We start from the raw sequence: 255972 nt of genomic DNA, 5'->3' as shown, positions 1-255972 counted from the left end.
TATTAAATTAAACGAAAACCAAACCAAGACAGTCTAATACCTTTTGTCTGGCAACAGGTTGTTTGTTTTTGTTTTGTTCCTAATAAAATTCATTTTAGGCACTTATGCTTTGTCCTTGGCTCCTGTGAGGCTGCCTCTTCTGTGGACAATTTCTTTATTTCCTTGATTTTCCAAATCATACCCTTCACTGAATTGCCTTGGGGGCCCAAGCATAAAATCAAAACATTAAACTGATAAAATATAACATGGCAACAATTAAGGCAGCAACAAACAAAACAGTGCATTAAAAAAAAAAGAAGAACAAGATAAAGCACACACAAAACTGGCCTCAGAGCATTTTTCTACCACTTAGAAAAAGATGTCTTTCTTAGTGTTAGAAGCCAGAAACTTCCAGGCCACTCAACTGTGAGCGACTCTTGGGTAGGGTAAGCAGTATGCCTTGGTTATCTTGACTTCTTGAGCAGGGCACTCAGGAAATAAGTGAAGGAAAGAATGTTAATAGAAGGGAAGGAAGCTAAGCAGGTAGGACTCTACTCCCTTATTTTCCCAGCAAAAGTGGCTGCTGCACAGAGGTGAGAGGTAGCTCAACATAAGGAAGAGGATCCTGGGCCAGGAGTCAGGAAACTGCTTTTTTTGACCTAGCACTGCTGTGTGACCTTGGGCTAGTCTCTTGCGCTCTCTGATCTTCAAATTTTCTTTTCTTCTTTGGAGAAACTGGACTAAAACCAACACAAACACTCTCAAGAGAGGCTCCCTTTGTCCCCAGCACCCAAAGTTGCCCCCCTGGTCCACTGTGACCATGGGTTCTCCCTGGGCCAAGCCACTTGGGCCAGCTGGTTTCCCACAGCTTTCTTCTCTCTTCTAGGATGACAGTTTCTCTATTTCTTTTTTCCTTCAATCTCATTGGAGTTTTTAAAGGTTATGAAAGACTGAAAAGTTATTACTGAAGTAACAAGTCAAACAGTTTACAGATACATAAAGACTGAGTTAATCTTCTCTCTTTCATTCATTCCCAGCCCACTTCCTCCCATCTAAGTACTAACCAGGCCTGACCCTGCTTAACTTCTGAGATCAGACACGATCAGGCACTATTTGGGTGGTATGGCCATAGACCCATTCCACTTCCTGACACCCAAGCGAGGCCCTGTGGGGCTCCCAGGTACAAGGTCCTTCTTGTCTCCTGTTTCTTATAGACAAGACTCCAGCTTCCATGACTTTCCCTGAGTTCCAAAGGGCAGATTTGAATGGCTGCCAATTAAGAGAGGAGCAGCAAAGTTAAAGGGACCAGAGAATCTCATCAAGATTGGAGGCCACCTGAGATCAGATTAAGCCCTGATCACATATCAGAGACTTTACCTTTGAACCCTTGTTATAACACCTTCATCACATCCCCCTAGGTTGGGGACTTCCCTGGCCATCCAGTGGTTAAAACTCTGCGCTTCAAATGCAAGGGGTGTGAATCTGATCCCTGGTCTGGGAACTACACAGGCTGGATTGCACGGCCAAAAAAAAAAAAGTCCTCCTGGGTTGGGACACATAGTCTTTCAAGGCAGAAACCCGTGTGTCTTCTTTAGCTTGGCAAAGCAATAAAGCTGTCCTTTTCTGCTTCACCCAAAAACTGTCTCTGAGATTTGATTCGGCACCAGTGTATAGAGAGGCTGAGCTTTCAGTAACATTCCCTATACTCAGACCCCTTCAACCAGCTCAGGGGCCTGGCCTCATGTTCTTCCTTGTAGACAGACACAGGCATCCTTGGCAAGATTTCAGTCTCCTAGTCCACTCTCTTTTTTTTGTTTTACACAGGGGGTCATGCTAAACACAAAAGTCCACAACTTACTTTTTCAGTTAGTAACATATCAGAGCTGTTTCTCCAGATGTTTGGCTCTGCCACGGGCTTTTAGTATTAGGAACAGCACACATTTGTAGAGTAGGTACCATGAGCCTATGGGATGCACCATAGGAAGCACAGAGCTAGTTATTAGCCCTGTTTTTGATGTTGTTTTGTTCACTGCACAGCATGAAGGATCTTAGTTCCCTGACCAAGGAACGAACCCATACCCCCTGCAGTGGAAGTGTGGAGTCCTAACCACTAGACCACCAATGAAGTCCCTAACAGCCCTCAGGTAAGAAAACTGAGGTTCAGTGAGGTCAAGGCCTCAGCCACACACCCAGGGAGTGGCACGACTTGGACAGGCTCTGGCTGCCAGAGTGCCCTAACCAGCCCCTGGTGGGGCAATTGACAGAGGCAGGAGACAGCATGATACAGTTTAGTGCCTTCTAGTTGTTTGGCTAAGACAACAGTGCCACTCAAAACAGCCTAGTAAATACTTTTGTACAGACTGGAGCTTCATTTTTGTAGGATGGAATCAAAAGTGAGCCAGAGGAGATGCATGGGTTTATTTTAATAGCTAAAGCCAGATTAACTGCCCAAAGGCTTGTAACAAACCACAGTCTCATCGGCATAATTTCTTCTTTATGTGATTTTCTTTCTCAGAGCTGAAAGTGTCCTTGGACAGCAAGGAACCCAGTTGTCTCTTCTTGCCCATAAAGGTACAAGCCCAGTGGTGGGGACTGACTTGGATGGGTCCCCAGTGGGATAGGGGCAGAGGTAGGCCCCATCCCTCTTGGCTTGGACCACTGCTACACTGTTCTTCCTTCCAGGCAGTCTCTGCCCTCATGCTCTTCTCCCCTGTCACTCTCTTCTTGCCTGTCCTTTTATTTATCTTTTAAAACAATATTTATTTATTTGGCTGCACCAGTGATCTTAGGTGCGGCATGGGGGACCTAGTTCCCTGACTTGGGATTGAACCCAGGCCCCTTGCCCTGGGAGCACAGAATCTTAGCCACTGGACCACCAGGGAAGTCCCTTGTCCCTTGCCTGTTCTTCACACCACATTTGGCATGACACTACTCCTCTGTTTACCAAACCTCCCCCAGATGAACCACTGACCATGGGATCCTATCACACTTTCCTAATAGACATTCAAGCTCATCCCAGTCCATTCATCCTTCAAAGCCAAAGGCAAATGCCACCTCCTCAGTGATGCCTTCCCTGACTATCCCAGCTTCTTATCTTATCTCAGCATCGTTAAATGCAGCTAGGCCCGCTCTCCAGGTGGCTCTATCCAGGTGGAGCCACATTACAGAAGGACCGGCCAGGAGGGGGCAGTGCACAACCAAAGGAAGGTCTCTCTAAAGGTCAAGGTCACCAGGGTGCCTGGAGCCCGCCCCCCCCTCCCACTGGGGTGTGTGCCCCTTACTCTCTCCAGTGTGTATGCCTGTAGGAATATGAGGTTCCAACCAGTGGTGTGAACAGTGGCAAATGCCACCTCTCTCTGCGTCTCAGTTTGCATCTCTGTAAAACAGCAGGGATGGACCGGTTTGACGTTTCTAAAAAGTGGAGAGAAATAAATGGACTTTTAAAAATGGAAATCACTATGTATTTATTTTAAAGTGTATTAGACCAAAAAAATAACTAGCACATCAAACCTGTTATTTCACAGATATTATTGCTTAGAGTGGGGCTAAAGTAGGCATTCAAGTAAAAAAAAAAACAAAAAACAGTGAGTCAATGTAAAAGAAAGTATCAATTAAATAATAGTACAGGTAGTAAGATGATGGTGAATGGCTACAAATGGGAAAACACTGGTCTGCCTCTGATGTTCTAGAATTCTGTGATTTGCAGTGACTCCTGTCCTCACTGGGGGTGGAGGCAGGGAAGGAAGGAAGGAGCTGCTCTAGGAGCTGGGGTGCTGGGTCTTGGAGCGGAGGGGCAGAAATCCGGCAGATGGGCCGTGTCCCCACCACCAGCCCTTCCTTTCCCCGTGGAGGGTAGGGTTCTTGCCCTCCTCCCCGCCTTCTTTCTCAGCTTCCCTGCAGTTACTAAGGAGTGGGAGGCTGCGAGGGGCTGTGTTCTGAGAGCTCATCTGCTCCCTCTTTCTCACCCAGCACCCTGTTTGGCATAAACTATTCAGGGTGATGATTAACAAGGATGCGGGAAGGCACTGGTGATGGGGAGAGAAAGCAAGGTGGTGTGTTTAGCGTTTGCTCACAGACGTGGATGTCCAACCTGGAATGACCATCTAATGATTCCCAGACTTGCCCAGGCATCGGCATCACTGGGCGATTCATTAGAAAGATGATTCTAGGGCCCCACCTTAGGCAATTCTGATTCTGGGGCCCCAGCGTCTATGTTTTACAAAGCTCCCCAGTCCCTGCTGAAGCTTCTAGGTTTGCTTCTCCCTCAGTGTACCTGGGGAGACATCAAGGCTCAGAGAAATTGTGTCACTTACCCAGAGTCACATAGCAACTCAACAACAGATGTCCCAAAGACCCCCAGCTCATTTCTCCCGCTAAGTATCCCTTGCTGAGCCTGGTCCACAGTCTGCAAAGAGAACGCCACTGGCAAACATAATTTTTTTGAGCCTCCTTTGCCTCTGGGATTCTTAAGGATTTTCCACAGAAAAGAACATGCTGTGTGAGCAGCCATCTGCTAAGAGGGCCGGAAGGGTTGGTGAGAGGTGGAGGGTGACAGTGGAAGGGGTGGCTGGGAGATGCGGGTTTCTCTCTGCAGTTGCCAGCCTGCACAATTAGCCTGCTGAGGGTAGGAGCCAATTCGGATGACACCGTCAATAGGTGGGTTTTCACATGGGATCCTGAAGGAGCAGAATTAGGAGCAGTGACTAGGATACATTTCAGATGGGATTTTCTAACAGTAATTAGTGACCCGGGAAGCAGTTGACCCTGGAGCAACTGTCCAGCTCCCTGCTTTTCTTTATTATAAAACATTTAACATGAAGAATACAGGGCCACATACATACGACTCCCATGTTCCCAGGGACCTAGATTGTGAAGCATGACATCACAAATAAACCGGGGCTTCCCAGCCTATTTCCCCAACCCTGCCCACCCCCCCAGCCCAGCCCGGAGGGTCACCACCGCATTCCCTGAGGTTGCTGTGAATCATTCCTGTACACGTTTTCATATTTATGCTATGTATGTATGTATTCATAAAACACATAAAGTTTTGCTTTGCAGATTTTTCAAGTTTTCGTAAATGATATAATATTGTACGTTGCCTTCTGCAACGTGTTTTCGTTCAACATTTTGTTTGAAATTTATCCATGTTAATGTGCAGAGCTCTGCAGAGTACATTATCACTGTTCTAATCCTTTTCACTCTAGGTACCACAATTTATTAATCTTTTCTTTGGTTGATGGGCATTTGTTTCCAGTTTTGCACCATACAAACACACGGCTATGGACAACCTAGAATCTGAAAGTCTGGCTAGTTTCTGCCATGCCCCATCTAGACTTAAGCTGCAATCGTCAGATTTTGGAATTTATGTCAGTCTGAGAGGGGCCAAATGCCTCTCTTTCATATTTTTTAATTTGTATGTCTCTGATCATTGGAGCTGAAAGGTTTTCATCGTTTTATGGGTCTTCTGGATTTCCTCTCCTGTGAATTGCCTTTGTATCCCAGGCTGTGTTTCCTTGGGTTGTTTGTGTCGTTCTTACTGATCTGTGACAGCTCTAATCCTGGGTCTGCTGTTACTATCTTATGCCAGTCAGTGACTTGTCTTTTCGCTTTATTTATGGAGTCCTGATGCACGAGGGTTTTACATTTTAATATAACCAGCAGCACCAATCTCTTCCTCTGTGATCTGGGCTTCTGTTAGCTGTAGAAGCTGAGCCTGTTTCTCCAGTGTATCACCCCTTGGGAGGCCTTGTGATGGAGTGAGAGGTGGGTGACTTTTCTAGCTGGGCCGACCTGGGCTGAATTCAGCCTGAGAGGTTCATGGGCTAGGTGAACTTGGGAGGAAGTTATTTTACCTCTGGGTTCCAGCTTCCTCACTTTTAAAATTGGGATGAAGGGGAATTCATTCCTAAAGAAAATCAATCCTAAATATTCATAGGACTGATGCTGAAGCTGAAGCACCAATACTCTGGCCACCTGAAGTGAAGAGCCTACTCATTAGAAAAGATCCTGATGCTGGGAAAGATTGAAGGCAAGAGGAGAAGGGAGTGACAGAAGATGAGATGGTTGGATGGCATCGCCAACTCAATGGGCATGAGTTTAAGCAAACTCTGGGGGATAGCGAAGGACAGGGAAGACTGGTGTGCTGCAGTCCACGGGCTTGCAAAGAGTTGCATAATTTAGTGACTGAACAACAACTAGTGGTTAGGACTCAGTGCTTTCACTGCCGTGGGCAGGGTTCAATCCCTGGTTGGGGAACTGAGATCCTGCAAGACTCACAGCGCAGACAAAAATAAAAATAAATAAATAATAAACTAGGGATGAGGACAGTCTCCAGTTCTCTGGGAGGTGGTGAGGAGGAGGGCAGTGGCACGAAGTACTGAGGCCCCCAGGGAGGACTCACTGAGAAAAGTCTCTGGAAAAGTTAACCCCTGAGACCCATCCAGTGTGTCTTCCCCTGCCTTGTCTGGCCCAAAGGGATGAACAGAGTCTCCTCCAATCTGAGTACTGGTACATCTCAGAGTGGGGCTGCGCCTTTGGAGGAACTGGAACATGGGGAAACCAGATCTACCACCCCTGGGTCCTGCTCAGCAGCTCAGCAGCTCTGGAGGCAGGGACGTGAGTGAGTGGCATTCCTGGTTCTGGCAGGACAGGAGGGAGGAGGCACACCACAGTGGCCGAAAGCCACCCATTCAGCATGACAGCAGACTTGGGAGAGCACCTAATGCCTCCAAGGGAAATATTTGTCAGGGAAAGAAAGGGGCACACGGGTTGTGTGACTTGCACTCATATGTGACCACATGACGCCCACATAAACGGGTCTCTTGAGGCCACAGCAGGTGGGTTACCCCTGTTCCCTCCATCCTGGGTACAGCACTCTGTGGGGGTGGATCAAGCTGGGAGTGGGTGGGCAGAGCCCTCTCAGGTCAGCAGCCTCTTGGATGAGGCCACACAGCTGTAGTCAACAAGGCCAGAAGATGCCTATTTATTCATCCTACTTACTGACCCCGAACCACTACCACTGACACCATTACCACCATGGACAGAGGTTTCAGCCTGCTCAGATGACCAGAGCACTGGATGGCAGTTGGGAACACTTTTTACATTGAAACTGATTTCTGGAGTAGGTGGTACATACTCATGATGCAAAATTGTAAAGGTACAAAAAGGATGCAGAGAAAAGTAAGTTTCCCAGCTTCCCACCCCTCCCTTAGATTCCTAGGAGGAAGCAACATTACTGCTGAGTATATACACATATGTATTTACACGACATTGATCGTGGCGCATTATACACACAGTGGTAAACCTTCTATTTGTTTTCCTACCTTATCTTGTCTCTCCAAAATTCAGGGCCTGGAGTATAGCAGGCTAGAGTGAATGTTCTAAGAATGATGCATTAGTGAATGGGGGGTGGTGGATGAGTGAATGATATCTATCCAGGTTTAGGCCTCTTGTACTCGGTATTTTGAGACATATTCCCAACCTTGGGATGTTTCCTCTTTCCTTGCCATGTTGCTGCAGGTGGGTAAATTCAGGCCTTCTTGACCCTGGCACAGAGCCATAACAGGGGAACCAAGTGAACAAGGCTGCTGAGCAGCTTAATTGTCATTTCCACCAGCAGATGGTTACCAGGGAGACTCAAAGAATGTTAGAACTGGGAGGGGTTTTTCAGAGGCAGCCTGACAAAATCTCAGAATTGGGGTGGGTCATTCCACCAGTTCTGTATGACTTTTTAAATGTTCATTCCAGTGATAATCTAAAACAATTAAAAATGATATTTTTGGACAATCTGATTATCCAGTTATGCTGCATGGCCACATGACTATTCCTGTGTTGGTGTTTGTGTTTATGATCATATGGGCACTGGGAGAATCAAGGATTCCACAGCCCCCTGAATAAACCAAGAATTTCATGTAGATCAAACTGAGCAGGTTCTTATATTTTGTGTGTACAGAGCCCCGCAGCCAAGATCCCTTGACATATTCTTTGGATCTTTAAAGGCATCTGAACATTACTCTAGTACCAGAAACTCGATGAAGACAAGAGGACGCCAGGCGAGGGCTGGGAGTCTGGATGTGAGTCCTGTCTCTGCCTCTGATTGGCTGGGTCACCTGGACTCTCCTGTCTCTTCTGTTTTAATTTCTCCATCAATAAAACAGGGATCAAAACGCCTTCCTCACAGGATATTATGAAGGCAAAATGAGAGAGTAAATCTGAAAGCTCAGTCTTTATAAACATGTTCAGCCCTCTCATTTCATGAAGGAGGGAGATGAGGCAGGAGGAGGTGAAACAACTTCTTCAACATCAATTATTGGCAGAGCTAGGCCGGGAACCCAGGCTCCTAACCTCACCTGGTGCTCCTCCACGGCCCCAGGCACCTAGGCCATTAGCAATGATAGTGTGATTCTAATTCTGGAAAGTGTAATAATAACACCTCAGAGGGGGCCTGCCACTGTTTGGGCAAACACACTATCTTTATTTTTATTTGTTAAAGAGATTGAATTAAGGAAACCAAAACAAATAAATGAGCACACTGAACTCCCCACAACCACACCTCTCTTCCTGGAGCAAAACCAAATTCTTCCTCAGGCAAAAGGTCAGACAGAAGACAGAACACCCAAACAAGCCCTGTAGGGCCTGACACTTTGATTTACCAGTTGGCTGTGGTGAAGGGCCGCTGAGCTGGGTATGTGTGTTTCATTTCCCACACCTGCTACTCTGGGAGATGTGGTTTCAGGGTCAGGGTCACCCAGGGCAGGCTCTGAGCTTCAGAAACCAGGGACCATGTTTGGTCAATGGTGTTTCCTCCAAGCTCAGCTCAGGGCTTTGCATACAGTAGGCGCTCAATCAATGTTTTGAGAATGAAGGCGCATATGGCTAGGCTGGCATCACATTCTTTGTTTTTAAAGATTCGGAAGTATGGGACTTCCCTGGTGGTCCAGTGGTTAAGAATTCACCTTCCAATGCAGGGGACACCTGTTTGAGGGGCTTTCCTGGTGGCTCAGATGGTGAAGAATCTGTCTGCAATGCAGGAGACCTGGGTTCGATCTCTGGATCAGGAAGATTCCCTGGAGAAGGGAATGGCTACCCACTCCAGTCAGTATTCTTGCCTCGAGAATTCCATGGACAGAGGAGCCTGGTGGGTCGAAAAGAGTCTGTGGGTTGAAAAGAGTCAGACACAACTGAGCAACTAACACTTTCACTTTTCCTTCACAGGGAACTAAGATCCCACATGCTGTGGAGCAACTAAGCCCTCGCATCCCAACTAAAACTCGACACAGCCAAATAAATAAATAAATTAAAAAAAAAAAGAAAAAAGATTCAGAGGGGCCTCTCAATGAAGACCTGTCTCAAAAATCCCTGTTCAAAACCAGGAGGTCAGGAAGCAAAAGAGTCAGGGCAGAAATGGCCTGTGGCTTGAATTTTAGGGACCAGGCAAGTGGTAAGCAGAGAGTGAGGCCCAGTCCAGAGGCTGAGGTCAAACACAACAGGATGATTGATTGATTGATTGATTGATTGTATCGAATCTCTGTGCTGAGTATATTCCATATGTAAGGCTCTGGACTGGATGCTGGGGATCCCAAGTGGAGAATATCTTACATCCCAGGAACCTCCAGCCTGCGATGATGAGCACACAGTAGTTAAGAAGAGTTTGGGCTCAAGCTCCTACTGTCTAGCACAGGGAACTCTGCTCAATGTTTCATGGCAGCCTGGATGGGAGGGGAGTCTGGGGGAGAATGGATACACGTATATGTATGGCTGAGCTCCTTTGAGTCCTTATCAAAACATTGTTAATTGTCTATACTCCAATATGAACAAAAGGTTTGTTTTTTTTTTAAGAAGAGTTTGGGCTTTGGAGTCAAACAGACAAGAGCACAAACCACAGCTCCACAACGTGTGACCTTGGACAAGCCCCTTTATCTCTTCTCTACATGTTGGTTTCCCTCCTTGTAAAATGGGATGAAGACTAGTAACTGCCTCCTCCGCTGGTAAATAAGATACAATCCAAAGGCACAGAGCACCTGGGCCAGAGAGATTGCTTCGTACCTGCTATCCAGCATGGCCACCTGATGGGGCCTGGACCCTGCTAAGTGTGGGCCCAGCTCCTCCCTCTGCCTGAGCCCCCAGCAGCTTCTCTGACCCAGCTGGAAGAAGAAGCTCTGATGGGCATCTCCTGTCCATGCATATCAAGTTATTTATAGTTGATTTGTTATTGTGGTTGTTGTGGTTGTTATTTCTACTAAGAACATTGAGCTATGAATAAACTTGTGCATTTCTCTTGATGAATGTGGAAGAGAGTTTCTCTAGGGTGTACATAATAATAATAATAAACAACTGGAAAAATAAGGGCATTGAGTAATCAGGATGAATGCTATGGAGCTGGAACCTGGTCCTGAATGTGTTCTGAGAGGCCAGGTGTTAACCTGATACTTGCTGGATCCTGGAGAGGTTGGGGGGCTGGGTCCCCAGCATAGGAGCTGGGGCAGCCAATGCACAGGGCGTCACGTGGTCAAGGGATTGGGGAGAGACTCAGAGAAGTAGCTATTTATCAATCAGTATTAGTTGGTTACTAATAACAACATGGAATTATTTCAAAATTTTAATAATCAATGGGGTCAGAATGGTAAGCATTGGTGAATAAATGCCTGTGAGTATATTTCTCTAAGAGTGGAATTGCTGGCTTGTAGAGAAAGTGAATGTCCAACTTTATAATATATAATAACAGCTCATTTTCCAAATCACTTATCTCCACAGACATTTCCTCTAGCAGAAAGCATCAGGTTGATCACCATCCTTGCCAACACTTGGCATTGTTGGGTTGCTTTTTTTTTTTTTTTTGCCAATCTAGTGGATGTAAAATTATATCTCATAAAGGTCTTAATTTGTATTTTTCTGAATCCTAATAAGGATAAATATCTTTTCATATGTTTACGGGCCTAAAGTTATTTGCTTAAAGGATCTGGGTCTCTGACACCACAGAGAACATTCTGCTACCTGCCTTGATCAACAGCCAGGTGGAGTAGTAAGAGTACTGGGTGGCAAGCCAGGAGACCTGGGTTCCAGCCTCAGTATGGTCACACACCCACCCTGTGACCTTAGGCAAAGAAGTTTGCCTCTTCCGAGCCTCAATTTTACCATCAGCCATGTTGCTGCTGCTGCTGCTAAGTTGCTTCAGTCGTGTCCGACTCTGTGCGACCCCAAAGACGGCAGCCCACCAGGCTCCCCCGTCCCTGGGATTCTCCAGGAAAGAACACTGGAGGGGTTGCCATTTCCTCCTCCAATGCATGAAAGTCAAAAGCGAAAATGAAGTCGCTCAGTCATCTCCAACTCTTAGCGACCCCATGGACTTCAGCCTACCAGGCTCCTCTGTCCATGGGATTTTCCAGGCAAGAGTGCTGGAGTGGGGTGCCATTGCCTTCTCCACAGCCATGCTGGGGAGACTCTTATTCTGCTCACAGTTTGGGCAACTAAGAGATCAAGTAAGGTCATCGAAGTAAATGTGCTTTGGGGACTGAAAAATCCTGCACCAGGCAGGGATACATATGCATTCCCTCTTTGGAAGATGGTTTAAGAAGGCTATGAAGCCCAGCAGAGCAGGAGCAACCAGCCAGCCTCCTGGAAGCAAAGAGCACCAGCTCCAAGGCTTGAATGAATGCCTCCCTCCTTCTTCTTGCCTCCACCCCACCCCAGGCACCTCTCTATCCCCATCAGGCAGAGAAGAAACAAATCCCTTCAACTCCTGGCACAAATATGCCTTAGGTACCCCACGGGGCTTTGGGAACCCAAACTTAAGTTCAGGCTGCTCTAATTTGAAGACAGTGGGCCCTCTGCGGCCTGGTGCTATCCTGGGAGGATTGCTGAACCGGCTGCTGAGCTATCAGGTGGCCACAGACTTAACTGCCCAGGCAGAGTCATAGAGATGCAGACACACCCCTGGGTCTAACTCTGAGGTTCATGGCTTTTTCTTCTGTTCCTTCTGGCCTCACATCCCTCACCTGTTCAATAGCAGTAGGGTCAGCTTAGGTAGGCATGTCTCAAAGTGTGTGCTACGGAACATCAGCCATCATATGCAATTACTCGTTCAGTCACGTTTGACTCTTTGCAACCCCATGGGCTGTAGCCCGCCATCATGGACAGTGGTTAATGAGGGGAGAAAAGATTCTGCAGTGGATGGAACATTGAGTTCAGTTATTTTTGCAGCTAACAACATTTACTGAACGTACCAGGCACTGGGTTCAGCACTTTACAAGCATTTTCTCATTGACCTCTTACAATTACTCTGAGGCCTTATGGCTGGCTGCATTTTACAGATGAGGAAACGAAGGCTTGGCAAGGTTAGACTTACCCAAGGTCTCTCAACTGGTAAGTGGCAGAGTCATGATTCAAATCCAGGCGGCCCATGTCCAGATCTCTTGTTCTCAATCAAGTTGAATTAACAGGGTGTGGTGATGGGTGACATTGTCGGGGCATGAGAAAGGGGAAGGAAGAATTCACGTGTCCCCCCCCCCTTTTTTTATTCAGCTTAGTGTCATATAGTGTCCTGGTGGGTGGTGGAGAAATACAATGAAACAAACAAACAAAAAAAACCAACAACAAACCATCCTACTCTACCCCTTAGAACTTCAGACAAGGAGGAAGATTTAGCAGAGCATGAAGCATGCTGAGTTGGGTACGGGGAAACAAGTCTTCCAGAAGTGGTCTCTTTTTAAGCCAAGACTTAAGGGACCATTAAACATGGGAAGAGGGCAGGAGAAACGGCATGTGCAAAGGCCAGGAGCTGAGGTAGAGCCTGGAGATTCCCAGACACAGTGGACTAAAAGGGCATGGGCCTGGGAGAGGAGAGCCTGGATGTCAGCAGAGGGCAGTCACTCGAGGCCTTGACTCTGAGGCTTCTAGATTGGGACTGCGACAAGGGAGGGGAGAGAATTTGAGGAAATACTGGGGGAACAGTGGTCTGTTGGCTGGAGCTGGGAACGTGGGAGGAGGAGTGAGGTGAGGGCAAAGGAAGTGGTAGTAATGAGCTTGGTTTTGGCCTCCCGAGTGCTGAGAGGGGGGGTCACCGTTAAGGTCTTTTCCACTGCTGACCTTCTCAACTTCCCTGGAAGGAAGGAACATCTCCCTGTGGCCCCTCCACCCCCAAATATTCTGGGCAGGAAGGAGCGGGATCTGTTTTGTCAATGCAGCTTGCAATAAAGAGTCTCATTCAGGGAGGCAAACAGCTGCTTGACTATTAATAGGCAGGGGCCCCAGCCACAGCCTGCTGGGAGGGCCTCGGCATGCAGTTCTGGAAAGGTGAATCTTTTCCTTCTGCCTGTCTGGATTTTGCACCCCGTGGTGGAACAGTAGGCTGGGTGCTCGTTTCTCGGAAGGTCAGTCACCCTAAGATTTGGCTGGGGCAGCTCCAACACGTGTGGCCAGGCCCTGCTGGGATGCTGACCCTCCCTCCGCTTCATGTTGGATGCAGCCAGAGGGAGAGGGAGCCCCGAGAACCTGGATCTGGCCTGAGAAACAAACAGACAGCCATGTGGAAGGGGGAATTTCTGGTTGGGGTCTCCACAGATGCTCTTGTAGCAGATCAGGCACCCATCCTGGAGGGCGTCATGGAGAAATCAGAGTGGGGGCAGCTGGAAGGGAAGGGTGGTGTCAGCCTAGAAACAAGAGAACTGATGAGGGGATTTCCCTGGTGGTCCAGTGGCTAAGACTCCATGCTCCCAATGTAGGGGGCCCAGATTTGATTCCTGGTCAGGGAACTAGATCCCACATACCCAAAGTACAATTCACATGCCACAACTAAAGATTCCTCAGGCCGCAACAAAGATCGAAGATCTGGCCTACTGCAGCTAAGACCGGTGCAGCCAAATAAATACATTTTTTTTTTTTAATTTAAGAAAAAGAATTAAAAGAGAGAAGGAGAGAACCGATGAAAGGAACTGGAGGATACAGGAGGTGGAGGTTGAGCCAGGGGTCAGAGTGAGCCCACGCTTAGGGCATCTCTTGTCATGATCTAGGCCAGGGTTCAGAGGAGTCTGGAAGTCCGGAACTCAGAGGGTAAGGCCCAGAGAAGGCCACAGGTTCCTTCTGGCTGTCACCATCCTAACACATGACCTCATGTGCGGCCAGCCAGGTCGCCCCTCCAAATGAGCCTATGGAGAGGGTGGCTGGGAGCAAGCTAATGGAAACCCGAAGGGCATCCTGGGCCACACCGAGGCCAAGCCCTGCCGTGCGAGCAGCCCCGTGGCACCGGCCCGAGCGGGGGCAGGCCTCACAGGCTGGCTTTGTTCCCGCTCTCTCAGGTGGCTGCTTCAGGTGGTGGCCACTTCAAAGAAGCCCCATTTAAAGCAGGGCCTCGCCTCAAGTTTCCTGAGGGTCTTGTCTGGGCTAATGAGATCATTAAGAGGCTCCTTGTTAAATGGGTTTAAATAGGGTTTGCCTGTACGGCCTCTGGCTGAGCCCTGCGCTCTGGGTGCAGTTGTTGTTTTAAAAACTTTTTTTTTTAGTTAATTTTAACATATGTGCATTTCTATCTGTGGATGTACTTAGCAACGAGCTTGAAAGTGCAGGCTCTGGCCTTGGACTTGTGGGGTTGCAACCTGGCCCCTCACTTTCTGGTAGTGTGACCTCAGGCCAGTGACCTACCAACCTTCAGGGGCTCGGTTTCCCCATTTGTAAATGGGGCTGGTAGCTGTACTGCTGGATCATACTGCAGAACCATCTGCTGACTCCCTGTTGCCCCCAGGAGAGTGACAGGCTCCTTAGAGTGGTCAAACCTTCATGGCCTGTGCGTGGCCCCATTCCTTAGCACACCGCTTCCTCACTCTCCTCACGGGAGCCACATGGACCAGCCCTCACATGTGCTGTTTCCCACCGTGAAAGTTTCTTTGCCTACATCTTTCCCTGCCTCACCTTCCTGCTCCTCAAAGTCCCCACTAGAGGTCTGCTTTGGTCACTCACCAATTCTGTGTGTCCCCAGTGATGGGGCCCACTGCCTGGTACTGAAACGCCCGGTTATCTGGGTGGCTTTCTTCCCTAGACTGTAAGCTCCATAAAGGCAGGGACTTGGCCATGCTCCGCATGGGGTCTCCAGGGCCCAGAGCTGCACATGCTAGTTTCTTAAATAGCCTCTGTCCTGTATTTGCAGTTCATTTAAAGGTTAAGGCTGCCTCTGGGTCTCCTGTCCTTGGTTGCTCCTTGAAGTTGCCCTGTGTCTTCCCACTGGCCTTGACTCAACCCCACTGTAGTGAAGTCTTTGTCAGGTAAAAAGCACAGGGTGGGGTCCTGGAAGCCAGGCCCCCCTGGATGTGGCTGTCATTCTTTCATCAACTACCCGAACTCCAACCTTTTGGTTAGGCCTATCCGGCTCTGCTGGGCCTTCCCCTGAGGATAGCATGCAGATTTCCAGAGCATTCTGAATCTTTGTACTTCCCCCGTCCCAACCCCACAACACTGGTGTCTAGATTGACAGGGAAGTCCACTGGGGGGTGGTGCCTGGCTCCAAGTGGGAGCTCTCAGGCTGTCTGGCTGGCACAGCAAGAGGGAAGTCAGAATCCTTACTGAGGGGAAACAGCATTTCTCAAGTCAAAGAGGGGAGCAAAGAGCAGATAAATGGGAAGCAGAGTGATAGAACTAAAGTTGGGAGTGGGACAATCAAGAGAGGTCCAGGGCCAGCTTGGAGGACTGAGCGGAGTCTGGTGGTTCAGGACCAGGGACGTGGGCAGAGTGAATCCACTTCTCGCTTGTGCCGCTGGGGAGAGCTGGGTGGCTTACAGGGGCCACTCAGGCTAAATGCTTATCTTCCCACTAAACCAGGAGGTCCTCAAGGAGACAGACCATGTCCTCTCCACATCTCTGTCCCCGGGACTGCAGAATGAATCCCAAATCCTTTCAAGCAGTCAGCATTTAACAGAAGAGTTTTCTTCCCTGGGCACGTGAAATTGATGATACCTCTCCCTCTCCTCTGGTAAAAATAGATGTAATTTGTTGAGCTCTTACCATGTACCAGGCACAGTGCTGAGTCCTTCACATCCATCATTTCCAGTGCTGTCAGGTCCATGAGAGCAGGAACCGAGCCTGCATTATCTCACCACTGCATCCCCAGGGCCCAGCACAAGCCTGACACAGAGCTGATGCCAAATATCTGTTTGTCGAATGAAGGAAATACTCCTTATAACCTGTATTTTACAGATAAGGAGCTGAATCTCAAACAAGCTGAGTAACTAAGGTTACTCAGCTAAGTGAGATGGAGAAGTGAGGATTTGCATTTAGGTTTTTCTGACTGCAAAGTTCACAGGCTTAGCCATGCTTGGCAGTCACGGCTGTTATCTGAGACCTCGCTAGCAAAATGTGGCCTGAGAACCAGCATCAGTGGCATCACCTGGTAGCTTAATGGAATTGCAGAATCTCAGCTGCACCCAGGTCTATTGAATCAGAATCTTCTTTGTAACAAGGTACCCAGGTGACTCAGATACACACTGAGGTGTGAGAAGCCTGTTCTCAGTGGTACATACTTCTTCCCTCCTCCCCAGCCAATCCACCCCCACAGCCACTCACAGGGTCTACACTCTTGACTGCCAAACAGCCTCAATCAAACTGCACTCGGCCATTGGGTCCTTTGTCCTTTGCCACGAGACTGCTGGGTATAATTGTAGCCCTGGCAGCTTTGGCCATGACTTTTAAAATGATTACCACTGAAGGATCAAAAGCATATTTTCACCTTTTAAATCTTGTATGCCCATCAAGATTCTAACACCTGGAGGTCCATGTTCATGAAAATGGAAAAAGAGTTTTTCAACTGGTGGTCTTGCCTCTGAACAGGGGGTCTCATCTGGACAGGGGCCCTTCTTGATACTCTGCTGTTCTATATCCAATCACAGAGGTTGTAGATTTTCAGTCCAGTCTCTGTTTATTATGAAGACAATTTAATCCAATAATTATGTTCATAAACAATTCCCCAGTGATTTAAGAGGCTCTGCTCATTTATGTTTTGAAGCTTGTGAGTTTGGTCTTTCAAAACAGCTTACAGAATTGCTTTGTCTAACAAAAGGAACAAGGGAAGAGGGTCATGGTTTACTTCACCCAGGCTTCCCCCCTCCCTTCTCTCTCTGGTCCCTCAGGTCCCTAGGCCATTGTCCCTGATGCATCTCTAGCCTCTCCAATAAGTCCTGTGCTGCTCTTGTCCCAGAATTCAATGCAGGGATTTTCTCTAGAGTCACCTGCCGTCTGCTTATAGGCTTATCTAAATTAAGAGTTCTTATCCTCTGATCTGTCAAATGAACTAGGAGGCCCTTGATCACCAAGAAACTGTATGTGAGGACTTGCCTGGTGGCCCAGTGATTAAGATTCCACCCCTCCAATACACGGGGCACAGGTTCAATCCCTGGTCAGGGAACTAGATCCCGCAAGCCACAGCTAAAGATCCCACATGCCCCAGTGACGAGTCCACATACTGCAGCTGAGACTCGGTGCAGCCAAACACAGTTTTTAAAAAGGAAATTGTATATGAAATTTGGTGCTGATATGCATTTTCATAGGGGAAGAGTCAGTACTTTTCTCAGATTCTCAGTGGGGTCTGTGGCTTCCAGAAGATCACTGGTCTCTCTGTCTCTGGACTTTCAGGACCCGCGCCTGTTTCTCTCCTTGTCCTCAAGTGACTTGGAGTTTATTTTATTGTAAAACTGCAAGTCTCACATGAGTCAGGACTAGAGCCTGTGCTATTCACATCAGAGGTTCTACCTTGTAATGTATGAAACCCTTTCGCAAAGTGTATTTTCCTCCTTACTCCAATACATGTGAAAGGAGTTGTAACTTCATGTATTTAGTTTGCAGACAATTCCTGATGCACTGATGACTTCCCAGACCTCTTAAAAAAAAAAAAAGCCACTCTGCCCTCCTCCCCATCCTCTCCACCAAGGAATCTGTAGCTCACAGGTTGAGACTTTGGTTATAGATAATCAGAAAAGAAAGAGTCTTAGTTATTATCAAGTCTAATTCCCCCATTTCACAGATGAGGACAATAGGGCTACCAAGAGGAGGAACTACCTGCTTCAGAGTGCCTGTCAGAGCTGGGGCTAAGAATCAAGTGTTCTGACTTACCGAATTTCACATCTGTCCTCCACTGAGGCTTGCATAGCTCCAACTACACAGACATTCTCAAGAAATATTTGTGAAATAGATAAATGAATATTGAGCAGGATAAGGATGCCTGTAGATCTGATTTTCTCTGTATGTTAGTCACTCAGTCATGTCCGACTCTTTGCAGGCCCATGGTTTGTAGCCTGCCAGGCTACTCTGTCCATGGAACTCTTCCAGGCAAGAATACTGGAGTGGGTTGCCATTCCCTACTCCAAGGGATCTTCCTAACTCAGGGATTGAACCCAGGTCTCCTGCATTGCAGGCAGATTCTTTACCATCTAAGGCACCAGGGAAGTCTGAAAGTCTTCTCTGCTGAGCTAAAATAAGTTAATAGTCTTTCCCTCTCTTCTCCCCTCCGTGCCATGTCCTCCACCTCCCCCCAACCCCAGCAGATGCCTGGACTGGGCTGATGCAGCAGTTTGAGCCTAGAGGAAAAGCCGGAAGGAATGAGGGGGCTTCTCTCCTTGGAACTTAAAGTTAAGGAGCCCTAACTTGACTTTATTTGACTCCAACTTCAGTTTCTAATAATAATCTTATACCACTTTTCAAGCATACATGCATTCATTTGACTATTATTCACAAAACAATTTTTATGTACTGGGTTCAGCACAACACTGTACTGGGCTGAGGATGTGAGGGTAAATACAGGCATGGCCCTGTCCTCTGGATACCTGCAAAGGTGACGGCTACAAACCTTTGGAGGCCATAGAGCTGATTGTCCCCATTCTCCTGACTGCAAGTCTGATAGATCTTCGTTGATCCAAGGGGGTCAAAGTAGCCAGGATCACTTTCTTCTTGTGGTGGGCACTGCTGCATATTCCAACTCCCTATGCAGGACCAAAAGGAACCTGGAGGACATTAAGTTCAATGCCTTGCTTCATATGGGGACACTGAGGCCCAGAGCAGCCATGGGACTTCCCTCAGGTAACCAGAGAGTCAGGTGTCCACCCAGGACCCTTATGTTAGTCTCAGAAATTAGTCCTGAGGGTTGGATTAAGCCAGGGACAGAGATGAGGGTGAAGGCAGGAGCAAAGGCAGAAGACAAAAGGCGGGAACATACACAGGGTGAAGGGAGCAGGGAGGAAGGCCACCCTGGCTTTTCATTCATTGCTCTGAAGTCAAAGAGAGGTTGCTTTGGATGTGAGGTCAAGGTCACCATCACAGAGAACTTGTCATGCTGCCAGCTGCAGAAGCCGAGCCCAGTTCAGAGACAGATGCTGTCCTCAGGAACCAGGGGGCTCAGCAGGAAAACAGAATTGTTACCAAATTTATGAAGCACTTCCCTGTACCAGAACATTTATATGTTTCAGCACATTGACCTTTTCAATGAGAAAGCTGATGCTCAACCCAAAGGATTCTTCCCCAAAGAATCGTGAAGATCAAATAATGATTATTATTGTTATAGCAGTAATGTCAGGAGCCATTTACTTGAGATGCAAACAGCTGGGAGCCAGCAAGCAGTCAGACACAATGGTCAGAGGCAGTGTATCCATCCTGATTTTACAGGGAGGAAGTGACCCCACTGAGGAGGAGAGATTTGCTCAAGGTCCCACTGTGGAACAGCAGAGGGTGGGATTAGGATTTGGGTCCTCCTCCCCAGAGGTCAGGACCTGCCAGGTGGCACAGTGGTAAAGAATTCGCCTGCCGATGCAGGAGACACAAGAGACATGGGTTTGATCTCTGGATTGGGAAGATCCCCTGGAGAAAGAAATGGCTACCGGCTCCAGCATTCTTGCCTAGAGAATCTCATGGACAGAGGAGCCTGGCGGGCTCACAGAGTCTGACACTACTGAGCCACTGAGCATGTGTGCACTCCTAGAGGTCAGGGTCTGGCCTGATGCCCCTAGCTCTGCAGCCAGCCTCAGGGAAGGGGAGCACAGCCTTGAACAGGCCAGGTGGTTCCCACAGCCCCTCACCCTCCCTGACTCTGGGTCAGTGCCTGCTCTCCCTGCACCCCCTTGGCAGAGTCATCACCTGCAAGCCCAGCCAGCTGTCTTCAGCCCTGTACTGAAGCTGGCACACTTCTGCTTGGCTGAGTCCTGCCATTGGCTCCGGGGCCATGGACGTCTCAAGTAGTCTCCAGGAAGCTCACTTTGAGGGTTTCCGGTCTCCCCCTTCTTAGCCAGAGGAAGAGGAGAAAGAGAGCAGAGAAAGCCCCAGGCCTAAAGCTGAGGGCCTGGTTTTGCAGTAATGTAGAGGGGACCTGGCATAAAGCTCAGAAGAGAAGAAACCAACAGGAGAAGTGAGGGCAATTATATCTGGATGATATATGTGTGTGGCCAGGGAGGTGAGGGTTTCCAGTGCCTTCATCCACAGAGCAGGGCCAGGGGAATCTGAACAGTAAAGAGGCATACTCCCGCAGTGGACGAGGTGATGTCCAGAGACAGTGCTGCGCACTGAATCCCTTAATGAGAACGAAATGAAAAATTCCGTTATATTTTCAGGCCTTCTCATTATACCATTTTAATTTGATGCTAACATGTCTTTAATACCTCTCTAAGCTTTGCTAGCCTGTGTGTGTGTATACACACACACACACACACACACACACACACACACACACACACACACTAAAATCTTTTTTTTTTTTTTAAAGCAGGCCTTGGGCTCGGAGGCTTTGGCAGGCAACAGTATCTAGTTAGAATTTAATAACATTGTTTTTATGGTATTTATTTTTACTTTTAGCTCCTATTTATGGCAGGTGAGACTGGTTTTCCATTTGCAGTTGTGATATAAAGTTTCCATTTTAAAGACATTTAAGTTAAAAAGAGTCTATTTAAAGAAAAATACTAAGTGAATAATAATACAGGTGGCTTGCAGACATAACCTACGTGATCAAGGTGGTATGGGTACCTCTGAAATTTGGGAAATACTGACACATGCAATCGTGGAAAAAAAAAGTCACACAGTCTCAGAATCAAAGACCATTGAATTTTAGAAACCCGGGATTATAGAATCCCAGGACACAGAATCTTAGAACCATAAACCCTAAAATGAATAATATAATATATGAGATACTATAAAACATAGTCTCTCACAAAATCTTTGCATGTGGAGGAGAGAGCCTTGAAGCCATCTGTCGGTTCAATTCCCTCATTTTGATGTGGGGAAATTGAGGCCCCTAGAGATTAAGGATAGAATGACATAACATACGTGAAAGGGCCTTGTAAAACACAACATGTTCTTCAAACATTAAGAATATTTGGAAAAGGGTCCCCTAAAGTCACAGGACTTTCTAGCAGGGAACTGGGACTGAAATCAGCTCTCTTAACTCCTGCCCCTGCATCTGGGACTTTCTTTTCCTTCTCAGCTATGACGAATTTCTCTTTTTTTTTTATTTAAATTTTATTTTTTACATATACACACACTTCTATATTTGTTTGTTTGCTTGTTTTTGGCTGCACTGGGTTTTCATTGCTGCATGCAGGCTTTCTCTAGTTGTGGTGCTCAAGTTTCTCATTGCAGTGGCTTCTCTTGTTTCGGAGCACAGGCTCTAGGGTACGTGGGCTTCGGTAGCTGTGGCACGGGAGCTCATTAGCCGTGGCACTCGGGCTTAGCCGCTCTGCAGCATGTGGAATCTTCCTGGCCCAGGGATCGAATCCATGTCCCCTGCATTGGCAGGTGCATTCTTACCCACTGTGCCACCAGGGAAGTCTTATGATGAATTTCTTGAGGCTCCACTGGCCCAGGCCCGGCCTTTGCTGGGAGCTGGGGGTACACCTGCATGGGGCTGGGCTGCTGGGACCCCTTCAGAGGTGGGAGTAGAGGAAAGGGAGGCCACGTTCAGGGGTTCCCATGCAGTGCAGTGGGGTGTAGGTGGGGGAATCGGGGCATATTTAGCTCTCCATTCTCTGAGCTGTAGAGGCCTCACCTGCCAGGCCAGAATGTTGCCAAATGCCTGCCAGGGGAAAATCCATTTTATGATTCTAGCTCAGCTTTTTTCTGGGGCCTCAATTTCTTCTTCTGTCCAATAGTTAGGAAGCTAACCAACACTCTTCCTGACGCCCAGAGCTGCAAGCATAGTTCCCAGGATCTTATCTGGAAAAAGGAGGGCTCCATCCCGAGGGTGTCTTAGAGGATCTCAGTGGGAACCAGGATGTTAACAAAGAAAGATCTTGAGAGCTGTGGATGGGATGACGGGAAAAGAGATTCATCACTTTGTTGAGAAAGACCCCTACCCCCCAGCTTCTGCCAGAATGACCTTCCTTTCTCCTGGGACTGGATATTTATGGACTCTCTTTGGCTTGGGGACAACTGCCCTGAAAATTGGGGCTTCAAGCTATGGCAACAGGCTGGACCACATGGGGAGGTCAGACATGCTGATCCAGCCTAGTGCCTCTGGGTGCCCCGCTTTTAGAATTGTCTACCAAGCCACGGGCACTAAGTGTGGCCCCATCCAGGTCCCAGCCCTTCCTCACACAGTAGGGAGAGGGGGGTCTCTGGTAGGGATCATGGGGCAGCAGTTTCCTCTAACCATACAGCCAATGAGCCCTTTTCTCCTGATGACCAGACCTCAGGGAACTCCTTCAGGCTAATTTCCAGAAGATCCAAGGCCACAGTGCTGCCCACTTCTCATGGGGGGCACCTCATCTGCCAGCCCTACATTTTCACACCCACTTCTGAAGTATGCTCTCTCTCCCTCTCCCCGGGAACTGTTTCATGTGGCTCGTGGGAGGGGAAATGCCACAGGCAGTTGCTTCTCTGTAGCTGCCTGGCTGGGGCTGCAGCATCTCTTCTTCCTGAGGTGGCCCATAGCCCACCTCCTGGGGGCCAGGTGCCCTGGGTGTTCCGTGATGTTGATTCCTGTGCAAGTTCCAGGTGAGCCAGTAGCAGTCCCCAGCGACACACCTGACCCTTTCTGGCCTCCACTGTCTTCCAGACAGGCGCCTGAGGAGGAGGAAAAAAAGGACCACTTCTCCTCACCGCCGGCCCTCAGAAGCGTCTAAGCCATTCTCCCTACATTAATCATGGAAAAGACAGCACACCCCAGCCCGGGAGGGAAAAAGTGCCTTTTTCATCTGTCTGGCTACATGGGTCTCAATATGAAAGTTCAGCTCTGGCTAAGCTCTCGCTCTTGACAGCTGTCCTGCCGCCTCTGACCACTCTCAGGCTCTCTCAACCACACCCGCAAAAGGTAACAGGATTAAATCAACGTCACTCTGCCGAGAAATCCTTCCATAGCCTGTCTTGTCCACTGTCCCACGGAGGCCAGTTCAGGCTCCTTGGCACCCAGCGGCGGGGTCCCCGCCCTCTCTGGCCGTTACCCTGGGTTGGGACTGTTAAGTATTTCCTCATTAAAGCCCTGGCAGCTCACCTCAGGTCTTCAAGCCAACACCAATAGTTACAACCGCCCCAGAATGTTTGGACAGATTTCTGCAGTTATGAGTTTATGAAGTTGAAAGGTTTTTATAGATGGGGGACCATACTGGTGTTAAGGGAGACTATTTCTCCGGGAGGGGCAGGGGTGGCGGGGAGCAGGGGGGTGGGTGGCTGCTGGCATCGAGTCTGCTGTCTTAAGATCCTCGTGGCAGGAAGAGGAGACGAAAGGGCCAGAAGGAACCAGGGAGGCCAACCAAAGAGCAAGCATAATGAGCTTCCACTGCCAGGAGGTGGAGGCAAGAGTGAGAGGGGACACTGAGGGGCACTTTCGCCTCCAAATGAGGAAATAAAAACCCCACAGAAGGTAAGCACCGAATCCTGAATGCCTTTTACAACCAGAGGAAGAGCTGTTTGATCTTCATTATTTTCTCTTCCCAAAATGAAAACCTCAGCAAGATCAGGGAGTCTGGGGTAGGTATCAGAGATACTGAGGACTCCTCTCCCCAAAGCTGACGCAAATTATTGTGAATGTGCTTTCTTTGGGAGAGGATTCCTCAGCTGTATTGTATTTGAAAAGGTGTCTGTGGCCAGAACTCCTGAGATATACCTACCCTCCCATTGTGTTGATAGGAAAATTGAGGCCCATTCTAGTTGAGCATCCACCCATTCATCAAATATTTATTGACTGTGTAAGCACTGAGGCTACAGTTGGGATTGGAAAGAAGGTCCCTGTTGGCCCACTCAATGCTGATTGTCATGGGGAGGGAGAAGGAGAGGGATGCAGACATGGGCTCATGGGATAGGGCTGGAGTTTGGGGAACCCTCTCTGAGAAGTGGCATGTCATTTGGGGCTCTGGATTCAAGGAGGCAGCCATGTGAAGGTATAAGGAAAAGTGTTCTGGGCAGAGGAAATAGCCAGCTCAAAGGCCCTGAGGATATATGAGTTTGGTGGAAAGGCAGGGGGCCAGTGAGCAACACGCAGAAGTGGGAGCAGAGGAGGCCAGTGAGATGGGTCATGTAGGAACATGGCAAGGAACTGGGGGTTTATTCTCAGGGCAGTTGGAAGCCACAGAGAATTTGGAGTAGAATACTCTAGATTCTGCCCACATGGAGACTCTCCAATTAGAATTCCAGAAGGCAAGCCCAGCATTCCTCCCGCTGTACCACACTGCCTTTCCCTGGACTGCCCTGCATCATTCCCTCTCTGCTCTTGGTGGAAAAGAAGGAAACTCAAGACAGGATCTGGTGGGTGGGGTTGCCTCTTTGACCATTGCACTAATTCCGCTGTAGGCCACTCTGTATGAAAGGGCCTTACTGTAACATCAGAGACAGAGAGGGAAAGGGGCTTGTCCTCGGCCACACAGCACATTCCTGGCAAAGCAGGAAGTAGACCTAGTTCCTGTCCTAGAACTGTGGTCTCCCCACTGGTCTACATGTTCTGCTTTATCACGACACACTGTGGTCCTTATAGTTAATCACACGCCAGGGCCAGGCTGGGGCCCTGTGAGGGGGTTGGAAAGGGTCTGGAGCCAGAGGGAAGGACAGACAAAGAGGAACCGCGCAATCCTGGAAGGGAAGCTCAGAGAATGGCCAGGAAACGCCATAAACTTTCTTGTCCTACTGGTAAAACCACCAAAACAGTGAAGCAAAGCACGCACCTCTTTTTTATTTTAGAGAAATTCACACCTATATTAAAAATGAGCTATGGGACTTCCCTGGCAGTCCAATGGTTAAGACTCTGTGCTTCTATTGCAGGGGGCATGGGTTTGATCCCTGGTCAGGGAAGTAAGATCCCACATGCTGCACAGAATAAAAACCTAAAAAAAGAAAAGAAAAGAAAAGAAAACCACTCTAAAAAAATTAAAATTTACTATAATTAAAACTGTTCACATGTCATCATCATTATTATTATTTTTAAAAAGAGAGTTATACAGAACCTATGGTGCCATCTCCTACGCAAACCACTGATGAACAATTTGGTATATTGTAGATTTGGGTTTCGCTTTCTCTTAACTCCACCATGGAATAGAAAGCAAAAGCATTGAAAGGAAAGAGCTAGACTCTTGGGCCACCTTGCATGTGACCTTAATCTTGCTGTGTCTTCCTTTCCTGAGGGGTCAGATGAGGATAACTGGAGTACACTGCTGGCAGGCTTATCGTGAGGAGTACACAACGTCAGCAACTTGGGGGAGCCCGTGGCTGGGCAGGTGTCCCCTCAGGGCCTTTCTGCTTCTTCCTCTGTGGTTCTGGTCCTTCTGTGACCTCTCTCGGCCCTGAATGTGTGGCGGTCCCTACTCTTCTGCCCTAGGCCAGTGTCCACTCCTCCGAGAAGCCTTCTCTAGGATCTGCATCTGGAGAGACCTCCCCTGAACCTCCTCAACACTTTGGCCAGTGTCTTATGAAGTCTCTGTTTCCAGGGTCTCACAAACATTTTTTCTGTTGCTCCTTTCTCTCTCTTTTTGGCCTCGCAGCATGTGGGATACTAATTCCTCAACTGGAATCCAACCCACGCCCCCTGCTTTGGAAGCTGAGTCTTAACCACTGGACCACCAGGGAGGTCCCTAAGAGGTCACTGTTCACACTTTATATTGTGACTACTTGCTTCCAGATCTTCCTTTCTCCTCAGACCTGGGATTTCATAGACCAGACACATTTCAAAAAATTTTTTAAATTAAAAGCTGAGAAGCTGAGTCCCTTCATGGTTCACTTGAAACTATCACAACATTGTTAATCGGCTACACCCTGATCCAAAATAAAAAGCTTTTTAAACCCAAACCGGGGTTCTGTATCAACCTAGAGGGGTGGGATGGGGAGGCAGATGGGAGGGAGGTTCAAAAGGGAGGGGATATATGTATACCTATGGCTGATTCAAGTTGAGATTTGACAGAAACCAACAAAATTCTGTAAAGCAATTATCCTTTAATAAAAAATAAATTAATTTTAAAAACACACAAAAAAGCTTTTTTTTTTTAAAAAAAGAGAGACTGAGATAGGGTTGCCAGCTATTTTCTTTTGCAAAATACACTATTAAAAAACTATCGTTTAAGATAGCCATGATTTCCACAAAGAAAAGAACTTTTTGATACTAGACAAAGCAGGAAGAACATAACTCCTGAACAAAAGACAATTCTTTAAACTGAGTGACTGAAGCTTTAGGGAAAACTACATTATTCTTCCTCTCATTTTGCTGTAGACCTATGATATCTTCCCCTTTGACCAGATTTGGAGTCATTCTTCGTCAGATTCTGCCTCATTCTGCCTAAAAACACCCTTGGCACTGCTCTCTGCCCCAATGGGGCTTTCCCCCAGACCCCGACAGCCGAGTTATTCAAGAGGTTATTTATTTATTTTTTTTTCACCTTGAAAGAGCAGCAGGGTCTGTGGATTCCAAAAACTGTTATTAATCCCTTAAAAAATACCATGTTCCAAACCAAATGTGGACATGCTTTTAAATGTTTGGAGTGCCTCCCTCTCCCTGTCAGCTTTCAAGAAGTAAGGACTTCAAAGGCCATTTCCTTGCTGAAATAAACACTGGGGCTAGATGTAGGGGAGAGAAACATGGGCTTGTTGAGTGGAAAAGAAAATTGTGTTTTCCTTCTAAAAGGCATCCAGACCCATCACAGAGAAAACAGCCTCTGGTCTGGAGGACAAACATTCAGAAGGCTGAGAACAAGGCCTGGGGGTGTATGTGCTGTGATGACCTGTACCTCTACCCTCGTGTGTTTCAATGTGGAGTGGGGATGAGCCTGGGAGATTCTGTGTGCAAAGGGCCACACTGGTGCCTGAGAAATGCTTTATCAGTTGAGCTAAGAGCTCGACTCTGGAGCCTCTTAGTTTTACTTACAACACAATCACTTAACAGCTGTGTGGATAAAACTTTTCCTCTCCTTGGTTTCTTCATCTGTAAAGTGAGAGTAATTTTTTTTTTTTTAATATTTATTTACTTGGTTGCCCCAGGTCTTTAGCTGCAGCATAAAAACTCTTTTTTTTTTTTTTTTTTTTTTTTTTAATTTTATAAAAACTCTTTAGTTGCAGCATGTGGGATCTAGTTCCCTGATCAGGGATTGAACCTGGGTCCCCTGTGTTGGGAGGGTGGAGTCTTAGCCACTGAACCACCAGGGAAGTCCTGGGGATAATAGTTTTGTGACAGTCAAGCCAAATGATGCATGTGTAATTGCTTAGAGCAGTGCCTAGCGTGTTTTAAGCACTAGATACATGGTAGCTGTTGTAATTGTTATTTATGAAAATGTCCAGAGAGCAGGCTGGTCATCTAATTCCTTTCCCCGAGGTTTTGCCCAAACTTGACAAGTTCTATGGTTCTGATCACCTTCCAACTTTATCCCACTCCCGCATCAGGGGAAACAGCTCAATTCCCTGGAGAAGCTTCAGGCCCTTGGCTCACTTGGCAGCCTGGGAAAGCCCCACCATGGGGGTGCAGAGTGGATGGACTCTGCCCTTCTGAAAGGCATGAGGGAGAGGTGGTAGAGAGGGCTTGGGTGCTGGCACCCTGGCTTAGAGCCTCTGTTCAACCACCTACTAAGGTAAGGCCAATGTTACAGGCCTTCATCTGTACAATGGGACTGCCAAGAGAGTCCTTGTGAGATGCAGTGAGATGATGCTTGGAAAGGGTGCAGCGGAGCACTTCTCCTCTTCCTCTTCTTCTTCTCTTTAAAAAATTTTTTACTTATTTATTCAATTTTGTGTGTGTTTGTTTTGGCTGTGCTGGATTTTCGCTGCTGCTTGGGCTTTTCTCTAGTTGTAGCAAGCAGGCGCTACTCCCTAGTTGTGGTGCATGGGCTTCTCAATGCAGTGGCTTCTCTTGTTTTGGAGCATGGGCTCTAGGATGCTCGGGTTTCAGTAGTTGCAGCTCCTGGGCTCTAGAGCACAGGCACCGTAGTTGTGGCCCACAGGCTTAGTTGCTCCCTGGCATCTTCCCGGATCAGGGATCGAACCTGTGTCTCCTGCGTTGGCAGGCAGATTCTTTACCGCTGAGCCACCGGGGAAGCCCCTCTCTTCCTCTTCCTGTCTGTCTCTTTCTTTTCCTTTTCCATCTTTGTCTTCTTCTTCCTCAGTGGAGTCTGCATGCAATGGCTTCCTTACATGTCCTTCAAGATAACCTGGGGCCTGTCAGGTCTGGACTCTGGGAAGAAATGTGGGGCTTCACCTGAGACTCAGGGGAAGGGAAGAGATGAGTAAGGAGAGAAAACAGCAGAAAGGAATCAGAGAGATGACACCCCAGAGGTGAAGGCGGAGAGAGAGGAGCCCAGTCTGAAAGCTGCAGCAGTGCTGAGGTCAGGGAGGGGGTCCAGAGCCTGACCCCACTGTGTGTCACATGAGGGAGGGAGGAAGCACTCCATGGAGTGGGGGTGGGTCGGGCAGCTGTCAGTCCACCACAAGACAGGAACAGCTCAGAAAGGACCTGGCCACCGTGTGTGCACGGAGTTGAGAGAGGGCCTTGTCTTGGTTGAGGGGCAGGAAGGTCCAATCAGGCAGCCGGGGAGACAGGATTCTCAGGGACACAGGTAGAGGTGGCCCAGGCTGGGACGGCTGAGCACTGTCCCTGGATGCCATGGTCCACACCGAGGACCCAGCCCCCAGCCTGCCTCCCCATCCCCTGAGGGATCATTCAGGTCCCAAGTCGCTTTCTCGGAGAAGCTTTCCTCTGACTCCTCTCTGCCCCCAGCCTGACCTCAGTCCACTGTCTCATGGCGCTCTGTTCTCTGCTATAGCACTGACCACAAGCCGAGCTTATTGTTTGGCTCTTCCTCACATGTAAGATCTGGGAGCAGATGCCCTGGAGCATCAGGTTCACCTCCTTATCCCCTGGGCTCAGCTCCATGCCTCGGGCAGAGCCAGCTGGCAGTAAATATTGGTTGAACAGATAAATACAAGCTAAAAAATATTGCTTGGCAACAGCAATGGTGAGGAAGAAAAGGCTTCTTCAGTGGTCTTGACTACCCTTCCCTCTCTTCCTTCCACCATATATCAAGCACCTACAATGTGCCTAGTGCTATGTTAGGCACTGGGGTGCTGTGTCGAATGCAATGGGGAAGGTCCCTGTCATGATAAGCCTTGTATTCTAGTGGGGGAACCGGGGAAACATCAAGCTAAAAGTAAGGGTACAATGTCCGGTAAGGATAAATGTTTCAGGGAAAAACCATGTCAGGGCTGTGTGTACGCATGTGGTCTTAGGCTGGGAAGGGGACAATTTGCTGACTCCTGGAGACCGGAATGAGGCAAAGTGGAGTGTCACGCTTACACAGGGGCATGGAGCTCCTGGTGGTAGGCATGGCAGGTATTAAAGCTGGGTGGCAAGGGCAACCTTGGCATGTTCCAAAGTGGTTGGTTGTTAAGCTGTAGAAAGACAGACTTGAAGGGCTTCCATCCCAGCCAGGCTCTTCTGTGATGAAGGAGGAAAGGCCCTCAAAGAGGGGAAGGCATTGCCCCAGCATGCCAGTGGCAAGGCAGGCAGAAGAACCAGGAGTCCTGGCCTTTGAACCCCTGCCACTGTGCCCATCCTCAACCACTCCTGGTCTGGGGCCAGAAGTACCCTCAAGGACCACTTCAGGCTGGAATCACCCAACAGGAAAGCAGGTGGGGCCTCCCAGAGCCTGCATAGCCTCAAACCCGCATTGTGCAGATGAGAAGACTGAGAACCAAAGAGAGGGGAGTCATTCCCCAAGCCTCTCAGAAAGCCCAGCCAGCACGATTTCCAAACACCAGACCCATCCTCTTAGAAGCCTAGCAAGACACTGAGTAGGGGGCCGCATCGAAGGCTGCTGGATGAAGGCATGAATGAAGGCCCAGGGCTAAGGGGAGATGCAATGACTCGGATGCACTGTCTCTATGTTGTATGCGCTAGTTCCCTGTGGTGATGATCAAATCAATATTAATGAATGTTTATTCAATTTACCATGTGTCAGGCACTGTGCTGACTTAACTGCATTGCCTCTAAATTTAATCCTTGCAATTAGCATACGAGGTGGCAACCAATCCTCCTACTTTACAGGGAAGGAAACTGAGACTTAGGGAGCCAAGTAACTGAACTAAGGAAGCCAGGAGAAAGGGTGAGTTCATGAGAGAACCTCAGAGATGGAGACGGTTGGGGGGCTGAGTTAGGGCGCGTCTAATTAGCAGAGTCAGTAGAAAAGCTGTCGTTGCAGTAAGTCTGCCCAGCTCATGGGAGAGGATGGGAGAGCAGTCCAGGGCTGAGAGAAAATCTTCTGATCTGTGCATGGGGGTTCAAGTGGGAAGGCCCCTTCATACCACCTCCTACCTTATTTGGGTCTCACAAGAACCTGGTTGGGTGCTTTTCCTTGTCTTACCATGAAGAAGAACAAGGCCAGAAAGGGGAGTGCCCAGGGTCACACGGGAGCCGAAGCAGGTGTCCTTATGCCCCAGCCAAAGCTCCCTGCTCACCTGCGTCCCAGTGTCTGTGGTCCCATGGGGAAAGTCAGAGGTCAAGAGGTCATGTCTCCCAACTCCTGGCATTTCTGGTTGAATCACGTTCCCCAAAAGATATGTTGACGTCCTGACCTCAGTACCTGTGAAAGTGGCCTGGTTTGGAAATAGTCTTGCAGATGAAATCAAGCTAAAATGAGGTCACATTGGTTTGGGAGGGTAGGCTAATCCAATAGGACTGGTGTCCTCTATAAAAAAAGAAGAGACAGACACGTGGAGAACACCCTGTGAAGATACAACTCACAGAGAATGCCATGTGACATAACAGAGACAGAGATTAGTGTGATGCTCCTGCTCTCGAAGAAAGGTCAAGGTCCGATGGCCACCATCAGAAGCCAGGAAGAGGTAGGGATTCTACCCAGAGTCTCAGAAGGAGCATGGCCCTGTGGACACCTTGATTTTAAATATCTAGTCTCCAGCAGTGTGTGAGAATAAATTTCTGTTGCTTTAAGCCATCTGTTTATGGTACTTTGTTATGAGAGCCTTGGCAAACTCTTGTACTTGCTGTCCAGTCTTCCCACCTAGTATTCAAAAGAACCTTCAGGAATAAGGGGGAGGGTCCCCAGGCCCTTCATGCACAAGCCAGAAGCAAGGCCAAGGCAGGATTCCAATGAAGAGGGAACATACTGATAGCTTGATGCTTATAAATAACTTCTTATGTACCAGGCATTGTTCTTTGTGTTTTACATATATTATCATTTTGAATCCTCACAACAGTTATGCAAATAGAAGAGTTCTGTTGCCATCTCTATGTTATAGATGAGGAAACATCCCCGGGGAGGTGAAGTGATGAGTCTAGATCACACAGCTGACAATCAGCAGAGCCTGGATCCAGATACAGGCAGTCTGTCTCTTTACCATGACACTGGCTGGGGCAGAGGTGGAGGTGTGTATCATTCCTGCCGGAGACAAATAGACAAGCCAAGTCCTGGGAGGAGAAGAGTCAAGGGCACTTTGGACAAAAGTATGTTTTCACTAGTTTTCTAAAGTAGTGAACCCAGGGAGGGAGAGCTGGTAAAGGTAAGAGCCTTCCGTAAGGAAGACCAAGGCATGGGTCTGGCCAGTGTCTGTACCACATGGGAATTAAGGCTGTGGGCTCTGAAAGGAAGCCCACACTGCATCTTCAGCGTGCTTCTGGGTGACATGCTGCATTAGTCAGGATAGTTAGGCAGTGCTGTGTTAAACAAACAACCTGAAAGCCTTAATGGCTTGTTTCTTGCTTCTGTTACCTATTCACCGTGGTTCCGCCAGGTGTTCACTTTCCTTGGTTTGGTCCTCACTCAGGAACCTAGGCTGTGAGGCAACCACTTTCTGGAAAAGAGTATTGGAGATCATTTAATCAGCAATTAAATGTTCCAGCCTCAAATAATGTACAATTCAGGACCAGAACTGGTCATGTGGTCCCATCCAACCACAATGCCACCAGGAGATGTCATCCTTCCTTGAGCCTGGAAGGCAAATATCCAGAAATGTTTGGTGAACGGCACTAATGAGGAGCACATAGCCAAACTGCATTAAAGGACTAGGAAGCACATGGTGAAAAACTGGCCTCCTTTTCCCTCTCATTTTAGCTTTCAGATTCTTTCAAGGTGAAAGCCTCCATTCAGTGCTAGTGCTTCACAGACACCTACCTGACATGTGTTAATCTCTCCTTTTCATCATCTGAGAGCAACTCTCAGGTTCAGATCTTTGGACTGCAACAGTATTTAGTTAGACTTTACTTTCTTAGTATTTAATTAGTTAATTAATTAATTTAAGCTGTGTCGAGTGCAGCACATGGGATCTTTAGTTGTAGCATGCTGACTCTTAGTTGCGGTATGTGGGATCTAGTTACCTGACCAGGGATCTAACCCAGGCCCCCTGCATTGAGTGTGCAGAGTCTTAGCCAGTGGACCACCAGGGAAGTCCCTGCATGTTATTCGATTTTTATTGCATTCATTTTTCTTTCTTTATTTATTTTAATTTCTGGCCATGTCACAGAGCATGCAGAATCCTAGTTCCCTGACCAGGGATCGAACCCATGTCCCCTGCAATGGAAGCATGGAGTTTTAGCCACTGGGGCCAGGGAAGGCCCTCATTGCATTTTTTACCTTTGCCTGAGATGAGTGTTTCATTAATAGTAGTATTAAGAAGTTTCCTTGGAGAAAAAAGATTAAGTAAATAAAACAAGACCAGGAAAAAAAGAAAAAAAAAAAATCCCAGAGGGAGCTTTAGAGTCAGAAAGCCTAGATTCAGATCCAGATATCTCCACTTAACAGTTCCTTGACATCAGGCATGTAATGGGATCCCTCTAAGGCTTGGTTTCCCCATCTATAAAATGTCAGCAATAGGAGACACCACGTCACAGGGCTGTTGGGAAATGTTGGTCAAGCTCTTATCACAATGCAGGCCCATAAGAAGTTCTCGACATGAGCAATTATGATCCAGTGGAGTGGCCTCAGCTTCACTGTCTCTAAAGTGGGTTCAGGGGAGTATCTAGGGCAGGCTGTCATCCCTGCTGAGGACAGTCACATAGGTGCCAGTGGGACTCAACTTGGTAGGCGAGTCTGGCAGCCCCCTCCCTGCAGGTGTTGTGCTGGGCCTCTAGCTGACAGCTGTGTTTTCTCTGCTCGGCAAAGGTCTTAACCATAAACAGCAGAAATCCAGTGACCTCCAGCCCCCAGAAAGCCTCATTCCAGGGGCCTGTGCGAGAAAAGGCTCCTTGTGTCTGGGGTAGGGGTGGTTCTGCATTCCTCAGGCCCAACCATTCGGGCAGATCTGCTCCAGGAATGCAGCTGCAGGGCCCAGGCGCCCCCTCCCCCACCAGAAATAGCCGGCCCTGGGCAGCTTTGCTGTGGTCTCCCTGCTCCTGGGAGGCCCCAGCCGGTGCTGGGAGGGCTGAGGGTCACAGCATCCTGGACAAGACACAGGCTGTCCCCTGGGGAAAATGGTCAAGCCCTCCCAGCTGAGTTCTGATTCAGGCATTTGGGAGTCTTGCCCTGGAACCCTAGCCCACAGAGTCATCGAATTGCGTTTAGAAAGAAAAGAACATGTTTTAACACGGCGTGAAAGGTCCTGCCACGCTGGCAGCCTCATCCGCCTCTTTGCCCTTCCTGCCCCAGCAGGCCTTCACCGGGTGCTGGGGCTCACCCTTGCCTTCACCCTAGCGGAAGCGCTCCCCCTCCTGCCTCTTGAGAGAGCCAGCCCCTCACAGTTCAACCCTCTCATCTCAGTAAACATCACCCCCTTAGAGAAGCCACCCCTGCTCACTCCATCTAAGTGGCCTCCCTAAATCACCTCAACCATGTCTGTCACTTTCTTGTTTATTATCTGTTTGCCTACTTATGATGTCACTTTTTCCCACTAGAATGTAAGTTCCATGATGATGGAGACCACGCCTGCTGTCAACATCTGCGTTTTCTCTGTTCAGCCAAGTTCTCAACCATGAACATCAGCAACAAGATGACTTCTAGTCTCTGGAAAGCCCTGTTCTCAGCTCTGTAAATATTCAATAAATATTGGCTAAGTGAATGGGTGAATGAATAAAAGAAGAATGCCAGAAAACAGCCTGGATAATATTTACTATTCAGTTCTTAGGCATTCAGTTCTTAAGTGCTTTCTCTCTGCCCTGCACTGCATTGAGTGCATTATATACAGTATTTCATTTAGTCCTGTTGCAGCTCTATGAGGTGGGTACTGGTCTTCCCATTTTCAGAGGCCCAGAGAGGTTAAGGAACTAGCCTGGGTCACGTGTGCATAAGAGGCAGAATTGCAGCTCCACCTGCAAACTGGGTTTGTCTAATGGCAAATTCTGTGCTCTTAACATCCCCCACTCCCTCTGCACCCAGAGGTGGGGAGTGACCTGACCAAAGAGGAGTGGAGGGGGTGTCAGAGAATCTTCTCACTGCCTCCTACCTTGTCTCCCAGCCTAGACCGTTGCCAGGATCTTCCAGCCAGGGCCCTTCACTGAGAGCACACAGGGTCAGTGTCTAGCTTCCGCGCAGCCCCGAGGCAGCTGAGGTTCCTCTGAGTCATCTGAATCCCTGAGGCCCCCCCAACAGGTCAGCTCCCAGGCCGTCAGGCCGTGACCCAGGGCCACTCACCCGGCTGGCTCTCACACCCGGGCTAGCCAGAGGACGAGCGAGGCTCGCCCCAGGTTACAGGGGAGGGCCTGTGGCTGTGCTGCCGTGCGCTCAGCCCTGAAGAATGCTGCTGACTCATGGCAGGCGGGCTGGCCGCTGTGACTCAGGGGCGGTACAGGCCTGGCTCCAAGAGGAGGAGGCAGGGGGCTCTGGGTGGAGTGCAGGCCAAGTCCCAGCCCCGGGACTGACATGCTGCGAGGGCTATCACCCTGATACCCTCCAGTTCTGTGACCTCAGATAGCTCTACCCTCAGTGGGCCTTGAACTTCCCTGTCTGCACAAAAAAGCAAAGCATGATCCATGACCCGTGGTCATTTGCCGTGAAGAAAATGAAAGTGCATGAGAGCCAGGTGATGTGAGGCCTTGAGTGTCGGTGTGAGGAGGCTGGAAAGGACTTGGCAGAGGCCAGAGCCCTGAGCTGGGAGCTGGGAGTCCTGGGTTCGTTGACCCCTTCACACCAACTCATTGCATGACCTTGGTAAAATTACCTCCCCTCTCTGTCTCCCTCATCAAAGGCCCGCTTCTAGATGGTCAGTGACATGAATTTGTCCATACGGTTCCCTCTGCTGAGAAAGCTCTGGCTGCTGTGTCTACCTCCTGATCATTCAATGGCTTGTTCAAATGCCACTTCATCAAAGGAGCCTTTCAGAAACTTCCACTCAAAAGTCATGGCTCACAGATATTAAAATGATGGGAAATGATGGCATGAATCTACATTTGATGACATTTAAAAAAGTCCAAAACAGATTAAGTGAAAAAAAAAAAAAACAGGAGACAGAATAAAAAGCATTAAAGGCATTTTTATCTATATATGTGTGTTTATAGCTAGAAATGCATTAAAAAAAGGTCTGGAGGATATCTATATCTATATCTATTTATCTATATGTATATATATATAAAATGTTAACCAAGATAATCTCTGAGTCATGACAATTATGGTGATATTTATTTTTTCTTAATATTTTTCAAGGTTTTCTAAAGTATATGCGACAAGCATGTTACTTTTATAAACAGACTTTAAGCTTCTTTCCAATTCTCTTTTAGCTCTGATCTTTAAAGGTTCCTTTATTTATTAAACTAAAGTATCATATTCTCAGAAGAGCACCCTGCCTCCCACCTCTTCAGGAAGTGTAACTTCTCCAGACTGCAACCATGTGACAAGCAATGGGAGCTACCCTCTTTCTGCAGATCTACCCCTAGTCCCTGTTGATTGGCCAGGGTGGGCACCTGATTCCAAGCTAAGCCAATCAGAGCTCTTCTCTGGGACTTTTAAATTTCACTGTGGTAAAAGTCATATAATTTACAATTATAAGAGTTAACAATTCAATTCAATGTTGTACAACCACCACCTCTATCTAGTCCCCAAACCCTTTTATCACCTCCAAAGGAAACCCTATACCAATTAAGCAATTACTTCTGATTTCCCCTTTCCAATTCCCCTAACAACCACTAATCTACATTCTGTCTACGGATTTTCCTCTTCCATCACACAGATGGAGTCATATAATATGTGAAATTTTGTGTCTGGATTCTTTCACTTGGCATATTAGTTTTGAGGTTCATCCACATTGTACCATGTATCAGAACTCCCTTCCTTTTAATGGCTGAGTACTATTCCATTGTACGTATTTACTACAATTTGTTTATCCATTCATCCCTTGAAGGCTATTTGGGCTGTTTCCACCTTTTGGCTACTGTAAATAGTGCTGCTACGAACATTCGTGTACAAATATATGTTTGAGTTCGTTTTTAGTTTTTTTGAGTATATAACTAGGGATGAAATTGCTAGGTCATATGGTAATTCTGTTTAACTTTTTGATTTCCACAGTGGCTGAACCATTTTACACTCCCATCCATGATATAGCCACAAAGTCTTCAGGATTTTTTAACTTGAACTGAGAAAGAGCAGCTCTGAGTCTCTTCCTGGTGAGTCTGGGGATGTGAAAATAACACCCACAGAAGGGAAAAGGTAGAAGATGGAAAGACTGCAAGTCATCCCCAAAGCTTCCCTCTGTCCCACCTCCGTTCTCACGGTTACACAAGCCTTGCCTGCACTAGCAGGTTGGGTTTCTGTGCCCCCAAGTGTCCTGACGGATCCCCTCTTCTCAGTGCTGCGTTCAGAATCTTGATGTCTCAAGCTGTGTTTAAGGGTGCCCCAGACCCAGCCCTCTACACGGGGAGCCACTGCATACCACCTTAACCCTGAAGCCAAATGGCTCAACCAAGTCTCCTCTGCTGTTCCCCAGGTCTTCAGCCAAGAGCCCAGACAGACCCTAAGAAAACGTGACCCTGGCTGGTCCTATAACAAGAGTCAGTGAAGAAGGCTGGTGGTAAGGGCAGGTGGGAGGTGGATTAGAGGGGAGAAGAGGGCAGGGGTTCTCCTGAGGACACCGCGAAGCTAGGAAAACTGAAGGCAGGCTGGAGGCCAGACCGGGGGGGGGGGGGGGTGCAGGGTGGGGGTGGTAGGAGGAGGAAAAGGTGGAAAGAAAAACCCAGCAGAATTGCCAATGTTTAGATGGCCTTTCACAGAGTAATTGAGACAGTGCGTCCATGGCCAAACATGAAGGCAATGTTTCTTCAGGTTCTAAGAGGCATAACTCTGATTTTGTTTTCTGGGTGGGGAAAAGGGACGAAGAGTGATGGGGAAAGGTACTTTTGGAGGCAGGATCCATGCCATTCTGACCCCTTCATTCTCCAGAGTCTCAAATCTGTGATCTGGGAACAGAGCCCACCGGCTTGCTTTCCTAAACAGGATCTGGGGAACACACACTGGCCCCAGGAGGAGGGCCTCTGGGGTATGTCCTGCTGCTGCTGCTGCTGCTAAGTCGCTTCAGTCGTGTCCGACTCTGTGCGACCCCATAGACGGCAGCCCGCCAGGCTCCTCTGTCCCTGGGATTCTCCAGGCAAGAATACTGGAGTGGGTTGCGTATGTCCTAGTAGTGGACAATGGGAGAATGTTCTGGATGACTTGAGTGGTGTAGTATTTACGGGATGAGGGTAGGTCACAGGGGGAATCTTAGGTAAACTGTTGGTAGGAAAATGACTTTGTCACCATTTTCTACAGAGAAAATGGAAAGGTAATCACTCTTTCCTCTTTCATGGTTAGTTGCATTTTTCTTTCTTCTTCTTTTTTAATATTTACTTATTTGGCTGTGTTGGGTCCTGGTTTGGTCATGTGGGATCTTTCAGTGCTTTTTGTTTTCCACAGTTGCTGTGCTGTTTTACATTCCCATTCATAATATAGCCACAAAGTCTCTGAGACTTTTTAACTTGAGCCAAGAAAGAGTGGCTCTGTAATTCTGGCTCAGTAATTGTGGCACATGGGCTTAGTTGCCCCTTGGCCTGTGGGATCTTAATTCTCCACCAGGGATCAAACCTGCATCTCCTGCACTGGAAGGTAAATTCTTAACCCCTGGATCACCAGGGAAGTCCCCCGCCTTTTTCTTTTTAACTTCTGAGAGTTGGAATGCATAAAACACAGGACTTCACACAGGAGGCACTCACTGATGGTGGTACTGCTCCAGGTTGGTGGCCTAGAGACACAGGTCTTCTGTCCAATTATATTCCATGTGTGTCTTAGTTCACATGACACACGGGCTGCCATAACAAAGCACCACAAGCTGGGTGGCTTCAATGCCAGAAATGTATTATTGCCTCCCCTTTCTGGAGGCCAGCAGTCTGAGTCAAGGTGTCATCAGGGTTGATCCTGCTGAGGGCTGTGAAGGAGAATCTGCCCAGGTCTCTCTCTTGGCTCCTGGTACTCCGCTGACAATATTCTGTGTTCATTGTCTTGCAGATGCTTCACTCCGATCTCTGCCTTCATCTTTACGTGGGGTCTTCCCTTTGTTTGCGTCTCTGTATCCAACTTCCCCTTTGTATAAGAACACTGGTCATACTGGGGTAGGTCCCATCCTACTGACCTAATTTTAACTTGAGAATCCCTATAAAGACCCCTTTTTCAAATTAGGTGACATTCTGAGGTACTGGGGGTTAGGGCTTCAACATATCCTTTTGGAGGGATACCATTTGACTTACTGACAACAGGATAATCATCAAAAGGAAATAAAAGGTCCATCCACATCTCTGCAAATGGCACAATTTCATTCCTTTTTATTCATGGCTGAGTAAAATTCCATGAATGTGGAATCCATATATATGTGCCATATCTTCTTCATCCATTCCTCTGTTCATGGACTTTTAGGTTGCTTTCATGTCCTTGCTATTGTCAATAAGGCTGCAATAAACACGGGGTGCATGTATCTTTTGAAATCATGGTTTTCTCTGGATGTATGCCCAGGAGTGGGATTGCTGGGTCATATGGTAGTTCTGTTTTTAGTTTTTTAAGGAACATCCATACTATTCTTCATGTGAGAACCTATTGTATAGCATAAGGAACTCTACTGAATGTTCTGTGGTGACCTAAATGGGAAAGAAATCCAAAAAAAGAGGAAATATGTATACCTATTGCTAATTCACTTTGCTACACAGCAGGAACTGACACAACCTTGTAAAACAACTATGCTCCAATAAAATTTTTTAAAAAGGAAATAAAAATTTACGGTACATTCCTAATTGTATGAACTGTATTACAAAGAATATTCCTGACAAGAAATAATTTCCATTTTGTCTAAGTATCTCTGAGCACTAAATCCTCTGCTTACAATTGGCCTGGCAGGCCTGGTAATTGGAAGAATTTTCCACAGCCTAGTTTCTGGCCCTTTAGATTTCAAATGGTTTCTCTTCTCTAAGACATATAGTTTTGTGGCCAGATATGGGGGGATATGTTCACATCACTGTGTGGGGTCTGAGCCTGTATATCTGGACAGATGAATGGCCTCCATGGACAAAAAGAGGGTCCCAAAGACATTTTAATACCAACACAGCTGACTTAACTGTACATGGAAACTATATAGCCACTCGATGCAGACTGAATATTTCCCCAATTCACCTTCCCTTTAGCCAGACCCCCAAATGCCATGGCCATCCTGACATGAGGAAAATATGACAGTGAGGAAGGAGGTCAGAGTGGAGTCAGTGATCTCAACCCATTGCAGTTAAAATGACTTGTGCAAATTTCACAGAAGTACATGACCATGTGAACACATGGCCAGGGCCCCTCCTGGGGGTTAGGGAAGGGCTCATGCCAGCAAGGGATTCTGAAGCTTATGCTGTACTAGTTTTATGGTCCATCTGCCTCAGAACGGGCACTCTCTCAGTCTTAAAGACATCCCATAAACATTTGTTTGAGAAAAACTTATTCACCTACTATGTGCCAGACCCTGTGTCAGACACAGATGAGCCAGAGACAGATAGACTGAGTGCAAATCAAGCATCTAGACATCGCAGTCTCCCCGAGGGGCCCAGCCCTGGAGACACTGGGTTTTCCCAGGCGTGAGTCATCAAATAAAGTAGAAAAACTAGCCTCACCTTCGGCTGGAAAGTGGGGCCCTTCCCTTTGAAACGTGTGGTGAAAATTCCTGGGAGAAGAAGCCTCCTCCCAGATTTATCCTACCAAGATAATCTTGATGCTGGAGCGCCTTTAACAATCAGAGTTCCAGCTCAAAAGGAGAGGTTGTCCATTAAACCAAGAGTGTGGGAGTCAAATCCCCCCAACTCAGACCTCAGAGCCACACTACTCCCAGGAAACTCTCCCCTGCCTGGATCTCTGAACACAGGGGACTAGAACTTCAGCCTCTACATTCAACTTGAGGTCCGGCCCAGAACCTTCCTGCTTTGACCCAGGATGAGCAGAAAGTCATGACTCCCTAAACCAGTCCTGCTGGTAACTGACTGGTCTCAGCTGCCTGCCTCAGCCCCTGCCCAGCTTCGCCCAGGACCCTGGCCCTCTAAATCATCTTGAACGGCACATACTTTGGGGCATCCCCCTCTCTGAGCCTCAGTCATATGTGAAGTAGGATGGCAATAGACTATTTACTCCCAGAGGGCCAGGTAGTTTGTCCTGTCCACCCCTGTAGCCTCAGGCCAATTGAGTGGCATACAGTTGGTGCTCAATAAGTGTTCAAGTGAATGAATGGAATGAAGAGATCCTTGACTTCTGTGTGCAGGAGCAGTAGCCGGTACTTGTTCAGATGCAAGTGACAGACAGCACAAACTGGCACCAGGAAGACCATATGGGTTCATGTCACTCACGTCCAAGGGTGGTTCTAGCTTCAGGATTCATATGCTCAGAAGCTGTTATTATGGATCCATCTGCCTCTGCCTCTGCCCTTTGCTTTCCTCTCTGTTAGGGTTAGCCCCAGGCAGGTCCAGGCTTACAGTCCAGCAGAAAAGAGATGATCTTCTTCTCAAAATTTCAAATAAAAACCTAAGAATCAAGTCTTGCTGGACAGACTTGGATCCCTTGTCCATCCCTGTGGCAGGGGGACATCTGATGCTCCGATTATCGAAGCCTGCCCCTGGAGTTTACCTACCAGTGAGGAAGAGTAGTTCTTTTTTTTTAACTTAAAAAATTTTTTTGGGGGGAAGAGGTGCTGTGTTGGGTCTTAGTTGCCACACAGGGGTCTTCGCTGTGGCGCATGGGCTTCTTTCCAGCTGTGGCCCCCGGGGCTTTTGAGCCCATGGGCTCTGTAGTTATGGCTAACGGGCTTAGCTGTCCCATGACACATGGGATCTTCGTTCCTCGATCAGAGATTGAACCTGAGTCCCCTGCACTGGAAGAAAGATTCTTAACCACTGGACCACCAAGGAAGTCATCTTTTAAAAAAAAATAAATGAGTTTTTTTTTTTTTTTTTTTGAGGAGCTGTTGTGCAAAGGAAAATCTGGGTTCTGGCTCCAAGAGAGGGGAAAATGGCTCTAAGGCAGGCAGCAGGTGCCCACCACAGAACCCAACTGATGTCTGAACATTTGGGCAACTCTTTCCCTCTCTGAGCCTCAGTCTTTTTGTGTGTCCTTCCTAGCGCTTTTGTGGGGGTCCAAATGAGACCCCCCAAAAATAATAATAGCTAACATTTATTGAGGCTTCACTAGGCCCTGTGCTAAGTAAACCTTTTACATGTTTACTTTAATATTTACAACAATCTATTTTACTGATGGTTGAGAGCTGTTCCAAGGCTTGTATGCTGTCACACAGCTAGCTAGCAAGGGTGGGGCTGGGGTTTAAATCAGTGCCCTCAAGCATGAAGCTATATATAAACTGTAAATAATTTTACAAGCATAAGGGATTATTAGTAATGGCCTGTACTGTTAATAATAGTAATTTTTTAAAAACCCTGAAAGGGAAATTCAAATAAATTCAAACAAATGTTTGTTTAGCACCTACTATGGGCTGATCACTCACCAGGGGCTCAGAAGGAGACACATAAATAACTGTGAAACAGGCAGGCTGTGATCTAATAAAGCCATAAACACGCCCCAGGGGAGTGTGGGGAGCAAGAGATTGACTCCACAAGGGGAAGGGAGGGGTGTGGGGATCTGGAAAGGTCTCTTAGAAGAGGTGGGATTTGAAGCTGAGCTTTAAAGATGAAAGGACTTCAACAAAGGGAGGAAAGAGAAAATCAACTTTATAAGGGACCTGGAAGGATCTGAAGACCCAAAGCGGAGTTCCTGGATAAGAGTTAAGCATTTCTTTGCAAAATAACTTCACACCAGCAGGAGCTTCAAAAAGTGATTGACTAAGTAGAGCGCAGCAGTTGCCATGGGAACAGAGGCAAGCCTTGTCCCTGCCATTAGTGAGCATTCCTGCCTTCGAGCTGTCTAGCCGAGGCCAGGAGGCAGCGGGGGCTGTGCAGTGCTGTCCCCAAAAAGAAAAAGCCCAGCAAGATTGCTGCCCTGAGAGGCTGACTCTTGTTTCACAGGGAAGCAGAGCTGACAGGTGACATCTGGGTCTGAGAAGATAGACAGCCAGGGGAAGTCTGTGCCTTGAAGGGCTTTGGGACATCCTGAAGCTACTGGAGCTGGCAGTGGGGCCTCAAAGACGGGGATTTGAGGGCAAGGAACAGGCCTGAGAGCAGGCTTGCCAGGTGGTTCCCTTCCCCCTCGAGGCCTGAGCCAGACCCATCTAGGATGGTGGTGTGAGGGAGCCTCCTAGAGTATGTATCTGTGACATTTCCAGGCCCATTCAGACCTCCCAGAGCTCTTGGGACCACCAGAGCATTCCAGTACACTGGGAAAGTTGGCGTTTAACCACTCAAGTGCAAAGGGAAAAACAGTAGTGAAGACACTATAGATGGACCTGGTGTCTTTAACGGGAGGGAGAATGGATAGCAGTCATTAGATTTTAGACCTAGCTTCAAATCCTGGCACTGACACTTCCCAGCTGTGTGATCCTGGGAGCAAAAGACTTGTGCTGTGCTGTGCTTAAGTCACTCAGCCATGTCCGGCTCTTTGTGATCCCATGGACAGTAGCCCGCCAGGCTCTTCTGTCCATGGGATTCTCCAGGCAAGAATACCGGAGTGGGTTGCCATGCCCTCCTCCAGGGGATCTTCCCAACCCAGGGATAGAACCCAGGTCTTCCGCATTGCAGGAGAATTCTTTACTGTCTGAGCCACTCTTTCTTTACTTCTCAAGTTTCTCCATCTGTAAGATGATGGTAATAATTTTACCTACATTATAGGACTGTATGAGAATTGTGAGATAATGGATGTAAAGTGTCATGCATGGTACCAGGCACATAGTAGATGTTTAATAAACGCAAGCTATTATTATTATAACTTCTGAACTTCAAATTGGTAATCATTTAGGGTTTTTTCCCCCCCAGGCAGAGTCTCCTTATAAATTTGTGCTAAAAGCCAGTTTCTCCAAGTAGTACAATAGATGATGACAACTGAAATATGGTGATGGTACTCATTTACCTTCCATGTATCCAGTGACTATGATAAAGGAGAAAATCAAAGTTCTCCCCCTAAGTGCTGGACCAAGGGGCTGGATTTTTTTTTCACTGCAGTCAGTGGGTAGCCATTGAATATTTTGGAGGAGAGGAAGGACTTGACTTAGAAAGAATGTGGATTTTTGTCCCTGAGGCTGTACACTTGTAGGAATAGACTCTAAATATAATGACAATAGAATCTAAGTATAGTAACAATAATAACAATAGCCATCCATTCTCAAGAGCTTATTATGCACCAGGCACTGTGCTAAGAGTTTCATTTGCCTTGTCTGTTATAATCCTGACAACAGCCTTATGAGGTGGGTACTATTATTATTTCCATTTTACACATAAGAAAATTGGGGTACTGAGAGGTTAACTCAGATAACTAAGTCACACAGCTAGCAAATGGCAGCACTGGGCTGGAACACAGGCAATCTAGCTCTGGCTTCTTACCTTTAACCCGAATGCTCTTGCCTTTCCTGAATCTGCAAGGAACGTGGAGCCCTGGGGTGGGAGGAGGGGGCCGCAGCACTGGTGGGCAGCCTGGCATCCTCTGTTCAGGAACCCCCCAATTTTACTGAGTCTCAGTGGCCCCCCATTCTCTATCTGATTCTCTGAGACTTCACCTCTTTCTTTGAAAGTCCCATCTGGTGTGTGCATATGTGTGTGCACATGTGCGTATCTGTGTGTGTATGTGAGAGAAAGAGAGAAACTTCAGCTGATCAGTGAGGACAGAAGCCTCTGGACATCAAAGTGGGAGGAACCCCAGATAGACAGATGGACGGATGGGCTGGAGGCAGAACTGGGACCCGTTAGACTAATTTCTCCCCAGGCTGGCAGATGCCACGGCGGGAACTTCTGAGAAGGTGGAGAACAAGTCCTTTCATACGGCCTCCCTTTGCGCTGGCCTCGAGGTGGGGCCGGGGTCGGGTGGGTGGAGGGTGGGGAGTGTGTGGAGAGGCAAGGCCACAGCCGGGCTGGGCAAACAGATTGGGCAGCGACTGTGAGCACAGAGCGCCCATTGTGTACCCAGAGCTCTGCTTTCAATAATCTGCTCGGAAGAATGTTTCATTGAGCGCCAGAGAAAGGAGCCATTGAAATGCCCCAGGCTGGGGCCCCGTGAAGGGTTAAAAGCAAGGGGCTTTGGGTGCATGGGCTTTTGCCACTCCAGGCTCAGAGGTCTAACACAGGATCCTGACAGGCAAGGGGCACTTAGCGGGACCACCGGGAGGTCCTGGAAGCAGGGGTTGGGGGAATGTGTCTCACCCGGAAATGCTAAAGGGGGTGCCCTAGCATGAAGGAGGAAAGCACTTTTCCTTCCAGAACCATTTTGCCCCATAACAGTAATATCCAGCAAGAATCGGGCCTCAGCTGCCCCTCAGCCTGCCCACTGGGGAGACTGACTCACGTGGGCAGGCTGGTCTCTACCTGAACTCCTTACACACACACTTCACTGGGGCCCTGACAATACATTTTCCTATGGCAGCCAGCTTGGCTTTCTTAGACACCTCTGACCTTACCGTTAATCACTAATGAATTATAGTTAATGATGCTCTAGTTGACAGCATGGGTTAAAGCAAGAACCAGTGGTCATTGAACAATGCAAACAAGGGCACCTATGGAATTTTCTCCTGTGGAGGTCTTTTCTCCTCAGTAGGAGGATTTAGTCTATGTATCAGAAATGGCCCCTGGAGTGGAATTCCGTGCTCCCACCGGTGTGTATCTTGACCTAGTGCCACGCACCCTCTCAAGCTACAGAGGCTTATGGGGCTTGAAGAGCAGGGATCATAATGCTGGCATCTGCAAGTTGCAAGGAGGAGGCAGGAAGTGGATGAGCTGAACTGGCCCCTGGTTGCTGAGCCTGACCTCCTCACTCTGTAACTCCTCACAGCTGTGCGGCACCCTCATCACCATGGAACCACTACAGAAGCCGGTGCCTCCTGAGCCTACAACTTCCGGGAGGATCCTCTACAAACTGAAGCTGAGCTTACACCATGAACCTGTCATAGTAACCATTTTGTATGGGAAAAAATAGTTGATGCCTTCCCTAGCTTTCTTAAAAAGAGGATCCTAAACAGGATTGACACTCTGGAGGACAACCCATCATTACTTCTGTGCTTGGCTGTGATCTGGTGATGCCCTTGATTCTGTTTGGGTGGATATGGCTCTTTGTTTCTGCCATCAAAGAGCTCCAAACTCCCAGGTTTGTGGGATTTATCAGGCTGATTTTATCTGCATTACTTTATTTCTCCTTAATGTTTTCACTATGAAACTATATTACTATGAAACAGGCAGGTGCCTCTTGCACCTTCTTATGTATTCCCTCTGAGCTGCTCCCAATATACTTGGGCTGACAAATGAAATCATTAGCCTTGTAAGAATTGTGTGTGAAGTAAGAGTCAGCAGGCTTGGAGTGAGGAAGGCCTGAGGAGTTCTGCTCTAAGTTAAAGGATTGAACTCTGTGACATTTTTGTCTATTCAGAGGCCTTCTATGTTTTCTTTTAGATCCTTGATTTGGTCCAGCATAGACAAACTGAGTTCCAGAGGATGACAGCATGCATAATCTGTGCATAACATCTTTGCCAAGGTCAATTAAATCAGAAGGAAATAATATCTGTACTGAGGTAATTTTAGTTCAAAGATGGCTAAACATAACATACACACCTACACACATGCACACATCCCCCCTACAGTAATACACACACATACCTACGCACATACACACACCCCTCCACAAATGCACACACACACATACCATGCACAGCAATGAAAGACAAAGCCACAAAAAAAGACTCACCTGTTTTTCACCTTTATATCTTGACATCCTAAATTTTCTGGGGAAAGAACTTCCCCAGTCCTTGGAAAGAACTTCCAAAGTCCTTCAGTTTTGCTCCCCATTTTAGTTCAGGAATCTTTCCTATTACCTCCTGGACAGACAGGCACTTTCCCCTCCTGTTGCGTGGTTCCAATAATGAGGAGCTCAGAGCTTTTTGAAGTCTGATTTTATCAATGGAAATCTCTGACACAAGTAACGCCACTACACCCCTGCCACATCTGATCTGCATTTCGTGTGCAGGTGTTAGGCTTCTGGTAGAGTTTTCATATAACTGTCCTTTGGGGTTGATGGGGTAGGTGTGCTCCTATAGGAATGGGGGAGCAGATTTCCCCTGTGAATATTTCTGCTGTCAATCATCTTATCTTCTCAACTAGAAACTGCAAAGGCTGGTTTAGCTGGAGAGGGAACTTCTGTTTCTTTGAGCCCTACTTCTTGGGTCTGAACTTGAAACATCTTGGAGTTCTTGAGAGTCTACCTGGATGGGGGTAGGGCTGATGGACATTGTCCTAGGGAAGAGGGCAGGTAGGCGCATGGTAGAGAACACAAAGAGAAGAGTGAGCCACCTTCTGAAAGCGACATGACCTGGATTCACATTACTCTGTGTATTTAGCTCCCCACTTGTCATCCCTGAGCCTTTAGAAATATCTAGTTTCAATGTTGCACCCTGACCCAGTTGTATAATGGTATTAAAAGAAGAGTTTGAGGGTCAGGATTTATTTCTCTAGAATATCAGAGGCAAGGATGGAACCTGCTGAAGCCACTGTGGGTTTCAGTGATTACTAAGGGACTCTTGAAAGAAATGTGAATATTGGGGAACAAGAGTCCACCCACTCCTCTTCACATGGTGATTCACCCATCACTGCCATCCTTTTATTAAGCAAGCTGCCAGATTTCCTACAAAAGTAATCCCTTAAATTGGCCTGAAATCTGTTTTCCAGTAACTTGCACCCACAGGACTCAATCTTTTCTCTCAGAAGCACAGAGAACAATCATCAGAACCACTGACATTCATCGAGTGCTTACTGTGTGCTAGGCATTTACTAAGCACTGTGTTATATTGTGTTTATGTTATCATCCTATTTTACAGATGAAGAAATTGAGGCTGAGGGAGGCCAAGTAACTCACCCAAGGCCTAACCCCAAGTAAGTGTCAGGATTTGAACTCAAGCAGCGTGATATCAGAGTCCATGGTCTTGAACTCTCAGAAATTCTGCTTGTCTGTCCCTATGGCAACCCCACAGAGATCTGCAGCCTGTGAGCTGGCCTCCCTGGATCTGTATCTTCAAGGTTGCATCCCCATCCCATCCCCCTTGCTGTTTCTTCTTGTGCCATTTCTCAGGAGGAACCTGGTCAGTTCGGGAACCAAGAACCCAGGTCTGGGACAGACAATGCAAAGAATGCAAAACCCAAGTCCATCTGACCTCCTGTGACCTGTCCCACTTTGACATCCTGGACAGCCTCAGGCTGAAGCCTCCGGAAGCACCATTTTAGCAGCATTCCCCTCAGGAGGCTGTATTTTTCCTGTCTGTCCTCAACATTTCTTCTGCTAGAACAACAGGCTCAGTTTTCCCTTCTGATAAATCTGGTCATCCTAAATATGGGGCTTTGAGCAAACAGGAGTGGCCAGCCCCACGCAGCCCTCATTTCGAAATGCAGATTCACTTTGGGCTGCTATTTTGGAGGTCTGGTTTCTTTCCCCACACACAGTGGTTTTAAAGAAAAGGGAAGGGATCACAGCAGAATATTGGCAGGGGAAAGATGCTGGGAGAGAAGACCCACCTGGGCAGTCTTTGTATGTCAGAGTTCCTAAAACACTGGCTCTTAGAGGAACTCTGTGAAAAAGAAGGTCCTTGGTTACATAAAATTGGGAAATACAGCTTTTGGAGATCAGCATATTAAAGACTGAAGTTCCGGTAGTAAAAATGAAAAAAAAAAAAAAAAAACCACTAACTAGTTTTGTTTAATTCAGTTCTCCCATTAAAAAATACAGCCTCGTTAAAATCTCGAAAACAATGATGCAGAGTGGAAGTTGCAAACAGGCACCCGATGGCCTAAAATATTCCTGATACTTTTTTTTTTAAACTGATGGGAGCCAGTCCTTGAAGAGCTGGAAGTAGCTTCAGACAGCAGTATACAAATCTTTTCTTTCTCTTTTTAAAATAATTAATTAATTATTTCTGACTGTACTGGGTATTGCTGTTCCCAGATTTTCTCTAGTGGAAGTGAGCGGGTGCTACTCTTCTTTGTGGTGCCTGGGCTTCTCATTGTGGAGGCTTCTCTTCTTGCAGCTTGTGGGCTCTAGAGCACAGGCTCATTAGTTGAGGCACATGGGCTTAGTTTTCCTACAGCATGTGGGATCTTAGTTCCTGGGCAAGGAATTGAACCCATGTCCCCTGCATTGGCAGGCAGGCTCCCAACCACTGGACCACCAGGGCAGTCCCTCCCGATAGGTTTGATTTGGCCTGTACAGTGCTTTGATTTGGCTTTAAACGAGTTACTAGCTCTTAACAATCGGAATATTTCTCATAACAGTCTAGATTTGGGTGTTCTTGGAAAATCAGAAGATCTGGAAACACTGGTTCACATTCTTGCATAACGAAGGTCAGCTGGACTCAAGGCTGAGGTCCCTTGCCCCATGCGGCCCCTGCCTTCCTCTGGCAACACAGCAGCCTCTCTGCTTGACTCATGTGTGATACTTGCCTGGCCCAGGAGTCCCCCAAGCTTGCCTTCCCTGGTACAGAGATTTTCTTGAGTGGGTGTTGGCCTGGGTGACCCTCGAGGCCCATTCATCTGTGATACCGTACTGATGGAGCTTCTGGAGCCTGAGGATAACGAGATGTGTACAACACCTCCTGTCCTCTGGATACTAGCGCTGTCCGTCTAGCTGTCAACTGAAGAATGAGGAGGGGGAGAGGTTGAGGAGAGAGGTAAGCCTGCAAGGCCAGTACCTAGTTTCCTGATTTCCAGACCCTGGTAAGTGGCAAAACCTTCCCTATTCTCCACTGCTGCCTCTACTGCTACTTCAGACAGCCACTGTGAGCCCCGGGGAAGAAGCCACCAATTTGTTTGTGATTTAGACGAGTTTCCGGCCATGTCCAGGCCTCAGTGTCTCCAGTGGTGGAATGACCGGGTTGGAATAGAAAATGATGCGCATCCCATCCAGGACTGGCGCTCAGATAAGCTAAGACTCCATGATCGAGGAATGTCTGACCAGGCCATTCCAGAGCTATTCCATCGAATTCCAAGCAGCCCCCCTCCCTCCTTTCCCCAGTCTGGGCCAGGGCGGAGGCTGGAGCCAGAGGGCCCAGCCGGCCTGGGCTTCCCGCCCGGGGGCGGAGCCGCCGCTGGACGCCCCGCCCCTCCACCTGGGGCTCGGCCCCGGCAGATGTTACAACTTTTTCTCATTCTCTCCCGCGGTGTCCCCCACAGACCCGCCCAACCCGTGCCTCCCTCCCCTTCTCCTCTGGGGTCCTGCCCACCTCCCTAAGGGGAGACGACAGTTCTCCCGACTCCGGGCGGGGCGAGAGGCCGGGCCGGGGGCTGGAGGGTCGGGAGGAGGAGAAAGGGAAAGCAGAGGCGAGAGAAATTAGGAGGCGGGAGAAATCAAGGGCTAGAACGAAGAGGGAAGTCAGAGGATGGTCGAGAGCACTTTTTGGAAGCCGCCACACCGTGTCTCAGGCTGGCCTGGCTGAACTAGGGGAGAGGGACACGAGCGGCGCAGGGCGGGCGCTGGGGCGGCGGGAGGCTGCTGGTCGCGGGCCTTACCTCCTCAGAGCGCCCCGCTGCGGCCGCGCAGGTTTGGCCTCACCGTCCAGCCAGTCCCGGACCGGCCGCTGGGTCGCCCCCCGGGGACGCTGAGCGCTCTAGCAACGTCCGGGCCAGCCGGCCGGCGGGCGTGCGGGCCGTGCGCCCTGGGCGCGCGAGACGGTGAGGCCCTGGGAGCCCTGCGCGCCGGGACGCACGGGCCGGCATGGCGATGCACGCCCTCACCGGCTTCTCTCTGGTCAGCCTGCTCGGCTTCGGCTACCTGTCCTGGGACTGGGCCAAGCCGAGCTTGGTGGCCGACGCGCCTGCGGAGGCCGGCGTGGAGCACCCCTCGGCTGCTCCACCGCAGCCTCCCCACATCATATTCATCCTCACAGACGACCAGGGCTACCACGACGTGGGCTACCATGGCTCAGATATTGAAACCCCCACGCTGGACCGCCTGGCAGCCGAGGGTGTCAAGTTGGAGAATTATTATATCCAGCCCATCTGCACGCCTTCACGGAGCCAACTTCTCACCGGCAGGTAAGCATGACCCAAGCCATTGATGCTGGTCCAAGCCCCAAATAAACCCAGCTGTAGGTTTCACTTGTACTGACATTAACCCCACTGGGAAAGCCCCGGCTCATAGCCAATTCTGTCTCCAGTTGACTGTGTGATCATTAGTAAAGACCTTTGCCCTTTCCGGGCCTCGGTTTCCCTACCTGTACACTGAATGGGTTGGATCATCTTTGGGGATCTTCTCCCTCTGATGTTCTAGGACATTCAGACTCCACACCATGTGAAGGAGACATCTGATCATCTCTTCATTAGAGGAACATGGAAGCCTCTGACACCTAGGTTTGAATGTTGCTTCTATTAATATTTACATACACTGAGGCCCTGAGCAGGGTATGTAACTTCTCTAAGCCTCAGTTTTCTTGTCCATAAAATGGGGTAAAGAACAGATTTTAATCTTGAAAAAGAGTGGTGAGGATGGAACCAGTTGCATATAGTCTTGGTTATCCATAAATGGCAGCCTCTATGATACTGAAAGGATTAGGGCATCCAAACTATTTAATGATGACATTGGGAGGAAGCCAGGGAGTGGATAGGTGGAGGAGAAAGGCACACACAGGATGCCTGACCTGTGTAGCCTTAGGCTAGCTACTTCATTTTTCAAAGCCTCTGTTTTTTCATCTGCAAAATCCTCCCAAGTTGGCTGGGAGCCCCAAGGAGACGTGCTGCTTTCTCCGTAAGGAGTTGTCCACAGGCAAGGTGGTAGGATTACAGGATTAATAGAGCAGGGAAACAGGAGGTGGGGGTGTGGAAGGCAAACTCTGGCCACTTAGGAGAAAATCCTTTGGCAAGGCTGAAGCTAATCCTCCTTGGATGGGGTCCAAGGCGTGCTTTCTTCCAAATTCCATCCAGAAGCCACTAGCGTGATCTCAGAAACCAGAGCCATAGTCTTCCTGTTTCCTGGATGGGAGAAACTGAGTCACAGAGTCAGGGAGGGCCAACCTCGGTGCCTGTGCCCAGCTTCGGGATGGGTAGGAGAGAAGGCTGAGAAGCCAGGTGCTTAGAGGGGCCCTGGAGCTGGGAATCAAATAGGTGCCTTTTCTTTCTTCAATCTGGCACTTCAGCTCTAGGAACTGAGAGAGAGAACCGGAAAGAGGAAGGGGCGCGAGTGTATGAGTTGGGGGTGAGGGCCGACAGTAAAGACCAAATGTTAGCCAGCCTCCAGAAGAGGGAGGAGGAATCTGCATTCCCAAGAGTGGTGCTCAAGTTAGCATTTCTCTCTGAGAGATGACTTTTGGTTTAAGCAGGGGAATGAGCAGCATGCAGGGCAGCGTTCCAGCCCTGCCACCTCCCCACCCCCCCATCTGCAGGGTTATCTGAGCATGGCTGGGCAGCGTCTGCCCTCCGCCCCCTGCAGCTAGCTGGCTCCATCTGACTGATGCTGACTACTCTCATTAGTGTTTGTTAGTGCATCCAGTCATGTTTGGTAAAGCTGGGGAGAGCCAGTTTCCCATGTTACTCACTTGCAGACAGACTACAGTGACTCTTAGCTGGCCCACCCACTTTACCAAGCAGGGTTCTATGGTGTCCAGCCCCTGCAAAAAACAGGCCTGCTGCCACTCAGGGCCCTTGGGTACTTGTTTCAAATCTAAATGTTCATTAGCTTGACCCAGGGTCTGCAGAGGCCACATCACTGAGAGATTTTGAGTGTGAGTTACAGAGACCTGGGCTCAAAGCTCAGCGCTCCTGCTTGCCAGCCGTCTTGAACTTGGGCCTGTTGCTGCACTCTTGGGAGCCTCAGTTTTATCATCAATGGAATGGAGGTAATAACAGTCTTCACTGTAGGTTACTTAGGTAAAGTAAGTGAAATAGTGTGTGCAGCCTATGGTGTTAAAAATGGCAGTAGTAGCTAATGATAGCTAACAACCAAAACAGCTTTAAGATAAGGAAATCAAAACAGAAAAATGCACCCCAGTCCCCGGCTTAAAGGTATCAGGAATTTAGGTCATGACTGGCTTAACTTGAATGCCTGGGAGTGAGAAAAAGGTGTGGGGTTCTAATACACTTGTGAAGTTCCAGGCTTCTTACTTAGTCTGGGACTTGTAAGCTTGAGTGAAGGCAACACTCTAAGCAGATAACATGGGCGCCTTGACCACAGAGGAAGAAATGGGATAGAAATGAATAAATGGGGAATGAAGAGTTCTGCTCACTGTTTGCTCCTGCCTCAGGGCATTAGCTGTGTGAGTGACCTGGATCTCAGGGTCACATAAACTTGCAGGCAGGCACCTGAGAACTGGTCTCATAACATTTGGGAGCTGGAAGGTTTTTATATGTGTTCCATTCCAACGAGCTCACTCCTCACATGAGCTAACTGGGGCCTCCATGGGGGAAAAGAAGTGGCCACCTAATTTACCAGAAAAGGTTTGGGCACTCTGATTGGCTTTATGTTCAAGTCCTGGCTCTGCTCCTGACCACTGAGTGAACTTAAGTGAAGTCTTTCCCTTCCTTGGAACCTTAATTTCTTTTCGAGTTGAGATGAATAAATTAGAAAATGATTTTGAGTCCCTTCTGGTTCTAAAATCCTTTGAGTGTCGTTCTTCATTCATTCATTTCATAAGTAACTGAGTGTCCTTGAAACATCTCTGGAGCACTAGGAATACAAAGAGGAGTAAGGGACAGTCTCATTAAATATCACTGGGCCCAAGAACATGTATGTACAGCCAAGTAGAATACTATGGCCAAGTCGGACCAGTGAAGGTTTGTACTAAATGCTGTGAGAATCCAGAAGCAAAAGTGGCTCATTCTTTGAGTGAGAAACTTTATAGTGATAGTAACATTTGAGCTGGACTTTTAAGAGTGAATAGGAGTTTTCTTAGGAGAGTAGGACTTGCTCTAGACCCCATGACAAGTTAGTGGCTTAGAATGTAGGGACTCTGAAATCTGGAGTCAAACTGTTGGGGATACAAATCCCAATTTTAATTACTAATTGTGTGACTTGCTGGTTAAATGATTTAATTTACTGAGCCTCTGATTTCTTATTTGGGAGATGGGAATAATAACAACAGGCACCCCCTAGGTTAAAGTGAGGATTTAGTGAGATAATTCCTATAAAGGGCGTAACGCCACAATACTGAGCATACAAGTGCTTGGCATCAGCCTTTGTTTTTGTTGTTGTCATGATTAGCCTGGGTTCAGCTCAACTCCCCAACTTCCTAGCTGTGTGATACTGCTTGAGTGGCTTAACCATTCTGGGCTCTAACCTCCTCATCTGTAAGATGATAAATACTTGTTCAGTTGATTTTGAGGGTTCAGTGAGCTAATGCATTTGAAGTGCTGGGCACATTTGATAACACCTACTGGGCTCCTCTGGTAGCTCAGCTGGTAAAGAATCCACCTGCAATGCAGGAGACCCTGGTTCAATTCCTGGGTTGGGAAGATCCCCTGGAGAAGGGACAGGCTACCCACTCCAGTATTGTTGGGCTTCTCTGGTGGCTCAGCTGGTAAAAATCCACCTGCAATGCAAGAGACCTGGGTTCGATCCCTGGGTTGGGAAGATCCCCTGGAGGAGGGCATGGCAACCCATTCTGGTATTCTTGCCTGGAGAGTCCCCATGGACAGAGGAGCCTGGCAGGCTACAGTCCATGTGGTTGCAAAGAGTCAGACATGACTGAGTGACTAAGCACAGCACTGGACTGGTTCCTTTACTTTTCTCGCTGGTAGTGCTGGGACCTGAGCCCACCTCAGAGTCAATGTTGGAGGTTGGGGAGCCAGGACCGTGGTTTCTGCCTCACCAGTGACTTTTGCATCCTCCCCTCTTCCCGTCAGATACCAGATCCACACAGGACTTCAGCACTCCATCATCCGCCCTCGGCAGCCCAATTGCCTGCCCCTGGACCAGGTGACACTGCCCCAGAAGCTTCAGGAGCTGGGCTACTCTACCCATATGGTGGGCAAGTGGCACCTGGGCTTCTACCGGAAAGAATGCCTGCCCACGCGCCGGGGCTTTGACACCTTCCTGGGCTCACTCACAGGCAACGTGGACTACTACACCTATGACAACTGCGATGGCCCGGGGGTGTGCGGCTTCGACCTGCACGAGGGTGAGAGTGTGGCCTGGGGGCTCAGCGGCCAGTACTCCACTCTGCTCTACGCCCAGCGCGTCAGCCACATCCTAGCCAGCCACAGCCCCAGGCAGCCCCTCTTCCTCTATGTGGCCTTCCAGGCGGTCCACACGCCTCTGCAGTCCCCACGCGAGTACCTGTACCGCTACCGCACCATGGGCAACGTGGCGCGGAGGAAGTACGCGGCCATGGTGACCTGCATGGATGAGGCCGTGCGCAACATCACCTGGGCCCTCAAGCGCCATGGTTTCTACAACAACAGTGTCATCATCTTCTCCAGTGACAACGGCGGCCAGACCTTCTCCGGGGGCAGCAACTGGCCGCTGAGAGGACGCAAGGGCACTTACTGGGAAGGGGGTGTGCGGGGCCTGGGCTTTGTCCACAGCCCCCTGCTCAAGAGAAAGCGACGGACAAGCCGGGCACTGGTGCACATCACTGACTGGTACCCGACCCTGGTGGCTCTGGCAGGGGGCACTGCCTCAGCAGCTGATGGGCTGGACGGTTATGACGTGTGGCCAGCCATCAGTGAGGGCCAGGCCTCACCGCGCACGGAGATTCTGCACAACATTGACCCACTCTACAACCATGCCCGGCACGGCTCCCTGGAGGGCGGCTTCGGCATCTGGAACACCGCCGTGCAGGCCGCCATCCGCGTGGGCGAGTGGAAGCTGCTGACAGGAGACCCCGGCTATGGCGACTGGATCCCACCCCAGACACTGGCTGCCTTCCCTGGCAGTTGGTGGAACCTGGAGCGGATGGCCAGTGCCCGCCAGGCTGTGTGGCTATTCAACATCAGTGCTGACCCCTACGAACGGGAGGACCTTGCTGGCCAGCGGCCGGATGTGGTCCGAGCCCTGCTGGCCCGCCTGGTGGACTATAACCGCACAGCTATCCCTGTGCGATACCCAGCTGAGAATCCCCGGGCCCACCCTGACTTTAATGGGGGTGCATGGGGGCCTTGGGCCAGTGATGAGGAAGATGAAGAGGAGGAGGAAGGCAGGGCTCGAAGCCAGTCCAGGGGGCGACGCAAGAAAAAATGCAAGATTTGCAAGCTGAGATCCTTTTTCCGTAAACTCAACACCAGACTGATGTCCCATCGGATCTGATGGGCGGGGCTGAGATACTTCCCCACACAAGCTGGCCCTGTTCCTCACCAGGGAGGGACTCCCGTTCAAGTCCTCCTCTTCAGGGAAATGGGGGCCGTAGAGTCTCTCAGTTGAAGGGTGGGTAGCTTGGTTTGGGGCTTGGGGGAGAATAAACAAGACTGGGATGCCTGGGGTCCCAGTCCTGCCTCTCTGTTGACCTGCTCTGTGACCTTGGGTGACCTGCAGGAGCTCTCTGAGCCTCATTTTCCTCATCTGGAGAATGAGCTTTGATGACTTTGTCGCTCTGTGGTGCGGATCTGGTGCCTGGGGCCACAGTGAAGTTCCCACCAACTTTGTCACTGCCTAGCTCACTTAAGGCCTCGCTCTTGAACCCTGGACCTTGGTGGTACTTCCTGGGTGAAGTGCACAACATCATCTGGGCCCTCAAGCGCCATGGTTTCTACATGGCAGGCTCCAGGCCTGGACCCGAGCCGAGGCATTATGATCTGACCTCTGTCTGAAGCCATCCCCTGAGTGCTGAGGTTGGAGGTGCAGGGACCTGGGACCTTCCTGGATCCTCCTGAGGCCTGGGCCAGTCCTGGGGACAGACTGGTGGTGGTGAGCTCCCCTTCCAGGGAGGGAAGGGGAGGACTGGGCCTGACTGTTAGTTGCTGCAGGATCAAAAGTAGTGGAAACAGCTGTGTGAAGAGCCTTGCACCAACCAGCAGAACATTTGGGTTCTGCTCTGACCTTGGGCCCAGTCCTCTTCCCTGGGCCTCGAATTCCACACCTGCACAAGGGGATGCTAGCCCTGGCTCTGCCTACCTCACAGGCCTGTAGAGAACTGGCCGCAGTCATGGTTGTAGAGGAACCCGTGAACTTGATTAAAAAGTAGGAACACAGAAGCAAGGGCTGCAGTGCTGTTGTGAGCTTGTGTGGGTGTGTGCATGTGCGTCCTGGGCCAGGTGTGAGCTCACCATTGGTCCTGGCTATGGTCCAGGGGACAGGACATGTGGGTTCTGGTCCAGTCGTGCCCCAGCTCCTCTGTGTGGCCTCGGGCCCCCTCTGGGCCTCACTGTCCCTCTGCACAGTGAGTGAACTAAGAACCCTCCCCCTAAATGTTCTGGGCACCGCTGGGCGTGTGTGTATGTTGGGGGACACGGGCTGGGTGGTGGGGAGGAGGGCGTGGGAGTTTCAGGGCTTGCTGGCTGGGTAGCGGCCTCTATCCGCACACTGCGTTCTGCATATCTCCCTTCAGCTTCCAGTCCATGCAGCGTGTGTAGGCGAAAGCCCTGCTGTGAATTTTGAAAATAGTTATTTTTGTCTCTGGCAAAGGAGGCCTGTTAGGACTCGTCAGCATGTGGATGAGCGGGATGGGTGGGGTGGGGTGGGGTGGGTGCAGTGCAGTGAAGGGGGTTCAAGATTTGGTGACCGAGTAGCAGTCCTACCGCAGAGTGTGGCTGAGCCCAGGAGTGACGGTCTGGCTGGGGCTGCACAGTGGAGGTGACCTCTATGTTCTGGGCCCCTTCCCCCCAACCCTGCTCTCGTTTCCCTATTCTGGCTTCACTCAACCAGAACCCTTTGCTGTCTCCAGAATGTCAATGCCTGGGTCGTGATGAGTCAGGGGCTACGACCAGCTGAGGCCTCTGGGTTCCAGCTACCCTCAGTGTTTCCGCCTGCTCTGGAAGGGAACTCTGCAGTCCCAGATCCAGCATACCCCAGGGCTGGCTCATCTATGGTCTTCCACTTACCTGAGATATCGCAGCTCTGCAGAAACCCTTGTCCCAGTTGTGTGGGCTGGGCCCTTCCAGAATGGTATGGAGCCAGGACTCCTCTGCCGCCCCAGACTCACACCAGCTGAGCAGAGGCCTCTCTTGTGTGTGCTGAGTTGGCTCTGTCTGAGCGGCCCCGCCTCCAGCTTCAACCAGCCCTACTTCTCTGCCTTTGGGGGCCACAAGTGCAGGACCATAAAAGACCTATTTCTGCTTGTTCCTAGGCACCAAGGCATCCCCTCTGTGGCCCACTGGGCCCTAAACATGGAGAGCCCACCTGGGACAGGGGGCTTGGGGCTGGTGCCCGCACCTGTTGCCCTAGGAAGGAGTCCCAATCTTATCTTCAACCCAGCCTAGAGCTCATCGGCCTTAGTCTGCTGCCCAGCCCAGAAACCAGCAAAGAGGCCAGGAGCCCCACTCAAGTTCAGCCTGTGACCTTGTCCATGGCCCAGCAGACCCCAAGCCTACCTAACCAGAGGTTCTGGTAGCTGGCTGGGGCCTAGGACTGGTGGAGGGTCTCAGGATAAGGAGAAACTCAGGGCTCAGGGCAATGTGATGAGAGGCTCAGCCTGCTTGCCGTGGTTTCTGCTCTGCCCAGCGAGGAGCACGTTGCCCAGTCCCGTTCCTCCCACTGCCTGTGGCTCCTATCTTCCCCTGCAGCCAGGGCACCTGGGTCTGGACTCTGTGTCAGGCCTCTGAACAGCATTCCCAGGCAGATGCTTGCAGCACCTATGGTGGGGAGGGATAGAAGGGTGGGCAGACCAGAGGCAGCTCTGGCCCCTGGTCCTAGATCTGGGGGGAGTGGGGCCCGGAGATGCCAGACAGTTCCCCCTCTTTTCAACTTGATTGGACCAAACAGCCACAGATCTGCTGGTCAAATAGGTTAGAGCCAAGGGCAGCGCTGTCCGAGCTGTATCCTGTCTGTGGCATCCTGGGCAGGGATGACCGGGCCCCTGGGAGCCAGTAGAGAGCCCCAACCTGGCTGGAGGAACAGGGCTCTGGGCACGTCCCCTGCTGGGCCTTGGCACCATGTCCTCCTTTCTGTTGGTGCCTGTTGGGCACCTGGGACCTAGGCAAGTAGCCCTGACTGCAGGAAAGAGGAGGGCAGAGGAGGATAAGGGAAGGAGCACTGAGGTGGGAGTCAGGAGTTCTGGATTATCATCCTGATAGCCCCTGACTTCGGCGACTGCCTGAGGGCAGCTTCCTCTCTCTGGGCCTTAGTCTCCTGTCCGTAAGGGGATGGGGCTGACTCTGGGCCTGTCCAGTCCTAGCGGAGTCCTACAAACAGGGCAGGGGTGCTGAAGTCAAACAGATCCTTGACTAGTAGGTCTTGCCACATCTCTGCAAAGCAGGCGATGATTGTACCAATCTCACGGACATTTGTTGTGAGGTATAAAAATAGTGCAATATGTAAAGTGCTTAGCACAGGGCTTGGCTCTAAAGTGGAAAGAACTATTTTTTATGTCCTTGGAGTCAGTGAAGGAACATCTTGTCTTTACATTTCTCAGGAAGGAACGGAGGTCTCAGTGGGAAAGAAGAACTGCCATAAGCACTCGCCGCCAATGGCAGGACTTGAACTTGGGTCCTCAAGCCGCAGGTTGTGCTGTGCAAACCTGGGCCCGGTAGCTTCCAGTCCCCTTCCTCCCACTGCCCTCTGTCTTGTCTTGTCCCACTTCTTCCCCTTGTCCTCTGTCTCTCGGTTCCCTGCTTCCGTCTCCCCTACAAGGAGTGCCACCTCTGTGGGACACCTCAAGGCACGGGGCCTGACCCCCGCCTCCTCTCCCTTCTGAGTGCGAGGCTGGCATTACTCACTGCAGTTAACGAACCAGATCACTCTCCACCCAGACCCTCTGTAGGCTCATTGCTCTCTTGGCCCACTTTCCACTGATTCTGCCCCCATGCTCACTGCCCTTAATGGGACAGGCCTCACGGGGACCGTGTGGATGGCACGTTTTCTATGATGCCTGCCCAGGCCCTGCAGGACCCTGAGGCACTCGGGCATGTGCATGTGAGCTCGTGTAGGGGCTCTGGAAGGTGGCACATGAGTCGGCTGTCACCCACTGCAGTGACCCAGGAATTTGGCCCTGCTCGCCGTTTGCCCCTCCCCAGGTCCATGGCGTACAGCCTGTGTTCCTGTTCCCTGTCCTAGCGTGTAGGAGCCAATCTCAGCACCGTCCAGGGCACCCGCCCCTGGCCACCAGGCTGTGACAGGCAGGCCTGATCTTGTGTACTGCATGCAAGTTGCAACTGGGGGCGGGGGGGGGGGGGGGACGCGCACACGAGGGCTCTCCTGCCTGCTGCTTCCCTGGGGAGTGGGGAGTCTGGTGTAACAGTCCCCCTGATGCAATCAGAGTCTTGTGCGCTCAGCACCACGCAGGCAGGGCTGGCTCCTCGCTGTCCGCCACCACTGGGCACAGCTACCAGCCTCTCGGGCACAGGGGAGGCAGTGAATTAGCAGTCGTGCCTCCTCGGCGGGGTGGCAGTTACAGTCAGGATGGGGGTTGCCTGTCTGTGGCAGTGCCCACACGCCTGTGTGAGGCTCTAGAAAGTTCGGAGGTGTGTTTGTGTGTGTGTGTATGTGTGTGTATAACGAGGAGTTGGCAAGGAGACCTTTTCCTCTTCCTCTTCTTCCTCCCTCTCCATCCTCTCCAGGCATCTCTGCAACATCAGGACCGTACAGCCTGGGTCCTGCCCATCCCCTAGGACTGTAGGCACAGGGTCCAGGCCGACGCAGTGAGGAAGAAAACGAATGAGACTGACAGAAAGAGAGGAAGGGAGACAGAAATTTGGAAAAGGGACAAAAAAGGAAGAGGAAAGACAGGGATACATGAGAAGAAAGGGCTCAAGGGGAGCACGGAAGGAGTGAGGAGAGGGGAGAGGCTCAGGCCAGCTCCAAGCCAAGCTGGACTATCACCTCCTTTATTCAGAACATTAGATCACCATTAATACAACCTCGGGGCACAAATCCCTTTTGTCCTGTTTGTTAATTTCTAAAGCAGCGTTCATTTAGTTAGTACCTGACACGCTGGGCCTGTTCTCCCACCCCAGTCCTCTGTTCTGCAGGCGTGCTGCAAACCAGGACAGGCAAGGTGGTGGCCACACCTGAGCTCAGCTCCAGTGGGAACTCAGAGAAGGGTGCCTGGAGTGATGTGTGATGTGTCCTTCCAAGATTCAGAGGGAGCAGTATGAAGAGGAAGTGACTTTTGAATTTCTTAATAAGAATCATTTCCCATCTTTTGAGCACTTACAGCATGTCAGACACTGTGCTCATCTCATTTAATCCTTAGAGCAGCCTTGGAGCTAGGGAATGGTGGCTCTATTTTGCAGATTAAGAAATCAAGGCACAGAGAAGCTAGGACACTCAGCCCCCATCACACAGCCTGTAGGTCGTGGAGTCACTCTAACCACTGCCCAGTGCTGCCTCTCCTCTCCTCTGGGCAATGACTCAGGTGCCTTAGGTGGTTGCTAAGGACGGTTCCAGTGCTTTCCTGTGTGGAAGCAGTCTCCTCCTGGGGACAGGCTAGTGGGTCTGGGATGGGGGGGTGGTGTGGTGGCGGTGCAGCCCTTCCTCAGCTTGCCTTCGATCGCCTCTAGCCTTTAGATGTATATTCTGTGCCCTGCCCGCTACCCACCAGCTGCGCAGCCCCTGAGCAAAGGCCTCTCTTCTCTGCCTCTGAATTGCAACGTTGGCGGCAAAGCGGGAAGCATATTGTGCACAGAAACAAAACTGAGTGGTTTTTCCTTTTTCTGAAGGTGGTAATGGTGCAATTAGTGGCTAAGCCATTTACCCCCTCCTCCCCGACTCTCCTCCCCTTCTTCCCCTCTGCCTCCCTCCTGTTTCTCTCCTGGGAATAAGTGGCTGCATCAGAGTCAACTCCATCCTTCTCTCCCACTCCTGACTCGCCCAGGAAGAGGGACAGAACTGGAGGGTACCCAGATTTCCCCAGGGGCCCTAGGGGACCTAGGGTTGTATAGGGTTGTATCTGCTGGGGTTGCAGATAATGTGTCTACCAAGTGAGGTGACCAGTAAGGCGATTTCGAGATTCTGAAGGGTTGGGCTAGAAAACCAAGAGAGTTGAGATCCTGGATCCTTTTATTGTGTGGTCATTGTGGGCAAGTGCTGACATGGACCTCAGCATGGAGGGCTGTGAAGGGTGCTTGAATGGAAGAGGTGGGTGTGAGGGTCCGAGATTCTGAGTTCAAGCTGCAGTGATGGAAGTAGTCATGGTCTCACATTAGATCTTCTTTTGCCGCTTCTAGAAACTAAAAAGAGACCTCATGTTTACATATTTCACAAAGGCCTCCACAGCTCTCAGCCTACTCTGCCTTCACAGCCTTCCTTTCCAGTGGCAGCTAAAAGGAGTGAGGCTCAGAGAGGGGCTGTGACTTACCCAGCATCACACAGTCAATATATGTTAAGACTGGAATTGAACTCAGATCTTTAAATGCCAGTCCTTTTTCTTCTTAATCCCTCAGGTCTTGGGGTGAGATCTTGGGGCCATAGATATGGTTACCGCCCTGAAGAGTTGAGGTTGGCAGGAAATGTGTCCACAAAATTTGGGAATGAGAATTTTAGGGCAGGTCCATGGCCACTCCCCTCCAAGCCAGGCCATGCTCCCCTCCCCACTGCTGCTTCCACCTCTTTCACCTTGACGTGGAGCACAAGCAGAAACTGGGACATGAGCCCCGGGAGACCAGATCTCCATGGCCCCTCTGGGGGCCTGGGCTAAGAGTGTGGGTAAGGAAGAGACCTCAGGAGGGGACCTGAGGGACAGCTGACTGTCATAGCTGAGCCGGGCTGGGATGAGTGGGCTGCCAGGGATGTTCCCTCCAGAACCCTGATAGCTCCTCTGCACTTCTGCCCCTAGCTAGAGTGCCAGTGTGATGGACAAGGTGGCAAAGAACAGAGAGAGAGAAAGCAAAATAAGAAAGACAGAGGCAGAGGCAAAAAAATTAGAAGGGAGCAGAGAGATAGTTACAGAGGCTATAGTGATCTACTGAGAGAGAGAGAGAGAGATCCCAATGAATTAGCCATCGTTTCCCTGTAAACCTTAGAACCTGGCAGTTGCCAGGGCAACAAGGCAATACCTGTCTCTCCAGAGGAGATGAAGTTGCCAGGGTAACTGCTTCCTGTCTTTTCTGGGGACCATCCGGAATGTGGCACCCTCTGGCCGTTACCATGGTAACTGCCTTTTTGCCCCACTTAATCCCATCCTGTCTGTTACAAGCGCCCCACAGTTAGAATTGGGGGTGGTGGGAAGACTGAAGATCACTTGTGGACTAAGTTTGTTCTCCTCCCCTTCTGCCAGCCCCTCCCTAAGTCCATCACCTTGGGGGTGCTGGGTCCACCCACCCCCGGGCCCACACAGGCCTGCAGTATTGTGTGTGGTAGGGCCAGGGCGTCCGGGAGCAGGTTTTGCAGTGGAAGGCAGGCAGGTGTTGGGGAGGCAGTTACCGGGGCAACGGGAACAAGGCGTTTCGGAGGTGGTTGCCATGGGGACCTGGATGCTGACGAAGGCTCGCGAGGCTGTGAGCAGCCACAGTGCTCTGCTCAGAAGCCCGGGGCTCGTCAGTCAAGCTGGTTCTCAGTTCGCACTTGGCAGCACGGGCAGGCGAGTGGCCCTTAGTTCTGGGAGCAGCAGCGCTCCTGTCCTGGTCCTACAGCCCCAAGCCTCGCCTGCCCGCCCAGCGCCAGGATGGCCACCATCACCTGCACCCGCTTCACGGAAGAGTACCAGCTCTTCGAGGAACTAGGAAAGTGAGTTGCACCTCAGAGAGTCCTGGAGGGTTCAGGGGGCTCAGCATCATGGGCGGGGGTTGTGCACCTGCCCTGCTTCCCGTGCACACATAGGAAGGAAGACTGAATGTGCTTGGAGCTGCTTGCATGTGCAGAGTGCCTAGAGTTGGGCACAGGCATGTTTGCCAAGATGTGCCAAGGCTAGCTGCGTGAGTGTGTGTGTAGAGGTGAAGGGTTGACAGTGCATGGCAGTGTCTGTGCATGCAAACACACACACATACACACACAACTGCACATGACCCAGGCACACACAGATTCTTAGAAATTCAGGATTTAAAAGGGTTCTTCCCAGTCAGCCGAGTCCAAGGCTGGAATCCCCTGTTGAGTTTTTTTCTTGAGGTGGCCATCTGTCCTCAACTTGGTTACTTCTGGTGACAGAGAGCTCATCATCTCCTGGGCAGTTCCTCCTGCCTTTAGGCACCTACAGTGGCTGTGCGGAGTGGCCGACTTCTTTATAAGCACAGCCCCTCCCCACCTTCCCTCTGCCAGCTCTGCCAAGGGTGAGAGCAATGGTACAGCAGGGGTTAATAACTGAGCCACTGTTGAGACTTCTTGGGTGTCGGGAGGAGGGGAGAGACAGTCAGTGAGCTGTGGGAGGGGGGATTCTGCTAATGCAGGGGCTAGTGATGTGAGGGTGCACAGCTCTGGTCCCTTGGCAAAGTTGTCCAGGCTCAGAGCTCATTTCCTGCCTCTGATGACTGGTGTGGAGAGAAAGATGGGAGGAGGTACGGGAGGGAGAGGAGAGCCCCTTGGGATAGCCCTGTGGATTGTGGAGTGTCCAGGGAGCACTCCCAGATGCCGCCAGCTAGGTTTGTGAAGCATCTGGAGATAGATCCACAGTAGGGGTACAGTTTGGAGGCAGAGTTTGCCCTATGGGCAATGCAGCTCCAGTGCCCTGGGTGGCCCCTGTTATAGTAGCAGGAGTGCAGGGGAGAGGCACCCTGTAAGCAGGCATGTGCTGCTGTAAGGTCTGAATATGCACACGCAAGGGTGCATTTTGATGTGTGTTTTTGTGTAAGCACCGACTCTGGGGTACACTTGTGTGCACTGAAAAGGTGTGCAAGTGTTCATGTGTATGTGCCCTGGGGGAAGGTGCTGGTGTGTGCTTCATGTGGAAGTCCTGAAAATGCAAGTGTGCCCTGCAGGGGTGGGTGGATGCAAGTGGCACAAGGAGGTCCATTGGCTGATTTGCATGAGAACGAAGGTGCATACACGCGTCACTTATGTACACATGTATGGCTGGTTAGAGCTGTGTGCACATCAGCTGTGTGTAAATATATGTCTGTGTAAGGATGCGCATGTGGGACTTGGGCTGGCTGGTGTCCCTGTGAGGTCTGGATATGGACATCTGTGTGGACCAGGGGCCATACCCACGGGAAGGCTTATGTGTGTGTGTCTGAGGCCTGGGCCCATGGGCTCGGGTGGGAGTGTGGGTATTGAAGGCATGTGCGAGCTCAGGCTGGTGTCTGCATATGTGTGGGAGGTGGGCCCGTGATTGTGTACAAGTAGGCTGCCCGCACACACACATGCACACACACACACTTGCACACCAGGCTATCCTGACACCTACAGGCACACACCCTAGTGCAGACGTGTGCTCACTCCTGTCTGCAGACTTCCTGTCTTTCTGAGTGTGTTTTTGTCCTGGGGTTGGGGTGTGGAGAGCAGGAATGAAATGTTTGGGGCTGCTCTGGAGGACCCAGGCTATCTGCCTCACTTGTGCAGGGACCCTTTCTCAGCTGGGTTCTGGCATCCACTGGAGCTAAGGATTCCCTGATCAGCTGGGCACTGCCTTTCAGGGTGCGACCGAGGCTCGGTTCTGGGAGGACTGCGTCACAGAGTGCAGTGAAATGGAGTTGAGATGTGACTCAGGCGCTTATAAAACTGCTGTTTTGCCCTAAGAGGAGATGGATATCATGAAGACTGGGTGGTCTGGGGGTGACTTGTCAGGGAGAGGCGTCATGAGCCTTCTCGGCCCCACTATCTGCCAGGGCTCTTGCAGGGATCAGGGCATGGGCAGAATTTCTGGAGACAGAGAGCCCTTTTGTGACCATGGCAGAAAGACTGAGGGTGGCAGGCATGGCCAGGCCTAATCTGATCAATTTCCTTCCACAATTACCAGTGCTCTTAACCTTTTTAAGGTCACATATTCCTCCAGGAATCTGATGAAAGTCTATCTTCCCTAGAAAAATGCTCAAACCTACGAAATGGTGCGGGCAAGGTCAGGACTCGCCGGACATCAGGAAGTCTAAGGATGGAGCCTGAGGATGCTCGTATTGGAAAAAAAGGAGATGAGGCGCTACCCCTCTGATGCCTGGGTTTAAAAGGCCAGGGTGCATCACTGGGGAGGCAGGGCTTTCCTGATTCACTCAAAGCTTCAGCCCAAACGACCAGGTAGTGGCGGCACCCAGCAGAGGGCACAAGGCCCGGACCTTACCACCCATAGTGCTGTGACACTGGGCAGGCTATGGCACCTGTTTCCCACAACCTGTAACCTGGAGATAAACAGGGACTGGGAGGATGAAGTGAGATGGTCCTCATGAAGACACAGTGAAGCTTGGGGCACCCTGGCATCACCACTGCCCTCAAATGGGGGCTGGGACCTGCTAGGGCTTTGCTTTTTGACAGGAGTTTGCCCAGCTTGGCAGAAGGGGTTGACTGAGCCCTGCCACTCACCCACTGGGCTGGCTGGGATGGGACACCTCCTCTTCTGTTGGGATGAGCAGTGCAGATGCCTGTGGGGCCCATCCTTCAAGGGGTGACCCAAGGTCCCGGCCAGCCAGGACACTTCTGTTACCACTTGGAAGCTGAGCTCCCATTTCCAGGAGCCCACTTCAGATCACCAGCATGATGACTGCCAGAGGAAGCTTGGCTGGCCCTCCAAGGGGCCATGGGGGTCTTTGACCTCCTTTTACAGGGCCCTGGCCTCCTGGCTGCAGAGAAGGATAGGAGGAGGACGCGAGCCTCTTGAGGGATTCCTGGCGCCCTGCCCAGTGAGGCCTGGCTCCTGACTTCAGGCCTTCGAGGAGCCCAGGGTAGGGCTGGCTGAGGATGTCAGAGGAGGGGCTCCTCCCCTGCCTGGGGGCAGCCAGCTGAGGGGGTAGGGGGGTTGGGGTCAGAATTAGTGCTCTGGGGCCTCTTGATGCTCCTGGATGAGGTCCCACTGCAGCATATGATTCACATAAGCCAGGAACTTGAGTCCAGTTTCCCTAGAGGGTTGGGGTGGGGCTGTCTCTGGGGACCTATAGACTAGCTCCCTCCCTCCTCCCTTGACATCCCAGTCCTCCTTCCTCCCATAGGAGAGGGAAACAGAAGCCCAGACCTTAGGAGCACAGAGGCTTGTTTGGAGGCAGAAGGCAGGTTGCAGCACCCCCAGGTCTAGGGTCAGAGTGGGCCTGGGCGCTAGGGCCAGAGCTCCCTGCAGACCCAACCTTCTGGAAGACCAGGACCCGGGGTGGGTGGGGCAGCGGGGGGAGGAAGGGGTGAATTCCAGGAGATAGAGAAGGAGGATGCCTCCTCTAGCCCTTGACATTCTCCCGGCTTTGAATCCCAGTCCCAGGAGAGGTTAGTTAGGGAGGCAGAATTACCCTGCAGCCTGTGTAATCACTGGGCTGTACAGAGAGAGCCTGGGAAGCAGATTTTGCTTGAGAGGGGGAGGGAGGCTGGAGAGAACAGGCAACCCAGTCTTTTCTCTCTAGAAACAGAGATCTGAAATTGACTCAAGGGTGGTGTTGGAGCTGGGGGAAGGGCTGCAGGGGCCAGCAAGATTGCCCAAGGAAGAGGGGAGAGCTGGCTCTGGAGCCCCCATGGCTTTGTATTATGAAGAAGGCTCAGGCTGGGCTGATCAGTGGGGGACACTGGAGACCAGAGGCAGCTCCCTGTTCTGGGGTGGGGTGGAGCGGGGAAGCCCAGGGTCCTGGGTGCTTAGGTTCCTTCGCTCTTGGACACAAGCTCTGACATCTGCAGGATGCGTTTCTCAATCCCACTCTCTTCCTGGTGGGGCTTTTAGGAGGATCCTCGGTGTAATACTGGAGAAGAGAAAGTACCTGTGCAATGAGGCGCTACCCCCCGCAAAGACAGGACTGTGCTTTTATTTTGCTTCTGACAACCTGTCACCTTCATAGCGCTTTGGGGCCAGTGTTTCACTTCTCTACCCACAAGCTCATCTCTGAGGGAGGGAGAGAACTTACTCGCCCATCTTACAGATGAGCAGACTGAGGCTTGAGAAGGTGAAATGATCTGGCTCAGGGGACTGGTGGCAGCACTCAAGCTTGCGTGTAGGTCCCCAGCACTGTGCATATGGAGAGAAGATTAAAAAGGGAGACCCCTCGTGGTGCCCTTCCTGGGGAACACTTGCAGGGAAGAAGGGTGTGCCCTTGCGAGTGAGGGAACTCTGAACCTTCGCTTATTTTCCCATCATGATTCCGCCTCTAATTGACTGCGCCAGATTCCTTGTCCTTGGTGTACCTCAGCTTTACCATCTGTGAATTGGGGATCAGAGCACTTCTGTAGATGCTGGAAGGCACCATTAGAGTTGCTACCCTCTTTAGCCTCTGTCTGTGAAAGGCACCTGTGGGAAATTTCAGGCTTCCCGAACACCAGAGCTGGGAGGACCATAGACATTGTCTCCTCACAGTATCAATGGTGGAGCCAATGCCCAGAGAGACGCAGTTTGCCCAAGGCCGCAGGAAGAGCCTGTGGCAACGGTAGCCAGGGTAAGGGGCCAGGTGATGTTCAGGGGCCAGCAGCTAAGGGTGCGAAGTTGGGGAGCAAGTGGGACAAGGGAAGGGGACAGCCTTCCCCCACTCTTCCTCCAAGCCACCAGAGCGGAAGGCACGCACATGTTCTGGTGCTTGCCGCAGCCCTCCGCCCCCACGCGGCCGCCCCCACACAGGCTGAGACACTGACACTGCCGAGCCCGCTCCCGCCTGCCCGCCTCCCTGCACAGGCACGCGGTGACTGCTGCCAGCATCCCCGCAGTCTGCGGCCCCGGCCCTCCCAGAGGGCGAGGGCACAGCCTTGGAACAGGGCACAGTGCCTGCATCCTGTTGCTAGAGCACGCATGCACACACACACACACGGGTGCATATGGATGTGTGTGTGCAGACACACTGGCTCCAACAGGGCATCAAGCAAGAGCCTTACCTCCCAGTGAGGGGAGAGCAAGATGATGCTGGGTAGGCTTCTGGGTTGTCCCCCTGCCGCCACCATCTCTCCCTCACTCTCCCTCTCTCTCGCTCCCTTGCTCTTGCCTTCTTTCTCTCTCTGCCCTTCCCTGTCTTACTTTCCTGCATCTCTCTGGTCCCTGTTTTTCTCTCTCCATCCCTCTTTTGTGTGCTGCTCCCTTGGCCACAGTCCACCCCTCCGACACACACATTGGTGTGTTGTGGTCTCTTCTGAGCCTCTCTGTGGTGTGGTAGGAAGCTTCCCAGCCCAGGCCCACCTGGCGCAATCTCTGCCCCACCACCCGGCGTGTCACAGGCTGCTGAGGCCCAGCCCAGGCACTAGACCTAGGTGCCCTTGGGTGCTTGGCTGCCCACCAAGATGTCAGGTGGGGCTGTGAGGCTGGTGGGACCTTCTGTGCTAGAAAACACTGACGGCCTTGATGTCTCGGCATCACATAAAAGGAGGAACAAGTCTGTGACTCTTGCATCCACTCAACAAGTATTTCCTGAGCACAGACTTTGTTCCTGGTCCCTGACTGAGCCCAGCAGGTACCATGTGCCAGACTTATGTCATCTCTGCCCATTTGGGGCTCACGGTCTAGTGGAAATCTGACATTAACTAAATCACTTCAGATATTGTTGTTTAAATGCAACTGGTTAACGGCTACAAGCCTTTAACACGGGGTTGTAGACCTCAACTGGTTGGGGTGATGGAGGAATCAGGGAAGGCTCCCCTGAGGCAGTGACATTGGGGAGTGAAAGCTGAGTAAGAGCTGGTGAGAGGGAAGAGGGTGGAAGAGTGCTTCTCAGAGTGGGAACAGCACAGGCAAAGTCTCTGAGGTGTGTATTTTGATGGAGCATGTCAGCTCCAGGGTGGTCTTACTCTTCTTAGGCATGCTCTATTGCTTTCAACTTCTTTTTTTTTTTTTTGGCGGCACCATGGGACATGCAGGATCTTAGTTCCCTGACCAGGGATTGAACTTGTGCTCCCTGAAGTGGAAGCACGGAGTCTTGGCCACTGGACCACCAAGGAAGTCCTAGCCTTCACCTTTTGGATACCTAGGGGCTAGAAGGAATATTAAAAACCTGTAGCATGTCTAGAGGGGTGGGAGATGGGCTGGGTGGCCAGTCTGGAAGCCAAATCAGGTGAGAGAGGGCCAAGAAGCTGGGGATTTTAGCAAGGAAAAGAGACCCCTCAGGGGTATGTTCTCTCCCCTTAAACCTGCAGGGACGTCTTGGGCCCCAGAGATGAGAAAAGATTGCTCTGTATGGCTCTGGAGGGCAGAGCAGGGCCATATGTCTAGAGTAACAGGGAGGTAGATTTCAGCTCAACCTAAAGCACTTCCTCATTGTCAGAGCTGATCCTCTACCCCCAGATGAACATGGCCTTGGGAAATACTGAGCCCTGTTCCAGCAGAGATACAGCCCTCTTCTCACTGCTGTGTCTCATTTCCCTCCTTGCCTGCATCTCTGTCCTTGTCTGGTAAGATGCTTTGCTACAAGCACAAAGTAGGAGATGGTTTAGGGGTCAGAATAGCCTCAACTGCATATGATTATCGGAATGAAGAGTGCTCCCTTGTCTTAGGGATGGGGAAATAAGGTCCAGAGAGGGTCAGGGGCTTGCCTGAGGTCACACAGGTCAGTGACACATATAATCTGGGCCCTTCAGCCTCCTTCCATTTCAATTCTTGGCTTTTCACCCCTTGGAGCATTTCTCTCTGAAAGTCTTTGGGGTGTACATGTGATTGGAGCCAGGCCAGGAGGCTCCCTGAGGCTGGGGGAAAGCAGCCCCTCACCATTTTCCCCTGTTTTGCCTGCTATGATCCTGTCACCAAGCTCTGTGGATAGATATTTTTTAATTTTCCTTTTTGTAACCCATTCAAGAAAACCTAGGCACAGCCCAAACAAGGAACATGTTGGAACTTCTGTTGGTTCAATGTTCCCTGCAGCAAACAGACTCTTCTGGTTCTCAGGCCTTCTGTGTCCCCAGCAAGACTTCTGCTGGGTTGGCGTGGGGCAGGCCTGGGAGTGCGGGACAGCTCGAAGACACTGCGTGCTTGCAGCATCTTTTGGAGTCTGGAAGTGGGCGGCAGCAGCTGGGGTGGAGAGGAGGAGGGATGTGTGGTTTCAGGAAAAGGTCCTAGGATTTTCTGGCTCTCAAATGCTAGTTTGTGGAGTTTGGGGAAAAGCTGCTATGCTGAGCTGGGGAGAAGAGAGAGAAAACCAAGCAAAGGGGATTCTGCACCCGCAGCCCCTGTCACCTCTGCTGTTTGCCATCTGGGGACCTGCATAGCTGTGTTTGTTTGTTATTAAGAAAGGAAACTATTGCTTAAAAAGAAAAAGAGAGAGAAGGCTTACAAATGATCAACAGTTGATTTCACAGATGGATAAACTGAAGCCCCCACAAAGTGAAGGGATTTGCTTAACGTATACAGAGGTGGATGTTATGGAAACAGGGGCTTCCCAGGTGTCTCTAATGGTAAAGAACCCACCTGACAATGCAGGGTTGGGAAGATCCCCTGGAGGAGTACATAGCAACCCACTCCAGTATTCTTGCCTGGAGAATCCCATGGACAGAGAAGCCATTGAGGTCCATAGGGTCACCAAGAGTTGGACATGACTGAAGTGACTTAGCACACGCACACACACATTATGCAAATAGGATGTTCCTTTCATTTCTGAACAGATCTGATCCCAGCTTTTTAACTGTTTGAGGAAACTAGAAGCCCTCAGAGACTCTCACATGAGCCACAGTCACCCCCCAAAACACACACTCATTCCAACTCACAGGATGTTGTATATCATTTCCCACAAATCCCCCACCCTAATACCCATCTGTGGACCCCAAGTTAGGGGAGTCTGAGAGTTTAGGTTATTGGAAAGAGCAAAGGGTGATGATTCAGGACTCCTGGGTTCAAGGTCTCGGCGTCAGTTTCTTTAACTGTAGAATGGGGAGAGAGTAGACCTCAATGGCAAGATATTTCTGCAGTGTCTGCTGCAGCCACTTGTGGCCCACACTTTGGCCCCTCAGTTGGGGCTGCTCCAGTGACCAACTCCAGCTCTGCGCCTTCCCCCAGACACTTAAGCCCATCTGCTCTGGGGTCCATGCCCCCAGGCCTTGCTCTGTGCCAAGTGATCAGACCAGCTAACCTGGACCGTGAGTTACTGCCCACCAAGAAGTATTACAAGCTAATCCTCTCACAAGTAACAGGTCTGTCTACCTTTGAGCAGAAACTTTCTGAAATCACCCCAGCTCATCTCAGAGAGGTAGAATGCTTAGGCATATTAACCCGGAGTGGTGAGATTTGGAGGGAGAAAACTGGACTTTGATTAAGAGGTGCCGATCACATAGTATTTCTAGTGAGTAGCTAGAAATTTGGGACTAGAATTCTGGAGAGAGGAGTGGCTGTAAATAAGCAGATTTCGGTCTTGGGTGATGGTCAGTGGCTTTCCTCATTTTGCAGGAGGTGGGAGTGGAGGTGGTGGTGGTGGTCAGAGAATCCCTTGTGAAGCCAATGAAAACTATGCGTCCTCTGCACAGAACAATGCACAGACACAGAATAATTCAGTTACAATTTTGGGGATGTTCATGAATGCCCAGAGCCTCCCCAGAGGTCCCAGCTTAATGGTCCTGGGCAGAAGTGATGGTGGGGGAAGAGGTAAGGATGAGTGGAGAGAACAAGGAGTAGTGATGTTCAGAGAGGGATGGGAGGGGGATGAAGAAGTGAAAGTAAGTTGGGGGGGGGGTGTGCCAAGGAGAGTGTGGTGACCCAGAAATGAGTGGGAAGATGGGTCTCAAACTGGGTAGCCACTGAGGCCAAATGTCACCTGTCGTGGGGCAGGCTAGGCAGATCAGGCCCACTGGGGACTGCAGGGGCGAGGGTGGGGGGCACTGGGTGGGTGGGCCTGGCACAACTTTTCTTCCAGAAAGCCGGGGGTGGGAACCAGACTGTGGTGGGTTCATGAAGTGTGGGAGGTGGGAAGAGGAGGCGGCAAACGTCGGACACTTGCTCTGGAAGCTTGGCAGCAGATAAGGAAGGAGGAAGTGTCCAAGGCTTGTGGGTCGAGAGAAAGGCTCCTGGTTTTTCAGCTTTTCAAGTTTGGGGGAAGGATGGTTGTTTATTTTTCCAGAATGAGGGAGTCCTGGTGTGTTTGAGGAAGCAGCCAGTGAAAGGAAGACCCTAGAGACTGACGAGACTCCTGACGGTCAGACCCCCGAGGAGTGCAGAGTGGCTCCGGGACTTTGCCCCCATAAGCCATGTCCGTCCCCATCCGCTGATACCCACAGGCATGCCCTGGGCTCCAGGAGGATCTGGAGTGAAGGTGGGGAAGTTGCCTTGAGGGCAAGTTGGCGGTAACTGATCTTGGGTCTCAGGGACCTTCTCCCGTCCTGTGTAACAGATACTTTTCACAGATGGCCCAGGAGGAAGTGGGGCTGCGGCTCCTCATGTCCATCTTTCAAGTGGAAGGATAAGCAAGCTGATAGCCAAATTGAGTGAGGACCCCAGGTGTTTGGAATTACTGCCAGTCAGCATTTTGGGGTATTTTGGGCCAGAGAGGGTGATGAGCCTCCAGTGGGCAGGCAGCCAGCAACTCCCAGGACACCGTGCCTGCCAGGCAGCCGGAAAAGCAATTTCCCAGTGTAAATCTTGCTTTTCACGGCCCATTAGCACATTCCCACATTTTCAGCCACGATGGACCCACTATCAGTGTACCCTCGCCCTTCCCGTCTGTCTGTTGAACCAGGTGCTGCCTCCCTGCATGCTTACACCCAAGGGCAAGTTGCTGGGGCCTGGGGAAGCACCCCATCCCCTCACGAGGGTCCCCTTCCCTGGCTTGCTTTTTCCCTGAGCTTGGCAAACAAGGTCCATTTTGCTTCTGATGATGCCAGCTGTTCTCATCACTTTGGAGATAATGATGCCTATAAAAGCAGTTGTTTCCTGAGCATTTACTACACTCCAAGGATTGGGCTAAACCCACTGCATACCTTAGTCTCATACTGAATCCTTGAAACAACTGCTCAGGGTGGGTACTAGTCCTTACCTACATTTTACAGGGGAAGAAAATAGTCTTACTGAGGTTAAATAAATTGCTAGGAAGTGCCTGGACCACAATTCGCACTCTGGTTGGTTTGGTTCAGGACTGCCAGTTCTTATCTACATAGAACTTCACGATCCAACCTGGTGGTCACTAGCCACTTATAATGATTGAAATAAAATAAAATTAAAAATTCATTTCTTCAGTCCTACTAGCCACATTTCAAGCGCTCTATAGCCGCAGGAGGCTAGCACCTGTCACAATGGACAATATTTCCATCATCATAGAAAGTTCTGTTGGACAGCTCTAGTATAGAATGTTGAAGGTGGAGGGAATCCCCTGGTAGTCTAGTGGTTAGGACTGGGTGCTTTCATTGCCATGGCCTGGGTTCAATCCCTGGTTGGGGAACAAGGTCCTGCGAGCCGTGCTGCACAGCCAAAAAAATGAAGAATATTGAAGGTGGAAAGGCCTCTATACTTGTTAGCCTCATGACCACACACACCAGTCCCCACGATGTGGATGAAGAAACCCGTGAGGCCCATACTGGGGCAGACCCCTTCCCAAGAGCTCCCAGTAGGACTGAAATCTGAGATTTTATCCCTCCAGTGTCTGTCTATCTCACACATACGCCTCTCTGCCCACATTCTGTGACCTTCTCCTAACACGTGTACATACGCAGGGGGACGGCACGTGTCACACCCAGAACCTCTTGGCATCACATACACGAGGGCATTGACAATCTGCTGACACATACATGTGGACAGACATGTGCCCCTGAACTCTTTGTACCCAGGATCCACCCGAGGACATCCCCCACCTGCCAGGGCCCTCCCATGCAGGCTCCATCCCTTCCTCCCTGGACCCCTGGTCACTCTCTCCCACTCTGCCCTCCCAGTCCTGGCCTCCTCCCCTTTTCGGCCCTGTCCTGTTTCCAGGCTTCTGCCCACCCACCCACTGGCCACCTGCTCAACTCAGGGCTGTGGGAGGAGTGGGCTGGCTCTTCCTTTTGCCAAAGCTGCTGGGCTGTGGCCACTCGCTCCCACAGGACGAGAATGCAGAAATATGCCTTTTTTTAAACAAAAGATTAAAAAGAGAGGAAGTTAGGGCTGCGAGCTTGCTGCCCACACTCTCATTTTTGCTACAGATTCTCCTCTGCGCCCCCTTCTCTGATCCCCAGCACCAGAACTGGCAGGGAGGAGCCTTTCCACTCGTGAATGAAGACCTGAAGCCTCATAGGTAGAAAACGGGCTCCTTGGCCCAGACCATTTCCTCCCCCTGTTCAGTGATCAATGCGCCCTGGCATTGTGCCCAGTGTTTTGCGTGTGTTGCCTCACTTAATCTCCCCAAAACACCCAGGACAGAGGTATTATTATTGCCCCCATTTTAAAGGAGGAAACAGAGTTGAAGTGCCAAGTTCAGTATCACACAGCTGGGGGTCAGTCACGATCAGATCACAGGGCTTTGTGAGCCCAGAGCCCCTGCTTTTGAGGGTCACAGTCTTACCTTTGGTGGAGTCAGGAGAACAAGGACAGGTGAACTGGAATCTTGTCACATCCTCGGGAGGAATATGCCTGCTCCCTCGAGGCTTCAGTTTCACGTCCTGAAAAAATGGAGAATCGTAATTGCAACTTTGCAGGGGTTGTTGTGAGGGCCGAGGAGCTTAGTGGTGAAGGTGCATCGGAAGGGAGGATACCTTCTGGGGATGCGTGAGTCTGGTGTTCTCTGAATCGGTTTTGATAAACTCCTCCCTCTATGTGCATGTGTGCTCAGTTGTGTCCAGCTCTTTGAAACCCAGTGGAGTGCAGCCCATCAGGCTTCTCTGTCAATGGGATTCGTCAGGCAAGAATACTGGAGTGGGTTGCCATTTCCTCCTCCAGGGGATCTTCTTAACCCAGGGATCGAACCTGCGTCTTTGGCATCTCCTGATTTGGCAGGCGGAGTCTTTGCCACAGAGCCACCTGGGTTAGAACCTGGGATTTACACAAAAGCTTGACACTGTGTTGTGAGGAGGAAGTTCAGCAAGCATGACTTCTCTTATTGTATAGACATGGCTCTTGAGTCCTCAGTTCCTGGGTTAGAGCCTAGGTTCGTGGAGCCTGTTAAGCCTCTGCACAGAGCCCCACACATGTGCTAGATGCCAGTGAATGAGACAAACCCTCCTTTCCTGCCCCTCCACTCCCTGGAATCCTCAGAATCTTTCCCAGAAGGGGCCATTGGAAACACGCTCTCTCCTCTGGGGCTTCTGAGAATCACGGCCTCCCACTGGACAGGAACCTGAACGTCCTGGTCTGAGTAGGGTGGGCACCCTCCTCAAGTACCTGGTCCTGTTTCTGACACCCCAGACTGAAGCCCTCTCCCTGTCTAAGTTCAGTCCCTCTCACTTAAATCTACCTCCTGTTCCTATAGTAACATTTCTGGAGGCCCTGTTGGTCCTTAGGAACTCTGTCTAGAGGATGGATGAGCAGCCGTGGTCCTGGGCTAGGTGGGAGGTGTGGTGTGCTGTGTCATGAGAGGGTGCCTCTCAGGGAGGGAGACCCACTGGGCTGGTCCCTCCACGTGGAAGACAGGCAGAGCCACCCAGCCGGACGGCAGTCCGTAGCTGTGCCCGTGAGTTCTGGCCTTCCCCAGCTTTCCTACGAGGTCATATTTCCTGGCCTCTAGCCCACCTTCCAGATCTTTCTTCCTCATCCTTCTCCACAGTTTCCCACCCATTCCCTTCATGCTGCTCAGACACGAAGCCAGAGACAGAACACCCTGGGGCCTGTGAAAACGGGCATCTCTGCCAGCCTGCAGGCTTCCTCGGTGCCTGCCAGCGTCCGCCCCTGCTCCCATCAGCTGCATCTGTGTAGCTGGGACCTGCTTGTGTGCTTAGGAGAGGGAATCAAAGTTTGGAAGATATGGTGGGGCATGGCCATGTCAGGAACCTGGGTGTGCACACCCGCAAGCGGCAGGCTCACTGGGTGGAGAAGCCCAAAATCTGGGGTGTAAATATCTGAGTTCAAAACACAGCACCACCTGTAGCTGGCTATGTGACCTCGTGCAATCTCTCCTGAGCTTGGGCTCCACCTCAGACTTAAGGAATCAGAATCTGCCTTTTAACAAGATGTCTGGGTAATTCATATGCACATTAAAACTGAAGAAGGCTGCACGGGAGACTTGTTTCTTGCCATTAGCCTGTGGTTAGGGTGGTAATAGAGCTTGGGCAGTGTCTGGCCCCTTGGGGGCCTCCTTTGTGATGTGAAGGAGTTGTGCCAGATGATGTTTGTAGTAAAATGTATAACATGGCACCTAGATGCCAGATCTAGCCCTCAAACTGGTTTTGTTTGGCAAAATATTACATTTAAATTTGTTTTGATTTATTTATTTTTAATTGGAGGGTAATTGCTTTACAGTATTGTGTTGGCTTCTGCCATCTATCAACATGAATCAGGCCACGGGTATACCTATGTCCCCTCCATCTTGAACTTCCCACCTCATTCCACCCCTTTAGGTTGTCACAGAGCATTAGATTTGGAAATTTCCTGCATGACACAGGGAGCTAAATTTTTTGGAATAAGATACCAGTATTTAACGGAGAAGGCAATGGCAACTCACTCTAGTACTCTTGCCTGGAAAACCCCATGAATGGAGGAGCCTGGTAGGCTGCAGTCCATGGGGTTGCTAGGAGTTGGACACGACTGAGCGACTTCACTTTCACTTTTCACTTTCATGCATTGGAGAAGGAAATGGCAACCCACTCCAGTATTCTTGCCTGGCAAATCCCAGGAACAGGGGAGCCTGGTGGGCTTCCGTCTATGGGGTCACACAGAGTTGGACACGACTGAAGTGACTTAGCAGCAGCAGCAGCAGCAACCAGTATTTAAAATTTGGGAAATGTCACTAAAATATCCAGAAATCTAGTTTTTCTTGAAAAACCAAATAACATGGAAAATGGGCCATGTTCCACATGGCAACAATGTCTCCTATGAGCCTTGAAACCCACAGCCCTTGCTTCAAGTTCTTCCAGCCACAAATATTTTGAAGATAAAAACCCAGGAGCCTCTAAAAACACATGAAAAAGATGTTCAGCTTCACTCTTGATATAAGAATTCCAAGTTAAATCTACATTGAGTCACCGTGCTCCACGTCTCACTAGTAAAGATATAAAATTTGATCACATGTTGTATTGGCAAAGGCAGAAAGAAATGGTCCCCTCACATATTAGCATGAAAGTTGGTACATCTCTAAGATGGATCGTTTCTCGTTATCTTTTAGAAGTACCCAACAACACCTTTGTATTGTTTTGTCACTAAGTCATGTCTGACTCTTTTTCAACCCTATGGACTGTAGCCTGCCAGGCTCCTGTCCATGGGATTTCCCAGGCAAGAATACTGGAGTGGCTTGCCATTTCCTTCTCCAGGGGAAAACAACACCTACCCTTGACCAAATAATACCTGTTCTAGAAGTTTATTTGCAGACACTTGTATACATGAAAAGTGAAAGTGAAGTCGCTCAGTCGTGTCCAACTCTTTGCAACCCCATGGACTGTAGCCTACCACTCTCCTCCATCCATGGGATTTTCCAGGCAAGAGTACTGGAGTGGGTTGCCATTTCCTTCTCCAGAGAACCTTCCCAACTCAGGGATCAAACCTGGGTCTCCCACATTGTAGGCAGACGCTTTACCATCTGAGCCACAAGTCAAGTCATGGGAAATGTAATTCTAAGGCACACATGTGAGGTTAGGCATTGCGGCACTGTTTGTCATAGCCATAGACTGCAGCTATAGACTGGGACTAACCTAACTGCCTGTCGATAGGGGACTGGCTAGGTAAATTATAGGACAGCCACATGATTAAATGAGAACTCTTTATGTGATAATATAGAAGGAGGATCTCTGAAAAAATTTCTGAAGAAGAGGGTACAGAGCAGCATGCAGGGTCCAGTATTTGCATGGGGAGTGGGGGAAGGTATCTATGGAAAGATGCTCTGGTAACACTGGCCACCTCTGGGCAGGGGACCTTGGAGTCTGGGCTATAGGGATGGGAAGGAGTCACTTAACTATCCACACTTTTGTATCTTTTGAACTTTGAACCATGTCAGTGTGTTAACTACACAAAGAATAAAAAGCTGAAAACTTCCAGGGACCTGCTGCTGCTGCTGCTGCTGCTAAGTCGCTACAGTCGTGTCTGACTCTGTGCAACCCCATAGACCGCAGCCCACCAGGCTCCCCTGTCCCTGGGCTTCTCCAGGCAAGAACACTGGAGTGGATTCACTTTCCAGGGACCTAGATTCTGTGATTCTAACATTGCATGATTTTAGTGCTTTAAAATTTGTCGAGCCTAACTTAATATGACTGGACAAAGCTCATCTCTCACGAGGCCAAGTTCCTAACGATTTACTACCAGTGGTTCCCATGGGTCTCCAGGCCTGCTGTGTCCCCGAGGTGTGCCACTAGCAGCCCCTAGGAGCTCGAGCAGCCCTGAGGGAAGGCTCCCTCCCAGCACAGAGCAGCTGTGGGGTCTCCTGGGAATGCAGCCCTTGGGCCCTCGCTCACCCTCTTTGCTTCTCTGTCCTAGGGGAGCCTTCTCAGTGGTGCGCAGGTGTGTGAAGGTGCTAGCCGGCCAGGAATATGCTGCCAAGATTATCAACACGAAGAAGCTCTCGGCCAGAGGTAGGTGCCATTTCCATGCCTGGCCCGCCCTCCAGGGCTCTCCTCCCTTCAGCCCTCCCTCTATCCCTTGGGTTAGAACCGAGGCCTGGGTCTCTCCTGGGTGATGCTGCTGTCAGAGCTTGGGGGCTCTTCTTCCTGTGGGTACTATGAGAATAGACTCCTCCATATTTCTTCCTTAGGGGGTCTAGACTGGATGCCATATCCTCTCACAGGCCAGGCTCTCTGCCCCTCATCCCCCAACCCAGGTAAAGACTAAGCTGCCAGGTAGGCCTTCCTTCCCTTGCTTTTCTGCCATTCAGACCTCTGTACCTACCTCTCTCTCTGCCTGGATGCTCTTACCTGGATCCTTACAAGACTGGCTCTTTGTCAGCCTTCAGGTCTCAGTTCAATGCCACACCCTTTGAGAGACTTCCCTGACCCCCAGATCTGTGGGTGACCTCCCCATTTTATGTCTCTTGTTACTGTTTACTATCTTTGTAGCTTTCTTCCAATGTGGAGTTATCCCATTTACTGGTTTGGTACCGTGTTTAATGTTCATCTTCTTTTATGACCATGAGCACCAAGAAGGTGGGGATGGGTCTCATTCCCTGTATGTGCCCAGCACGCGGGTCAGTACCAGACATATCTGGGTGCTCAGTCAGCATCCCATGAACACCGGCTGCACTATGCCTTGACCACGCCAGTCCACCTTCTGGTTCCTAAATACTCCCTTGGACAGTGGCTTCCCAGCCTGGAATCCCCTGGAGAGCTTCAGACATTCCTCATGCCTGGATCCCACATCCCAAGGTTGTAATTTAATTAGCCCGGGCTGTGACTTGGGTTTTTGGAAATGATCCCCAGGTAATTCTAATTTGGATGTGGTTCTACACCCGCAGCACCAACATCATTAGGAGATTGTTAAGAATGCAGATTCATAATTCCAGATGTGAGGGATCAGAATCTGCATTTTGACAAGACACCAGTAATTTGTATGGACTTTAAACTTTGGAGTGCCTGCTCCAAAGCTATGTCCTTGCCCTTAGCATGTGGTTAGGGTGGTGATGGTGGTGACCACAGCCAGCATGTTGGGGGAGATTGTCTTCAAAGATCTCCACTCTGAACAGTGGGTCTGAGCTGCCTTAGGGACCCCCAAGGTGTGGGGGGCATTCTGGTGGGTGAGGCAGGTACAGAATGGGGCTGTGCAACCATGGCTTGCGCAGCCTGGAAGGGGGTTGGCAGAGTGTCCAGGTGTTTGTCTGGCATAGCGGCAGCTGTCTGGGCCAGGGCCCAGCAGGTGTGGGTTTCACAGAGGCCGGGACAGGATGTTCACATCGGCCCCCACGGGTCTCCCAGCAGGCTCTGTGTGCACGGCGTGCTGCTGCCTTTCATGTCTCTTGCTCAGCGTTGCTGGGAGCCCGGCACTTTCTAGTTACCGAACTACCCCGCAGACAGATCAGCATCCTGCAGGGAAAAGAGGCTGGGGTGGCGGCGGTCCTCTGAAGACTGGGGCCCGCCATGGCACACAGCTTGTGTGAATGCTCGTGTGGAAGGGCGAGCCCTGCAGAAGGTCCAGGGCCAGAGCCTGGGGCGGGGAGCCAGGTCAGACAGGAGGGCCAGCAGGAGCACCGCCTCACACCCGGATGCTGGGGCTCGCCTGGCCGCTGCTGTGTGACTGTGGCTGTCTGGTGCCCGCTCTGTGCCTTGTATCACAGTTGGTCAACGGAGATGTCCCAATCCCTGAGATACAACAGGGGCAGGGCTAGAGCCATGGCTTGGGGTGACAGGTTGGGTTGCCCCCCTCCCCTGCCGCAGTGAGGGAGAATCAGGAACCAGGGTCCTCCCGGGATGCTGGGGAATTTTGGGTCCGTTCACCACAGTCTCAGAGCCACATCCACACATGCACGAGACAGAAAGAAACACGTGTGGGGTAATGCAAGGAGCATCGCCTCTTTTCTGGAAGGTAACTAAGGATTTGGGGGAGTGTAGACTCTGGTCTGTGCGGTAACTGCCAAGCCCCCTCTCTGGTGATTTGAGAAAGCTCTGACCTCCTGGGAGGAAGGTGCCCAGGCCTAGGTAAGGGTGAGGGGCTGGGGGGAGGGTCTCAGAACCTTCCTAAAGAAGTCTGCCGACTGAGATGCTTTTCTCCCAGTGCGTGGGGAGGGGCAGAGCTTCCTTTAGCAGGTTTCTTTGTTCATCCCTCCTGGGGCCTGTGGTGGGGAGTGTTTTAATGCTGGATGTTTGGCAAGACACTCCAAGCTTCTCCTGCTGGCACTCCTGGGTGACTCTGGCAGTTCCCAGCAGGGGGCCAAGCTCCCCAGGGTGTCCTCCACCCCCCCACCCCGGGAGCTATGGCTTCCCCTTTCCCATGGGGCCAGCCTCTTTTATTGAGTGGCTCCCAAACCCGGCAGATGATTTTTGTGTGTATTTTTTGTGTGTGTGTGTGTGTATTTTTAAACTACTCTTTTTATATAAAATGCTCGTACTATAAACAATTCCAAAAAGCCATAAAGAAATGAAATGAAAGGTAAAAATGTTTTCCTGTCCCAATCCCTGCCAAATCCCCCTGGGAGCCTTTTGAAAGCTACAGCTGCCCAAGTTCCACCCCTGAGTGGGGGATTCAATAGGTGAGGCCCCAGTTCCTGCCTTTAGAAAGTCCTGTCAGCAGTGACAACAGCCAGTAGATGCTCAGCGCTAACTCCCTGCCAGAGGCTCTGGAAGCTTCCTAGCCACAGCCTCACCAGGCAGACAAACAGAAAGAATTCATCAACATTTTAGGGGTTGGTGGGCACATGGACCTGGCTAGTGCTGCCAGAGTTGACTGGCCCCCATCCAGCAACCTCCGCAAGCCTCACTGTCCACCTGGGCGCTGAGGGGTCACTTCCTCGGCTCCCTAATGACCAGTCCCAGGACACCAGGTGGGAAGCATGGTATGAGCTCATTCAGCTATCCCTGAGCTTTAGATATATGCAAGGGAGCTTGCAAGGAGGCAATGTGACGAAGCTTTCTTGTCTTTCTCATCTACATCCCCATCCCTTCCCCCTTCTTGGTCCTCCAGATTATTTCTCCAACTGCCCAGAATCTGGAGGCTTTTTGAAGCCCTGTGGAGGGAGGGGACATTTCCTGTTCTGAGACTAGAGGTCTATTTTCTGCCCTGGCTCCTGTGCCTCTAGCCAGAACCCCGCTGCCCACATACCTGCTGGAGCCCACTCACTCTGCTGGCAGAGCCCTCAGGCTTCCCCAGGTTCTGCTCTGCCCCGTCATGCCCTGCTGGTCCTGTCTGGCTCCAGGAACCTCTCCTTCTCCCCAGAGTTTCCACCCACCCACTGCCTGCCGAGCTCTGGGCAGAGCTGGCCCCCTTAACCCCAACACCCTGGAAGTCTGCCCCCAGGGAGGGAGGGAGAAAATTCACAAAGCATCTATCACAATGAGTATTGGGAGCAAGGCTTCCTGGTGCCCAAGCAGGAGGCTGCAGACTAGTTTCTCTCAGATCTCTCACCATCATGGGATTTCACTGAACTGGATGGATTGATTTCTCAATTATGAAAATGGGAGGCAATACAGTACAGTAATTATGAACACAGTTTGAAATCCCAGCTCTGCTACTTCTTGGGTATGGGAAAAGCTGCTTATGACTCTGGGTCCTGGGAACATGGCAGAGACCGACAGTCAAGTCTTGCTGTCATCACACCTGTTTTCTAGGGAGGAAGACTGAAAAGAGCATTAAACACACAAGTAAGCTGGGTATTTTCAACTAGTGATGAGTGTTAACAAAGAAAATAAGACAGGGTGATGGGGGTGTGATGGGGCTGGAGGAGAAGGCAGCTGCGGAAGCTAAGGAGGTGACACGGTGCTGGGACCTGCTTGAGGAGAAGGAGGCAGCCATGAGAAGACCCAGGAGAGAGTATTTCAGGCAGAGGGCACAGCAGGTGCAAAGGCCCTGAGGTGGGAAGCGGTTTGCAGTGCCTGAGGCCACAAAGGAGGCTAGTGTCGGGGGCGCTTCAAGGCCAAGATGAGGCAGAACTCAGCACCCTGCAGGGTCTTTCTGGAAGTTTTTGAGGGGTTTGGGTTATATTATAAGTACTTCAGGAAGCTGTTGGAAAATTTGAAAGCAGGATCTCATTTATATTTTAATAAGAAGTCCTTGGCTGCCCTCTTAACTATTGACTGGGGGGCTGGGGGGAGCTTTTAAGAGTGGTTCCTCAAAGTTCTGAGTTGTAACAAGGCTTGACCACATTGATGATTACCTTGATTTTATCAAGAGACTGCTTAACAGAGAAAGGCCTCAGAGGTCAAGAGGAACTCAGTCTCTATATTTCTTGAAGTTCCCTGCATATTAGACAATGAAAACATTTCAAACAGAGTTACAAAAATTATTGTATAATGTATATGTTTACATTCAACAAATTAATGCTTTTAGCACTGAAGTTTGCAATGCAGTGTAATTGTACTATGCACAAGATGATTACAAGATTTATAAAAACAGTTCCTAGCATTTCCAGCAGTGACGTCTGGTAACCAGTCACATGTTTAAAGCTGTGTGACCAGCGTTTTCTTCTTTCAATCCTGTTAGTGTAACTCTGCTCCCAGGTGACCTTACATGGAGAAAAACATCAGAATTCTGGATTTAGGTCCTTTGTCCCCTGAGTGTGTAGCCTGAGCTAGGAGTCCCCTCGCCCCCTCTGATAGGTCCCACTTTGAGCTGCCTGGCTTTTGGTTCTGCTGGGGATGCGTGGGTGGGGGGCAGGGTCTGGAGCTGGAGAGGGTTCAGTCATCCTTTGCTTACTGAAGGCTCTTGGCTGGCTCTGGATGGGGATCCCCCTCTTTTGCCTGGGAATCGACCTTCCTTCCCCTCCACCTCCCTACCCTGAAGGATTTGGAAGGAGACAGGGAGGGAGGAGAAACGAGGATGCCCCCAGCTGGGCCAGCCGGTCCCCCTCTAGCCTGCAGCTGCCTTTAGCTGGGGAGTGGAGCTTACACTCTACCAAGAGAGGATTGGACTTAATTGCTTTGCTGATGGAAAAGCCACATTTCAGTATTGATCTTGGTTTCTGCAGCCCTTGGAGGATAGCTGGTGATTCCGCTAATGGAGAGGGGAGGGGACAGGAGAGCTGGCAGCCTAGGGACAGGGCTGGGATCTTCTTCCTCCTCATCACCCTCCCTGGTGCCCACCTTCCCTGGAGGGGCCATTCAGAGAGCGGGGTTCTAGTCCTGGCTCCACCTCTGAGTGTCTATGTGAGCTCCCTCCTGTGGGCCTGAATTTTCCCACTCGGGAATAGGAGGCAGACGGAGATGATAGTGATGAGTCAGGGTATAGAGACCAGGACAGCACTGGGTTTTGAGTTTTATTTTTATTTATTTATTTTTTGAGGTTTTTTTTGTTTGTTTTTTTTTTTGCTGTGCCTGTAGGATCTTAATTCCCCTACCAGGGGATGAAGCTGAGCCATGGCAGTGAAAGCCTAGAATCCTAACCACTTGGCCACTGGGGAACACCCTGACAGGGTTTTACAGCTCACCCGTGGAGCCTGACTACCTGGATACAAAGCGTGGCTCCACTGCTCACCGCAGAGTGACTTTCAGTCAGACACTTAACCTCTCTGATCTTCTGTTTCCTCTTCTGTAAGGCCAGCACAATGGTAGCGCTATCCTCAGAGGATTATTGGGGGGCTTGAGGTGTACATAAAGGGCTCTGCATAATACCTGACATATAGTAGATATTCTGTATTTGTGACTGGCTCCTATTATACTGTTGGTTTTTTTTTTTTTAAATTAAGGCATTAAATACCAACTTGTGAGAAAAGCACCACAAAGGAAATTGAAAAATGTTTAAAACAGGGACAGTGATGCCCACAGCCCGGGCTTGTCAGGAGGACTGAATGGGGTCATGGGTATGATTGTGTTCAGCAGTCTCAGAGTCAGAGATTGTGGGTGCAGATCCTGAACAAGGCCTCTCTCCCAGGTGGGCAGGGAAATCTAGGGGATTTGGACAGAAGTCCCACGAAGCAGGTGGGAGATCTCTGGGTAAGCCCCCATGCTGCCATGGACAAGTTCTACCCTGCAGATTCTTTGGGGCTCTCTATGTCCTTGGTGCTGACTTCTCTCAAAGGAGGCATCGTCTGTAAATTAATACAACCCTTCTCCTGCAGAGAATACCCACTCCCTTAGAAAGATTTGTTTATTCAATCATTTGTTCTTTCATTTAGTTATTTTTTCTTTTTTTTAAAGGTTTAGCTTTAGTCATCTTTTTATTTATGTATTTTAAAAATTGTATTTATTTATTTACTTTTGGCTGTGCTGGGTCTTTATCGCTTCGCGGGCTTTCTCTAGCTTTGGAGAGCAGGGGCTTTTCTCCAATGGTGGCGTGAGGGCTTCTCTTTGCAGTGGCTTCTCTTATTGCGGAGCATGGGCTCTAGGGCGCTTGGGCTTCGTTGGTTGTGGCTCCCAGGCTCCAGAGCACAGACTCAATAGCTGTGGCACAGGGGCTTAGTTGCTCTGAGGCATGTGGGATGTTCCTGCTTTAGGGATCGAACCTGCGTCTCATGCACTGGCAGGCGGATTCTTTACCACTGAGCCACCATGGAAGCCCATTCAGTTATCTCTTGAGCACCTTCCATGGGCCAGGGATTTAGGTAGATGCCAGGGGTACAACAGAGACCAAGTCCTTGCCCTCAAGGACAGTGACATCCCTGAGACAGAGTGGCATGTGCTGTCTAGGGGCCCTGGGAATGCAGAGGAGGAGCCCCCAGCAGCTGGCAGTCAGGGTGGGCTGCCAGAGAGAGAGTGACATCCAAGGATGGATAGGAGTGAATGATGGCCAGTGAAGAGCAGGTGGGAGGCTGAGAGTGAACTTGCCAAGCTGAGAGAACCACGTGTGCGAAGGTCCCAGAGTGGCAGGGTATGCCTGGAGAGCTGAGGTTCAGCAGTTCCCCCAGTTGAGGTGCAGTGGGAGGGGCAGGGTGGGGGGAGGCAGTCGGAGCCTGATGTGGGGGTGGGGATGTTCCAGGCTGCCTGGAGTTTGGCTCTGATACAGGCAGGAGATGCCCCTCGGTTGAGAACCCTGAAAACCGAGACCCAGAGCAGGGAAGGAACTTGTGCCTCACTGCAGCCTGGGTCTCCCTCTCTTCCACTGCATCCCACTGCCTTCTTGGAGAACCCAGAGGCTCTGCCCAGGCGAGCTTACCCAGGCCCTGGGAGGGAGAGGTCATTAGAAGCTGTGAGGAGGGAGAGATGGGGTGGGTGGAGGTGCCTCCCTCCCCTGGACTCATCTGGGCATCTGTGTGTTTCAGATCACCAGAAGCTGGAGCGTGAAGCCCGCATCTGCCGCCTGCTGAAGCACCCCAACATCGGTGAGCATGGGGGATGGGTGAGGGGTGTGGGTGGGGCCTGACCCAGCTCCCTTGCCTGCCCTGGTGGGTGTTTGTTGAGGGAAGGGGGCAGCTGCTCTCTTCTTGGGGACGGCAGCAAATAGAGGTGGCAAAGGGGGTGTCTTTCATGGTTTCCATACTCCTCAGCGAGCAGCTTGGTTGGGGGGAAGGTGAAGAAGGGGCCCTTCCTCCCAGCCCACGCTACCGGCAGCCTCCTTCAGAAAAGCTGTTTCAGGAAAACTTCCGAAGCTCTGAGAGACGAAAATAGGCCAGGCTTAGCCTTGACCATTGTAGCCCACTCCCCAAGCTTACCCCCATGCTGAGTCAGCCTGACACCATGGCCCTGCCCACCTGCACGGGCCTGCAGTGCCGGCCTCTGCAGGCCAGCCCCAAGGTGGCCAGAGTGGACTGAATGCAAGCTGCATGGGGTGGTTGAGCCCAGGGCAGGCAGGATGGCCCTGAAATAGCACCTGGCTGCCTGACCTCCCTTCCCCCGTCCCTGCACAGCTGAGGGGCTGTATCACTGCGTGGCAGGGCTCTGAGTCATGATGGGGAGGGAGTGCAGATTCTAGATATAGTTCTGTCAGGGAATGGCTGTGTGACCTTGGGTAGAAGCGCTACCCTCTCTGAGCCACTTTCTCCCATCTTCGCAAGGAGAGGGCTGTCTGGACCAGCTGGGCATCTTGTTAAAAGGTAGATTCTATAAAAAAAAAAAAAAAAAAGTAGATTCTAGTTGAGTGGGCCCGGATGGGGCCTGAGGGTCTGCATTCCTAACACACTGTGAAGTGATGCCAAAGCTGCTGGCTCACCAGTCACACTTGAGCAGCAAGATCTAGGTGCTCTGTAAGGAACATTCCAACTCTGATAGCTACCATGCCTTCTCCCTCTGGAGGGAAGCATATCTCTGTGTCCAGGGCCCCAACAGTTAACTCCCCTGCAGAAGAGTAGCATCTCCATCTGCTATTTATACCAAGAAGGCACCTCCCTTTCCCCGTGCCTGGGAAAAGGAGCAGAGCTGCAGAGACAACAGCTGGAGTCTTGGGGCTAGAGTCGGAGAAGGGGTAGCAAGGCGGCTGGTGGGGAGCCACCCTGCTTGGCCCCTGACCTGCTTATGACCATGGGCAGTTCCTGCCCAATCTGGGCTGGCCTCCAGCTCCCCAGCTGTACAACGGAGGGAGTCGTGAGTGGTTTGTGACTGTAAAATTCCACGGTTCTTAGAAAGCCCATTAGTCCTGGAAGAAGGAGATGGGGTGTGTGTGTTTGTGCATGCGTGCATGTGCCACTGCACAATTGCATTTGTCTCCAGTCAACACTTCCTCATCCTTCAGTTGCTCATTCCCAGCTCTAGTAGGGAGCAGTAAGTTATGGGCTCTGGGGCTGACAGACTACAGTCAGATCCTGGGGTTGCTGCTTAATTGCTGTGTAACCCAGGACATGTTGCTTAACTGCTCTGAAGTTCAGTTTTCTCACCTGGAAAATGGGAACAATAGATACCTTGTAGGCTTATGATGATCAGACAAAGCATAGCATAATGACAGGCCCCAGGGAAGTGCTCTGGATCATTAAGCTGCTCCATCTTTTCTCAACCTACACCCTTCAACAGAACAATCTTACCAGAAGACTTACCTTTTGCCTGAATCTTCGTGTGATTCTCGTTCCTCTGAGCCATCAAGATTTTGGGTTATTGGTTTGGGGCACTATATATAATACACTGGTTAAGAAAATGGAATTTTCAGCCAGACACACCTGGGTTCAAATCCCAGTTCTACCTTTTATTTGGTATCTCAGCTTGGGCAGGCTATGAACTTCTTGTACTTAGTACCCTCCTCTGTGAAATAAGGATAATCATGGTACCCACTTCCTAGAACTGTTGTGAGGGTTAAGTGAGATATTGCAAGTAAAGTACTTAGCACAAGCCTGGCAGGTGGTAGAATATCAGAAATGGCAGCCATCATCTTCATCATTATCACTTGAGTTATGACTCCTTCATTCATTCACCTAATGTCAAAGACATCCGAGACCCAACCATGTGCCAAGGCCTCTGCTAGTCTCTGAGGACGTGTGGAAGAAATGAGGGTGGGAGAGGAGTGGGGTAGCTGATGGACAGGGAAGTAGAGAACAGAGTTGAGATCCAGAATAGGAAGATGCTTAGAAGAACCTTAAAGCTATAGTCAAGGCTGAAAGAGTCCTCGGAGGGTACCAATTTCTGAGCCTCCAAGCACCTCAGTTCAAAGTAGTTGTAATCTGTCCAGAAGAGTGCAGAGAGGTCCAGATGTGGCTATAGAACCTGAGAAGTGGGTCTGTGCCCAAAGAAACTAGACTACTCAGCCTGCTTAGTGATCCTAGCCAAGCTCACCACTCTCTGCCCGTGTGTGGCCACAGCCTCGCCTTAAGAGACTAAGTCAGGGATGTCGCTGGCTCAGCAGAGGGGGAACAAGCTGTACCATACACAAAGCATTTCCCTCCTAGATCTTGCTTCGGGGAGGACAGCACTCTGCTCTCTGTACCATTAGCACCTGCTGATGAAGTGGACCCCCCCCCCCCCACCTTAAAAGCCGCCCAAGGAGCAAGAGGAGATAACCTGAGAGTTTAGCAGGTGATATGGGGTGGCCAAGGGAAGTGAGGTTAGTGATGAAGATGGCAATGTCTTCATTTACTAAGTTCTTCCTAGTGATAAGCACTGTGTTGAGTGCCTTACTAGCTTCTTGAATTAACTCCTGACACCGGTCCTGTGTAGTGGTATTGGCTCTGCTGCTAGGAAAGGAGGCTCAGAGAGGTTACATAATTTGCCCAAGCCACACAGCTTCTAAGAGGTGGAGCTGGAAGGCAAAGTCAGAGAGTCTGACTGCAGAGCCCATGTTCTCAGTCCTTCTGTGACCATCAGGAGTGTCTTGTTGGGGGGCAGTGGCCAGAGGAACAAGTATGACCCTTCAATTTCTGAGAAAGAAATGGTAACTGTTGGAAATAGGACAGAATGTCAGAAGTTCATGAATCCAGCTACACAAATGAAAACTAGGTTACAGATTCGTTTGTTCTGTGACAGTGACAGCGTAAGTCCGTGGGCACAGACATGCCGGTCTCCCCACCAGGCAGTGGTACTGTCACATAGGCCATAGCCCTTGAATCCTTGCCTCTCTTGGGCTCTAGGCCGAGTTTTTCCTCAGGGCGGCCTCCAACCACAGGAAGAGAGGTTTTGTGCATGAAAACAGCACTGAAATGAGGAATCCTGTCTCCTGTGCTCTGAGCCAAGATTTAGCCATCTCTTGGGGACTGAAGCCAACTCCAGGATCATCCTGCAGGTGGGGACTGGAATCCAGCCCATATCCCCCTGCTCAGAGGGCCAGCCTTCAACAATTAGCACAAAGGCACCATCAGAGCTAGAGGAAGCTCTGGAGACGCTCTCTCCCATTCTGTTCATTTCCCTGAACCCTGAGGACCTTCTCTAAAAGAGGCTGAGGCTTCTGGCCGGAGGGAACCCTAGTCTTCTTGGAGCTCCTCGCAAATGGCTGTTGACCTGGTTCTAAAAGCCCTTTCTTGAGATGGTTCTGGATGCAGCTTGGCTTCTCAGAGATTCTCACAATCACAAAAAAAGTAGTTAAAACCTCAAACACCTGAGCAGAGTAGAGGAGAAGGAGTTTGCTCCTGAAGAATCCTTTTGGAGTAAAGGGTCTTTCTCAAAACTTTACCTTGGTACACTATTAAAGCAAGTTTATGGTAGATAAATGAGAAGACAAATAATTTTAAAGTATCTCCTATAATCTCAGCATCTGGAGCTAACATTGATAATATATACTTCCATGTGGTATTTGATGTCTGTAGGTTCCTAAGGACATCTAAACATATAAGGTCAGGTTTCCTAGAAGCAGAGCCTGAGGCAAGGATTCAGGTGTGTGTGGGAACATGAGGGCGTGCTCCCAGGGGAGACCTGTAAGGATAGGATGAAGCAGGATGAAGGAAGGGGAAAGGAACCAAGCAGAGGTGTGGCTTCAGGTCAAGTCTAGCTCTGACCTGATCCCAGTGGAGAGTGTAGTGAGGAGGCCTCTGGAACATAAACCCTGTCTTGGAGCTGTCCCTCCTTTAAGGCAGACTGGCCCTTTGCATGGCCTCTGCCTCCTCACATTAGTTCATCATTGCCTGAAGGCTGTAGATAACCTTGTGGGCAAGGTGGGCAGTTCCATCAGCAGTGGGCAGTTCTCCAGAGAAGGAGGCCACCTGTGCATGGTTAGCCAACCCTCCCAGCAGCTGCAGGATGGCTGCACCATCCTCCTACAGGAGGTCTGAGCAGGGCACCAAAATAGGGCTTTCATCTTCTGCACACACAAAATATAAGATGCTCAGTTCAAAACACACATTTCAAAAGTCTATTTTTGCTTTGAAATGCATTTAAAAATGGAGATAGATTGAAGGATGAAGGGATGGATAGAAATATAGTAAGGCATATATAAGAAATGGAGTAGGAAATGACAACCCACTCCAGTTACCTTGCCTGGGAAACTTCACAGACAGGACCCTGGCGGGCTACAGTCCATGGAGTCACAATGAGTCAGACACGACTGAGAGATGGAGCATGCACACACATATGAGAAAACATTAATAAGAGAGTCTAGGTGGTATGTGCATAGGTATTCACTTGACTGTATTTTGAAATTTTTTATTATAAAATGTTGATTAAAAAATTAAAGCAGGATTAAATTATACATACTCAGGCTACTTAGTTTTTAGTTTTGCTTTAAAACAGTTTAAAAACATCTTTCAGTCATTATTTATAAATATATACTATTTAAGATTTTAAAAAAACATTTTATTTAAATTTGTATCCCTTCATCCTCCATCTCGGGTCCCCATCTGTGTAGGCACCCACTCTCCAAACTTTTTGCAGAGAATACTTTGGCCACTTGATGTGAAGAGCTGACTCATTGGAAAAGATCCTGAAGCTGGGAAAGATTGAGGGCAGGAGGAAAAGGGGACAACAGAGGATGAGATGGTTGGATGGCATCACCAACTCGATGGACACGAGTTTGAGCAAATTCTGGGAGATAGTGAAGGACAAAGAAGCCTGGCATGTTGCGGTTCATGGGGTCACAAAGAGTTGGACACGACTGAGCAACTGAACAGCGACATGAGGGCCATATGCTTTAAGGGACTCAATATTGTATGTGGCAGAAATTCAGAAGGCACTAGGGCTTACAGTGAAAAGTCTCACCCGCCCACAACTCCAGCTGTCCTAATTCCCTTCCCCAAGGCCACCTCAGTACCCACATCGCTGGATCATTCCAGAGAGACTAATGCTATACCCAAGCTGAAATGCATCCTCCTTTTTAGAAAGGACTGTGTGTACTGCTTTGCTCTTTTACCAAACAACAAAAATTTAGATATGATTCCAAACTAGTGAATAAAGAACTGCCTCATTTTAACATTTTCCATTGTGTGATGTACCATAATTCTTTGAGCCCACCCTCCCCCCTGCCCATGGACCTGTTTAGGTTGTGGTACAAGGAAGGACATGGACTTGACCTGGGAGGTCTTGCCCTTGGTTGGCAGGGTGCAGGCCCCCTAGAGTCAGCCCCAGGCCTTGGGCTCCCCCCGGCCTTTTTTTTTGAAAGAAGCTTAGGGGGTAATTTTGGAAACTCTGGGCTCCTGGGAGCTTTGCCTCTGTTCTTGGTAAATGAGGTATGAAAAGATGAGAGTTTCTCAGCAGGCCAGAACTCTGGGATTGCTGTCACTCCCTGGTCCACCAGCTCTGTTAGCTCCTCAGACCTGGAAGCAGAGGAGGGCTGCTAGCTCAGGGCCAGCACTGAGTCAACATGGATTATGTGTCTCATGGAATTCTCACAACAAGCCTACAATTCCAGGAGTTTCATTCTCACTGTCCAAGCAATGAAAGTGAAGTCATGTCCGACTCTTTGTGGCCCCATGGACTGTAGCCCACCAGGCTCCTCTGTCCATAGACTTTTCCAGGCCAGAGTACTGGAGTGGGTGGCCATTTCCTTCTCCAGGGGATCTTTCCAACCCAGGGGTTGAACCTGGGTCTCCCGAAATTGCAGGCAGACGCTTTACCATTTGAGCCACCAGGGAAGCCCTCCAGGCAAGGAAAGAGGCTCAGAAAGGTATAGCAACTTGGTCAAAGATGCACAGCTAGCAAGTGGCAGCGATTTGAGTCACAGGCTCTTTCTATGACCCTGAAACTGCCCAGCAGGAAACTTCTCTCCTTAGAGAGGGAAGGGGGCTAAACTCTGACCAAAGCTGTGGTCTTTTGTCTTTATGCTCAGGGTTCTTTGGGTGACGCCTGAGGTCAGTGAGGGCTTCCCTCGTAGCTAAGACAGTAAAGAATCCACCAGCTAATGCAGGAGATGTGGGTTCAATCCCTGGATTGGGAAGATCCCCTGGAGTAGGAAATGGCAACCCACTCCAGTAATCTTGCCTGGAGAATCCCTTGGACAGAAGAACCTGGGGGGCTATAGTCCATGGGGTAGCAAAGAATCAGATATGACTGAGTGACTAAGTCGACAAAGGTGAGCCTTTGTTCATGCTTTGTCAAAGCACCTGGTAACTGGCGTGAGCTCAGTGACTTTCAGAGAAATTGGAATGTTGGCTATTTGATGGGTGAGGGGGGTGAGTGGGGAGCCCTGCGTCCTGCATAACCAGCTACCTTGGCCCCTCCTGCAGTCCGGCTCCATGACAGCATCTCTGAGGAGGGACACCATTACCTGATCTTTGACCTGTAAGTTTGGCCTCACCCTGGGGTGTCCAGTGGGGAAGGGGCAGCCCTGGCAGGGATGACTTCACTGGGTCCCTTGGTTTGAAGTGTCCCCATAGCCCCCAGATTGGGCTGAATTCTCTCTTCTGATAGACTTTGCCAAAATGTGGTAGGCCTGCCACCCAAGCAGTGCAAGCTGGTTTTCCTGACACACCAACAAACACTTTTAACTTTCATCATCATATATTTAGTTTTGCTTCTATTTGTGGCCAGTGATGCTGGTTTTCCATTTCTAGTGGTGCTATGAAGTTTCCTTTCAGAATAAATTTAAAGTTTTTAAAGACAGGCAATTGAATGAAAAGCAATCACGAACTAAGAGGCCTCAGTGGTTCTTGGCCTCATCTGTAAAGAACAGCACTTGAGACAATGGGGGAGGCTGTACATGGCTGGGGTCGGGCAGTGGGGCTATTGGAAATCTCTGTACCTTCGGCTCAATTTTGATGGGAACCTAGAGCTACTCTTTAAAATAGTCTATTAAAAAAACAACAACAAAAAGCTCCAGCTCTTGGATTTCCAAGAGCCTGATGAATCATAGTGACATGTTCTGAGTGTCCCACCCCCAGCCCTGGCCTCAGCCTGGCTCTGGTGGAGGAGAAGGCCGAGGATGGAGGGGAGGGTGGACTGGAAGTCAGGAAGGGGGTTATATCAGGGGGCATCCCCGTGGCCTCTGGGGCCCCTCCCTTTGGGGTGAGGTTCTGAGGTCCCTGCGCCCCATCCTTAGCTTCCTGGAGACGCGGCACCTGGGGCCTCTGTGGGAGGGTGACTCTCTGCCTGTCTCCCCAGCGTCACCGGCGGGGAGCTGTTTGAAGACATCGTGGCCCGGGAGTATTACAGCGAGGCGGATGCCAGGTGAGTGACAGGTGCAGCCCGGCCGCGGCGCCTGGGGGCGGGGCACGCCCTCCTGGGACCTCCCGGGGGAGGCCCGCCCTCAGCCCCGCCCCTTCCTCTCTCCCCCCAGTCACTGCATCCAGCAGATCCTGGAGGCCGTGCTGCACTGCCACCAGATGGGGGTGGTGCACCGGGACCTGAAGGTGAGTGACCCCCCCCCACCCCGCCCCCCACCCCAGCGGCCGGCTCACCCGGAGCCTGCGCATTTGCGCCCAGCCCCCTCCCTCAACCTGCGGAGCCAGGGCTGTTCTCATAGCCCCGTTAGCTTTCCTGAGTTGGGCTGCGTGGGAAAATTTCCCCTACTCTTCAGATGAGGAAACTGAAGTCAGGGAAGCAGAGCATCTGGACTCGGGACCCAGGTCTCCTGACTCCCAGCCTCAGGTGATTTGTCCCAGGCCAGGTGAGAGGCGGCTAGACTGCCAAGGCTGGCTCTGGTGGGGTCCAGATTCCAGCGAGGCCACCTTCTAGCTGCACGGCCTCAGCTTCATTATAGTGGAGGTTGCCATAGCAACCTCGGTACAGGGTCAGTGAGGATGTCAAAGGAGACAGCACAGTGCCTGGAACGCAGAGGCGTTGTTAATCTTGCTTCCGGTCTCCGGAAGGGAGTGATGGGTAGGAAAGCAGGCTTTGAGGCCTTCCCAGTCCTCCCTCTTCCCGCTTGAAGAGATGAGCAGGACTAAGCAGATGCAGGGTGTAGGCTTGGCCCTGGCTGCACAGCCTGGCCCAGGCAGCACAACCGCATGCTGCTCCTCGGCTGGGCCTCACAGCATCAGTGACTGGGAGCTGCCTAGCAGTCAATGGAGCTGCTCTCCATTTTGCAGAGCGGGAAAGGAAGGCCCAAAGAACCCAAGGGGTTTTCCCGAGAACATGCAGTTCAGCCTGAGCTAGGGCTGGAGCCCTGGCCTCCTGACCTCAGGTCCCCTGCCCTCACTGGGCCAGGGCTAAAAAGCCACTGACTGCACCTCCTGCTTCTGTAGCAGCCCCTTCTAGGTGACCCTGCTGGGTGTCCATCAACCCTCTGCTTTTTGACTTTCGGTGACTATGAACTCACTTTTTATGGGGTAGCCCCTTGAACTGTTAGGAAATGTTCCTCCAGTTTTTCCCCGTGGTGGGGGCTTCCCCTGTGACCCCCAGTTCTACCCTTTGGGGCCACACAGAGGTCAAGTTCCCAGCTCAGAGCAGCCCTGAAGGCACGTGGGTGGCTTTGCAGTAGCTCCTGAGGCTTCTGCAGGGTGTTCTCCATTCCCCCCAGGATGGAATTTCCAAGCCTTCCTCATCCTGGCCCCCTCCCTGGCCATCCTCCTGTCAGTTCAGATCCCTCTTTGGGGTGCAGTGCTCTGACCAGAACCCCTGCTCACCCCTGACGGTCACGAGCCATCTGTGGCTCTGCACCTGAGCCCAGGTGAGCTCCCCGTGTCTTAGTCTAGACCTGCAGGCAAGTGTGCATGCAAGGAGGGTCTCTGGCCAGATTGCAGGGCAGCTCTCCCCAGGGGCCTGTTCCCATTATAACCACAGCCCCTGACCGAGAGGAGGAACAGGGGAGAGGCAGCACAAATTTAGGCCACTCTGGGTAGATTAATTAGTGGTGCATTCATCAAATCAGGGCAGAACAGCTACCAAGACCCAGGGCATGCTGGGAACACAGTCCCCAGAGGACCAAAGAGGCCTTAACCAGGGGCAGATGGAGCTATACTTGTTTGCGTCCTGCCTAGCTTTGGGCAGTGAAAGGTCAGATGTGGAACCCCTCCTAAGTTCTAGTGGGAAAGCGGGTCAGAGGAAACCAGCTATCTGTAGAGATGGGGGGAGCCCACACCCCGCATCTACAAACAAAAAGTATGAGTACTGATGCCTATCAAACGCTTGTAGGACACTGGGAAGTGCTTTATAGGGATTTATTGCAATTAATCTATATGCCACCCCATGAAGTAGGCATTATTCCCACTTTTGGAGAAGAAACTGAGGCCAGAGAAGTGAAATGAATTTACCCAAGTTCCATAGCGTAGAATGGCAGCACTGGGATCAGAAGCTAGGGCTTTCTAACTGGAAAGTCCCCGCTCTTACTACTTCTCTGTCCTGAGGAGAAGGATTTTCTGTCCTCAGACTCAGCAGAAGATGGCAGCCTTCATGCCTCCATAGGACAGGTGGCACGTAGGAGCCCCTGCAGCAGTCAGCCTGGAGGGGCTCAGAACGCATCTCTAGCCAGACTGTGCCTCAATCTGGTTCTACCATCACCAGCTGTGTGACCTCGGTCGTGACTTAACCTCTCTGAACCCCAGTTTCCTTATTTTTATACATACTTCAGTGCCTGCTATGTGCTGCCCGCTGTTTTAGGTGCTAGTGATACACTGGTGGACAGAAACTCGTATTGCACAGAGGTGACAGATAATGAATAAGCACATAGACAGACGAGAAAACACTTAGAAATTTTGATGGGATCTATGAACGTAACAACAAGCTGCTAAGATAGAAGACACCTGGGAACTCTTCCTTAAGATAGAGTAGTCATGGAGGGTTTCTTGAGGGAGGTGACATGGTGAAAGCTGGATGATGAGAAGGAGCCACACCTGTGAAGCCCAGAGGGCGAGGAAATCATGCAAGGGGAGCAGGAAGGACAAAGGCCCTGAGGTGGAAGGAGAGTGACTGAGGATGTAGGAAGGCCACTGGAGAAGGAGAGTGCTTACCCTAAAGGATTGTTGGGATGACAAATCGAATGATGTATGCAAAACCCTTAGCCCAGTGACTGGCATATAGTAGAAGCACTGTCCCACTCCACCTCAGCCCCAGAACCAAACCCTGCTGGAAGCTGAAGGAGGGGTTGGCAGGCTGAAGAAGGGTCTTCCGTTTGCAGCAGACGGAGGGCTGCAGTGGGGGTAGTCCTGTCTCTGGGAAGTGCAGGGGTCTTGTGCTTGGGGCTGGAGGGAGGCAGGGGCAGGGAGCCTCTGGATCACTCAGCTGCTCCTCCTGAAAATCCAGACCTCTGGAGGTAAGATTCTGAATCTGCTCACTGTCCCCTGACTTCTGCCTCTCCCGCGTTTCCTCTTCTCTCTGGTCCTGGGAAGCCGGAGAACCTGTTGCTGGCCTCCAAGCTCAAGGGCGCTGCGGTGAAGCTGGCGGACTTTGGCCTGGCCATAGAGGTAGAGGGCGAGCAGCAGGCATGGTTTGGTGAGTGGGAGCAGGGGGTGGCAGGGGTGTTGGCGGCCAGCCTTGAGTTGACACATTGGCCTCTAGGAACCCTCTGCCCGAGCGGGGGCTGGTTGGAGGTGGCCATTGCCCCAGCCAGGACTCAGGGAGCAGAGGGCCCCTTACCCAGTCTCTTTGTGTCAGTGATTGTCGCCCATCCTATCTTCCTGGGGTCCAGGCCTGGGACTTGGTTGTCATGAAAACAGTACATGACTTCTTCACATGCGCATCCAACACTGTCAGCTGGGGGCTTCCATGAGTTCCCTAGCAGCCTGGGTGCTAGATTATCATCTTGATTTTACAGATGAGGAACGGAGGCTAAGAAACTAAGAATAGGTGAAAGGAAATTAAAAGGGGTGGAGTCAGTTGACCCAGCATGCTCTTGAGATTTTGGCATAATTGAGTCCTTTTGGCTATCTGGGAATACTTTTTAGTGAGCAGTGTTGGTCAGTGGTTAAGAGCTTGAGCTCTGGGTTCATATCCTGACTGTGCTATTTACAAGGTGTGTGACTTTGAGTGAGTCATTTCTCTGGGACTTCATTTCCTCTTCTGTAAAATGGGGATGATAAAAGTATGTTCTTTGGGACTGTGTGAAGATTAAACGAGATCAGGCATAGAGAGTTCTCAGTCTTGCTTAGCATACATACTCCTTAATAGGAACTATTCTCACAATAACTTACCAAAACATTTTGGGTGTCCATTTTTTTTAAGTAGTTCTCCCAACAGTGCTGGGAGGTGTTTAGGATAGAAATCCCTAATCCCTTGTTTCACAGATGAGGAAACTGAGGCCCCAAAGGAAAAGGGACCTACTTAAGGGGCTTAGGGCAAAGTCAGTGTTAGGGATAGGCCTCCTGCCACCCTAGGACCAGATCCTGGATGGAATGGGGAGTGGGTGAGGGTTCAGCTCAGCCTGGAGCTGACAGGCTAGGACCTTTCACCTCGAGGATCACCAGCACTTGACTGGTAGAGGCTTCTGGGAGGGTTCTGCCAGAAAGCTGTGACTCTGAGGCAGGGCCCTGTGGGAAGGACCCTGGGATGGATCAGTGACTCGGCTATGAGGCTCTCAAGGCAGGTGGTGACAGTATACTCTGTCCTCATCCACCCTGGTCTAGAGGTGTTGCTGTCTTACCAGGTCAGGGCTTCCAGCTCTTGGCCAGCTCTGGGGGCAGGGGGTGTTTTCCCCATCTCCAGGGCAGCCTTATCCCTCTTCCAGCAGGATCTTGCTCCCGGTTACTTATGTGCCAACCTCTGTGTATGTGTCTGCCTGTCTGTGTGTCTGGGGAGCAGGGTTCGCAGGAACACCTGGATACCTATCGCCAGAAGTGCTGCGGAAGGACCCATATGGGAAGCCCGTGGACCTGTGGGCCTGTGGTGAGTCCATCTGAAGGTCCCTCCGTCCCCCTGCCTGCCTGTCCTCTGGTGCCCTCTCTCTCCTTTCCCATCACTCTCCTCCATGTGCCCCCCATCCCTCCTACTTCTGGGGCTCAAGGTTCTCCTGGTCCTCTCCCCAGGGGTAATCCTGTATATCCTGCTGGTGGGGTACCCCCCATTCTGGGATGAGGACCAGCATCGCCTGTACCAGCAGATCAAAGCTGGCGCCTATGATGTGAGTGGTGCTCCTGTTTCCAGCCTCCTTGCCAGCCCCTGGGCCCCGTCCAGTGAGAGTCAAGGCCCAGTGAGGCCAGAGACCCAAGGACGCCTCCCTCCTGCCCTCCTGCCACTCTCTAGCTATGGGGTGGGGGTGACCAGCAGGTGGAGCCTGAGGGCTGACTGGGGCCAGACAGTGAACTGGCCATGCCAGTGACTGGAGCATCTAAGTGATGGGGATTTAGTCCATGGGGCCCCAGAAGGCAGAATCAGCACAAAATTAGGGTGAGATATAGAGGGGGCAGGCCCCAGAAGCCAGATTATCTCTCCACAGTTATACACATACAATTATATATTATATGTATATAGATAGACAGTAATAATAGCTAACACACATAGCAGTCTTCTAAATGCTTTCTATTATTATAATCTTCATACCAATCATGACATAGGTACCGTTATTACTGCTTTTTTACAGATAGGGAAGCTGAGGCACAGAGAAGTTAAATAACTGGCCAGACCACATAGCTAAGAAATGGTAGAGCTGGGATTTGAACCCAAGCAGTCTGGCTCTAGGTCCATGCTTCTGCCTACCAAGTATACTGCTTTTCTACACAGCTGATATCTATTGAGCCATGTACTATTTTATATCATATTTAATCCTTACAACATCTCTAGGGGTAACTTGAGGGGTCACATGTCCAAGGTGACTTGTCCAAGGTCACACAGCCCAGGAGGCAGAGCTGGGACTTGAACCCAACCTTCCAATTCTAAAGTCTGGGCTTTCACCACTGACCTGCTGCTCTCCAGATAAGGCACACGACCTCAGAAGAGCAGAGGGAGGCCTCCTTTTCCCCGGCTATTGCTCTGATCTGTCCTGGGGTTGGGGGACCTTGCCCCAACTCCTCCTGGTTGTGGATGCCCGCATGGACGGGCAGTAGGACCCCTGCCTGCTCCCCTGCCAGTCAGGGGCTGGGGGATCGCAGGGGTGGCCTGGGGTAGGCTGGGCAAACTTGGCCCCTCTGCCCCTTCCAGTTCCCATCACCAGAATGGGACACCGTTACCCCAGAAGCCAAGGATCTGATCAATAAGATGCTGACCATCAACCCGTCCAAACGCATCACGGCCGCCGAGGCCCTCAAGCACCCCTGGATCTCGGTGAGCCTTCCTCAGCAAAGCCCCTCCTGAGGACCCCTCCAGACCTCAGGATCAAGGCCCTCACAGAGTCCTGGACCTGCCTGCTGCCCCTCAGGCCCAGCATGGGGCTGAGGGGGCTTAGTCCAAGAGACTGACCTTGCTGTGGTTCTCAGGTGGAGAGTGGCAGTGGGAGGCATTCTGAGTGGGCACCATGATTGGTGGGGGGAGCTATCGGCTTCAAATGTCTTGTGCCAGGATGTTTCTACCATCCCCTAGAACAGAGAATTGTTCTTTACAAGATACCCACCACATCCATAGGATATTCTGGGAGTGGGGGGACATCGGGTGGGCCTGCCTTCCACTCACAGACCTCTCCCCTACTTCCTCCAGCACCGGTCCACCGTGGCCTCCTGCATGCACAGGCAGGAGACCGTGGACTGCCTGAAGAAGTTCAACGCCAGGAGAAAACTGAAGGTAACCACGGGTCCTCATCCTCCATGCCCACAGACAAGGGAATAGGTTGGCCTGGGTCTGCACGGAGGCCAAGAGGCCCTTTCACTAGTTCTTTCCTTCACTGACTCAACGAGCGTTATTGACCGCCGGCTGTCTGGGCTGGGCAGTGAGCGGTGGCGAGGACAGACCAGTGACCAGGACTTTACGGGGCAGTGGTGAGTGCTGTGACCGCCTGCCCTGAGGCTGTGGGGATCCACAGAGGGGCCAAAAAGGGGAACAGATCTGCATGGACTAGGGAAGGATCCCAGAAGCCTTTCTGGGCAAGTGGCATTTGATCTGAGATCCCGAAGGATAAGCAGGTATTAACAGTGTAAAGTCAGATGGGGCAGGTGTTCTAGACACAGAGAATAGCCTGTGCAGAAGTCTAGAAGCATGAGCTTGACCCCTTAGGGGGACAGCAAGTGTTTCAGTGGGGCAGGGAGAGGTTTCCAGGGATGATATGTGACCATGGTAGGGGTGAGAGACCGCAGCTGCCAACCGCTGGAAAGGAACGGCCAAGGGACTTGACAGGGGCTGTGCCCTGAGGAAGTCACAGTGTGCCCGAGGTGAGCCCCGAGCTGCCGGCCTCTCAGCAGGTCTGTGTGTTCTCAGGGCTGTGACAGGTCCTGTCCTAGAGCTTGCCGGGGGCCCTGTGAGCAGGTAGGAAGGATGACCGAGGGGCCCCCAGCTGCTTGGAACAGAGAAGCCACCAGCATGCTGAGTGACAGATGCTGAGGCTCTGGCTCCTTGAGAACTTCCTCACCAGCTGCCCCCAGGTGGCTCAGGACAGGGACATGGGCCAAGGGGTGGTGGTGAGCATGCTGCCAGGGGAGCGGAGTCTCACCCCCAGCCCCCAGTGGGAGTTGTCATAGAGGTAGTCTCAAAATGTCAGACTCGGGGAGTCTTAAAATCATGGACCGCTGGACTCAGAGAATCCGAATTGGCCATTGGTCTCCAGCCCCCTTATTGATAGAGGAGGGTTTTTCCTCATAAATCCAAGGTTCTGAGCCCAGGAACTACAGAGAGGGGGATGAGCCAGTAATAGAGTGAGGAGCTTTGTGTCCAGGAAGAAGATGGAGACAGAGAGAGCTGAGGGGTGCAGAGTCTAGTGTCCTTGGCCCAGCAGGAAACTTCCTTGGCCTTTAGGAACCTCCCCTGACAGGTGTCCCCGAGCACATCCACCAGCTCTGGCCAGGCCGGCGGGATCTATTAATATCTGCTCCTTGGATGGCCCTATCCCCTGAGCAGTGCCAGCTAAGGCCTAGCTCACCTCTGCCTCACCCTTCTCCCGGGAGGCGGGGGTGGTCTTGGGGCTGTGGGGTGGGAGAAATGGAGGGCAAGGAGCTTCAGAAGGTTTTTGTGTCTGAATGGAGCCTCTTCCTCTCCTTCCCCACCCCCTCCCGTCTCTGTCTCTCCTCTCCCCTCACCTCTGGCCTCCTCTCCCCCAAACCGCCTTCTCTTCCCTGTTGCAGGGAGCCATCCTCACCACTATGCTGGCCACCAGGAACTTCTCTGGTAGGTGGTAGGACCTCGGATTCATCCTCATACAAGTCCTGCAGGAGGTGGGGGCATTGTCGGATGGGGTATCTGGGTGCCCTCAGGCCAGATGGGGGCTGTAGAGGACTCAGTGACTAAGGGCTTAGCTCACCTGATACCACCTGCAGAAGTGGTAAAGGTCAAAGGTCATCAAGCCAAGGACCCACTAGGAAGAGTTAGAAGTTAACCCTTCCCTCCCCTACCTCACAGCAGTGCTGGGTTCTCAGGCTGGACCAGCTTGGGGGAGGCCTCCCATATGTCAGGGTCTAGGTGTGGGAGGGACTGAGCCAGGCCCAGGGAGAGCGGCATTCCTGTTCCCCACAGTTACCAAGCAGTTCCCATGCTTTCACTCATGTGGCCTTTGTGCCAAGGCGGTTGCCACCCCTGTTTTCTGAATGAGGAAGCAGAGGTTCAGGGAGGTCAACTCTGATACACCCCAGGTCACGCTGCTAAAGGGAGCTTTCAGGGCAGGTGTGACCAGTCCAGAGCACATGCCCTTACCAGGCTGAATCACCAAGGAGTCCAGGGTAGGAGCCTTTGGCCTTGGTCAAAGCCAGGCTGGTTAAGGCAGGGAAGACCCAGTGACCTGCGGCATGTGGCCCCAAAGAGAGAAGGGGAAGGGATTAGCATCAGGGCTTAGCAAGAAGCTCCCCTTGGCATGGGGGAGAGTGCCGTGGCCAGCACCCGCCAGAGGCTTCTCCCTGGGGAGCCCAGGATGGCTGACGGGGCAGCTGAGCAGATATAGCAAAGCTCACCCGAGGGGCCCTCTGCCTGGGGCTGGTGCCGGGGCCGGCCAGGGAGGGCTGCTGTGGACAGCTGGCCAGCCCCACCACGAGGGCTCCGCTCTGGGGAGCTGCAGGCCTACCTTCTCTGAGAGGGCCCACCTGCCCATTTAACCAGCTGGGAGAATGAGACCCAGGCCCGGGAAGGCCCTGGAACTTCAGATTTGGGCTTTCCCCACCACACAGAGCTGCCTTCCCACGCACTCCCCAGACAGGGATCCTGCAGTTCCTTAAACTGAAAGATGAGCCACCCAGGCAGTCAGAGTCTTTTTTTAACAACTGAAGGGCCCCTCGGGCACTCTAGTCCAGAGCTCACAAAATGGAGTGCATAAGTTATTCCCTCTCTCTCCACGTGCTTGAGGGGCCAGCGGGGTTTTAAAAAAATTTTTTTTGGGGAGGGGCAGGTGGTGGTCAAGAGTTTCCAGCATTTAAAAACCAGGAGATTTCATAGAAAATCTCCTGAAAATTAGAATGCGTGGCCTCTGGGGACCCTCAGTCCTGTCATAGTGGGCTGAAGTGAGAGGGGGCCCCCTTGGAGGTGTGAGGGGCAAGTCCTCCCCTTGCTTGCTGTGTATCCTGGTCTAGCCCACAAAGTACATGGAGGATGGAACAGCTATTCCTCTCGGCTTTGGGATCTAGAGGTACCCCGCCCCCCACTTGCTTTGCAAGGTGGAAACTTGGCAAGAGGGGAAAAATGCACAAGAGCCTGAGAGGGGTCATTGGTGGGAATGTGAGAATGACTGGGGGGCTGGACCAGCTATGAGTCCCATCTTTCCAAACCTCTGGGGCATCAACATTCAGTACCACCCCTCCTCCCCAGCTTGCGCTCATCTGGTGAAGGACTTAGCATGGCTACTGTTTACTGAGCATCTACTGCATACATGTCAAGTGCTGTGTCTCATTTAACTTAAAGCCATTTGCTTGAGATCTGAAGCTGCCAGAAGTCAGGCTGCACAGGGCTAGGCGTTCATGCCTTGTCCTGACGAAGGAAGGAAATGGGAAATGCCAGGTGAGGTCTCCTTGGGAGTTGTTGCTCTGCTTTTCCTGGCCGCTGGGGAGATGGCCAGCCCCAGCGCAGAGCTCTAGAGTTTGAGGATGGGGAGGCCTCTTCAGGGAATGGGTGCTCTAGCTGGGGTGGGTCCCAGAGGAGCAGGGAGTTGGAGGTGGGGGGGATCTACTTCTTATCACCGGCAAAATGCAGCTCGCAGCTGTCCAGAGTGAGTAGGCAGGGCTGACACATGACCTCCGCAGCAGCATGGGGCTAAAATTAGAGCCGGCCGGGGAGGGGAGGGAGCGTCCAGCCCTGGGCTGGGGAGCCGGGCCTCCGGGTTGGCCACCACCAGCACGAGTGGTGACCGGGATCTGGAGGGAATCCCCAGACTGAAAGCGCTCCCACGGTCTGGGGCACAGTGGGCACCTCCTCAACCCATGGAGCCAGAGGGTCACGCCTGACACTGCTGAGAACCGGGGGGAGCCCAGGCCCACCCCTACGCGGTGGGCCACCGGCAGTCCCCAGGCCACCCAGCAAGGAAGAAGAGCAAGAGGAGGAGGTCTCCTCACGCAGCTGCTGCGGCTCTGTGTCCTCTGCGGCCTGTTGATGTTGCTCTTCCTCGCGCTGTGGGCCCTGGTGCCCTGCCTGGTGTTGATAACCCTCTACTTTTTCTCCTCTGCAGGCGGGAAGAGTGGAGGAAACAAGAAGAACGATGGTGTGAAGGTAAGCCCCAGCCAGCCCAGCAGGGCCTGCCTCCGGCTTGCAGGGCCCGGCTTGCAGGGCTGGGGTGAGAGCCAGGCTTGCCGACAGGGTTCTGGGCAGATGCGCTCACCCATGCAGCCTGGGGTCCCCAGACCCAGAGACCTGGGCTTCGGTGCCCACCCTTCCATCAGCATGGATGGGGGCAAGTGGGGGAAGGGAGGGTTGAGAGAGGGTGGGAGAGGCAGGTGGCTTGGGGTTGGGGTGGGCATAAGGGTCAATTAAAGGAGATTTCTGTGATTCTGGAGGACTGGTGAGTGAGAGGTCACAAAGAAGGGACAGAGATGTCATGAGGGGTGACCTCCTCCTTCCCAACTGTGGGCTGGCTGGAATGGGCCCCTGACCCAATGCATGCCCCAGTCCAACCTACAGAGCCTGCAAGGGATGGACAGCCAGTCCTCTCGGCTTTGACATCCAGAGGTACCCACCCCCCTCAAGGCCTGCCGGTTCAGTGCTAAGAATCCCCTCCTCCCATCCCCCTACCCCACCCCACCCCCAACCCAGGCCTGCCCCGTCCCCACCCCTGATGCCCGAGCTGCTTCCCTCCACACCCCACTGACCCATCCCTCCCTCCTCTCTCTTTTCCCTCTGCTCTCTGGGGCCTGGTCCCCTGCTCTCTGCAGCTCCCTCCTCCCCTGCCACTGGCTTGCCTTGTGGGTTCTCCTCTCTTGAGACCCTGCCTTTTTCTGGGCTCAGAGCCCTGCCTGGCCAAGGGCCCCAGGGCTGGTCTATGCCCAGAACACTGGAAGGTGTGGGATGCTGTCCAAACACAGCCACCCAGGTGGTCTGGTGGCTTCATGGCTTGGTTCATAGTGGCATGTAGAGTCTCAGGCCCCTGGCTTTGATCTGCCAGGGGTTGCATGGAGGGGACTGGGCTGTTTGCCTGAAGCCAGGATATGGACCTTCTCTCTGCTCTTAGCCCTCTGAAGGCTTGAGTCTCCCCATAAGTACAGTGGGGAAGCAGGGCGATGTGAACTCTATGATTTCCAAGATTTCAGCTTTAAAAACAAGCAAAAAATCATTTTCTCTTCTCATCTTGGGTGCTTGAGGAATATGTAATTATTTGGTTATCAGTCAAAGCCCATGATTTTCAAATGGAACTCCTTGGAGCCCAAAGCTTCTTGGGAGGCACCTCTGGCAGCAGCTGGAGAGGGACTGAAAAGTGGGAGGCTGAGCAGAGAGGCCGGGGCTTCCTCACCTACTTCAGCCAGAACAGCTTCACGGACCAGCCGTCACAGTGGTTGAGAGAGCCTGGGCGAGCTTAGGGCCCATTATTTGAATCTCTTGAGTCTGTCTTTCTTTGTTCAAGCAACGGGTAGAAAGGGTCTCCCACCTCCCAGAGCTGTTTGTGAGGATGTACTGAGACACTGTGTTTTGAGGACTTAGCACAGTCCTGGCGTGTGAAACCCGCTCATGAGAGGCTAGTCAGTGGTATTATCTTTTCTGCTCTATGTGTTGGACTTTTGGGTAAGGTTTCTTCTGAAGTGTGCTCAAAAAAATATTTGGAAACCACAGATCTAAAGCCAGCCTAATTTAGAAAGTTGACACGCATCCATCCCAGATGCTGTAATGGAATCCAGGATTGAGTTTTGGCTTACCTGCTGTTTGGGGTTACCCCCACGAGTCACCCCCTCCTCTCCCAATTTGAAAGGGTGATGGAGGGCTGTGCAGTGTGGGTGGGGGGCAGGCACGGAGCAGCCGGGGCTCAATCTGGCCCTTGTGTGTAGACACTGGGGGTGCTGGGTGCCATGGGAAAAATCCTATTTGGGGGATATGGGGCAGAGGCCACAGGTGATGGTGGGCTGAGGCCCATGTAGGAGGAGGAGGAGGAGGAGGGGTCCAGGCAGGGCTGCCGAGGTCTGCTTGGTACTCGGGTGTAACTCTGGCAAACTCTTGGTCAGGGCCTCCCTCAGGCCAGGTGGTGGAATGGAGCTGTAGTCTGGCTCCTCTCCGGTTGTGGCAGGAGGCGGAGGCTGTCTGAGGGCAAGGACATCCTATAGCATGGCAGGGCTCTGGTTGGTCAACGCAGGACCTTCCAGTGGGCACAGCTGAAGAGCGTGCCTCTGCTCCCTCTAGTGCAGGACAGAATCCGGGTGACTTTTCAGGGTGGCCTGGATGTGGAGGAAGAGACACACAAAGGTTGTTCCTGGCCCGACCCTTTCTCTGCAGCTCAGCCTTCTCCCCCTGCTTGGGATGAAGGAGGGGGAATGTCTAGTAGGAAGATAAGAGTGACCCAAGGGGCTTGGCCCAGGATCTGGCTTACAAGATATTGTTTTTGGAGGTCCATTCATGTTTTTACTCTGACTGAAACCGGACCTCAAGTCAAGAAGCCAGGGTTTTGAGCCTGGGCCCCACTGTTCCCTCCCTTGGGGCTCTGGGTCATCAGTTCCGTCATCTGTGCAAAAAGAGAAGAGCTGTTTTCGGGGAGCTGGTGAGGGTCTCCCACCAGGGCGGGCCTGGTGGAGCCACACCATGATGCTGTCTGGTAATCAACATGTGCTCAGCCAAAGTGGGAAATACACAATTCCTCTCCCACCTCAGTCCCTAGAAACAAACCACTGATTCCACCATGAGCTTGGTTGAAGAAGCACTGATTGGTTCCAGCGCTGGAGGAAAAACTGGCTGGTTCAAGATATGACACAATACAGTACTTCATAGGCTTTTAAGGGCTTTTCTAGGCTAATTTTGACCATCGTCCATTTCTACCATCCTTGCCAACCTTAGAACCAGCTTCTCCATGTGGTTCTAAGAGATGTGACTCTACTTCTGGTGACAGCCCACTTTTGAAATGAAACTAACATGCTGGTTGGTGTGGGGTTATTATTAGCTTCATCATCATCTTTATGATTCAGGAAAATTGAGTCTTTCCATTACCAAGAAGCAATGCCCTCCCGTCCCAGCCACTACTAGGCCACTACTTTCATGAAGAGGGGCTGCTGCTCCCACCCCTCAACCCCACTCACTGCCCCGTTGGTGTCCCATCCGTGCGTCATGACCCCACCCCTCCATGTCCCATCCTGTCACTGTATGTCCGAATCTGATGCAGTCTCTGCTCTGTGTTTCCTCCTCGTGTCCCTCCTGGAACCTCCTGGCCCCCACGCCACTCTCGGGTTTCTGCCGACAGCCGAGCTGTGTGGGCCTGTCCCGTCCAACATGCACTCTGCCTGGCCTGGCTTCAGCCAGGAGTGAAGCCGACACTAGGAGGAAAGGAGAGGGGAGGAGATGAGAGGGGAGGGGAGGAGGGTACTGGCTGCTGGCTGCGGAAGTCACACCGCCCGGGCCAGCTGGGGCAGAGGCAGGGGCTGTGAGCACTGACACTGGAAAAGCCCAGTGAGCCACCCTGGCTGCCTCTGCAGAGGCCCTGGGTGGAGAGGAAAGGATCTCAGGCTCCTGGACCTTGGAGTCAGAAAGCCCAGAATTAGACCCGAGGACCCTCAGAGAATACCCAGTGCCTCCCCTGGCAAAGGCCTACCTGGAGGGCATCTCAAGTCTCCCTGCTGGTCCCCACACAGAGCAGCTCAGGGAGGAGCCTCCTGGCCTTTCAGATGTAAGTGCTTCCAGGATGAGCCATGAGGAGCCATCAGGCTGTGGGTACCTGAAGACCTAGACAGGGCAGAGGGCCTGCATCAGGGGTTCCAGCTTCTTCATTGCTAGTAGCTATCTGAGCCACCTTGAGCCCCAGTTTCCCACCTGTGCGATGCAAGTGTCAGTCTTGACCTGCAACCTCCTATGAGTGTGAGTCTTTAAGACTCCAAGTTTAGAACTGAAAGAAGAAGAAAAAAAGTTACGTGTTCCTTTTTCCTTCCCTTGAGTCCCACAGGTCACATGACAAATCCCTGCAAAGTTAGAATAGGTTGAAGGGAGGACCCTCAGGATTTTTGAGGGCATTTAGGGGACTGGTTCCCACTCCTGTCTCTGCTTTGGAATCACCTGGGAATATCATTTAAAATAAATATGACCAGGCTCTGATGCAGACCTAGTTATCAAACTCCTGAGAGGGGGCCCAGTTATGTATATTTTGGACAAGTTTCTGAGTGAGTGTGACACTCAACCAAATCAGGAGTGGGGTCCTTTCAGCAGAGACACAGGGAGAGCCTGGGAGGAGACACTGAGCCTCGTCTCCAGACCCGAGCATCCTTTTGTCCCTCAAGAGCTTTGGATTCTGGAGGTCTTGGGCAGCTAGTATCTGAGACCCAGGATTTGTCTCCACATCCCAGTTTGGTGTAAGGGGAGCCCTGGTCCAGAAGAGGCTTGGCCTGGAGCTTGGTGGCTGGGTTGTTGAGACCCAGGCAGCTGTGCGTAAGGCCCCAGAACTCCAGGCTGGAGAGGACTGTCCCTGCCGGGTCAGCTGCTGCTGGTGGCCCTGACCTTGTCCCAACACTGGCTGGCCAGGGGCCACTGAGGATGACCCCGAGGCCCATCCTCCTTCCAACCCTCCCCTGTCGTTCGTTCCTCTGCTCCCTGCCGTTTTCACGCTGTGTCTTTTCCTGTCCCATCTCTTCTCCTTGTTTTTCCAGAAAAGAAAGTCCAGTTCCAGCGTTCAGTTAATGGTGAGTGTCTGCCGTCTCCCAAATGCCGGTAAATCCTGGGCCTCGAACCCTCGCTCCTGCCTCCCTCCTGCAGGCTGCAATGGGAACCTGGGGCGGGGAGAGGGGGCTCAGGGCGTGCTTGGTACGTGTGCCTCGTGTGACAATATGTGTGTTGTGTGTGCGTGTTGTTGGTGTGTTTCTGTTGACACCTCCAACTCCATGGCCCAGGCCAGCAGCCTGACAGTAGACCTGGGAACTCCCTTGGAAGCAAAGGTTGATTTGAACCCCATCCCACATCCAGCCCGTGGCTTCTCGCTTCTCCCCACCCTGGCTCTGGGAACTCAGCTCAGGGCTCGGTTTGTGCCAGTTGTGGCCGCTGGGGGGCTTGGTTTGGCCAAAGCCGTGGAGGCCCTTGTTGAGCTTCTGCGAGGCAGCCCAGGGCCTGCCGGTGGCAGAGGAGCCACCAGCTGCTGCCTCTGTCTAGGGGTTCCTGTGGTGGCATGGTGGCCCACGCCCCTCCTCTTCTGACTCCATTGCTGTCTCCCTCAGTTGTGTGGTTTTTCTCCCCCTGAAAAGCCCAGGCTCTCTCACACTGGGCCTCCCCCTCTCTCTCTTCCTCCCCTGCCAGTGTGTGTACTCCTTCCCCATCCTGTGGCCACCACGTGCCTCTCTGCCCTCCACACCCCCTCTCTGCTCCCTCCAGCAGACAGGGCTCAGGACAGCCCACCCCCACCGCCCCACCCAGCCCTCCCAGAAAGGCCAGGGCTCTTGCGCATCCACCCCTTTCCTTCTCACCCCGCTCCGGCCACCAGCCGCCTGCTGAGTTGGGCCCGTCCCCTCCTTAGGCTCGGAAGGCTGATGGGATTTTTCAGTGCAGCATCTGGACGGCAGAGCTGATGAGGCTTACGGAAACGGGGCTGCAGCATCGGGCAGCTGGGGCAGCCCCCAGCTGACCCCACCTCTTTCTGCTTAGCAAGTGGGCCTCACCACCTCCCGTCTTCTCTTTGGCAGGAATCTTCAGAGAGCACCAATACCACCATTGAGGATGAAGACACCAAAGGTAGGAGGAGTCTTGCCTTCAGCATCAGGGCTCCCAGGCCTCCTGGTGGGCCCTCTTCACTGACAGTCTCCTGCCTGGAGGGGCCCCTAGGCCAACTTTGTGTCCCATTTCTCTATAGAGAGCCTTACTTTGCTCCCTATAGGCTGGGTACATTGTGGGGCAGCGTTTCCCTGTATGGCGTGCCTGGCCCACTAGTGGTATCTGGATGGACTTCTCTTATGGCAGCAGTTATGTGTTGACTTTAACATGTATTAAATTAATTCAACATGAAAAAAATTAACATAGTCAAGTCATAAATGTAGTAGTATACATTTTCCTTTGGAAGTGTTTTTGAAATTTTTAAAAAAGATGAGTTGATTTTAAAAACTTGAAGTAAAGGAAGGGAAAGCAGAAATGTAGAAAGTTCAACAAACTGGAATATGGGAAACACTGCTTAAGACCAACCCAAGGACTTCTCTGGTGGTCCAGTGGTTAGGACCCTGCACTTCCAGTGCAGGGGGCACAGGTTCAATCTCTGGTTGGGGAAGTTCCGCATACTACTTCGGCATGGCCAGAAAAAAAAAAAAAAAAGACCAACCTAAAATGCAGGGGCTATTGTAGCCAGTGACTAATAGTCTTCACCAGCACTCAGATGGAAGGGGGAGCAAGACCCCAGATAAATGTGATTTGATAGTAAGAGAGGAAATAATAGAATGGCAACAGGAATAATGGCTGTCTTTTATGGGGCACTTGCTGTGGGCTAGACATGTTTCAAATGCTTGATATTCAACCTAAGCTTTACAACAAGCCTAGGAAGTAGGTACTGTGATTAACCCCATTCAACAGCCCAGAACCTGAGGGGTTGAGTAAATTTGCCCAAAGTCCCAGAGGTCATTAAGGGTACAGTTAGGATATGAACCCAGGCAGTGCACCTCTAGGGCCTGGCCTGTAACCTTGGCTGGGGAGGCCTTGCCAGGTGGAAAGTGTGCTTGGAGCTTAGAGGAGGGAGGATGCATGCTGACATCTGCACCAAGTCCTTGGATGAGTTAGTGCTGGCCTGCTGTTCTGCCTGTACCTGGCCCTCCTTATTGCCCCGGGACAGGGAGACCCAGCAAGGCTGGGGGTTCTCACACTCGGGCATGTAGCTGAGGTGGCTGGGGAGTCTCAGAGATCTAGAAAAACAGCACTGACCTGGAGAGACCACAGTGGTGCCAGTCGAGATATTTTCAATTTAGACGACTTGCTTCTAAAAGAATATAGTCATGAGGAAAAGAGTGTTTTCTTATGTAATACATATTCTGCACCGTTGCCAGTCAGGCTGATTTAAGGCAGTTTTGACACGCTGAACACTGTGACTGCCTCCTGACTCTACCAGAATGTTTGGAAGAGTGGTCCCACCCTGTGTGTATCCCACTCTGGTCATTCCCAGCTGGGAGTGGGGTGGGGTGGGGGGCGGTCACTCCATCACCATTGCCTGGTGCCAGAGCAAATCAAGCTTCTACCATGGCACTCGGGACAGCCTTCAGAATGCATTATCTTGAAGAATTCTTTGGGATCAGGCCAGCATTCTCAGCCCCTCGAGCATTTATAACCGTATTCCTGGCCCTGCTCATGTGGATCCTGATTCCATAGGTTTGTGGTGGGGCAATAGAGGGTGTGTCTGAAACATTGGCTGTATTTGAGGCTCCCTGTCCCAGTGGTAAGAGTTGAGTGCTGGGTGTTTTGAGGAGACTGGTTCTGGCCTCATAATCCTGGTCTCAGAGCAGACAGGGTCTGTGGAGGCAAATGAGCTCTGTGATTGTTCACTGGAGTCTATTTGCTGGGTGACTTTAGGCAACTTACTGAACCTCTCTGAGCCCCTGTTTCCTTAACTATAAAGAGATGATGATAACAGTACCAAGCTCAGAGGACTGCTGTGCAAATGAAACAAGAGGCTGTGTCTAAAGTGCTTACACGGTGCTTGGCATATGGTCACTGTTTAATAAATCTTAATTTCTTTTCTTTCAAACTGGAGCTTATGGTTGAATGACTGGAAGCCATACAGTATTTTCCTGGAGCACCAGTTTTACTCAAAGATTACTTTAAGATAAATATTTATATGTTAAACAGACAGAGAAATGTTTGAAATAGAATGTAAAGTTTGTGTGCACTATTAATGTAATGTGCAATGTGCAATGTGACCCGTTAAAGACATTTTCCACCTGGAGTAATGGCTCTGGGTTGTATCCCTAAGGCCTGACATTTACAATCATTATCTTCTGCTTTAGAGCTATCAGGATGGGAACATTTGTGAAGTCTTGAATTTTAGTTCATTTGGGTCCCTTTTAAAGAGGGGAGGAATAAGTTGCCCTGGTGGTCCAGTGGTTAAGACTCCGCACTTCCACTGCAGGGGGCATAGGTTTGATCTCTGGTCGGGGAACTAAGATCTCACATGCCTATAGCACGGCCAAAAATAAATAAATAAAATAAAAAGAGGGAGGCTGAAGCCCAGAGAAGAGAAAAGGCATGTCAGTGTTATTAATGGTAGGACTTGGAGCCCATTCCCTGCCTCAGTTTCCATACATGTAAAGGGCCATGTCTGCTGGAAGAGATGCTGGCCCATCCAGGAGCTTCTCCCGCTGCTTGGCAGGAGAGAGGAGCCCGGAACCTCCCCCAGGTTCTTCAGGCCTCAGAGAAAATTTCCAGAGAACCATTTTCTGGTGTTAATTTGTTAAGTCTTCTTACTAAGTGAGAATAGCAGCTGGTAGGGTGGATTCTGACCTAACATTAAAGTTAATTAGAAATGTCATCCTCCAGGGAACATTTCCCCCTGAGCAAAGAAGGGGACATGAATATTTCAGAGCCCCTCAGGCTGATACACAGGCCTCTCACCCTCCGAGCTGCACAGGGCTCTGCTAGGCTCCCTCCCCACCGCCCTTCTCCTGGCCAGCTCCTTGAAAACTCTGTTTCTTTTCCAAAGAGCTGCCTCCAAATCTGGGCAGAGACATTCTGGGAAATATTAGCTGGGAATGCTGATCTCATCTCAACTGCCGCATGCTGTGTGACCTTGAGAGAGTGTCTTAACCTCTCTGGGGCTTCAGCTTCCCCAGCTATGAGGGAACACTCTTGGTTGTCTGGGTGAATGCCTAGAAGATTAAAAATGCCAGAGTTGCTACTGAGCAGCTGCTGGATGAATCTTTCATAGAGCAGTGGGTCTGCTGAGGGCATGGGAGGGGCCAACAAGAATGAATTTCTCCAGATCTAAGGAGCACCAGAGCCCCAGATCTTTGGTCCCAGAGAGTGAAGTGAGGGAGATTCCTGCCTGCCAGGCTTTAACCGTTGGCAAACTTGGTGTCCTATGTGGGTGAAGGCCAAGTTAGGCATTCGGGCTAACGTGTCTCGGGCTGCATTAATAGAGGTATAGTGTCCAGAAATGGGGAGCAGATAAAGAGTGCTACCCTAGGCCTTAGATTCTGCAATATTCAAGCTACATCTAGGACTGTGTGCTTATACTCACAGAAGCATCTAACAGCTTAAGTACCCCAGAAGAGTAGATAGCCAGCTTGAGTGAGATACTGCAAACCACATGCTGGAAGCTTTCAGCCCTGAGAAGAAAAGGCTGGTAGGTGGAAGGCATAAAGTCTGGGATATCAGGTGCACGGTGCAGGGCCCCAGTAACTAAGGGGCTTCTAAGGGGAAATTTCAACTTAAAAGAAGGACATGGGTGCAAATGGAAGAAACTCTCCAGCAGTGTGGTGGCCTCTCAGGCAGGCTGCAAGCCCCAAAGCTTCAACCAAAACTGAAGCATCATGTATCAGGCTGCTGGGAAGCGTCCCGGCCTGGCTAGAGGCTGTCCTCAGGGGGAACTTCCAATTCAGAGCTTTCCACTGAGGATAATCACAGCTCTCAGTTATGGAGTGCCGGGCACTGCTCTCAAGGCTTTACATAATGCATCATTATTTACATAAATGACTTGATATAAAGGGCTTGGAACAGTAGCTGGTTCTGAGTGAGGACCATATGTGTGTTAGTTATTTTTGTTGATATATTCTTAACTCAACCCTCAGAACCACCCTATGAGGTAAGTACTATTAGTAGCTCCATTATATATATGGGAAACTGAGGCAGGGGGAAATAGCTTGCCCAAGGGCAAGTTATTGAGTTATTGAGCAGTAGAGCTGGGGTCTGGCTGCAGAATCCGTGCCCGTGACTGCTTGGCTAGTCTTTCTGACATGCTGGGGAGAAGCAGCCCACAGGAGACAGGGTGTTAAGCAGAAGCTCATGGAGTGTCAAGCGGGAAGGGTACGTAAAGCCATGCAAACAAGACAGGGGGAGGGGCTCGGGCCCCAGGGCCCACCAGGAGCCTGAGAATTTGCCCTGGGTGGTCACCATGATTCCTCGTGGGAGCAGCTGGAATGAGGTATCTCCTGACAGAGGTGCATTTCTCTCCATCCTCAGTCTCTAGCTTGACCAGGAGACTGGGTTGTTGGGCTCCAACGGACAGAGGCCACTAGGCAACTTGGGCAGTTCCAGGGAACAGGGCAAAGACAGCAGCCCCAGACCCTGATTTGGTTTATCCACTCATTCATTCATGCTGCCTATCTCAGTGCCAGGCAAGACCCCAGGGTCACCCGGCAGAGCTCATGGTCTAAGACACTTATTCCCAGTCCTGGTGATTCTTAGCAGAGCCAGGAGATAAAGACTGTGTGGCTCACTGTGGTGGCTGACACTGGAGATGGTAACTTCCAAGATGGTTACATCTACTGAGCACTTACCACGTGCCAAGAGCTGTGCTGGGCATCGGGCCCTGCCCTGAGCGGCACATGGCGGGGCAGAGACGGTGATGATGGCTTTGTTGCTGCGCAGACACCGGAGCAGACCATTTCACCTGTCGCCTCCAGTGTGGCTGGAGCTCATCTCTGAATGGGGAGTGAGCAGCATAGGAAGCTGTGCTGGGAGGCTTCAAGGTCTAAGGCTTGAGCACTAGCACGCTCCCTCACTCTGCAGTGAATGTCTGCAGAGCCAGGCCTACTCCAGGGGCCAGTGAACCTTTGCAGTGCTCATATTAAATATTTGAGTTGGGGAAGAGACAGCGCATGGGCGCAACGTGACGGGGAATGTGTTGGAGCTCCCGGGTTCTGGGAAAGGCCCTGCCCTGGGAGCCAGACGGCACACCTGAGATGTTCTGTGTCCTTGGGCAGGCCACACCTCTTACCAGGCTTCTGTTTCCCCAGTAGCTGGATAAGGAGGCTGAGTCTCTGGTCTCCAAGGTTCTTGCAGCTTGGGTGTTCTGTGATTCTGTGTCCTTTGGGCCTGAGGTGAGCTCCCCAGTGTGAGGTGGGGCAGGGTGGCCCCTGCAGTTGGTAAGGAAAAGGGCAGGCAGGGTCAAGGGCTCTGACAGGAGCAGTCTCCTTCCCACGCTCCCAGCCTGAGAGATGGGCAGTATGTCCACCCGTCTCACGTAAGGTTGCTCTGGCCAGCCAGGTCACTGACTAGGTTTGAGGCCAAGCTTGAGCTTGGGGAAGAAGGGGAGGCCCCAAGAAACTGAGTGAGGCTTCTGGGAGGACCGCCCTGCTGGGAGCCAGGACATTTGACTTCCAGTTCCTTCATTGCCGAGGCTTGGTCTCTTCGTGTATCAAATGAGAGGAAACTGGCCTTGGCTCCCCCCACCCCCAGGCCATGAGGAGCAGATGCAACAGTGCATGTGGGAGGATATAGGAAGTGGTACTTATGGTGTGTACCTTTTATGCGCCAGGCTCTGGTCCAAGTGCCTCGGGCACATCATCTCATCCCATAGTCATAACAACTCTGGGATGAGGGCATTATTGTCTCCATATGATGGATGAGAAAACAACTTTGTGGCCCATGGCTACACAGCTAATAAGGACCCAGGCTGGGATTTAGATGAAGGCTGTCTGATACTGAAGCCCAGGTTCATTACACCACTTGTTCAGCACTGAATGTATGAGAGGTGATAGCATCCCGATTTTACAGATGGGAAAGCTAGGGCACAGAACATCACACACCTAATAAGAACACTGATATCTAATCCTCTACCAGAAAGCAGCTGTTTGTGGTGTTTCAGTGGCAGACAGGGGAGGCCAGGTATCAGTAACTGGGATTCATTATGCCTGGAAAGTTCTGGAAAGCTCAGTGTCTGATTCTTGTAGGTATGCAAATGGAATAAAAACTCACCCAGACCTAAGGGATAAATAAGCGCTAAGCCCTTCCTTAGTGGCCCCAGTTTGGACCACAGGGGAACCTCTGGTTTTTGGCTGCTGGTGGTGATCATCACAGGTAACCTTGCTTGGATTCAGGTGGCAAAACAAGGTGATGGAGAAGTGTATTTTGGAGTCAAGATGTGGGTTCAAATCAGACCTAGAGCCAGAACCATGCTTGCTCTCTGGAAACAGAAGCTGCCAACTAAGACACAGGCTCTACCCTTTGTGGTTGAGGGGACTTTCACACCCTTCCACCTTTCTGGGCCTCAGTTTCTTCTTCCATGAAATGGGAGTGATGACACCCAGGGACAGTGTGGGGACAACCGAGACAATGTGAGGCCCTCAGGGCAGGGGCTGGTGCGTGCAGAGGGCTCAGGATGCGGGGGCTGGCGCCACATCTCCATCACGATCACTATTATTTCCCTGTGTCCCCTCCTGCCTTACAGTGCGGAAACAAGAAATCATAAAAGTGACAGAGCAGCTGATTGAAGCCATAAGCAATGGAGATTTTGAGTCCTACACGTGAGTTGGCTGGGTGCATCCTGCATGTCCTGCCTGAATCAAGGGGCGCTGATGGCTAACGTTGGGGGGTCTTTGTCTCTGACCCTCATTCACTCACACTGCATGTGCCATGAATCAGGCTGAACTCATTAAGTCTGGTGTGCCTTCAGACTTTATGCTTTCATAATGAAGCTTTTTGCTCACAGTACTTGTCTATATCTCAGTCCTGCTCCTCTGCCTGCTCCTATCTTGTTGTTTAGGAAGAATTCCATCAAAACTCTTTTCCTTCCCCAAGGAAAGAGGGGGTGGCTTCCACTGCAACATGGGCCTCCTCAGGCGATAAGCTGGGAAGGAGGGGAGGGAGGCAGGCCCTTCCTCAGTCCTGCTATGTGGGCCTTGGCCGCACTGGACTTCCTCTGACCTCAGATGAGCAGGAGCAGGCAGGAAACCAAACTTCAGTGAGCACACGGGGAGCAAAAGAACTGCAAAAAGCAATTCTGAGCCATCCAGGGATAAGGCAGAGTGCACAAAAATAGCATGATATGAAACAAATGATATAAGACATTCCCTACACACCTGGGCCAGCCCTTGAAGTGACCAGTGTACAAAGACTGGGCTGGAGCGCCCCCTGGTGGCTATCTTCAGCCTTGCTGGTCGAGGCCAGCAAGGACCTCAGTGGGCCCCCAGAGAGCCAGGATTCTGGGCTGAGGCCTCAACGTCTTGGCCAGGGCTGACAAGGCCCGGGTCTGAAGCCCCCACCTGTGCTTTTTGGTGGACAAAAGCTACCAACTAAGGGCAGAACGACTCTTGCCTCTTGGGTGAAGTAGGAATGACCTGGGTGGGCTTTGCTCCTTGGGCAGCCTGATCCTGGTTACTGCTATGCCCAGGAGTTGAGAAGTTTGTCTGTCAAAGGCTGGGCAGGCCAGGTGCATCCTGATCGTGGGAGGGTTTCAGCAGCAGCGGGTGACAAAGCCCCAGCAATCTGCTGATTATCTCTGGAGAAACAAGGACCTTGGAAGGTGCAGGTGTGAGACGGAGGCCGCATGTACACGTGAGTGTGATGTACCTATGCACATGTAACATGCACGTTTGTGACTGCGTGCATAAGGGGTGTGCATGGGTGTGTGTGCATGTGTGCCCCCGAGGGTTGCATAAGAACATGGAAATGTGCTCTTGAACAGATTTTGCATCTGGCCCTGGAAAGAATTAAGTCAGTGTTGAGAGAGCCTGAGAGTGACTCTGAGGACACAGCTATAGGGAGGGAGGGAAGGAGAGGTGTCTCCTGTTGACCCCAAACCCCCCAAGTCTTCCACCTCTGCAATATCACTTCCTCTGTAGCCTAGGTTTTGACCCCTTGCTATGACCTCTGGGGCCTGTGGTGCTGAGTCTGACCCTGTGTCACCCTGGATAAGCCACTTCGTCTCTCCGAGCCTATTTCCCTACATGTACAATGGAACGGGAGCAGATGGTTTCTGAGTCCCTTCAGAGGCCCAGAGACCTCCTGCAGAGGGGTTCCTTGGAGAGAGCGAGGGGGTGCTTAGTCTTCCAGATGGTCAGGGCTCAAAGCCCTGCCTTAGAGGACTCTGGATCTGGAAGGATCCTGGGAATCCCACACGATCTGAGAACAACCCCGCTGGCCAATCCGTCAGGAGAAGCTGAGGTTCTGAGTGGAGAAGCGAGTTGTCTGGAGTCACACAGAGTGGTTAGGGCAGAACAAGGGCAGGGCACCCTGCACTCACCACAGCTCCAGCTCACCGAGGCTGGGCCCTCCGCCGTTGTCTTCAGTCCCTCCCTAGGTTGGGATCTTTGTTTCTCCTGGGGTACTTTCTGTCCCTGGCTTCACTGTCATTGTCACAGGGGTCCACGTTGTGTCATAGAAGATCTCAGAGACCTAGGGATGGGGCAGACAGTTTCTTCCTTCCTCCATCTGGCTATTAAGGTCTCTCAAAAAGCACACCAGAGTGGGAGCCCTGAGCTGAAAATACACAGCAGAGGGCCCGCTCAGCCACGCCCCGGGCTCCTTCCTCCCTGGCGTTGCTTCTTGGACTGCAATTTTCCTCATCTTACAGAAGAGGGACCTGGGGCTCCCAGAGGACGCTGCTGCCAACAATAGGACATCTCCGTTTAATGTAGCAAAACGCACTCCCTCCAAGGACACACCTGCTTGGTGAACAGAAGTCAATTTAAAGTGAAGGAAAAGGTCCCCCTGCCCAAGGAAGACAAATTAGGAAAGCCCCCTCTGGACGCATCTGCTGCCTGAGGTGGGGGGTGTGATGTAATCTGGAGAGTTGTATACAGACTGAGTTATCCCCACTGGCATCTTGGTATGGCCCTCTTGCTCAGAGATGTTAAGCCATTGCTGGGGGCAGGGGGGGTGCGGTGGTGGTCACATGACGTGTAAGAGGCAGAGCCATGGTTTGGACCCAGGCTTCCCAGTTCCCAGTAGCACCTGCCAGTCAGCAGTGTCCACACTGTACCTGTCCCAGCCCTGTCCCCTCCACAGCCTCATTGATCCTATGAAGTGGGTGCAGTCACTTTTGATTTCACAGGCTCACCTTCCTGGGGTCCAGGCTCCTGGAATTAGAGGGGGCACCAGAGAGGCCACCCCAGCCCATCTTTCCTCTGACTTCCTCCCCCCAGGAAAATGTGTGACCCTGGGATGACGGCCTTCGAACCCGAGGCCCTGGGGAACCTGGTCGAGGGCCTGGACTTCCATCGATTCTATTTTGAAAACCGTGAGCAATCCCTTCCCTCTGGGCTGCCTGTTGTCTGCTCTGTTCGGCGTCCTGCCAGATGGCACAGCAGGGTGACGGGCAGGGCCCCCGGGGCGGCCAGGAGCCAGTGAAGAGGAACAGCCCGTGTGGACAGGGCTTGGTACCGCCTTGGTTCTCTCTCCGAACCCGGGCCCGTCCAACCGCTGTGGCTGCGGATGGGGACTTGGATCAGTGTGACAGGGCCTCCCAGCCCTCACCTGCCCATGACCCTGGGAGAGCCTGGGGAAGACCTGTATTCCCTTTCTACAGATAAGGGAGACCTCCAGGGGCACACCCCCAAGTTACAGTCACCTGAATGCCTGCGGCCACCCCAGCTGACCAGCTGGTTGCAAACTGGCGCGTAGGTTGTCATGCAGGTGCCCCGATGGGTGGGCATGGAAACGCGCTCGTAGGTGAGAAGAGGGGACCAAGCTCACACTGCTGTGCCCTGCCTGTTTGTCTAGGTCTCTGTCCGCATGTCTGTCCTTCCCGGGCCTCTCCTTTGCAGGAGAGACCCTGGCAGCTTTGCAACCCGGGGCTGGCAGGGGGCTGAGGCTGGGCCTGACCTCGGGCGCTTTCTGCCTGCGTCTGTGTCTCACCTTGGCCAGGGGTCAGACAGGGATAAACCAATGCACTCGCAGGTTAGACTCCTGTAGCTTAGGACCCGGAGGGAGGCCCTGAGAAGAGGCACAGCCAAGGTCCCCCAGAGGGAAGCACTGAGGCAACGCTCTGTGGTTTCCTGCGCTTGTGGGCACCCACTGAAAAAGCACTGGTTCACACAGTGAGAAAGTGGGTCCCTTTCTAAATTCTCTTTCAATATATCTGGCTCTGCCAAGGGGAAAGGCTCACTTTAATGTTAGTCTCTCTTAAATACCTACCCACTTTCTTTCTTTTTTTTTTTTTTTTTAGTTCTACCACTTTATTGCTACCAACCCATCTCCCTCCACCCTCGTGCAACATGCTCAGTCATGTAATCCCATGGACTTTAGCCCGCCAGGCTCCTCTGTCCATGGACTTTTCCAGGCAAGAACACTGGAGTGGGTTGCCATTTCCTTCTCCACCTACCCACTTTCTAACTCACCTCTTTATCAAAAAGAGAGCGGCCTCAGGTCCAGGTGCCTTGCAGGAAAGAGCATGGAACTAGGATTATATAATTTGATTTCATTTTCATTGGGCTTATTAAAAGTGTATTCTGTAAGACTGGTTACTCATTAATGATTGTTTTAGAAAGTTGTCTTTTAAAGTAAATGTATATACATTAATAAAGTGAATTGATTTAAGGAAATATTTTCATAAAGTAAATATGTGCACATGCTAAGTTGCTTCAGTCATGTCCAACTCTTTGCGACCCCATGGACTATAGCCCACCAGGCCCCTCTGTCTATGGGATTCTCCAGGCAAGAATATTGGAGTGGGTTGCCATAAAGTTAGGTGGATGGTAAAAATAAAGGTAGTACATAAGCAACTGAAGTCGGCTGTAGTCCAACTCTTCATTGTACAGAGGGGAAACTGAGGTCCAGAGAGAGGAAGTGACTTGTCCAAAGGACCCAGAACGTTGGTGACAGAACCTGGTCCCGACTGCCTCCAGTGCCTCCTTCCTTCCCCGTGCTCTCCCTTCACCTGGGCATCAGAGCTGGGCACTCCTCTCCTGTCTGCCTACAGACTAATGGAATCTTGCAGAGTACAAGGGCTTAAGAGCATCCCCCAAAAGCTATGAAGATGGAAAGAAGGAAGTTACATTTTCTTTGACAAATCAAACTCTGCTTTTCCAAGGCTAGCAACAGAGGTAGAGTGTGAAGAGACGTGGCTGGACCCCACAGTCAGTCCCACTCACCCTGGAGCTCTCTAGCTCATCACCAGGGGCACCTCTCTACTGATCTGTCCTCTAGGAGGCGCTGGTTCCCCACAATGAACACCACAATCCCCACAGAGCAGAGATCAGGCTGAGCTGGCTTTTAAGACTCAGGGATGCAAAAGGGGGAGGAGACAAGAAGGCTTGGCCTAAACTCTGGCAGTGAGTCCCATCATAACACTGGCTTCCTGGACTTCGGGCTTGAACACCTGATCACATCAAAAGATCAAAAAGAGCAAGACACAAGGTAACTGCCTGCCCTGGGGCAAGTCTCACCCTCCTGCCTGCTTTTTCCTGCTGGAGGACCTGGCTCTTTCTCCCATGCTATCCACGAGGGTAGATGTTGGGAGCATCAGATCCATTCAAGAGATGCCACGCTAGCGTGACCATTGCTTTACAAATGACTCTCAGGACCCCAACCCTGGCAGACAGCAGTAAGGCCCAGTGCCCTCAATGGTGCTAAACTCTGTCCCTTTGGGGATTGTTCTAGATTGTCCTAATTCAGTCACACCTAGAGACTGACTTCTTTAGGTTCTACTGCATTTCTTTCAGAGACTGGCCCAGCTTTGGACAAGTCCAGTTGCTTCTCTGGACCTCAGTTTCCAGATCTGCTAAATGGACGCATTGAATTAAACAGTATTGAGAGCCTCCAACCCCAAATGCTGTTGAGGATGCTCACAGAGGCCTCCTTGCGTTTTGTGGGAGGGCCAAGGGGTGACCTCTGATCTCTGAGGTCACTCCAAAGCTTATAGTGTAAAAGCTCTTCACTCTTGCTATACAAGAGCCCCAAACTGTAAAAAGCCTCTTAAGTTTACATATCTAAGACTCAGTGATTTGGGGTCATTTATCCAAAACCAGGGTATAATGTGAGTATAATATTTAGGCGCAGATACTATTGGATGCTTTCTGCAGTTGTGAAAAATTTTTTTTTTTTTACATTTTTCAGGAAATCAGTGGCTCACAAACCTGGCTGAGCATCAGAATCAGAGGATGGGGAAGGGGTGGGAGCTTTTTTAATATGACAGATTCCTGAACTGGCATCTCCAAGGGCGGGGCTGGGCAACCTATATTTTGAATCAGCTCTCCCGTGGGATTTGGGTACATCTGGGTTACACTGAGGGAAGTTGTGAGGGTTCCACTGAAGCCCAAGATCCTAGTGACCCCTGTCCAGGCCCTCCCGAGGTGATTGTCTTCCTGTGTTTTGTCTTCTATCTTGCTGGAAAGAATTGAGAGTTCCTAGAACCAAGATGGTGATGATGATGATAGTCATAATTGCGGCTCACATAGTACATGAAGAGGGCTGGTTTTGTTAGTTCTAGCGTGGTTACAAGAGCTGTGCCTTTCCCCCTAAGTCTGGAAAGCTCCGCGACCACATCCCATGGCCACCTGTACCATCCCTACAATTCCAAGATTCTACAGGTTTAATATTCTTCAAGTTTCCATAATTCTATACATTGAGAATCGAGGTGCTAATGAGGTGCCCATAAGGCGTATCTGACTACTCGTGTTTCATGTGGTCTGCATGATGTTTTAAATTTGAAAGCAATGATTAAAACTGAGGCATTTGACAGAAATCCAAATTTCTCGATTCTCTTGAAAAATGAGGTGTGTAACACGAGTCCCACTTACATAGCAAATGCCAGGGAAGCTGCGGACAGGGCACCTCCCTAGAAGGGACATGATGCACTATTCACCACTGTCTCCACCACTCCCCATTGTCCGCCTCACCCAGACACAGAGGGTCCGTAGCCATCTAGCATCTCGTACCCAGTTCAACGCCTTGTTTGTGTACTCCCCCGGTCTCTGTAGGGATCTGGGTTGAGACTGGTCTAAGCTCACCTGACACTACATTCACCTGTATGTCTGAGATACCATGATTCTCTGATTCCATTCCCCTGCGTTTGAAGAATTCACCTTGTCTTGAAGTCCACTGTATCTCCGCTGGGGTCTGATCTGCAAGCTGTGCCCTGACTCCCAGGTAGCTGAGCCCTGTCACAGAGACCCGCTCCTCTGGAAGTGAGGCAGGCAGAGGTGCTCTGCTGAGGCCGTTGCTGAGAAGTGGGGAAGGGGAGGAAGTGGGAGGGAGGCCCCCAGGTGCAACTCCTCCGCCCCCTCCCGTCCCCGCCTGCAGTGTGGTCCCGGAACAGCAAGCCTGTGCACACCACCATCCTGAACCCCCACATCCACCTGATGGGTGACGAGTCGGCCTGCATCGCCTACATCCGCATCACGCAGTACCTGGATGCCGGCGGCATCCCCCGCACGGCCCAGTCGGAAGAGACCCGTGTCTGGCACCGCCGGGACGGCAAATGGCAGATCGTCCACTTCCACAGATCCGGGGCGCCTTCCGTCCTGCCGCAGTAAGAGCCCCTCCTTCCAACAATCTAAAAGGACGGGGTGGTGTCGGTCTGGAGGTGGTATACACGCTGGGGAACCCGGCTGCTGGTCGGGCCCTGAGGCGGGGGTGGGGAGACCACTGGGAGGAGACCAGGCCTGTGGGTCCCAGGGGGTGCGGGGAGGAGCCGCGGGTGGGACCCGACCCACAGCAGGCAACTTGAACCCCATCCAAGGAGGTGGGCATGATGCCCTGAGAAGCACCCACATCATCCACCACGTCGACTGTGTCTTGCAGCTGAAGGACCAGGCTGGAGGCGCTGTTTCACAGAGATCCACTCTTTGTCCGTGGAATGTGGCTGCTGGTTCTCCCACTTGGATTTTGCTGGAATTCCCCCAATCACATCATCCCACCACCACCACTATCGCTGTCACCTTCATACCTGCGTCAAGAAAACCTGTTCGTTCGCAAAAGCCATCACGACTTCAGAGCAAATGGCCACATCTCCCCATCTCCACCTGTCACTCTTGCTCTCTGTCCCCTGCTGGGGTGGGGCTTCCTCAGGCCCAGGTGCCCTGGGTGCTGGCCCCAAGGACCCCTCTCCCAGCTGTCATTGGCCTGGTCTTGCCTTGGCCGGAGGCCATGGTCCCAGCTGTGTGTTCACCCAGGGCCTGGGGAGGAGGGGCAGAGCCAGGAGGAATGTGGCACCTGCCAGAACCCCCTCCCTGATCTCCCCTCTTCTGGGGTCCTCGGGAAGGGCAGAACACCCAGCCCCCCGCACCAACCTCCCCCGTGGGAGAGGGCAAAAGCGGAGCAAGATGTCAGGAGCCTCCTGCCTCAAACTGCCTTCCTAACTCTTCTCCCATCCTGTCCTGCCCTCTTGTTCTCCAGCCGACCCTCCTCCCTCAGTGTGGGGGGCTCGATCCTCTCAGGGTGCCCCCACTTCTTCCTTTCTTCCTTCTGCTGATGTTTACTTCCAACACTAGCTGCCCATTCCACTCATCCATCAGGCCTGGAGAATTCCAGCTTCATCATCCGAAGGAGAGAATCTGATTGCTTTTTGAAGGCAAAAGAAAACCTTTAGGTATCACTTCTACTTGGACCGCATGCCTTTTTATAGCCAAACTTCTGTGTGTTTCGTAAATGGATTTCGCGTTAATGGATATTTATGTAATAACTAGACCTCTCAAATTATTGTGAGAAGGTTTGGGTTGGGAAGGGAGGTGGGAAGAGGGGTGAGGGGTAGTTTTTTTTTTTTTTTTTTCCTGTTCTAGGTCTTTTTTTTTTTTTTGTCATCTCTGAGGTGGACTTTGTCACTTGTGGGTTATCTGGGGCTGAGGTGGACTCAGCCTGACGGGGAAGGATCTCTGACATTTCAGTCCCCAGGTTCCCTTGGGGACTGGAGAAGCATCAGATGTTAGTACTGATGAAGAAATAGCAAATCCGGGCAGAGAGAGTGGGGGAGGTTGTCAGGGTGGCAGTATCTGGACTTTATCTTGCTTGCCTCCCAAACTGAGGTCCTTTCTACCATGCTGCCCAGGATTCCATTACATCTGTGCACCACCCTCAGCGCCCCACCCCCCATCCATCCATCTCTGGGGGGTTCACAAGCATGTGTCTTCATGCGGGTCCAAAAAGAACACTGGGAGTTCTCCTCTTCACACCTCCTCCTGCGGCTGTGGTTTGCATCTCTCTTTTCCTTTCTCTTTCCCTCTTCCCTTGGGATTAACTCTGATGTGGAATGCCTTGGCACATCCACCTGGATCTACTGTCTGCACTGTTTTCTTTGCATGACTTTATATGCAGTAAGTATGTTGAAACAAAAAAAAAAAAAAAAAGGAAGAAGAAGAAATAACACTCAGCAAAACCAATCTACATGTTTTGGACAAAAAAAGAAATAGAGGTTGTATTCTCAGTGTCCGACTCGGAATTATGTTGCTGCCTCTCTGTGCTTTTGGCCTCTGTGTGGCCGTGTTTTGCCAGCATGAGATACTGTCCCCTCTGGAGGATTTTAGGGGAGGAAGAGCCACATCTCCAAAGATTTGGAGGAATCTCTGATCCCTCCAAACCTCTGGGGTATCCTGGGTGTTGAGTGGAGCAGGACTGATGGGATGTGACCCAGTACTTCCTGAGTTTTCTGATCATGAGCTGTCTGCTGGGCCCATTCTCTTGCACTCTTGCCCCCGGGACAGGTGAGGCAGGCTGGGCAGGGGCCGCAGGCCAGGAGAGAGTCGACTCGGCCCTCCTGGTCTCCAAACTGGTTGATCACTGGCCTCGCTCCTTGGCAGAGACCCTGCTGCCGAGGCCCAGGGCAGGCACTTGGTCTGTCCCAGGTCCAGAGGGCTTCCCAGTAAGGCCCAGTGATCCCAGCGTCCCAGCAGCAAAACTGCCTGCCTCCCTTGTGAGCTGCCAGCTCCCACAGCTGTCCCCAAGCCAAAGGTGAGGGATTGCTGCCATTACCAAGGCAAAGTCTGGTCCTTTCTTCAGCCTCAGTTTCCCCCTCCATTAAAAGGGTTAAATATTGCTGCCCAGCCTATGTTACAGGGCTGACGGGGGATCGGACAGAACACTGGGGTGGAGACTGAACACTGAATACATCCATGAGAATCGACAGGGTGAGTCACTGGCTGGATCCCTGTCCTTTCCTGGGCCGGCCAGTCCCCCTGCTCTCCCCCAGCTGCCCCTCAGCTCCCTCTTTGTGCCTGTCCTCTGCTAATCAGTGGAGGACTGCGGGGGAAAGAGCCACGTTTGGGGGTTCCTAGGATTTCCTTCCCAGCTGTGACCAGACTTGCTGTGTGGCCTTGGGAAAGTCCTTTCCAGGCTCACCCCTCGTTTCCCCACCAGAGGGAGCTGAGCTGGAGGACACCAGCATCCTGCCTTTTGTCTGCTGACACGCCCCCTGTCCACTCTGCCCCTCTCTGGATGCCAGAGAAATGGAGGCTGGTCCCTACCCCAAGTTGAGATGGCTCTACTGCAAAGGCCACGCCTGTGGGTGTGCAGCCAGCTGGTGTGGACCGCAGGGCACGGCGTGATCCTGAGACAGCAGACAGGGAGACTGGCAGACAAAGTGGCCCAGAGCCCAATACCACCAGACAGTCAAACATCCTGTAGATGCAAAAAAAATCCAGACCTAAGACAAGTCCTAGGCTCCAGCATGCAAACACATTCACGGGAAAGCATTCTCCCGTGTGTGCGCCCAGCAAGTGCTGATCCTGACCCCTGGCCTCCTGTCTCCCTTCAAGGGGAGACCCTTTAGGGGATGTATTTGCCAGACCCCCCGTGCTGGTATTTTTGTTACTATTTGTTTGGGGGTTTGTTTCAGTTCTTTCTTTTTTAAAATATGTGGCTGTGAACTTGAATGACCACTGCTCAAACTTTCTGCTATTGTGGGGTTCGGGGGAAGAAGAGGTGTCTGTTTTATTCTTGGTGTTTTAGTGCAATAAATAGCTACCAACTTCTGTGCACTTGCTGTCTGTCTTGGTCAAGCAGAGCACTGGGGGAGTATGTCCATTTCCTGTTCTAGTTCCTCTCGGTTGCAAAATAAAGGCCCAGGTCTTTATTCTGATTGGTCTAACTTGGTCACAAGCTCAAGGTTGAGCCAATCACTATGGGATTATGCCTGGACCTGTGTGTCCTAGCCTTAGAGCCAGGGATGGGGCTGGGGTGCCCTTAACAAGAGCAATGAGTTGCCACCAATGGCCAATAGAAAGTCTCCCTTAGGGACCTGGGGCAAGGCTCTTCTCCTCCAGGCCTTGGTTTCCTTGTACAGTGAAGAAGCTGTTCCAGAAGTCCCTTCCTACCCAATATTTTTCCTCTGCCCAACCTCACAGACAAGGCCCCAGGCCCCAGAGGCCTTGAGAGGGGGAGGGAGGGGAAGGGTCTCTTTACCCACAGACTATATGTGAACCTAGAGTCTAGGGGCTGTCTAGTCTAGAACCTAGAGGCCTTGGGGCTGGAGAAAGGAGTGGAGGAAAAGCTCCATTGGGGGAAGGGAGGCCACTACCACATTAGAGGCTAGTTGGTTCCCCGACCTCAAGTTGGTCAGGCTGACCCAGGGTGGTGATACAGAGGTTTTGGCCCCCTCAGGCCATGACAGGGTGACCAACCATTCATTGCTGACATGAATTTTCAGTACAAAACCCAACAGTCTCATGCAAAACAGATGAGTTGCTCACTGTAAGTCATGCCCCCACCTAAGAGATGTAACTTGAAAAAAAAAAAAGCACAATGTGAGAGTTGCAAGGTAAGGTTTATTTGGCAGCAAAATGAAGACTATCCAAGGAGACAACATTTCAGATAGCTCTGAGAAACTGCTCCAAAGTAGTAGAGGGGGAAATCAGTATATACATGATTCTGGTGAAGGGAGGGAGTACATGCAATCAAGCACGTATTTTTTGCAGAAGGTTTCTGCTAGTCACGAGGAGCAGTTGTCATCATGAAGGATTTTGGTGCTTTTCTAGACAAGAGGAGATACAAGAATTGGGCTCATAAAATCAGCACCTAAAAATATCTCACAATCTGAAGACCTGTTTTGCCAGTTTTTCCCAGAGCACAGAATTCCTAATTTCTGCTCTCCACCCTGAACTCCTTTCAAGGAGTATTAAGAATCAGCAGCTGCAGCAGCACATGATTTAATCCTTGTAGAGCTAGATTGCAAGTGCTGATGGCAAGGGCCAGTTTGTATTTGATGAAAGCCTGATTCCACAGGGCCGGGGGGCGGGGGTGGGGGGATGACTTCTAGAGCCTACGGTCCTCTTTAGACCATGCTCTGGGTACCTGGGCTTCAGAATTCCCGCACCAGCTGCTTTCTGGGTCTATCCTGGCTGCTGGCATGAGAGATGGCCAGAGGGCATTTCTACAGGGCATATGCGAGGAGCTTGGCAGTAAGGCTGAAAAGGGCAAGGAGGTGTGAAGCAGAGGGATCCAGGCCCTTCATTTGCACTCTTGTCTTGGAGCCTGGCATGTCAGCGCCAGGACAGCTTGAACCTGAGCCCTCAGGTGCCCTGAATCTCCCTCCTGGGCTACAGGAATGACTTGAGAACTTGAGCTGCCATTGCAGACACTCGCCGACAGGTGGCAGCACAGGAGCAGATTACAGGAGGTCCAGCGTTGTGTGAGTCTATGAAGCTCTGGGCGGAGAAGGCAATGGCAACCCACGCCAGTACTCCTCTTGCCTGGAAAATCCCATGGACGGAGGAGCCTGATAGGCTGCAGTCCTGGGGTCGCGAAGAGTCGGACACGACTGAGCGACTTCACTTCCACTTTCATGCATTGGAGAAGGAAATGGCAACCCACTCCAGTGTTTTTGCCTGGAGAATCCCAGGGACGGCGGAGCCTGGTGGGCTGCCGTCTATGGGGTCGCGCAGAGTCGGATACGACTGAAGCGATTTAGCAGCAGCGGCAGCAGCATGAAGCTCTGGGAGCTCCCGGTAAACCTCGAGGTATCCTTTACCTCACAGTGCCAACTCCACTTGAAGCGCTATTATTATCTACAAGAGCATGATCTTTTAGAGTTCACAGGGTGCTTTCACACCTCTTACCCTAGTTGGAACAGTCCTATTTTGAAGGTGAAGAAAATAAGACTCAGAGGCAAAGAGGCTTCTTGCAAGCCAGAGAGTCAGGACAAGCGCAAGCAGAGCTCTAGGGTCTGCGTTTCCCCGTCTGTGGATAGCCAGCAAACAGTGGCTGGGATTCTCAGGAACCTCCCCCTGCTCAACCCCCCTTCTCTTTCACCGCTATCCACTCCAGCTGGTGCCTCATCTCTTAGTTGTCTACATCTGTAATCTCCACCTCCTCACTGCCCATTTACTCCAGAACTCACTGCAGAGGACTGGATTCCTTTTTATTCCTTGCTCAGTGCATAGCATCATCTCGGCTCCCTTGAGGACACAGCTGCGGTACCTTCTCCAGGAAGCCCCACCTCCTTCCCAGCATGCACTGCGTTAGGTCCCTCCACAGGTTCCACAGTCTCCTCTACCCACTCCCAGCATGCACTGCGTTAGGTCCCTCCACAAGCTCCACAGGTTCCTCTACCCACTCCCAGCATGCACTGCGTAAGGTCCCTCCACAGGCTCCATAGTCTCCTCTACCCACTCCCAGCATGCACTGCGTTAGGTCCCTCCACAGGCTCCATAGTCTCCTCTACCCACTCCCAGCATGCACTGCGTTAGGTCCCTACACAGGCTCCACAGGTTCCTCTACCCACTCCCAGCATGCACTGCGTTAGGTCCCTCCACAGGCTCCATAGTCTCCTCTACCCACTTCCAGCATGCACTGCGTTAGGTCCACATGTAGGCTTCGCAGTACCTACCTCACCAGAGCTCACTGATTTGAAGTCACCTGAGCAAGTGTCCACAAAACCATGAGCTTCTTGAAGGCAGTCAGCACCTTGTCCATTTCCGGATGCACGCAGCAGGTATCGTCATCCTTGCCGAGGGTAGACCCCTGACAAATGTGTGCTGCTAAAATTGTTCACACCTGACCTCCTTTATATGGGCTCTCTCACGACCCTCCGTTCACCTCTCTGGGGCACTACGATTCTCTGCATTCCACAAATAAGGAAACTGTGGTGCAGAAAGTGAAGACACTGGCCCAAAATGGCCCGGGGAGAGAAGGAGGTGAGATTCAGAATCGGAACCACGCCGAACACCTGCTAGGGCGTGCAGCAGCCAGACTGGGCTCCGGGAAGGACGCAGAGATGAGCTAGCTTGTCTCCCGTCCCCAGGAATCAATGACCCCCATCCCAGAGAGTGAGAACCAGCGCTCAGGGCAGACTAGGGTGACGGCTGGACCTGGTAGCAAGGTTTCAGGAGCCAGAAGAGGCAGGAGAGGGTGGCAACGCCTCGGAGTTCTGGGAGGATCTGTATGGATGCTTAGCAAATTGAGATGTAGGGGAATCATGCAGTCAAGAGCTGGGCTGAGAGCCCTGACCGGTGGGTCGGTTAGAGGTTAGGGGAGAAGGGGGCCAGAGTGTCAGAAGGCTGCGAGTGCCCCTGAATCTACCGTGCTGCTTGCGTGCTAAGTTGCTTCAGTCGTGTCCGACTCTTGCGACCCTATTGACTATAGTCTGCCAGGCTCCTCTGTCCATGGGGTTCTCCAGGCAAGAATACTGGAGTGGGTTGCCATGCCCTCCTCCAGGGGAATCTTCCCCACCCAGGGATCGAACCCACATGTCTTATATCTCCTGCACTGGCAAATAAGTTCTTTACTACTAGGGCCACCTGGGAAGCCCCCTATCGTGCTGGGGGCATGCCTTTCCAGGGCATGGGTGGGTCTCCAGCAATGGAAAAGGCCTTCCCCAAACCAGGGCCATAGTAAATCTTTTAGGGAACATCCCCCAGCCGGTGCTGGGAGTGTTTGCAGAGGGCAAGGTGGGGCAGGTCCAGTCCTGTGGGAATGCCCCCCGACTATGTCCTTCCTCCTGGGATGAGCCCCACCCTACCTTCTCCACCTGGGCCTGCCAAGGTCTCCGTGGCCACTACCCTCTGGGCAGCCGTCCCTTCCAGGGCCCTGGCCCACAGCAGGCAGGGAATGGAGTTATCTAGTAGTGGACTATAGCTTCCCTCAGGAAAAAGGGGTGGATTATCATTACTGTATGACCTTGGGTAAGTTACTTTCCCTCTCTGGACCTCAGTTTCCTCGTTATTACAACTATGGGGGTAAACCTGTGGTCCCCAAATATGAAAACTGGGCTGGCTGCTCAGAGTCACCCAAGAAGTTTGCTAAAAATACAGATATTCTAGGCTCCACCCTCAGGGATTAGGACACATTAGGACTGGGCAGGGCTCCAGACCACTGTTGTTTTCGTAAGGATCTAGTTTGGGAATTCTGTATCGAGCACCCCCCTTCCTTGGTTCCCACAGTCGCACTGGGATTCAGTTATCGGCAGGCCCCACCCCAGCCTTGCTGCTTCCCCATCCTGCTCCCCTGACTCAGCTAGATCAATATTGACCATCGGCCCCTCCCCTGCCTCTGACTTCTGTCACCCCAACCCCTGAAACTCTCTGAGACCCTGACCCTGGGACAGCAGAGTCAAGGTCAGAGCAAGGCTTTTGGCCCAGAGGACTTTATTGCTGTCCAACTCCCGGACCCCAACCCAACACCCCCCACTCCAACTGGTTTTGCAGGACATACCAGCTCACTGAAGAAACCATCAGGGCTCCTACTCTCATGAAGTCCATCCTGCAAGTGAGGACAACCCCTGAATCTGGCTCCAAAGAGGCGGTGCTCCCCACATAGCTCTCCATGACACGGTCACTGACAAAAGGCTGAATTGAGCAGGCAAGGGCTCAGAGCTCCCTTCTGCCCACGGCTCTCCCTCCAGTCACCTTTGTGGGGCACAATGAGCTTCTTGTCCAACCCATTCATCTTATTGATGGGGTCACTGGCCTCGCCTCCAAGGAACTTGCTCACGGAGCTGGAACGTGCAAGCCCTGCGTCTCCATCTTGGCCCTTCTCTGGCTCCAGGCACAACACCCTCTCTCTGTTTATCTTGACAGCAGGCTCATGAGAACCATCCCACCTGGAGAATTTCTACATGCCATGTTTTAGGTGAAGCACTCTAATCATTTTTTAAAGCTATGCATCAAGCAGCTATATTATCTCATTTAATTTCCTGTTATTCTCCCCATCTGCGTCTGAGGACACCTGGGTTCAGAGAGGGAAAGTCAATTCAGCTGGTCACACAGTCAGTGAGCAATGGAGTCGAGATTGGACTCTGGCCAGCAGATGTCTGAGTCCTCCTGGGCTGCTACCCACTACAATACTCAAAGGGATACAATTCACAGATGCGGTGGACTTTAGTGGGAAAAGGCTTCCCTCACCCCCTGCCCACACCTTGCAAATGAAAAGTAATCCTGGATAGGGGCGCTGGGAGGAGGCCTCCATGTGGCCAGAAGGGGCCGGCTGCTGCTCTGTCCTGGGGGAGAAGGTCAGGCAGCAGGAAGTCAGGCGGACATGGAGCAGGGGTGCTGACCATAGCTCTGCAGGCGGGAGGCTACTCTGGATGCCCTTCCAGGGCAAGACCAGCGTCAGCGAGGCCTCAGGCCCCATAGGGAGCGGTCTGGAGCTCAAGGAGCCAAACTTTCCATGAGCCATTAGCAAAAAATGAGCCTGGAGAACAGTGTCCACCGCAGACCCGGAGACTCAGCAACCCTGGGTCACGTGGAATTCAGAGGGGCTGGGACTGTCTTAACTCTTCCCTGGCTGTCCCCAGAGCCACCAAGAAACTGCTTTCAGATGGATGCTACACCCATCGTGCAAAGCTGTGAAGTGGCAGTGTGGGTCCCCCAGGCCACACAGCCAAGACAGGCAGAGCTGGAAATGACCCCACGCCTGCATGGCTGAGCAGTGCACCCATCCCTCCCATGGTACCCTGCTGCTGCCCCAAGCACTCGGGTCCAAGGAGTGTGAAAAAAAAATGTCTTCATAAGTCCATGAAATGGTTTGTCTCAAAAGACCATGAGTGCCCTGTGCAGACTGGGCTGGGCTGTCAGAGCTCGCTGGATATAGGGCTGAGTCAGCCCCCATCAAGACTCCAGGAGTCCATACCTGGATGCTGAAGAGTGTATAGAGGTGGGCCCTAAAAGGATGGGCAGGATTCCAGTGGGTAGATGGAGGAGGCACTAGGTCAGGGAGCCTGGACCTACACAGGGAACCATGCAGGGATGAACTTGGCGGGGGTGGTGAAAGAGAGCACAGAGGGCAGGGCCTACTGAGGATCAAACACCAAGATAACCAGTGTGACCCCAGTGTTATCTGTTGACCCTCACTTGACCTTGGGAATATGGCTGCTCTAATGTGTGGCCAGAAACCTCTCTCTCCTCTGCCCCACCCCCACCCCCATTTGCTCTCACAGATCATAGGCTGGAAGTCACTGCATTTGGTCCAGGGCCCCATCTCAGTGCCTCCCGGCATTGTCCAAGGAAACACCTTTTCTGAGGAATCCCAGAATAGGAATGGAGTGCCCCAGGCCACCTTCCACCACATCCCAGCCAGGCACATTCATTGCCTCCCAGAACCCTCCACCAGCCTCCCAAGGTCAGGGGTCCACAGACACAAAGATCAACTAAGACAGGAAGCAGAGCGCTGAGTAAGTGTGGGGTGCCCTGGGCGGGGCTGAACTCTAGGTCATTCTCACTGGGAATTCTCAGGCAAGCCCTGCCTCTGACTGCTAAGCCCCTAAGTCTGCCAAGCTGTTGGCCTGCATTGAAGGCCCAACAGGAGGCCTTAATTGAGCCATGCTGCTTTATATCTTTTGAATCATTTTTAAATGGGACATATTTTGTAAAACTCCAGATTTCCCTCTTCTCTTAAAAATCCAGAATATCTGGCAACCTGCGCCCATGCTTCTGAGGGGTAGCTGCTCCTTTAGAGAGACAGACCTTCTTTCCCAGATCACCACAATCAGCACCAGGCCCTCTTGTCTCTCTAACACTAAGGGTCAACTGCCATTTACTCTCCCACTCACACCTACAGCTTTGCTCGCCCAGGTTCCCTGCCCTGTAGGCACTTGGGTTTGGCACCTGCTGGGACATCTAGGATTCCAGGCTAGGGTTCTACTCCAGACAGGGCCGATGTCTTCTCTCAAGTGAGAACTGTGCTGTCAGGGTTTCCTCCAGCTGTGGGTCCCTGATCCCCAGTCAACTCCCACTGCAATCGGGGCCTAACTGGCATCTGGTATAAGGCGGGGAGATATGAAGTCAGTATGGGGACCAGGATGGGGGCAGTGGGGACAGGGTGTGGGCAGGGAGGGAGCAGGAGTGTGGTGTGGCAGGGAAGGCTGTGGGAGCAGTGGAAATGGGAAGAGCAGGAAAGACTGGAAGACTGGGCCAGGGAGAACAGTCCAGGAACTGCAGAGGCAGGAGGAAGCAGGGCAGGTGAATGAGGTTGGAGAGGCTGAAGCTGGTGGGGGTCTGTAGAAACCTACAATCCTCCAAATGCAGACTTGGAATCTAGGAAAAGAAAAGCCTAAACTCTTAGGATCCTCCATTCCGACTCCCAGCACCCAGGCCTACAGCTCAGTCCTAGGAGCCGAGGCTCAATCCTAGATTAGGTCCTGAGCATGCTTCCTCCAGGGCCAGGGCAGCTCTGAGCAGGCTGGGTACCAGGGGCTCCGTGAGCAAGGCTTGAGCCCACCCCCACCCCCAGGGTGTGGGAAGAAGCCTTCTGAATTGTGATGGCCATTCCTGCATCCTTTGCAAATTAGCAAACCCATCTAGTCCCCTAGAGCCCCAAAGGGGGGTGGGGCGGAGGGGGCTCTGACCCTTTGTTAGGGGAAATTTATTAATATCCGAAATATGCAGCAGCCCCTCCTTTCCACCCCAATCAAAGCCTTTGCAGACACCTGGGCCTCGCATTTGAAAGGCCCTGGGGCCCTTTTATATTGGCAAGGTCCTGCCAGATGGGGGTGGGTAGAACCAGGAAATTCTTCCAGCCTGAGAAACTCTTGGCTCCTCCCAGTCCCTCTATTGGAGCTCTAGCTGCTACTGCAGGTAAGGCTGAGGAAGACCTGGGAAGGAAAGGAGGACAGCCAGCCAGGGAAAAGAAGAGGACTGGTGGGCCCTGGTTTGTCCCCGGCTCTACCTGTCTCCACTGGGTAGCCTTGAGCAAGTCTCTACCCCTTGGTGGGCCTTGGTTTGTCCATATGTATAATGGGAGACTAAATGGTCATTAAGGACCTTCCTTATCATCCTTCCTAAGCCCCACCCACCCACCACTGCCGTGGACAAACCGCAAAGCTAGTGTCAGGCCAGGAGGGCCAGGAAAGGAGGCAGCTGAGCTTCAGTTTCTTTATCTGTCCACTGAGAACCAGAAAGTTCTGTGCTGGCCACCTTGTGGCTCTCAGTGGCAAGGAGACAGGGTAAGGAAGATGACTTCACTGGTGTTTATTAACAATAAGCCAACAGGACACAGATGAGTTGGGGAGACATTGGGGGAGAGAGAGAGCAGAGGCTGGACAACTGCTCCAGGCCGCCCTGCCCCACAGAGGACGCCCTGTGCAGGGAACCTGCTCAGGCATTTTCCCACCCCACCCTCATCCTTCAGGGACGGAGGGACCCTAGGGCAGCCCCTCCCATGCCTGGGGTTTGCAGATGCCAAAGTCTCTGGGCAACCTGTCCCCAGGTCACAGGCCTGGGGTGTCGGTTGCTCTCTGCCTCTACCCTCATGTCCACGCCCAGGGACCCGCATGCTGAAGCAGAGTGGGCAGCATTGGGACCAGACAGTCATGTGTGTGAACCAGCTCCAAGTCTCTTAGTTGCCTGGTAGTCCATAGCCAAGGTCAATTCCCCAGCAATGCCTGGAGCTGGTGGAGACAGTGAGGGCTGCCAGGACAAGGAAGAGGGGAGGAGGGGGACCCTAGGTCCTGACTGTGACCCCTTGTCTCCACCTCCACGGGGCAGGGCAGGTACCCCCTCCCCCAGTCCTAATCTTGTCCGTGGCTCCCTGCACAGGAGGAAGTGGGGTCCAGTGAGGGAAGTTGTGGGGTCCTCCTCCTTTCCCTTCCCCCCACCCGCTTAACACCCCAGCTTAGGCATTGGCCCCTATGCTCTGTCCTCAGCAGGCTTCCCACCTCTGCCCGGTGCTCTGAGCCAGAAATATATTCTGTCTAAAGCACAGGGTCATGCAAATGGCCTGCCTGCCCATGTCCCTCCCTCCCCCACCCCCTCAGTCTTCATTCGTACCCGAATCCTGTTGTAACCTGAAAACACTTGCTTCTCCCACCATTCTCCCTGCTCACGTGCCCTTGGTCACTCCCTGGACTGCCTCCTGGCCCCAGGGGAGGAAAAGAGGGCCATATTCTAACCCCACCTTGGCTGTGAGCGCCTTGGTCAGAGGCCGTCCCCAACCTGCCCTCCTCTTTTTTTCTCTCTCTCCAAATCTGCCCATCCTCCAGGGCCTCAGGCCCCACCTCCTTTACGAAACTTGGCCTGCACCCGTGACCCCATGGGGATCTTTCTCCCACTTGACTTGCTAACCCTTGATGGGGCCTCACGAACCTTGGGACACCCAAGTGTCCCTGCCCAGCTCCAGATTCTGGCTGCATTGAAGTGTATGGGGCAGGCTCCCTTAGGGAAAGAGAGGGGACTGAGTCCTGAACAGAGATGAGCGGGTGGTGCCAGCTGCCATGTGAGAAAGGGAGCTAGCTGGTTAGGAGGCCTGGGGTCCAGTCCCGTCTGCCATGTGACCTTGGGTAAGTCCCTTCTCCTTGGCCTCAGTCTGTCTGTCTATGAAGGAAGGGCTGAGCTGGCTCATCTCAGCTTTGAATGTCTGTGTGTGTGTAGGGAGCAGACAGAGGTTTTGGGAGAGGCAGAGGTCACAAAGAAGGACTTGCTTTGGGGACCAGCATCACCATGGCAGCCTCCAACAGGCTCAGGCCTCTCAGAACCCCAGAGGGTGTGCCGCTCCCCTTGGGGGCCGACAGGGCCTGGTGTCTGCCTTCTTTCCGTCTCACATCATGGATTCCTCCTCCTCTGCAATCTCACGGTCTACTTCGATAGCCGTGTTCTCGAAGCTGGTGATGCCCCCGTACTTGCGCATGTGCACCATCAATGGCTTGGGTGACTGGCTCCCAGCCAGTGTAGCCACGTACATGCCTGTCCGGTTCTCCTCCAGTGATGGGCCCCAATCCATGGTCGGCCGGCTCGCCTGCTGAAGCCGCTGCAGCAAAGCAACCACAGGGGTGAGAACCAGGGCTGATGGAGTGCTTCTTGCGGCTAAGCACTGGCAAAACCCTCACCAAGTCACCTGGATTAGTCTTTGCAAAAACTGGGGGAAAGGGAGGGGGCGCTGTCACTTCCCCAGAGGAGTGTCACATGAGTGGAGAGAATCCTGCCCTGCAGCTCATAAGTTGGGTGGGTGGTCTTTGGGCATGAAATTTAAGCTCTGCTTCCAGCATCTGTAACTTGGGAAACAGGATGCCTTCAAAGGATGGTTAGTAAGACAGTGAGATGAAGCTCTCAGCAGGGTACTGATAACAGAATAAGGCCCAGTAAATGGTGGCTGTTCTTGTGGTTACATGACAGGCAGTCTGGGAGTCCACTCTGGATCCCTTCCACTAAATGCTGAGTCTTGAAGAGCTGGGAGCTTTGGTGGGACACCCATGCCCTAGGAGGATGGAGACAGAGTGACCATTTAGTCACAGTGGGTGGCATGTGGGATCTTAGTTCCTTGATCAGGGATTGAATCCACATCCCCTGCATTGGAAGCATGGAGTCTTAACCGCTGGACTACCAGGGAAACCCCAGAGTGGCCTTCTCTGACACCCTGCCTCTGTTTTACTCTGATGTCTAACCTTTCCCTCTCTCAGCCCAGTTTCCATGGAAGGAGGGAGCTGACTAAGATGATGACTAAGCCTGGACATTATAGGGTTTCGTCTTCCTCAAACCACATTCCCAAAGTTCTCTGCCTGCCCTGCCAGGAAGAAGAGCCCCAGACTCTTCAGTGAAGAAAGACACCAACAGTAAGTGGAGCCACGGGGTGTAGATTCCAGGGGAGATAATGTATGTGAGCCCTGGGCTAAGGGCCTCACATCGCCTCATACTCAAAGCATAGTGATGTCCATTAAAATGTGTTTATTGAAAGCATGTTACCCCACTGATCAGAAACCTGCCAAAAACTTGTCATCTCACTTGGGATGAAATCCAAAGTGCTCACCTGGCCTTCATGTCTTGGCCCCAGTCTATCTTTATGATGTTGGCTCCTGCCACACACTCTCTACCAACTCTGATCTAGTCTCACTGACCTCCTTGCTGGCCTCAAACATGCTAGCCCCTCCTGCCTCAGGGCCTTTGCGTTGACTGTCCTTCTGCCTAGGATGCTCTCCCCTTAGACATCTAAACCAATCACCTTGGCGATGTAGTCAGGTGTCTATCACCTCCTCAGGGAGGTCTCCTCTGGTCACCCTGGCCAGAACTTCCTTCACTCTCTATTCCTGTACTCTGGTTTGGTTTGGTTTGGTTTTTAAGTATTACACTTACCACTGCCTTCATATGTTTGTTTATTGTCTGTCTCCTGCATTAAAATACAAGCTCCCTGAGTTTAAGGACTGAAATTTCTTTCCAGCTGCACTCTAGTGTCTAGACCAGGTTTCCCAACCTGAGAGCCCTGCTGACACTGTGGTCAGAGAGGAGTTCTGCACACGCAACAGTGTGTAGCAGGATGCCTGACTTCTAGATGCCAGTAGCATCCTTCCTCCAACCATACCCTCTCAGGACAATCAAAAAGTCTCCAGACGCTACCCAATGTCCCCTAAGGGCAAAATCACCCCGGATTTTGAGGCGATTTTGAACTGGCTTAGAACTGAGCCTCGTGCATCCCAGCTCCGTGCTGAGGATGGGCTTATTTAATCCTTAGAGTATCCCAGTGAGAGGGTATTATTATTACCTCCAGCCCCACAGATACTATCTGAAAGAATTAGTTAAATTGGCCAAGGTCGCATGGGGGGAAGTGGTGGCGCTGGTGTTTGAACCCAGGCAGTCTTGACCACATCCTGAACTTGAAAAACACCCTGTTTTTCTGTGTCTCACAGTACTGACTATGTTGATGAGCTTTTTCTTCTCACAGCAACCCTATGGGCAGGTATCACTATACTCATTTTTTTCCCCTTTTTTTTCCAAGGAGAAAGTGAACTCAGCCCCCCACTACCACAAATTATGCAGTTGAGTTTTCTACACTTGGGGAAATCACAGGGGTCAGCACATCTGGAGTGCAATGGATGAACCACACCCTGGAAAACCACCTTCGTGATCATGGCAAGTCCCCTGACAGGTAAGGACACTGCCCTCATTTTAAAGACAGAGAAAGCAAGGTTCAGAGAGGTGCATTCACTTGCTTAGGATCCCAAAGCTGGCAAGGGGCAGCCCCAGGAGTCCTATCCTGGTGTGTCAGTGCTGGGTGGGAGCCCTGGTTTCCAAAGGTGGCACCCCTGAGCTGGACCGTGACTCCTCTGGGGGACTCACAGAACGCTCAGTGCCCTGGCCCCTCTGCCTGGCTGTGGGTGGTGGCGGCAGCAGGACAGGAAGGAGACAAAGCCAGGCTTGGGCACCATAGACTTCCTCCTTCCCTTCGCGGACACCCTGGCTCTCAACATGGAGACAACCTTCCTTTGGCAGCACAGGTGGGGCTCCTGCGGTTCAGAGAGGGAAGGGGTTGGCCTCAAGTCACACGGCAGTTGGAGACAGAGCAGTGGCTGGACTGCAGGGCTCCTCTGTGGTCTGTGCTGTGTGACCACAGTCCACTTCTGCCAGGGAAGGGCTCTGAGCTTCTCTTCAGAAACTGGAAGGTGGGATGAGGGACAGCCAAGGAACAGTGAAGGTGAATGAGCAGGTGGGCAGCAGTGTGCTGGTTAGCAGGCTGGGGAGGAGTGGAGGGGTATAGGAGTCCTGATTCCTAGCCAATTTCACTGTTATAATTATTCCCACCCTTGTCAATTTCAAGTTATCAATGATTTCACCACTGGCTCACAGTTCTCCTGAATATTTAACAGTTAGCTCTCATGAAGCAGTGCTGGTGGGTCTAGCACACTTCTGGTGGTGGGCATGTATGTGTGTGTGTCCCAAGGCTGTCTCTGGGCCCTAGCATGCTCACTCAGCCCTGCTCACTCTGAAACCCTCTTGCCACCAGAGGACTCCCTGCCCACTGCCTCAGAAGTGGAGGACTCAGTGTGTGCAGGGCACTTGAGGTTCAGAGGGGGTGGGTCTCCAGCAGACACAGCATCCCGGCATGTCCACTGACCCACAGAGGGCCCCTGCTCCCATATTCTGAGCCTACAGAATCCCATGCCAAACGGCTTGCACTCTGTGTGCTTCCTGGGTCTCCCCACAAAGCCCTGGCCATGGGCAGGGCTCCTGGTCACTGGAGAAGGGTGATAGCTCATCCTTGGGGTCCCTCCATGTTGCTTCAGACCCTGAGTTCCACAGGAAAGCTAGCAACCCAAGTTCAAGTTCTGACCTGTGCACAACTCACCATGGGATGGTGGATAAACCCCTTGTCCTTTCAGGTTCCCCCAGGACAGGTGGGCATTGACCAACATTAGTGGTCTCTGGATTGCGCCCCTCCCCTGCCAGAGGCCCTGTGTGGTATGAGGGGTCACAGAACAGGACTCTGGCCCTCAGAGCCTGCTGCAGCTCAAGCTGATCAGAGTTGATTCACAACTCAGGCTACTGGTTAGGAAAAAATGCTCTTCCCAGTTAAAAGCACTCTGCAGGCCCTGAAAAAGGTGTTGGGGGCAGAGATTGTGTGCTCTAGAGGTTGGGCGCAGAGCAGGGCCATAGGGTTGGGGGCTGGGGGCAAGCAGGAGTGGGGCAGACTCACCTCCCAGAGCGAGCCCTCCTCTCGAAGCACGGCTACCAGCATGCCAGCTGGGATCATGAGGCAGGACAGCAGGCCCATCAGGATGCCCAGCAGCTCCGCCCAGGCTGGGAAGCGGTAGCTGCCATACACTGAGGGCTGGTACTTGACGATGCTATACACCAGCAGGGCCTGCAGGTGGGGGCTCCTAGTGTCACAGAGGGCCTTGGGCAGGCCCCAGGGCGTGGGATAGCCCAAGTCTGAGCTACTGTAAAGCCTGAGATAGCTCAGCCCAGGGCCATCCCAAGGCCTGAGAGAGCCCAGCCCAGAGCCACCCAGTCTCTGAGAAAGCCCAGTCCTAAGCTATACCAGAACCTGAGCTGGCCCATCTTTGGAGCCTTTGCAAGTCCTGAGACAGCCCTGTCCAAAGCTGACCCAATGCCAAAGTCTGAGACGGCCTATCCCTGATAGACGGCTCCAAATCCAAGGCTAAGAAGCACAGCCTCACCACTGCAGCCCTAAAGCTCTGAAGCCTAAGAAAGCCCCACTCATTCTGCTAATCAAACACAGGGCCAGGCCCAGCACAGCTACAAAAGCTGGGGGCACCACGGGAGAGGGGAGTAGACCAGGATCCTGGTACTCACTCTATCCCCCCAGCCCTGACAGAGGTCCACTGAGGGCCAGGGCAGTCCTCCCAGACTGAATGCCCAGAGGGCCCCTGCTCTCACCCCTGAGCCCCCAGCCAGCAGCCCTCCCTTCCACCCTGGTTACCAGGAGCGTGGCTGGGGACAGGAACAGCCAGCAGGCCCTGAAGTAGAAGCCCGGCTTGAAGCCCAGCATCATGTGGATGTCCCGGCAGAACCTCTGGATGCCTGCATGGGGAAAGGAGGGGAATGGCCCCACCCACAGCCCTACAAGCACCATCAGCCCCTCCTCCTACCAGTTGCCCCCACTGGAAACCATGGCCCTTGGGACCAGGGACCCAGTGCAGGGGGGCTCCAGGGTAGACTCCCATTCTCCCACAGTGGGGAGCCTGACTCCGCCTCCCACAGCCCCTCTCACCATACACCCTGGTGACGGCAAGGCACGTGGTGATCACCACCACCATCAGCCCGAAGCTGGCGCTGTAGTCGTCCAGAAGGACCAGCCAGTACATGCCCCCCTGGAACACAAGTCACAGCTCTGGAATGCCCTCATCCCAGCCTCGATCCCCAGTGCTGCCCCTTCTCCAGGCAGGAAGTGAGCAGGGAGCAGGCAGGCCAGTAGAGAGAGCAAGATGGTGAGAGTGTGACTGCTGTCTGCCTGCCAAGCCCTCTATACACACCATCCAATTTGAGTCTCACAACAAGCCTATAGCCTATATGTAGACCCCACTTTATCAGTGGGAAAACAGGCTCAGGGAGGTGAAGCCACTTGTCCTGAGGTCACTCATCAAGTGCAGGAATAAGGCTTGAAGGCTTTTCAGACTCCAAAATCAGAACTCTGGGTCATAGGCCAAGCTGCCTCTTGAGAAAGAGGGTCTGGGCTGCACTAGCTTCCTCCCAAAGAGGAAGAGGCAGGTAGCTTGGGGCGTGTTTGGCCTGGCCACAGACAGAACTGCGGGTGTCTGCCCCAGCCTTGCCCACCAGCTGTCCGCCCACCCCACAGCACCACTCACATCTGTGGTGAGGACCAGCCCCATCAGGTACATGGCCACGCAGATGAGCCCCGAGAACACAGCCTTCTTGGGCCGAAGGTAGTATGGGAACTCGTCCGTAATAGCTGTCACAATGGTCTCCAAGAAGGCAAACTGGGGGAAGGAAGGGGGTCAGAGTTCTGCCCCCACCACACACATACAAATACACACAGAGATGTACATCCCACAGATCCAGACACACACACAACACACACACATCATCCACACATCACACATATCATACACACAGCAACATCACGTGAAGACATACACAGATACACAGTCATACATTTCACACTTGGACAGATACACACAAACATAGATACACATACAGACAGAGACACCCACATCACACATAGATAACTCATGCAGCGAGACAGACACACATTGCAGACACATACCACAAGGCATACCCACTGGCATGGGCAGCTCACCTGGCTGTCCAAGCCGAGAGTCAGCAGCATGAAGAAGAACAGGAAGGACCAGAAGGGTGACAGAGGCAGCATGGTCATGGCCTGTGGGTAGACGACAAAGGCCAGGCCAGGGCCTGGGCCAAGGGCACACGGGGTCAACAGCCTGGGGAACGTGGGGGCCCCACATATGTACTTAAACACACATGGTTACTACTTACACCCACATGGGCCAAACCAAGAAATGTACACTCACTGCACACTTCCAACACTTTCTTAACTCCTAAGACACAGGCCAGCACACTGTCCGTGCTCCATAAACACAGGTTGATAAAAAAAATAAATTAATTATGAGTACATGAGTAAACACAAGACCAAATATAAACCCTCATTTGAATATACTTACGTGCACAATCATTTGCACAAACAGTTCCACGTACACACACACTCAGATACTCCCATTGGCGCAAGACAGTGATTCACAACATCATCTAAACCCTCAGTTCACTTACACAGACATCTCCCTACAGGATGTGACTCATCTAGACGAGCAAGGCAAGTTCCTGAGATGTGACAAAACACGACAATCTCCTCCAGAAAGTCACTTCTCTCCAGACACAGGTTGATATATACTCATTTGCACACCCATCCTTTTGCACTTGAACACTCAGAAAACAGTTCAGACACATTCATTTGCATGCATGCTATGCATGCACACACACACATACCATACCCATCCAAAGCCTTGCTGGTCCACATGTATGCTCACTTGCCCAGCCCAGCTGTGCCCGATGCACCCTCCACCCACCAGGGCCAGGCAGCCTGCCCACCTGCTTTGGCTACTTGGTCCACAGGTACACCCAGCTCCTGAGACATGTAGCCCAGCACGGAGAAGATGGCAAAGCCAGCCAAGATGCTGGTGATGGCGTTGCCCAGGGTGACAATGAAGGTGTCTCTGCCAGGAGAAGCCCAGGCACAGGCCGGGGTGAGTGGCCCCGGTCCTCACCCACAAGGCCCTCCCCAGCCAGCCACTCTCCTACCCACTCCAGCCGCCAGGGTCTGGGAAGCAGCACTGACCTATAGATATTCTGGTGAAATGTGTTGTAGGAGGCAAAGGTGAGGAGCCCCCCGAAGCCCACACCCAAGGAGTAGAAGATCTGAAGAGCAGCTTCGATCCACACCTGTGGCAGAGAAGGATGCAGAGGGAGGGCAGAGAGGAGAGGCTGGCACACCATGGTGCCCAGAGAGGGAAGGAGGTAGGGCGAGAGCCAGTTGACAGGCCCAGGGATGCTGTGGTGAAGAGCAAGGCTAATGAGTGACAGCGTCTGGGAGCAAAGCCCGCTCTAACACTGCAGGACTTGGTCAAGTTCCTTCGTCTCTCTGGGCCTCAGTTTCCCCATCTAGGATCTAGAAGATACTCTCTAAGCTTGGTCCAGTTCTGAAGAAAGTAGTGCCTTGTATAAATTTTCAGTAGATGTGTACTGACAATCAGCCCCTGTAACCCTTTTACTGCCTCTCTAGAGTTGGAGGAACCTGGATTTGAATCCCAGTTCCCCCACTTTCAAGCTGTGTAGACTGTCCAGGCCAATTACCTCTCTGGGCCCCAGGTTCCCCATCTGTACTGAGGGGATAGGAATGGTACCTGCCTCATAGGCTGGTGGTAAGGATCACATGACTACATTATGCACAATGCTAGAGTAGGGGCAGGCGTAGTCATCCACCAACAAAGAAGAATGCTAGCTGTCAGGACCATTGTTTCTATTATTATTACTAATACTCTCCTTAGGTTTTAGAGGCAGGTCTGGGTGGAAGTCCCAACTCTGCTGCTCCCTAGCCGTGTGATCTGCTAATTCTTTGGGGCCTCAGTTTCTTCATCTGTAAAATGGGAGAATAATGTCTACTGCATAGGATCGTGTATAATAATAAAGGAGAAAGACACACAGTGCCAAGCACAGTGTCTGGTACAGGGAATTCACCATGTGGAAGGCCCTCCCCCCACTCCCTTTCCCAGGGGAGTCTTCCTTCCACTCCATAGCCTGACGTCTCCCTTTACACGCTAGCCTTGAGGGTCTCACCTTGGAAGACAACAGGTGGTGGAACTGAGGGGTAAGATAGAACTGGATGCCCTTCCAGGCCCCAGGGAGGGTGACTCCACGGACCAGCAGCATGAGCAGAATGAGGTAGGGGAACGTGGCCGTGAAATACACCACCTGAGAGACAGTACATGGGGACAGAAGGGGTGACCTTCTCTCTTCTCTCCTCCTCTTACTGAAACCCCCATCTTACTGACTCACCTCCCCAACCTTCAGGTAGCCCAAGTTGGAAACAGCCACCATCTATGATGTTCTCCTTCCTTCCCTCACTCCCACCACACATCACTGCTTCCCAGGACTATTCCCACCCATCCACTGTCTCCAGCCCTGCGCCCTGGTCCAGGCTCCCCACCCCTCCCCTTCTCTCACACAAACCCAGCCTGCATAGTCATCAGACATTGGACGTGCCCAAATTCTCCTCTGTCCTGTCCTCACCTGTTCCCAAACCTCCAGCTTCACCCTCAGCAAACACCAACAAGTCCCAAGCCCCTCACTGCCTTGGCTTGCACCATGATGACCTCTCCTGGCTTTCTAATGGTCTCCATGCTCTCTAACCTTTCTTTTAATAGTTCTTTTCCTCATGGACAACATCTCTCAGCACTTTGCAGAGAGATAAGTTCTAATTTATAAATGATTGAGTAAACCACTCAGAAGGTTTCCAACTCCTGAAACAGCTCTATGGCCCTTCCTGCCCTCCATAAGCTACAGTGGGCTTTGTCTTCCCAGCTTCTAGCTAGTCTTTTTCACATAACAGTTGCCTGATTTTTCCACCTGGGGCTGATTCAATTTCCAGCTCCAGGCCCAGCCAAGCAGAGCACTCAACCCTTCTGCCCAGGGTGACTGGTCCAGAGATAAGTCTAAGACCCATCTATCCAGTGAGACTCAATTCTAGGATTTTTGAAACCTATGGCAAGGGAGAACCCTAAGTAGGAAAGATGTATGCCTGGAGTTGCTAGGGGCAACCTCATGAAGAATGAAGCCTGAGAAGTCAATCTGGAGGAAAGCATTGCTGAGAGACCAAGAGAACAACATTCCTGATCTGAACCCTTAAATCTAGCTGTACCTGAAATAGACCCTCTAGACTTTACAACTGAGTTTGATAACTGGCTTCTAGTCCTTGCATTTCAAAGAGCTTTGACTCATGCCCACCCTCCAGGCATTCAACAAACACTTGCTGAGCTTCTCCAAAGTGTCAAGCACTAGATTAGGATATGAGCTGAATAACAGATAGGTCCTGCCCTTGGCATGTTTCCAGTCTAGTGAACCAGCTTAGCCACCATCCAGCCCCATCTGCACATCTTGCTTCAGGCAGTGCCTCCCCCTTCCCCAGTCTCAATGTCTTCTCCCTTCCCCTCTTCTCAGCTGAAGTCCATTCATCCTCTCAGGTTCAGTCCACACCCTGCCTCCAGGAAGCCCTCACCCTTCCCAGCCTCTCAGGCCTCCAGGGCCTCCCAGCTTCACCTTGCCCGAGGACTTCACACCCTTGAGGATACAGAGGAACACGATGACCCAGGCGAGCAGCAGGCAAAGGCAGAGGTTCCAGCGGATGTGCCCGGGACTTCCGATGCCCTGGCTTCCTTGGATGTGGAGGACGTAGCGGCTGTGGGAGACAAGGCCTGAATGTCCTCTGGTCCCCTTGTCATGCTCCACAGACACGCAGTGAAGCCGTGGCCAGCCCACAAGCCTATCCTGGCTGTTCTCTGCTTGATTCCTCTCCATCTTTCTCTGATCAGCTCTGCACCCAGGAGTTGGGCCTCTAGAGACACTATCACCCAGGATAGTGTACAGGGAATTCACCATGTGGAAGGCTTCTTCCTCTTCAGTTTCCACATGGGTCTGGCTAATGGGAGGCAACAGCAGGAGACTGGATGATGGGTTAGGGTATTTGCGTACATGCGTGTATACACGTGTAAGCATGCACACCTGCACACCATCAGAGGGTCTGGCTGTGACTACCTTTTCTACAGCACAGCTGGTTAGGTGGCCCTTCCTCTGAGGCTTTCAATCTGCCCTGGTTCTGATAACACTGCCTCCTTGCCTCAGGGGTGATATGACTGTCTCTCTTGCTAGCCCTTGGTGCCTCACATTTTCATGTGGATCCCTCACCCCTGTGAAGTCCCTCCACTCACTCAGCTCCCTTCAGTGGAGCCCTCTGACAGTGCCATCTGCTTCCTGCCTGCTCCCCAAGTGATGCAGCAGGCCATGGTGTTGCCATGGAGAACCTAGGCAGCTGCCAGTGACCATGTCACGTTCTTTGGCTTTTGGTTGCAGACCCAAGACTGTTCTTCTCCACTGGTCAGGTATATTCCTCAGCAGGTGCAGACACTTTAGATTCATTTCAAATGGACAAATGAATGAACTATGTAATAAATGCAGGTTGGAGGCTAAAACCTTTAAAAACATGGGGCTCATTTGGGAGAAAACTCCTAAGAGTAGCCTTTTGCAGGCAGAGGGGTATGGTTATCTGGTCTGTGTCCTCTGTCCAGCCAGTGGTCCCTACCTAGGAACAAGGCTACTCTGGAATGTTCCAGAACAGGACCAGGCATCAGGAGGCCTTGGTTCCAGTACTGCCTCTGCTAGTAAGTACTGAGCAAGCCCCCGGGCCTTGTTTTTCCAGCTATAAAGTGGGACTTTGGGACAGGCCAATGGGCAGTGATGCCCTTCTGACCCCCACCACTCACAGGGGCTCGTGATATGGCTGGTTCTGAGTTACCCGTGTCATTCTCAAGCAACCCTATACTCTCCTTGAGTCTCCTCTCTCCTGTTAGACTAACCGGAGATGGTCCGTGTGACCATGGTCTCTGCTAAGTGTTTTGCCTACTAATATAGTCAGCGCTCAATAAACACAGATTGAATGAATAAACGAGTGACTGACTGACACCATCCTATGAAGCAGGGACTCTTACTGCCCCTTATACAGAAGAGGAAACTGAGGCTCCACATGTTGACAATGACTGTTAGCATCAGCACCATTACTATCAGCTAGCATTTATTGAGCACTCACTATCCACCAGGCTGAGCGGCACAATTTATATGCCTTCTTTCCTTTAATCCTCACAGTAGCCTTCAGATACTATCACACCCGATTCAAAGATAAGCATCACAAGCCAAATAAATTGTTTACGGTCACACAGCTGGTCAGGTGAAGAACTGGGATTAGAACTCAGAGTCCATCCAACACAGCACCTGAACTCAACCTTTGAGGTGCATGTAGAGCCCCATAGGAGCACGGGCACAATCCCGCCCTCTGTCCCTCCCTGCCTGCTGCTGGGCCAGCAGGGGCCTGACCTCCAGTACTCCTCGCTGGGGCTGACAGTGCTGGTGAGGTTGAGGGGCAGGGCCCCGTTGCCATCTGTGGAGCCTCTGTGCTCGAGGCAGAGGTCCGTGTTCCACCAGTTGCCGCAGTGTTCCCAGGGCAGGGTGCTGGTGAGGGAGGCGAGGAGGTAGAAGAGCACGTAGGCGATAATCATGTTGTAGTAGACGGCCACCAGGCCCACGATGAGCAGCATGGCCGCACCGGCACCTGCGGCGGGCAGGGGCAGCCTTCAGGCCAGGGAAGCCATCCCCCTGCTAGAGTTCACCTCCCTCCCTGCCTCCCCCAGGCTTTCAACATCACCGCCCCCAAGGCCTCACCTTTGAAGAGCGGGCTGATTTTCCAGACAGCCAGGGGTCCCAGACTGGAGAACTGGCCCAGAGAGAGCTCAAGGAAGAAGAGGGGGATGCCGCAGATGGCCAGCATGAGGAAGTAGGGTACAAGGAAGGCGCCTGCAAGGAGGAGGGAGGGTGGAGAAGGTCTAGGGATGGGGGGGTCAACTCCCCTGAAAGCCTAGCTGTAGCCCCGCCCCCTCCCATGACTGGCAGACACCTTCACTTCTCACGTGGGGCTGGGCATTGCGGGACTGTCTTCTTTTCTGTCAGGAGATCACTGAGGGCCAAGTGGACGTATGGGGATTTACTTACCTCTGTAGCCCTAGTGCCCAGGCCAGGACTGGGCTCAGAGCAGACATTGAGTGAATGAATGAACAAATGAGTGAATGAATGAATGCATTCCCTGCCAGATAAAGTACAAACTCCTCAGTACTGAAATCAATGACCTTTAGAATCTGGCTCCTGTCTACCTGCTCCCCCCTTCCTCCCAATGCCACCTCAGATGCTTGTGGCTGCCACCTGTAGTCGCCTGTGCCCAGCATCCCTCCTCCTTTTCTTCTCATATTGGCAGCTAGCTCCTTTACAGGACTGCCCACCACCATATGGCTCTGGAAGGGCTGCCAGTCACACCAGCCAACCCCTGCCCACCCTTCCTGGGCACATATCCCAAGGCAGGCCAATTAAAGACCTTCCCTGCAATTCAGCATAGATTCATTCAGAGGGAACAGTTCTGAGAAGGAAGTCATTCCATAGTTGTCTTTGGCCACCCCCGACACACCTGTAGGGAGGAAGTCTGATCCAGGGAAAAATGAGGTCAGCACACAGAGAGAAAAAGCCTCGGGAACCAGGGAGAGGGAGGGCAGAGACCACTGTGGACATCCCTGAGTTCCTGGAGCTTCAGAGGCTAGCACTCATTCCATTCTTCCCCATCGTCCCAATTCAACTTGTCCTCGCTTCATCTAGTTTCACTTGCATTTCTGTTGCTCTGCCAATATGTGCTTCTTTAAGGAGTTTGGTAGACATGGGAGGAGACACGGAGTGCTGGCAGGAACAGATTGGCTCCGGAAATGATAACCCTGGGGTAGAACGTTGGGTCGCCACTGTGTGACCTTGGGAAAGGAACCTGGCCTCTCCAAGCACAGTTGCCTCATCAAGACAACAGTGCCCACCCAGGTGGTTGTCATCAGGGTTAAGTGAGGCAGGCCTGGGGCCTGGCAGATGGTGAGTGCTCAACCCCAGCTAATGGTGGTGAGACTTAGAATAGCCACTTGATGAAGAAGCAGGGACAGAGAATTTAAGATGGAAAAGATGTTGTATTTGCAGCTTGAAAGGAAGGAACCAGGAGGCAAAGCTATATTGAAGATTTAAGGATCCAGGAGTAACTGACTGATGGAGTGAGGTTCCAAGGGAGGTGAGGTGGGAGAGGAAGGGATGGGGAGAATATTGCGAGCACAGTAACCACTGATAGGCAGATACAGCCCTTTATCACAAAGCAGAGGCAGCCCCCTCTGCCCATCACTTAGGGCCCAGGAAGTGCCAAGGCTTAGGGAGAGAATTGAGTGAGTATCCACACTGGGGATGAGAGAGGAAGGAAGGGACTGGGAGAGGAAAAGGGATGAGGCAGGGTGAGCTCCTACTTCCAGCCCAGGTCACCGCTTTCAACTAATTCAGCCCAGGGTCACATAGGGGACAGTGGCCAAGGTCACTTAAAACCTCACTCCACCCTGAGCCTTGGTCCACTGGCCTCAACGTCCCTCATGCAGGCATCAAACTCATACCTCCTCCATTGGTGTAGGCTCGATAGGGAAAACGCCAGACGTTCCCCAGGCCGACACAGTAGCCAATGCAGGACAGCAGGAAGTCCAGCTTGCCTGTCCAGTTCCCCCGGTCTGCGGCAAAGTCCATGTCCAGGTCTACATCGCCCTGGTCGCTTGGGGTCATCAGCAGGTCTGGAGTGACAGGCTGCCAGTAAGAGACACCAAAGAGGTGAGGCAGAAAGCTGAGGCCAGGTTGAACTGGGATCCCCACCCCCCACCCCCATCTTGAATAAGAATATGAACTCAAACAGGGCTAAATGCAAAGAACTCTATTGGTTCAGATAATCAACTGCTCTCACTGTTAACCTGGGCTGACAGGTTAGCAGGCAGGAGCTCCTCAAGATTTCAGGTGACTACAAACTTTTGAGAGTAGTAGGGTGGCTCTGGCCCTCAAAAAGCTACTTTAATCTTAGTTTGGCTAACACAGAGGTCAAATCAAGTGATGGTCCTATTTTGATGATGATCTTAATAACAGTTACCATGCATGAGCACTTATGCACTCACTGTGTGAAACATTTTACTCACCTTACCTGATTTCATTCCCAAAACAATTCTGAGAGCTAGGTACAAACAGAGGTATATGCATACTCAGTTGTGTCCAACTCTTTGCGACACCATGGACTGTAGCCTGCCAGGCTCCTCTGTCCATGGAGATTCTCCAGGCAATAATACTGGAGTGGGTTGCCATTTCCTCCTCCAGGGGATCTTCCCCACCCAGGGATTGAACCTGTGTCTCCTGCATTGGCAGGCTGATTCTTTACCACTGAGCCACCTGGGAATCTCTGAGAGCTAAGTATTCATCAAAGGGAAACTGAGGCTCAAAGAGGTATGTATCAATGACAAATCCAGAGTTTTTACAAGGCTGACTAGTGGGAGAACCAGGTCTCCAGTCCAGACTTGCTAATGCTGAAGTCCAGATCTTCAATCACCCAGGTCTGGAGTCCTGCTACTCCATTCTGAGCGCCGTATTTTAAGAATGATACCAGCAGTTTGGAGCATGTGCACAAAGCAGGTGGCTGGACTGGAGCATGTTCAGGAAAAGCAGTTACAGGAGGACAAGAGGAAGAAGCGGGGGCCCTTAGCATAGAAAGGATGGGGCGTAGAGGGAATGTGGGCTCCCTTGAGTTTAGATTTATGCTGTGTGGCTCAAAGAGGCCTGCTGAGGACTGTGAATTTTAGTTCTGAAGCAGGAAGAAGCTACTGAAGCCCCAGTCTGTCTGAGGAAGTTGTGACCTTCCTGTCTCTGGAGGAGAGATGCTTGCACAGAGGGGAATGGGAACCAGCTGTCCCTAAGATCCCCTCCCATAATTTGAGGAGGGTGGAGAAGTTCACTGGGCATCCTCCCTTTAGGCTGGGGCTGGGAGATGGAGGCCCTCCTCAGGGTGCTTGGAATCCTGGCCCAAGGGATGTGAGGTGCGTGTCCATGAATTGTCTGGGCTTTGGACTTGAAAGGAACCCCAAAGTCCCCAGGATGACTATCTAAAATTCACACAGCAGTTCCCAGAAGTGAGTCTGGGAACGGGGCAGGAGAAAAGGGGCAGTTAGACCTTTTCTGCTTGACTCTGAAAGCCATGTCCCACGTAGAGGAGAACAGAGTTGCAAAGAAGGCAGGTTATCAAATAGTGTCATGGTTTTCAGAGAGGAAAAATTACCTCCTGCTTCCTGCTGAGGAACAACCATGGGAAACAGTGATTCCACTAGACTGGACATCAGGAGATGATGATTTTCACCCCAGGTCTGTGCCAATTCACTATGCAACCTTAGGAAAGACTCTTCTGAGCCTTAATTTCCCCATATGGACACTGAGGAGATTTCCAAAAACAAATCACTTGAAATGTTTGTAGATGTTTGAGGGAACATGGGATTTTTGAATCAAAAAAGTTTGGGGAAAGCTGGGTTATCACAAGGTGAAACAGGTTTCTTTGTTGCAGGACTTGTCAGATCCTTTAATGGGCCACTATGCACTGTGACTCTCCGAGAAGGGACTAGAACAGACAAGTATCCTCCAATTCTACTTAAGAAAAGGGTTTCAAGGAGCTAGCATGCCGGGATATACTTGGCGGAAATGCAGGTCTAGATAATCTTTAGTTAGTAGTCTTTTGGCTCTGATGGTCTGTGAGGCAAGATTCACCAAGGAGACTTCGCTGCAGTGGTCATGAATCAGATCAGGTCCAAGCACAGGGATTCAGCAAACAGCTACTACCCAATTTGTTTTATCTCCTAAAATTGCCCTTCCTGGCACCAGCCCAAGGAGGTGTCTACATACACATCAGGTGACAGAGGAAACTTTGCTGGTGACTTGTCATGTGAGCAGTGCTAGAATGAAGATGGTGAAAGGAGGGTCCAGGTGTCACAGGACTGGAGGTTTCTGGCTGCGGTGGCAGAAATGTGGTAACAGCATTGGGCCCTCGGTGATAATGACAGCCATGGTGGTGATCCTGCCTGAGGCTGGCTATCGGCCAGAGGGGCAGTGGTGATGGGGGCAGCCTAGCATGATTATGGGTGATGGTGACAATGAGGAAGAGCATGAAAAAGCTGCTTTTCAAGTAACTGGGCTCTAAGGGTTGAAACCATTATATTGCTGGTTATTTCTTAGCTGTGATCTCAAACATGCTGGGGTGAGAATAGCAGCAGCTCCCAGAAACCCACCTCTTCCTTCTGATTCCCCTTTCCCTCTCCAGCTGAATGGGTATCAGTCCTCTGGAGCCACTCACTCCCAGGTGAACTCTAAGAGGGATAGGGTAGCAGCCATTGACACTGGCCCCTGGTATTGGATGGGGAGGCAGGCCTGACACCCTGTGACTCCCCAGTCCCATTCAGGCCAGCTGGCAGGAGGGCCCGATAATGAGGTTCCTCTGATCCCTCCTGAGAAGCTGCTGCCCTTTCTGTGTTCACAGAGCGGTCCTGGCTCTCTGTTTCCATGGTGACAAGAGTTTCAAGAGCAGGATGCTGTCAGCTCCTCCCCCAATCAGAGGGAAACCTGCTTCTCCTCCAGGGACAGAGGATGGGTCCTCCAAAGCTGAGCCAATCCAAAACCCATGTGGTGCCTCCATCCCCACCTTGGGGTAGATCCCAGGGGCTGGCACAGTGAGGATGGAACTAATTGAGAGACAGGAAAGCAACCAAACCAATGGGGCAGGCTGGAAGCTTAATGAGTTAGCTTCACACTTCTGCCTGAATGTGAGGCTCCCACCCCTGATCCCCCCACTCCCTACCCAGAGTCACAGAGGAACACACATCTGAGCTTGCCAGATCCGCACCCCTCTTTTAGGGACCAGCAAATGTAGTCACCAGCAGCAGCAGGTCTGGGAGAGGTAGGATTTCCCAAGCCAAGGCTCTCATACCTTCTTCAGGATGAGAGAGACAATAGGAATCTGGAGTCTGACTTCATCATTGTGCAGACGAGGAAATGAGTTTCAGAGGAGAAGGGGTGAGTTCAAGGTCAAATGGTAAGTTAAGGGCAGAGCAAAGCCAGGACCCAGACCCCCGGCTCCCAGTTGTATGCTCCTCTCTGAACAACACCATCCCTTTGCCACACTTGGTACTTCCTCACTCCCTGCCCCCTTCTCTAAAAGACCAAGAGAGGGGACCCTGAGGCCAAGGGCCCCACCCCTACCCTGTTGGTTTTAGGTTCCTCAGCTTAACCTTCAGGAAAGCAGTAATTTGCACCTCTCTGTGCCTCAGTTTCCTTGTCTATAAATGGGGGATAATAAGACCCAGCTCCCCGAATTGTTGGAGAATTACTTGAGATAAGGTTTCACACAACATGGGTATTTACATAATGAATGGCCTTGTGCCAGTGAGGGGCGGGGGCTTTTGTGAGGAGGGAGAGGAAGGAGGAGAGAGTAGGATGGAAAAGAACAGCGGCTGGACTTAAGACCCAAAAGACCCACAAGTGACCCTAACAGGTCACTCATGTCAGTAAATAAAAAGAACCCATTTATCACGGTAGTTCCACACTCAACTGCCCAAGGGCAGAGCGCTTGAATGAGTGCATGTTGGGGGTGAGGGTGTGGCTTGTGTGAGAGGGGACAGTCAACAACACCAGCTGTTGTGAGTTCATGGTATCTTCCCACCCCAGGACTGGGGGGCCTGCTTTGGTGCCCCTCACTGGGGACGGACCAGCGATCGTCCAGGTTAGAGAACATGCTTGTCCAAAGTCACCGGGTAAGTGGCATTTGCAGAAACATTACCCAGGAGTTTGGACTCCTTGGTTAATATTGGCACTTTTAAGCCCAAAGCCAGAAACTTCCCCCAAGACTCTCCCTTCTCATGCACTTGCAACTTGGCTGGGAGATCCAACCTCAAGGACAAGGTGGGGAGGGGCTGAGGTCTGGGCCCAGGAACACAGAGACTTAGCCTTCTCTCTCATGCCAGCTTCCACCCCACCTCCTGAGCTGTGGGGTCTTGTATTTCTTCCCTCCTTGCCTTTGCCTCCCTTGCGTCCTGCTGAGGCGCAGCCTGGGGTCTTAGCAGGGAAGCTAAAGCTGCCAGGAGAACGAAGCCGGTGGGGAGGAAGCAGGTGGTGGGCGCTGCAGGGCAGGAGCACCGGCAGGAAACCAGAATGCCCCTGTTGGCTGCCGGAGGCTGCTTCAGTGTAGCATGCACAGATACGGACCTGGTCCAAGCCCCCAACCCCACTAATCCAGCTCAAGTCTGTCTCAGCTATTCCAGCATCCCCCACTCCCCTAATTAGCTCCTGGGGGAAAGGGATGCAGGTACTGGGGAGGGGCGAGTGCCTAGTCCCAGCACCCCGACCTCCCGCCTCCTTTGGCTGCAGACACCTGTTCGTAGAACCTGGCCCAATGAACCCTAGCCTCTCCCCGCCTCCCCTCCCCCCGCCCCCCCCCCCCCCCGTCGTCACACTGCATCCTGACCCCCAGATGGGGAAGGCCACCCCTCGCCCCGCGCAGACCGTGACCCCTCCCCTCTCTGCAGTCCCGCTCAGCCGGCCTCCCCCAGAGCCCTCAGCCAAGCGTAGGTGTCCTCTCCAACCCTCCCAGGGGGCTCGAGAGGGGGCGGGCCTCTGCACCCCTCCTTCAGGGGGGCCTGCCCTCTTGCCCTACCTTGCGGAGGTGAGCTCCCTGGAGCTTCTTCATCTTGGAAGACAGGTCGCTAGGGCTTCCCGGCTTGGCTTTTCCTGAGCGCAGAGAGCGGGCGAGGGAGCAAGAGATCGTGCCGCGCCTTGGCCTCCGCGACTCCCGCACACAGGCTGGGGGCCGCGGGCGCAGGCGCTGCTGTCTGCTGCGGGCGTGGGGCGCGGGCTGGGCGCTGCAAACGCCCTGCCTCTCCCTGCGCAGCGCCCGAGGCTGGGGAGGGGTGCACCGCTGAGCCGGTGTAGACTCCCAGACTGATGGGCTGACTGATGGACAGCGGAAGAGGGGAGAGGCGGGGGGGCGGGGAGAGATGAACACCCCCGCAAGCAGAGCTGCGGATTGGAGGGGCCCCGAGCGCGTGAGGAGGGGAGTCTAGGAAGGAAACCCTCGGTGTTGAGGCCTCAGCTATCGCTCCCTGCGTGACCTTGGGCAAGTACTCTGCCCTCTCTGGGTCTCCCTCTCCCTAGCTGGGCAATGAGGGAGACAGGCCATGCACATGAACACTAACAGCCCGGTCTTGGGTTCCGGCATCCCTGTGCCTCCTCTTTTCTGTGGAGACCCTGTCCACCTGACTTAAACTCTCTGTGCTGTCGCTTCTTTACCTGGGAAGTGGGAACAACAAACTTACCTTCCTGACAAGGATGTGAGGAATCTAGGAAGTTTGTGCAAAGAAAACTTTTAGCATAGGGCCTGGCACATTGTAGGGGCTCAGTAAACATTTATGGACCAGTATGGGTTGTCCACTCTTGCCAACAAATGAACAGCCAGTAGTCAGGTATTTATTCAATCACCTAACCTACCAATATTTATTGAGCACCTAAAGTGCGCCAGATCCTAGGCTAGGTGCTAATGTTTTCTCAACACAGTGACCTGGAGAAGAGGTTGTTATCTTTATTTAACAGAAGGGGAAACCAAAGCACAGGGAGGTTGAGTTAAGTTCACAGAGCTAGTGAGGGACGCTGTGACAGAGTCAGGCCTCATGGACCTTCTAGACTAGCAGCAGTCCTGAACATGCCTCTTTCCTTGGGATGAAAGTGAAACAAGAACTTTGGGGTAAGGAGAAAAAATAGGGGATGTGCCACTGTATGGTGGTGATAATTAGCGACTTAGATCATGAACACGTGGGTTCCTGTTCCCCAGAAGTATGACCTTGAAAATGTTCTAGTTTCCTGTCTGTAAAGTGGGTCATCAGCCAATTTGGGCTTGGCTGACTTCTCAGAGTGTTGTGAGGGTCCAGTGAGCCCACAGGTAGGATGGGAAATTATTAGCTAGGGCTTCCTAGGTGGTACAGTAATAAAGAATCTACCTGCTAATGCAGGAGATGCAAGAGACTCGGGTTCTTTCCCTGGGTTGGGAATACCCCTGGAGTAGGAAATGGCAGCCAACTCCAGTATTCTCGTCTGGAAAATTCCATGGACAGAGGAGCCTGGTGGGCTATAGTCCATGGGGTCGCAAAGAGTCGGAAATGACTGAGCAAGCACGATTATATGCATTGGTTTGTGGAATTGAACCCGTATTTGGTAGCAGGCCCAGCATATACATTGCAAATCATGCTCCTTTCACTCTCAGAAGTGTCCCAGTTCAGACACTCAAGGCATTGCCCTACCTGCAGCCAACATGGGGAAATCTCTGGGGAGAAAGAGATTAAGTGTCTGCTGCCTCTCCTCTCCGTGGAGTGGGAGACAGGAAGAGTTTAAAGCACAGCACAGGATTGGATAAAGGCCCTGGCGGGCTCCCAGGTCTACCTCTCCTCCCCAGGTCCCACTTGTTGTTGTTATTCAGTTGCTAAATCGGGTCTGACTATTTGCAACCACATGGACTGCAGCACGCCAGTCTTCCCTGTCCTTCACTATCTCCTGGAGTTTTCATGTCCATTGAGTCAGTGATACCATCCAACCATCTCATCCTCCATCACCCCCTTCTCCTCCTGCCCTCAATCTTTCCCAGCATCAGGGTCTTTTCTAGTGAGTCGGCTCGTGGACAAAGTATTGGAGTTTCATCTTCTGCATCACTCCTTCTAAGGAATATTCAGGGTTGATTTCCTTTAGGATTGACTGGTTTGATCTCCTTGTTGTCCAAGGGACTCTCAAGAGTCTTCTCCAGCACCACAAATCGAAAGTATCAATTCTCTGGTGCTCAACCTTCTTTACGGTCCAGCTCTCACACCCATACATAACTACTTGAAAAACCATAGCTTTGACTATACAGGCCCTTGTCAGCAAAGTAATGTCCCTGCTTTTTAATATGCTCTCTAGGTTTGTCATAACTTTTCTTCCAAGGAGCAAGCATCTTTTAGTTTCATGGCTGCAATTACCGTCTGCAGTGATTTTGGAGCGGAGTGGTTTTTAGGTCCCACCCACCTGCTCCTTTCTTTAAGCCTGGCCTCACAGGGCAGGCAGGGCATCTCCAGACCCAGGAAGAAAGGAGGCCCTTAGCCATGAATGTGAAGTGAAAGGGAATTCATTGAGCCCTACTGTGTGCATTGATGAGCTCATATCCAGTATCTAAATTTTAGTTCTTTCCAACAGCCTGGAAAGTCAAGTTTGTGCATCCCCATTTTGCACCTGAGGAAACTGTCTTCGAGGAGTGAGGTTGTATGCCCACTTCACTGAAATCTTTGCGCTTTGAAGATAAAGCCAGGAGGGCCTAAGGCCATGCCTCAGTCAGTTCAGTTTAGTCACTCAGTCATGTCTGACTCTGCGACCCCATGGACTGCAACATGCCAGGCTTCCCTGTTCATCACCAACTCCCGGAGCCTGCTCAAACGCATGTCTATTGAGTCAGTGATGCCATCTAGCCATCTCATCCTTTGTTGTCCCCTTCTCCTCCTGCCCTCCATCTTTCCCAGCATCATGGTCTTTTGCAATGAGTCAGTTCTTCGCATCAGGTGGCCAAAGTACTAGAGCTTCAGTTTCACCACCAATCCTTCCAATGAATATTCAGGACTAATTTCTTTTAGGGTTGACTGGTTTGACCTCCTTGCAGTCCAAGGGACTCTCAAAAGTCTTCTCCAACACCACATTTCAAAAGCATCAATTCTTTGGTGCTCAGCTTTCTTTATAGTCCAGCTCTCTCATCCATACATGACTACTGGAAAAACCATAGCTTTGACTAGACAGACCTTTGTCAGCAAAATAATGTCTCTGCTTTTTAATATGCTGTCTAGGTTGGTCATAGCTTTTCTTCCAAGGAGCAAGCATCTTTTAATTTCATGGCTGCAGTCACCATCTGCAGTGATTTTGGAGCCCCCCCCCAAAAAAAAAAAAAGTCTCTCAAGGTTTCCATTGTTTCCTCTTCTACTTGCCACGAAGTGATGGGACCAGATGCCATGATCTTAGTTTTCTGAATGTTGAGCTTTAAGCCAACTTTTTCACTCTCCTCTTTCACTTTCATCAAGAGGCTCTTTAGTTCTTCACTTTCTGCCATAAGGGTGGTATCATCTGCGTATCTGAGGTTATTGATATTTCTCCCAGCAATCTTGATTCCAGCTTGTGCTTCAGCCAGCCCAGCATTTCTCACGATGTACTCTGCATATAAGTTAAATAAGCAGGGTGACAATATACAGCCTTCATGTACTCCTTTCCCAGGTTGGAACCAGTCTGTTGGCTGTCTGGCTCTAACTGTTGCTTCTTGACCTGTATACATATTTCTCAGGAGGCAGGTAAGGTGGTCTGGTATTCCCCATCTCTTGAAGAATTTTCCACATTTTGTTGTGATCCACATAGTCAAAGGCTTTGGCATAGTCAATAAAGTAGATGTTTTTCTGGAACTCTCTTGCTTTTTCAATGATCCAACAGATGTTGGCAATTTGATCTCTGCTTCCAGGCCATGCCTGGGGAGAGGCAAAAGCCAGTGGTTCCTGGATCCAGGGGCCTGTGGCTGCCATCACACCTCTTACAGGATGGGTGGCAGCTTGACCGAACCACTCCCTCTCATTGACTTGTAGATTTCATTAGACTCTAAGCAAGGCGCAGAGAAGCATGGGAACAGGGAGTAGAGACAAGGCATTGGCTCAGGAATCCTAAAAGACTTGCCTCCTTGTTGCCACTTCCCAGTAGCACCTGCTCCCCCGAGATCCAGCCCTGGAGGGAGCCAGCCCTAGAGGAGGAGAAGGGAACGGGGCTGGGACTTTAGCCATTCTCAAACACATCATGAGGTGACCACCAAACAGCACCAGCAGTCACTGGGGCTCACCTTTCACATGGGGAAAGTGAGGCCCAGAGGAAGCAGGACTTGGAAAATCATTCAGTGAAGTAGAGGCAAGTGAGGCGAGGAATCAAGGAGTCTGACCCCACCCAGGCTCTGCCCTCCATATCACAGCTTCCTCCATCTTCACCCTCATCACCACAGCCCTTGTTGGAAAAGTCTGTACTTCATACAACAAACAACCCCCCCAACATTTTTCACAAGACATTGTCCACATGAGTCAGTCACCCTCTGAAACTCTGGTTTTATGATCATGCAACTGGCCATGAGTTCTGCCACTGAGCACATTTGACAGTTGTTCTCAACACTACCCCTTCCCCCTCCAAGGGGAAATTTGGGTACCACTTGGCAAAATAACTAGTTAGGAATCCAAACCTAATAAATAATCTATTTCTCTTTCCCCCTTCCCTCTCCCTCTCCTTTATTTTTCTTAGTCTCACATCAAACCAGAAAAATGGGGATATGTACTGGTCTTAAAGAAAATGTGAGATGAAAATGTACTTCCTTTTGTTATATAGGAAGATATTTTTAAATGCATATAAATAAACATTTTTAGTTTGCTTAAATGTTCAGACTTTATCGCTGAAGAGCATGTGTTTTGTTACACCAGCCAGTGGTGACTGTGAAAGATGAGGATCCAGACTGCTAGTCCATCTGGTGAGATTCAGAGAAAGTAGTTCTGGAGTGGCCATACCCTCTGAAGCCGCCCCATCCTACACCTGCTCTGCTCCCAGCTTCTGTGTCCCACTGGTTGGGCATCTCATCCACTTAGAGCCAGGTCGGCTTCCTGGCTAGAGACCTCCTCTGTGTGGATACTCCACTCCCAGCCCCGAGTCCCTCCCTGGTCTTGATCTGTGGCCCTCTCCACTCAGCCCACACCAGGCTCTTGGCCATCAGTGATGGAGTCTCGTCCACAAGACTCAGGTTCTCAACATGGTGTTAGGGGTCTACAGAAATGTAGTGCTAACACGCATGTTTTGGATTTGCTAGAGGCCATGACTAGGCCCTGGGCCTTGCACAGCCAGGCCAGGTCAGATTTCATTTTTGCCTCCACACTTCTCCCATCTCTAATACCAACTCAGGGCCTGCCACCCAGCCAGGGGGGAAGCACAAAGTCACTATATGCAAAGCAGAAGCAACACCGGGTCATTCCTGATAGGAAAACCCGAACACCTCTTAGCACTGGGGTGACTGCAGGGTCTGACAGTACATGAGGGGTCCTTTTCCTGAGCCATTACAACACCCCCAGGTCTGGTGGAACTCTCTGTGTGGCAGGGAATGTATTATCTCACATGGCATCTCAAGACACTGCTTGGAAGTTGTCTTAGATCAAAGTTTCCTTTCCCATGAAGCTCAAACAGCAGTTGACAGGTGATGGCCAGCCCAACCTGTGGGTCTCACCCAACCCCCGGACTTTCCAGTAGACAGCAGCTGCAACTCCCCCAGCCTGCCAGTCTGGAGACTGACCTCCAGCCCCACAGAGGTCTTCCTGTGGCTGGGGACAGGCTTGTCCTGCCTCAGATCCTCCCAGCCGCCATCTGTCCTCAGCCCTGGGGGCAGGGGTAGTTAGAGCATCAGTCAGGCCTGCCAGTGTCTCACCCTAGGATATAGCAGCCCTGGGAGCAGGTGGCTAAAACACAGGACTTATTGCATGTCAGGCCCTGTGCTAAACACAATTCTGAGACAGCTTAGAGTATTTTATTTCCATTTGACACATGGGGATGCTGAGGCTCAGAGATGCTAAGTAACTTGCGTGAAGTCTCACAGCTTGGAAGTAGCCAAGCTGGAGTCCAGGCCTTGTGACAACAAAATCTTGCTAACTAAACACTGAGTCACAGCTGAAGTGTGGCCCTCCAGTCCCACACTCCAGAGCACACAGTCTTCTGTGGGGTGCTGGTAGATGCCAGGAGGGGTCTCCTGGATAGTGAAGCATGAGGAATGCTGGATTAAAGAAAATTCAGGGGGTTTCTTTGCTGTGGGACTTGTCAGTCTTTGATGTGTTAATGCACCACTGTGACTATCCCAGAAGGGTTGAGTCTCCAGGACTTCCCAAACTTACTTGACCACAGTCATTTTTTTCCCTTGATAAACAAGCTCCTTTGTCTTACAGATGGGGAAATGAGGCTCAAAGGGGGGAAGCAATTACCCAAGGGTCACACAGCAAATGTTTCTGAAGGTCAGAAAACTATATTCAATCACTGCTAGCCACCCTGCCACCCATCTTCTTCCTCTGCTCCTGGAAGCCTGGTCCTTTCCCCTGGTTCCACCAGGTCCCCATGTCTTAGATGCCCACCATCCTCAGTTAAGCCATGATGCCTCCCAGGCCACCAGGAGGAGAAGGAGGAGAGAGAAGAGCCTCTGCTCTTCAGGGACTCATGTGGGGACTGAATCCACCTCACGCATTGTTGTAATGTGCCCCAGGAGCAAAGGGCAGGCAGGCAGACTGCACACAGTTTTTATGGCTGGGCCACCTCCCAGAACAGTAAACAGAGGGGCAGGCAGCTGGCACCGGAAGCCTCTAGGGAGTGAAGGCCCCAGGCAACAGACTCCTCTCCACCTCTGAAAGGGAGCTGAAAATAGCAGCTTTTCTCAGGAGTTTCTAAAAAGTAAACTTCAAGCTCATGTTGTTCATAATCTTTTTTTTTTTTTTTTTTTTAACCATTCCTCCTTCTTTGCTTGACAACACCCACTAGTCCTATAGGCCTCACTTCAAACATCACCTTCTCCAGGAAGCCTTCCAGACCCTCGAAGATAAGCTGGGAGCTCTCTCTGGACTCCCTGGATGCTCTGCTCCCCTGATACCTAAAGCATAGCTCAGACTGGGAATTCTGGGGGCAAGGAGTGTGCATTCCCTATGCCTGGCAAGTGGGAGTGCCCAATGAATGTCATCTGTTAAGAGAAATCCCTGAGTGTTTGAAAAATTCAAAAGACTGAAAGATTGAATCTGATGATTCTGCTTACAAAATGGACTTAAAATTTGACATAGTCTCATAGACTTACTCTAATGATGTCGTGTTTTGATCTTTAAAATGTGTTTTAAAGGTGACCTTGTTGTAGGCCTGCAGAGACTAGGAGGGACTATGCAGTTGCTGAGAAAGATGAGGATGATTTACACTTTTTTAATATTTTCGTGCTATGTATAATGATTTTTATACATTTTTAAAAAGAGAAAAAAAAAATTTATTCTTGACGCTGCATCCAAGAGATTCCATTCTCTGTGCAACACACTTGCCCAGTTGTGAGGTCTGTTTGGTTCAGAGAAAGTCCTCTGGGGGCTCTCTGAGGCCTGCTCCCCAAGGGACAGCCTGGTGGGGTGGTAGAAACTTGGTAGGGTAGACTCTGCCCCTATGTCCCCTTCAGAGGCCTCCCCACAATCTGGAAACCCCACTGAGAATGGGTGTGAGGGGATATGCTGTGTAGCTCAGAGAGGACGGTCATCTCTTGCCCAGGCTCAATCCTGCGGGCTTTGTGCTTTGCATTCCGCAAGGAGAGGGTTCGAGGCACGTGATTATGGGGGCAGGTAGACGTGAGCCTGCAGGAAAAGGCAGGTGGCGGCTGACACCCTTCCCTTGGACCCCCTCAGGTCTTGGTCTGCAAGCCATCTTCTCTGGATTCCATCTCCTTTCTCCAGGAGTCTGGTCCCTACAACAGCCTCCCACCTTTGAGCCTATGGAGGAGGAGCTAGCCCCTCCTCACCTAGCCCCCTGGGGATTAAGACTTCCCACCCCAGGCACCCTTATCCCCCTGAGGCCTAGAACACCAAAGCGGGGAAAAGGTCCTATTCAACAGGTTCACTGCAGGGGTGGGCCCAGGGGATGCAGGGAGTAGGTGGGTGATTTGTCCAGGGTTACTCAGAAGGTCAGTGGCATGGCTTAGGACTCAGATTCCTGGGCCCCAACAGGAGCCACATTCCCAGCACCTGAGTCCTCAAGGCCCCCAGCCCACAAGGCTGGTCAGGGGGCTATGGAAGATATTCCTCCTTGACAGGCACTGGGGAGGAGGCGCCCAGGAGGCTGGCTGAGCTGGGGCACAGGCCCCCCAGGGGTGGCCCTGCTGGGGTGGGGGTGATGTCATGGGCTGGTGGGGGTGGCTGTGGAGGCTGCTGCTGCTGTTTCTTCTTGTTCACTTTGCGCTCCTTGGCCCGCCGGTTTTGGAACCAGATCTTCACCTGTGGGGTCAGAGAACAGAGATGGGGCAGACGGTGTGGAGACTGAATGACAGAGCAAGAGGAAGGGAGAGTGCAGTGGAGCTCTTGTTTCTTAATGTGGCATTTGGGGCTTCCCTCCGGCTCCAGCTACCCCAACCGTTCATGTACCCTGAACATATTCTCCCCTTCTGGAACTTGTTCCCCTGCCTTTTTTTTTTTGAAGTACCGGTAATATTTTTTTATTCTGCCCAGCAATATATAGGAGTTGCAGCAGTTCCTCCATCCCTTTACTTTACTTTTTATTTAAATTTTTAAATTTTATTTATTTTTAATTGGAAGATAATTGGTTTACAATGTTGTGTTGGTTTCCGCTGTGCAACAACATGAGTCAGTCATAAGTATACATGTATTCCCTCCCTTTTGAGCCTCCCTCCCACCCCCACAGCCACCCCTCCACTCCTGCTCCTTTACTCTTAAGACAACTTTTTCTGTAACCCTCTTCCTCTCCATCTTCCAAAGCCATGCTCCAATACCCCTCCTCCAGGAAGCCTTCCCTGTGCTCCCTGTGACTGCTCCCTCCTCTGGATTTAAACAGCACTGATCAAAGCCCGCTGTAGCCTATAATTAATCAGACCCCCTACCCCCCTATTGGTGCCCAGGATATTGGGTTTTATTGGCCAGGGGATTTATGGCAGCAGCTCAGTTCCTGTTCTGTTGTATGACCATGACCAGGAGACAGCCTCTCTGTTCTCCCTTGACTGAGCTCCATAATCTGCCTGGTAGCCTGGAGGCCAGACTCACAGTACTGCTCCTGCAGCCGAAGTAGGGGCCCTACACACCTGCCGTTCAGTGAGCCCCAGGTTGGCGGCCAGCTCTGATTTCCGCCGGATGGTGATGTAACGGCTGTAGTGGAACTCCTTCTCCAGCTCCAGGCGCTGGTGGTCGGTATAGACCACGCGGTATTTGTCCTTGGTCCGGGTCTTACCTGAGAAGCAGAAGTGCCAGGAGGAGAGATGAGTGGGGAGAGGAGCCTGCAAAAGGGCAAGGCAGGGCTCCCAGGAGGAAGAGCAATCCAGGCCCCCTGAAGAAGAATGCTGAGAGAGTAACAATCAGGCTTGGAGACTCCCAATGTGGGAGTCAAGCACTGTTCTCATGCCCATCTAGGGTCCCTAACACTGAGAGAGAGGCTTCCTCGATGGTTCAGCAGGCAAAGTATCCGCCTGTAAAGCAGGAGATACAGGGAATGTGGGTTCAATCCCTGGGTCAGAAAGATCCCCTGGAGGAGAGTATGGTAACCCACTCCAGTAGTCTTGCCTGGAGAATCCCACGGACAGAGGAGCCTGACAGGCTACAGTCCATGGGATCACAGAGTCGGACACGTCTGAGCGACTGAGCACGAGGCTCAGAGACAGGACGCAACTTGCCCAGGGTTACCCAGCAAGCTGCAGGTGAAGGTGGGGTTTCAGCCAGGTCTGCTGACCCAGAGCCCTACTCTGACTGCCAGGCCCACCAGCCTTTATGCACCAGTTCCCAGGTGTGGCCGCACACAGACACATGGGGAACTTGTGAAAAACACAGCTTCCAGAGCGTCACTGAGCATGCAGACTAGAAAGCCTTGGGGTGGAATCTGCATCTTTCACAAGCTCCCCAGGTGGTTCTCATTCAGGGATCCTTGGAGGAACACCTGGCAGCAAGGGTAGGTTGAGATAGAGACATTGGCTGCTCTTCTCTCCTGTGGTGGAGAAAGCAGGAAGGGCCGCCACAGCCAGAGGCTGGAAGCAGGAAGCTTTCAGGGACTGCCCTGGGGTATATGCTCCTCAGTTCCTGTTGAATGCCAATTGGTTGCTGGCCAAACAATCAGACAGAAAGTATTGGGGCTGCTGGTTGTTCCCCAGGACGTGTCAGGTTCCTCAAAAGACCGTGGTTCTAGACACAAGCCCTGAGCTGGAGCTGCATGCCAGGGGCTGGTCTGCTTGGAGCCATTCACACTCCAGCCTGAGCCCAGACTCACGCAGGAGTGCTCAGATCAGCCCACAGATATTTACAGAGTTCCTGCTGTGGGCCAAGTCCCGGGTACAGCAGTGAGCAAAATTAAAAGTCCCTGCCCTCATGAAGCTTAGGTTCTAGTGGAGGGAGATAAGTAAAAATTTTAAAATATGAAAATTATTTATGTTAATTGATGAAAAGTATTTCAGAGAAAAAAGAAGGACTGGTGGCTGATTCATGTCAATGTATGACAAAACCCACTGAAATGTTGTGAAGTAATTAGCCTCCAACTAATAAAATTAAATGAAAAAAAAAAAAAGAAGGACTGGGAATTTAGGGAGGAGAGAGGCTATGATTTTAAATGGAGTGGTCCATAAAGGCCTTACCTTGAAGGGGAGCTTGAGCAAAGATCTAAAGGAAGTGAGGGAAAGAACAATGCAGCTGTCTGGGGAAGAGGTGCCCAAGCAGAGGGAACAGTAGGTGCAAACGCCCTGAGGTGGGGACGTGCCTGCTGTCTGAAGAGGGAGGAACAGTGAGGAGGCTGGTGCGCCCAGGATGCCGTGAGCAGAAGGAGAGGGCAGGTCATGCAAGGCCCACAGGCCATGGAAAGGACCCTGGGTTTTGCTCTGTCTGCGACAGGAGCCATTATAGGGTTTTGAGCAGAGGAGACATAGGGTTTGATATAGGTTTTAAGATGCCTCTTAAGATGCCTCTGGCTGCTTCATAGAGAACAGACTGTGAGAATGGCAGAAGTGTGGGGAGACCTGCCATAACTCAGGAGAAAGAAGGTGGTAGCTTGGCTTCCACATGAGACTCAGCCTTGGACCAGGAACTGGATGGGTTAATGTCAGGGATCTCTTTTGGGCTGGGATCAGAGGTTTGTCTGGAGAGACTATTAAAGAGTCATGCTTGGCCTGGGCTGCTATGAGGGCCTGCCTCAATACCAGTGTCCTTTTGTAAGAAACTGGGCACGTGGCTATGATCAGGAGGCACATGCAAGCATTTTCAGACCCACCCCTGCATCCCACCAGGGCCTGGTCGGTCTGAATAACCATCGACCCCCTCTCACTTCACCCAGATGCCCCCACAACAACCTGACCTTCATCTCCGTGGTCCCCGCTCTGGGCCTGCCTGTCCCTCAACACCCCTGCACTAACTACCCCCCCACACTGTTCCAGCCTCCGCCTTCCCCACCCAGCCCACACAGCTTGGCAGGACAGTGCTGGGCTTCCCAAGAGCCAAATGGTTTGTGGAGAACAGGAGACAGCAGATGTTCCTGGGCTCTTTCCCTTGAGTTTCCTGCCAGAGTAGCAGAACCACACTGGACTCTTCCACAACCACTGACCTCAGCCCATTGCCCGACACAGCACGAGACAGCCTCGGCCCTCAGCCAGGCCTAACCCAGGAAAGGGACCAGGGAGTGGCCGCTGAGGCCTTGGCTCCAAATGGGGCCCCTTCTTGACCTAGAAAATTCAACGCCAGCTCAAAAACAATTCTGCCTAATGCCACCACCGCTGGAACCCAGCAGATCTCTGAACCCACAGCCCTGCTGGGCTCACTGGGCCAAAGCCAGAACGGGTCATAGAAGTTCAGTCTCCTCCCACATTATAGATGAAGATATTGACGTTCAGAATGGTTATACAGCAGCCAGAGGTCCAAATAAGAGAGGCCTTGTGAGTTCTTCTCGTCCAAACTCCCTGTACATTCAGGGTTATTGAAGCCCCAGGCAGTTACCAGGCCTGCAGCTCCTGCTCTAGTGCATAGGTCCTCACCCCACCAGATTTGGGGTCCACAGAGCCTGCTCTATGGCCCTCTAAGCACTGGCACTGGAAGCTCAAATTGCAGACCCATGGTCTACTTGTATTTCTGAAAGGGAGGGTCCAGACCATGGTGAGGGCAGATCCCCAAAAGTCCTGTCGGGGGCTGGATGGCCCTCAGGTTGAAAATGCCCAAAAGATTCACTTTTGGCAGTAGGGGGAGGAGGCTTCCTACCCACCCAGACCTCAGCCTGAGAGATTATAAAGACATCCTTTTCCTCAGGCATCCAACCCTCACTCCTATCCTCCCTGATGAGCAAGTGGGGATCCATTACACCCATTTCATAGATGGGGGAAATCAAGGCTCAGCAAAGGGCACTTGCTGAGGGTCATCCTCCCTGGTAGTGGTATCAATCTGGGCTCAGGTTTTCTGACCTCCAGCCTGGGCTCTTTCCCCCAACTCTGGGGGCAGCAGGAACTAGACAAGAGATGGGGTTCTGGCTACATAGTTACTCCTCTCTGCATAGTTGCACCTCTAGCAAGACTGCCAGTGAAGACCCAGGACCTGTTACAGCCTCCTGGACCCAAGAGAGGGGCTGGTGGGCTCAGGAACCTACTGACCAACTTCTATCTGGGGAAGTTGCTCAAAGCACACAATTTACTGCGGAGAAAATGGCTCTGCCAAAGAACCAAATCTTTGAAATCACACTGTGTGGTCCAGGAACCAGAAAGTCCCATCTACTGGCCAGAGGGTGATAATGGGAATGTCCTCCTTGGAGCCCAACTTGGTGATCTCAGCCTCATTTAACATGCACATGCCCTTTGACTCCTGAATCCCTCTTCCAGGGGGTGATCCCACAGAAAACTGCCCAGAGAGGTAGCTGTTTCAGATAGCACAAAAGTAAGGACAATGTACATGTCTGTGAGTCAGGACTGGTTAAGAGATGGTACATCCATGGAGAAGATCATTAGGCAGTCATTAAGAAGAAATTATAAAGCTCTGTATGTGCCAATATGGAGCAATTTCTAAAAACATTATGTTTTTAAAAAGGCAAAATGGTGTGAATAGTATGTTACTATTTTCATATAAAAATGGAATATATACACACACACACATATTTGTGCACCCATAGAGTTCTTTCTGAAAGAATATACAGGAAACCAGTATCAGGGCTGCCTGGAGAAGGGACTGAAGCCTGGGGAGCCACAGGGAGGAGGGAGTCTTCAGGGTATTTGCATTTTTAGCCCCTGAAGATGTGAATTTGTATTTTTAATGACAATCAGGTGCCCTGGGCTCCAGTCCCAGCTCTGGGCCAGAACTCCCCACTGCTGTGAGCAGCCCTCCTTTCCCCTCGTGTTATCACCTGTGCCACCCTGGGGGCCCAGGAGGGAGGGAGCAGGGAGGTGCGTGACAGCGGTGGGGCAGGGAGGGGGCCCAGGATGAATGATTTACAGGCCTTTGGGACACTGGGCCTAAGAGGGAAGTCCGGACTCCTGTAACAGGTGTCTGATGGGGGCCAGGCCACTCCCAGTCACCTAATGAATAACCCTCTGGGCCAGATGCCAGGGCACGTAGGTGGGAGAGAGGGTGGGAGTCCCCCCACCAGCTCTTAGGGGTGAAGCATGGGAGGAGAAGAACCTTGGATAACTCTCCAAATGAGTCTTTCTCTCTGCTCTGGTTGTAGGATGCTAGGAACGGTCCATCCATATGCATCAGGCTGCCATAGAGGTTAGCAAGCTCCCCACCCCTAAAGCATGCACAGCAGAGGCCCTGGGAAGCTCCAGGCTAAATGTCCTGACTCCTGACCAGCAGCCTCAAATGCCCGAGGAGCCTTTTAAAAGCACAGATTCTGGCCCAGAAGTTCAGGCTCAGGGGGACTAAAATTGGGCTCAGGGATTTGATACTTGAAAAGCTCTCCAGGTGACCATGACATGTGGTTGTTTGGGCAGGCAGACCTCTGGGGCTTGCTGTCCAGCTTCTCACTGGCTGGGTGATCTAGGACAGTCACCTTACCTTTCTGAGCCTCATGTTCTGTATCTAGAAAATGGCAATAATTATTCTAATAACAGCCAATATGTCCATGTGTCAAGAACTTTGTATACATCTCTCAACAACCTATGAAGCTGTGTAGGTGTTAGCCCCAGTTTACAGACAGGAACACTGAGGCCCAGCAAGGTCTGCACATCTGCAGGTGGGATCTAGAGACAGACCCAGGTCTGTCTAGTTTTCGAAACAGCACTAGAACCTATCACCCAGTGTAAGGTCTCCCATAATTAACTCTCACCCCGAGTATATAGGGGATCACTTGAGATGGATGAATGAATGATGCCTAGCATATACCGAACACATAGTAGGCATGCAGGGAAAGGTAGATCCTAATGATTTCCATGGTGGGATAACCATATGGCAGGGATGCTGGGAAATGGATCTAAGCAATGGATTGTATGTTGGATGAGACCATTTATTTATAAGGTCTCTTCCAACTTGGAAACGTGAAGCTCCTAATGTTTGTTGATGCTCTGATTATATTTGTTATTATTGCTGAAAGAATTCTAAGACTGATTTCCCTGTCTGAGAGTCTAGAAACAAAGTCTGCCCAGCTGGAGGGTGCGAGCAGGAGCCTGGCAGTCTGCAGTGGGGCCTCCTCATCCAGCCTGGGCCAGGCAGGGACAGAGTTCAGCCTCTGCCCCCAGGGCGGAGTTGGTGGCTCCCAGAAAATCAAGTGGCCTCTGGGTCAGCACTTCCTTTGACCTCTTCCTGCTGAGTCTGTGGCCCTGAGGGATGACACTGCCAGCTCTGGCCCTCAGAGCTTGGAACACAAATCCGTGACCCCTCTCTGTGTGGTCCAACCCCACTGGCTTTACGTCAAAATCCCCCGCGCCCAACAGACACACACAGACACAGAGAAATGCACACAGGCAGGCGTGGATGCTTGTTAAAAATCCACATTCACAAGCTCTCAGGCCTGTTGCATCCTGGTCTCTCTGCCATCTTTAACAAGCTTACCAGAGGGGGTTCTGAATCACCAGCTGGAGTCAGCAGGTCCCGGTGTGGCCGTAAATCAGTCCCCTCTCCCCTCTGGGCCTGTTTCTCCTATGCAGCAGCAGAGGTTAGGTGTCAGCTCCCAGGGCCCTGTAGATTCTGAACTTCTCTGTAGCTCTGGGCCCATCCTTAGGGACCTGGGCCCAGGTCTGCATCCTTAGCTAATGGACTTAACAAGTGGTTGAACTTCTTTGGGCTTCCCTTCCCCCTGGGGAGCAAAATGGATGTGAAAGCAGTTTGCAAAGGGCAAAGAGCTATGGAGAAGACAAGCTGAACTGAGCTATTTGTAGAAGCGGATGTTGGAGGGAACCCTTGGGAGAAGGAGGAAAGCTGCCTGATGGGGGCCTGCAGGGCAAAGAACATTGCCTGGGGGTGGGGCGGTCTGGTTGGGCCACCAGCTGGACATGTGATGTTCAGCTTGGACCCATTTCCCCATGTACATGACTAGTGGGTGGACTTCTGCTGCCCAGTTCTATGATGGATGGATATCCTCCCTGGGCCATGAGGCGCTCTCTATTGGACCCATGTTTAGTCCTTGTTTTGGCTGGTTTGCCAGTCCTAGCTGCTCTAGCACAATTCCTCATTCACTCCTGCTCATTCCTGGAGCAAGAGTGAGGCTGGCATGGGTGTGGGGTGAGATGAGAGGATGGCCAGACCAGCCACACTCAGGGCCCCTGCAGGTTTAGGCAAGTTTCTCCACCCCTGTCACCCTCCTTCCTAGGCAATAAGTTCAGTCAGCACCGCCCCCCTCCTCCTCCCAGGCTGCCTCTGCATCTTCCCCTCACCCGGCTTCTTCAAGGAGGTCCCCAGTCTGACTTGGCTATGGGAGGCAGTGAAGAGGACAGAAAGTTCATAGTCAAATAGACCTGATGGTTCTAACCCAGCCCAGCTGTGGGCTAGCAGTGGGAACCCAGGTAAGCCTCTGAACATTTCTGAATCCCATTACTCATCTGTGAAACGAGGACAGGAATACTTCCTTCAGACATGGAAGCTGTGGAGAGTAGATGTGATCATGTATTTAACAAGGTATTATTTAACAAGATATTAATAAAAGCTATCTGTGACAATGGAGAAAAAGAAAGAAGGGAAGGGAGGAGGGGGGATAAGAGGGAAAGGAGGAGGAACAGAAGGAATAAGATGATGATGCAGATACAAAAAGATGATGACTGCAGAGACAAAAGAGGCAAGAGAATCCTCAGTGGAGAATAAGGGGCACATCAGGAATGGATTACCGTTCTAGGAACTCTGGAGAGGAATTTTCCTGCACTGTCCCATATGACAGCTACTAGCCACATGTGGCTACCTAAATTGAAATTAATTAAATAGAATTAAAAATTCAGTTTTTTAGTCATGCTAGCCACATAGCAATTGCTCAGTGGACACGTGTAGCTCATGGCTAGCACACTGGACAGTATAGATACAGAGCCATCATTACAGGAAGTTCTATTGGACAACACAGCTAGACCAAACTCCCAGCAAAGTCCAGATGCCCACACCCTCATAGCATATACCTAACCCGACTGCTTGGACTATCTGCAAAGCAGCCTGTCCTTGCGTTCATCACACAGTTATATTCTTCCTAGGATTTTCCACAAGGGGCACCAGAAATAGGGGGCACCTTTGGCCTAGAACAGCCCTTCTGGGAGTTACAAGCAGCAACTGCATCCCTCTGTCTTCTGGGCTGAACAACCTACAGCCTCTCAACTGTCTCCTGGTGGGGTTTCCAGGCCTCTGCCCTACCCTGGCCATCCTTCTCTGGTCTGGAGGTGAGGTCCCTGCCTAATCGTCTACAGGTGTGGGTCCCGAAGAATCACATCTGGGGCAGAGGTGCAGGGAGGGAGGGGCTGTGGACCCCAGCCCATTTCATGCTCACTGAGGGACCTTAGCAAATCCCTACCCCTTGGTTCCTGGCTCCCTACATGTTCCATGATGGTAGAGACCATGCATCTTGCTCATTTGGTTCTGCAGCTGTGCCAGACACACACAGTGAGTACTTGATGAATCCTTGTTAAACTTAACAGAGACTCACTGCTTCCTGGCCTTCTCCTCACAGTAAATGGCCCCTCTCCTCCAGACACTCAGGCCAAAAGCCTAGGTGGCAATTTCCCCACTCCCCACATCCCATCCATCAGCTGGTTGGCTTAACCTCCAAAGGACATCCTTCTGTCTAACTCCACTGTTCACACAGCCTTAGTCACAGCCACTACTCTAATAGAGAAATGTGTTGTTCTAGGGTCAAAAATACTTGCATTTGAAAAACAGTGAGCACTCAATAGATGGTAGTGCATATTATTATTACTATGGGAAGTGCTTGGGACTTATTTATTAAATGGTTCATTCCCACTTTCAAGGGTGGGGGGTAGATTAAAAACAAACCAGCATAAGAAATAGTTACAAACTGTGATTAGTGTGAAGGAAAGGAAGCATGGAGCTCAGAGCATAACCTCACACCTCTTACAGTTATGATTAAGATGTGGGGGTGGGGTGGCAGGGGGCAGAGAGCCTACTTTATTTAGCTTGAGGAAAGTGTCCTGGAGGAGGTGACATCTAAGCCAAGATCTGATGGTTGAGAAGGAGGTCTCTATGCCACCAACGAGGAAGAATATCCCAGGAAAACAGAAGAGCATGTGCAAAGGCCCTAAAGCAGAGAGAGTAGCAACAGAGGGCCAGACCCCCGAGGGACCCCGTGTGCCTTGCCCTGGCAGGAATCCCCAGCACCCAGCAGAACAGAAGAAAGACTCGGAGACTAGCACTGCCTCCTGCCTCATGAATGAATGAGAGAGGCGAGAGAGGAGGCTGAAAAGGCCAGCAGGGTTTTGAGCCCCAGAGTGAGGGACTTGGGTTTGACTCTGAGAGCTGTGGGAAGACATCGGAGCCTGGAGGGTCAGTCTTGGCTTCCACTGACACCTGTTTCCTCTCTCTGTTGATGCTGAGGGGTCTTTGTGGTGCACCCCTATAAGGCTGAGGGGCAAGTATGGCAGGGGAAGGGCTTAGCCTCTTAACATGGTGATGGACCTGACTCCAGACATAAATGTTGTTTCCAGGTCCCAAGAATTCTGGGACAGAAACTTGAGGGGCATCTCATTAAGATAATTCCCACCAATAAGAGAGGCTTGCAGCTAATAAAGCTGTTTTGGTCCTTCAGAACAATTCCCCAAGCTCTTGGCAGCAATATCTGCAAAGTGGAGGGGGGAAACACCCAACCAAAAAAAGCCTTCTGCCACCTTCTAACTGGGTCATTCCCCCCTTCCCAGCTACATCTGAGAGACGAGATGTCGAATGGAGCTTCTGCCTGGAGAACAGGTTTTAAACAGCCTGCTGTGCCCATCCTCCCCCTTCAGCCTCTTACAGCTCATCACTGCCTGGCCTCCTTTTCCCCACCTGGACTGGAATGCACATGGGGAGAGGGGCTTGGGCTCCCATTCTGAGTGTGTTGCTTCATCTGATAGATGGTCGTCAGGCTGTAGAGGCTAGGTTTGAACCCTGGGCAGCAGCAAACCTGGCTGTGTGAGCTTTGGCAAGTCACTTTACCCTCTCCAAGCCTCATTAACTCTATCTGTAAAAATGAAGCTAATAATAGATCCTCACACCTCTTACAGTCATTATGAGACTTAAATGAGATCACCCATGTGGAGTTTTTGACACAATGCCTGGCACGTGGTAGAGAATCAGCTGATATCACAGTTATTCGCTTTATCATGAGCTCCTACTATGTGCAAGGCATGAGGAGGAGGATGAGACTGACTAGGACTGTTCCTTGAGGGGATAACACATGGTAGATGGCAGATATCAACAAGACAGTCAGTGATAAATGTTCAAACAAGGATCTGATACAGTGCTGGGAGGGGAGGGAACCAAGGAGGGCTTCCTAGAGGAGGTGGCCTTGGAGAAGCAGCATTTGACCTGGTAAAGATAGAGGAGGACAGTTCAGGTCAAGGAACCCACACTAGAAAGGCAGGGAATATGAGGTATGTGCTCTCATGCACCTGCTAATTGACAGGTAGAGATCGATAGTCACAGGCACTAGTACACTCAGTACCTACTGTATGCCAGGCTCAGGGCTGTGTTTTACAGGAACCATTGCTTCAAGGTGTAATCCTGTTATCATCTTTATATCACAGTGGAAGAAACTGAGGCTTAGAGAAATGATCCACATCAATTTGACTGCAGCTAATGCAGCTTCTAACAGAAATACAATTCCAGGCTTGAGGCTCTGAAGCTGGACTCTTAACTGTCCCAGGTAAGCATTTCTGTATCTCAACAAACTAATGGGAAAGTGGCTTCAAGAGTGGGTTGGGGCTGGTTCTCAAGAGGACTCTGAAATGGGGCTGAGTTTTCATTACAGCAATTGAATGGTATAAAACGAAAGGGCAATTCCATGGCAGTGGGGAGCCATGGGATGCTCTTGAGCAGGGGATGAGCTTTGAGAAGGTAAATCCAGTAGTAGTTTAGAACAGTGCCCCCACTCCAACTTTTTGGTACCAGGGACTGATTTTATGGAAGACAATTTTTCCAAGTGTGGGTATGGGGGATAGTTCAGGTGGTAATGTGAACAATGGGGAATGGCAGATGAAGCTTTGCTTGCTCACCCACCGCTCACCTCCTGCTGTGCCACCCGTTCCTAACAGGTCACACACCAGTACCAGGGGGTTGGAGACCCCTGGTTTAGAGGACATCGAGGGCAGTAGGGGGGCTTCCCAAGTGGCTCAGTGGTAAAGCATCTGCCTGCCAATGTAGGAGACACTGGAGATGCAGGTTTGATCCATGGGTCAGGAAGATCCCCTGGAGGAGGAAATGGCAACCCCTTCCAATATGTTTGCCTGGAAAATCCCACTGACGGGGGAGCCTAGTGGGCTATAGCCCATGGAATTGCAAAGAGTTGGACACAACTTAGCGACTAAACAGCAGCAGCAGCAGCAAGGTATTGGGGAGAGGCTGAAGGTGAGAGTCCAGGTTGGTGGCTGTGGCAATGAGCCAAGGGAGAAGGCCTGGAACGTAGTAGGGGAAGGAGGGTTCATCCCCTCCATGGGCCTCAGTTTCTCTGTCTGATAGCTAAAGAGGCTGGACCAAGATCCAAACCCTGCTACAAGTCTTATCATCTGAGTGGACATTTCCCTACTTGTATGGGACTTCAGCCACACCAATGGGCCATTAACCTGTGAAAAACTATTTATTGATACTGCATCAGAGACTGAACCTTTGACAGAGGATGATTTATAACATTCCTAAAGAAAACATTTATAGACACAAAAGGGGAAGACAAGAATAGAGTCGCTTGCAGTCATTTACCATCCTGGCCTCAGTCAAGTGACAGTCATCACTCAGAACTGGTTAATATTTTGTTTATGGACAACATAATAGCCTCTCCCGAACCTTCCTGAGCTTTGCTGCCTTCTCCTTAGGTAAAACTGGCATCTTAGTCCCAGTCTCAGCTCCGCCAATTCCCCAGGTAAGAACAGAGTACTGCCCATCCATGGAATAGGGAGAAAGGGGCAACCAGGCTTCCACCACTGGCATGAGCGGCTCAGCTGGACAGTTGTGGGTCCCATCTCCAGGTCTAGATCTCATCTCTCCTCTGTTCTCCCAGAGCTGTCTTACTGTCCTTCAGACACTTGCCCCCTTCATTCTTTCAACAGAAAATATTGAGCACCTACTAAATGCCACACGTAGAGCTGGGTACCTGGAGTGCAGTGAAGTGAAAGTCGCTCAGTCATGTCTGACTCTTTGCGACCCCATGAACTATACAGTTCCTGGAATTCTCCAGGCCAGAATACTGGAGTGGGTAGCCTTTCCCTTCTCCAGCAGATCTTCCTGACCCAGGAATCGAACTGGGGTCTCCTGCATTGCAGGCGGATTCTTTACCAACAGAGCTATCAGGAAAACACAGTCATGGGTAAAATAAACATGGTTCTGGACTTCATGGGAGTTTACCTTGGTGGGTTGGTGTGGGAATAGACACCACACAAACACACAAATAAGTAAGTTAATGTTCTGAAGGAAACAAGGCAAAGATTATCAACGGGTATGTGGGGGAGGCACCGACTTCAGAACATCATGGAGAACCTCTCTGAGGACGCGGCCATTAAGCTAAGTAAGACCTGAAAGGTGAGACAGCTTGCAAAGAGTCTGGGGCAAGAGTTTTCCTGGAAGAGGGAATACAGCAAATGTATAAGACTTGCCTGTAGAAGCACATATAGCTTTGTAGACCTCAGGAAGGAGTGTAAATTTTGCCTTAAATATAATGGGAAGCCATCAGAAAATTTTTAACTGACTCATCCAACATATACCCCAGCCCAGCCTCCACCTGTGTGAAACCAGAACATTCCCTTACAATCTCCAGGCTTCAGTTTCTCACCTGTATGTCTGGTCTCTAACTGTCCAGTCAGATATTCTAGAATGCTAGAAGCACAGAAGGCAAGGAAGGGGCAGGAAGGATACCATCAGATCGGGGACCAGCAGCACTGGGCGGGGGGCGGGTGCGGGGATGGCATGCACTGACCTACCCTCTGCTGTTCCAGACAACAGCGTTACCCAGGAATCACCCCTGGAGACCCCACATCTTCATTCCCCAGAGGGACAAACTGAGGCCAAAGAGGAAAGGGGCTTGGCCCCTCTCTCAGGGAGGGTCTGTAACCTCAACCCAGTTCTGCCCTCGCCTCAAGAGCACTGGTCAGATTCAGATGCCACCTGAGTGGACAGGCAGCTTCCAGCTTCCTAATGGCAGAGTGGTTCTCGCCTGGCTCCAGGGGTGGCCACTTTCCTTGGGGACCCCCAAACCTCCCTTGGCCCACCCTTCTACTTTCTGGGAGTGAGAGTGAAAGAATGTTTGCCTTTGGGCAGTGTTACTCCTAGGCCTCCAATATGCCCAGGGCAACAGTTTCCAGATGACTTTTGAGACCCGAGCCGAACTGGGTTTGGCAGCTCCAATGCCCAGAGAGCCGGGATTTGCCTGACATCACACAGCCTGGAAGCTCCTCAGGGCTCCTGCCAGTCCTCTGACCGCCACAGGCCCCTGGAGAACCTCCCCATCCATCTCCACAGTTGGCTGATGAGCAGGAAGTAGCAACTGGAATAAAGGAGCAGGACAAGTGGACTTTCTTCTTCAGAGAAGAGACATAGAACCGCAGGACCCCAAGTGTCTGTGGCCCCAGACACTTTCTCTCATATAATCTAAGGTAAAATTATCAACTGAGGTTTATGGATAAAGCTTCTAGGGGCCGTTGGAACCCCTGAAATTGTCTGCCCAGTTAGAAAACACTTTTTCTTTTTTCTAGAGAGAACATTTATGCTTTCCACCACATTTTTCAAAGGAGTCCTTTTGTAACTCAAACAAATGTACAAGACCCTTCTTGTTCATGTCACAGCTGGTAAAACTGAGACCTAGAAAAGATGGCTGATTTAAGGGACTCTGTTGAGAGGATCAGAGCACAGGCTTGGTCACATCCCAGCCCCACCATGTACTGGTTACAAAAGTATAACTATATATGCCCTACTTTGTCATCTCTCTATGCCATAGTTTCGTCATCTTGAAAAGGGGGGTGATAATAGTCGCCATGATAAAGTTAGAAGGATGAAAAGATCTTAGGTCAGCGCCTGCTCTGTTAGTAGGTGCTCTGTAAGAATTAGCTGTTATTTAGCCGCAGAGATAAGTGGCACAGCGGCAGCAGAAACTTCAGTCCTCTGAGGCCTCTGGAGGCAGATAGGAGGTTCTGCGTCCCGGCGGCTCTCAAGGAGGTGGTACAGTTGCAGTCAGACCTGTAGCTGCTGATCACCCCCTCCACAGCATCTGCCCCAGGATGAGCTGTCCATGTGGGGGGACATGGGGGTGAAGAGAGAGAGGGCGGGGAGGTGGGGAAGGCCCAGGCTCACTCCCAGCTGGGGGAAGGGGAGGAGGGGCTGGACATCAAAGGGTGGGCAGGCCAACTTCCCGCCCCTAAGGCCAGGTGGCCTTTGTCAGGACAGGCCAAACACAGTCAGGACAATGGGGTATCATGTTCACTTTCCGGCCGACAGGAGTCACTGCCGAGCCAAGGCCCAGCCTGTTACATGACAAAGGGGGGACCTATAAAGAGGTCAGGCCGCCCCCTATTAAAGCTGAACCTTTGTCCTGCCCTCTCCCCTGCCTTTGAAGAGGGTGGATCCCAGAGGCCTGCCTGGGGGCAGGAGGTTCACAGGCTCAGGAGCCAAACAGTAGCCACCTTCCCAACTGCTGCTGCTGTCCCCTCCCCCAGGGTCAAGAGTTCAGGGAGAGCCCTGGATGGTAAGGTGGGGACCCTCAACCACCACCGATGTAACCAAAGAAGGCTCTTTTTAAGCCCAAAGGATATGACCCGCCAATCTCTTCATTATATGGATAGGGAACTGAGACCTGGTAAGGAAAGTGACTTGTGTGTGTACACATATAGTGCATGTCCCCTGGGGGCTTGCAGCTTAGAGGCTGGGATAGGGGTGCAAGGAACAGATGACCACCTGGACCAGTGCTGCCAAAAGTTTACGCAGGGATAAAGGTCTGGGGACCTGTGTTTAGTTCCTACAGGGCGTATTTCTTCATTGCTTGGGTCTCAGTTTCCCTACGTACAGGGAAAGACAGGTTGTGCTTTCCAATGCTCTGGCTGGCCGGGATTCAGAAGGGGGAAAGTGAGAGAACAGCCTCCAGGGAGAGTGGTCGGGGGCCACATTCTGGAACCCAAGCAGGGCCACGGCAGAGGTCAGACAGCACCTGCTGGCGCCCAGGGGAACCATTCGGAGGCCCAGAGAGAGAGAGGGATCCTTACCGCTGCCACCGCCGCCTCCAGCCGCCACACTGCGCCGCATCCACTCGTAGGGTGTCCGCCTTTGCGCTCCGGGTGAGGAAGGTGTGCCTGGGCCGCCGAGGGGCTGCGCCAGGAGACCCGGGCCAGGCCCCGGGGGCGTGGGCACCGCGCCAAAGTCCGGAGGGGGCCCGAATGCCAGCGGGGCCGGGCTGGCGGTGGGAGCCGTGGGGCCCGGGCCGTAGGCAGCGGCCCATTCGTCCTTGGGCGCAGAGAAGGGCGCACTCCAGGCTGCAGGGGGGACGGGGCCCGGCTCCACGTGAGAGTAGCCGGTGAAATCAGGGTACTGCGGGGGTCCAGGGGGCGGGGGCGGAGGGCCGTAGGCTTGCGGCCCCAGGCTGAGACTAGCGGGCCTGGCGGGGCCGGGGTACACGGGGGAATCCTTGTCCAGCACATAGCCCACGTACATGGTGGCCGCGAGGCCGCCCGCGCATGCTGGGCCCTGGAGCCGCCGCAGCCGGCTGCCCCGACGAGCGACTGCACACCTGAACGCCCAGCCCCGCTGCTGCCCGCCCCACCCAGGCCTTTTATAGCTCCGGGCCGCCGGCCGCCCCAGCCGCGGCGGGTTTGCATTTCAAAGCGGGGGGAGCCTCCAGGCCGCGAATCAAAGGGGAAAACCCGTCGGGGGCGGGGGGTTCAAAAGGAGACAAATTGCCGCCCCAAGCGGGAGGTGGACTCTGGGGCCAGAGAGGGTGGGGGCGCGGAGGGCGCATCCCAGCGAGCTTCGAGGCATCACTAGGTATGGGAGCCTCTGCAAGGCCCCGGCCTAGCGGCCTTGGGGCCTAGTCCTCCCCGCGGCTTGTTTTCGCTGCCGCCACACCGACCTCTCCGCAACCCCCTTTTACAGGTGAAGAAAAGGGATCTGAGTGGTGGTAGTGGGGGGACTGCAGGTTAGCGTCACACAGCCGCACCGGGCCTGTGGCGCAGTCGGTAGGGACCAGTTTAAGGTGAAAGGAAGGAACCGCTGACTTCAAACAGGGTTCTCGTCTTTAAGGTAGCGGGTCCTTAATCTTTTTGGGGGGGAGGAGGGGTCACGACCCCTCTTAGTCTCTCCTGAAAGCTGTGGATGTTTTTCCCCTGGGGGAAATGCACATATGCACATACAAGAGTCTGCAAACAATTGGGGAGTTCACCTGAGTTGGCGCTGCAGAGGAAGTTCTTACAGAAGTCGGGTAGGAGCATTCTTTTAGAGATATTCTAGGGAACCTTTCACAATTCTGTTGACAAGCCCCCCCTCCTCCCCACCCCTACCTTCATCTTAATGAGAAGTTTCCAATACACACAAAAGTAGAATTGTAGAGTGAATCACTATAGACCCGTCATGAGCTTCAACCATTATCAAGATTCTGACACACTTATTTAACTGACTCGCCTCCCTTTTCTTGCTAAAGTATTTTAAAACAAATTTCCAACATCGTGTCTTTTTATCCCTACATACTGCAGCATGCATCTCTAAAACAAATGGACATTTTCTTACATAATATGCTATTATCAAACCTAAGAAAATTTAACGCAAATTTCGGTGTATTATCTAATACCCATTCACATTCAGAGTATTTCAATTGATTTTAAAAAATGTCTTTTTAATCATTGGTTTATCCTAAAGCCCTAATCCATTTATTATTATAGCTGGGGACCTCTTGGATTTTAAATGTTTCATGCATCTCCCCCGCCCCCCCCCATCCTACCCAATTAAAGACTGTCAAACATTTCAGAGCTATGATGTGTGGTGGGGGCGGTGAGGGTAAAGAGTTGAGAGGCCATTAGTGAACTGAGAGTGGGGAGCGAAACTGAGGGTTTGGGGGAAGGATTCATGAAGAACAGGGCTCTGGATCAGAAGGCCTGTAAAAAACCCCTTATGGGGTTTGATCCTCCAGTGTTTCCTGGGAGCCCCCTAAATGTGCAGGGACATGTGGCCCCGAAGGTGGAATCAGAGTCTTATCTATTCAACTTGTCCCTCCCTTGAGTTGCCACACTAGCCAGGGCAGGTCAGCATCATTTCAGGACTAGACAGATATGTCAGGATGAGGATACAGTTCACAGGGCCCAATGCAAAATAATGTGAGATCCCTTGTTCAAAACTCATTTAAACTTTTAAGATGGTAGCCGCAGAGTGCACAGCCAAGCACGGCACCCTTCTAAACACTGGGCCCTGAGTGACTGCACCGGTGTCTCGGCCATGAGGCTGATCTTGGTCAGCATCTTGTCCTTCTGGGACTCTGATGGATACCATAACCGAGTGAGGGACAGTGAGCCCAGGATGCCCTTTCGTGCCTGGAGGAGCTCTTTTCATTGTACAGGGGGAAGCACCAACATCCAGAAAGGAAAGGGGTTGTGCCCAAGTCTATGTAGCAAAATGAATGCTGTTCATGGAAGAGAGGAAAGAGGGCTTCCTGGTTTGTGGCTGACATGGATGAGCTCCCTACAGCTTCAGCGGGGAAGGTCAGGAAGTGGACGTGTTGGGGATGGTTTGCTCAGAAGCCATCTGAACCCAGGACCCAATCTTTCAAGGGGTTGGTGAGCAACTGGGAAGTACACAGAGAAGGGAGAAGAGACCCCAGAGGACTGGGCTCTGTTCTCTGAGCTGGTGTAACCAGCACTGCTTAGACTGGACTGCAGGAAGAAAAGACCTGGAGGGTGGCTCGAAAATCTGAGTTTGAGGAAGGAAACAGGGCAGACCTAAGACCTGAGAGAGAAAGCTGCAGGTGCAGACAGATTTCAACTCCTCCATAATAAAGTGCTCTCTAAGGGGCCGTCTGTCATGAAAGGACAGTTGTGAGAGAGTGAGTTCACCATCACAGAAGGTACGCAAGTGATTGCTGGAGGTCCCCAGTCAGGGATGCTGCTTACAGGATGCCTATCCTGGGAGGTGAGGACGTTGGTGCCCTCTAGGTGCCCTCTGATTCCAAGAATATGTTACCTCAGAGCTAGATGGAAGGCTTAAAGTTTGGGAGTAGGTATAGGAATTCATTTGTTCGTGTATTCCTATGTTTGGTGGTAGTTAGTTGCTAAGTTGTATCCAACTCTTGCGACCCCATGGACTGTAGCCTGCCAGGCTTCTCTGTCCATACGATTTCCCAAGCAAGAATACTGGGGTGGATTGCCATTTCCTTCTCCAGGGGATCTTCCCTATCCAGGGATTGAACCTGGGTCTCCTGTATTGCAGGCAATCTCCTGCATTGCAGGCAGTTCATATGTTTGGATAATGTGTATTAACACTCCTCCTTTATGCTGACATTGTGTTAGATACTAGGTGAAGCTCTGTCCTTGGGGTGCTTACAGAATGGGAAGGGGGAGAAGCAGGTATGAATCAAATGATTACAAATAAGGGTAAAATTACGTTTTGGAGAGGGCCTGGAATCCAGAGAGTTCTCCCAAGGGAAGGAGACTTGGCAGTCTTGCAAGAGGATGTGACATATGAGTCAGGGCCCTGGCGAGCAGGGAAGGGCACTGTGGTCAGAGGGACAGTGTGAGCAGAGGGGCTGATGCTGGGGACACGTGGTCTTCCAGAACTGAAAGAATGATTTGGAGTTCATTGATGGTGGCGGGGGCACAAGACAGGGGCAAGAGATGAGTGTGGGGAGAGACAGAGCAAGGCTTGGCAGAACAAGCTTGATGAGGGATGGGGGTGGGGGGGGGCTGTTATCAAGGGTTTTGCTTGGTGGGAAGGGGGCTATGGCTGGTGTGTGGAGAATGAGCCAGAGGAGAGGCGGGAAGCCCAAGAGCTACAGGGAAGCTGGGCAGGGGTCCAGGAGTGATGAAGTGTTCAGGACTTGGGTGGTGGCTGAGGGAGGGGGGACTTTCCAGGCAAAGCAGGGACTATTTCGCTAGCCAGGGAGAGAGCAGAGTCAGGGAGGCCTGAGGCCTGGGGTTGGGGGTGCGTGGGGATGGGGGGAGGGCTCCATGGCCCCCTCATTGCCATCCTATCCCAGGGTGGAGGCAGGGGGTGCCTACCTCTCCACAGACATCTCCTGGAGAGGCCTCTACCCATCTTTTCGTCACCCCATCTTGGGCCTGTTCTTTCCTGAGCCCTGGGTACTGGTGGGACAAGCTGGCCTCATTTGCTGAATGAGGAAAGGAAGCAGAAAACATGGAGAGGCTAGGTGTCTGGCCAGAGCTACACATGGCTGGGCACAGAAGCTGGGTGCCTTTCTTGCTGCCCAGCCCAAGTACCCGAGGGCTTCTCAGCCTGTCCGGCTGATCCTCCAACTCACTCCTTTTACAGATAGAGAAACTGAGGCCCAGAAGCCTGAAGAAAGCAGGGATTTTTTTTCCAGGTTCCCTCAGCAAGTCAGCACTGTACTGGAATCAGACCCAGGTCTTCTGATGCCCAGCTCAGCACCCTTTCACTTAATCTTTCTGAGGTTGCAGTGTTTACTTTTTCACCTGTGCTGAAATAATAATAACAATAGCATCATTATTTGTTGAGCATTAATAAATAATGCATGATAAATATAAATAGGTAAATAATCGGTAAATGACAATATAAAGCATCATTATTTATGGAGTGCCAGGCATTATACCAAGTTGTTTGCGTGTATTAATCTCATTTCATCCTCACACAACCCAGTAAGGTAAGGTCATTGTTATCCCCAATTTGATTTGCAGATGAAGCAGCTAGAGCTCAGAGAAGTGAAGTTACCTGCCTGAGCCCACACAGCAGGTCAGGGGCTTGTCTGGAAGTTTCTCTTTCCTCTCCAGCTGAGCTGCCTGGAAGGATAGTGAGTCTGTATGTGCCTCTCCTTCCCACCCCGGGTTTTGCCTAAACAAATACCTAGTTCTTCTTCCTCTTCTGGCTTCCTCATGCAAAAGAGCCTCAGCTACCCCCCACCCTCACCCCTCTGTGGACCCCTCAATCAGAGACCTAAACTACCCATAATGTTGCATGTTAAGAGGACACTATAACCTTGTTTCAAACTTTCAATCTGGGCGCCTGAAATCACAGGTCTTCCCCCTGCCTTGGCCTCTGACTCACCGTGTGACCTTGAACCCCTGCCTCCCTGGGCCTCAGTGTCCCCAAGGTACCCACTGGGGGCTGGCTGCTTTGGACAGCCATCTAGCATGTGGCACTGAGACCCTGTGTAGCAGGAGAGCCCCCACCCCCACGTCGCAGCCTCTTCCTCTGTGACAGCCCCTTATCTCTGGGAGCGGCTGTTTACTGGGCCCCTCTTCCCTCTGGAAGTCCTCCCTCTGGGCTGCTCTCACACACCCAACCAGGGCCTTCTGGGGTGGGGTGCAGAGACAATGGCCTCATAAAGATCTTGGTGATAACTTGGTTTTTAAATCAGGTTTATGGCCCTGAAAGAGAAGAGGTTCTGGGCCCAGCTTCCTGTTGGAAGTGATTTGCCTAAAGAGAAACTGGTGGGCACCAGGGCCAGCAGAAGGCTTGCCTAGATTGCTCCCCAGTCCCAGCCCAGCCTCAACCTCACTCTGTGACCTTGGGCAAGGACCTCTCCCTCTCGGAGCTGTTCCTGAGGTGGAGGTGGGGATGGCGACCTCTGCCCACCTCCAGGGGACAGGTGTGAGGCTCATGGGTGTGTGCTGGGGCTCCTGGGAGCCCCTCCCCACCTGTCTCCCCTCTCATCCTGGTCCCCTCCACCTCCTGACCCCTCCAGAGGCTGGGGGTGCCACCTGCTGGCTCTGCAAGGAACTACTCAAAGGCTCACTGGGGGCTCAGTCTCCACCTTGACACAGGATGTGCTGATTCCCCTCCTCGTGCAGAAACAAGAGGCGTAGGGGAGGGAGGCAGTCTCCAGCACACAGCTACTTAGGGAGCAGAGGGGACACTCGAGCCAGAGGTCCAGGGGCGGAATGTGCTCATCCGAAGGAGCACTGTGTTGACCCGTTGTTCAGAGGAGATACAGTGCCCGGGAAAGGAAGGTCACTCTGTGAGTCAGAGGTCAAGCACGGACTAGGGCTGAGAAGTTCCAACTCCCAGTTGGAACATCCTCCAGTCTCTGGGATGGACAGAGTCAGGGTGGGGACAGTCAGCTCATAGTTGACTACCATAGCCTCCCCACTAGCCCCCTGCCTCGCCTCACCTCTTGTCCCTGTTAGCCCATCCTCCTCAATGTACCACCATAATCCCATCGATCTCCTATTTAAAATCCTGCACTGGCCCCTGCTGACCCTCAGGACAAAGGCCAAACTTTACTACCTCTCCAACTTTATACCCCACTATGTCCCCTCTCTGTGCCTCAACCACGCTTTTCTTCCTGTTCGCGCACACCAGGCTCTTTCTGGCCTCCAAGCTTTTGCACATGCTGTTTCTTCTGTCTAGAACACTGTTCCTGCCCCTGCATTGTATGTAGTAGCCCTTTAACCTCAGATGTCAGTTGAAATATGTCTTCCCCAGAGAAGTCTTAGCCTACCTAAACAAGAACCCCTATATCCAGCCTGTTATTCTCTGTTTCTTTCATCATTTTTTTTCTTTTTTTGGTGTCGCATGTGAGATCCTTGACATTAGTTCCTTGACCAGGGATCAAACCTGTGCCCCCTGCAGTGGAAGCACAGAGTCTTAACAACTGGACTGCCAGGGAAGTCCTTGTCATAATTTTTATATTATTAATCTGTGGTTTCCTTAGTGTTTGTTTATGAGCTCTATGAAGGTAGGGCTCAGTGTAGGTGTTCCACTAACTTGCATCATTTGGGAGAAACAGAGAACCTGAGAGTCAGAGGTCCCACTCCAGACCTGCTGTGTGCCCTTAAGAGGATTCTAGCCTTCTCTGGGCCTCAGTAGACCCAGTGAGAGGGAGGTATGTGGCCTCTGTGGGCCCTCTTGGTCTGATGATCTGTGAGCCATCTGTGTACCAGAAGGACACACCCTTGTTCCCAGGGGCCCTAAGACCAAGGCCAGCTGGAGGCTGGGGAGAGGCTGAGATGGGCAAGGTCTTGAAGCCCTTATCTCTGGGGACCCTGTCAAGCCTTGGTGGTGACAGCCTGGCCCAGCAAGAGCAGTTCTAGGAATCTAGGGTGGGAATGTGGCCTGAAGTCCCCACTGGCCCCTCTGCCCCACCAGATAGCCACTATGAGGAGTGTCCAGGAGGGGGAGGGGCAGTGTCCTCTGTGTGCCTCTTTCGGTTCCCTTGCTTTTAGGTACAAGGACCTACCTGCTCAGGGTGTGCAGGATGGAAAGACACTGCACTGGGAGTCAGGAGTCCTGCCTTCCCGGCCCCTTCTGTCTCTGCTGACCTCAGGCAAGGCCCTCCACTCTCTGGGCCTCAGTGTCTGTGCCTGTCCGATGGAGGCACTCTTAGGGCTCTTCAGGCCCTGACATCCAAGATGACTGTGCCAATGTGTGGGACATGCATGCTGCGACCTCACCCCAGGCCTGGGGAGCCTGGAGGAGGGGCAGTGCTGGGAGCGTGGGAGAGCCAGATGTGGTGGCTGCTGGCGCTGCCTGATTGAGTGCTGAACCGGCCTACTGGGAATTCTCCCACTCAGGCGCCCTTTCTGGCCCCCCTCCCTCACCCTAGGGAGAGCTTCGGCTTCCGGCTCTAAGGAGCGTGGGTGGGGGCTGAGGAGGGGGGTCAGTTCAGCCTGATTCCCTCCTTTAGAGAAGAACATGGTCCTGAGAGTCTAGACCAGAACCTGGGTGCCTGTCCTGGACTCACATCATAGTCACTCTCCATCCCTGGGCCTCAGACATCCTGGCTGTCAAATCAGCGGTTGCACAGGCTTCCCTCCAGCCCCGGTGGTGGACTTCTGGGACAGCAGCTCCTGGTGACAACAGAGAATCAGGTATCTTTTGTGGAGCTTTCTCACTCTGCCCTAGTCCTTGAACAGAATGCCTTTGGTGCATCACTTACTCAGGCCTCTCAACAACCCCATTTTACAGCTCAAAACACTGACGCTCTTTGAGCTCAATTCATGTAATGTGTCCACAGTCACATGGCTAGGACGTGGCAGAGTTGGATTGGAACTACCCATATTAGATCCTTGGTTCTTAATCCTTGAGCATGACACTGTGCAGTGGGAAGGGGATATACTGAACCCCAAGGCCTGCAGCTCCTCTTTCCCTCTGCACTCTCTACCTCAGGCAGGGCTCCCCACACCTCATGCTCTGCCCACTCACCCTCACCCTAGCCTCTCCCAAGACAGGATGGTCAGAGGACCATAGCATCTGGACAAGTGGGAGACTGCTTGTGGCTCGTCCTGTCCACAGCGGGGCTGGGGGCCATGCTGATCACCCCAGTATGATGGCACTGCTCTGCCTACTGCTCACCCCTTCGGAGTACACAGGGGAAACTGAGGCCCAGGAGTTTAAATGACTTGCCCAAGATCCTGTAGCTTCGAACTGCTAAAGCTGGGATTTGAACCAAGCTCCGTCTCCATCTCCAAAACCTGCCCTGTCAATCATGACCCTTCTTCCTCAACTGTCCAGCCCTCGGTGAGTGCCCTGTGGTGTTCCGTGTGATTCTGCATCCCCCAACCCCATCTCAGCTGTGAGGAGGCGTAACAGCCCTGGTGCCTGCCAAGGGTTAATGGTGGTAGGGGCTAAGTGATTCCAGATGGGCCAGCCGGACGGCCGGGTTGGCCGGAAACCGGCGGCCGCCAGCTTCCCAGGGGAGCCACCAGCAGCCGCCCCCTCCCCTCTATGCTGCATCTCTGGCCCCCAGCTGTCCCCTTGCCCTGGGGCCCACCCGCCTCCTCTCCCTAGCTAGAGTCCAGATCTAAGAAACTTATAGATAGAGCATCCCAAGGGCCCTCCAGCACAGTGAGCCCATGCCTGCTATGAACAGATGGGAAAACTGAGGCTCAGAGAGGACAAGGTACCTATCCAAGGCCACACAAGAAGTGCATAGCTGGGTCTTGTGACTCCCAGACTATCTGGTTTGGTATTAGGATTTGAAATGCCTCCTTGTTCTCCCCCACCAGCCCCACTGACCTGGTCCTAGCAGCTGGACCATGGTTTCAGAGGTGAATGGCCAAGGCAGATGCTAGGAGGGGAGTTGCAAAGACTGATGAAATCTTTGGACAGGAAGGCCTCACCCTGTGGTCTTTGGAGTCCCTGGACTTCCCCTATGACTCCCTTGCCACTGAGCTGGACCAGGTGCCCTCCCTTGGGAGACTCGCATAGCCCCAGCCCCAGCATGTGCACCTAGTCTGAAGAACCCTTCTCCCGCTGTGTGGTCTAACCCAAATGTTCTCTTGGGCAGTCCCCACTGGGACAAGACCAAGAAATGAGCACAAGATTGGTGACCATGGTTGGCATGAAATCCTAACCTCCTTCCCCCATGAACAGACACCTGGGTTGAGGTGTTGGAGGAAATAGGGTGTAGAAAGAGGGCAGGATGGAACTCTGGGCAGAGTCAGGTCGGGCTCCACCTGGGACACCTCTCTTTCCCTCTCTGGGACTCCATTTCCCCATGTGTTACAGTAGTAGGGATAGGGTGACACAACCCAACTCTCATTAAAAATGATGCCCTTGGTCAGGAATCTGTGATTAGAGACTTGTTCTGATCTGAGGAAATGAGGGTTGAAGAAATGAAAGGATGGGACTTCCCTGGAGGTCCAATGGTTAAGACTCTATGCTTCCACTGCAGAGCACGTGGGTTCAATCCCTGGTCGGGAAATTTCTGCATGCCATGGGATGCAGGCAGGAAAAAAAAAAAGGAGAGGGTGAGAGGTTCAGGGGCTCCCAGAGAAGCCTTGGAAGACTTTGGTGCAGAGGTTGGAAATGGAACACAACAGTACTGGAAGATAAATGAGAGTTGGGGAAGGGATAACAAGGAAGAGGGTAGGACAGGAGGGCCAGTCGACACTGCGGTGTGGGTCTTCCGTTGAGGTCAGAGCACCTGAGTCTGTTCTGGTATGTACAGACCTGATCCTGCCTTAGCTCTGCTGTAGCTCTGTGAGCTTGTGAAGCTCATCTGACTCCTCTGGGCTTCAGTTTCTTGTCTATACAACAAGGAAATAATCCTTTCCTGGTCCTCTGGGGATTTTGAGATGATAGAGGAAGATGTCTGAAAATCTGAAGTTTGCTGGGTGACCTTGGGCATGTCTCTTTCCCTTTCTGTGCTAATTCACCCATGGACCTTGATTTCTTCTTATAAGAAGTGATTGATAACCTCAGAAGGGCTTTTTCTCTCTTCTAAGTCACCTTTTTTCAGAAGCCCTTTCTGATTCCCTCAAGCCTCAGGGAGTGCCCCCCTTTCCGGGCACTGTATCTCCCACTAGCTGGGTACCCTGAAGTCAGAGACTGTAAATTACCACTGCAACCCCAAAACCTGGCACAGTGTCTGGCACATAGTAGGTGCTCAGCAAGCTTGTTTAATGAATGAGTGTCGACTGAGTCACCAGATGGGTTATCAGAGCTCCCTCTGCAGATGGGAAAGCAGAGGCCCAGAGAAGGGACCCACCCCCCGGGTGCCACAGCCAGGGGAGGCTACCACCCGAGACAGGCATCAGGCTAGTGGGCCAGGCCACTCTTTAATAAAAGTGACTCAGCGGCTGGCTGGCGTGGGCTGTGGAATTTCTAAACATCCCCTCACATCCTGAGTGAGCAGGCTACGGGAGGGAGCAAGCAGAGGGAAACGAGGAAGAAAAATAAGAAACTTGGGGGAAAAGAAAGAGGGAGGGGGAAACTAAAATTGAAAACAGACACACGCGTCCACCCTCCCCGCCCCCAGCCCCCCTTCTCCCAGCTGAGCCAATCAGAGGCTTCTCTGCAGCCTTTCCCCCAAAGTAGGGGGGTGGGGGCAGGGAAGCCCACAGTGGTGTGAGCTCCTGGGGCCGCCAGCGGCCCGCAGTCCCTGCCCGCCCTGTCTGGAGCCAGAGAGAAGGAGGGACTGGGAGGAGAGAGCCGGGGCCCCTCTGACCAGCGCCACCAGGCAGCAGCCTGCGCTGAGCGACCCAGGCAGCCAGACCCAGGGCGGCCCCTCCTGGCAGCCCTTCTCCTCCACAAGGATGCTTTGGGAGTGAGGCCACTCCTCACCCTGTAGTCCTTCACTCCCTCCATTCTCCTGAGGCTCTGGGAGCCTACAAAGCTCCTCACTGTCCTCCCGCTCTGCCACTGCCCCACTTCAGGTCCAGCAGAGTCCTTCTGATGACAGGGGAGAGTAGGCAGTGAGGAGGTCTTCCTGGAGGGGGTGACAGCCCAGAGCCCAGGACTCTGCCCACACTTCAGAAGGCATCAGCAGCAAGGTAAGCGCTGGGAAGAGGAGGGAACCCCAGACTCTTGTCCTGTCCCCTTGTCCCAGACTGCGCCTTCTTGGGTAGGTCAAAAAATGGAAAATATTTTTAACAAAACCAGATGGGAGGAGGCTCTGAGATTGTGGGCGACATCTGGGCTGGAGGAACCAGCTCTCTCCTGCTCAGGCTGCTTCTGGGGTGGGTGCCCCTTGCCCTCATCAAACAAATCCCAGGGGTTTCTGGCAGTGAGGGGGGGAGGAGAGGCTTCCAAAGCAAAGCACTGCCTGTGGGGGGCCGCGAGGAGAGCTGGAAGGAGTATGAGAGGGGAATTGGGAGATGGATCCGGGGATGTATCCATGTATCCGGCCAGATACATAGAAAGGGAATCTAGCAGGGGGCTGGGGACCTCAGACGCACAGCCTCTGTCCCTGGGCCCAAGCCTTGTCCCTAAGAATCTGTCTGGCTCTAGGCCAGTCGGCCGCCAGGCAACCTCTCGGGATTTAAATGGATTTGCAAATTTTCCGGATTCCTAAGATGTCCTTCCAAACCCCCAGTGGCTGGGAAAGTGCGAAGGCGAGGGGCCAGACGCAGGCCCGTCCTCATGCAGGCTAGGCTGGGGGTCTGCGATTCAGCCTGGGGGCCCCTCTGTGAAGAAAGGGAGTTGGCTGTTGGGCCCTTTCCTCTGGTCAAAGGCAGCTTCTCAGGCCTTCTCATCTCCCGTTTTTTCCGCGCCATCCTAAAACATGTATCTGATCACCATCCCTTCCGTGAGTTTCCCCAGAAGATGGTACCTATGGGAAGCCCAAACTCCTAACAGCAGCTGCCACTCAATGACACATTGCATGCTAGGACCATTCAGGGTGTTTTCTATGCTGGATTTCATGTAGCGTTCACCAGCAAATCCGAAGGCAGGGACTGATTTTATACCAAATTTATGGGTGAGGAAACAGAGGCTCAGGGCAGCCACACAGCTGGTAGGTGGCAGAGCTCAGGAGATAGTAAGCTCCCTGCCCCATCACACCAGACTTGGGTTTTGTGTTCCTGCCAGTCAGATCCCAGGATTCCCAGAGGAATTTTCATGATCCTGCCTGTAGGCACGCCCTTCCTCACTACCTTCCCTTTTCCTTTAAGGACCCTCCCTATTCTACCTCCTCCAGGCAGCCTTCCTTGGTTCCTCCAGTCTTCCAAGAGCTTGCCATGCCCATCATCCTGGAGTCTTGTTGCTTGACCCTCTGTTTGTGTTCTGTTTACATATCAGAGATTGTTTGGGTCCCAGGCTTCCCCATCCTGTGTTCTGACCCCAGTGCCCATGGGAAGGCAGTGGGACTGAGCAAATGTGGTTGTAAAGGGGAGGAGGGACCTACTGAAGACTTTGTGTTTCCAAGGGTGAGCCCAGAACCCAGGCCTCTTATCTTCTTTCCTTTCTTCCTTCCTTATCACCCTCTGGATGCCTGTCCAGAATGTTACATGGTCTTCCCGACATTTTTCTATATTAAGGGGGGAATGTTCCTGCCTCTGTGATCCCAAAGTACACAGAGGCCTCTAGTGAGGTCTTCTGAAGTCAGGCCATCTTCCCTTGCCTCCAAGCAGCAGGGCCTTGAATCCACAGCAGTTGGGAACATGCAGATTATGTTGGGTCACCATCCTGGAGTGCTAACTCTGTGCTGGGTACAGAGCCTGGAACCTCTCAGGCCTTATAATCCCCATCGCAGTTCTTTAGAATCAGTATTATGATTTCCCGTGATTTGAAGACAAGGGAAACAAAGCTCAGAGAAGCTAAGTGACTTTCCCAGGGTCGCACAGTTGGCAGAGTTGGTACGTAGGCTGAGGTCTGCCTGAAACCAAAGACTTAACCTCCTTGCTCCCAGGGAGGCTCTGGTAGGAGGGGAGAGTCTCCATCTTCCCGCAGAGCCTGCTCCTGGGTCCAGCACCTTCTCCAGCAGAAAGTTTAGCTCCCGGGTCCACGCGGCCCCGACTTGGTCCTGAGTAAGGAGGGAGACCATCTGGTGAGCCCCCTCCCTTCAGTAGTGATCAGGCAGCCCTCCCTCCTCTGTGGGAAGAAGAGCTGAGACTTCTAATTGCCCACAGATGTGGGGCAGCGGAAAGCACCGTGGATTCAGAGTCAGGAGACCCAGCGCTGGTCCTGGCTCAACTCAAATCCTCTGTGTGGCCAACCTCAGGCCCCCACGTCCTCTTTCTTGCTGCGTCTGCATCTGGAAGGCAGTGGGCATGGTGGGTAAACAACACCAGTTTCGGGCATCCGATGACGCCCCCTTGCCTCTAGCTAACTGTGTGGCCCTGGGCCAGTGCTCTGCCTCTCTGGGCGACAGGTCCCTCCTCTGTGAGCAGTAGGGTGGGACGCAGGGTCGACAAGGTAATAATATAGATAAGGCACTTAGCGGGGTTCCTGCATCTCGTGCGACTGGACCCAATGCCTAAGAGAGCCGACAGAGTGCCTCTGCTCTCCCCGCCTCCTGTACAGGACGACACGGCTGTGAGATTGGCCTGCACCTCGTGAAGGGCTGTAGCCGTGGAAGGGAAGGGACCTGGGTGTCATGGCTGTGCTGAAGGCTCACTTCCATCCTCCAGGCGCAGTCTGGCTCTGAGACCAGCTGCCTTCTGGGCTGAAGGAGGGAATTCTGGGCCTTTTGCTCAGGTTGGGCTGCTGAACGGTGAGGAGGGAGAAAGGAATGAGAGGGCCCCAGGCACTCCTGAAATACCCCCATGCCCTATTTCTGGCAGATGGTTCAGAACCCACAGACAGTGGACCCTTGGAAGGGGGAGATCTTCCCCCACTATTTTCCACACCTCCCCCCTCTGCCCATTGGCCATGTCTTCCCATCATCAGAGCTTGAAACACCTCAAATGGGAAGCCATGTGTGAGAGAGGACAGAACTGGGAGCAGCCTTCTCTGAGCACTTTAAGTGTGCTTTTTACATCCATTACCATCAAGTCCACGGCTGTATTCCTCAGCACTTAGAACAGGCCTGGCATTCAGTGACTGCTTAATAAATATTTGCGGAACTAATTTAATCACCGCAAACTACCTCAAGGAGTGGACATAAACTCTCCATTTTATAGATAAAGAAATGCCCAGAGAGGTTAAGAGGTTAAGTCAGTTGCTCTAAGTCCCACAGCTCGGATATGATGGAGTCGGGACTTAAACCTGGTGTTTTTGACTCCAGAATCCATGACTGAGAGACTGGGTGGGGCCTGGGCTTCAGCCGTGGGGGCCCCCTCAGAGCTCTAGAGGTGGTCATCAGACCCTGGAACCTATCCTGTATGACTGTGGGTGAGTCAGTCCCTCTCTGGGTCTCAGTTTTCCCATCGGTAAAATAAGGATTTTGAACGAGATGATCCCTGAGTTCCTTCCAGTCGTAAAACAATTCCAGGATTCCAAGCCACGCCAGCCCAGATTGGCAGCCACACAAACCCTGTTGTGTACTCAGGGATCATGCATATTTAACTTCACAATGAAAGGGTTTTTTCTTACCCTTTTTCTGCACGTTACAGAAAGCGGTCAGGATCGATGACCACTAATGGAAAATGGTGCCCTATAATCAAGAGGAAGAACTTTCTGACAATCAGAGCAGCCTGGAAATGCACTCTATTTCTTGGGGGAGCTCTAAGGGTGTGTTTCCCCAGCACCCACAGGCCCATTTTTCTTGGATACTGAGGAAGGAGGGTCAGGAGGAGTGCCTGTGAAGGGTTGTGTGTGGATGCTGTGACGCTTTACTGATTTTTGAACTTCATATGCTCTGATTTCAAGGCAAGGCTTTGGCCCGTGGTAGATGGACAAATGGTGGGGTCCAGAGGCAAGGGAATGAATACAGAGACCCACATCTAATGAGAAGAGTGTGGAATTCACATACTGTTGCTCCCAGTGTAGAAGCCAAACCCTAGCCCCTCCCAAGACTTCAGGCCCAGAACCCTCAGGCCAAAGAACTTCCTGAACCTCCAGGCCATGGCCCCAGGAACCCCCTTCCTAACCCCAGCCTAGTGCAGGAGGTTGAAAATCAAAGTGTATCGTTTTAGCTGCATTAGCACCCTCTCTTCTCCTTGCTTCAGTTCAGAGATCTTTAATTTCTAGGTGTGCAAAACCTTTCATCTGCCAGAGGTACCAGCTTCTCTGCCCTGTGATGGAAGGGGTTGTCACTTGGGAGGTGGGGGCAGCAGGGCCAGGGGGTCAGGCAGCTCCTGAAGGTCAGAGATGTAAAGGACTATGGGGATCACTGTGTTCAACTTCCTTATTGTATACAGGGGAAACTGAGGTCCAGAGAAGAGGAGGGATGTGCCTCAGCTATAGCACTGAGCCCAGGACCCAGCCTGCTGGCCTGGACTTTCCTCTGTGCCAGCACATGTGTTGGATCCTCTCCACCCGTCTCTGTGGCCCAGGGCTAAGGCTCCAGCTCTCACTAGGTTGAGGCCACAGGGCAGAGTTTAGGCTAGAATGTAGCAATGCCACCCCAATGAGGGATGGGACCCCCTCTGGGTAGTCTTGTGGACCATGGAGCCTTTGATTACATCACTTCTCCATCCTGGCCATAATTTCCTTTTGTGTAAAACGAGGGGGCAAGGGGACAGTTCAGTGACCCCAAGGGTTACATCCTGCTCCATCCTTGGCCCCTGAGAGCTCCTGTCAGCTTTGTGTGGCTGTGTCTCATCTTATTGCTGTCCTGGTTACCTTCTGTCTTGGTAAGTGGGGCCATAAGGGCTGTGACACCCTCCTTTCCCTCCTCTTCTAGCTTCTCTGCTCCTGAGGCTGAGCCTAAGAGGTGGATAGTGGGAGGAGGTTCCAGAATCAGCCCCAGGGGGCAGGGCTCAGATTTACAAACCTGTCACTGAAGCCCTGGCTTCTCCTAGCCCAGGGCTTTGGGCATGAAGGGAAAGGCCCAAGGGGGACTCAGTGGACTGTGGGCTATTCCAGTCTTACCTATATTTATGTTCTTATCATAATAATCTTATCATGTTCTTATCAGGCCAGGGCCTTTCTGTTGAATGGATAGTAAAAGTGATAAGTACACGGAGAGATGGATAAACAGGTTGGTGGATGGATGGATGGACAAATAGATGGCCTCTGCTTTAGTCCAGGGAGCAGGGATGACTTCATAAGCATTCAACATGTGCAGCCACAGAGGATTTCATGCTTAGAATGGCGTTGCCTTGAAATGCTTAATAGTTTTTTTTAACAAGGGTCCTGACATTTGCATTTTGCCCTCAGTCCATCAAATTATATAGTTGGTCCTGCCAAGGAATTCAGGCTGGGTTTGAGATGGCTTCATCCCCAGAGCTGGTCTCGCTGCCTCTACTGTCCCCATCCTAATCTACACACTCCCACAAAATGCCGGGCCACTCCTGTCACTCCCCCTTGTGGAGGCCCTCCATCCCCATAAGTGCTGAGAGGTGCATGGTTGTCACCCCAGGCAGCAGCCAGCCCCCCACCCTCACTATCAATACCCTGACAAGTTGGCTTCCCAGTGCCTCCAGGGCAGAGCCCAAGTCCTTACCCACATCCCAATCTTTTCCCAAAGTGACCTCTGCCCTCCTTCTCTGCCCATCACCTGCCTCTTTGCTGACAAGCCCCAGTTTCCAGCCTCACAGTCCTTTCTTTGCCATCACCCGATGCCTCACGATCTCCCACTTCCTTAACTGCTCACACAGAGCTTCTGTGGAATAGCCTTCCCTGACATCATCCCCCAGAGAGCCCAACTCACAGCCTCTCCTCCCCCTCAAACCATCCTATAATCATAACAGTTACCATTGACTTAGCCTGTCATGTCAGGAGCCTTTCATCATCATCTCTAACCCTCACAGCAATGGAAAAGGGTGTCTCTTTTGTGGTTTTCCAGGAAAATGGGACTCAGGGAAGTTAAACTCCCAGAAGTCACGTGGTTACGAGGCAGTGGATTAAGTGGCGATATTGCTGTTCTGGCCTGGCCGAGCCCCTCCGCATGCTTTCACTTCCCTGGGAGGCGTCAGGCGCCACCCCCTGGCATCAGAGTCCCATATATCTGTTCAGCCCCCTCATCACCCCGAACCATCACCTCCCTAGATGAGAAGGGTCACCATCACCTATTATCCCAGTGTCCCAGCCCAGGGAGTCCCGAGTTATTACAGGGCAGCTGACGACCAGAGAGCTGGCCTTCCACAGCCATTTGATCTCTCATGCCGAGTAAGCGTCTATTGAGCACCTGTGTGCATGCTAAGTCACTTCAGTCATGTCCGACTCTTTGTGACCCAATGGACCATATCCCGCCAGGCTCCTGTGTCCATGGGATTCTCCAGGCAAGAATGCCAGAGTGGGTTGCCATGCCCTCTTCCAGGGGATCTTCAGGATCCAGGGATCAAACCCACATCTCTTATGTCTCCTGCATTGACAGGCGGGTCCTTTAGCACTAGCGCCAGCTGGGAAACCCATATTGGGCACCTACTGTAAGCCTAATCCTATATGAGGAACTTGGAGATATCCCCCAGATTGTTGGGCTTTCTCTTTTGTGAAAAGTCGAACTAAGGGACTAAGACAAAGAGCAGGTTGGCAGACAGTGGACTGGGAGTCATTAGCCTTGGGTTCTGGTCCTGGAGGAGGAGACCCCACCCCCGCCCAAGCTGAGCCTGCTGACACCTAGTAACAAACAGCAGCGGCGCTTCTTGGCTTTCTCACCACCCCGTTTCCCACACAGACCCCTTTGCTGACAAGCCTAGCCTAGCCGGGTCTCAAGGCCAAGTGAGTGAATGAGTGAGTGACTTATTCTCCCGTGAGTGAATGAAGAAGAGTCACGTGGCCACTGACTTGGCTGAAGGCTGTGTGCCAGGCCCTGCTCTGTGCATTTTACTTGTATTAACTCGTTTGAAGGCCTCGACAACTCGATGAGGAGCCCGGACTTACAGAGGGGAGACCGGAGGCACAGGGAGGCTGAGTAACAGTGAGTGGGAGACTCAGGGTGAGCACCTGGAGGAAGAGGTGAGAGAACAGATGTGGGGAAAATAAGGGGACTAAAATGTGGGAGTTTTCTCCCCTCTGGCTCTGCCGCGCAGGAGGGCTATGAGGGGAATCTCAATGCTCTGTAATTGGCATCAGTTAATGGCAGGTTCTTGTTAGCTAGCTGCCCCGCCCGATGTGTGGACTCTGGGCTGCTGGGGGAAGGCCGCGTGCTGGTGGGTCAGTCCACACGGCCGAGGCCCGCCTGCCCCCTGCCCACTTGGCTCTGAGAACCCATTCTGTGTGCGGCCCCCACCCCAGCCGGGGGCTGATCCCGGGCTGGCAGCAGCTAGGGGAACAGAAGGTTTGCTTGTCTGCGCCTGCCGCACCCCCCTCCCCAGTCTGAGCCCGGGACCCCTCTCGGGGGCTCCTTTGGCTGCCAGGGCCTGGCGCTCTCTGTTGCCATGGCACCGGCCGGAGATGAGGCTCTGGGGGGTGGTGAGGGGCGGGGGTTGCAGGGAGGACAGCCGAAGGATGGTGGAGGCCTAGAACTCTGCAGCTGCAGGGGCCCCTGGGCCATCTGAACAGTGGAAAGGGGGTGCTGGGGCCCCAGCAGGGGTAGGCCTGGACCCCAAGTGCAGCATAGCATTGCATCTAGCCCGACTGCCAGGATGCTCTGTCTGAGGCCTTTGGGACAGGCCTTGTGGCAGACCAGAGCCCTGCTGTCCTCAGCAAAGACTCCTCTCCTCAGTGTAGATGCTGACCCTCAGGTTCCACAGTGATGTCCCAGAAAGGTTCTGAGATCCCGCCTTGCTTAACTTCCAAATTCGTGGGTGAGCTGGGGTAGATCCCCTGCTCAGGACTCTGACCTCTGAGGACCTCGAATACCTGAGAGCTTGACCCCGTTAGGGTGAACCCATGTGGGAGTGTTTCTCTGTGAACAGACCTGTTTCTGGGCAGAATACAGGCAGTCCTACACAGCGGTTAAGAATACATGTTTGGAGTCAGTCAGATGGGCCTGAGTTTGAATCCCAACTTATCATTGGCTTTTATTAATTTGCTGTGTGACCTTGAGCAAGTTGCCATACCTCTCTGAGACTTAGTTTCTTCCTCTGTGAATAGGAATAATGATTGTACCCTCCTCACAGGATTGTTGTGAGGATGAACCCAAATTCCCAGGTCATGTCATTTAGCAGAGTGCTTGGCTCTGAATTAGTAAGGGCTTTTGTTTATTTTCACATTGTGGAGCATCAGAAAAATGAACGGGAAGAAAGATGCCCTGCGTGTGGGAACAGGGGGGCATTGACAGTGGTGAATGGAAGCAGGAATAATGGGTTGAGGATATAAAGAGATAGATTGAGCACATGTAATAAAAGTTTTCAAATAGCCTGACCCCTGAGGAACCTGAGCTGTCCAAGAATGGAACAGGCCATGGTGAGGTGGTGAGATCCCTATCATGGGAGGTGTGCAGTTGGGAGGCTGGACAACCTCTTTGTTTGCAGAGAGCCTGGGGGAGATGTGAAATAGGAGGACTTACAGCCCATCTCACACCTAAGAAGATAGGGTTCTGTGAAAGATGATGTGACTGTCTGCCTCTTTGTTCTGCCAACTTCAGTTTCACCCGGCTGAGAGGGGAGAGGTTAGGAAATAGAGGGTGAACAACAAGCCCGCTGACTCCTTTACTGAGCTCATACTCTGTGTCAGGCTCTCAGAATCTGCCTCCTGCCTTAGAAAGGCTGTCACACGGGTGTTGAGCCTGTGTGCTCTGAGATGAGTCCACCCGGGATCGAGCGCGGCTCCACCACTGGGAACTCTGTGACCTCGGGCAAAGGATTTGCACTCTCTGTGCCTTGTTCTCCTTATCTATAAAATGCAGAAGCAACACCGATGTCATGGATTGTTCTGAGACCATTCACATTAAGGGCTTGGGCCAGGCATTGGGTGATAAGAACTAAATCAGAATTAGCTATTCTTATTTTCAAGGTCTTCTAAGTCATTTTTCCTTTTCAAAGGGGGCATTGAGGCCCAGCTGGGATCCAGAGGACTCTAGTCCAGGGATCCACTGGGCCTGGGCAGAGCCAGGCCACAATGGCCCAGGGGGTGGCCACGGGGACGAGCAGGGGGCCAGTGAGGCGCCGGAGGAGGCAGGAAGCGTTTGCTTGGCGGGCGGGTGGACAGGGGTATGTGGCGGGCCTCCCTCCCTCTCTGACCTCCTTCTCAGGCCGGTTCCCAGCCTGTGTGGGGACCCAGACCCCCTCCCCTGGGCCCCCAGTGGCCGTGAGGCACACACTGAGCGCTTTCCCACGAGCCGTTCCAAGTAACTAGGCCTGCTCCCCCTACCTCCAAGCGCCTGCTCTGCTACTCTGTGGCGGGTGAGGGGTGTGTGGCAGGAGACGGGGGCTCGGACTGGGAGGGATCAGTCCATGTTTTATCAGCCTGGCTCCGATCCAGACAGATGTTTCGTTTTATTTTGAACTTCCAGAAAAGAGGTCATTTCTTTCCATTGTGTCCCTAGGGAGGCCTCCTGGAGAGAGAAGAACAGAGGGAGTGACAAGAGCGTGGGGGCCTCGCTTGGGCCCCCAGGGAGCTGGAAGGACAGCATCCTGCCCCCTCTGTGGTGATGAGCTGTCTGTCAGCAGGGCAGGGCGTGAAGGTTCTTACAGGCTGGGCTAAGAAGCCAGCCTTTATCTAGGGTGGATGGAGAACCGTGGAGGCACCAGGGAAGGACATGGTTGGGTGGGGATTTCAGGAAGGTTCCTCTGGTCAGGGGGTGAGGACAGGCAGGAAGGCTCAGACTAAAGGCGATATGGGAGTGTGTGGTACCATGGGGTAGCCAGAGGCCACCAAACTCGTGCTGGAGGGGGTGGGTTAGGGCCATCAGAGTGATGTTCCATGGAACTGGCACTGTCCTTTCACCCCACGTGGACTTCCAGAACAGCTGGGTCCCATTGCAGGCCGCAACTTCACTGATTTCTGCTGCTTTGTTTGGAGGACCTCATAGATACCTGGAAAACAGGAAGGTCCTCTGGGTCTAGAAGCAGCATGGCAGAGAATTGGGCCTGGGTGACTGTGTGGCATCGCTGTGTGCCTCAGGTCAGGTTGCTCACCCTTTCTGGCCTCCACGTGATCCTGAGGTTTGTGGGGAGGTTCAGTGTGTAGGGTGGAATGCTGACCTTCAGCAGCAGAAGGGGCACTGGATTGAGGGAGGCAGGTGAGAGCTCCACAACCTCAGCCACTTTCTAGCTTTCTACCCCCTGCCCATAACTATCTCCCAACCCAACAGACCCTGTTCTCCTTCCTGGCTCCCAGGATGGGGTTCCATACCCATGCTTCAGGATCGCACCTACAGCTCAGCCCACTTGGGGTGAGCCCACAGAGCCACACCCTCTGCCATCACTCTCATACTCCCCCGACTGCTGACGGGAGGACTCAGGCTTTGGCTCCAGATCCCTCTTGCCCCCACACACTCCCGGACCTGGAGCTGGCTGCCTTCTTTGAGCTGAGTCATGACATCCTGGCCCAGGGCCCCTCCCCAGCACCCCACCCCCACCCCAGCATTTCAACTCAGCACTACTACTTCCAGACAAGGGTCCTGAGAGTCACCCATGTCAGCCCCAGCAGTGTTCTCAGGACAGCCCTGCCCACCCCATGTACAGATGTAGAAACAGGCTCAGAGAGGGGCAGGACTGTAAAAGCAGGTGACAGAGCTGGACTAGCTGGACCCATATCCCCTCCTCTCAGCTGGGGATCTGCCCCTGAAGTTTGTGTCTGGGGCTGTGAAGTGTCCGTGGTGTGCAGGAGGGAGGACCAGACCACCAGGCAGGAGACTGGAGTCTGCATCCCACTTCTGACAGCAACTTAGCAAGTCGCCTCCTCTGAGTCTGTTTCTAATCCCTGTCTGGCTGGGACAAGGCCGGGAAAGTGATATAGAGGTCTATGTGTGGTGGGTGGGGGCAGTATCCTGTGGGGAGGGAGTGGATAGCAACTGTTGTTCAAACCCTGGGCCTTGAACCACCAGCCTCACATCAAAGCCAGGGCTGGAGGCAGGGGCTGCTCAGTCAGATAAACTACAGCACCCCATTGGCCCCCTGAACCTGGCCTGCTAGGTCGAAACCCTGACACTGGTCCCTGTCCTTCTCCAAGCCTCAGTTTTCCCGTCTGCTCAGTGGTGCACAGGAAGAGGGTTGGATCAGATAGATGGTCCCTGAGGGCCTCAGAGCTCTGACATTCCAAGACTCTAACCCCATGACCCCAAGGCCAGGCCTCCCCCTCCCTCTGGCATCTTGTTTATTCAGAGCATCCCTGGCCCGAGACTGAGGGCCTCAAGCACCCCTCCTCTGTGAAGCAGGGCTTCCTCCCATCCCCATCTCAACTGCTATTTCTGCCCAGCCTGATCCTTGCCTCCAGACTGAGTGTCCCCCTGTTCCCTCAGGTACCCACACCCCTCCAAATCCTAAAACCAGCTCAGGGCCAGCTCCCACCCCTGTTCTGCCTCATTCTCATCTCAGAAAAAGATATTGTGCCTCTAGGACAGACACGTTCCTGCCCCCTAAGTACTCCAAGCCAGAAATAGGAGTGGGGCTCATTTAGGATACCTCTTTCTCCAGCCCCTCTACGTCCAGTCACCACATCCTGTCATTCTCGGCTGGATAAATCTCAGTCCTGTCTGTTTCCATCAGTCCCCGCTGACGTTGGAACAGCCAAACCCAGTAAACACAGTAGTGCTGGCAGAGACATCTGCCTTGGCTCAATCTCTGCTCTGTGCTCTTAGGCAAGTAAATAAGCACTCCCTGCCTCAGTTTCCCCATCTAAAACAGGGTGATCCTTGTATCTGTCTACCTCATAGTGTTGTCTGAGGAGCAAGTGCGCCGGTCTATGTCAAGTGCTCAGGATAGGAGCTGGCGCAGTAAGGGCACAGCACACGTTGACTTTGTGGCTTGTCTGTGCCCACATGTGCATGTGTGTTCAGGTGAGTTTGGGGTCCCATGGGCATACGCTCTATGCATGTTGCATGTGCGTAGCTTCGCTTGTACTAAGTACATGTGTGATTTAACCTGCATGTGTGTGTGCACCTCACATGGGCACGTGGGAGAGCACCGAGGTGGTGATCCAGGCGCGGTGGAGCTGCATGCTCCATGCATGTGTGGGCGTGCACGTCTGGTGCTGGCGTGCGGGCTGGGCACACACAGGGCCCGCCGCACACGGGTGTGTTTCAGAGCAGTGTGTGAGCGAGCGCGTAGGCAGGAGCCTGTGCTGTGTGTGCACGTGCTCTCCGTGTGTGAGCCTCCCCCACTGGCAGCCGTGCAGGCCCCCCTCCCCAGCCTGCCTGTGTCGTGGGAGCCTTGGGACCCTGAGGGAGGGAAGCTGCTGCTAGCGGATGTGGCCAAGATGGACTGGATTTATTTAGATTAAGGCGGTGGGAAAGGAGTGGAGGCTTGTATGAGCAAGGCTGAGGCTCTGAGGAGGAATCCTCAAGCATACTTGTTCCTCTGGACTTTGAGGTCTTACCCTGGACTGAGGGGGTACCTCTGACTCACTGTGAGGAGCTGGGCAATTATCCCATCTGTGGATCTCTGTACCCCCAACCTAGCCAAAATAGGAAGAATCACGAGAACGTCCCACACAGCACTCGCCTCACAAACAAAGGGGAGATCCCTGAGGATCCCCTTCCTCTCTGTGCTCCAAGGGCCTTCTGAGGCAGGAGAGTGTGGTAGGAAGGGGATTCCTCCTCCCTATGACACCCACTTTGTCCCAGGTGGCTCCTCCCTGGAACGCAGTCCTGCCCCTGAAGGAGAGAAGTGGTTACAGGCAAGATCTCTTCCCCTATATCAGCTACCTGGGCCTTTCTAGGGTTGGCTGGAAACATACACCCCCTGGGAAGCACAGAAGTCTATAGGTAATGGGTGGACCACTGGAGGGGTCAAGGAGTCATCCAAGATGGCCCAGGAGGTTGGGTCCCAGTCCCCAGTCTGGTTCTTTCCAATCCACCAGCTTGTTGCCCATGCCACTCTTCCCCTGTCACCTCCACAGGGCCATATTACCTGTTTATTTGTCTGGAAGTCACCTGAAAAACAGAAGCCCAGAGAGGGAAAGAATTTGTCAAAGTATACACAGCAAATCGGGGACCAAATGGTTAGGGAATTGAATCCATGGAATGAAAATGGGTTATGGATGCTCATTTTGCTCCAGCCTCAGGAATGTCGCCTTTCCTCTCATCAACAACCCCATGTCCCCAGGCCACCCCAGCAGGAATAATAGTGACTAGAACCTTCTCTCTGGCAGTGTTAGAGCAAGGCTGGCTCTCTGAGATGATCCATCCAAACTTCTCCCTGTATGGAAGGGGAAACTGACTCCCGGAGAGGGCTGGAGACTCAGTCTCATGGTGGGTCTGAAGCCCCATGTGAAATGCCCATTTCATGGAGGGAGAAGCCAGTTCAAGGTCCCTGGTTATCTGTACTCTCCCTAAGGTGTCTCCCCTCTCCCTGAGCTCCTTTGCTCAACCCATCCTCTCCCTGCAGCCTGATTCTGCCTTTTTGATGTGACTGGGCCATGACTCTGTCTGTAGGTTTCTGATGCCTGTTCAAGAAGGCCCCTCCCAGCTCAGAGCCTCAGGGACTCAAATCCCCCTGAGCTGCAGGCCTAGCAGAGAGGAGCCAGGGTTGGGAGCTGCTCACCCAGGGGCCTAGCCCACAGCCTTCCAGAGCCAGGCCAGTCCTAGTTGTCATGACCTCCCATCTCCAGGCCAGCCGACCAAATTCCTCCTTTAGAATAATAAACAGTGTGGCCAGCCAGGGAGGTGGGGAAGGGACGGGCAAGGAGGCTGAAATGACCCCTTCCCCCAGCCTCCACTGCTAATGATTTTCTTTGGCTGAGATCTCTAGCAGGAAGGGGGGATCCAGAGAGGCACCCACTAAGGGGCAGATAGGCCTCTGTGGGGGCTGCTGGCTCCACTGTGGCGCTGCTTCATCCTGCCGGAAGCGGTCTGGCAACCAGCTGGAGGGCTGCAGCAGGAGGGGTGGGCGGGGGGCACTGGGGATGTGGCCTAAAAGCATTTGGGAGAGGGGAGGGGGCCCTCAGGCAGGCTGGTCTGAAGGGACTGGGAGAAAGAGGAACAGGAGAGCAAATTTATTCAGGGAGTTCTTAGGGTGCTGAGCAGAGAGCTGAGGCCAGCGGTCCCCAGTCCAGGGCCCTTGCCTGTGTTCCATGATGAATGTGTAAACACAGCCCTGCAAGTGAGCCACTTGCCATCGTCCTTTTTTTTGAGAGCTGGAGACGGAGGCCACTGAAATGTGATGGTGCGGGAGGTAGCCCTGCTGGGGCTCAATCTCAGCTCCTAGCCCTGAATTGCAAACTAAAAGGGATGAGATGAGGGTGGAGTGGGCGCAATCTGGCATGGGCTTAGGAGCCAGGCCAGGCTGGGCAGCCACTCAGGGAAGGCAGCAGGTCTTCTGGTCTCCTTGCCACCTGGTCTATCCCACATTTCTGGCCTTGGGACCCCCACCCACTTCTGGCCTCCTTCCTGTTGATACTGCAGTCAGAACTTTGCAAACCTGGTTATGGTTGGTTATTTTGGACCCTCAGATGGGGCTGCCAAGGGCAGGGAGATGGTGAAGACCCATGTAGTTTGACCTGCCTCCCTTTGTGTCCCTGCTTCTCTTTCTGCCTCCATCACTGGGTGATTCCAGTCTGTGTCTCTGAGTCTTTGTCTTTCTACCCGTTTCGTTCCAGTCACTTTTGTCTCCCTCCAGAAGAAGCTCTGCCATGTAACCTTAGGCAAACTTCTTCCCCTCTCAGAGCCTCAGTCTCCCCATCTGGACACTGAAAGTGTGGGCGAGGGGGCTTGGATTCAGTAGTTTGCAAGGATGCCTTGCTGTGTGGTGAGGCCTCCCCTGGGTCCAGCCCCTGGCCCCTCCCCCTGGGCCTCCCCGTGCAGCTTGGAGCTGAGTTAAGGGGGCCAGGCATGGGGGTGCCCCCCCACATTCCACAGCCCCACTCCCCCGCTTCCCTTCCCAGAGCCGCCTCCACTTCCTGTTGTGCTTGTGGAACTGTGGGAGTTCTCTGGGTTCTGGCTTACCCCCTCCCTCTCCCTCAGGCCTTTCATCACACTTTCCTAAATATTTGTCCTGGCAGATAAGAGCCTGGTATTGGAACTGTCACCCAGAGGACAGGCTGTTAGAGCCGGTGGGCCCCTGAACAGCATCCAGGCCAAGACCCCACCCCCACCGTACGTGCAGAGGAACTAAGACCCAAGGAGAAGCGGGGGGTTCAGTCAAGGCCATCAGAGAAGAAGAGGCAGAGCCAAAGCAGGGTCCAGGCACCCCGAGACTTGGCCCAGTTCAGGGGAAAGAGCCCCTTGGGCATGAGTGCCCTCTTGGTGCAGAGTATGGGTAGCCTTTGACTTTAGCCTAATGGATCCAGGGGCTGGGTGGCTCAAGCTGGGGCTTACTCTACAGGACCCAGGGCAAAGACGGGCTGTGGCACTGCCTCTGGCTACTCTGGGCCCTGACTCCTGTTTAACTTTGCAGGATACCATGCGGCTTCCAAGCATCATGCGAGCTGTTGTCCTCAAAGGTAGGTAGCCTTGGGCAGGGATAGAGGGCCCTGGGGAGCCTCCAGGTAGGACCCTGGAGCTGGCAGGGTGGCTCATGCTAGCACTAGGGCCTGGGAGCCCAGGGGCGCTGCTCTGCTTTTGAGCTTCAGTTCCCTGCCTTTCTAGTGGGTCTCAGTGGAGGCCTCCTTCCACTGTCCACCCCTCAGCTCAGAAACCTCAGTGGACCTGTGCCTGTCCAGAGCCATCAGCTCAAATCCTTGGCTTGGCCCTCCATAGCCCATGTCCCCTCACCAACTGTCCCCACCCTCTTCCCTAATAGTCACCCTGGTCTCCCATCTCTTATCAGCACTTACTGGTATCAGTCTGGCATGTCTGGTTCCGGTGAGGGACCCCTCCTATTCATGGACCCCTCATTGGCTGTGAGCTCCCAAGTCTGGGTGAGCTTTTCAAGCAATCAATGCTGACCAGGTAATCAGTAACCAGCCAAAGGTTCACCCAAGGATATCTGACCCACTGGCTGAGCACCCACCCATCTAAACGGGTGCTTGTTTTCACCTCCAGGGTTTTCAGCTGCTGAGGCTGGGTGCAAGGCCTATAGCATCCTTCCACAGGGCATCAGCAGGCAGAGGGAAAACCAATCACTAGACATCCCCAGCACCTCAGCCTCCAGGGGCCTCAGTCTCTTTTCTGACCTGATCTGCCCCACTCTGGACTATGTTGGCCACCACCTCCCCAAGCAGGGCCATCTCTTGGCTTTGGGCACAACCTGGGCAGCTGGGGCAACTGCAGGGAAGAGGCTCAGAAAGTGACCTGGGAAGTAATGCAGGAACTGGGGGCCTGGGAATTGCTTCCCAAGGATTTCCTGATGCCTTTGAGGGAACATGCCTGCAGCCTGAATGCCACACTGCAGAAGGACTGCAAGGCTGGGGGTCTCTAGGCACTGAGAGCAGGAGGCCAGGAGTCCCTGGGGACTAGACCCTGGGCAAGCAGGTCTCAGAGCCATGGGTTCCAGTCTCTGTTTTCTGTGGATTAGGGAGGTGTGTTCCTCAGGGTCAGCTGTGGAAAGAGGTACTATTGCTCTTGTGCCCTGATGTCTGATGCCTCCTCTCCCAAAGGCCAGGTGCTATTGCTGCCCCTGCTGTTTCTGCTGGGACCACGGGCCTTCTGGGGCCTGGTCATCATACCCCCGGGGCCAGAACTTGTCCTCAACCTCTCCAGCACCTTTGTTCTGACCTGCTTGGGCCCAGCTCCAGTGGTGTGGGAACGGATGTCCCAGAAACCCCCACAGGAAATGACCAAGACCCAGGACGGTACATTCTCCAGCGTGCTGACACTGGTCAACGTCACTGGACTAGACACAGGAGAATACTTCTGTGGCTACAAAGGCTCCCATGGGCTGGAGGCCAGTGAGCGAAAACGGCTCTACATCTTTGTGCCAGGTGAGGACCCCTGGCCTATGTGCTACACCTCTACTGCTCTTCTTAGCTGCAGGTATCTGGGGGAAGCTCAGAGAGCACTTTACTGACATGGTGAAACATAGCCATCTCAGAAATGCAGATGAATCAGGGAATCCAGCCTGGCTCGGTCCAGGAGTATGTCCACTCCCACCCCTGGGTCTGGATATTTGTCTGCTGTCTGCCAGTCCATCCCATTCCTGGTTCCCAAGAACGCTGCATTCTCAGCTGGTTCCAATATGCACCCTCTTGGCCTCCACATCCCATCTTCCCCATTTTCCAAGCTCAGGTACCAGCTGTCCTTCAGCTTGTGACTTATCTTCTTTCTCAGGCTGGTGCTGTCCATATCAAATGCTAAAGCTAGAAGGGACCTCTGAGAGCATGCTTCTTCTGTGGAAAGTAGACTGAGGGGCAGAGAGGGAAGAGACTTGTTCAAGGTGATAGAGCAAATCGGGGAAGAGCCAGAAACCCAGCTCCTCTGACTCACATTCTTGGCTCTGCCCCTGGCAGATCCTTCTGTGGGCTTCCTCCCTGTCGACCCTGAGGAGCTATTCATCTTTCTCACGGAAATAACTGAGACCACAATTCCATGTCGAGTGACGGATCCGAGGCTGGTGGTGATGCTGCATGAGAAGAAGGTGGATGTCCCCCTGCCCATAGCCTATGACCCTCAACGTGGCTTCTCTGGTACCTTTGAGGACAAGACCTACATCTGCAAAACCACCATTGGGGACAGGGAAGTGGATTCCGATGCCTACCATGTCTACAGCCTCCAGGGTGAGCCCCCTTTCTTGCCTGGTGCTCAGCCGAGGCAAGTATAACTGTCCACAGAGGGACTAACCTTTTCAGATTATCAAGTGTGCAATTCCATTTTCACTGGATTCTCACTACAGCTATGGAAGGCAGGTGTGTTGCCCTATTTTACAGATGAGAAAACAGGCTCAGAAAGAGGATGAAGTATGCCAAAGGTCATGGGAAGCATTAGTGGTGGAACTGGGCTGTATATACTGTGGTAGGCAAAGGCACAGGCTTTCAACCAGTGGGATTTGAATCCCACTGCCACTTCCCATCTGAGTGACTCTGCACAAGGCAAATAATCTCTCAGAGTCTGCTTCTTCCTCTGTAAAATAGGTTTAATACAGACCATTTATCTAGGGGGATTATTGTGAAGATTAAAAAAAAGATGGAGAGTAGCTGGTTGTGCTCAGTAAGTTTCTTTTGTACTTAGGTACTCAGAGAGTACTTTGATTTCAAAACATTCTAGAATGCCAGTTTCATGAGGATAGGAATTTTGTCTGTTGTATTTCCTGCTAAAGCCCTAATGCCTAGAATAGGACTTAGCATATAGTAGGTATTTAATAAATATTTGTCGAAAGAGTGAATCTTCCACACACCAGTCATGCCCTCCCTCTGTGGACCCTGACCCCATCTCTAAGCTGATGTTGGTGGTGACTTCCTCAGCCCTAAGCCAATCTCGTTCCACCAGTGTCATCCATCAATGTCTCAGTGAATGCAGTGCAGACTGTGGTCCGCCAAGGGGAGAATATCACCATCATGTGCATTGTGACCGGGAATGAGGTGGTCAACTTCGAGTGGACATACCCACGCATGGAGGTAATGCCAGGCCACAGGTTAGAGGAAGGGTCAGGCAGGGATGGATATTTCAACTTACAGCCTGACTTCCTGGACCTTTTCTGATGTGGGGGGCTTGTCCCAACTGTCCCTACAGAGTGGGCGCCTGGTGGAGCCAGTGACTGACTTCCTCTTTGAAATGCCCCACATACGTTCTATCCTGCACATCCCCAGTGCTGAACTGGGAGACTCAGGGACCTACATCTGCAATGTGTCAGAAAGTGTGAGCGACCATCGTGATGAAAAGGCTATCAATGTCACCGTGGTTGGTGAGTGCCTTGAGCTTAGCCCCAGCCTTCATTCTGAACTGGACCCAGACCTTGTCACAGCCCTGGGGTACTGTCAGCCATGTTCTAATCCAGCTCAAGCCTCAGTGCCAACCAAAGCCCCATTTTCAGGATCAACCCAACCAAAGCACAGTATCAGCTCCAAGTCCAGTCCTAATCCCAACCTAGACTTCCCAGCTAGCCAGAACCCTAGCCTCAACCCGATTTCTAAATCCCTACTGCCATTCCAGGCCCAGGCCGCCCCATCCCCAAATTGAAGCAGGCTGTAACTCATCTCAGCCACAATCATCAGACAGAACACACCTAAAGAGCCCTGCAACTCTAGTCCCAATCTTGAACCCTGCCCCCAAACCAAAATCAGACTCAAATTTGGTTCCTGCTCCAGTCCATCCAAGTCCCAACCTGAACCCCGAAGCTCAGGTTCAGTTCCTAAAGCCTGAAGCCCCGCCTCCAGGACGCTGGGCTCCTTCGGTGTACAGCTGATGCCCCGCCCCAGGAGCCCTGCCCCCAGGAGGTGCTGCCCCATTGGCTCAGGGCACAGCCCCACCTCCGACGGCTGCCCCTTGCAGAGAACGGCTATGTGCGGCTGCTGGGGGAGCTGGACCCTGTACAGTTCGCCGAGCTCCACCGCAGCCGGACACTGCAGGTGGTGTTCGAGGCCTACCCGCCGCCCACCGTCATGTGGTTCAAGGACAACCGAACCCTGGGTGACTCCAGCGCCGGCGAGATCGCGCTGTCCACGCGCAATGTGTCTGAGACTCGGTGAGCAGCCGCGCGTCCACTCTATTATAGTTATTGTTCTCTGCAGCCGCCAGGCAGCCCACAGCCTTAAGACCTATCGAGGCCCATCTTTCCTGAGAGCCTACTCTGTGACAGGCACCCTGCCAGGCCACTGTGCCAGGCACTGGGGACACTGCCTGAATAGAGACAGACAGCCCCATCCTTCCTAGAGCCTCCTCTCTAGAGGGGAAAACAGATGCTGGTCATATGACCACCCAGATGTTTAGTTGTCCTTGTGATGGGTGGGGCCAGCAGGAAGCAGCCCTGGAGGAAAAGAGGATGACTAGGGAAGAGGGTGCCAGGCAGGCCAACTGCCACCTATGCAAGAATGTGGCCCTGAGGCTGGAGATTAGCAGGCCAACCTGAGGTGCTGTATGTTAGAATAAGGCAGTGTCAGGCCTTTCTGAAAGGGATGAAATGTGGAGGAACAGAGATGGTGCTTCCCCTCCACCATGCCCTCCACCCCAATCCTTCTAACCCTCCCTCTTGGCTCACTGGAGCTGCCTATGGGTGGAGACCCAAAAGTCCTGGCACTGCTACTGACACCCATGTGACCTTGGCAATCCCCTTCTACTCCCTGGGCCTTGTTTTTCTTATCTTTACAAGAAAGGTGGGGGCTGTAAGAGTTCTTCCAGCGCTGACAGCTGGTCCCCTGGCCTGTCCTCCTCCTCAGGTATGTGTCAGAGCTGACACTGGTGCGGGTAAAGGTGGCTGAGGCTGGCTACTACACCATGCGGGCCTTCCATGAGGATGCTGAAGCCCAGATCTCCTTCCAGCTGCAGGTCAATGGTGAGGAACCTTCCACCCTGCTCTCCTTCCCCTGACCCTCCCACCTCTGTTCTCTCTCCATTCCTACACTGGCCATCCACCCAGAGGAGGAGCAGAAGAGGGAGTCCAGGACTCAAAGGGCTGGATTCTAGACAAGGCTCCAACACTGACCACTGCTGTATGCACATCCCCTCTTTGCACCTCAGTTTCCCCAGCTTTTAAAGAAAGTCATTGCACTAGACTGGTATTTGCAAAACCTCAGGCATTCATGTCCCAGTGCCATGATTTTTCCTTCTCACACACCACTTACACTATACTACTAATTAGATATTTATTGAGCAGCTACACTATGCCAGTCCATTCAAGGTTCTTGAGGCCCTGCCATGGGAGAGCTTGAATCTTAGTGGGAGGAAGAAAAACATTCAGTGGGGGGAAAAAACAGCAAGCCAGGTACAAGGTTAGAAGGTAACAACTGCTGTGAAAGAAAACAGTAAAAGCTAGGTAAGGAGGACAGAGACTCCTGTGGACTGGGGAGTGAGGAGAGCTACAGTTTCAATAGCATGATCAGGACTGACTGCATGGAGATGACATTTGTGTGAAGACTTGGAGAAGGTGAGGGCATTAGCCAATTGGGGAAAGGGCACACCACGCAGTACGAAGGCAACATTGAAAGACTTGTGTGGCCAGAACAGAGTGAGAGATAAACGGTGCAGATGAGGTCAGAGATGACCTTGAACAGTGGGAGATGAGGTCAGAGCTGAGATGGGCAGTTGGGGGCCCATGGGAGGATAGATAGTCTAGGCCCTCATGGGCCTTGTATGGACTTTGGCTTTTACACTGACTGAAATGAAAAGCCACTGCAGGGTTTTGAGCAGAGAAATGAGACAATAATGACTTAATGTTTTGTGGACTGACTTCCTAAAAATAAATTTATTTTGACTGAAAATTGAACCTCTCCATTGTAGATGGAAAATCAGCATCACATGTCATAAATATAAAGCAACCACTAAAATAAACTCTGAGAAAACAAAAAAATGCTATTAAATCCTGGTTCCATGTTCTTGCTGTTCCAGGACTCTGATCCGAGGCTTGCCCTCCCTTTGTTAAAGGGAAGATTAGAAAATCTTAGGTGTTAAAGACAGACTAGCTCCTACAGGCATTCCCTTTGAAGTACCCAGAAGGGGAATCTGTCAGTTTTCACACGGCGATTCCTTGTATTTAATGCTCACCTGCAGTCTGCAGTTCCCCTCCCCCTCCCCCAAGGGAGACTCTGGCCCAGGTCTTCCCTGAGGGCCTTGCTAACTGACTGTCAGTTCTGACCTCTCCGCCTCTCTGCCTGCTCCCTCTTCATGCAGTGCCTGTGCGTGTGCTGGAGCTGAGCGAGAGCCACCCTGCCAATGGGGAGCAGACAGTTCGTTGTCGCGGCCGCGGCATGCCCCAGCCACACCTCACCTGGTCTACCTGCAGTGACCTCAAAAGGTGAGCAGACCCTCAAGCCTCAGTTTCCCAGGGTAACCACAGCTAACTAGATGGACTCAGTGAAAGTCATCTAGTCCGGAACTTTCCTCCGGGAACACTGTTCCAGGCTAGAGCCATAGTCTAGAAGACGTGGCTTCTTGGAGATGCTCTGCATGATTTAAACTGTCGCTTTTTCTTACTTCGACCCTGAGGGTCAAACGAAGGGAGTGGATTTTGCAATCGAGGGTTCCCAATTCTAGGGTAGGAGCGCCCCTGCTGGTCAGTCGAGAGATCACAGGAGGAACCCACTAAGGAGCAGGCAGTAGGTAAAAGAAACTGGACAGGCCCGGCTTCCTTCCACCATCACACAGTGGCGCTGCCTGCTTCTGGCCTCAGTTTCCCACCCCCCGCCCCCTGTAGGGTGGGAAGGGACTGGAAGTCGACCTGGCCGGTTCTCTGCAGGTGTCCGCGGGAGCTGCCGCCCACGCCGCTGGGGAACAGTTCCGAGGAGGAGAGCCAGCTAGAGACGAATGTGACATACTGGGCGGAGGAGCAGGAGTTCGAGGTGGTGAGCACACTGCGCCTGCGCCATGTGGATCAGCCGCTGTCCGTGCGCTGCACGCTGCACAACCTGCTGGGCTACGACGTGCAGGAGGTCACCGTGGTGCCGCACTGTGAGTCCTCCATCCTCTGTGGCCCCTTGACAACTCCTCACCCCCACCTCCACCCTGCTGTACTTGGATCTGTGTCTGTATGCCCATGGCAGGCCAAAGCTGGCGGAGCCAGGGCACTCAGGAGCGCTGCGAGTGTATGTTCCTATGTGCTTACACAACAGCACAATATTGGCGCACGTGTGTGTGTCCACGAGTGTATGTGTGTAAACCATGACTATGAACAACTCTATCTCCTTATGTATGTACTTTGTATATATGTGTGCTTGAGCCTGCCTGATCCTTGGACATTGGTTTAAACCCTCCAAGTGTAGATTTGTAAAGCAGGCAGTGAAGAATGTCTGATCCCCACATACATGCATAAAGCTTGAGCATGTGTCTGTAAGCATGTACACAAGCATATTTGTGGATGTAAGCCTAGTAAGTATAGGTTTGTAAACCACATACATGAGCATCCCAATCTCTGGGCAGATATGTAAACTCACAAGTGTATGTCTGTAGGTGTGTATATGTGGTACACAATCCCCATATAAGTGTGCAAACAGCGCATGTAAAACCCCTGTGCAGCATGCACAGTGGCATAGTGCATGTCTGTAAGCATGGAGATGCAGCACACCTTTCAGTAAAAGTGTGCAACCCAGTCCCGCTACATATATGCTTGCTGTGCCATGCATGTCTGGTAGCAGACACACATCCGTGCATAATTCTCACCAATATGAACAGTGCCTATGTTCACCGTAGGGCACCCTACGGTGCCCCTATGCTTTTGCTACCTGGCAGTCCCAGTGCATACATGGACCTGTATGCATAAACTTCAGTTATGCACCTGTTTCCTCATTCAGTGAATAGTCACAGGGTCTCAGCTTCTCTCTGGAGAAAGCCCAGCCCTGCTGGTCCTCCTAGTGCCCATGGCCCAGAAAGGACACAGACAAGGAACTAGGCTACCTCACTGTGAGGGTCAGCTTCTGGGGGGAAAGCCTAGAGGAAGAAGGAGCTCCATCCCCATCTATGGGATTCAGAAAAGTATCCTGGTGAAATGAAGCTTTAGGCCAATACCTGAAAGATAACTAGGAGTTAGCCTAGTGAGGAATGGTGCTCCAGTCAGAGGGAACAGCCTGTGTAAAAGCTCAGAGGCAAAGTGAATTCAGAGCAATTAAAGGAAATCAGCGTGGTTGGAGAACAGAGTATGTATGTATTTAGGGGTTGGGGGAGGAGGTAAAGGGGAGGGGACTACAGGAGAAGCCAGAAGCCAGTGTGAGCAGAGCTATGAAGGTTGTACAAGGTGTTTTAGACACACTTATACTGGCACTTAGGTAGGTCTTTGGGCTTGTATAAGCAGATACTTCTTTACACGGACCTGCCTTCCCCTGCCCTGTGGTGGCATGGGTGGAGGTTTTGATGCCTCATCTCATCCACAGTCCCACACATGCATTCATATTCCTGAGCAAGTGGGCACCTACTGACCAACTCTGAGCAAGGCAGAAGTAAAGCTTTTGTGTGCCATCTGAGGGGGAAGCCATATACCACCCCACAGGGAACTGTCATGGCTGGGTTAAGTCCCCTCTTTTTGCTCAGAGATAGCTCCCTAGAAGATGTAGGCTCCCTAGAGCTCTCTAGGGAGCAGAATAGGGCCTGTGGGGGACAGGGGAGGAGGGAGGGAGTTCCCAAGGGACATCATGGGTGGCCAGAGGGGCAGGACAGGGTTGATGAGGGTCTGGCTGAATGTGGAGGGAGTGGGAAGAAGTGGGTATGTGCAGCAAAGAGGCTGAGGCTTTGAGAGTAGAGGAGACTCAGGGTTTGGGGACCCAGAGTTGGCCCTGTTTGGTTACCCCTGTTTCCTGGCCCCTGCCTCAGTCTGCTTGACTGTTGCCATCACCGTGGGGGAGGAAACAGGCTCCTTTCTGGAGTCTGTATGCCTTAGGCTGTGGGAGTTCAGTTATTGTATCCATTGGCCTCCATCCTAGCTGTGACAAGCCCCCATGAGGGCATAGATTCAGAGGAGAGGTAAACCACAGCCCTGCTCTCAGGAGCTTGTATTCAATCTGGACCTGTGGCAGACAGGCCAGACTGACCCTGGAAAGGGCTGAGGGGATATGGATGCCAGTGGTGATCCAGGGGGAGTTACTGTGGGATATTTAGGGTGAGGCTGGAGGTGTGGCCCAGAAAGGAGAGGCTAAAGGTCTGACATCATAGGCCAAAGTGGGGATGCGGCTGGTTGCATTCTGGGCAGGATGGGCAGAGAGGTTTTTGCAGAGGTAGATTGCAGGGAGGGGAGCTACCACATGCCCTGTTTGTTCATAAGCATCTCTTGTCTCTGCGTCCAGCCCTGCCCTTCAAGGTGGTGGTGATCTCGGCCATCCTGGCCTTGGTGGTCCTCGTGATCATCTCCCTCATTATCCTCATCATGCTCTGGCAGAAGGTAAGCCCCACCTTTGCCTAATGGGTTCAGAGTGGCACACCACTTTTTTGTATGGACCTCTGCCATCCTCTAGTGCTGCAGGATCTGGCCATGTCTGGGGCCCAGCATCGAGCTCAGGTGATAAAAATGATATAAAGTGATGCGGGGTGTCTGAGCTACCTCCAACCCCAGCAGCCTGGACCAACATGGGCCTGGTCCAGACCATCTGGAGTGCCCTGACTCTGCTGTGCACCCTACTCCCCACCCAGCATCCTGCTCGGGCGTCATGCCTGTCCATCCCAGCCACAGGACACAAGACCTTCAAGGTGGACTGCCTGGGTTCCAGCATTCTTCCAACTCTCACCCACACTCCTAGGATTCTACTGAAAGGCATTCTAATCCTGCTAATCTGTCATTTCAATGGTCTGTTCTGTGGTTTCACCATTCCATGATTCTACCATAGGATTGCTGCACTCGATTCTGTCATTCTAAGATTCCAATCCTGTGATTCCAGCATCCTATGATTTCAACATTCTAAGGTTATATTTTTCTGAGATTCCCACTGTGACTGACCCGGCATGGGGAGGGGCCAACCACATCTAGTAGAATGTCCCTGCCTCGTGTCACTTTCCTGGGGTACATACTCCTTATTGCCATCCGAGGAGCAGCTGAGGTTCTGGGAGAAGCTGGTGAGGAGGTTCTGATGAGCCTGCCGCTCAGCTGTCAGCTGCTTCTCAGCCACCTCCTCCTTAAGTCTGTTCCCATGGAGCCCATAAAGGCCTTGGCTCTATTGATAACTTGCCGTATGACTTCAGATCTGTATGACTTCAGATAATCTTTTCTGGGCTTCAGTTTTTCTTGTCTCATCTGTTTCATAAGGAGCTGGACCTAGTGGTTCCCCTCTGATGATCCATCCCTGATCTTGGTTCTGCAGAAGCCACGCTACGAAATCCGATGGAAAGTGATTGAATCTGTGAGCTCTGATGGCCATGAGTACATCTATGTGGACCCTATGCAGCTGCCCTACGACTCCACCTGGGAGCTGCCACGGGACCAGCTTGTGCTTGGTCAGTCCAAGGAGGCCTCAAGTGGCAGTCTGGGGACTTGAGGCGGGTGGGAACACTGTCTGACACGTGGGCCCAGCCTTGCCATGATTGGCTTGAGACCTAGGGCTGATGTCTTGCCTTCTCTGGCCCTCAGGCCCTACCCTCTGTACAATGGGGGTAAGATGATCCCCTTGAGACCCTCTAGCCTTTATGTTCTATGATCCAGAGATGAGATGAGATGAGACCCCTTTGTGGAGAGAGAGGAAGTATTAATGAGTGCCAGGCCTGTGCCTAGTCCAGCTAGAGAAGCTGAGAGGGTATGGAGAACCTGTGCTCCCCTCTGGGGGAGAGGTTTTCCAGGGACTAAAGAGGGGCCAGAAAGCAGGCAGGACTAGGGTGAGACCAGGAAGGACCACAAAGCACTGTGATTTTAGGAGCCTTCATGGGAGAAACACCTTAAGTCCAGGGTGGCTTGAGGGATGACTAACTTGACCTCAGAGAGCATACATGTTGAGATTCTTTGTGGGTCAGCAGCTGAGAGATCATCTCTTTCCCAGGCCGCACCCTGGGCTCCGGGGCTTTTGGGCAGGTGGTGGAGGCCACGGCTCACGGCCTGAGCCATTCTCAGGCTACCATGAAAGTGGCTGTCAAGATGCTGAAATGTGAGTCCTGGGAGCCCGCCCCTCTCTCCCCTCACCCCCAGCTCCCCCACACATTCAGGCACTCCCAGAGCAGGTCTTGTGCTGATTCTCTGGGCACAGAAGTACAGGCATACCACAGCCAGCAGCACTCCCGATTCTACTTTGGGAAAGAGGCTTCCTCACCCTGCCGCCTCCTCCAGAAGCCCCCCCGCCCACCCTCTTTCCTTTCTCCCGCCTGTGGGTCCTCACCATCCTTGACCACATGGGTCTAACAGCACAGACTGGGGCAGATGAGCCAGAATAGGCTCCGCTGAAGCCTCCGTGACTGGGCCAGGCCTGAGGTCCTCTCTCTCCCTCAGCCACAGCCCGCAGCAGTGAGAAGCAAGCCCTCATGTCGGAGCTGAAGATCATGAGTCACCTCGGGCCCCACCTGAACGTGGTCAACCTGCTGGGGGCCTGCACTAAAGGAGGTACAGCCCACTCCCAGAGAATTCTGGGGAAGTGCCAGTGGCCAAGGCCTGGCCCCTGCCTGCCCCCTCCCCAGTCCAAGGACAACAGGATGCTCCCACTGGAGAGTCTGTGCCTACCCAGTCCAATGCCCTCACTGCACAGAGCCATGTGTGTGTCAGATTAGCAAGTCACAAAATCACATCACCTCCAAGACCAAAGCACCCTTCAGGTCACCATTCCTAGCAGTTTCCAAATCAAGGAGTCCTCTGACATTTTAAACTTTTCACAATTGATTTTAAAAAGGGTAGTAAGTAACAGCTCATGAGACATTGAAATGAGCCCTTCCTCTGGAGACCACCAACCGGCTTGCTCACTGAGAGCTGCTTTCACTCGGAACGTAGAACAAGTAAGGTCTCTCCAGTTGAGTGTGTTTATTTGAAACTGATTACAAGTTAGGCCACAAAAAAAAAAAAAAGTTATCACTGTTTGCAGCTGCTTATTGTGAGATTTGGGATTTTCCTCAGTATTGTGCAACCAAAACAAAATACAGAAGTACACTATGTGCATGGACCAGTTTATGTCTGCAGTGGTCACACATTTCAAAATGTTTGATCCCACCAGTACCTTCAAACTGCCAAGTCAATGCATTGTGTTTGAATTTAAACCGTAACCTGGTAATAATCAGTTGACTTTGTTTGCTTTATATCCTGGGCTCAAAATTCAGCTTCATCAACAACAGCTAACTCTGTGCTTGCAGTTTGCCAAGCACTGAGCTGAGCTCACCAAAGGCATTATCTCATGAATACTCATGAGATACTTTGGGGTGGGTATTACTAGCCCCATTTGATAGATGAGGATAGTAAGGCTCAGGGAGATTGACTTGCTCACAGCCAGGAAAATCCAGGTTTGCTTGGGGCCTGAGCCTGTTTGCTGTCCCACGTGCAGCCTGTCATCAGCCTCAAGGCTCTGACCGGAAGCCTGACCCCACCCCCACCTCCTGCCCTGGGACTGTCGTTGAGCCTGTCCTTCTGCAGGGCCCATCTACATCATCACTGAGTACTGCCGCTATGGCGACCTGGTGGACTACCTGCACCGCAACAAGCACACCTTCCTGCAGCGCTGCTCGGACAAGCGCCGCCCGCCCAGCGCCGAGCTCTACAGCAACGCCCTTCCTATCGGGCTCCCCCTGCCCAGGTACCGCCGGGGGGCTGGGGCCTGAGTGCGGGGGGAGCCCTGAGGAGCACCTGCTCTCCCCTCCTTGTCCAGGACAGGAAGCTGAGGCCAGGGCGGGCAGAGCCGCTCCTCGAGCCAGGTTTCACTTGTTTCACCAGCCAGCCTGCAGCCTGGCCCCCTCGGCCACCCCCGAGGTGGGCGTGACAATAACAGTGGTGACGATGGTAGCTGCCACCTGCTGGTTGTAGGAGGTGTGCCAGGCCCTGCACTGAGCACTCTGCAGATGTGACGCCCTTTGACCTCTCACCAAACACACATCATTGTCTCTCCATCAACGGGGAGCACCCTTCTGTTCCAGGTTGACCCTCACTGTAGCGCTCTCCACTCTACTCCTCCCTTGCTGCAGCCTTCCCCCTCCTCCACACAGCAGTCTCTCCAGTGCCTCCAGGGTAGCTATCCTCTTTCTTCTTCTTGCCCAAAAATAATACTTCTTTTCTCTTTTGCTGATGGCAAAAGCAATACTTGTCTATTTCAGAGGCAAGAGTCAGTTAAGAATAGCATTAAAAGACATTAAAATTCATCCATGTTCTTGTCAACATTTTGATTGGTTTCCTTCCAGTCTTTTTTCTCCTCCTAGAGACACATGTGTACTTCGTCCCACAGCTCTCTGGAGAGCTGATGCTGCAGGCAGAGGCATTAAGGTGATTCACTGCCCACTTGCAAGGCCTCATGGCTGGGCAGTGTCCTTCCTGTGACCTGTGTCTTTGGGTATTGGAATCGCCCTGGGCATGAGTTCTCTGAGGACACAACCGAGGTCTTAACGTCATCTTGGCAGCCCCAGTGCCCAGCTCAGGATGGGTCTGAGGTTGGCTGGAAGGGCTCACTACATGGTCATTCATATTATGACAGATTGTGAGTGGAGGATGCTTGAGTGAGGGAGAGAAGAAATGCATAAGTGACAGGTCCTTTCTGGCCCCAGTGGTGAGCAGAGGGGCAGGGGGGGATGAGCGGGGAGAGCCTGTGCTACTGCCTCTGTGATGCTCCTCTGCCCCCAGCCACGTGTCACTGCCTGGGGAGAGCGATGGTGGCTACATGGACATGAGCAAGGACGAGTCGGTGGACTATGTGCCCATGCTGGACATGAAAGGAGATGTCAAATACGCAGACATCGAGTCCTCCAACTACATGGCTCCTTATGATAACTACGTCCCCTCTGGTGGGTGCACACAGGGTCCTCACACCTGTGTTGTCATGCATTCTTTCCAAACCCTTTCCTCCACCCAGTCTGGCAACAACCCTGCCAGGAAGGTGGCCTTGTGCCCATTTCATAGATGCAGAAACTGAGGCCTGCCACCTACCCAAAGCTCCTGTGTGGTGGAACCCCAATATCAGCCCCTGTTTCTGGGTCAAGAAATGTGCACACAGCCTTCAGGGAGGAGAGGAGCTTGGGTTGGAGGGGATGCCTGACCTGCTGGGGCCTCAGGAAAGACTGGTCTGCTCAGAGCAGGCCCCAGGCTGACTAGTGCCCAGAGGAGCAGGCAGGCCAGGCTGAGCAAAAGTGGCCCAGGGCTAATGCCAGAAGTTTTTTCTGGAAGTCGGAGAATTTAAGAGATATTTGGAAATTATTTTCCTTTTGGGGAAACCTTAGAGGATCCTTAGGGAAAACTTAGAGGATCAGGAGTCTCCTCTCTGGGCCATCCAGCCTCTACGAGCCAGAGGCCAGGGTTCTGTGGCCCTGGGGGGACTCAAGATGTCCTTCTGCTCTTCCCTAGCTCCTGAGAGGACTTGCCGGGTGACTTTGATCAACGAGTCCCCAGTGCTTAGCTACACGGATCTTGTGGGCTTCAGCTACCAGGTGGCCAATGGCATGGAGTTCCTGGCCTCCAAGAATGTATGTGTAGTCACAGTGAGCAGAGTGGGGTCTTGGGGAGGGGGGCGTCCCCCGACCAGCCAGGGTCCTCCAAGTATGTGACCCGTACAGCAGCCCTCTGGTGGCTGAGGATGGCCAATGCCCTCACACCTGGTGGCCCCTCACACCTGACCAACCATGAATTTTTCACAAAGCCCTTGACCCGGAGAGCCTTTCCCACAATCGCCCCACAGTCTCAGCTCTGTCCCCTCTGTCCCCAGTGCGTCCACCGAGACCTGGCAGCCAGGAACGTGCTCATCTGTGAGGGCAAGCTGGTCAAGATCTGTGACTTTGGCCTGGCTCGTGACATCATGCGAGACTCAAACTACATCTCCAAGGGCAGCGTGAGTGCCTTCACCATCATCATGGTTCACGTGGCTTTGGCTCATGGGAAGTCAGGCCAGAGTCCTCGTGGGCTCTGCCTGCCTGGCCCTGTGTGTAGGGACAGGAAGAGGAGCCACCAGCTGGGCATGGGGAGGGGTGGGGGTGAGATGCCCAGGCCTGTGGGGTGGGCCAAGGGCTCAGATTTGCTGGGCATGGCAGGGGCCAAGCGGCCAGCTCTAAAGGTTCTGGGGGAGGATGGATAGGGAGCAGGCCAAATGTGCTTCTCAGCAGGGATGGCGGGCAGAGGCAGAAGCCCAGATGAGTGAGTGGCAGGTGGTACTTGGATAAAAGGTGACCATCCTGCCTTGCACTCATGTCCCCACTTTCCACACAGGGACAGAACTGGAGGGACACTAGGCTCCAGAGATGTAAGGCAGCTTGGATGAGAGTTGGGTGACACCTGTGCACGACCCTCCCTCCCCCCAGCAGGGGTCAGGAAAGGGATCCTGCTCCCCAAGGAGTCTCAGACCCTGGGGCTCTTTCTCACAGATAGGGGTTGCTGTGTCCCCAGCTTGTGAGAAGAGAAACTCAGCCTCCTGATCCTCTGACTAACCAGCATTGGGATGGGTGTGGGAACCGTGTATCGGCAGTGATGGGCCCTGGGGGACCAGGAAGTGAGAAATAGCTGGGGTGGGGACCGCTGGGCCTCCTCCTGCCTCCCAGGTGCAGAGTGGGGCTGGGCCCCTCCTTGTGCTCAGCAGTCTCCCCCCTCCCACAGACCTTCCTGCCTCTGAAGTGGATGGCCCCTGAGAGCATCTTCAACAGCCTCTACACCACCCTGAGCGACGTGTGGTCCTTCGGCATCCTGCTCTGGGAGATCTTCACCCTGGGTATGCTTCCTTCGTTCTCCAGGGCTCACCCACACATGGCATAGCGTCCGCCCTGAGCACCCACACCTCCATTCTAGGGGGGCGTTGGGACAGGGCTCAGAAGCTCTGCTCTTTTCTTGTTCCTTTGTGACCTCGGCAAGTGTCTTGCCGTCTGGATCTCCTTACCTCTGCATCTCAGTATAGATGGTCTTGGACAGTGACATCAAGAAGCCTGGCTCTGGTATTCTCTGGTTCTGATTCCAGGGAGGGATTCAGTCTGTGTCCAGAGCCTATGAGGGAGTCCACATTTCCCAGTGCCAAAGCCACGATACCCACACCGATCGATGGGCTGGTATGCCTCTCCCTGTCCTGTAGGAGAGGATTCCTGCCACTTTCCCAGCACCCCTGAGCCTGTGTCTCTTTCTCTGCTCCCTAACAGGTGGCACCCCATACCCAGAGCTGCCCATGAACGAGCAGTTCTACAATGCCATCAAGCGGGGCTACCGCATGGCCCAGCCTGCCCACGCCTCTGACGAGATGTGAGTGGAGCCTCTGAGAAGATATTTTGGGGTGCAGACAATACATATCCAACTTTACCAGCTTAAGACAAAACTAGATTAGTTCAGAGATGTAGAAAAATTAGGTATAGCTGGATCCAGTTGTTCACAGACATCATCCACAGTCTCTTGTTCTATCCTGGGGCTCTGTTCTCCTTCCTGTTGGCCTTACTTTCAGGCTAGCACCATCCAAATAGCTTCAGCCTGGCTGCTTTCACCATAGTTGCAGCAAAAGACCCAGAGGTGGCTGTCAAGGGCTCTGCTGGGGTCACAGGCCCATCCAGAACCAGCCACTGGGCTGAGGGGATGAACCCCTACTGGCCAGACCCGGTCATATGCTCACCAAGGTGCGATCAACCCCATGGAAGCACTGAACTGAAGGTGAAGGAAGGACTTCTCAAGGGAACATTCCAGAGCAGTAAAGGGGGGACCCCTCCCCTCCTCCCCTCCCACCTCTTTTTATTTATTATTCACTTTGTCCTGGGAGGCAACAGGCCCTGAGCCTGAGGCCCTGACCTCTCTGCCCCTTTCCCCAGCTACGAGATCATGCAGAAGTGCTGGGAAGAGAAGTTCGAGATCCGGCCCCCCTTCTCCCAGCTGGTGCTGCTTCTTGAGAGACTGCTGGGTGAGGGCTACAAAAAGGTACGCTGAGGCAGGGTGGGGGTGGGGGCCGGAGAGCACCAGTCCAGAAGTAGACACAGGGTACAAGGCTCACTGTGACACACTGCTGTTTGGGGACAATCCTTTCCCCTCTCTGAGCTTGTTTCCCTCTTGGTGCCAATAAGGGATGTGAGTGTAGTTTATTTTAGTAGCACAGAATTTCTTAAAGTGAAATCCTACTTGGAAGCTGATTAATTTAAACTGGAGGCAGGGAGCCTACAGCCCCCCGCCTCATCCTGCATCCTTCCACTTGCCTTTGCAACCAGACCAAAACTGGGCCTCCGTCCCAAGTCTGAACAACCCCAGGCGCAATGACCACTAAGGACCTGACTGCTTAGACCCTGTGGCAGGCTCGTACAAGGCAGATGTTGCCAGCAGAACCTTAAAACCCTCCCTTGCCCCACTGCAAAGCTAGTGCGAGGGGGATGCATGTATCCTTTGTGCAGACACAGCCTTTTCCCTCAGTCCATTCCTCAGCCCGCTCCCAACCACATCTGGTTACGGCTCCAGAACCAGTAGTGAGGGAACAGGCCTCAACGAAAGAGGCCGTGGCAGGCAGAGAGCCCATGCCTGTCTCCCCTGAAGCAGGGGGAGTTAGGGTCATGGATGCTGGTCTGAGTACTAACCCCTCCCCAGGTGACCCTCAGCTCACCTTGTCTGTTGAGAGGCCAGAGAGGAGGGTAACTTAGTGGCTTTGGGCAATTCTCCTTCCTCTCTGAGCACCAGGGACCTTATTTACATAATGCTGGAGGGGCTGGCTCAGAATCTACCTGTTAGGTGATCTCTAAAGTCATTTCTGGTCTGACCCTCCCTTGTCTCGGATTCTTCCTGCCCCCTGAGCAGAAGTATCAGCAGGTGGATGAGGAATTTCTGAGGAGCGACCACCCAGCCATCCTTCGGTCCCAAGCCCGCTTGCCTGGCTTCAGTGGCCTCCGATCTCCTCTGGACTCCAGCTCCGTTCTCTACACTGCTGTGCAGCCCAACGAGGGGGACAATGACTACATCATCCCCCTGCCTGACCCCAAACCCGAGGTTGCTGATGAGGGCCCACTGGAAGGTTCCCCCAGCCTTGCCAGGTAGCTATTCCTACCTGCAGCCCAAAGCAGTGGTGTACATAGTGTGTGTGTGCACACATGCGTGTGTGTCTTTGTGTGTGTGTGTGTGTATCAGTCTGTATCTTCATGCCTTCAGACCTGGCTTAGAAGTGAGTTACGGGTGAGTACTTATTCCTGCCAATGAGTAGAAAAAAAGAATGGAACTCATTTGACCTTTGATGACCTCAGGTGGAAATGGCAGGCTGGTAAGAGAAAGAATGGCATGGGATGTATTTGCAAAATATCTGTTTCCTTTAAAGGAGCCCCCACAGGCCATCTACTTTGTCCCCTCTCTCGGCTGTGACTTAGCCCTAAGGAGGGAAAAGGAAAAATCTAATTTGCATCCCCAGCACCACATGTATTACTCTGTGATTTGGCCTTTAGCACCATGCCCTGAGGACCCCAGGGAGCATGGAACAGGGAGGCAGAGGTGTCTGCAGAAGTTCAGGCCAAAATTCAGACTGGGGAGAAGATTCATGCTTTTCTTTTGCCTTGGGATGTGAAGATCAGCATGAGGGGAGGGTTTTGGAGGAAGGCCAGCTATCGCCTGGACTGGATGTTCCGCATGAGGCCAGACCCACACCCAAAACAAGATCCACCCTGTGGTGAAATGGCTGGGGCTGCAAACTGGATCCCAGCTGTATCTCTGCCACTTGCTGCAGTGAGACCCGGCCAGGTACCTTTGCTGTGAGCCCATCTCTCTACATGCACTAGGGGCACACACAGGACTTAGAAGGCCCTCACCACCCTGTTTGAGAAGCTAATATTCCAAGGCTTCAAGCAGCCAGTGTACAGACGAGTTCAGCTGAGTTCAGACAGCTTGGGGTGTGAATGCTGGGGCTGCTCTGAGCCTTCAGACCAGCTGCTTCTCTTCTCTGAACCTCAGTTGCCTCGTCTGCAAGATGAAAACAGTAGGAGTATTTCAATTTGGAGGTTGTTATGGGGATTGAATGAGGTCATTATGCATTCAGACATGTGGGAGATGGAGACTGATGAGTAAGCAATGGACTTTGGAGTCAACTAGGTCTGCTCTAAGTCCCCACTCCTATACTTAGCCACTGTGTGATTCAGGGCAATGACATAACCTCTCTGAGCTGCACTTTCCTCACGACGCCTGCCTCATGTAATCTCTACAAGGATTTTAGTGAGCTAAAGTGTGTAAGGTGCATGCAGCCAGCTCAGGTAGATAGAAGGCTCTATGTTAATGCTGTTCTTTCACTGAGGTTCCCTCCAGCCTCTCACTCACTCCCCCTCCCCGCCTCTAGCTCCACCCTGAATGAAGTCAACACCTCCTCTACCATCTCCTGTGACAGCCCGCTGGAACCCCAAGAGGAGCCAGAGCGAGAGCCGCAGCCCGCCTCCCAGGTGGAGCCAGAGCCCGAGCGGCCGCCGGATTCCAGCTGCCCGGGGCCTCGGGCCGAGGCGGAGGACAGCTTCCTGTAGGGGCTGGCCCCCACCCCGGCCTGCCCTACTCGAAGCTCCCCTCTACCTCCCAGCACCCTGCACCGCCTGGCTGGGCCCAGCCTCCCGTCAGCCAGGCTGCTCCCGTCGGCTGTCCCTTTCTGGAAAGCTTCTGCCCCGGCACATCATCCCCAAACCCTGGGGCTGGCTTAGGAGGCAAGAGGACTGGAGGAGCCGTGACCAGTCCTCTGCCTCTTGGAGCGCCGTGTGACTCTGAGCCAGCACTCTCCCAGGGGACTCAGTTTCCCCATCTGGAAGATGGGAACGGTGGCTTGGCAGCCCACAGTCTGGGATTCTCACCCTGCCTGACAGGTGTGGAGGATGGAACCCTCAAGTTTCATGAAGTGGTGGATTAACTCTTTTCTGTTCAGCCAGCTGCCCCTCAAGGAGCTGCAGCTCTCTCCTTGCACTTTTTTCTCCAAGAGTTGGGGAAGGGACCCGAGCATCTCTGGCTCCTGGCCGAGCTAGGGCCTGGCCTTGGACAGTGTTGCCTCATCCAGGAGACACCTGCCCTCAGTGCCAGTCTTTGCTTTCCCAGGCCCAGGCTGGTCTGGGGCCTTCTGTGCCCAATTAATGCTGGGGGCTGAGCCAAGTACAGGAGGCCCTGGCCTGTAGCCCCAGGCCCAGGCACTTAGGGTGCACCTCCCCATAACATGCCTTGTCCATGTCTTCCTGGCCCCATGGGTCCAGGGATCTTCTTCCTCATCACTGCCAGTCTTACTCCACTCACCAGAGTCTCCAGGGCCAGATGAGCCCCACGTCTCTGATGAGTGTGTTGACATGCCTGCAACAGGTGCCTGCATGTGTGGACCAGTGTGGCACTGGACCTGCTACGAGACCCTGGAGGATTCCTTCACCTTCTCTGGGGCTGTTTTCCCTGTTGAAAAATGAGCGTTTGGACTCACTGACTTCTGGTACCCTGCCAGCACTAACATTCTAGAGTATTCCAGGGGTTGTACACTTGCCCAGATGAAGCAAAGATAAACACTCCAAACCTCTATCCTGGGATCAGCTGGGGCCTGGGGAGGCCCTGATCACACATCACACACATCCGGGCATTCAGGAACTGGGCCCCTTCCCCAGGGCCCTGGCAGGTCCCCAAAGGCCCAGGCTTTGGCTCTGAGTGATAGCCAGTGTCCTGGAAAGCCCCCAGAAGCTGCCCCAGGGATGGAGGGAGACCATGGGATCCCTTTCACCACCCACATGACCTCTGGCTGGAGCTATCCTGGGCAAAGGAGGCAGGCAGCAAATCGGAGCACTTAGCGCATCCCACCACTCCAGCACCTTTTGTCCAGGGCTGTGCTGCAGACCTGATGGACAGTGAGAGGACAAGACGCCTTGAAGGGGGGACCTGAGGAGGGGATGCAAGAGGTGGGTACTTTGCAGGTTGCCTTCCCACCTTCCAGCTGCCCCACCCTGAGGAAGGAACCGTGGGAGATGGCTTTGTCCACCCAGGGGTGCTCACCTCATGCCTCTGCCCGCTCAGTGGGCAGTGGTGGGGCCTGGAGAGTGAGGGCTGTGGCCAGGACCATTGGCAGGGGAAGGGCTGGATGGGGTGGGGGTGGGTGGGTGAGGGAAGGTCAGCGACTCTGGGAACCAGCCTCCTGTGTTGGTTGGCACATCCCTGCCCTGGGACCCCCAAAGCCTGGTCAAGGAGAGGGCATGGGTTCTCACTACGGTACCAAAGATGTAATCACCTAGGTTTACAAGTATTTTTAGGACTCACATTAACACACATTTATATGACAAAAGTGCTATTTTGTACGCCATCAAATTTTCCTCTCTGTGTACTTTTTTAAGAGAAAGATTTTAATATTAAACCTGGTGCTTCTCACTCACAGACTTCGTGGTGTCCCACAGGTGTGGGTCCCTGGGCCCGGGAGGTGGCAGGAGTGGGGTGGGGCAGCCGGGCTTACCCAGCCATAGGATCCCCACATGGCCCCTCAGCTCAAGTCCACTTCCATCTGTGAGACAGGGTTTTTCACACTTCCCCCCACCCTTCCCTGGTAGCTGGGGGACCTGGACCTCAGGCTTTGGTTTTCCAAGTTGTGAAAGGAGAAGGCTCTTCCGGCTCTGTAATGCGTGGTTCTGGGTGGGGGCCCTGAGCCCCACTGCCACCCCCACCCTGCCCCACCACGTGCTTTGGCTTTGGCCATTAAGCCAGCCCCGCTCCCTGCAACCTGTGGCCCAGATCCAAGCTGGTGTGGCTCATAAGAGGCCTTCGCTACAGCCCAGATCCCAGGCCCTGGTGACCGGTGGTCAGGTCTCAGGTACGGGCAGGGAGACAGACAGTGCGCCCGAGGGAGCAGAGTGGAGGAAGGAGAGAGAAGAAGAAACAAGGAACATGTGGGTGAGTGTGGCCACAGCACGGCCAGGACAGGGAAGCTGGGGCCCAGCTGTGGCTCTGAGCGCAGAGTCTGCCAGGCTGGGAGAGGGGTGCAGACTCACCCCTCATGGCTGTGGCAGCTTAGTGGTGTGGGGCTGGGATGAGCCAGGCATCTTGGTGTCCACTGGCCAGCTCAGTACTGGTTGTAGGCTTCACTTGCCAGCCCAGGTCTGGGAGACCCAACAGCAGAATGGGGCCAGGGCAATAGAGCTGCTGGGGCAGAGGGCAGAGTACACAGGCCCTGACCCTCCTGCCTGGCCCCTTTGGGACGGGTCACCTGAGGGGACACCAGGGTTCTGCCTGAGACCTGTCTCACCTCACTGTGTGACCTCGGCCATTACTTGCTCTCTCTGAGCTGGGGATGGGGCATCTCAGTTTGCTTCTGGGGACTAGCACCTCCTTTCAGAACTACAGGCCTCCCTGGACTGCCTCCAGAAGTCTGGGGCCGTGGCTGCCAGTGGGGAGAGGAACAGAGATGTGGGGCAGCTCTGACTCACGGACCCAACCGCCAACTCAGGGGCAGCAGAGCCGCCCCCAGGGAAACCCCCCTGCCCCACCTCCCTTGTTGCAGGGCCTGGCCACACAGAGCCCACCCTCCTGGGGGTCCTGGCCTCGGAGTCCATGACCCCATCTCCCCTGGCTGTGTTAGGAGATGAATAAGCCACACCCGGATCTGCCCTGTAAAGAGAATAAACAGCCACATTCCAGATGGGGGATTATCCTTGCCTCTGGGAAAGCCTCCATCTGGAGGTCAGGGGACCTCGGTTCCCTTCCCCTCAGGCCTGCTCCTTGTGGGGTCTTGGGTGGGTTAGACCAGCGGTAGATGGAGCTAAGGCACCACAGAGAGAGGGGGGAGGACTCTGCTGGTGCCGCTTACCAAATAGTTCCTCTGTGCCAGGGCTGCCCTGATGCTGCACACATCTTCCCATTTGCCTTCACATCCACCCTGTGAACCTAGGGCTGCTCCTGTCCTCGTATTACAAGGGGGATACCAGTTCAGGAGAGGTTGAGGTGACTTGCCTAAGGTTGTCAGGTTGGTACAGCAGGGAGGTGATGGGCACCTGGGCCTGGATGAACCCTGGGTCAGCTCTCAGGGGGGCGAAGGGAAGCCTGGGTCCCAGCTCCTGTTTCCTGACACCAGACCTCTAGGGCTGTGCCTCCCCAAGAGAAAGTGCTGGGGGGAAGGAAGGAGCTAAGAGACTCTGAGGGCTAGGTGGATGTAATAAACAAGCATCTGGTGGGCTGGGAGCCCACACATCCCTGTGCAGAGGGGATGTGGGAGCTGGAGGATGGGGAAACCATAGCTCCTGTGGCTCTCCCATCCCCACCACTCAGACGGGCCCATGGGAACTGGTGAGCTGGAATTTTCCTCCCAGACGATGAGACACTTGACTACACAATTCTTCCGCCACCCTGTTCACAGCCAGGGTCCTTGTTCCTGGAAAAAGAGAGAAAGACTGAAAGCTTTTGCTTCCAGGGCCCTAACCCTCAGCTGATGAGGGGCCCCACAGACCCCATTAATGTGCCTTCTTTGAATTAGAGCCCTGTCTCCACAAGGTCTCTTCTATTTCAGTTTCTCATTCAGCTTCATAAACATTTAAAATTACTTTTATAGAAGCAATTATATAATATATGCCTGCATTAAAAAGTACCCATTAGCAGATGTATAACACAGAAAGAGACCCAGGAGACCCTGGCTCTGTCTCGGTCCCTCATCATTTAGAGCGGGTTCTGCTCTGTAAGCCAATGTGATGTTCACAATAAAGCTAGGCAACAAGCCAAGGGAAGACCCAGATGAGAAAGCTAAGGCTCAGAGCCATGAAGTGCTGGTCTAAGCTCACATTGGGAGGCTCATTCCTGCCAGTCTGGTTCTTTGCTACTGCCTTCCTCAGGGAGATTTGGAGTTCAGTTTCTGGATCCAGAGGGGATAGCAGTCTGAGAAGCCATTGAATCAGGTTGCCAGCCACCCACTCAGGGTGAGGGTCTTGGAATTCCCTGAGTAGGCTCCTCCTTGGAGGGAGCTTCTGGGGCTTCTTCTGGGCTGTGATCAGTTCCCACAGCTCAGAATACCATTAGCCATGACTGCTTTGGAGCCTGATGAAGGGGCCTTGGCCTGGGGCAGGGGGCTGGGCCTTCTCAGGATCCAGCAAGGACTCAGGGACATCATAGAAACCAGACTATCTCCTTGTGGTCCCCTCCAACTGGCTCAGCCCCTGCCCTTCTCTCTGGACACCTATGGCCTATGTGTCGGCTCTTTCCAATGGCTTCTTTCCACCTGACAGGATTGGGGCAGTTCCAGTCTCTTTCTGGTTTAGGGTTTTGTGGGTAATCACTGCAAGGAACTAGAAAGTCACAAACACGGGGAAGTAACAAAGCTTCTGGAAAATCACAGAATTCTCAAGTGTGGTTGTTCCTCTTCTGAAGGGACAAGATGGCAACTTCCATGTCTGACAATTTTTCTTCTCCGTTACCGATCTTCTTGAAGCACACTATGATCTTGTCTCAATTTGCTCAGATACCTTTGATGGCTCCCCATGGCCCAACAAAGTCCAGATATCCTTATGTGGTCATGAAGGTCCCTCCTGACCTGGCTTCAGCATCTTTCACCTCTCCCATGTCTGTGCTCCAAGGCCTGTCTACTCCCACGTGGACCACAAGCTGTCCAACCTTCCAACAGTGCACAAGGGCTCCCTTCTCTCCACATCCCACCAACACTTGCTATTGCTTGTCTTTCTGATAGTAGCCATTCTAACAGCTGAGAGGTGATTTCTCATTGTGGTTTTGATTTGATTTCCCTGATGATTAGTGATGTTGTGCATCTTTTCATGGGTCTGTTGGTAATTTGCAAAAATATCCATTCATCTGTCTGTGTTTTAATTGCATTATTTTGCTGTTGAGTTGAATGAGTTCCTTATATTTTGATATTAACTCCTTAGCAGATACATATAATTTGCAGATTTTCTCCCACTTAATAGGTTGCCTATTCATTATGTTGGCTGTTTCTTGTGCTGTGCAGAAGCCCTGCCCCTGCACCTCTCTGGGTGCTGCCCTTACCACCTGGGACAATCAGCCCTCTATGACTGAAAGGAAAATTCTTGCTCTAACTTCCAGCCCAGCTCAAAGCTGCCTCCTCCAAGAAGCCTTCCTAAAACCCAACTGGAAGTGGTTTCTTTGCCCCGTCCTTTGCTTGTGTCTCTGATGGGCCCTCATCAGTCCACTTATGTCCTATGTGCTCTCTCACCTCCAGGCCTTTATCATGCTATCTCTCCTTCCTGGGAAATTCCCACTCCTCTCTGCATCTCTCCCCAGCTCCTTCTCAATTCAGGCAGACTCTTTCTTGTCTCTCCTGCAGTGCTCCCAGGATGTCTTGCAATGCCACTGCCATCCTGATTGGTCTTCACCAGCTGGCCTTGAGCTCCAAAGAGGAGCTATGCCTGCCATGTTCAGCACTATTCCTAGGGCCAAGCAGAGAGTCAGTACTTGATAAATATTTGTTGGATGCACTTCACCTGCCATTATTGTCTCACTGAATCTGAGTTAGTAACCCTTCCCCTGTTTTACAGACAAAAAAAAAAAAAAACCTTAGAGGCCAGGACCTGGCTGTGGTCACACAGCTCTGAGTGGGGAATGTGATTCCCAGTCTGTCTGGCTCCAAAAACCAGGCCAGTCCCCCTCTACCCTTGACCTTTCTAAGAGCCCCAGCCATTGCTGAAGCAGGTAGTTAAACACATGGGCCCTGGGGCTGAGTTTCTCAGTTCAAATCCACCTCTGCCATGTGTCAGCCGTGTGACCCTGAGCAGAACATTTAACATCTCTGAGCCTGTTTTTCCTTATCCATACCTATCCTCTAAAGCTATCCCCTTAGATGGTTATGAGAATCAGATGAGATGACTTGTACAGAGAGTTTAGTCTGAAGATTCTCACAAAGGAAGTGTCTAATGAAAAGGGGACTCAAGACAGCCCCTCTTTGTGTAATTGTTTTACTGCAATTGTCAGTGGCACCCCTTTTGGTCTCAAAAGTTCACATTTGGATGACAAATCGAGCAAGAAAGATTGATGTCAGTGTTATCACTGCATTATAGTACCACTGCTAAGGACAGGGAGGGACCTGCAGGTAGGAAACAGCCCTGAGTCTCTCCTTCCTGGGCCCAGAACAGGGCATGGCTGGTTTCTGAGAGTGGAGGACTCATTTCACTCTCTTTTTGTTTGTTGATGGGCTTCCCTGATACCTTCCTCAGCTGGTAAAGAATCTGCTTGCAATTTGGGAGACCTGTGTTCGATCCCTAGGTTGGGAAGAGCCCCTGGAGAAGGGAAAGGCTACCCACTCCAGTATTCTGGCCTGGAGAATTCCATGGACTGTTATAGTCCATGGGGTCACAAAGAGTCAAACATGACTTAGTGACTTTCACTTCACTGCCTGCAATGCAGGAGACCCCAGTTCAATTCCTGGGTTGGGAAGATCCCCTGGAGAAGGGAAAGGCTACACACTCCAGTACTCTGGCCTAGAGAATTCCATGGGCTGTATAGGCCCAGACTGCTGGTTTCTGAGAGTGGAGGACTCCTTTCACTCTCTATTCATTTGTTTATATGTTTACTCACTTATTTGTGCATCCAGCACTGACTGAGCTGCCACCACCTGCCAGGCATGGGCCAAGAACAGAGGGTCTGGGGAAACCAGGAGAGGTGCAGGGCCGGCTGGGAAGCTGTGCTGGGGGTGGAGGGGGTCAGTCAGCAGGACATTACATCAATAACGTTCCCCACTGAGAACAGCCCTTCACTGAGAAGGGCTGGACCTCAGCGGGCCAGTGTACGGCAGACACTGGAGGAGGGGTGAGTACAGACCAGACAGAAGAAAGACCACATCGAGCTGTAAGAGAGCAGGGTGAGTTCAGGAGCTGGGAACTTGGGCTTCAGTCCTGCAGGGAGAGCAGGTGGAAAGAGCAGAGGAGCTAAGGCCAGGTGTGGGCAGGTAGCAAAGGCCTTTGCTAGAGCATGGACCTGACCTACACCTCTGGGCTGGAATAGCAGATGGGAACAAATACCCTTGGTAGCCTAAGGCAGACACTAGAACTCTTTCTATCCTCAGTCCTGATGGGAGTCAAGTGTCCTGATGATAGTCCTTGTGTCCTGGCTTGGGCCCCTCCTCTCCCAGGCGGGGAAACTGCCTGCATGGGCTGGGGCTGGGGTTGAGTGGTCAGGAACGTGGGGACTGAGCTTTCCCTGCCATGGAGTCTAGAGGTGCCAGGACCCCAGAGCCAGGCAGGGAGATGAGGAGAGACACTCAGCATGTGCAGGAGTGTGACAGGCCCACACAGTTGCTTCAGGATTTCCTAACATTTGTGCTGACATGCAAATCTTTTGCAAAGTTCCTCTGCCACAGGAAGCCGTGATGTCAGTCTGGAATCCCTGTTCATCACCCTCCTAGCAGCATCACTGCAGCTTCCCCAGCCAGGGGTCACCCCACATCACCCCCACTGTGCCCTACAGTGAGCCCAGGGCACTTGCACCCACATTCATGGGTGGTCAGCACCCTCACAGTCGAGAAAGACCCAGGGTCACATTGTGCTTTGTGGGGGTCATTAGCAAAGTCTCTGCAGCCAGCTTGGTCACTGCTGGCTCTGAGACCTGGGGCAAGTGTCAGTCTTTCTGAGCTTTGCCCTCCTCATCTGCAAAATAGGGATAATTAATAGAACCCGCCTCCTGGTTGAGAGGATTAATTGAGATAAATATGCAAAAAGCCCGGCTTGATACCTGGCATGTAAACAACACGTGAACAATGTTAGGCCTCCAAATGCCACATTTCTAGGAGGGCAGAGTGCCTTCCTACTCATAGAGCTTTGGAACACAGCATTCATTCACAGATTCATACATCCCTCAAACATCTAAAGTCAGTGGATCAGAATGTTCAGGTATACCACAGGCTCAGGAGGCAGAAATACCCTAACCAGCTGTGTGATTTCAAGAAAGTGACTTAACTACTCTGAGTCTTGGGGTAAAAGCCACACCTACCTGTAAGTGTGGCCTGTAAGTGAGGCAAGAACTGAGATGGGGTGAGCCCAGAAGGCTTGGGATGCATAGGAAGGACAGGGAGGTCCCTTCGAGATAGTCCAAGCTGTTGGATTTTCCGGGTGGACAGAAGTAATAGGACAAGCAGCTGAGCAGCTTCCTCTGATCTCTGGGGCAGGGACACTCTCTGCTGAGGCCACCCCTCAGGTCCACTGTTGACTTTCACTACCCACCCGGGCTAGACCCATCTCTTCTCCACCTCTCCAGACCCATCTCTTCTCCACCTCTCCACCCTCCACCAGGAACAGGTCTCTGCCAGCCCCAGTCAGGGACTCTGAAAATCCCATGGAAGCTGAGCACCCTACCCCAAGACCAGAGACAAACTTCTACATCTTAGAGATTCTCAGGTTTCCACAATGCCATTCGTGAGCTTTCAAGGGCAGTGGCCTCAGACATTAGTAAGCATCAGAATTCCCTAGAGAGTCTGTCTCCTGTGCAGGTTCCTCTCACTTCTAATTCTGCAGGCTTGGGATGGCCCTGGAATCTGCTTTTTAACAGGCTCCCTTGTGATTCTGAGGCTGGGGTTCCTGGACTGTAGTTGGAGGTACTCTGTCTGCCGGCTCCCAGGAAGAACCGTGGCCTTTAGGATAAAGCCTAAGCTCCTGGCCATGTGGTCAGTGACTCTTTGCACTTGGATGTCACCCCTTCCTACCTCTACCTCTGCACCCTTCCTCTGGCCTGCCTCTACCTCTGCACCCTTCCTCTGGGGAACTCTGACTTTTTGTCCCCTCCGTCCTCATGCCAGTGAGTCTCCTGAATTTCTTTTCTGCCTGAATGACTCCTCTGAGGACCACCTCCAAAGCCACTGCTCATGAAGCCCTCAAAGACTCTCCATCCTGTGCCCTCATGAAATCTGACTGTGCTCCTGTCACTATACAAAGGGGCTCCCTCCAACTGGGTGGAACGTGAAAAAATTAATGTCACATTGGTGACCCTGCATATTGTTGAAGATCTGATGAGGGTGAGGCTGACCGGATGTGCTGGGAGACCAGGTCCCAGGAGGGCCTCTAAGGGACCAAAGTGTTTGACTTGGAGACATGGTGCGTCCAGGGACTCAGGAGAGGTCCCACATTCCTGGAGGCCTGTCAGGGGACAGGGAACAGAGGTACCTGGGGATCCTGAGTGCAGAGCCAGAAGCAACAGGGGGTGCCCCAAGGAGACAGTTCTGTTTCCCGATAGGAAGCACATGCTGCAGCTTTCTAACTATTAGATGCACACAGGTGACCTGCCAGGAATGCTATGAGTGTATGGGGAGTGGTTTGAGTGGATTAACTTGATAGCAGGGAAACCCAAGTCTGGGCCTGAGACTCTGAGAATCCCAATTCCCGCTCCAACTCTTTCCTAAAGTCCGTGTATCCTGAGATAAGTCACTTACCCTCTCTGACCCTTCTTTTTCTTATCTGGTGGAGATACTATGCAACACACTGTAGTCCCTGTGGCCCAGGCGTGTATGAGAAAATGGAAATGAAAGTGCCCTGTAGACAATTAGTGGCTCAGCCTTCCTCAGCAAGGTATAAAACCCAGAAACCAGAAATGAAAACACCAGCAAATTTGACAACATACAAAGCTTCTGTTGTAAAGTTCTGTGTAAATAGAGAGCAAAATAGAAAGCTGAAAGAGATGTGGTGGACTGGTAGAGAATATTTTCAACATATCTGATAATAGGGTTAATAGACATAATACAGAATATAAATAGTGGCAACAAATCAATAAATGTTAAGAAACAGGAAATGGATCAAGGATATATGCAGAAGAAATCCCAAAAGCCAAAATACATGTCAAAAAAGTTCATTTCACAATCAACCATGAAAATACATATTAAAATCTCAATGAAATAACATTTTATTTTTCCGTTCATGTTGGGAACATTTTTAAAGATCAGTAATAGCCAACGTCAGCAAGAATGTAATGAAGCTGGGTTTCCCCACACACTTTTGGTGGGAATGCACATTTATACAGCCTTTTTTGGAGGGCAAGTGAACAGTAACTGCACATTTAACTTTACCTACTTTCAGACCCAACAATCCTTCCTCTAGGAATGGATTCCACTAAAGTGATGTCACACACGCACAATGATTCACCTGCTCAGATGATCACTGCAATGGAGAAAAATCAAGTAACTAAAGTGTCCATTCAGTAGAGGAATGGTAAAAAGTTATGGGGTATTCACATCATCAATACAAGAAAGCAATTTAAAAACCAAGGAGGCAGCTGTCTATGTACCCTGCATATAAGTTAAATAAGCAGGGTGACAATATACAGCCTTGACGTACTCCTTGCCCAATTTGGAACCAGTCTGTTGTTCCATGTCCAATTCTAACTGTTGCTTCTTGACCTGCATACAGATTTCTCAGGAGGCAGGTCAGGTGGTCTGGTATTCCCATCTCTTGAAGAATTTTCCATAATTTGTTGTGATCCACACAGTCACAGGCGTTGGCATAGTTAATAAAGCAGAAATAGATGTTTTTCTGGAATTCTCTTGCTTTTTTGATGATCCAGCAGATGTTGGCAATTTGATCTCTGGTTCCTCTGCCTTTTCTAAAACCAGCTTGAACATCTGGAAGTTGACAGTTCACGTATTGCTAAAGCCTGGCTTGGAGAATTTTGAGCATTACTTCACTAGCGTGTGAGATGAGTGCAATTGTGTGGTAGTTTGAGCATTCTTTAGCATTGCCTTTCTTTGGGATTGGAATGAAAACTGACCTTTTACAGTCCTGTGGCCACAGCTGAGTTTTCCAAGTTTGCTGGCATATTGAGTGCAGCGCTTTCACAGCATCATCTTTTAGGGTTTGAAATAGCTCAATGGTGATGGAATTCCATCACCTCCACTACTTTTGTTCATAGTGATGCTTCCTAAGACCCTCTTGACTTCACATTCCAGGCTGTCCAGCTCTAGGTGAGTGATCACACCATTGTGATTATCTGGGTTGTGAAGATATTTTTTGTACAGTTCTTCTGTGTATTCTTGCCACCTCTTCTTAATATCTTCTGCTTCTGTTAGGTCCATACCATTTCTGTCCTTTATTGAGCCCATCTTTGCATGACATATTCCCTTGGTATCTCTAGTTTTCTTGAAGAGACTCTCATTTTTCCCATTCTATTGTTTTCCTCTATTTATTTGCATTGATCACTGAGGAAGGCTTTCTATCTCTCTTTGCTATTCTTTGGAACTCTGCATTCAAATGGGAATATCTTTCCTTTTCTCCTTTGCCTTTAGCTTCTCTTCTTTTCTCAGCTATTTGTAAGGCCTCCTCAGACAGCCATTTTACTTTTTTACATTTCTTTTTGGGGGGATGGTCTTGATCCCCGTCTCCTGTACAGTGTCATGAACCTCTATCCATAGCTCATCAGGCACTCTGTCTATCAGATCTAGTCCCTTAAATCTATTTTTCACTTCCACTGTATAAGGGATTTGATTTAGGTCATACCTGAATGGTCTAGTGGTTTTCCCTACTTTCTTCAATTTAAGTCTGAATTTGGCAATAAGGAGTTCAAGATCTAAGCCACAGTCTGCTCCCAGTCTTGTGGTCTTGTTTTCGCTGACTGTATAGAGCTTCTCCATCTTTGGCTGCAAAGAATTAATCAACCTGAGTTCGGTGTTGACCATCTGGTGATGTCCATGTGTGGAGTCTTCTCTTGTATTGTTGGAAGAGGGTGTTTGCTATGACCAGTGCGTTCTCTTGGCAAAACTCTATTAGCCTTTGCCCTGCTTCATTCTGTACTCCAAGGCCAAATTTTCCTGTTTCTCCAGGTGTTTCTTGACTTCCTACTTTTGCATTCCAGTTCCCTATAATGAAAAGGACATCTTTTTTGGGTGTTAGTTCTAGAAGGTCTTGCAAGTCTTCATAGAACCGTTCAACTTCAGCTTCTTCAGCATTGCTAGTCAGGGCATAAACTTGGATTACTGTGATATTGAATGGTTTGCCTTGGAAACAACAGAGATCATTCTGTCATTTTTGAGATGGCATCCAAGTACTGCATTTTGGACTCTTTTGTTGACTATGATGGCTACTCCATTTCTTCTAAGGGATTCTTGCCCACAGTAGTAGATACAATGGTCATCTGAATTAAATTGCCTTGATTCATGGACCTAACATTCTAGGTTCCTATGCAATATTGCTCTCTACAGCATCGAACCTTGCTTCTATCACCAGTCACATCCACAAATGAGTGCTGTTTTTGCTTTGGCTCCATCTCTTCAGTCTTTCTGGAGTTATTTCTCCAATGATCTCCAGTAGCATACTGGGCACCTACTGACCTGGGGAGTTTATCTTTCAGTGTCCTATCTTTTTGCCTTTTCATACTCTTCATGGGGTTGTCAAGGCAAGAAAACTGAAGTGGTTTGCCATTCTCTTCTCCAGTAGACCTCATTTTGTCAGACCTCTCCACCATGACCAGTCCGTCTTGGGTGGCCCTACATGGCATGGTTCATAGTTTCATTGAGTTAGACAAGGCTGTGGTCCATGTGATCAGATTGGTTACTTTTGTGTGATTGTGGTTTCAGTCTGTCTGCCCTCTGATGCCCTCTCCCAGCGCCTACTGTCTTGCTGTGGTTTCTCTGACCTTGGACGTGGGGTATCTCCACTTGGCCACTCCAGCACCGTGCCGCTTGCCGCTCCAGCCTTGTAATTCTTTAAGTGTCTGTAGGATTGCTGGTGATGTCCACTCTTTGATTTTTGACATTTGTAGTTTATGTCTTTTTTTTCTTGGATATCTTATCCATTTTCTTTTAATGAAATAGCTTTTGGCTTTACTGTATTTTCTTTAACATTTTCTGGATTTCATTCATTTCTGTTGTTACCTTCCCTTCCTTATAGTTACTATGAATAAGTGTTCTTTCTCTAGTTTCTTATGTAGAAACTCAAATCATTGATTATTTTTTCATTCCATTAAAACAATTTTCTAATTTCCCATGTGATTTCTTCTTTGACTCAAGGGTTGCTTGTAAGTGTGTTGTTCAATTTCCACATATTTGAATTTTCCAGTTATCTTCCTGTTAATGATTTCAAGTTTAAATTATTAAACCTGCACAAGAATTGTGCAAGTTATTGTGCAATATTTGTATGATTTAGATATTTAAACTTTGTATGCTTTTTAAATTTTTAATGGTTTTTCATATAGATAAGGTATGGTACATCTAGGTGAATGTTCCATGTGTCTGTAAGAATGTGTATTCTGCTGTTAAGTGGAGAATTCTATTAATATCAATTAGGTCAAGTTGGTGTATAGTTTGGGTCAGGTTTGCTGTATTCTTACTGACTTCCTATTAATACTTGTATGGTCTATTAGTGACAGAGAAATATCACTCCAGATTTTCTGTCTCTTCCAGTTCTATCAGTTTCGTTTCATGTATTTTGAATATCTGTTCTAAGGTACCTATACCTTCAGAATTATTGTCTGCTTGAATAACTGACTCTTCATTTGTGATATTCTTTAGTATTCCTAGAAATATAACTTGTTCTGATGTCTATTTGTCTGATGTTAATACAGCACTCCAGCTTTTTTTTTTGACTACTGCTTACATGGAATATCTTTTTGCATTCTTTTACTTTTATCCTACCCTTTCTATTTAAAGTGGTTTTCTTTTTTTAAATATTATCGATGTATAGTTGATTAACAGTGTTGTCTTAGTTTCGGGTGTTCAGCAAAGTGATTCAGATATATGTGTGTATGTATGCATATATATATTCTTTTTCAGATCCTTTTCAATATAGGTTATTGTAAGATATTAAATGTAGTTCCCTGTGCTATACAGTAGGTCCTTTTTATTTGAATTTTTTGTATACAGTAGTGGGTTTATGTTAATCCAAAATTCCTAATTTATCCCCCCCTTTCCCCTTTGGTAACCATAAATTTGCTTTCTATGTCTATGAATCTGTTTACTTTTATAATTAAGTTCATTTATATAGCTTTTGTAGATTTTATATATAAGTGATATCATGTGGTATTTGTCTTTCTCTTTCTGACGTCACATAGAATGATAATCCCTAGGGCCATTCATGTTGCTGCCAATGACATTATTTCATTCTTTTTTGTGGCTGAGTTACACATATACATATACAGATAGATAGATAGATAGGTGTGTATTCTTAATGAAACCAGCCCTGATCACCATGTTGGAACAGGTGGGTAAAGGAGAGACAAGGAAGCAGGAAACAGGAAAATTCACCCCAGAAGAACATCCCTGTGTCTGGCCTATAGGAAGTTTATACAGCTGGGCACATTTTGATTCTTCCTCACTGAGAATTTTAATCCTCTTTTGCATGAGCCAAACAAGCAGGGTTTTAGCATCAAATGGCTTTTAAGTGTGTCTGTGTCCATAAAGGAAAGTTTGTCTTGAGGAACAAAGATTGTGGTGGTGCTAAGGCCACATGCCATGTGAGGTCTTGGACTGAATGTTTTCTACTTGGAAATTTCCCAGATGCCAGGATGAGCTTGTTTTTGATGTCTGCTGGGGGGTAAAATGTTGTGGTCATCTACCAGGAAGATTAAGCCCCTACATGCTCAGAAAGTGAGGGAGGTCTTGGATATTTCAGCCTGTATGCTCCTGAAATCCCCTCTCAGAGTCAGCCCTGACTGAGTCTCAGACAGCCCCCTCCTCACTTTGGTTTCTTCAAGGGGATACAGCCAGCTCCTTCACCTGCCTCCTCATGGAGGAAGTTTTCCAGGTAGTGAGACAGTCTGGCCTCTCCTAGGCTCCCCTGCAATGGGAAGCCTGCCCTCAGCACTCAGGGAAACTCTTAGGAGCCTCTGACCACAATGGCTACAGTCTCAGAACTGCCAGGACGGATTCCTGGGCAGCTGAGCAGCACCCATGACCTGTAGGTAAGTGGGCCCAGGTGCTGCCTATAAAGAAGCAAGTATGTTCAGAGCCTCAACTGGCAAGTCCTGGGGCTTCCCTTTCCCTCCCATGAACGCTGGGGTTTCCTAGGTGCAGCCAACTTTGCAGGGTCTCGCAGCATCACGATGGGCCCAATCCATAAACGCTGGGGAGAAGCAGCAGGCATTTGGTGAAGATAGTTGTTACAGGCTTTTCTGGGGTTTTGCTAGCCAAGAAGTAAATTATCTTGAGCACCACAGTGGAGGAAACCCAGTCAGCTAACTGCAGAGCCCAGTCTCTCTAAGGGCTTGGTTTTCTTCCGTGGATAAACTCCTGGCTGTTCCGTATCAGCTCAAGCATAGGTAGGTAGGTACAGGACTCTGCTTGGAGCTGAGGTGCTGACACGGCAGGAGGTGGGGTTCTGGGCGGGTGGGGGCGGTTGAGGGGAGGGAGATAAGCCCACAGTGCAGCCCCGGCTGGCAGTCCAGTTGGAGAGCGGCTGAGGCCGGGCCGGGGCAGCACCAAGCGGCAGTCACGGAGTCCCCAGTGGCTGTGCCAAGTGCTTGGAGTGACTGGCAGAGCAAGGGAGTAGGCAGAAGGGAGGAAACTTTGCAAGTGTGACCCAACTGAATGCTCGGACTGGGAAAAAGAAATGGAGGAAGTGGGAGAAAGGGCAGAGCGAAGGCTGCTGCCTACAAAGGGGATGACTCTTCACCCTCTGCCCCTTACCCTCCCTTTAGGGTATACCCTCCCTTGAGTTATATGATTTTCTTCTTTTGTTAAAGCAGTGCCTGCTTCAGGGCTGCTGGGGGCTTGGCCCATCCACTTCCTGGGGTGCGTGCCTCTCCCTCTCCCCAGCGTCCCTTCCCCTTCCCAGGTGCCCGCTGTTCAGTGGTGTAGATTTCTTCTCCCATATGGGGGGCACATGCCCCAAGGGACGGGACAGGATCCTCTCCTTAGTCTTGGCTCCTGGAGCTCTTCATAAGGAGCTGGGGGAGGGGGAGGCACAGGAAATGGGAACTGAGCTGAAGCAGGGGCTGAAACTGGGCTGGGTGAGGGTGCTCCTGGCTCCCCAGCCTTCCTGGGGTTCTAGCTGCTGCTCCAAGGCAAAAGTATGGTCTCCCCTGCCCTGCTTGTGGGCCCCACGGTGTGATGCTGTGTCTGTGTGTTCTACACAAAGGTACTTGCCCTTTCCCTTTGTAAACTTACATTTGATGTGGATTAAACCACTGTTGGAGGAGAAAATGGCAACCCACTCCAGTGTTCTTGCCTGGAGAATCCCAGGGACGGGGGAGCCTGGTGTGCTGCCGTCTATGGGGTCGCACAGAGTTGGACACGACTGAAGCGACTTAGCAGCAGCAGCAAACCAGTATAAGGGCTTCCCCCGTGGCTTCCTGCAATGCAGGACCTGTAGGAGACTTGTGTTCGATCCTGGGTCAGGAAGATACCCTGGAGGAGGGCATGACAACCCACTCCAGTATTCTTGCCTGGAGAATCCATTGGAAGAGGAGCCTGGAGGGCTAGAGTCCATGGGGTCAAGAGAGTCAGACGTGATTGAAGCAACTTAGCACACACCCAGTTTGTCCCAGGGCCTACTGTGCCTCAGGCAAGGCAACATCCTTTAAGACAAATTCCCTCAGGTCTAGAAGATCAAGATCCACCCAGGGTGTTTGTGTGCCCTCCCCACTTTTCTACCTCTGATCTATATAACTGTAGGAAAAAAACTCACACCTAAAGGGCAGCTCTCTCTGTATGCCTGTATAGTCCCTTTTGGGGAAGAGATCTACTAAGAGAATTAAATGATTTTCTACTTTTCAGGAGAAAGTAGGCATTAAAAAACTTCCAGGTCCATGCTATATCCTGTACACTGTGCTGTTAAAATCAGGAGACAAGCCTCAACCAGAAGTCCCTAAACAAACTCTACAAAAGGTTAGGAGTGGATGTATGGGCTGACGGGAGGCCAGGAAGGGCCAAGAGGCTGACCCAGGAGAAGTTAAACTCTGCAGATGCCAAGGCTCCTAATGTAAAGCAATACCTTTTAAATTGGCGTGGGCAGGAAGATACAAAGCCTCTGATAACCACCTTTCTTAAAGGCCTGTTAATATGACCCTGTGAATCCCCATAGAACACTCCAATTCTACTGATACAAAAACCTGGAGCCAGAAATTATTATTTAGTACAGGATTGGAAACTGTAGAGGATGTGTATCTTGTTCTGTCAAATCCTTACACTTGCTTACAACTTTATCTGGAAACTTTTGCTGGCTTATATTTCTGTCCTTGTTGAATTATAGGAGATATATCTACATAGATAGATATATTCTAGATGCTTAACACTTATATATATTTTGCAAATGATTTCTGCCATGTTATGTTTTCATTCTCTTGATGGTATTTGTACCAAAATATTTAATTTTTTATGAAGTCTAATTCATTTTTTGGTTGCTTGTGGTTTTGATTGCATAGCTATGAAATCACTTAGTCATATGCTTTCTTCTAAGAGTTTTATAATTTTGCCTCTTATAGTTAGGCCTTCGATCCATTTTAGATTAATTTTTGTGTATGGTATAACATAAGGGCTGACTGCATTCTTTTGTATGTGGATATCCAGTTCTCTTAACACCGTTTGTTGAAAAGACTGTTTTTCCCCATTGAATGGCCTTGACATCCTTAATTGATTATTGTTGATAATCAATTGGTTGTAGGTGTGAAGGTTTTTTTTTTCTGAATTATAAAGTTTATTCTATTGATCTCTGAATCTGTTCTTATGCCATTCCACACTGTTTTCATTTCATTAGCTTTGTAGTAAGTTGTAAAATTTAAAATTGTGACTCCAATTTCATTTTTATTTGTTATTTTTTTCAAGATTGATTTGGCTATTCAGCATCCCTTGAGATTCCATATGAATTTGAGAATCTCTTCCACTTCTGTAATAAAGGACACAGGGGTTTTGATACTGAATTTATCACTTGGAGGTATTTTCGTCTTAACAATATTAAATCTTCCATTATGTGAACCCAGATATCTTTAAATTCATTTAGTGTTCTTAATTTTCTTCATTAGTGTTATGTGGTTTTCAGTGTTTATGTCTTGCACCTCTTTGGTTAAATTGGTTCCCAAATATGTTACTCGACTCATTTTGATGTTATTGAAAAACAATTATTCTTAAATTTTTCTTTTCAGGTTGTTCATTGCTTGTGTATAGAAGTACACTTGAGTTTTGTATGTTGATATTGTATCCTGTGACTTTGCTGAATATATTTATTAGCTCTAATATATTTTGCGGGATAGTAGATTCTTTAGGGTTTTTCTCCATATAGGATTATGTCATCTGTGAATAAAGAAAGTTTTATATTTTCCTTTTAATTTGGGCACCTTTTATTTCTTTTTCATGATCGCTCCACCCCTAATACAATGTTGAATAGAAGAGGTATGAGCCAGTGTCCTTGCCTTATTCCTGATGTAAGGCTGTGGTGAGGGAGGGAGGTTTTTTGTTTTTTTTTAATGCCCTAATTATGTGGAGGATGTTCATTTTAATTCCTAGACTTTTGGACGTTTTATTATGAAAGCATGCTAGATTTGTTAAGGTCTTTTTTTCTGCATCATCTGAGTTAATCATGTGAGATTCTGTTGTTCTGTTGATGTGGCGTGATCAGTTGATTTTCATGTGTTGATCCATCTTTGAATTTCCGAGATAAAGCCCACTTGGTCATAGTGTGGCTCTTTATTTTTATATGCTGTCATCATTTTAATATGCTGTCAGATTTGGTTTGCTAGTGTTTTGTTGAGTATGTTTGCATCTCTTTTTCTAAGGTATATTGGTCTGTAGTTTTCCTGCCTTGTCTAATGTTGGTATCGAGATAATGCTGGCCTCCTAGAATGAGTTAAGAAGTGTTCCCTCATCTTTTTTTTTTTTTTTTTTTTAATGAATTCAAGAAGGATCCAGGTTAATTCCTTAAATGTTTGATGGAACTCACCAGTGAAACCATCTGGTCCTGGCCTTGTCCTTGTTGGTAGGTTTTTGATGATTGATTCAATCTCTTTGCTAGTATGGTTCTGGTCAGAATTTCTAGTTATTAATCAGTTTCAGTTGGTATCCATGATTGTGAAAGGTAAAAGCACTTTGCTAAAACATTAAGATTGGGTGAGTGAGTGATAGTCACTTAGTCATGTCCAACTCTTTGCAACCCCATAGACTATAGCCTGCCAGGCTCCTTTGTCCATGGAATTCTCCAGGGAAGAATACTGGAGTGCCATTTCCTTCTCCAGGGGATCTTCCTGACCCAGGGATTGAACACAGGTCTCCTGCATTGCAGCCAGGTTATAAAATTTGTATATCTAGGTGGATGGAAAGAATGTCTGGGTAGACAGAAATAATAGGGCAAACAGCTTCCTCTGATCTCTGGGACAGGGACACATTCAGCTGAGGTGGCCTAAGCCACCTCTCAGGGCCACTGTGACCTCCAACTCCCTGACCAGCCACATCCCTTCTCTACCTCAACACCCTGGTGGGTGTTCAAAGTCAGGGACTTTGAATTACATGGAGCTGAGCACCCTGTCCTGAGACCAGACACAAACTTCTCCTACATCTTAGAGATTCTTGGGTTTCCTCAACACCATCTGTAAGCCTTGGAGGGCAGTGGCCTCAGACATAAGTAAGCATCAGAAACTCCTAGAAAGCCTATTTCCTGTGCAAGCTTGTACTTTGGGTCTGGAATGGCCCTAATTTGCATTTCAACAAGTCGCCCTGTGGTTCAGAGGCTGGGCTTCCTGGACTGTATGTAGTTGGAAGTACCCTGTTTGTTGGCTCCCAGGAAGAACTGTGGCCTGTAGGATAAAGCCTAAGCTCCTGGCCACCTGGTCAGGGACTCTTTGCTTTTGGATGTCATCCCTTCCTACCTCTACTTCTGCACGCCTCCTCTGGCCTGCCACGAGGAACTCTGACTTTTTGTCCCCTCTGTTCTCATGCCAGTCAGTCTTCTGGATTTTCTTTCTTCCTGAATGACTCATCCAAGGACCACCTCCAAAGTCACTGCTCATGAAGCCCTCAAAGACTCTCCATCCTGTCCCCTCATGACATCTGACTGTGCCCCTGTCATCACATGAAGGGGCTCCCTCCAACTGGGTGGAATGTAAAAATATTAATGTCACACTGGTGACACTGCATATTATTGAAGATCTGATGAGGGTGAGGATGACCAGATGTGCTGGGAGACCAGGTCCCAGGAGAACCACTAAGGGACTGAAGAGCTTGACCTGGAGACACTGTGCCTCTGGGGGCCCACGGGCGGTCCCACATCCCTGGAGGCCTGTCAGAGCACAGGGAACAGAGGTATCTGGGGGTTGTGACAGATGCTTGTCACGACTGATGGGTGCCCTGAGGGAAGCACGTGCTATAACTTTCCAACAATAGACATGCAGGTTACCTACCAGGAATGCTGGTAGTGTGGGGATGAGTGGGAATGAGTGTGTGGGGAGTGGTATTAGCCCATTGACCCCAGCTGTCAGGAATGGTAGCCTGGCCCTGACTCTGAGAATCCTAATTCCAGCTCTAAGTTTTCTCCAAAGTACCTGTGTGACCTGAGATAAGTCACTTACCCTCTATGACCCTTCTTTTTCTTATCTCTGGTGGAGATACTAAGTATCACACTGAGTCCCTGTGGCCCAGGGCTGCATGAGAAAATAGAAATGAAAGTGCCCTCAGCAAGATACAAAACTCAGAAACCAGAAATGAAAACACCAACACACTTGATAACATAAGGAGTAAAACATTGGTGTAAATAGAGATAGCAAAAAAAAAAGTTGAAAGAGACATGGTGGACTGGTCGAGAATATTCAACATATCTGATAGTAGGGTTAATAGACATAATATAGAATATAGTGTTGACAAATCAATGAAAGACAAGTAACAAATGGGAAAATTGGCCAAGAATATCTATAGAAGAAATCCAAACAACCAATATACATGTCAACAATTTTTTTTTCTTGCTTCTCCATCAACCAAGAAACGCATATTAACATCTCAATGAAATAACATTTTTCTATTGGATTGGGAGCATTTTTAAAGATCAGTAATAGCCAACGTCAGCAAGAAAGTAGTGAAGCTGGGTTTCCCCACACACTGTTGGCGGGAATGCACATTTACACCGCCTTTTTTGGAGGGCAGTTGAATACCACCTTCCCATTGTACTGTACTTAACCCTAGGACCCAGCAATCCCACCTCTAGGAATGAATCCTGCTCAGATGATGTCACACATGTATGGTGATTCAGGCACTCTGATGTTCACTGCAGCATTGTTTGGAGAAAAATCAGTTAACTAAAGTGTCCGTCCAGTAGAGGCATGGTGAAAAAAAGGAATATTCACATCGTGAGTATGATAAGGCAATTAGAAAAACAAGGAGGTAGGTCTCTAGGTACTGACATGGAAAGACTTCTGAGATATATGGTTAAGTAATAAAACCCAAGCACCTAGCCTAATAAATATCATATGAGGCCATTTTTTTTAAAACCACAAACTCTGGTTGAATGGATGGATGAATGGACACATGGATGAGCATGCAGACACACAGACCAACATCAGGAAGGGTGTACCATGTGCACAATTCAAACAAGTGGCTGTTGCTGGGAAAGAGGCTTGGTGGGAAGAAGGGTGTGGAGGGACTTCCATTCTGGGGCGAGTAGATCCCTCTTTATGTGAGACCATGTTACAGTGAGTGCTGTGGGAGCAAAGAGGACTGTAGCACAGTGGTGAGAAGGAATTCCTGGCTCTGCTGCCCTCTGCCTGCTCCTGTAACTGCTGGTGGTTGACTAGCAGGTCTGCTAATTGCCTTTGCTGTTCATTTTCTAAATGCCCTTTTTTTTTCTTCCCTGCCTCTGCATGGCAAAACACAACCCTCCCCAGCCTTGGCACTTATCCCAGCTCAATACATTATTAGTTAGCTTTTCTTGTATCACAATCAAGCAAACAAACCCCCACATCTCACAATAAAAATTAAAAAAAGAAAAAAAAAAAACATGTCCTTCTCTCTCATCTACACCTTGCGCAGCTGATCTGGTGGCCTTAGCAGATTAGTAGGGATCACTCATGGATCTACAGGACAACTGGGGGTTCTGCTCCAGGCTGGGTTTAGAAGAGATACCTTAGGTGGTGCAACCTTGCTTTACATGTTTTCCTTCCTCCTCTTAGGAGCAACAGGCCTGCTCAGTAATATTAGAAGCATCTTCTTATCTTTCCAGAGATTTGTCCATTTTATCTAGCTTGTTGAAGTTATGTGCCTAGAGTGTTTCATAGCATTCCCTTATTATTCTTTTACTGTCTAGTGACACTGTGGTACTGTGTTCAGAGGCACTGTAACCCCTGGCGTAGTGTATCTAAAGGCACTGTAGCCCCTGGCATGGTGTAGGCCCTCCCCTCAGCTCCTGAGAAGCCACCTAAAGCAAATTTGTGTAGACGGTCAGCTGTTGGGTTCCTATTCCCTGCTCTGGCTCTCCAGGCTCCTCAGTGCTCATTTTAATTTTGAGAGAAGAAATGGCTCCTACATCAGATGTCTTTGTGGTGAGTAACCTTGCTAAAATGCACCTGTGCCTACATTGCCTAATAACCCCACATTGTTGGTTAGAGTTCCACCCCAAGGGAGACAATATAGAAGGTTAAAGCCACTGACTTATGCAAAGGATCCATCAGTTTTGAGTTCCAGACCCTGGGTTGGATCCCCGCCTTTGCATTGGTCCCCATCTGACTGTTTTCTTTGTTAGGACTGGCTAATTCAGATTGGTGTGTCGATGACTGTAGCAAATGGCAACCCACTCCAGTATTTTTGCCTAGAGAATCCTGTGGATGGAGGAGCCTGGTGGGCTGCTGTCCATAGGGTCGCACAGAGTTGACACAACTGAAGCGACTTAGCATGCATGCATGCATGCATTGGAGAAGGAAATGGCAACCCACTCCAGTATTCTTGCCTGGAGAATCCCAGGGACAGAGGAGCCTGCTGGGCTGCCTCGATGGGATCGCACAGAGTCGGACACGACTGAATCAACTTAGCAGCAGCAGCAGCAAACTTTCTTAAACCTGATTTTAATGGGGGTCCTCTGATTTCAGGGGATAAACCTGTTGCTCCCTGGCTAAGCTTGCCTTACAGAGGTGTCGGGAGTTTTCACCTGTGTTTAATATGATTGCTGGGAGGTATTGATATAGGTGTGTATTCTTAACGAAACCAGCCCTGATCACCTTGTTCGGACAAGCGGGTAAAGTAGAAATGAGGGAGTAAAAACCAGAAAAATTCACCCCAGAAGAACATCCCTGTGTCTGGCCTATAGGAAGTTTATACAGCTGGGCACATTTTGATTCTTCCTCACTGAGAATTTTAATCCTCTTTTGCATGAGCCAAACAAGCAGGGTTTTAGCATCAAATGGCTTTTAAGTGTGTGTCCATAAAGGAAAGTTTGTCTTGAGGAACAAAGATTGTGGTGGTGCTAAGGCCACATGCCATGTGAGGTCTTGGACTGAATGTTTTCTATTTGGAAATTTCCCAGATGCCAGGATGTTTTTGATGTCTGCTGGGGGATAAAATGTGGTCATCTACCAGGAAGATTAAGCCCGTACATGCTCAGAACGTGAGGGAGGGCTTGGGAATTTCAACCTGTATGCTCCTGAAATCCCCTCTCAGAGTCAGCCTCACTGAGTCTCAGCAAACCCCCTCCTCACTTTGGTTTCTTCAGGGGGATACAGCCACCTGCTTCACCTGCCTCCTCATGGGGGAAGTTTTCCAGGTAGTGAGACAGTCTGGCCTCTCCTAGGCTCCCCTGCAATGGGAAGCCTGCCCTCAGCACTCAGGGAAACTCTTAGGAGCCTCTGACCACATTGGCTACAGTCTGAGAACTGTCAGGGCAGATTCCTTGGTGGCCAGGCAGCACCTATGATTTGAGGCTACAGTTCTGACAGCCCTCCTCCTTAAGAGAACCTTCAAATGCAATCTGGTCATCTTTGAGACTGCCCATTCTCCCCTGTGGCTTCTCCAGGGAATTCTCACAGTCAAGTTGGACTTCCCTGGTGGCTCAGATGGTAAAGCATCTGCCTACAGTGCAGGAGACCCGGGTTGAATCCCTGGGTCAGGAAGGCTCCTGGAGAAGGAGATGGCAACCCACTCCAGTATTCTTGCCTGGAAAATCCCATGGATGGAGGAGCCTGGTAGACTAGTTCATGGGGTCACAAAGAGTCAGACACGACTGAGTGACTTCACTTTCACTTTCTTTTCACTAGTACATTTGCTTGCTGCTTTCCAGAAAGCATGCTAGGAGATGAAACTGGATCTAAAATCCTCAAGTTCTTGCTTTCTCTCTCACACTTCTTAAAGCTGTCTGAGTTCCCTCTGCTTTTATGGGGGAGTGAGGGAAGGTCATTTCCTAGAGACTTGAAACCCACAGACCATCCTCAGCTCTCAGATTTGAAACCTGGGATATTGACTAAGCCTTTGACTTAGGGGTTGCTTGTTCTCACGCTGTCTGTAAACATGCATTCTCAGGGGCCAGCTAACCCCTCAGAAGCAGCACTAAGGTGGAGAGCAGTTGAGGGGCAAGTGGCTAGCATGCCCAGGTGCTGCCTATAAAGGAACAGAGTGCTCAGAGCCACAGATGTATCAAGTCCTGGGGTTTCCCTTTCCTTCCCATGAAGGCACAGGTTTCCCAGGTGTAGCCAAATTTGCAGAGTCTTGCAGACCTGCCTGCAGTCTCTGAGAACACCGCTGGTTGAGATAAGGTCTAATCAGTAAAGACTGGAGAGAAGCGGCAAGCATTTGATGAAGGTAGTTGTTCCAGGCTCTTCTAGGGTTTTGCTGGCTGAGGAGTAAACTCTCTTGAGCACTACAGTGGAGGAAACCCAGTCAGCCAACTGCAGAGCCCAGCCTCTGTAAGGGTTCAATTTTCTTCTGTGGATAAACTTCTGTCCTTCCTTTATCAGCTCAAGAGTAGGTAGGTACAGGCCTATCCTTGGAGCTGAAGCACTGATGCCCAGAGGGTGGGGTGGGGGTGGGGATGCGGGAGTGAGAAGGAGGTGAGCTTGGGGGAGGGGATCAGCCCACCACAGCCCTGGCTGGCAGCCAGAGCACCAGAGGCTAGGGCTGAGGCAGCACCAGGTACGACCCCAGGGTCCCTCTAGAGCAGCTCCCAGTGGATGTGCCGAGAGCTTGGAGGGAATGTCAGAGCAGGGGAGTAGGTGGAAGGGAGGAAACTGAATACTGAGACTGGGAAAAAGAAATGGAGGAAGCAAGATGAAGGGCAGAGGGAAGGCTCCTGCCTACAAAGGGGATGACTCTTCGCCCTCTACCCCTTAGCCTCCCTTTTGTTGTCTGATTTTCTTCTTTTGTTAAGAACACCTGGAAGCAGTGCCTCCTTCAGGGCTGGCTGGGGGCTCGGCCCATCCACTTCCTGGGGTGCGTGCCTCTCCCTGGCTTCCCTTCCCCTCCCAGGTGCCCGCTGTTCAGTGATGTAGATTTCTTCTCCCAGACACCGGGCACATGTCCCAAGGGACAGGACCCTCTCCTTAGTCTTGCCTCCTGGAGCTCTTCATAAGGAGCTGGGGGAGGGGGAGGCACAGGAAACGGGAACTGAGCTGAAGCAGGGGCTGAAACTGGGCTGGGTGAGGGTGCTCCTGGCTCCCCAGCCTTCCTGGGGTTCTAGCTGCTGCTCCAAGGCAAAAGTATGGTCTCCCCTGCCCTGCTTGTGGGCCCCACGGTGTGATGCTGTGTCTGTGTGTTCTACACAAAGGTACTGTCCTTTCCCTTCGTAAACTACATTTGATGTGGATTAAACTCGTAAACTCATTTGATGTGGCTCAGACAGTAAAGCGTCTACCCGCAGTGCAGGAGACCTGGGTTCAATCCCTGGGTCAGGAAGATCCCCTGGAGCAGGAAACGGCAACCTACTCCAGTACTCTTGCCTGGAAAATCCCATAGATGGAGGAGCCTGGTAGGCTACATACAGTCCATGGGGTCGCAAAGAGTCAGACACGACTGAGTGACTTCACTTCACTAAACCAGTATAAACAGAGTAGATAGGTACAATGTTTGAACAAGACTGGTTTTTCTAAGTTATTTTGCAAAATAAATTTGGAGAAGCATGTAAAACTATATCCTATACCCAATTTGCCCCAGGGCCTACTGTGCCTCAGGCAAGGCAACATCCACTGAGATAGGTCTAGAAGATCAAGACCCACCCAAGGTGTGTGTTTGTGTGCTCTTCCCACTTTCTACCTCTGATCTACATAATTGAGGGAAAAAATCCACACTTAAAGGGCAGCTTTCTCTGTATGCCTGTATATGCCTGAATATTCCCTTTTGAGGAAGAGATCTATTAAGAGAATTAAATGAGTTTCTAAGAGGAGAAAGTAGGCATTAGAGAACGCCCAGACCCATGCTATGCCCTGTACGCTGCGCTATTAGAAACAGGAGACAAGCCTCAACCAGAAGTCCATGAACAAATGCTACAAAAGGTAAGAGTGGATGTATGGGCTGATGGGAGGCCAGCAAGAGCCAAGAGGGCTGACCCAGGAGAAATAAAACTCTGCAGATGCCAAGGCTCCAAATGTAAAGCAATACCTTTTGAATTGGCGTGGGCAGGAAGATACAAAGCCTCTGATAACCACCTTTCTGAAATGCCTGTTAATATGACCCTGTGAATCCCCATAGAACACTCCAATTCTACTGATAACAAAAACCTGGAGCCAGAAATTATTGTTTTGTACAGTGTTTGAGAGTCATTAACACAATCATAGAGGATGTGTATCTGGTCCTGCCAAATCCTTACACTTTGCTTTTAACTGGAGACTTCTGTGGGTTTATAGTTCTGTTCTTTTGTAATTAATGGAGAGAGATACAGATATATTCTAAATATTTAGCCCTTGTGTATATGGTTTGCAGATGTTTACTGCCATGTTGCATTTTTAGTTTCTTGATGGGATTCTTCATACCAAAGTGTTTAATTTTTATAAAATCCAATTCATTTTTTGGTTGCTTGTGTTTTTGATGACATAGCTATGAAATCATTTACAAGTCCAGGTCATATGCTTTCTTCCAGGAGTTTTATAGTTTTACCCTTTATATTTAGGTCTTTGATCAATTTGAGTCCATTTTTATTTGTGTTATGAAGTATGGGTCTGACTTCATTCTTTTATATGTGGATATTTAGTTGTCGTAACAGCATTTGATGAAAAGGCCTTTTTTCTTTTTCTAAGTCTTGGCATTTTGTTGAAAATCACTTGACTGTTGAAGTGAAGGTTTCTTTGTAAACTCTCAAGTTAATTCCGTTGACCTCTGAATCTATTAGGCCGATACCACACTGTTTTCATTTCTTTAGCTCTGTAGTAAGTTGTGAAATTGAGAAGTGTGACTCCAGTTTCCTTTTTCTGTTTAGCTTTTTTTTCAAGATTGATTTGGATATTTAGCATCTCTTGAAATTTCGTATGAATTTGAGAGTCATCTTTTCTATCATAAAGGCCATTGGGTTTTAATAGAGACTGAATTTATTGTTCACCTTGGGGTTATTGTCATCTTAACAATATTAAATCTTCCAATCTGTGAACACAATGTCTTTAAATGTATTTAGTCTTCTTAAATACTTTCAGCAGTGTGTTGTGGTTTTCAGTGTTTACATCAGAATCTCCTTAAACTGGTTCTGAAATATTTTATTCATTTTAATGCTATGATAAATACAAAATTATTTTAACAATTTTCTTTTTAGGTTGTTCACTGCTCGTGTATAAAAATACATTTGAAAAAAATACACTTGAGTTTTGTATGTTGATCTTGTATCCTGTGACTTTGCTGAATATATTTATTAGCTCTAATATATGGGGGGTTATAGTCTTATAGGAGTTTTTTGTATATTGGATTATGTCATTTGTGAATAGAGAAAGTTTTATTTCTTCCTTGCAGTTTGGGTGCTTTTTATTCCTTTTTCTTCATGATTGCTCTGACTGGAACCTCCAGTACAGTATTGTGGAAGCTGTGAGAGCAGACATTATTGCCTTGTTCCTGATGTAAGGGTATAGTAAGGGAAGGAGTTTTCATTTTATCATTGGGTTAGCTGTGAGTTTTTTATATATGCCCTTACTTATGTGGAGGATGTTCATTTTAATTCCTAACCTTTTGGATGTTTTATTACAAAAGGATGCTAGATTTTTTAAGGGCTTTTTTGACATCAATTGAGTTAATCATGTGAGATTCTATTGTTCTGTTGATGTGGTGTGGTCAGTTGATTTTCATGGGTTGAACCATCTTTGCATTTCTGAGATAAAGCTCACTTGTTCATGGTGTATAATCATTTCAATGTGCTCTCAGATTTGGTTTGTTAGTGTTTTGTTGAGTATGTTTGCATCTCTGTTTCTAAGAGATATTGTTCTATAGTTTTCTTTTCTTGTGATGTCCTTATTTGATGTTGGTATTGAGATAATTGTGGCCTCTGAGAATGAGTTGAGAAATACCCCCTCATTTATTTTTTGAATGAATTCGAGATGGATCTGGGTTAATTCCTTAAATGTTTGATGGAACTTACCAGTGAAACTATCTGTTCTTGGGCTTTTCTTTGTTGGGAACTTCTTTATGATTGATTTTTTATCTTTGTTAGTTATGGTTCAGGTCAGAGTTTTTAATTCTTGATCAATTTTGGTTGGTATTCATGATTACAAAATGTTCAAAACACTTTGTTGAAACATAAAGATTAGGGTTATAAAATTTGTATATCTAAGGAGATGGAAAGAATGTCCAGAATGAAAATATCAGGGCAAACAGCTTCCTCTGATCTCTGGGACAGGGACAAGTTCTGCTGAGGTGGCTGAGGCTACCCCATGGGACCACTGTGACGTCAACCTCCCTGACCAGCCACATCCTTTCTCCACCTCAACACCCTTCACCAGGGAGGAGTCCCTGCCAACCCAGATCAGGGACTTTGAATTACATGGACCTGAGAACTCTCCTGAGACCAGACACAAATCTCTCCTACATCTTAAGAGATTCTCAGGTTTCCTCAAGACGGTCTGAAAGCCTTGGAGGGCAGTGGCCTCAGACATAAGTAAGTGTTGAAATCCCCTAGAGATCCTGCTTCTTGTGCAGGCTCCCACTTTGGGCCTGGGATGGCCCTGATCTGCATTTCAACAGGTCCCCCTGTGACTCAGAGGCTGGGGCTCCTGGATTGTACTTGGAGGTCCCTGCCTCTGCCAGCTCCACGAGGAACTCTGACTGGTAGTATAAAGCATTAGCTTCCAGCCATGTGGTCAGAAA

At 51.4% G+C, this 255972-nt stretch overlaps 5 protein-coding genes, 1 long non-coding RNA gene and 1 other non-coding gene across 11 annotated transcripts; 3 read left to right on the top strand and 4 right to left on the bottom strand.

The window, feature by feature from the left end:
- Nucleotides 1-31048: 31048 nt before the first annotated feature.
- LOC133061442 (uncharacterized) lies at nucleotides 31049-35049 on the bottom strand. Its single transcript, XR_009693985.1, has 3 exons — nucleotides 34780-35049; nucleotides 32115-32196; nucleotides 31049-31784 (listed from the first exon to the last, which is right to left on the bottom strand). It is a non-coding gene; the product is annotated as an uncharacterized LOC133061442 (long non-coding RNA).
- Nucleotides 35050-50549: 15500 nt separating this feature from the next.
- Nucleotides 50550-57043, top strand: ARSI (arylsulfatase family member I). The gene is made up of 2 exons (XM_061151730.1): nucleotides 50550-50959; nucleotides 54758-57043. The coding sequence occupies exons 1-2, from the start codon at nucleotides 50640-50642 to the stop codon at nucleotides 56157-56159; spliced, it is 1722 nt and encodes a 573-aa protein (XP_061007713.1). The 5' UTR covers nucleotides 50550-50639; the 3' UTR covers nucleotides 56160-57043.
- A 6443-nt stretch (nucleotides 57044-63486) lies between these two features.
- On the top strand, nucleotides 63487-125474 carry CAMK2A (calcium/calmodulin dependent protein kinase II alpha). The gene is made up of 19 exons (XM_061151729.1): nucleotides 63487-63668; nucleotides 79465-79559; nucleotides 86822-86881; nucleotides 93566-93620; nucleotides 94440-94505; nucleotides 94615-94687; nucleotides 97604-97706; nucleotides 99012-99095; nucleotides 99236-99330; nucleotides 100347-100469; nucleotides 100839-100922; nucleotides 102413-102455; nucleotides 104932-104972; nucleotides 109526-109558; nucleotides 110549-110597; nucleotides 117223-117298; nucleotides 119918-120012; nucleotides 124014-124242; nucleotides 124515-125474. Exons 1-19 carry the CDS (start codon nucleotides 63607-63609, stop codon nucleotides 124516-124518), a joined length of 1470 nt encoding a protein of 489 aa, XP_061007712.1. The 5' UTR covers nucleotides 63487-63606; the 3' UTR covers nucleotides 124519-125474.
- A 10612-nt stretch (nucleotides 125475-136086) lies between these two features.
- On the bottom strand, nucleotides 136087-160109 carry SLC6A7 (solute carrier family 6 member 7). Its single transcript, XM_061151727.1, has 14 exons — nucleotides 156216-160109; nucleotides 151111-151294; nucleotides 149318-149449; nucleotides 148973-149207; nucleotides 147146-147284; nucleotides 145667-145801; nucleotides 144669-144772; nucleotides 144422-144546; nucleotides 143616-143728; nucleotides 143164-143295; nucleotides 142569-142668; nucleotides 142278-142378; nucleotides 141531-141698; nucleotides 136087-137876 (listed from the first exon to the last, which is right to left on the bottom strand). The coding sequence occupies exons 1-14, from the start codon at nucleotides 156246-156248 to the stop codon at nucleotides 137667-137669; spliced, it is 1911 nt and encodes a 636-aa protein (XP_061007710.1). The 5' UTR covers nucleotides 156249-160109; the 3' UTR covers nucleotides 136087-137666.
- On the top strand, nucleotides 139767-228269 carry PDGFRB (platelet derived growth factor receptor beta). Of its 5 annotated transcripts, XM_061151724.1 has the most exons (24): nucleotides 139767-139985; nucleotides 175506-175624; nucleotides 206772-206817; nucleotides 207913-208236; nucleotides 208762-209028; nucleotides 209738-209865; nucleotides 209981-210152; nucleotides 210740-210932; nucleotides 211624-211739; nucleotides 213074-213197; nucleotides 213639-213850; nucleotides 216172-216266; nucleotides 217180-217312; nucleotides 217849-217953; nucleotides 218292-218402; nucleotides 219417-219576; nucleotides 220611-220771; nucleotides 221328-221446; nucleotides 221686-221808; nucleotides 222567-222678; nucleotides 223097-223196; nucleotides 223751-223856; nucleotides 224718-224950; nucleotides 226234-228269. In XM_061151724.1, exons 3-24 carry the CDS (start codon nucleotides 206778-206780, stop codon nucleotides 226409-226411), a joined length of 3312 nt encoding a protein of 1103 aa, XP_061007707.1. In that variant the 5' UTR covers nucleotides 139767-139985; nucleotides 175506-175624; nucleotides 206772-206777; the 3' UTR covers nucleotides 226412-228269. The 5 variants fall into 5 exon arrangements, with proteins under 5 accessions (XP_061007707.1, XP_061007705.1, XP_061007708.1 ...); XM_061151722.1 differs by lacking the exons at nucleotides 139767-139985; nucleotides 175506-175624 and adding an exon at nucleotides 190918-191339; XM_061151725.1 differs by lacking the exons at nucleotides 139767-139985; nucleotides 175506-175624 and adding an exon at nucleotides 203134-203215 and having other exon boundaries at nucleotides 226282-228269.
- LOC133063047 (U1 spliceosomal RNA) lies at nucleotides 139831-139993 on the bottom strand. The gene has a single exon (XR_009694354.1). It is a non-coding gene; the product is annotated as a U1 spliceosomal RNA (small nuclear RNA).
- CDX1 (caudal type homeobox 1) lies at nucleotides 163618-180708 on the bottom strand. Its single transcript, XM_061151728.1, has 3 exons — nucleotides 180159-180708; nucleotides 165438-165583; nucleotides 163618-164619 (listed from the first exon to the last, which is right to left on the bottom strand). The coding sequence occupies exons 1-3, from the start codon at nucleotides 180601-180603 to the stop codon at nucleotides 164413-164415; spliced, it is 798 nt and encodes a 265-aa protein (XP_061007711.1). The 5' UTR covers nucleotides 180604-180708; the 3' UTR covers nucleotides 163618-164412.
- Nucleotides 228270-255972: the final 27703 nt, after the last annotated feature.

This window comes from Dama dama, chromosome 9 (assembly GCF_033118175.1).
Source record: "Dama dama isolate Ldn47 chromosome 9, ASM3311817v1, whole genome shotgun sequence".
Lineage (NCBI taxonomy): Eukaryota > Metazoa > Chordata > Mammalia > Artiodactyla > Cervidae > Dama > Dama dama.
This window is presented reverse-complemented; position numbering and strand designations above follow the sequence as displayed.

Coding starts and splice junctions, on each gene's coding strand:
- CAMK2A (XM_061151729.1), top strand. CDS start 63,607: ATGGCCACCATCACCTGCACCCGCTTCACGGAAGAGTACCAGCTCTTC. Junction 94,688..97,603: donor TGGTGCACCGGGACCTGAAG/GTGAGTGACCCC, acceptor GGTCCTGGGAAG/CCGGAGAACCTGTTGCTGGC. Junction 100,470..100,838: donor TCAAGCACCCCTGGATCTCG/GTGAGCCTTCCT, acceptor TACTTCCTCCAG/CACCGGTCCACCGTGGCCTC.
- PDGFRB (XM_061151721.1), top strand. Junction 217,313..217,848: donor ACGGGACCAGCTTGTGCTTG/GTCAGTCCAAGG, acceptor TCTCTTTCCCAG/GCCGCACCCTGGGCTCCGGG. Junction 221,447..221,685: donor AGTTCCTGGCCTCCAAGAAT/GTATGTGTAGTC, acceptor CTCTGTCCCCAG/TGCGTCCACCGAGACCTGGC.
- SLC6A7 (XM_061151727.1), bottom strand. CDS start 156,248: ATGAAGAAGCTCCAGGGAGCTCACCTCCGCAAG. Junction 149,208..149,317: donor AATCAGCCCGCTCTTCAAAG/GTGAGGCCTTGG, acceptor TGCCCGCCGCAG/GTGCCGGTGCGGCCATGCTG. Junction 145,802..147,145: donor GTGTGAAGTCCTCGGGCAAG/GTGAAGCTGGGA, acceptor ACTGTCTCTCAG/GTGGTGTATTTCACGGCCAC.
- CDX1 (XM_061151728.1), bottom strand. CDS start 180,603: ATGTACGTGGGCTATGTGCTGGACAAGGATTCCCCCGTGTACCCCGGC. Junction 165,584..180,158: donor TGGAGGCGGCGGTGGCAGCG/GTAAGGATCCCT, acceptor TCTGCTTCTCAG/GTAAGACCCGGACCAAGGAC. Junction 164,620..165,437: donor TGGGGCTCACTGAACGGCAG/GTGTGTAGGGCC, acceptor CTGACCCCACAG/GTGAAGATCTGGTTCCAAAA.
- ARSI (XM_061151730.1), top strand. CDS start 50,640: ATGGCGATGCACGCCCTCACCGGCTTCTCTCTGGTCAGCCTGCTCGGC. Junction 50,960..54,757: donor AGCCAACTTCTCACCGGCAG/GTAAGCATGACC, acceptor TCTTCCCGTCAG/ATACCAGATCCACACAGGAC.